A 228557-nucleotide genomic window follows, 5' to 3' on the forward strand; every position below is an offset into this window, starting at 1 on the left:
GTTTGAATGAAGAAAGCATAAACACAGAGGATGGCTTGAAGGTGAGTAAATCATAGGTTACTTTTCAATCTTGAGTGAACTAACGTTATTCCTGTAACCGCGAACAATGGTTAGAGAAAAAAATATATATACTAAAACCACAAACCTTCTTGGAAAAACACAAATGCAGATATACCAATTTGTTTAATGTGTGTGTGGAAGTATAAGGATGTGGTCCATACACCTTTACTGTCCAAAAACAGAAATCTCAAAACAAGATCCATAGAATGAGTCTGCAGACATTTTCTTTCCTTCAGACTTGTTTTATTAAAGTTTCATTTACAGTGAGGATGATACAAACAAAATCTAAACTAATAGTGAAGTAAACTCAAAATGAACACCTTGTCACACCTGATCACAGTCCTAAAATCACCTGCATAAATACTTTATGTTTTATGAACTCATGAAACTTGCTTATCATAGGCATTATCACATGAATTATTTTTGTGTTCACTGGACCTAAAAGTTCCCCTGAAGGGCAAAATAGGAAAATTAAATAAGATGTGATCAACATGAGATTGAATTGCTAACCTTTCCATCAGTGTTTCTCGAGTCTTGGCTAGCAATGAGCTTGCAGGGGAAAAATATAAAGTGTGTGTTTATTTACTTTTAACAGATGCCATTTAAACGTTCAAAAGTTTGGTGTTTATAAATATATATATATATATATATATATATATATATATATATATATATATATATATATATATATATATATATACATACATACATACATACATACATACATATACATACATATACATACATATACATATATATATATATATATATTTTTTTTTTTATTTTTTTTTTTATTTATTTTTTTTTTTAACTTAGATGCAAAAACTTTAAATGCAGTTTGATATTTCCCTCTAAAACGAGATCTTTTCTCTGACTCTTGTGTGCTGGTTAGGAAATGTTACTTTTATAGTGTCTAATAGGTGGTTCAATCCGCTGTTTAGGACCCCAAATTAATAAAAGAACTAAGCTGAAAAGAAAATGATTGAATAAATGATTAGTGACTAATAAGTTATTTTCATTGCCTTTAAAGTGAAATACTTGAACATAAACATGTTCAAAAAAAAATAACAAATGTGAAAATTTCAAATGGCATTTAGAGGTCCTTGCATCTAAACTTTTGAAAACATTCTTGTATTAAAAAACATTATCATTTTCGACATGTTTTCAACCTTGAAATGGAAAGAAAGAACAGCATTTATTGGAGATAGAAATCATTTGTAGCATCGTAAATTCCGTTACTGTCAATTTTGACCAGCTTATTGGTCTACGTCCCTAAGTATAACCTCAAATATTTGGTAGTGTACTCATAATCATATACAGTACACTGTACTGTTTGTAAAAAAACACAAATAGTATCTTGTTTATGGAAAATATATGATAGGTGTGACTCAAACAAAGTGCTTAAAAAATTGTATGTATTTTTAGATAAACTACCTGAGAAAAAGTGGGTGAAGTTAGTGAAGCTAGCAAAGTCATTATTTGCACAATAGAAAGTGATTAATACCGTCACCAACATGATATGAAGTGGAATTCTAGGAACAAATCCTCAAAATAAGTTGCCCACAAAATTTCAGATTCGGTCAAACATGACTTGCAAATATGTAGTGCATTTGGAAAAGATGCTAAAAATATTTCACAGTGAATTAGTGGTGAAGGTCATGTATAAAGTGATACATTTATCCAAATTAATGTTTTTTTTTATTCTTTTTTTCAATCATTCAATCTAATGTGTCAAAGAGGAAACATTCCTGTTAGCTGCGACTGGCTACAGTATCGACACAATATTTCATTTAAAAACAAACATACACTCTTCTTACTTCACCTTAACATTCGTTTGAAACAGTTGCATTTACTTTCATCAAAATTTGGTGTTATCAGAATCATTCATACTGGGTGTAAACGTTTTAAAGCACTGTAAAAAATGATTTGTTTGTTTATTTGTAAAGAAATTGAACGAACCCATTGACTTAAAAATGAGTAAATGAATTAGTAATGAATTATCAGTTACAATCAGTGTGGGAATTATACATTGATGAGTAGGGGGTGGGTTGAGGGGGGTGTTCAGTCTTTTGTGGGATAGGCTACTTAGTGTATTCTGACCTGGGGTGCGTTTCCCAAACAACAATGTAACTCGTGGCTGAACTTTCATAGTACGGTTCATCGTTTGGGAAAAGTTGACGAGTGTTTCCCAAAACCCGTAGTTTCTCTGTTGCAGATCCATCGTTTAAACCACATTAGTTATAACAAAAAACTGCCCATACTAATGCACTAAACGCGGTGGAGTATAGGCACATATAGGGCCTATGTTTTCTTTACAAATATTACATACAAATATTTGAGAACATTACATATTCTATTCTAAATCATAAAATCACTTACACAAGCTAAAACTTATTCTAATCTCATATATAAATAATATAAATAAATAGATAATGAGGCTATTTATTAAGAATTGAAATGTAATATTATTTATTAGGAAATGAAAAAATTCTACTTTAATAATAATATTAATAATATTAATATTAAATAGGGCATAGGGGGATAACTGGGAATAAAACACAGCCAGGAACAGTTTCCAACTACTGCTTCAGAGGTGAAGTTGCAAGTAGACAAATTTGCGACCTTAGTTGGCTAACGATGGTTTTCGGAAACGCACCCCTGATTAGCTATTTTCAGCTTACTTTCGGTCAAACTATGCATCTAATTTGACTTTACTTTTAGGTCTTATGTTGAAACAAACGCCTGTTTTTAAGAAATCAGTCTTATGGTGCTCTAAATCTGCTGGTTTCAGACTGTTGAATGACTATTTTCTCGCATAGACTGATTGACGTGATTATGCATTCACTATAGTATGGATGGTTATAGGGGTGGTCAAATGGATATCTATTATTTTAATTATTAACATTGTTATTTAAAATACAGATCAGAGTGAACTTTTTCTCAGATTCATTGGGACTCTCTCATACATTTTGTCCTTAAGGGGTGATCAAACTTTATTTGGGGGGGGGGGGGGGGGTCAATCCCCCAAACCCCCCTGTGATTCGCAACCTGGTTACAATGGGTTTACTCATTTTAAATAAAGTAACTAATCACTTTTTACAGTGTGGAAATTTCAAGTATGAGGAGACTTTGAGAGGTGTTTTTCCCTTTGAAATTTAATATTTCTACACAACAGCATTTCATCCTTCATTCAATAAAGTAAAAAGGAACGGAAGGAAGGAAAAAGTCTTGATGGTTTAAACTAGAGGATCACACAAGGAACAAAGTAAAAGAATGAGGAATACATAAAAAAGACAAAGAGGAGGTTAAGATGGCTAAAGTCTGACTATTCAACAATCATCTATTCAAAATGCTCTCACTTTCCTCCCTGTTTTTCTAGAAATTAGAAAAAGAGAAGTACACTTTATACATAAACAGCATAACCTGTGGGTGAATAGTATGCAATCTTTGATACAAGCTCTTATGGCTCTGTTAAAGAAAAGACTAAAGAACATGTGTCTGGCACTGGAAGCAGCGGATTCTTCTTTTTCTTATTGCATTTTGATGAAAAAGTGCAGTAGTCATGCAAAATGCATAGCTTCTAAAGATTCTATCTTATTTGCTCTTGTTTTAGTAGCTTAGTTTACATCTGGAAAGACGATGGAAGTGCTCTAAGCTCTGGGTAAGACTGCCATCAAAACAGCTAGGAAGCAACAGCAGCAGCGGTGGTGTTCTATAGCAAACGCATGAATGAATTTATAAAACGCATGATTTTATACACTGGAGTCTTTCATCCACAGACTCTCTGTGATGTGTGAAAGCCTTTTGAGCACAATAACCAGACTAGTGTTGAACAGCTCAGTGTTTCATGCCAAGAAAACCTTCAGGTGTTATATTGTGTAAAAATATCAGCTGCTTCATGAGCGTCCAATATCTAATAGATTTCAACTTGAAATGCCTGAAACATATGCATTTGTAACTATATCAGGACACTACAGCATGTTCATTAAGCTGTTCTTCTGTATTGCGAAAGTTTTTGTATGTCTGTTGTTCGGTTACTGATCCGATGGCTAAACAATTTACACTCCACAGACAAACACATTCAAGTGCAATCTGTCTAGAACAGTGTTTTCCAAACTATTTTTACATGCACTCAAAAGGTCCATCGATAAGGCTATCAATTATTATTATTACATGTATGATGAATGAAAACACACTACATAAATATAAAAGTCACATTCATTTCAAAAATGTATTTTTTCCTTAAAAATGAACTGGATAAAAGAAAATAATTATGATATTCCAATATTTAGTTCAATTATTCTTTGGGTTTCACTTTACTTTCATGGTCCCTCAACAGACATTCTTCTGAGGCCATTTTTTTCTAGCCTTCTGTCTTTAATTTGACTTTTCAGTGGTAAAACTAGCACTGAAATTAAAGAATTAGGCTAATTCTATAATTACATACAGTATATATTAAAAGCTCTTTTATTTAATTGGTATGCTTTTGGAAAAAGATCTTTATTACGAATAATTATTTTGAGCACAAACTACTGTATGTGTCTGTAACTGTTGAAAATTTGATTGTTTTGTGTATTGTAATAGATCTGGGTGTCTTATGCATTGTGTCTTATGCTTCTGGGTGTCTTAAGCATTGTGATGGATAGAGTTTTTTATTTTTATTATTTTGCTTAAAAAATCAAACCCTGTTCTGGTACAAACAAACGTTATTACTTGTTATTACATTGCTCTCTGGAATACTTGATTTTGATTTGTCAATCATCACATTACAAGTATGTTAATTCTAGATAACAACCAATAACAGGCTCAAAACTTTCACATCCTTATCTATCCGCTTGTTAGGTCATGATGTATGGAATAATGTTTCCGGGTCCATGTCGCTACTCATTTGAATTAAGAAAATAGCTTGAAACCATCCCTTTTGATAAGTCATGATAATATTGTTCAAGTCAAAGGAATAAATAAAAAAGAGATCGTTTTACTATGGATAAAACCAAAAAAATGATGTCTTCTGTAGTTAAACCAGGGTAATCACAAATAAACCATGGTTTTGCTAAACTAACCATAGTTTAACCACTGTATTTAAAGTAAATTATACAAATTACAAATGGTGGTCAATACATCAAAATGCATAACCACATGGCTACTTTATATAATATATAAATACTTTATATTACAATAGTACAATCATGGTTCATTTTCACAAGGGGAACCCCAACTTGTCAGTCTACTAAGCTTTAAGTTGTTGCAAAGTAATATTTACAGCATACTCAATGCCGTGTCAAAGGGGGACCATCAAAATAAAGTGTACAAAGCAAAACTTAATTTGTCCTAATTTGGGAATCACTGGTGTATTAAATGCGTATCATTTACAGTGTGACATGAATGTGAAGTGGACTGAACAGAAGCATGAAATCACTGTACAGTATTATAAGAAACTATATCATTTTGTTTCGGCCCATATAGATAGATTTCTCTTGAACAGACAGATAACGACAAGGCTGCATTCTCATCACACACTCGGACACAATACAGCTTATTTTTTCCTGTTCCTGCATTCATGTTAGATCAACGTGAAAATGTCTAGAGGATGGCTTGAGAAGGCTGGTGTGTGTGTGTGTGTGTGTGTGTGTGTGTGTGTGTGTGTGTGTGTGTGTGTGTGTTTGCTGTAGCAGCAGTGAGAGGAACATGAAGCTCTCCGTCTCATGTCATCATGATCAATGTCACCAACCCTGAGACTCATAGCATGTTCATGTCTGACGAATCGTTTACTGCGCTTTAGTCAAAAAACGTTCCTTTGTAAATCTTTCATGATTCCATTTCTACACCAGATGCTGCATCAATACTGAGTTTGACAATTTCACATAAGAATGATGTTTCTGAAGGATTTATAGAGAAATTCCCTTCTCTTTAGTTTCATAAGGGCTAGTCCTGTGACATTTTTTACAAACGTGTACAAATCTTGATTGAATGTTATACCTCAGATTGTTGTCAATAAGCAATACACAAACACCTTTCTGCTATTTTTGATATTCCATAAAAATAACAATCAGCCAGACAGAATATTGTTTAGCATATTAAAGTTGCTAAAAGAAGCTGAAGCCATTCAATGATGATCAACTTTCCATCTCTTATAAGCGCCGCAGCTGATTTTAGGCAGTAATATAACATGTATACTTCAATACCATTAGCTATTTCTGAGCAGATTTCTCCAAACTACATATTACTGAAGTTTTGGTGATAAAACAGATATGTGTAAACATATCTACATCTTTACAACATTGTACTCCGAATGTTGTTGTTGTGCATTTTGTGCAGATTCTCTCTTGAACACGAGCATGACTATCAAACACACGTTTAATCTATGCTACTTTTGTCAATACACAACAAACCAAAAGATTTAGCTTCTTACTGTATACAGGGTTCCCACATCTTCCAGTGTACTGGATTTACCAAGTAGATGATTGAGCAAATTGATGGTAAAGTTAATAATATTTTGGAATGGTTTCAAATAAATATATTGCAATTTAGAGCATTTCAAATATTTCCAAAAAATTACAATTGGACAAAATAACAAATATTTTCATTTGTTGTGATTGAAAGTCAAGGTTATTCCACCAAATATTGGTGTGACTCTTTAGAAGTTAAAACAGTGAAATTGTGTTATCTTAAAATAAATATAAACATGTCTGAAAACATTTTAACCAATCGTCATTTAGGCTCAAAATGACCATGTTTACTTTAAATTTAGAAGAAACACATACAAAATAAGATTTTTACACAAACTCGTGTCTATAAGTGATCCAGAGAGACTGGGAATTTCAGAGTAGTGTCTTGATTTTTTCAACTGCAACATTTTTCCACAGTTTTGACTTAATCATTTTACCACAGATTTTAATTTTTCAGATGTGCAAACCGTAGAATTTTCCCTTCACCTTTTAAGATTTGATTGATTTCGTCAACCTTTCTGTTGTTTCTTTAATTTTTAAATTATTGTATTAAACTAAACTAAATGTACATTTCTAATATATTGATAAATATTTAGACTGATATTTTGACAGAAACTGCCATGAGTTTTATGGTAACACTTGACAATATTCCATCTTATGGTAATGAACAAACAATGAACAGTACATAGCTACAGATTGTATTAATCTTTGTTAATATTATTTAATGATGAAGTCATTCATTGTTAGTTCTAATGAACTCACAGTGCAATACTTTAGATCATAGGTCTCAAACTCAATTCCTGGAGGGCCGCAGCTCTGCACAGTTTTGCTCCAACCCTAATCAAACAGCTGATCCAAATAATCAAGGTCTTTAATACTACTATAGAATATTAAGTAGGTGTGAGTTGGAGGTGTTTGGAGCTAAACTATGCAGAGCTGCGGCTCTCCAGGAATTGAGTTTGACTGCTTTAGATGATGCATTAGTAAATGTTGAAATTAACTTGTGGGATTACATTACATTAATTAACTGTGAGCAAAACTTGTACAGCATTTATTAATTGTAGTTTATGTTAGCAAATACTATCCTCAATTTTAAGTCACTTTGGACAAAAGCACCTGCTAAATCAACACAATCTCACAGCAATTCGTAACTTTTCCATTTAGTGGCTATTTCGTACAAATTCGTACGATCTAATTCGTACATTTTAGTATGATTCGCGTATCCCCCAATGACGGTTGGGTTTAGGGGTGGGGTTAGGTGCCACGCCTCCTTTTTAAAATCGTACATTTTCTTACGACTGAACTCGTACGAATTCGTACGAATTAGCCACTAAACTGCCAAAACGTAAAATACTTACGTTTTCTCGTGAGATCAGGCTGGCTAAATTGTAATTTACTACTGTAAAGTGTTACCAGTTTCATCAGTTATTCTTGATTCTCGAAAATAACACAGAATTTGTACAAATAAATTTTACCCACAAAAGGCAACATTTTAACCAACAAAAAACTATACAAATTGTACATTTACAAAGCTAATGACACAGAATTTGTTCTTCATTTTCTTTACTTGTAGCCTATTCTAGTCCTAGAAATTACAATTCTGAAATTCCCGGATGCTTCCAGGTCTCTATGAATGTGGGAACCCTGGACTGATCGTTCAAAGCTTCCTGTAAATTCGCTGAGGCACTTCAGTCGGCCTGCACTGCCAGCGCTCATTCATCTGATGGTCAATCGTCTCTAGCTTTCCTATATGTTAAACCCTGCCAAAAGCACCAAATATCAGATTACACTGTAAAAAAATAATGGGACAGAAAAATAAATATACAGACAAGTTACCATAAAGGCAAACGTTTGCAACTCATTCCCCAGTCTTCCTCATTGTACCTCCCTCATAACTCCCAGTACTCCTTGCTTTTCCTCCAATCGACCCCTAGTCTTTTAATAGGCGTGTTATTCATTGGGACTTTCCTCCTGTATTTCAGGCAGGTTCTTTCTGTCCTTGCGCAGAGTGTCAGTGAGCGGTCGAGCCGAGCTGGGAGACTCCAGCTGCTTGGGTTCATTGGTATGATAACTGCCTTTATACCTGTACAGGTAAATGTAGAGGCCGTACAGGATCAGGAAGAGCAGCATCAGAGACACAGTCACGATTACTGTGGAGAAAACACACACACACACACACACACACACACACACACACACAGAGAGAGAGTGAGATAGTCATTAGCTTTAAGCTTAATACTCTTACGCCGCTTTAGCTGAGCTGTCTGCAAATGATGGCTTAAACATCATTTGTATCGTGTTGCAGCAGAGACTGCTGTGCTGAGTGGCAGCTCACATGTGCAGCTCAGATGCTTTAAAGGGACAGTACACACAAAAAATGAGCTTTCTGTTGTTATTTACTTGCCCTTGTGTCCTTTTTAAACCTGTTATTTTGTATGTGGAACACAAATGAAAAGTTTTTCATGTAACTTGAGCATTTCTGTTCTCTTTTTTTGTGACATTGACAGTTTGAACTGTTCTAATATGTAAAGGAGATGCATGAAGATACTTTAAAGATTTCTTTCGGTGTTCCACATGGAGAAAACAAGAATATAGAGTTGGATTGTTTTCTATTTCTTGGTAAATGATCATTTAGACATTTTTGTAGATTTTCAGTTTTGATGTGACAACTGCTAGCAGTGGCAAGGAGGATTAAGTGTGTGTGTGTGTGTGTGTGTGTGTGTGTGCGTGTGTGTGTCTTGTTTATCCTGGAAAAGAGATGAAAATCAGACAAGAGTAGAAGAGGATTTGAGGCAAGCAACAATGGATGATTGCAAAAAATGAGCAATAAAACTAACAGATTTCTCTAAAATCAGGTGTATTTAATTTCTAAATAATCATGTCAGTATTGATATAAATTCTGTAACATTTAAAACTTTCACAACAAAATTCATAATTATGAATTATACTCCAGTAAGTAGTGCATTTATATTAATGGACGAATGGATATAACATTTGTTTTTCTGGAATATGGTCTTATCCACATTGATTTAAAAGCATAGTTCACCCAAAACTGACAAGTCTGTCATCATTTACTCATCCTTCACATGTTTTTTTTTTTTTTTTTTTTTGCTGAACACAAAAAGAAGTTATTTTGAAAAATGTTTGAAACCGGTGACTATTTGACCATTTGTTATTCCTACTTTGGAAGTTATTTGTTTTAGTTTTTAAAATATCATGTTCAACAGCAAAAAAGAAACTCATAAAGGTTTATAACCATTTGATGGCAAGTACACGGTAAAAATGCTTGGTTCCACACAATTTCTTCATGTTTTCCCAACACAAATCTATTAAGTTAACTTAATCGTTTTTAAAAATTTAAGTGGATTGAACTAAAAACAATTAAGTTGTTCCCAAAACTATTAACAATTGTGTAGTTTCCGCTCATTTTAAATAAGTAGCTTAAACAAGCAGCAAGTGTAGTGAGTACATTTTAATTTGAGTGAACTATCCCTTTAATTTACTGCATATTATCTGTATTTGACATTTTATCACAGATTATACTAAGTTTCTGTCATGTGCAGAAGCTCATCTTTACGTAGAAGCTCATATCCCGTCTACGCTCCCTAATCCTGTGTTCTGCAAATTAAGAGGATTTCATAAAATAGGTTTTAGCGTCACAAACAGAGAAGATCAGCATCATTTGCTGAATTGGCTGAAAAGCTGAAAGATTTCTGTCACATTTTTTGAGAGCACGTAGGAGCGATAGTGGTAAATATAATAAAAATGATTTGACTGTAAACTTACATGTCATCCAAGGTGGGGTGACATCGTCATGAATGTAATAAAAGACTGAAAACAAGAAAGACAAGAACACATTACTTGAGGGTTAAAATTGTTCAATGTTAAGTACAATGGAACCATAAAATACTGTAAACAGATAAAATCATTTAAAACAAATCCCCTTCAACTACATGCATTACTATTCTGCTTACTAGTAATAAAAGTTGGTTGGTACATTTTTTAATGTTTCTGTGAAAGAAGACTTTCTGGGTTTTAGATGTCTCCTATCTCTTATGTGGAAACAGTAATTTGGTGAATGTTATTACAATTTTGTTTCTGGGTGTCTGCATCAAACACATAAAAAGCATATTATAAATGCAGATACATTTTGTACTTCATTGTTTCAAATAATGTCTGTAAAAAAGAATATTAAAATAATGTTTAGAAATGTGTGTAAAAATGAAAACAACATGCAGACACACGCAAAAAAAACAGATCTTATGATCTTACTAAATTTAAAAAAAGGTTGGCTGGCTGACAAATAGTAAAATCTATTTAAAGGATAGATTTCAAAATTAAGTATTTTAGATATTTAGTATTTTAGGGCTGAACTGTGATCTTTAAATAGAGTGTTTTAATATGAAATCAAATGATTATTATTCTAAATATGCCAGATGCAGATTTTTTTGGTTTATAAACTTGTTAAACTGAACGACATTTTAGTAGGTGTCCTCTGAAAAGGGTAAAACATAATAGTCAATGTTTTTACTCCGAAAAACCATAAACAGAACATATTCTACTGAACATGTTTAAAAAAAAAACTACAAAATTGTTACACATTTAGTCTTGATGCATGAAAACCCTTTTTTCATCTTTGACTCATATGTAATAAAATAACTAATAATATTTCCTCATATATTTATTAGTGTACTTTCTAATACTAATAGTAATAAAATATGTTTTAACAACTCTTTTTTCTTTTATATAATATTGATATTATAGTGGGTTTTTGTCAATACTGTATTTATCCGGACAGCTATGTCCATTTTAGTGCTTGTAAAATGTCTTTGTTCATTTTATAATTTTTAAATTGTTTTTAGGGAGACATTTTACGTCTATCCAGGGACAGAGGATTAAAAAATAGCATTTTGGCTAACTAAATGTTAATTAATGCACACTGTCTCTGCCAAATAAGCCCATAAATACATATTCTACTTTTTACAATAAATTTTGATCAATTTCACATCATAAGATTACTCATTTTTAAAAACATTGATCTCAATGTCCTAAAACCGTTGAACAGTAGTGCATGATTGAAGCATTTATCTGTGTTGATGTTAGGATATGTAGTCTTACACAGGCCAGTGAACCAGGGGTCGTCCTCCCATGGGACATATCCTAAAACAGGAGGAAACGCCCCACAATTGGACTCCACCACATAACCCTGAGTCGTCACCGGTGGATTGGTCACATTGGGTCTGAAGTAGGCCTTCAGTGGGGCGAAGATATTATAGCGGACCCCTGATATACAGCCCATAAAACCTGGACTGTTGTGTCTTTGAATTTCATAGTCCACACCTCCCACCTCTGCCAAAAAAACACAAGATAAGAAATTAATCAACTGTAATTGTAGTAAACGATACTTTTTTAACAAGTTGAGGTAAATGTGCTTATCTTACCCATGACTCTTCCAAGAAATATAGACTTTGGAGAGTCAAATCTGGGAATCTCTCCTGGTACTAACTTCTCAATCCAGGGATCCATGTAATCCACCTAGATCCAGATATGAATACACGTACATAGTGTGCTTTTGATATTATTATGACAATAAAAAAAACATGTTAGAATTAGATGATGTTTACAAGGTAATAATGATCCCCATTCACACGGATCCATAAACATGTCTAAAATTCTGTAGAATTGCATCCAAGGCCAATAGTTGGCAAGTTGCCACTTTGTAAAGAAATGTACTATAGTTCACCATTGTTGGTTTGTTTGTCAAGTATTCGTGTATGCCTACAGACTGACCATGTAACATGACTTCAGTTTTCACCATATCAGATTTCTGTTGCTTATACACAAGACATGATAATGGTAAAGTTTAAAACAAACAAACAAACAAACAAGAAATATATATATATATATATATATATATATATATATATATATATATATATATATATATATATATATATATATATATATATATATATATATATATATATATATATATATATAGCAATGCGATATGGCTGTATATCGGCACTAGTGGGAGGCGTGCGATGGCACGAGGCCGCAAGCCAAGTGCCTTAGTGACCCCACCAGTGCCGATATACAACCATATCGCACTGCTACGAGTGTAATATTGCATTTTTATAACAGTTTGACGACATAATTGTGTATATAAAAACAAAATCAAACACGGAGAGTTTCAAAAACCCTTTTGTATGTGGAACTACTTTCTTACACATTGGATTCAAATCATAAGCTGACAGTTAAACAGCTGAGCAAGCATCTTTTAAACTTTTGATCTGTAGTGTCTGCTTTTTGCTGGCTGTATGTGGGCGGAGTAATATACAAAGGGTAAAGAAGCTGTAGGAGTTGTGATATTGCAGAATATCGCACAGCTATCAGCCAATCAGATTTGAGAACCAGACAGACAGTTGTATATATATATATATATATATATATATATATATATATATATATATATATATATATATATATATATATATATATATATATATATCAGGGCTCAACAATAAGGACTGCCCGGTGGCCCAGGGTTAGCGTGAGAGACACTTGGGACAGTAGACCGCATCATTACTGGCCCGATTGGGACAGTGCTGCCTTGCCACTAACATTTAACTTGTCTGTGACTATTTGTCAATTGCGTGCATTTTAAGTTTGTGCTTTTAGGTCTTTACACGCTACCTTCTCTGTAATGTCGTAAACAACATATTACTTTCCGGTTCCTCTTATCTGATGGATTTGACCATGCAAATTTTTTTTGTAACCTGGTAACAACCAGTACAGCGTAGAAACAGCAACATAGCAGCAATATCAAATTATAAAGCTAAAAGAAAATGTCTTCTAACGTCTTGGCAGTAGACATTTACATGGGAACAACACGACAAAATAAAAATTAAGTGAGCGAGTTTGCCGTCAGTTTGACAAGTCAGCCACCTTTTGTTAAATAATTTCAAACCACAATAAAATACCTCCACATTTTCCATACTGCTCTTTTTGTTTGCATAACACTTTTATTACAGTTTTTTTTAAGTATTGAAATTGTAGATTCATAGACTTTATTTTTGACACATTATTTAAAATATGTGGCTAAAAAATAGCTATTAACTTCCCATTTTTTTTTTTTTTGGTGGGGCCAGTTAAAATTTTGGTAGGGCAAGTAAAAATCTAAACCACTTGCCCGATCGGACCAGTAGAAAAAATCTGTAGCGTTGAACCCTGTATGTATATATATATATACCCTGTATGTATATATATATATATATATATATATATATATATATATATATATATATATATATATATATATATATATATATATATATATATATATATATATATATATATATTTATATATATATATATATATATATATATATATATATATATATATATATATATATATATATAATCAAATGTATTATTAATGTAATTATTTTAGCTCATTTTTAATAATGTCACATTTGTAGATTTGTAATTTTGTAGTTATTATAATTATATAACCTATATTTTTATTGTATATTTCTATTGTTCCTTACAAATTTAGATTATTTAACCATTATTTTACTTAAATTAACTCTTGTGAAACCTTATTGATTTTTTTTATTATTATTTTGCTTTTTGCCAAATCTGTGGAGCAAATAATCTCTTCATTTTCCAGTTTTTGCTTTTGAGCTGGCCAAATAATTAAACTTAGTTATTTTATTATACTCATCAAATAATTAAACTCATAATTCAACAGTATGTGTGTGCATTGATATGGACATCAGAGCTTGTTTTGTAAGCATAAAGTCTGAGAAATTTGTATGTGTGTGAGTTGAAAATAGTCACATAAATAATAAGCAATAAGTTTAAGATCTCACCTGCGTCCATACAGTATAGTTGTGTCTGGTGATGTTGACAAAATGAGGAAAACCGTCTGCCATATTTCTGTCAGTCATCTTAAATTTGTAGCTTATAATCCCGAGTCGGTATCTCATCGATAGAGTGCCTGCAAAAAAAAAGTGACATGAGTGCTCAAACCAATGCTTCACAGGCCCTGCTTTGATATTGCATGTGTGTTTACCATCTTTCTTGAGCAGGACAGCGATGTAATCATTGCTGAAGGAGCTGATATACAGCAGCACAGCTGGAGCCTGTAGAGTACTGAAGCTGAACTCTATGTCATCTGTTGTCGTGTTGTAGCCCAGAGTGAAGTTGTGCCAGTGAGGCTCTATCCAAAAGTTGGCCCACCACGCGTCAAAGGAAATAGGCTCTTTTCGGACGTCATACCGCAGCCACGCTCCCACATCAAAGAACGCGCCAATATCTGAAAGGATAATATTAATGTAATGCAACATACTACATTTATCATGTTGCCATTATCTTCTTCCATGACCCTACAAATAATAACAATAAATCTATGTACTTTGCATTTTCCCGTTTAGTTTTTCTGCATATTCCTTCCTATTTTTTTAATGAGTCATTGAATCCTTAACTCAACTGATTTGACTATTCAACTCAAAATGACTAAGTTCATTCATTCATTCATTTTTTTTTTCGGCTTAGTCCCTTTATTAATCAGGGGTTGCCTCAGCGGAATGAACTGCCAACTTATCCAGCACATGTTTTACGCCCTTCTAGCTGCAACCCATTACTGGGAAACATCCATACACACCCATTCACACACATACCTTAAGGACAATTTTGGATAACCCAATTCACCTGTACCACATGTTTTTGGACACAGAAATGCCAACTGACCCAGCTGGGGCTCGAACCAGTGACCTTCTTGCTGTGAGGCGGTTGTGCTACCCACTGTGTCACCGTGCTGCCCTAAGTGAAGTTTATTCATAAATTCATAATTTTTATGGACAGAATTTCAAGGCGCATCCTTGGGCTGGAGGGGCTCTGGTTCAGGGACTACAGGATTTTATCTCTGTTATTCGCAGATGATTTTGTTCTGTTGGCTTCATTGAACATGGATCTTCAGCATGCACTCGGGTTGTTTGCTGCTTAGTGTGACGCAGCTGGTATGAGAATCAGCACCTCCAAGTCCGAGGCCATGGTGCTCCACCGGAAAAATGTGGTTTGCCATCTCCAAGCTGGAGGAAAGTCCTTAACCCTGGTGGAGGAGTTTAAATATCTTGCGGTTTTGTTCATGAGTTAGGGAAGGATGGAACGTCAGATTTACAGGCGGACTGGTGCTGCGTCAGCAGTAATGCGATCGATGTACCGGTCCGTTGTTGTGAAGAAGGAGCTGAGCTGAAAGGCAAAGCTCTTAATTTACCGGTCAATCTACGTTCCTACTCTCAACTGTGGTCACGAGCTTTATGCCATGACCGTAAGGACAAGATCTCGAATACAAGCAGCCAAAATGAGTTTCCTTCGAAGGGTGGCAGGGTGCACTCTTATGAATAGGGTGAGGAGCTCTGACATCCAGGAGGAGCTTGGAGTAGGCCGCTGCTCCTCCATATCGAGAGAAGTCAGCTGAGGTGGCTTGGGCATCTGTTTCAGATGCCTCCTGGACACCCCAAGGACACGCTGGAGAAACTATTTGTCAGCTGGCCTGGGAATACCCCGCGACATAGCCCCGGCAGCAAATGAATGAATGAATGTTTATTTATTTATGAATAGTTTATCTATAAATAATCTAATTTCAAGAGGATCACATGCTTATGATTGACCACCATGGTGGACCTGCATCAGTTAATATACGATTCACCAATTAGATGATTCCTATAACTCACTATAAATAACCAGAGTTTCTTACCATATTTATCTTCATCTTGAAGAACCCCCTTCCCACCCCTACTCCCCCCTTTTTTCTAGATTGGGTGACATGATGGCCCAGTATTTAGCACTATTGCCTCACAGCAAGACTGTTACTGGTTAAAGTCCCTACTGAGCCAGTGGACATTTCTGTGTGGACTTTGCTTGATCTCCCCGTACTCATCACGTTGGTTTCCCCTGGGTTCCTCCCACAGTCAAAATCACGTGGCATAAGTAAACTGAACATGGTAAATTGGCACCATAGTCGAGCTCTTATTAAGCTGTTTATTTCTCTATAGTTATCCCTATTTCTGTCATTAGCCAGAATAAGTCAGGTAAGTACTTGAGATCTATCTGAGCTCAAACTCCCCTCTCGCCCTGCTAATGTAAGGGAGCCCTGGGCTCAAGGATCTTATGAGCTCAGGGCTCTCTCCCGGGACAGCATGCCAAACATGCTTTATAATCAATCATCAGCTAAGTGTGAACTCTTAAAATCTTTATGGATCGTATATATATCCAACAAGTGAAATATAAAAGGATGTGCCAAATAGACATACTGCTATTTATGTCAGGTCATGCTCTGATGATTCATTTCTTTTTATAAAAATTCAATAAGAAGATGACAGAAAAAAACTTCATTATTAATTTTTACTAGATTTGAATACTAATATTATGGACAACCCATTATACCCAGCCTGTGCCAAAACAGTTGATAATATTCAAGATTGTTAGTTTCATCTTAAATGTATTTGGTCTGTAAATTATATTTGGGCTGTCAAATCATGACATATTTAATGGCAGTTAATGAAAAATCATTTGTGTTTTTTTTTTAAGAAAAAAAAAAACAAAATTTAATGGAGAATGCTATCACATAGCTACATACTATTTTTATTAAAAGCACTGCCGATTTTATGTATAGAACGTAGTGCTCAGCATAGATGAGTACACCCCCCACAAATCTCTTATTTAAATTTATATTTTCTATAGGAAGCTTTACAGTATTATATTTGTGCATATACATTAGATTAGTCAGTACTGAAGTCAAGTCTAGAGCTTATCTAACAAAATTATTTATAAGATGACTGTTTATGGATAACAGTCCAAAAATTTGTAGCCTAAATTTATGTTAGGGAAAAATATTAAATAAAATTGTCAAAAATAGCAAATATCAAGAGAAACAAAAAAATAAAAATAATAAATATATATATATATATATATATATATATATAGTTGTAATGTTTTTGCAATAATTAGCATGAATTTAAATGTATTATCTTTCCATTTCTAAAGATGTTTTGTGACTAAAATGTTATTTTAACAAATATGTCTGTTTCATAAATCTGTTTTGTTTAAGAGCACCAAAATATATTACCCATATTCACTGAGAAATGGATAAAAATATAAATTTTCAAAATGGGGTGTACTTAGTTATGCTGAGCACTGTAAATAAAAATATAAAAAACATTTTTTTTACTTTTTTTTTTTTACTTTCTGCCTGTGATCATTTATGCAGGTTACAGTTAAGCCAGTAGGTGGAGACAGTTTAAATGATTCACTTAGTGCATTCACTCAAAACCTTGACTGATTCAGAAACTAAACAAACAATTTCACTAGGAAACTTCTTTGGGTAGTGTCAGAATAGTGTCTAATTTGTACAAATTCATAAAATTTTAACAATACTAAATGTTTAAAAGGAGACATGGCCCCAAACCCCATCTCTCAACTGTCATTGAGAAATGTGCAAATCCTACTAAAATTTACAAATAAGATTTTGCTAATTAATATCAATTAGCCACTTAATAAAGAGTTCTGAACTGCCATGAGATTGAGTTTAATTTTTGAATTCTCTGATTTCAGACACACCACTGTTTTCAAGTGCAGATGTTCTGCATAATCAATAATTAACAGTCCTTGAATTAACTAAACTGAAAAATGTTGGGAAAATATTTTTAAAATATTACTTTTCATTTTCAATAAAAACCTTTTAATATTTTTTTCCAACAGTTTTCAAGTGCCTTGGACTGATTTTTGTTGTTTATTCTGATGAATCCTATACCCATAGAGCACCTACACATCATTTAAGCTACGACTGAGCACTTTTTGTTCGATTTTGGATATTAACTAAACTGATTTGCTCTAAATGATTAAATCAACACAAATGAATCTCCGTTTACACATTAAATAATACTTTGACAGTCTTACTACTAAATATATAATTTTATATATATTAATATATTTTAGAAATCATAAGCCGATTATGACTTATGACTTATGCTGAGTGTATTAGGGTTTACGGTAAAAGATAATTCAGCTCAAAAACAAAGATCTTAAATATTCCCACACAGATCATCCCAAAAAAGCAGTTTAATTCAGAGATGAGACAAATCCCTCTCTGTTAGCCTAATTCAGTTCTGGATTTAGATGCTTGAAACTGAAAGCAGAAATAAAAGTCTGTCGCTCTCTCTTTTTCAGACAGTCACTCCTCTGAATAGCTTTTCAGAGGAACCAGTTTGCTCATCTTCACTAGAATCCGTTTTAATCTGATGAATCTCCTAATCAGGGTTTCATAAAAATGCATTAGTAAATAATTAGTCTTCCCTTGGCTGAAGATGAAACGATATCACTTTAAATTAGCGTATGCTGATTAGCCGGCATCTGTAGTCTGTATTGCAGCATGTCAGTTTGTGCCAGCCTGAGTGTGAGAGAGAGCATATGCATATGCAAGTGTGTGCTAACTCACCTAAATGACAGTAATAGCCATCAAAGCCGGTGTTATTGCAGTCACAGGCGTATGAAGCATAGCCATCAATGCATTGGCCTCCATTTCGACATGGTATGGAGGCATTCAGACACGCTCCGGTGCAGTTCCTCCGTATCCCAGCGCTCTCGTCAACCTTTCCCTCCAAATCCACAGGCACCCCGTTCATCCTCAGCCCACGCAGACACCCGAGAAAAGGCCTTAAGGTGTGATTGGCGGCACCTGTATAAAAAATGCATAGTATGTTTTCATAGTAACTCCATGCATCTTTTAAATACTAAGTCTACAGTATAAATAATCTACATCCATGCTGAGAATTGGATTATGAGGTATGTTTGACTTTGTGCCTTATTATCATGCACTTTGAAAATAGTGTTACACTTAGAACCAGATTTACCAAACAGGGCAAGTTTTGTGAAAGGGAGCAATTTGAAAAACAGCACTGATGACCATCGAAATATTTGAGGAAGATTTACCAAAACTGTGCAAATTAATAAACTGATTAATGAACGTATTTAAACATCAATCAATGCAAAAATTTCATTGCTATAATTTCATTGCAAATTAGCTTATAAGTGACTACAGGACAACACCAAAAATAATTTACTTACAAAGGTGAAAGACTTTTGAACTGGACAGCACTCTTGTTAGCAGCTCGAATGTTTTACATTTAGTTAAGTCCTATTCAACTGTATTTTTTTGTATGGTTGTCCTCAAGATTTTGACAATTGTTTATAATTTGTAACAGTTGAGGTGAAAGAAGATCAGAACACAGACTGTCTGAGGGAACTAAGATCGTGCTGGTATTACGTGACTCACCCTAGTAGTTTCTTTCGCCTTTTAATTCCTGAAGCAAATTAAAAATCACATGGCAAATGATATGTTCGGAAAAAGTGTTCCTCTGGCAATCCAAACAAATGCGTTTGGAAAAAATATTTTACCTTCTACCACATGTGCTGTGTTCTCTGCGGTGCCACCTCCTGGCAACAACTGCAGCCATTTCAAGTGAAACGTTTAAAATATGCTTTTTTTACTATTAAATAATGGTGCAAATACCCATAATTTGGAGTGCAAACATTAAAAAATCACCTTGCTTGATTCATTTAAATACTCTACTCCCAGAAAATTTTAATTTCACCAGGAAACAAATGTATATTTAGTAAGGTCAGGTGCAAAAATAGCAATGTCCATGCCTTTTCAGCACTATTCTTCACTGCGTGTGTTTTGTAAAGTGCAACAGTACTGTATTAATGCTAAAAAGACTTTATACGCTGATGCAACCTGTTAGTAAATTTGGCTCTTTGTGTACATGGTGTAGTATCACAAGTGTATCTGTGACCAAAGCTCTTTTTGAGTTCACTTTGGCCCAATCCCAATTCTATTTTTTACCCCTTCTCCTACCCCTACCCCTTTTCCTTGGCCCTTGAAAATTTAAGAAATGGGACACCACCACAACACCTGTACATGTCATAATATGTTATTCCGATCTCTAACATCATATGAAATTGATTAAATGCTGTAATTATTTTTTTGATATTTATCTTTAGCAAATCCTCAAAGGAAATAATATCATGTTGTCATAATAATATACAATAAGCTCGTAACCGTTCTGTGCATTTACACAGTGGCCATATTTATCTATGTAAACAAAAGGAAACGACATTAACATTATAGCAGACACTGTAAAAAGGTCATTCTCAGCCACTAGGCATTTCTGACAGGGTATTCAAATCTTATCGAGTGACAGATGTGAAAGTATGTTGTGAAACTGCTATAGAAGAGTTAATATAGATAGCCGAAAGATAGCGTTTTTATTTTAGTGCTTTTCATGAGTGTAAAACACAACCTCCGTTATGAATGTATTAAAACATGTGTTTGTTTAATGTGTGCTTCTCCGTAAGTTACTTCCATGTGCAGCCATGCTGTTGTCGTAGCTGGTGTATTCTGGGAAAATTTCATAGTTCTGAAAAATCTCTGTTTTAAGGGCTATCAAGCCCTTCCTCTTAGCTTCACGTAAACAAGGGGTAGGGGTAACAGGAAGGCCTAAGGCAGGCATGCCCAAACTCGGTCCTGGAGGGCCGGTGTCCTGCAAAGATTAGTGCCAACCTCAATCAGACACACCTGGGCTAGCTAATCAAGCTCTTACTAGGCTTTCTAGAAACATTCTTTCAGGTGTGTTGAGGCAAGTTGGAGCTAAAATCTGCAGGACACCGGCTCTCCAGGACCAAGTTTGGACACCCCTGGTGTAAGGGATAGAATTGGGATTGGGCATTTGTTTTGTTTATTTGGATTATTTTCTCTTCCGTCTATAGTAATATATAACTATTGTTGTAAAAAGACTTGTCTTGGATTTTTTGGGGTTATTTGTGGTCTGCTGAAAATCATTTGCAAGTTGGATATCAATGTTTAATGAATGAACTGTAAGGAGAATAGTGTCATCTCTTTGTTCCCTTTTTTGTGTTCCATTTCACTGAGTGTTTACAATTCAAAGGTATTTACTCCCATAATCCATTCAAAGCATCACAGGGCATAGGAAAAAGCAGTGCTTTTGCATCAGCTCCAGTTTCTTACCTACGAGCAGTGGTTGTGTGAAATCCATAGTGATGTAAGTCTGGCCTGGGAACTTGTGAATGGCAGGAGGCAAGAAATCGACTTTAAGACGAGCTAGTTTCACATTGATTTCAGCTTCTACATAATGCCATTCATTATCATTGAGAGCTTTTGGAGAGCGCAGGGTCACGTTTCTGATCCCGTCCCCCACCATGAATATAAACACCACCTCAGTTGTAGCTGTGAAAATTTAAAGAGAAACTTTTAGGCAGAGATGTATTTATAAGATTTGCTATGAGATTGACATTCTGCAATGGGAATGGCACTTACAGTTGAGTTCTACTCGTAAGAAATTTCGAAGGTGGTCGTCTGAGGCCTCCACAAACACACCATAGGTTCGGTAGGTCCTGAAGTGGAATGTGATGTCAGCGCTAGTGCCAGGCTTGAAGGTGGGGAATGTCAGATAGGTGGGCTTGGTGAAAGCAATTGTGTTCCAGATACTCCCTAAGAGAAGGATTTCTCATTAACAAATCACACTGGCCAGTATATACAGTAGAATTAGGAATTCACAGATTTTGAAAATTAATTGGACAATACAATAACATGATATAGCAATATTTAACATGATCTATTGTTCAATAATATGAAACTTGGGTGACACTTTATTTTGATGGTCCATTTGAGTATGACTGTCTGTTTTACATCTGTTGATACTGCTCTTTCAACAGAAATTGTGCAAGTACATGTCATCTTACTCTTACCCTTACACCCAACCTAACAATCTACTTATAATCTAATGAGAATTAGTTGCCATGAATATACAATGTAACCTTAATTCAAACGGACCATCAAAATAAAGTGTGGCTAAAACTTGATACAACTTATTCTTCTGAGCTTAATTACAAAAGCAAAATTCAAAAGAAAATGCAGTGGACAACAGAATTTATTTTAAAACCTTAATAGCAGAGTTCACTTCTTGTCCTAGTCATGTACATATTTGAAATTTGAGGTCTTCTTTTTTACACTGTTAAAATCTCTTTTAAAATGTGCATCATGCAAATGGCACCAATCAAACTCTTGTGTCTTTAGGTGAAAATAACCCATAGTTTATCAGTCAATAATGTATTTTCTTTTTGGGCCATTAATGATAACATAAAAGCTGATAGTTGTATATTCATCTACAGTCCTCCGCATATATGAGTACACCCCTCACAATTTTTTTAAATTCATATTTTTAATAGGAAGCTAAACAATAATATATTTGTGCACATACATTAGATTATTCAGTACTGAAGCCAAATCTGAAGCTTATCTAGCAAAAAAAAACTTACGATAACAGTCCAAAAACTAGTACACCCTAATTTATATGTTATTGAAAAATATTAAATCCAAATTAAAGAGGAAAAATCAAAACAAAAAAGAAAACTTTTGTTGAAATTTTGTAGGTTGTATTTATTATATATATTTTTTGCAATAATTTGCTTGAATTTAATTGTATTATTTGTATTATCTATCAATTTCTAAATATGTTTGACGACTAAAATATTATTTTAATAAATATATATTTTCAATAAATCTGTTTTGTTTAAATGCATCAAGATATATTGTCTATAGTGACTGAAAAATTGATAAAAGCTTTAATTTTCAAATTAGGTTATACTCAATTATGCTGAGCACTATACATGTCGCACATCACTAAGCAGAATAATGTGCTAATTTCCCCATTTATTTGGTAAATATCTGTATTAAGAGGATACTGTACATTGTCGTAAGTGGCTGCTCTGCGGGTTTCTTTGATAAAAGAAAGCACTGTACATTCCCCTTAATTTACATTTCAGGAAAATCATAGGATTGTATAGGATAAAAACAGACCTTTCTTACACTATATCTTTCTAATGTTCATTACTCACTGTCTCCATGGCAGTACAGTGCTCCAACACTGTATTGTGCTTCTGAACCGGTGCGGTTAGTGTCCCCTATGACAAGGCGCCTGATAGGCAGATGGTCCCGGAATGACAGGTAGCCCTTATCTGAATGCCTAGTAAATTAATTTCACAGTTAAAATGATCAGTGAGTGTTAAGCTTGAACTAAAAACACAATACCCCTTAAACATTAGTGATCAGTGAGGTTAATTTAAATCAATGGTCTCAAACTTGCTGGAGGGCCACAGCTCTGCACATTTAGCTCCAACCACCTACAACTCAAACCTGCTTATTCGTAGTAATCTCAAACACCTTGATTAGTTGGATCAGCTGTGTTTGATTAGGGTTGGAGAAAAACAGTGCAGAGCTGCGGCTCTCCAGGAATTGAGTTTGAGACCTACGCTTTAAATGTTTATCAAACAAAATCTCCTGTCCACACACACACAGTAATTTAAAACAGTAATATTGTGACGCATTATTATAGTTAAAAATAAAATTTTTTTTAGCATCATTTAAGCAGTCATTACATGGGTCTTCAGTGTTAGATGACCCTTCAGAAATGCTTCTTATGCGTGTTAATATTTTTTATGTCTCATTTAACATTCCTTTTGATAGTGAGTTTGATATTTTGATATTATTTTATCCTTTTCGTCCCTTTCTGACATTTGTGACCCTGACTTCCTTGAAAATATTTCATTTTAGACAGTTAATTATCTTGGGCTGAAAATCTTTAAAGATTTAAAACTATTATTTAAATTAAACGTTATAGAATTTCTTTCAAAACTTAAAAAAACAATATTATTAACTGGAAGATTTTACCCAAGCAAAATCTCCCTATTTCATCTTTTTCTTTAATGTTTATTCAGTTGTTTGGGTAAAGGTTTTTGGCTATAATTTGTTGCTTTTTATGTTATATTCTGTTATGTTTTTCTATATTTGGGACGTATTATTAAGATCGGTTTTTGTGTTTTCATTTATAATATGCAAATTTTGTAATTTACTAATGTGAGATAATGCATAAGATCATGAGATCCTAAAGTGTGTAAAAAGAGCAACATGCTGTGATGAAAACTGTGTTGAAGAGCCGGTGTGCTTGAAATGTTACACGCTTTGTGTTAGCCGTTTTAATTTGATAAATTGGTATTTTTTTGATGTTTGGCTTTGGTGGTGCCGCCTTTTTGATTATATTTTTGCTTTTTTTGCTGTTTGACTGAGCACTCATTTTGATTGAAGTGCTTGCTTTTGTGGACTTTTTTTTAACTTCTAAAATAAATTAATGAATTACTAAATGAGAACAGTAATGTGCATATAATTTTTCTTTTTATTTATAATTTCCAATCATGACAACTCGTTCAAACATAATTTATAGCTAAAAATATCATGAAATATTTATATGCATAGTCATGGAGGACCACTACCAAAACAAGGCTCTGGAATTCATGACAAAATGTACAGGGATGTGTATATAGGACAAAAAAGCACTTTTGGAAAACCAGCTAGAGACAATAAATCAAGCTAGAAAAATAGAATAAAAAAAATTATTATTCTTGATTTATTATCTCTTAAAAAATACTGCACCAAACATACATGATAAGATGACAAAATAGCTTCAATTGTTTAACCAGTCTCACCATTGACGGTAGTCGGCATCACAGTTGCACCAGTACTTTGAGTCGGTGCAAGTTTGATTGACAGCACAGCCACATTTTCCACTTTCAGGGAAAGCTCCTCCCCAATACTCATGACTCTCATTATGTCGGCCAATCCAGTATGTGTAAGGCCTTCCATCTGTTAAGAATAATAAAGTCAAGCAAGGGCTCATTTGGAAGCAGTCGAATAGCTACTGGTAGTGCATGCCAGTCTCACTGGGCTTTGACAACAAGGCCCTACTACTGTATGTGTTCGCATATAAAATACTGTTGAATAGATGACTGTGGAGATTCCAGTGTTACTCAGCAGAGAAAAAGGCTGAAAAGGTCAGTGACACTAATTATGTTCAAGCTCTGGGCAGTTCAGCTGAGTCAGACTTAATTTTGAACTGAATCCCCCAAGAAGCAACAGCAAATCAATACTTCTACAGTCATCTAAAAACTCACAGCAGTGTTACCTTTACACTGCTAGGCTAAACAGTTCAGCTACACAAAGATAGCTGCTTATGTAATGCACAAAACAGAAATTTCAAATATAAACCTTACTTTATAGGATTCTAGCAAAACTAAGAGAAAAAATACATACATAAACTAGTCGTTCTTAACTACGTTCCTGGGGCCCCTCCTGGATTGCACATTTGGCAGGTCCCCTTTATCTTACACAGTGTCCTAACTACATGTGACATGCGATAAAATGTATCTTCTCCATGCTAAAATGTGTTTTTGTCCATGCCATCAGCAACAGCACAGTGCAAAATTTCTATTTAGAAAGCATTTCTATTTCCTTAACGGCAGAACAACAGCATGTACTACCATGACAAAGATCACCTCAGGTAAAGATTATGTTCTTTATTTGGTGTTAAATGCTCCCAGTGTGTTTAAATATCATTTTACATGACATTTTTTTGCCATACTACTGAAAGCAGCAGATATGTTACCTCAGATCTTCAAAATTAAACAACTAGCAGACTGTTTGAAAATGAAGTCAGAACTGTGATTCAGTGGAAACCAACAACATCAGTCACTCAGTAGCCTATCAATAATGTTAAAGAGGTTTGACGTGTATTAATTAAATTAAAAGCATTTATCATTTCTTTGTGGGCAACGCGGTGACCCAGTGGGTATTATGTTCACCTCACCACAAGAAGGTCGCTGGTTCAAGTCTCGGCTGGGTCAGTTGGCATTTCTGTGTGGAGTTTGCATGTTCTCTCCATGTTCGCGTGGGTTTCCTCCGGGGTCTCCGGTTTCTACATCAAGTCCAAAGACATGTGGTATAGGTGAATTGGGTATGCTAAAATTGACTTTAGTGTATGAGTGTTTGTATGTGTGAATGAGTGTGTGTGGGTGTTTTTCAGCGATGGGTTGTGGCTGGAAGGGCATCCGCTGCATAAAACATATGCTGGATGGTGGTTCATTCTGCTGTGGTGACCCTAGATTAATAAAGGGACTAATGCCAAATGTCTGAAATCACAGGCAAATCGGTGCTCGTGCATGTGAGTGACAATCACATGGTATGAACTATCAAAGACACGATCTGAGAGAATCGTAGATGAGTCTCAGATGCCTGTGAGATATTTGGCGTGCTAATATCTGGAGCTGATTGCGATTCAGATCATGCCGTGTGAAAATAACATCGGCAATCGCCTACAGCCAATGAAAGAGAAGCATTCACTTGTGTGTGTGTACATGCAGGCCAGCGGGAGGTTGAGGGAGAAGTTAAAAGCGATAATTTTCTGTTTATTTGGACCCACGAAATGGAGGATAAACTAGTCAAGGTTTGACTGGAGCACCCGAGTCTGTTTGATGTTTCATACAGAAAGTTAAAAAAGAAAGTTGAGGAGAAATTGCTAATTCCCTTCAAACCCAGGTGAGCAAATATGTACATTGTCTGCCCCATTAAAGGCTTCTTTTTTCGTTATGTAGTTAATAACAATAGATATACTACGTGTTTTTGGCTGTGAGACGTAGTTTAGACGAAGTTGTCGACGATTCTTCCTATTGTAAAGTCATGCAATGTAAAAGCCCCCATCGCTGATCCATCTTGCAGTGTAAACAAAGCAGCGAAAAAACGCTAGCCCAGATAGTCATGCAGTGTGAAAACATCTGTGACATGATTACTTTGAAAATCATGTAGTCTGAACTCTGCAAAAGCCGAAAAAAGATAATAAATGAACTTCTTTGGAAGTGCCGTGGCATGTATTTAAATGTTTCTGTCAATGATTCGTCGCTTTTGGTGCAGACAGCCTATTGGCTCAAGGAACGTGGTTAAGATCCACAGACTAAAATTGTCTCAAAACTTCATATTTTATGCTACAGACACTTTTAAAAATTATGTTTTTTTTATTAGCCTCAGTGGTTCTATGAAAAAAGGGTTCCTTGGTGGCATCACTGTTAAAAACTGTTATTGATTCTTCCTGGCACCTGCAGATGAAAGTCATAGAGGTTTGGAAACAAAGTGATCAAGAACAGAATTATCTAAATTAAACAGACTTAAGGACAAATTAAAACAAGAATTAAACAATTGCAAAAATCATTGTGCAATCGACTTACGTGGAGTGTTGAGGAGGCGTGATTTGTAGCATGAGAACTCAATCCATTGTTCGCAATATAAAGAGGTGTTCGCTAGTGCTGTGACTTCATCCCATGATGCATTTACATACTGGACATCTCCTATATACGGTCGATCTATAGTGGACCCGCTCACCTTGGTGCTTTTCATGCGGTTGTGCTCGATGACAGTCCATGTTTTTTGCACTAAAAATGCAAAAGGATCAACTTTCACTCAAAGATCATATAAAACACTCTACAAATCTATCAAATCTACTTCATACATACACATATTGCAGTAGACGGTGAAAGGCTTCAGTGGTCCGCTCAGATCTGGGTCTATGGTGTAGTTGCCTGACCAATATTTTCCATTGAGTCTGTAGGCCTCACATGACTCCCTGTAAACGGCTGAGATGAAGCAGAGAGAGTCAGACTTAAAAAAAAAAAAAAGAGTAATTCTTATATTTCGTCAACAAAAAGTCAACACAGAGGAGTCTTCTCAGGACACTCACAGTTATGACAGACTTCCCCCTTGTAGCCTGTGTTGTTGCACACACACAAGAAGTCATTCCAGGACTGAATACACCTGCCTTCATGTTCACATGGGTTTGGACTGCACCTAAAAAAAAAAAAAAGAACAAGAGATGGCCGACACTTTAATAAAGCATGTCTCAGGATATTATGTTTAGCATGTCTGGCTGTCTTGTCAATACTGTTGTTTGTATGTTTATATATATATATGTGTGTGTGTGTGTGTATTCAGTGGTGGCAAAACCCACACACCCAAACACACACTTACCTATCAGTGATCCCGCAGGTGCCCAGCAGGATTTCTGCATATCTGCCCCATTTCCTCTGCAGCATGACATCTATATCCACCGGCTCATCGTCTATGAAGATCTGCTGCATGCAGCCGTGGAAGCGAGACAGCTTGGTCACACAGCGAGCCGTGTTATTGGTTTTAGGACAACCTGCAGCACAACAGACATGAAATGATCTATTTTCAATCTGTATTTCAGCTATGCAATTGCAAGGCAATGAGAGCGTTCTCTTTTTTATAGATTATGACATTATAGATGTGACTATTTGTGAATAGAAACATACACACTTTTGTAAAACTGTCATTTGCAGCCTGTTTTTGGTGCAGTTTTAGAGAATTGTGGCACCCAGTATATTTCAACTGAAATCAAAGAACAAACTGGTGTGATATCATTTTAAATAAACCTGTCAAAAAAAATACAGTTTTAGGATTTTGCAACAGATTCTGAAATCGATCTATTTTGATCTAAGTCTGCTCTCATTGATAAAAGCCTTCAAACTAAAATTGGTCCCTGGCTATTGCGTAATGGTAGTTAAGGGTAATGAGGCTCCACCTTTGACTTCACTCTTCACCAAAATATTGGCCAAAATTCACTAAATTACTCTAATTAGATTTTGAGCACCATGCCAAGTTGAACACTATCCAATTTTCCCATGTTGGAAATTTTGGCTGTTGGCCATTTGTAACTTTTGGTAGAGTCTAAACAGTATTTTAAAAGTTCACACTTATATCATTCTTGATGATGTTAGCAGGTTTGGCATGCTGTCCCAGAAGAGATCCCTGAGCTTGAAGATAGATGAGCCCAAGGCTCCCGCCTGGTCAATGTAAAGGGGTGCAAGATCAGGTAGTTTTCGAGAGCTCCCCCAATTTGTTTAGCCTATTTCTTAATTAACAATGAAGGCTCTAGAGGAATAAACTGCCAACCCACCAGTGCATACTCACATTGTAAAGCTCAGTACTAAAGTGCTTGTGACTGTTACTATTACTTAATTCAGTTATGTCTCATATCTTTGGAGTGTGGAAGAAAACCGGAGTACCCAGGGGAAACCCACGTGAACACTGTGAGAACATGTAAACTTTGCACAAAATTGACGACTGGCCCAACTCGAACCAGCGACCTTCTAGCTGTGAAGCAGCAGTGCTAGCCATTGAGTTCCCTTGTCACCCGATCCTGTATTAATCAGAAAAGAAGATGTGGGAGAAGGGGTGGATGGGGGGTTCTTCCAAAACGAGGATAAGGGAGTAAAGTTAGGCAGGATATTTATGTTGAGTTTGGAATGATTCGATTGGTTAGCTAATGATAATGGATGGGGGACCAGCCACGATCAATCATATCATGCTCCTCCTTGACAGTTTGGGAAACTTCACATATTGCCCTCTAAAAAAGCTATTGAAACAAATTATGGCCGTCATATTGAAATGAAATCAAAATAAGATCTCAAAACTGGCCACTTTGAATGACCCTAATGTGGCCCAGAGAAAATATGGCAAATGCGGCCCAGTTATTTTAAAACATGTGGGCCACTTTTGGCAAATATTTGGCACATAAAGCTCTGGCTGTTGTGGCTGTGAGCCTATAGTGGACCAGATAAGATATAGAAAATGTGGCCCAGTTATCCTAAAACATATGTGGACCACATAGACTAAAGTCACCATCATGGAGAAAAGTGTTTGCTTTAGTTTGGCTCATAGCCCTGAATCTCTCAATATAAATTTTCATTTGGGCTGCTATAACTTTTAAGAACTTTGTTTCAAAAGTTTGTTTATTACAGCAAACAAAATAAAGTGAGGCAAAACCTGTGATGAAATAATATAATTCACTGATGTTTAACAATGTTTAATCCATTATTAGAAGTAATAGGCCAGATCTGGGCCAGAATAAAAGCAAACTGTGGTCCAGAATAGGGTCAGTTCTGGTTTATTTGGTTGAAATCTGGCTAATATGTGATATTGTTTTGGCTTATTTGTGGCCAAGATCTGACAAACAGGAACAGACGGCCCTAGAGCCATCATCCCATTCAGCAAGTGGTCCAGATGTAAGTGTCTGGTGTAGGCCGGATTTGGGCCACATGAATTTTGCTAGCTGGGAACTGATGGACACTTCAGGCCCTCATGATCCTTTGGCCAGGGAAGTTGTTCAATGCTGAACAGCATGTTCCATTTGAATGCCCTAATCCCTTTGAAGCTGTCACTTTGGAGGGTAAACACATAGAAGGGATTAGGGCATAGGGATGAGCCCTTCTGAATGGAATCCACTGTTTATGTTCCATTGACAACTCACATTGATCACAGAATAATTTTATATCAGCTTCACCTATGGATTGAAAAACCAATAAACTCAGCACACGTTTACATAGTCACTGCTCTCATTAGTGTAGCTGAGGTTGCTATATTTTTTAAAAGTGTACTGCTGTTTTGTTATTTTGGACTTCTTTTTAGCCCTAACCATAAATAAAAAGGTATTGGGGATTTTTGTGGCACCTAATCATAAAATACTGATCTTCCTTCTTTTCTTTGATTTGCTACTTACCCCCAAAGAAGTAGCGATCTCCTGTACGGACCATGAAGGGGTTAGTGATCTTTAGCGGTGAGCTCTCATCTTCGTCTATAGTGATAGTCAGTAAGTTGTCTTTGGCAGTCAGGTCCACTGTGTGCCAGAAGCCATCATTGAGACGGTACCCTGAGATAGGACAAAATAATATTTACTGAATATAATGTGTCATATACAAGTTTTGGTCAGTCTAAAAACTTGGTCTTTCAGAAATAGAGCTCAAAATGTCATAATTGATCATGTGAACAATTCTCAGTCATACCTGCAGCGAAGCGTAATCTTTTGTTTCCAGGCTGCATAAGAGTGACGTTGACCTGCCCTTCACTGAGGCCCAACTCCAGAGAGCCCAGTTCATCTGCAAACCTGGTGAACATCAGTAACCCTGTGTAGTCCCAAGAGCGAAACTTGAACTTTACCGCCAGACGGTTCTTCCGGAAAAACCCAGGAAGCTGTAGATAGTTATTGGGTCCTGCAAAGGTCATGGGTTTCCAGAGGAGATCACGGCACATGTAGTGCATCTTTTTCTGAAGACAGGCAGATCAGAAAACAAAGTTGTCAGATATTTTACAATAGAATGGACATCCCAATGAGACATCACATGTTATTGTATGTGACGTATTAATTCAAGTTTTTTTTTTTCTAAATTAACTAAGGGCCTACTCACACTATGCCATCCGTACCATGCCCAGGCCCGTTTCCCGGATCGTTTGAGAAGTGTGAGTGCGCTGAATCGGGCTCAAGCGGGCTGAGCGCGGTTCACTTGGGCTTTGGCACGGTACGCTTGTGTGTGAGTGCAAAATGCGGCAAAGCCCGAAACTGAAAGCGAGATGTGACTTTTAAGGAGCTGTTTCATATGGATTTATTAATCATTCTTACTGTTCAGTGAACGCAAACTGCCGTAGTTTATTAAAGACGAGAACTCCTCACAGCACGACAGCTTCAGCAGACCTCCTCATTCCTGCAGCACGAGGGCTTTATGATTGTTTATGAGCGCCAAAAGTGGCGGATCTGTTCGGCGAAATATCTGACTGCGTATCACCGCATCCCTAAGGACTGTTCGGCGAAATATTTGACTGCATGTCACTGCATATCAAACGACTGAAACGATATAACTAGAGAAATCTCCACTGTGCTGCTGAGTGACAGTGCTTCTCACTAAACAGCACAGCAGTGATGACGTAAGCGTGCCGAGGCCCGATATGGTGTGAGTGCGGGCCGTTGGGGGAGAAGGGAGGGGGGACAAGCACGCTTTGGCCCGGTTCGAGGCAACTGTACCTAGTCTGAGTATGGCCTAGCTCTACATACCTTTTTAGGAGCTAGTCGAATTTCAGGCTCCTGGTTCTGTGTCATGTAGATGATGTTGATTCCATTGATGAAGACGTTCTCCATGCAGCCACGGAAGTTGACCTTACCGGGCAGGTGTGGCATGTCTTTCTCAATCACACCACCAACATAAATCTAAAGAAAAATAATTTGGGGAACATTTAAGTAATGACTTAAGTTTCTGCCATTATTATTTGTGTGCCTGACCAATGGTAGAAGAAGAGAGTTGTGGCTGTTTAAATATTTAGCTTTTTTATTATGAAAAACCGGTAGGGCAGTGGTTAGCATTGTTGCCTCACAGCACGAAGGTCACTGATTTGAGCCACAGCTGGGCCAGTTGGCATTTCTGTGAGGAGTTTGCATGTTCTCTCCATGTTGGTTTGGGTTTCCTTGGGTTTCCCCCACAAGTCCAAAGACATGTGCTATAGGTGAATTGGGTAAGCTAAATTGACCGTAGTGTGTGTGTGCATGCCCTGGTCCTTCACGTTGGGGGTTGTGCTTTGGGCTCAACATTTAAAAATTAGATGTTACGAAACACCAACATGGTGCCGCTAAATATTAACTTCAATATAAATGGCCCTGGGAGTAAGTATTATGATAGGCAAGTAGCAAGAAGTGAAGCTAAAGAGCTAGAGGGGGAAATGGATTGAGAAAGATCCAGCAAGATCCTTTGGATAATCTGAAGTGCAATAGTGTTCTATGTTAATGTATTGCCTATGAGGCTATCAATGTGTTTTATGCATGGATTTTTGACTACATTTGTCTTGAAGTTAAATGTGGAAAATCTCAACAAGCTTTAGCCCCCTTTTACTCTGGTGTTTTGCACCATTGTGATTTTATTAATGAAAAACAATTTAATATAAGATGTAAACGACCTAAAGCACAGATTGCCTAATTAATTCACAATTGCTCAATTCATTTGAGAAACGTAAGCCATATGTAAGTAATGGGGGTGACAATGTGCATTGAAAGTTCTTGTGTTTGATCCAACAAGTCACCTTTTTGTCCAAGTCAAGGTGCTGGAACTCTCCATTGAGGATAGTGGTCTCAGTCTGGCTGTCCAGGGTGAAGTTCAGCTCTCTTCCAAACCGTTTGATAGTGACATAGTGCCAATGCTGGGTGTCCAGCAGGTTTCCTAGCATCATTGTGGTCATTCCATTGGTGTTGTGGACTGTACTGCTCCCTTTAATAGGTGATAAATACATGATTACAGTAAATTGATTTAATGAACTAACTATTCAAATTCTATTCAATTTAAGTTTAGTTTTATAGCATTTTTCACAATAACTATTGTTTCAAGGCAGCTTTATTAAAGGTGCACATTACTGCATTACAATCAAATTCCGAAAAGTGAAGATTGTTAGTTCAAATTGTTGATAAAAAGAAGCAAAGTATAAACAAGTGTAACAAATAAATGAGCAATAAATATGACAGATGGATGGATGGATGAAATGAACATAACTCAGTGAATGATGATGTCATGAAATGGATGAATGAATGGATGGATGAAATAAATAAATACGTCAATAAATGATGACAGCATAAGGGGGAAGGGTGGATGGAATAAACAAATAACTCAAAAATGACATAATGAGATGGATAAAAAAAATGTCAATCAATGATGATGTCATGAAATGGATGAATGAATGAATGAATGAAACAATAGCAAATAATGGATGAGTAGATGAATGGATAAATACATAGATGGACTGATTGACTGAACAAATTATGGATGGATAGATGGATGAACAGATGTACGTAGACAGATTGACATGGCTGTAGGCTTGTGGTCATTACCCAGGCTGATATGTAAGTAGAGACGTCCAGTCTTCAGCTCTAGAGTGATGGAGTCTCCCTGCAAACCTTCACTGTGCAGTAAAATACCGTCCTTCTCCAGTGTCTTAAAGTTCAGAGCATAGTGGTCCTGGAGTGTCCTCATTCTGCCCCGCGGGAACGAGTATGCAACCATATCATCCCCCTCAAAGTTCATCACATATGAGTCTGTTAGGGCAAGAAAACAAGAGTATGGAGAAAACCATCAAAAACGGCATTGAATCATCAGCCATGGGCTAAAAGTTATAATAGTTGAGTGCTAGGAACTGCGACGGTCAAGTGACAAATAAAGTCATTGCATTATTTCTCCAAGCTTGGATAAATGAATATAAAACTGAATAGTAAACGAATCCACATATTTGAGTTTGATTTACAGCAAACTTGCTTAACTGAAACCGAAAAATACTACAGAGTACTTCAGAAGACATATGATATATTTAAAAAGAGTTGTAAAAACAAATTAAACATAATTTCAGCTGCATTTAGAGGGGAAAAGTTCCATGTTGTTGGTGTGAAAAATGAATATATATTTGTTTATTATTTTTGTTTCTTTTTCTTATCATTAAACAATTATATTTGTACTGCTTAAGGTGATATATTAACCAAACGTCTTCTTAAGTGTGATATGTTTTGTATACTAGATAAAGCTGCTAGAAATGAAAAGGCCTGATTGTCTAAAATTAGCTCTGCAGCAAAACTTCCTGTGGACACAGAATTTGCCGTTGAGAAGTCTTGTGCTTTTTGAAGTCCAGAGACTTAGTAGAAAAAGAGGACGTATGTATGGGTGCGGCCAATGGAGGACTGGAATGATTGACAAATGACGGATATCACTAAACTCCACCTGTAAATAACAGCTGCCTATATAAGTTGAAGTTGAAATGAAAACTGTTGCTCACCCCTGAATGAAACTCTTGCACTGCATTGAAGATAACAGAATTCTGCGAATCTAATTATTCATTTGTATCCAATAAATTGCTTATATGTTAAACTTTGAAGAAAATTCTCTCCTGACCTTTTTTATTAAACATGCATGGAATTGATTGAATATTCCAACATTGTAAGCATAGACCATATCTAACTTTTTCCACTGAATACATGCCATTTTTATCTTAAATACAGGCAGATTTTTGAAACACATTTACTGGAAAACAAGATCAAAATAATGATTCAAAAATGATTTTCTCAAAGGAGCGGTTAATATTACAAGACACTTAGGAGAATTATCTTGATGTTGAAAAATTCTTGGCTGTAGATTAAAGAGTTTGGATATGCGCCGTTTACCGTAAGGACAGCCGTAGAACTCAACACGAAGGCCGATCTTGCCCCCGTTCTCAGTATTCCAGCCCATGGGATAGATGCGCAGATGTTTGGCAGTGAACGCATAATGAAAAACGTTCCTCTTCACCTGGTAGTAATTCCAGTTGCCAGGCAACGTCTGGGGGAGACAAAAAATGATATTAAAGTCCCTATGAATGTTATACACCATTTAACAAATCAAGAACTACAACTAATCCTACAAAAAAGTCGTGTTCAAGGTCAAATAAAAAAGTAAGATACATTCTTAAACTGTAGCAAACATTAGGACTTATAAAGCATAAATCATTTTTACCATGTTGCCTCCTTTCATGACGTATGGAGTCCATGAGTCAAAGCGGTCACCGTACAGCACCATGTATTTGGTGACCCAGTCATAAGAGTTGAAGGTACCCTGAGTAGCAATGGCCATAATACGATACTTCCTCCCCAAGTCAATCTGCATCCATGGCTGCCTGTCCCGAGTAGACGGAGACCAGCCACTGCTCCCTGCGTCATCAGAAAATCAGAATAAGATATAGAAAAATATTTTACTATTTTATTTTATTGTTTTGTTTTATTTTATTATTTAATTTTATTATTTATGATATTATTTTGTTTTATAGTTTATTTTATTATTTTATTTTTCTTTTCTTTTATTGTTTTCTTTTATTGTATTATTTATTCATTTTCTTTTCAGCTTAGTCCCTTTATTAATCCAGGGTCGCCACAGTGGAATGAACCGCCAACTTATCCAGCATATGTTTTACGCAGCAGATGCCCTTTCAGCTGCAACCCATCACTGGGAAACATCCAAACACACTCATTCACACAAACTTCACACAGAAACACCAACAGCCGAGGCTCGAACAAGCGACCTTCTTGCTGTGAGGCAACAGCACTACCTACTGCACCACTGCTTTGCCATTTTATTATTTTATTTAATTGTTTTTATTGTTTTATTTTATTATTTTGTTATTTTTTACAATTTTTATTTTATTTTATTGTTTTATTTTTTTGTTTTACTTTCATTTTATTTTATTTCATTTCATTTTATTATTTTATTTTATTGTTTTATATAATTTTATTTTATTATTTTAAATATTTATTTTTATATTTTATTTTATTTTAGTTGAGAATTGTTTCCAGTTTTTGGTGGGCAGAATCATACATAATGATGTCAAAATATCTTCTTTTTTTTTTTTTTTTTTGCAAGTATTGCCATAAATAAAGTCATTTATGCCAAAAGTGACTGCAAACATTTGAGAAGGAAGACACGTGTATCACTGTGCATAATGGTATGTCAATGGCAGTGTATTGTCTAAAAAGTCAAGTTGCAGAGTTTAATCACAAGTGAACTTTAATAATATACTACAAAACCGTGGGCTATACTACACACTGTGTGCAGGTAATATCCAGTAGGGCATAATAGAAGCACAAAAGGGAACCGATAGAGCACTTAAGAAGTTTTAGTGACTACTGTGGCCTATTCACTTACCGTAGAGTTTGGCAAAGTGTGCAGAGTAAAAAAAGTTATATCTGGAGGAAGCGTGGAAAGATGAGGCATAGAGAGGAGAGATCAGAGGATCTAAACACGGCCCTGAAAAGAAAGGAAAAAGGAATACATTTAATGACAACGACATTTAGAAAAAGCAAAAAATCATTATTTAAAAGGACATATGCATTAATGTTTTTTGATTAAAATCAAAATAACAAAAATGACACGTTTATTTGCATGATCCACACCACTCAGAGTACTTACATGTATTGCAAACTGATTAAGTGTGAACTATACTTAAGTTTGTTGTTCTTCATACAATAATGTTAGTATTGTATGTAATGTGAGTAATAATAATATTAGTGCATCAATAGGCCAGAATATAAATAAAGCCCATTTAGCGAAGCCTTGCCATGGCATTTCATCAGTCCTCTGTTACACAAATCCCTGCTTCAATTAAACCTGGCAACATTTCAGCCTAATCTAAACAGCAGTCAGATAAACCCGCCTCAATCTCACGCTCTCAACCAGGCTCTAATAAAGCCATCTGCCCAAATGGCATCACATCTCACAGCCCGTCCACCTCACCTCTCCATCTAAAATATTGAGACTGGTGACAAGCTATCTAAAAGACCACAGAGAACAAACAGACAAATAGTACCTGTACCACAAACAACATACCTTAAAGGAAACCTATCGGTTTGGACGGAACTGTGTGTAGGTATAGTGTGTCCACAGTCATATTAGAATGATGTTAACACAAAAATCTCTTTTTTTTCCCCCTGAGGTAAAATAGGACCCAAATCCCTTTGATTTTGAGGCCCACAGCAGCATGACATAAGAGTGGTTTTCCCTGCTCACTGAATTCATGGCAGGCGTCATGTTTCAATAATAACATGTATACACCTGTGCACAGAACATTTTTTGCAAATAAACTGAGATTAAAATATTTGTTGCAACTCTCTGTGTTTTTTATTTGTTTTATAAGTTTAGAACGTTTTTAAAACAGAGCATGTTTGTAATAAAGGAAGTAAAATCACTATCTAATTCTTAACAGCTATAATCACCATAGCTGCATGGTGTCAGTAAACGTGCACATGTGTGTGTGTGTGTGTGTGTGTGTGTGTGTGTGTGTGTGTGTGTGTGAGTGTGTGACTCATCATTTCAGAAAGGCTTGAATAAGCTCCACCACAAATATATCAAGCAAGCTTACTGTGTTATTTTTAATGAACTGTATTTCAGCTTCATTCGTATCTGTCTCTTTCACTGACGGCTGTTTATCTGATGTAATCTGACGCATGAGAAGCAGACACACACGTGTGAACAGTGGGCGGAGAGAAGCTGTTTATTTAGATTTAAAGCCAAAGGCTACAAAATCAGTTGTAGTCAGACACCAAAATGGGAAGATTTTGGAGGCTATAACAAATCATATGATGGGTATTTAGAGCTGAAGCTTTACAAACACATTCTGGGGCACCAAAGGCTTATCTTACATCTTGTAAAAGGGGTAACCTAGCTGCCCTTTAAATCCTCCACAATATACTTAACATTCTTACTTTTACAGTTGTGACCACTGACCACAAAACCAGTAACAAGATTTATACATACACACAAATAAGTTTCCATTGATGTATTATTTGTTAGGATATGACTAAATGTTTGGCCAGAATACAACTATTTCTCTGAAGAGAATATCTGAAATCTAGGGTTCAAAAATGTCTTTAATGTTATCCAAATTAAGGTCTTAGTAATGCATATTACTACTAAAATATTTAATTGAACATGATCTTTAATTAATATTCTAATGATTCTTTCATATAAGAATAATGTACAATTTTAACCTATACAATGTTTTTTTTTTTTTTTTTTGCTATTAACAAAAATGTACAAGTGTAACATAAGACTGCTTTTGTGTCCAGGGTCACATATTAAGTCACAGATGTTAATACCACTGCTTATATTATTCAACATCAATGTATCATCGCTGATCTACAGAAAAGCACAAGGTAATTTAACACACATTTATTTGTTGTTGGTTTATTTTAGAAATAATGAGTTTGATAAAAAAAAATAATAATGATAAACTGTTCCTTCAGGATTTTTTTTTTTTTTTTTTGAAGATTTTGAGGCACTAAATAGGGTTGGAACAGAGAGAGTGAAAGTTCTGGTAATAGACTCTGAACACTGTTATGTATTTTGAAAAAAGTTTACAGATTCCCTTTATCAAAAGCAGGGGTCTCCAAACTTTTCAGCCTGCGAACCCTCAGAGGTGGTTATAAATATACAAACATTGTACACACAACAATAGGCCTATAAACACGAGCACATTGACAACACAAAAAGTGCAACAGTCAAGTTTTTATATTCATTTATTAATTATTTAATTTAATATTTACCTCAGCTAATGAGACTGGTGGGCACAACATTTTCAGCACAAGTCTTTTCTTGGTTTAATTTTGGAGACCACCAATCAGAGATTATTCTCATTGTTCAGTTGTAGCCTGTATTTCTTTTTAATGTATTTGATTGCCATAAAGGTGTCAGAAAGGTTAACCTGGTGCTATAAAATCAATCTGCTGCCTCTGACACTATTGCTGTGTTGTTAATCTAACGTAAGCACACCAATCTTAATCATTTAAAGGCTGATTTGCATGTTGTTGTTTTTAATATTAAAACTTTTATTTTTGTATCTTCTGTGGATTATGTTTAAAATATGGTAATTCTAATTGTTTATTAACATTTATTTGATTTTGGAAATCACTTAGTGACCACCTGTCATTGTCCTGTGACATCCCAGGGGGTCCCGACCCCCACTTCAAGAACCACTGATCAAAAGGATGTGTTCATGTGGAAGTATTGTTCTATGATTCCGAAACAGGTTTAAGAAAGGGGAAAATATTGTATGGTATCTCATAATTTTCACTTATAATCACAGAATTCACTTGACAGGGGCATTTTATCAATATTTGGTTGAATAACCCTGATTTTCAATAATAACACACAATTTAAACTAAATGACAACATCCTATTTGAAATTTGTAATAAATGTTTTCAGACCTTTCAGAACTATTATTAGCATTTTATTCTAGGCCATACCTAATAAATCCACAAACAACTGAACATTTCTTTTAATTTTTTATATCCGCTTCAAAAGCAAAACAAAGTCCATTATATTATGATTTTGTTTAATTATGTGCCATTTTTCAAAGGGGTAACTACCACAAAGAGACTGCAGGGGTCAGACGGCTGAAATCAGCAGAGGTTATTAGTATTCTGACCACTGCAACTGTCAGTGAGGGAACAGAGGGGGGAAACAAACAGTTTGATGGAGGAGAGAGAGGGAGAGAAAGAGGGGAAGGTAACAGAAAAAGGTATGAGTCATACTTTATTCTCAAGTGATTTTCAATTCCCATCTGATTCACAGATCTCAGCTCCGTCATCTTTCATTCTTTGACTAGCTGGATTCATCAAGCTATAAACCTTATTATGAAAGAAATGGCTAGTGGTGGAAACATCCTGTGAATATTCCTTCATCCAGCTAATCTCAGAGGAGGAACCACACATCTGCTTATGGAGACATGACTCAGTGAAAGAAATGCTGACTGATACTGACCTTGACTCAAAGGAGAGGTGTGTGTGTCTGGAAGATGTCTGGGTTTTGTCAGGGTGAATCTGTTTCAATTTGACCACAGATTTAAAACCGTATGACCTCTGTAGTATTTAGACTTATGATCATGATGAAATAAAGGTATGATCAAAATGTGCTAAAAAATAACTTGTTTGTTTGATATTTATTCATCCCAACCTTCTGCTATACTACATTTTAAATAAATGCCATTTTAAAAATGTATAAAATACTAACTAGTCTGTATGTTTATAATATGAGAGACTGCTCAACACATTCCACAGTGCGATGTAAAATATCTTTTAAAGTCCACACACTTTTTCACTTTTCAGACATTTTATTTTTTTTAAATAAACTAAAGATAGTTAGCATATAGCTACTGTGGATCCCCAGGGCTCAAGTCTTATAAATCTTCTCTTATCGACTTTCATGGTGTCAACTTGGATTTGTTTTGGAGAAAGAAGGCTTTTCATTTCACTGCAATGTTGATGCTAGTCAGTTCACAATCAAGCCTGATGATTCAAAGAAATCTGTTTTCATCTTAACGTATCTGACAGATATTTCTAGCTGGATGAAGGGCCATCAGCTTTAACGCAACCTTACCGAGACTGAACTGGTTTCATCCAACTCAAGACTACACCACAGAATCTCCAACTCTGTTAAAGAAGAATTAACCATAACTCTTTCTAGGACAGCCCTGAAGTTCTGATTGAGTATCAGATGAACATTGACCACAGTGCTAGAACCACCTTGTCTTGTAGACCTGTGTTATATGTTTAGAAGATCAACTCCTTGTTCAAGTTCTGGCTCTGTCCAAGCTGAATTATTGAAGCCGGTACTATCAAATTTCTGCAATTCATCCAGAATGTGACAGGGAAAGTGTTCTTTGACAAGCTGAATATATTGCACGTCACCCCTCTGTACATCAGTTCACACTGGCTGCCAAGAGCCAGTGCATGTATTTTAAGGCACTGATTCTTGCATACAAAACAACCGAATTCAGTACTCATTAATGTGCCCACTTGTGTTCTGTAAGTCAACAGTGCATTGCAGGGCCATCCAAGAGAGGCACAAAGCAGCAGACTTTTAGATTTAGGAATGACAAGCCAATTCAACCTAGGCATTTTCAAGAAATGACTAAATAAGGATATCTTTGTCAGCACCTGACCTAACACTAGCACTATTAGCTTTGTTCTTTTCTCTCTTTTTATCTATTCATAGACGTTTGTCTAAGATTAGTCCCACTTCCATACTCTCCAATAAACAACAGCACCTGAGCAATATTCTGATTCACATTAGACTGATAAATGAATCAGCTGAATGTGACCCAGTGCCATTTATCTTTGTAATATATAAACTGCAGAGATCGTCTTCTCTTCTTCGGTAGCTCTGAGATCAATGATCTCCACCCTGTGCTTTTGTCTTTCCCAGCAGCTGTGCAGAGCAGAGAGGAGTGCCTGCCCTGCAGGAGAAGCATTATAGTTATTAAAGCGCACAGTGCAGAAGTGCTGCTGGCATAACTGGGAATAAACAATGACAGGCTCATGAAGATGTATGCAGAGACTTGCACACAGACACACCTGTACAAGATGTCCATGTAAACACAACAGCTCTGTTCCAAAACCTTCTAGTTAGATGCATTGCTTCCCATAGCCTACTGTTACCAATTGAGGCAGAATCTAAAGTGCAATGGAATCTAATAAGTGGTGAATTTTAAATGCTCTGCACAGCAGCAACTTCATATACCATGTAAACCCTGGGTCTCGAACTCAATTGCTGGAGGGCAGCAGCTCTGCACAGTTTTGTTCCAACCCTAATCAAACACAGCTGATCTAGTAGTGTCTAGTAGTCTTGAACACATTAATTAGTTGGATCAGCTGTGCTGGGTTAGCAAAACTGCAGAGCTGCGGCCCTCCAGGAATCAAGTTTGAGACCTATGATGTGAACAGTACGAGATTTGCTTCATATGTAATTTCAGCTTCATATGTAATTTCAGCAGAGTCTGATGATAGCATGTTGCTAAGCTAACAGTGCAATTTGTTAGACCTGTTAAATTCCTCATTAATCAAATATCTCATCAGTCAGCCAACCACAACCCCGCAAGTCTTTGCATTTAGGAACAGACACTGACAATCAACACAATCTGCTAATGGTAAAGAAAGATTTTGTGTAAACAAACAGTGACAAAAGCTTTGGTTCACCTAGTTTTGTATCAGTGTTTCAGACTGCCGGTGGTATAATGATTTAATGATGCCATAATATTTGCTTTGAGTAGGGGTGGTTTTAACCAATAAGTGAGGTAACCAGCTGCTTAGGGCCCCGGGGAACAATGCCATGAAGCTTATATTAATCATATAGCTCTTTGATACATTTTCTATCGTATGTTATAAAATCTCTCTTTAACTGTTTAGATTTTAACATTATTACTTCTATTCAAAACCGGGGGCCACCATGAATAATAGAATGCTCTTTCCGTACTGCACATGATCTTCAATCAAAGACACTGCCAGTCCAGTGTTGCCAACTTATCAATGTTTTAGCACCAAATTTTCAAAAAAGCAACTAGCGAATATTTTTAGGTGTTACTGGAGGTGTTACTATTTTTAAAGACTTATTTGTCCGTGCTTTACCGTTCCTAGCATAATTCTTTGTGGCGAGCTGTGGGTGATGCTGCCGGTCTCTCTCCAGCCTCAGAGCACTCAAAGATAGCACAGATGTCTTCCACACCTGCCGCATTAAAAGCAGATCATTCCTCTGCATACTGACGGCAAATGTTTTAGCACCGTGAGGGTGAAGTATTTCCTGGTACAGTCAAACGGATCAGCTTCTCCTCTGTTTTAAATTTAGTCATTTAAATAGAATGTTTATTATTTTCTTTCTGTTGTTTACAATCACAGAGGTTTCAGTGACACCAGTCTGCCAGCAATGAGAGTAAACACCTGTCAGATGATTATGTTTTTAAATTATTATTACTTTTAACATAAAATCACAAAAATGGCTAATTAACTTTACATGGTGCCCAAACTTGGCTCTGGAGGGCCAGTGTCCTGCAAATTTAAGTTCCAACCCCAAGTTCCAACCCCAATCAGACACACCTGGGCTAGTTAATCAAGCCCTTACTAAGCTTTCTAGAAACATCCGTGCAGGAGTGTATATATATATATATATATATATATATATATTTATATATATATATATATATATATATATATATATATATATATATATATATATATATATATATATATATATATATATATATATATATATATATATATATTATTAGCCCCCCTTTGAATTTTCTTATATATATATATATATATAAGAAAATAAATATAAATTTTATATTTGTTTTATTTGTCTTGTTTGTTTTATTTCAGCTAGAATAAAAGCAGTTTTTAATTTTTTAAAAACCATTTTAAGGTCAAAATTATTAGCCCCTTTAAGCTATATATTTTTTACAGTCTACAGAACAAACCATCATTATACAACTTGCCTATTTAACCTAACCTGCCTAGTTAACCTAATTACCCTAGTTAAGCCTTTAAATGTCACTTTAAGCTGTATAGAAGGGTCTTGAAAAATATCTAGTCAAATATTATTTACTGTCATCATGGCAAAGATAAAATAAATCAGTTATTAGAAATGAGTTATTAAAACTATTATGTTTAGAAATGTGTTGAAATTTTCTCTCCGTTAAACAGAAATTGTGGAAAAAATAAACAGGGGGTAAAAATTCAGGGGCTAATAATTCTGACTTCAGCTGTGTATATGTATATATATATATATATATATATATATATATATATATATATATATATATATATATATATATATATATATATATATATATATATATATATATATATATTTGCTGTATATATTTATTTTTAGCGTGTTGATGGATAATGTGCCATGTCAAAAAGCTCAAATCTTGGGCTTATGGTAGTTAGTTCAATATACTTAAATGTCTTCCACAGTCACCAGATCTCAATCCAGATTAGCAAAATATCAAAGAACTGTTTCCAACACATTGTTGAATATATGCCACAAAGAATTAAGGCAGATTTGAAGGTGAGGTCAGTTCTTATATATACAAAATATTATATATAAAATAAAATGTTCGCTTTTGGAACAGTGCTCATTTCAAATTTCACCATTAAAATAATCAATGCAGATTTTAGAACGAAGCAAATGGTGTAAAATTCAATTTTTACTTTCCTTTGACAATTGAAAAAAACCTAAAAAAGCTTCCCTATCACTCAGCCTGTGCTCACAAAATGGCATTGTTAATATTTGCATAACACCTTGAAACTTTAAACTCTTCAATTTCACTCCCTTGTGATTTTTTTCTCTCGCTTTGTCTTTCTCCTTTTCCCCCTCAAATGCCCTTGGCTGCTCTCCATTCGCAGATAATGGAGAAGGAGACACATGGGAAGGAGCATCTTGAATGCTCTCTTTCTCTCTCACACACACAAAGACACACATGTGGTGTGTTGAATTACAGGCAGTTCCCCACTCTCTGCAGGCTGACGCAGCACTTCTGCTTGGAGAATTGAGTGCACATCACGTGGGCATCCTTCATCACTGGGAGGAGGCCGCAGTACACATGCAGGTCTAGACTAAATCTGCTGCTTCAGATCAATCTCTATGGGCTGGTAGGAATTTTAACCGTCCTGTTCGTAGAAAGGCTGTGGTTAGCATTTTTAGCATGGCCAAATGATATGGGGTCACGTTGGTATAAATTATTCAGAACAGGACTGGCAGCACGGCAGGCTGCTGTCTTTGAATGAAACAAAAGATAAGCTCAAAAAGGGCTTCAAAATACTGAGTCAATTCAAGATGTAGCAGCAGCACGTCAGTCTACTTATCGCACACTCACTTGTCACAGTCTAAAAATACACCCAAACTGAACCTTCCCTGAATCATTTACTCCCTCTCCGGCAGGATCTATTCATTAACACATGTTCTTTATTGAAACCCTCTGTTAAAGTTTTCAGACAGACAGAGCATATTAAATCCCAATAAAAACTGCATCTTTAAACTGTATTCCTGTATTGACAGAGCAGCCGTTTTCAGATTGGATGGTTTCCACTTCGTCCTAAAGATTTATGCCAAATGTATCCACAGCGAGAGTGCTATGTTCATGCTGTCTCATTGCCCTGCTGGATGGATTATCTTCGTCACACAATACATCATACATGAGCTCTCATTGTTGTCAAAGAATTTGTAGTGAAAAGGGAGCCTAGCAAAATCCCACTTTTGGGATTTCATAAAACCTCATTGTTTTAAGATACAATGTGGTATTTCTGGTTTAAATTAATTATCACTTTAGTGAAAACAACTGCTAATTGATATTAGCATCAGGCCTGTAGTCAGGGGGGTTTGGGTGGTTCGAAAGACCCATCCCCCAATGACAAGAATCCATAATTTGTCCCATACATGAGCTCATTTGCCGTATTTTGACTGCTTGGCTATTATAAATTGTAAATAATAACCCACAAAAGGCTGTAGACTTAGCGGAATCTGACGTATGTGAAGTCATCCTTCATCACTGAACTACTGTAGCCTATTGTTATTAAATAGAGAAAACATTTTACAATTAATTTTTATTCTAAATCATGGACCTTATTCTTGAAAGAACAAACATACCAATAAAAAAGTGTGAAGCACCAAAAGCGGATCATATTAAAGATAAGCTATTGTTGTTATCCATGAATTTTCATATATATATATTTTTTACAAGAGAGACTAGAAAAATTGTCAAGCTCTACGTTATTATTAAGTTTTAATTGTTTACTATTCAAATGAACAAATTCTGATTGAGAAAAGTTGAATGTGAAGCTCAGTTTGTTATTTGTAAAATGTTAATTTTTCATTTTTTCTAAATCTTCAGAAATATTTTTAGTACTTCAAAAAGTGTGGTTATGATGACCACCTGACAAGCTAATCCAGCTAAAAAATAGTGCTTAAAATGTCGCTAAATGCAGAATTTAAATAGAAAATGAGGCGAATACCTGCAAAAAATTTTCCACTTAAAAAAAAAAGAACCACCCTATTCACCAGGCTGGCTATGGGCCTGAACATGTAATAGAGCTGCACTCTCATTTAGATAGAAATAAGGATATCCAGCAAATACACTCTGAATGACTATTGATTATTAACACTATTGGCGAATTGGTATGAGTTTAGTTGTATGAAAATGTACAATTTTAAAAAGGAGGCATGGCATCAAAATACACGCCTTAAACTAACCATCATTTAGGAATAAGCAAATCATATACTAAATGAGATTGTACGAATTCATACGAATTAACCACTTAATCAAATAGGTACAAATTGCCATGAGATGTTGGTTGCTTATATATAATTTGGTTGAACTCTTGCAGACTTAAGAAAAATAAATCATTTTGAAAGAGAATTCACTTTTTCATTGAATGACTCGCATTGGAATTACCTAGAACTTTTGCAAAATTATCTTAAACATTCATTCATTCATTTTCCTTCGGCTTAGTACTTATATGCATCAGGGGTTGCCACAGCAGAATGAACCGCCAACTTATCCAGCATGTTTTACAAAGCGGATGCCCTTCCAGCTGCAACCCAATACTAGGAAACATCCATACACACTCATTCAAATACATACATACAGTACGAACAATTTAGCCTACCCAATTCATCTATAGCTCTTGTCTTTGGACTTGTGGGGGAAACCGGAACATGGAGAACATGCAAACTCCACACAGACATGCAAACTGACCCAGCCAGGGCCTTCTTGTCAACGACCACCGACCAGTGCTGTGAAGCAACAGTGCTAACCACTGAGCCCGGTCTGAAACATTATATTAGAAAAATGATTCGTCTGTCTACATACTTTGATTCATTTTAACACTTTACACACATTAAAAAACTGCTAATTCAAGCACATGTACATAAAAAGTAGTAAAAAGTTTATGTGAGATGATGATATGCTTTTCCTAACAATTAAATGTGTTTGGAATATTATGTATTTATAAGTATTACTTTTTTTATCATTATCACTGGATATATATTTACCCATTTTTATGTCTATATTATAATTTAATGTACTAAAACATTTGTTATATTTTTTTTTGCACAAACTGCCAAACAAAACATTTAAATAATTATTTACAATATTTTATATTAGTTGACTGCATTAACAAGAACTAACAATGAAAATTAACTCACTCTTTAATTTTTATGGTATTAGCAAAATATTTATATATAGTGCTCAGCATAGATAAGTACACCCCATTTTAAAAATTTATAATTGGATCCATTTCTCAGTGAATATGGGCAATGTATTTTGGTGCATTTAAACAAAACATATTTATCAAACAGATATATTTATTAAAATATATTTTAGTCCCCAAACATATTTAGAAATTAAAAAATAATACAATTAAATTCAAGCAAAATATTGCAAAAATAAATTACTACCTACAACATTTTAACAAAAGTTTATTTATTTATTTATTAAATTGATTTATTTTTTTCCTCTTTTAAATTTGCATTCAATATTTTTCTATAACATACATTTAGGTGTACTAGTTTTTGGACCGTTATCGTAAGTTATTTTGCTATATAAGTTCCAGATTTGGCTTTAGTACTGACTTATCTATAGCACAAATTTAATATTGTATAGCTTCCTTCATATTTTAAATATGAATTCAAAAGAGAGATTTGGGAGGGGTGAACAAAATGCACAAAAATATGTAAAAAAAATTAAAATAAATAATAATAAAATATTTTTTATTAAAATGCTATAAAATAAATGGATTACTGTTTGCACATAGTACTTGCATTTTAACAAACGAACATTATTTTAGAATGTTATCAAATATGTTATATCATGCATGTGAATATCTTTACATAGATTTATTATAAAATATCACATGCACGGCTCTTTTTACCAAAATGAACAGTTTTCCTCATAGACGATTATATAATAAAACAATGTATCAATAGGCTTCATTTGGTATCATTTTGACGGCTTGAGGGTTGAAATGCTGTCTTGAAGGTAACCTTACGTGAGGATTCGCATGCAGTGCTCTACGTCATGTGAATTTGGGAGTTCGGTGAGTTAATGCGCCCGCCCTCTGTCTCCGCATTGGGCTGCTCCCACTATAGCAACTTCGCAGAATAGACATTTTTCATCACGCCATTTGAAAAACGCAGACAATCTCAACTTTTTATCAGTGAGAGACCAATGACACAGCCAAAATCTAATCTGCGTGCTTTCAACAGCTTCCGTTTATCAGCAGGAGAGCGTGTCCTTCCCGCGTGTCCCCTGCGCAAGACGCACCTTTCCATGCAGAAACTTGCCCAAGTGAGAGGAGCGCGCGGAAGCACCGCAATGCAGAAAGAGCCCGGAGACACAGCAGAGTCGCGAGCCCGGACTCACAACACACAATTACACCAGCGCTTCACATTCAGCACAAACCTTCCAGACTCAATGCTTCGCATACAGATTAGCAAATAAAATGTTAGATTTTACCGCTGATATAAAACAACGCCAGCTTTTAAACAGCGCAGTTTTGAAATCAATATCATCATGCATTAGTTTTACCGATGCACTTGTTCTGATAGAGGATAACGCTAACGTTAATGGCAAATAATATTTCATTCTCTATCTGCAGTTTTACTTACGTGACGAGCAAGGCTGAAAGGCGAGAAAAAATAAAAGGCTTGGGGCAAGAATTCTGATATCCATCTTCTCCGAAAACGGAGTCGCTATTCGACGAGTAAATCAAATGTTATCCTTTCTTCGTCACCCGACTGTACAGCATCGTTTAGCCGTCCTTTCGGCCAACTTTAACTCTCTCGGCCGGGATGGCGATAGACTTGCTCGCTAGAGGCGGGCGCGCGCGAGATAGTGGTGCTGATGCTGCGCTTTGGCGGGAGCGCGCATACTTTGATTAAACGAAATTCCTTGAAACTTGGAAAGTCGTGTTATTCTGGCCGAAATAAATACAGAAAGTATCTCTTATTTGATACAGGGGGAAATGGAGTCGTGTGACATGTGTAGAGAGTGCACAGGCACGACTTTTAGTGTCCAGGTTTGCAGTGAGGGAGGGGGCGCAAGACGAGCACAGGAAAAAAGTTTTGAACTCAAGCAGTTCGTCATGGCCATAGGGAATCCGAATCTTTTGCCGAGAATCGGCTCTTTCGAACAGTACGTGTTAAAATGATGCTTTTACGTAATGACGAAAAAACGCTGTGCCTGGTCGTGAGCAAGCAGACACTTTTAATAGCATTTTTACTCTACTCAAGTTCTAGTGATGCATAAATCTATTTTAGAGAAGCCTATTGATGATTTTTAATGACTCAATTGGGTTGATCAGAAGTTTTAAAAAAGGCTTTAACTTTCTAAAAGAAGCACTCGTGTATTAGCATTAGGCTAACTAGTTTTTTTGTAATTGCAAGGTAATTACGATTTTTATGAATGCATATTACTTTTTTTGTTAGATTTAATATAGTAACTGACATGAAAACATGTAACCATACCCAGCAAGCATTTTTAAAAGTTGTCTAATAAATGTCTAATAGACGTTTAAACATAGTCATCTTGGAAAAATAAAGGCTAGCGGGCTGTCAGTGAAAATAGAATAGAAGTCTAAGAATAGACCAAAAACTAGAAAATTAGGCATCAAATCTACAGAAATTAATAACTTCAAATTTAAAGTCTGTCTAATCTTTCCATGTGACAACTGTGTTGACTATTCTTAGATGTCTATTACGGTTCACACCACTTCTGCTGTTCTTTTATTTTAGCTTTTATTTTATAGTAGTCGCTTCGTAGCTTCTTGCGTTTTAGGCGACATTGATCAACCGGCCGCTGGAACCCTTCTACACTCAGCGTGTAGCTTCACCTTTCGGTACCCTTTCTCCTTTGACAGTGGAAACGGCCATAAAACCGTACAGAACCGTTCGTAATCCGTACCTAATTTTGGCATAAATGATATGCTCATATTAATAGACATTGCTATGTTTGCTTCATAAATAAGTGAGTTAGCCTGAATCACTTCGAGACAAAAGAGACAGTTATCAGTTTTTAATAGTAAAAATATGCGTAATACTGAATTCAGCAAAGAAGTAACTATCTGAGAACTGGTATGAGTGATTCACTTAAACAATCTGACTCTTTTCATCCCCAAAAATCCACACATCTCTCACTACTTTTTTTCTGTTGGGTCATGTCACAAACATGTGCAACAGTTCAGTTGTTCATTCCTTTAAAAAGTACAAGACTGAATTTCTGTTTGAGAGCACAAGTTCATCACTTCAATCAACCCAGTGGTCGCAATCAGATTTGTTTGTGGGGGTCGTGAAGTAAGGTGGGAGGAAAAGCCGGATTTATGCTGCTGGAGAAGGCAGGCTGTCCATGATTCTGTGATATAAAAAGGCTTTGGGATTAAGAAGTGGGTTTGTAGGGCAGCAGCAGAGCAGAGGCAAATACAGGGACAGAGAGGGATTTACACGATTTCTAATCAAATCAGATTGAAGTCCCTCCCTGTTCTTACAATCATCGTACACACATCAAATCTCATTCATGAAAATCAATGTGGCGGAGAAAATCTGCAGCGTTAGATGTGGTCTTTTTAATTCATGACTATTCCTGTTTACACACAATTAATTTTTTTCACCGTTGATAGAGATATAAGTAGCATTATTTGAGATCATACATCAAAATCATCTGCATGCAAGGGGAATTACAGTGCTTACTTTTAAATGACTTTTAAAGAATCAGATTTGGAAAATGAACTGAATATATTCAGTAAAGGATCAAATGATAAATCCATGCATGGATCATGAACTTCTTTGCATTTCCTTTACACTGTATATAAACAATGTATTATTCTCATAATCCCAACCTCATCCTTCAATCAAGTCTGTCTAATCTGTGTCAAGGACAACCGTGTCAATGAATAACAATTGATTTAATAATTTCAAGAGCGTCTTACTCAATTGATCACGTGAAATGCAAGTTGATTTGTGATGAAAAGTAAATTATGCTGCTTTTATCCTAATCTGAAGTCATAATTATGAGTTCATTCATTCATTTATTTTCCTTTATTTTAGTCCCTTATTTAACAGTGGTTTCCACAACAGAATGAACCACCAACTATTCCGCCATTTACGCTGCGTTTTACGCTGCAGATGTCCTTTCAACCTCAACACTGTGCTGGGAAACACCCATACACTCTCACATTAACTACTACCAATTTAGTTCATATAGTTCACCTATAGCGCATGTCTGGTTCATTATTTGTTTTCAACAAAGCAGATTGTTTAAAGCCAGTCACAACAAATGCATATAAAAAAGTATAGCATCCTGTCAACCATCATTTGATCTACTGTGCAATACAGTATATACTGTAGCTATATGCTACATCTAACATCTAACAGTGCTTTGTACTCACTATCAGCCACTGAATGAGGTACATTTTTTTAAACTTCATGTTAATGCAAACATTGAATCAGCCAATCATGGCAGAAAATCAATAAGTTAAGGCATGTGGATGTGGTCAAGATGATCTGCTGAAGGTCAAACTGAGCATGAGTTAAGAAGAAAGGGGATTTAGTTTTGAATGCGGTTGTTGGTGACAGATAGGCTGGTTTGAGTGTTTCAAAAATTGCTGATCTACTGATTTTCCAACACACAGCATTTATCTTTAGTGTGTACAGAAAATGTTTAGAAAAAAAGGAAATATCCTGTGTGCAGTGGTTTTGTGGGTGAAAATGCTTAGTTTAAGTCATGGCTAAAGGAAGGTGACCTGGTTTGAAATTATGGAGCTGTTGATTTGAAATTTTTACCAGAGATTGCATGTTCTCCCCCCGTTCGCGTTGGTTTCCTCCGGGTGCTCCGGTTTCCTCCACAAGTCCAAAGACATGCGCTATTGGTGAATTGGGTAGGTTAAATCGTCCGTAGTGTATGAGTGTGAATGATTGTGTTTGGATGTTTTCCAGAGATGGGTTGCACCTGGAAGGGCATCCGCTGCATAAAACATGTGCTGGATAAGTTGGCGGTTCATTCCGCTGTGGCGGAATGAAATGACACAGGAAAAAAGTATTGAACATATGAAGAAAGAGGGTATAAAAAGGCAGTGAAAGCCCAGACAACAGCTGAAATCTCTCAGTAGTTCTTCAGCAGCCCTCTGCCCTTCCTCACTGTAAATAAATATTAGCTGCTTCATTCCAACATCTACATTATCAGCATGATGAAGATGAAACCAGGGTAGACATTTCAGCAAGACAATGATCCAAAATACAGCCAATAAAACTATCAACTGGTTTCGGAGAAAGAAAATCAAGCTGTAAAATGGCCCAGCCAAACACCTGACTTTAATCAAATAGAAAATAAAAAATAAAGATGAAAAACATGATGCGTTGATTACTTTTCCCTCACTGTATTAATACATATACGAATAGCATACCTGCCTGGAAGCAGGCAAGATGTTTGGTTCCTTGCTCAAAAGTCTTACCGCAGCTATGGTGTTAAGGGTGGATGAGAGTACTGTTTTTTTTCACTACAACCATCTGCAATCACAGTGCCGGGACTCAAAACAGTGACCTTTGGATCACAAGTCCAACTCTCTGTTCCAAGTTTAAGTTTGTATAAGTTTGTTTGTTTTTGTTTTGCTTAAATATCTAAAAATCTTAAATTCAGAAGCTTTTTATAGACAATAAAAATAGTTCAAGATTGTGTTTTTTTTTCTTCTTTAAAACAAGCAAAAACAATCTGCTAGTGGGGTAAGTAAAATAAACTTGTTTTCGGTTGATTCTATCTTTACTGTGCTATTCATGTTTTTTTTATTTAAAACTTACTATATCACTACTTGTATACTCTTTCGCTCCACTAGAGCTCTTTCTTCTTGCTCATTAGTTGCCTCCATGATTTCCAGCATATTATATCCAATTGTGGATTTAACCAATAAGCAAGGTAAGCGACCCCTCAGGACATCTAGGGGCCCCCAATAAATATCTAGAAGTATAAATAATACCTATAAACTATAAATAAAATCTGTTTCTATCATATTTTGTATAGTGAGAGAGTCAAACAAATACATTTTTACATAATTAAATATTTTATAGGGGCGATGCAGTGGTGCAGTAGGTAGTGCTGTCGCCTCACAGCAAGAAGGTCGCTGGGTCGCTTGTTCAAACCTCGGCTCAGTTGGCGTTTCTGTGTGGAGTTTGCATGTTCTCCCTGCATTCGTGTGGGTTTCCTCCGAGTGCTCCTGTTTCCCCCCACGGTCCAAAGACATGTGGCACAGTTGAATTGGGTAAGCTAAATTGTCCGTAGTGTGTGTGTGTGTTTCCCAGAGATGGGTTGCGCCTGGAAGGGCATCCACTGCGTAAAAATGTGCTGGATAAGTTGGCGGTTCATTCAACTGTGGCGACCACGGATTAATAGAGGGACTAAGCCGACAAGAAAATGAATGAATTAATATTTTATAATATACAATAAAATATAATATTATTATAATAACATACTGTTATGGAATAATATTTTTTTTTAAAAGTCCAGCAGTCAAATTTATAAAAAATATCTTATTATTTTTAGTTGTAAATTCATTTTAAGACATTTAATTACGTAAAATGTAAAGCTTAAATTAAGATACACCGTAGAAAAGAAGATTGATTGATATTTAAAAAATAGCTAAATAAATACAGGTTTAAAAAAAATTGAAAGGGTGCATTTCAGAACTTGGGACCCCATGGCTGGAGCCACTTAGGGCCCCTAAATTACTAAATCCGCCCCTGATTGTATCTAATTTATGAGGATAAGGGAGCTGTATGAAAATGCTGGAAACTCCCCGGAGCTTCCAGGGGAGAATAAACTGATGAAATGTATCATATGAGCACTAGATGGCGCACACGAGTCATAAAATCTCTATTAAAACAAATGCCAGGCAGCGAGGCCTATACCGTCAACATAAGCCTCCTGAATAAATACGACGGTCTACCATTTATGACCCTTACATCTACTTCCCTATTCTGTTCCAATCAGTGGCCTTACCGAAGAAAAGAGGAAGCAATGCTGTTTTAGTGAGTCAGTGAGGAACAGAGCTTTGTCTCTGGATATCTACACGTGAGTAAAGTTTCACGTTGAGGCCTGTGAGCACAGCTGCTGGGCTTGCTTCGGTCACAAGGTAGTCATTCGTCAGGTTGAAGCTTAGCTGGTTCTGGTTCAGTTCTCCTTTTCAGGCAGTCAAACACCTTTTTGGATGGAAAAAGTAAAAAGTAAACCACTGTAACAATGTGTGATGCTTTTTTGCCCAGTTGGCAGAATCATGCAAATCTAGACAGTAGGAACTATACATTTGAATGTGCTTCCTTTTAATCTCCTATCCTTTGTCGAGCATTTCCCAACTCTCTGTATTACTCGACATAAAAAGAAGAAGAGGAAGTATAATTAAAGAAGAAAACTACAGATGTTCCTAAGCAATTCTGTCTTGTTCAGTTTCACCTCCCTTCAATAGAATTTTCCTTTTGATCTTCTAGTTATGTCCCTGTTTATCAGATAATCTTGTGTACTGTATATGCTATGTGTGGGATTGTTGCTACCCTGCATACTTTATTTTCCACATGATTATTTCCATTTTTATCTTTTGGTCATTCCACCATTCTGTAAACATTCGGAAGATAGTTTTGCTGATGTGGTCCAAAGTTAAGATAAATCAGGCAAAGGCTTGCATTGTTTGACCTCCATGGTAAATTTGTTCTGTAAATTAAAGTTTGGCATGCTAGTTGACAGAAGCATTTAGAAATTTCTACAACAGACTCAACAGATACAGCAAAAGTGTCTACTGACCAAAAACATTTACAGTGCCTATAGAAAATCCTCAAACCCCTTTGAAAAAAATATTTTATTCGTCATACAGCCTGAAATCAAATCATATTGCAAATAATGTTTCCAGCCTTTGAACTTTTTTTGTAGCCTTCTCCTAACCCTTGCCACTCTACAACTTAATCCAGAAGGTCTTTAGAAAGCAGGGTGTAATGTAGTTAAAGGTATAGATTTTTACAAGCTATGAGGATTTTTTTTATAGACACTGTACATGAATGGAAGTTATAGCCAAAATACAAATTAAGCACTTTTTATAGGGAACTGGGTCTATAAACAAATAGACAATAATGAAAAATCTGGTTCAAAATAATGTTCTTAAATAATGATATTTTGAGGAGTAATCAAAATAATCAATAATCAATAATCAAATTTGAGACTTATTGCTCTTTAAAATGTAATTTATTGTTTTTTGCTTTATTTTAAGCATTGCTTTGGCAGACAAATGTTTTTCAAAGATTAATTAGTCTTGTATAGCCAGCCCTTTAAAGCAGAATTCATTGGCTAAGGACTGTTTAGAGATTCAGACATGTCAGGTAACTAATTACAACTTGTGTTGTTCAGCTTAATGCTTATTTGGGTTTATCGATGAAAATGCATCATCGATGTATCTACATTCTACAATAACGTCATCTCTACCAAACTTTTTAAAGAGTCTATGGTGAAAACTACACATGCATTTGAAAGAATTTGGATTTAAATGAGATGCTTTCTTAGCTGTTGCTTTCTCACTGTTGTCATTTATGTTGAGTGTTTTTTTTTAATGAAGATGCAATGCAGCAGGTATTTAAAGTCTGCAAACAGTATACCAAAAGTCACTGAGACTTATTTCAGTATGTTGATATACTTCCAACTGGCTTTTAGTTTTCATTCACCCTGCTCAAGCACTTTAGGTAAACTGTCATGCCATTACAAAATTGCAGCGTTTATTTCTTCAAAAATTAGTGATCTTCAGTGCCTGACTGGGATATAATATAAAGTGGGTATCAGACCGGGCAAGAAACACTGAATTAAATTCCATTGTTCCCTGTTATGTTTTTAAAATGTGGACATTTATTTTACCCCAGGGGCGTCACAGTGGCACAGTGGGTAGCACGATCGCCTCACAGCAAGAAGGTCACTGGTTCGAGCCCGGGCTCGTTCAGTTGGCATTTCTGTGTGGAGTTTGCATGTTCTTCCTGTGTTTCTGTGTGTTTCCTCCGGGTGCTCTGGTTTTTCCCCACAGTCCAAAGACATGCGGTACAGGTGAATTGAATAAACCAAATTGGTCATAGTGTAAGAGTGTGTGAAAGAGTATGTATGGGTGTTTCCCAATGTTGGGTTGTGGCAGGAAGGGCACAATTCAAAAGGAAAAGATTAAGTGAGGACCACCACTCCAAACACGGAAGAAAATAGTCAGACTTTGATTGAAGATTACCAAAACAAGCTTTATTTCAGTAAATTATCTGATTCATTGTTCACCTTAAGAGGAACAATGTGTGCTGGCAAACTGAAAATTGTAAACTTCGATCTAACACAGACTTTGATTATTCACCTAAATGTTGTTTTAGGCAATGTTGATGGCACTAATCATATACAATTGCAAAGGTAGCTGAGAAAAAAATACTGTTACAAATATACCAAGGCCTTAATAGTCAATTAAAGTCATTTATTTTTGTATTGCTTTTACAGTTACAATAATTTTTGTGAACTCATACAAATGATCAGTTTGTGAGGAGATATAGAGATGTGCATTGTTGGCATAACAGTGGAAACCAACTTCACATTGCTGTTTGATATTGCCTAGCAGTAACATACACTCACAGGCCACTTTATTTGGTACACCTTACTAGTACCGAGTTGAACCCCAGTGTGGTCTTCTGCTGCTTTAGCCAATCCACCTCAAGGTTGGACATGTTGTGCATTCAGAGATGCTCTTCTGCATACCTCGGTTGCAATGACTAGTTATTTGAGTTACTGTTGCTTTTCTATCAGCTGGGACCAGTCTGGCCATTCTCCTCTGACTTCTGGCATCAACAGGGCATTTGTGCCCATTGAACTGCCGCTCACTGAATAGACCATTCTCTGTAAACCCTAGAGATGGTTGTGCATGAAAATTCAGGTAGATCAACAGTTTCTGAAATACTCAGACCAGCCTGTCTGGCACCAATAACCATGCCATGTTTAAAATCACCTTTCTGCCCCATTCTGATGCTCGGTTTGAACTGCTGCAGATCATCTTGACCATGTCTACATGCCTGAATGCATTGAGTTGGTGCTATGTGATCGGCTGATTGGAAATTTGTGTTAACGAGCAGTTGGACAGGTGTACCTAATAAAGTGGCTGATGAGAGTATATATTATAAAATGCAAGCAACTGAGAACTGAGCCTTGCGGCACCCCAGAGTGCCCCATGATTAATAAGGTCCCTCAATAATACTCTTACACAATGGTCTCAAACTCAATACCTGGAGGGCCACAGCTCTGCACAGTTTAGCTCTATCCAGCTCCAACTCATACCTGCTTAATAGTCTCTGGTAGACTTGAACACCTTGATTAGTTGGATCAGCTGTGTTTGATTAGGGTTGGAGCAAAACTGTGCAGAGCTGCGGCCCTCCTGGAATCGAGTTTGAGACCTATGCTCTGACAAAAGTTAGTTGACCTGTAATTGCAAATTCAGCAGTATGTTGAAAGATGACCATCAAAATCTTGAGTGAAAATAAAATCAGAACAAATGGAAGTCATGGGACCAATAAATATTGTAAATAAAAACAGGATATTTGAAAACACAATTATTGAGAACCTCTGCAGTAGATATAGTCTATTTGAACCATTAAAAAGTAATGCAAACAAATTTGCGACATATCATCAAGCTATTTTTGTTTTTATGAGATCTTGAAATGCTTCAGCTGCTTTGTTTCCCAGCAGGGTAAAATAGGGTCTTCTGGGTGTTGGCAGGGGGCACCTGCAGCCTCTCCATGGCTCATCATCTCGACAGAACAGCTGCTACAACAAGATGGCTTTGGTGAACTTTATTGGGCAAATAAACAAACAAATACCTTGACCGCAAGCACTAGCCAGCTGCCTGAGATTGTCTATCATAGACAGTGAAGACAAATTTCCATCTAAAAAAGAAAAAGACCAGTAACCATACGTCCAAATCTGGTGAATTTTAGGACAGTTTTGGCCACTTCGTGCAGACACTGCAGAGGTTAGCGTGCTAGCTCTGTCAGCAAGAGTTTCAATAGCAGGCGCATTAGTGTGCAAGCGGTGTAAGCAAGTATTGTATTTTACAGAGCCCAGACTAGTCCTGTCATCAAGTTCCACTTTACAGTTTTAAATAACCATGACTGCAGCTCGGCTCACAGGCTAGAATAGTGTTTGCCTTATCAGGGTGTCAATGTCCATCAACCAACACCTTTGAAATGAAATTAGCACCCATCTATGCTCTGTATGATTTAACTAAAGTCACTGGCCAAGCCTATAGATATGCATTGATGCAGTGAAAATTTGCAAATGCATAGGGAAGAGTGCAAAATGCTATCTGCACACTTGCAGACGAACAGGCACACGCGCACCAGACTCTGAAACACAATCCTGGTAACTGCCGCCAAGTATGATAGTCAGCACAGGGCTGTCAATATCAAACAAACACTTTGGCGTGCAAACAAACGGGCAGACCAAACATGCGAGGCCCGTCAGACATGTGGGAGGTGAAACTGTCTGTGTGTGTATATACTGAAGTCTATATGCTACTGTTGCTATACGTGTGAGAGACATGTCACGAGAGTAATTTTCTCCATAGCGAAATTAATTTTGAACAATATCTGACTCCTTTTTGAAGGCAGACCATTTGTAAGCTCCAATACTAATAAATGATTGTATATCTTTTTGTTAATCCCACGTGGTTGCATTAAATCATTTATTTTAAAAATAATGTTTAATAGCAGACTTTGTATAATAATTTGTGCATTATGAAAACATGCATACAGTTAACTTCAGAGGCACTGAAAATGCACTATTAATAAAGCATCTCTCAGTTATCCTCTAATTTGTTTGTTGTATAGTAAATAAATCAGTTGAGCTATGCAAATCCAATCATCTACGTTTATCCAATAATATGAAAAAAAAAAAACGTAAAAAATATTGTTGGACATTAAGGATAATTGCATGTTACTTTTATAAATTAAGGCCAAGAAATGATCGTTTGGATTAATCTTAAAAAAAAAAAACTTACTTTGAAACCAAGAACATTAACATTTTTATATGAGGTTTCATGCATCCTTGATATTTTTGTCACAATTTAGTTTGAAAGGTTGATGTGATTTTGTCAGTATTTTGAATACTAAAGCATTTTATATTTATTCTAACTTACTCCCAGGTCTGTTTTTAAATTAAAGTTAATATTTAGTCGCACCTTGTTGGTGTTTCGTAACATTTAACTTTTACAAGGTGGGTCATATCCCAACACCTCACCTCCAACTTGGAGGACCAGGACATTTACACATACACTATGAACAATTTAGCTTACCCAATTCACCTATAGCGCATGTCTTTGAGGGAAAACCAGAACACCCGGAAACCCATGCCAACACAGGGAAACATGCAAACTTCACTCAGAAATTCCAACTGACCCAGCTGAGGCTCGAGCAACCTTCTGGCTGTGAGGCGACAGTGCTACCCACTGCGTCACTGTGCTGCCCTATTTGTTCTGACAGGTTGAGAAAATTGATATTGCTGAATGAAAAATGGTTATCAAAATATTAAACACCTACATGAAACTTTTACCACAGTATTTTAAGAGTCTGGATATAGACTTTTTAATGCCCACAGCTAACCCTACACCTCCCAGTGACATCACTAGCTACATTGAGTGCGTTGTGTCTGACATTGCATCTCTGAGATAAGCCTTCCCAGCTTGCAAATCTAAGTCTTCGTCCAGATACTATTGGGTATTTTTGCTCTGAGCTTCAGTTTCTGTATTTTTGTAGGACATTTATTAACTGAGATGAAATCAGTTGAAAGGAAAGTACATAAGCTAAAGGTGCAGTAGATGATCTGCCAAAATGCTAATAGCATTTTGCATAGCATAATATCTTTGAAACACAATCCCTCCCCTGCCATCCAAAGCCACATCTCCGGATTTCATCAACGCACATCTTAAAAATGACGGTAGAAAACCCACTAGTCCATGTCATTCGCCATTTAGAAAACTTTACAGTACTTTATAATGGTACAATTCTGAACGAAAAACTGAATTGTATCTAGCATGTTACAGTTGTGTAGCAAGCAAAACTTGTCATAATGTGCAGTATTTCACACGCTTTGTCCTGAAGCGACTAATGGATGCTTTGTGGTTGGTCAGCGAGATGCAGGAATTACACATTACTAAGCCAATCTTACATGCTATTTCAGACCGAATACTCAAAGTTACTCACAGGTTATCATTGTTAAAAAATTAACCAACATAAATATAAAACCAACTTAACCTCAGTAGGCTAGTTGTAATGGTGCTATTTACTTATGTTTTGCTGATAATCTAAATGTAAATTATTTGCATACATTTATCTACATTATTGATGCTGCAACAGGTCCCATCTGAAATTGAAAATAGTCACACCAATCTTTTGGCAAAAAATTTCAGTGGCTGAACAACACTTCAGTCAAAGCCTCTTTAAGGTAGGGGTGGGAAAACTCGGTCCTGGAGGGCCGGTATCCTGCACAGTTTATTTCTAACTCCAATCAAACACACCTGCTTATAGATTTCTAGTGATCTGGAAGACACTAATTAGCATGTTTAGGTGTGTTTGATTAGTGTTGGAGCAAAAGTCTGCCGGACCCCAGCAAGTAATATCACTTGGCGGCCATCTTTGAAACGCCTCTTGGGCAGTATGCTCGGGCATTGTGTTTGAATGAGGAAGCATCAGTTTCTCCAAAACTACTTGCCAAGCTTACAATTACATTTCATATTCATTTTATATTATGAATAACCAGTAAAATGAAACAACAACTGTATATTTAGTTTAATTTCAAAATGTTTCTTATCACACAAAATCTGCAGAAACTCTGGTCCAATCACCTTTCCCGGAGAATTGTCATTCTATAGCGATAGCTAATTGGCTCCTGTACTAGAAGGTGGGCTTTATTTGCCATATACCGTTCGCTGATTGGCCCATGAATTAGAAGGCGGGGCTTCATTCACCATATTGACAGTTAGGCTTCTCCCCATTCAAAGGTATATGAGTGACATGTCTTTTGTATTCTATAGTCTTTGCTTCTGTGCATATACAGTAACTCATTTAAAGTAACTCCAATACTGATTCAGGATTTTAAAAACTTTTGATTCAGCATTTGTTTTTAATGCTGTCACTTTCTTTGCTGTGAGCTCTTGCACGGCAGATCTGCATGAACAGCTGCGCTGATGTAAAAATCTACATTTTATGACAGACATATTGAGCTACTTTTTAACATTATGGGAATAATCGGCACAACAATTTATAATTGCATGGACATTTTTTTAGTTTTATGTCTTACCCAGAATATAAAAATACATATAAATACGTTAAGATCATTTACTTTAACCATTACTAATAGAATGTGAAGAGACTTTCAACCAGCACAACAAAAAATGTTTCTGAAGACGATCACCTACCATCTTTTAAGAAGAAAAATGTGTTGCAAAAATTGCACAAAAAATGACTATGTGAATTAAACTTTCTTTGTACTGTGTACATTATAGAAACCATGAAAAGAAACATTTAACAGAAAGAGCATCTTCATTTTCAGTTTCTAAAGAGTTAACACTGAAAACAGCTGATTTTAAGTCACGACAACCTGATATTCCACATTCTGCAAACACATTTAAGTAATCATATGGACGAATTCAACTCCAAAAACACATGTAAACTGTTGCCTCTCGGTCTGAAGTTCAAACAAACACCTATTCCTTTTTTCTGCGCAAGCAATTTCAATGTAAGAGAGAAAGTGTGTATATGATATATGTGGCGTGACGTGCCAAGTAAATATTTGAAATAAAAGGGTCCGAGCTTTAATCCACAATCCCCAACCACCAGTGCCAGAATTCATTCCAGCTGCCTAAGGCTTTGTAAAAGCGTCAATATGACAAATGGACTGTATATTGTGTGTGCAGTGTGACTGTCTGTGTGTGCTGGAAGCTTTACTGCACTCTCCAAGCGCAAACTGATCCAGCAAGCATGTGGACGCCCTGCCAACCCTTTGACCCACAGTCTCTTATTCTTGGCCGTTCTGTCCGTATCTTTGCGAAAGCCTGCGTGCACATGTGAATGTGCGTATATGTCGATTATATGTCTGCGCACGTCCGCTTGTGTGCGTGTCTGCAGGCTAAGCAGCAAACTAATGTCATTCATTAACAGTCAGAAACGCTCAGGCTTTTGACCACAATATCTTGTAAATTCGACACACTGGTCTGATGGTTAACAGTTTGGTCCCACCTCAATACCAAAATACGCTTCATTCAACTATATTTTTAATGCTAGTATGTGTGTGTGCATGTGTGTGTATTTGGGGTGAAATTGCAGGTTTCTATGATTGTTCACAGCGCCTTCCACCCTACCCTAAAGCGCAGTAGGCAATGGTTTTTATAAATGGTCTTGGAAATCACAACACAACTGGGAACGCTGTGATTTCCACTCAATTTTAACAGAGCCAGAGTTATTTCCTGTAGAAGTGACATATATTTTCGTTTCCTTACTCCTAAAACAATTGGATTGTTGAAATCTGATTGTTAAAAATGGACACTTGTCAGTTATATACTCTTATGTTGCATATAAACAGTAAAGATACATGCAACACACAGTTGCACACCCACTCACTCGCAGAGAGAGAGAGAGAGAAGTTCAGGGATTTTGGCAGCTCTGTACGAGTTCTGAGTACTTTCACACAGTCTGGAGGCTATAAATAGAGCAAGGCCTCTGGATGACTGCCCACCCTTCCTTAACTCTTAATAACCAGTGGGTCTACCCTACAGTTACGGGTCGAGCACTTCTGCTCACACGCAAACCTGTAAGAAAGGCTCTTTTAAGAGAGCATATGCCACGAACACAAATGCATAAATGCAAGCATTTTGATGATTTTACATGTATCAGCTCAGTATATCATACGGTTTTGGATGAAACCGTAAACAAGCATGTTGTCACTCAAGCGTTCTGTTCAAGTTCTCTCACTTAAAATTATTAAAGAGCCACCATTATGCGTTTTTGAAAGTTACCTTCAATGCAGTGTGTAACACAACTCTAATGGAATGAAAAAATCCAGCTGAGGTTTAAATCTGACAGTGCATCTCAGGATCACAACCTGTAAGTTTGATTAAAATGGTTGCCTCGTTCTCTGTACACACCCAGAAACAAAGGTACAAGAGCAGTCACTGGGGTAGTAACTTCTCAAAAGATACATATTTGCACCTGAAGAGTCTATAATGGTACCTCAAAGGTATTTTTTAGGTACAGTTGGGCACTAATGTGCACCTTTAAGGTACCACTTTGGACTCCTTGGGTACAAATATGTATCTTTTGAAAAGGTACTGCCCCCCTGACAGCTCCTGTACTTTTATTCCTGAAAGTGTAGCTTACAAAATATATATTTAACTGTATCTCTCTGGCTAGGGGGCTATTCATGTCTAAAACAGCATGGAAAACACAACACATGCTGCTTCTTTATCGATTTAAAAACACTTCTGAGCTTGCACTCCTATGGGGTCTGTCATTGCTTTGCCACTGTCACCTGTTCTTTCACACAGGACGCAGAAAGCCCTGCTTTTGCTTTTATTTCAGCGATTTGAGCCATGCTGAACAGAACACACATCCACCGAGCCAATGTCCCTTTAAGCAGTGGCGGAGCCAGAGGGGTGTCCAAAATTGTAATTGCTGCTGGCAGTTCCTGATGCTGATTGACATCTCATTTATCTAAAGAAGTTTTTGAATTTTGTCGGCAATGATCAAGCTATTTTCAAACCAGTGACGAGCAGAAGACAAGAGCATAGTTTCAAGTTAGACGAACAGTGTTGGGCAGTAGCATTGCTACAAGTAGTGACATTACTAGCTTAACTACATTTCTCAGTTGCAGTAGGGGTGATAATGTCCACACAATGTCAAGATGTAACATTAGACGTTGATATTTGGTTGATTTTAAGGTGAACGTTTGACATTGATGTCGGTCTAACATTGGGTTCTGACATCAACCCGATTTTCATTTCCAAACAAAATACAACATCCCAGCGACATTGGGGTACAATGTCAATCTGATGCCATGTTGATGTCCTGTGCCTGCTGGGTGTTGAAGGCCATTTTGGTCATCATACAGTAAACATTCGTCATCTTCTCATTAGTAACATGCTTTTAAACAGTCTCTGAGTCATTGCGTGTAAAGATTTTTCCCATCTTCTTGGACACTTTTAATGCTTCCAAACAGTTTTCTGCATTTACAAATCACTCAAATGTCTTGAGGTGGTTCATCATGATGCAATTTACTTTCTATGTGATTTGGATTGGACTAGAATCACAGGACTGATTTTTCTAATCTTCTTAGACAAGAAAAAATAAAGTAATGACTGCAGGTTGAAGAATAGTAGTAGAGTAAGAGTACCGATACAGCACTAAAAATGTACTCAAGGGAAAGTAAAAGTACACATTTATAAAATTACTTGGCAAATTGCAATTCCTGAGAAAAACTAAGTTACAGTAATTGCAGTATTTGTAATTTGTTACTTTACACCACTAATTAGAAGTGACAATGAAAGTGTTTTGACCTGTGTGCATATCAGCCTGTTGTTGGGGACTCCCAAACCAAACTTTGACCATTTATAATGCATAATAGGGGTGCATTGAAAGTTCTAAAACAAATGTAGTTATCTTCAGTGTGTTAGAAGATTTGCTAAACTGTACATTCTAGATACTTTTGTGATTGTTTATTACATATCATGACTAGTTACATGATATGTAATAAACTAGTGACTAGTTTATTACATATTATGACTAGACTCTCTGTGGTCATTAAAAATATATGAAACTTCTCGTAAAGAGTAGGGGTGTAACCCCGATGTCCTGGCCAAAGTCCCTCAATGGGCCCTTACGATCATGGGTATTTGTTTTTCCTACTAGGGATTCCAATGGTTTCAGATTTCAACATTCAAAATATCTACTTTTGTGTTCAACAGAAGAAAGAAACTTTTAAAGGTTTATAACCACTTTGACGGTGAGTAAATTGTGGGTAAATTTTGTATGAACTATCACTTCAATTCTTCATTCTATATGGATTCAACAAGGTTCTGCCAACATTCCTCAGATATTTTGGTCCATATTGATATGATGGTATCATGCAATTGTTGTAGATATGGCAGCTACATACATGATGTGTATCTCCTGTTTCAGCATATTTTAGAGTTGCTCTACTGGATTAAGATCTGGTGATTGTGGAAGCCATTTGAGTAAAGTGAACTCATTGTGATACTTGAGATAATTTGCTCTAAATTATCACTAGCACTAAGTGCAAATTAAGGTATTGCAGTAAATCAGAATTTTAAATCAAACTGTTAAAAAAATCTCTGTGCTAACCATGGTGTGATCTGTGGATGCTGCAGTTGGGTTTGTCTAGTTTTAGCAATGTTATGTGCTCAAAGAATGAATTCAGCAGACTACCTGAATACACTGAATAACAAGGCTATTCCATCTATGGATTTTTTCCTTACCTGATCTCATGGGCATATTTCAAGATAACAGTGTCAAGATTCATCGGGTTAAAAATATGAAAGTGGTTCAGGGAGCATGAGACATCATTTTTACACATGGATTGGCCACCACAGGATCCACACCTTAACCCTACTGAGAATCTTTGGAATGGGCTGGGGACTTTTCGCAGCAGCCTGACTCTCCCATCATCAATACAAGATCTTGATGTAAAATGAATGTAATACGGGTTGGAAATAAATGTTGAGACATTACATTTCAAGAATATTGAAACCATTACACAGCGAATTGGTGCTATAATCAAAGCTAAAGGCAGTCTAGCAAAATGTTAGAGTGTGACTTTTGGACGTGCAGTGTATTTGAAATATTTAAAAATTAATTCTTTCAAAACATTTGATAACAGATGTAAAAACAAATATCTATTCTTCATAAATATTTTATATATTTTGTAATACTTGTATTGTTTAAATATATTAGGGACATTACACCAGAAACTAAATTTTCACTTATAAAAAAATGTGACAGGGCCAGACCTTTAAGCTTGTCCTCCTCAAAAATATCATACAAAAACAAGCATAAAATCCTACAATTCTATAATAGAATGCATCCTTGATCAATATCAGCTTCTCCTCCTTCAACTGATGTCACTTCTTTTGAGTCATAGACTTAAATGTGTATTGCACGCATTTCATGTTAATTACATGATAATGCAAATGTGATAGGACTGACTGAAACATAAGAACAACTGTAAAATTATTTGTTTATATATTTGTAGTATTGATTTTTAGATTATATTTATAATTTCATGTTTTAAACCAATTGATGTGGTTGATAACAACTTAAACTTGCTATTTCTGAAGTATTGTTTTTCTAAATAACAGTTTTTAGCATAACAAAACTATTAAAGCTGTAGGTTCAGTAGGGCTGAGGGCAAGGAGAATGACATGCAGTTTGTACATTTGTAAAGTGTTTTTAATAAAGAAAAACAATCTGAGAATACTCCTTTACAGAACACTCACAGAAATGAATCATCAGGCCATTTTAGAAACTTTTAGGATGAAATATTCTTTATTTATTATTTAATTATGTTTTTATTTCAAGGACCAATAATGTTCGTTTCTGGTAGAATATCCCATATTAAAACATTAATACATTTATTTATGTTTACCAATATGGTAAAGAATTGTAATATTGATCATCAGTTTATTATTGTTTTGAACATAAAAATAATTGTTGCCACTAGCTTCATTAGTTACTATCAACTCAAAATTAATTTGTATTATTAAATGTTTAATACTTTTTTAAAATGCAGATTTTCTCCCAAAAACATTGCTAAAATTCACATATTGAAGTTAACAGAGTTAAACAAAATAAAATAAAGAAGTTCAACAAATATAAGAAAAGGAGAAGAGAATAGATGGATTGAGAGAGTTCCAGTTGCGCTTATCTTTCTCTCTCTTTAGTGTTCACATACCATGCAGCATGAGGGTGTCTGGAAGCCGGCTGCTCGTTTGGATTTGTTATTGTTTTGTCTTATTGCTCCTGTGCTCCAACCAACCCTATATGTATATATGTGTCTGTGTTTGCGTGTGCATTCACAGATCTGCAGGGCTCTTCCTGGTTATTGTTGTACGACTGCGATGTGAGACACGATAAGGTCTGCTTTTGTTTATGTCCTCCTTTCTCCTTTAATTTTCTAGGCCAGTTCACAATGGACAGAAATCAGCTACTATCAGATAGCAGAGAAGTGTCTCAGATCCTGTTCTGTCACTGCTGTTAGCATGAGAGAAACATTTCGCAGGAGGAAATACCAGGAGGTTTGCCGTGAATGGCGTTGATATGATGAAGCCAACGGGCACTCGCTTGATTTCTGCAGAGTAAAACAACAACTTCCTGTGAGACTGAAGAAGAATGTGTCCACAAGGGAGATGATTATGATGAACATATACAGTGCGCTTTAAGAAAACGAAATGGGCTGTGAGCAGGGTTTTGTGCGACAGGAGAGAGGGTTTTGAATTCGGGAAGCAGAGGGGAAAGAGTTGGAGGAAGCAGGGTTAAAGATAGAGTAATGGAGACCGTAAGGGAGGTAAGGGTGGGGGGTTGGGAAGAGAGGTCAGAAGTTTATGGAAAGAATATTTTTTTCTTCAGTGTGCCCTCTCCATGACACCCTTGCTTCCAGAGAGCAGAAACACATACAAACACAAAGAAAAACACAGAAGAGAGAGTTAATAAACAAATATGTTCTTTCTACGAAAGCAGACATGCGCAAAAGACACGTAACAACCCAGATTCAGCCTTTCACACTGTTTAATTTGACCAGCGTGTCATTCTAAATGCAAACTACTACTTTAATTACTTATTAGCCCCATTATCTTGCAGTGAGGCCTAACAGGCCTTCATAAGCATTTAATATGATCTGTATAGCCAGATTTTAAGCTCCAATTTGTGACAGCCAGGTGATAAAATAGTATTTTGTAATTTGTGTTTAATAGGCTTGATGAAAACGGTTTAATGTCGTCAAAATACTTTAGTGTCTTGTATTTTTAAAATACTGTAAAATACTTTGTAAGAAATCTACATGAAGAAAATACATAATACCTTATTTTTACAAGTTTTAAAATAAACTACAAAATACAGCTGCCATAAGGGAGCATTTCTACCCAAACCTTCCATCAATAGGACCATTCAATCAATCCCTTCACCATTACACTGCTTTAATGAAGTAAACAGTGTTTCTCTGAGCAAGCTTAATTCAGTTTCTCTGCCAACTCATTTACCTCTACTCCTGTAAACAAGGAGGGATACATGAACTTTTATTTCTCTTATAGTGATTTTACTACACATATAGTTCAATTTCTACGCAGAAAGTGCTGTCTTGAAGATCTCTTAATCACTGTAAAAATCATGTAATGCAGATAATAAGATAATAATAGTACTATATTCCTTATTATGTTTCCATCCATTGCGTGGCTAAAAAAACTGACACCATCTATAAACAGTATTATATTTTAAAAGGGTGATATGTGAAGAGGTTATTTGAATTTTTTGCAATATTAAATAATATTATTATTTTATATGAATATATACACACACACATACACACACACACACACACACATATATATATATATATATATATATATATATATATATATAGTGACTAAATATTTATCATAATGTAAAGTATATGTCGTAATCTGACTTTTACCATAACCTCATTATAGAAATTTATGCCTTTGATTCATCTCACAAGGTCTACATATATCAATGACTTACAACTTTGCATCTTATTGTGATTTAGATTTTATAATATGACTATAAAAATGCGACTTTAATCTCATGATATAAATAACACAACTTTTGATTTTGCATTGCATAATGTGATTGTTTAACTCATAAAACAACTGTATACCCATGTCTGTATCCAGGGGAGGTTCAGAAGACCCACTCCTCACTGACAAAGATGCAAAAATTGTCCCATACATTAACTCATTTGTCCTATTTTGACTGCTATGCCATCATAAACAGTGAAAATAACCCATCAAAAAAGGCTTTAAGACCAAGCAGAATCCTCTGTAACAACAGCTAATCAGTTTGACCAATGCAAACAAGTATTTTTTCTTGAGTCCAACATCCAGCTGCTATTAAACATACAATCTGACTTTCACTATTGACCTACTGTATTGTTGTTTAATAGAGAAAACATTTACAACCCACATAGCATCTCTGGCCTAGCTCTGGCCCACACAATCAGCTTTTGCTTGGCCCACAAATCGCAGTGAATTACGGTACATGACTGGACCAAGTCTGGCTTCCAAACAAGGGTCAAACATGGACCATAACTGGGCCAAGTCTCAACCAAGTTAAAAACCCATAAGTGAGCCTAAACTTTGCCAGATATGTTGGTGTGTCATGACTGCAATGAAATTGATAAACCCATGAATCATTGCGCTTTAAGCGTGCTACGGGCGTGCTTTTTCTCGAATCGACCAGATTGATCGATTTTTTTTTTTAATAAAAATGTATTTTAAATGTGGGTCAAGATCCCACAAACTCACATGGCCCATATATCAACTATTAACATCTGGGCCAAATGCTACATTTTACATCTGGCACAATTGTGTGCCGCTTTAAAAACGGTGCCACCTCTGCTAAAATAGGGCCATGTTTGGCCCACATGTTGTATACCAGTGCCAGATGAATGCCTGCGGTGCCAGATTTATGCCAAACCTGGGCCAGAATTCTTTGCTACCTGGGAAGTAACTATTACTCAAAGTCATGGACCTTACTCTTAAAACAAAAAATGACCAAGAAAAACGTGCGAAGCACCAAAAGTGGCCCATATTAAATTAATTTGAAAACTAACTTGGTTGCGTGTCACAGTGGTGCAGTGGGTAGCACGATCACCTCACAGCAAGAAGGTTGCTGGTTCGAGCCCAGGCTGAGTCAGTTGGTATTTCTGTGTGGAGTTTACATGTTCTCCCCGTGTTCGCGTGGGTTTCCTCTACAGTCATAAAACATGCACAATATGGAATTGAATAAGCTAAACTGCCCGTAGTGTATGTGTGTTAATGAGTGTGTATGGGTGTCTCCCAGTGTTGGAAGGGCATCAGCTGTATAAAACATATGCTGGATAAGTTAGTGGTTCATTCCGCTGTGGCGACCCCTGATGAATAAACAAACTAAGCCGAAGGAAAATGAACGAATGAATGAGAAACTAGCTTTTATTCTACTTATTCTCCAAAATTCTACTTATGAGAATGTCGCCGTTATTTTTAATAAAACTGTCTAGTGCACAAAAAGTCAACAATCAAGCAGATGTTATTTAAATTTAAAGGATATTATACAGTATTATGTGGATGACCCTGAAGTGCTATTTAAGGCCCACTGTGTCTCCTTTCCCAAAAAAAAAAAAAACATTGCCCTAAAGACAACACTATATTCTTCTAAGAATACACACAGTATGGTAAATGTTAGTATGGTAGTCGTTTGTGATATCTTAGATTTAGATTTACAAGGCTTGAAGTGACCTCTGACCTTCTACAGCTACAAACTACTCTGCTACATTTTAGACCAGACAAACCTTTTAAAAATGTGTAGAAAATAAGGCTGTTCATTTCTGAAGGTACAGAAGGAGATGGTGTATTCATAAACAAGCTGTTCAAGGTGGAAGAGCTTTATAGGATGAATATTTTGAGTGTGGCGTCTGTCTAATGTCAAGCTGACTCAGGGCTTGACTCAAACCCATTTCTGAAGTAGCATCAACACCTTAAGGCCTAAAACGACCCTTGCAGACAGGAAGTGTCAATCACACCGAGTTAGGACCTGAGTGCATGACGTGAACCTTGAAGCATAGGGGAATAACTATGCAATAGCCTATTAAATGATTGATTCTAACTTCAGGTTTTGTGAAGTACTTAAACTAAACCTAAATGCTTTTGTTAGACTATACATTTATGCTGATGGTCGATTAGAATGAAGCATTGCACAAAACCACACTTGCCGTTTCTACTTAAATATTTTCTGAACGTGCTTTTACTAATCTTCATATCATAAAGGATCCGCAAATTAAATAGTTTTCAAATTTTCAGATATCATTATCCTTTAACCCTTAAAAGACCTATTTCATATAATGCATAAAATGGTTTAATAACTTTTATAATAGTTTGCAACTTGTGAAATATCTCCTTTTTTTTACCTTTGACTATACACGAACATAATTGGATAAGTCTAAGTAGTCATAAAATTACAATAGTGAAATTGCAAATTTTTATACAATGGTAAGATTGAAAAGGCCTAAAATTCTAAAAGATGTTTACATAAAGCTATTGTTAATAGTCTTCAATAAATTAGTGTTATATAATTCACTGAAAAAAATATAAATATGAATCAATAAACCTCTTAAAGTTTGAGTTCACCCCCAAATACAAATATTCTGTTGTTAAAATATAGAACAACAAAAAAGATTTTGAACTAAAACCATGGTCTTTAATTTTGCAAGTCAGTACTTCTATCCACCTATTTTTATGTGCATTTTGGAACAGTGCATAATAAATGCGAAATGGAAATGACAAGATGTGCATACATTTTGAAATTGTGCATAAAAAAACTTACTGAGTAGCACAACTGAGTAGGATAAGCTTTCTATTTGATAAGAAAAAAAAGGTGCATGAACTATGATGGAAGCAGAATAAATTCCAGTATCCACATAAAGTGAGGTGATTTTGATATAACAGATCATGTGATTGGGGTGGATCAAGTCCCAGGGTTCAAGCCCCATCAATTGGCATTCCTGGTTAGGAGGCTTGATGGACAGAGGCCAGTGGGCAAATTTTTAAACCCCTACTCAGGTTGAGTGTTCCTTGTTGGCCTTACTAACACCACTTCCGGCAGCAACCTAGATTTCCAATGTGGTCTCCCATTCAGGTACTGAGGGGGCACAGCCCTGCTTAGCTCCAGTGGGTGAGAGGGGTCTGAAAGCAAACCTGGTGCAGGGCAATCTAAGCTGCATCCAATGCTTTTTAATAGGCTCACCTAACCCCATCCCTAACCCTAACCTTACAGTAACGTCATTTGCTCCATTTGAGTGCATTGTGTCTGACATTGCATCGCTGAGTGATGCAATCTCAGCTTGCATCATAAAGGCTGCATGCAAATACTATTGCAGTGGGTGACCATGTAAGAGTTGCAGAGAGATAGCTGCCGGCATAATATGTATTATTCTCATGTTTTTTTTTTCTTCTAAACCTTTAGGAAATGTTTTTGGTAAATCAAAAAGTGTGGTTGATGACCATCCGACAAGCTAGTCCAGCAAAAAATTGTGTTTAAAAAGTATTTAAACCTCATAATTCAATCGAAGATGAGGCTAATGTCTCAAAAAGGTCTATATATTTATGAAGAAAAGGAACCATCTCTTTCAACAGGCTGGCTACGGGTCTGAGAGTTGAACTGAAAACCAAAAGAAGGCCCCTTAAAAAGAATTAATTTAAGGTTTGTTTTGTGAAAACGAGACCCAAAACTGAAAACACCAGTGTGGTCAAATTCCTCTCACTCCCTTGTCTTCACGAACAAAAGATGGGTGTGATAAGTCTGTTATTTTTCTTCTTTTTGAAAACCTCACTCTCTCACTAGCCATATATAGACACAAGACTCCCTTTTTCTTCTGAGCGAGCGTGGGCAGAGAAAGACAGGGAGAGAGCACTCTAAAAATAAAACATCTGTTCCAGGAGCAGATCAGGTGGGAGGCAGGTTTAAAGAGCCACGAGGAGGAAGATGAGAAGGCAGAAAAGTTGAGGTATAAGCCGTGAGGAAAGTGATACTTTGATCCATTGGAGGAAAAAAGGGGAGAGACTGACAGGGAGAGAGAGAGAAGGGGGGGGGCTGGATGGCGTGTTAGCTGTGCCCCCTGCGCGAGTCTGTGGGTTTGCGTGCATGTGTGTTTGGTAAAAGCACAGGCAGACTTCAAGACAAACACAAGGACCAGCTTGAGGAATGATGAATGCATGGAGAGAGTCAGCCGAGAGCACAGCAAACCAGAGGAAATGAAGGCATAGAGAGTAGAGTGCAGGCACAGAGGGGCCCTGAAAATATCATGTGTCTTCAGTGCATGTGTGTGTGTGAGCGAGCTAGAGAGAGTGTGTTTGGTGTGCTTTCTAAAAGCATGATTGATGGGCGTACAGAAGTGAGTGAGCGGGGTTCTGTGAGAGACTTGAGGAAAAGAAGGATTAGATTGGAAAGACTGACTGTGTGTGATGGAAAAATTAAGCGATTAAAAAAAAAAAAAAAAGTTAAAATTATGAAGTCACACTGAGGAAATGATCACATTTTAGGAAGTTTTATTGTTTTTTTTAGTCGGTTTGTCAGCTGGACATTTAGAGGTGAGTTTTGCAGTAAACATACAGACAACTGTACAAAAAGCATTCTTGAATTCATTTATTTATAATTTGCTGACCGAAGAGATAATACTAGAAAAAAAGTTTCTAGTTTTATTTTTTAATAAAAACCAACATCATTGTTCATCATAGTATGATACATACAGCATATTAAATAGATCAAAAGTCAAGATATTTTGTAAAATAAATAAATTAATTAATAAAATGTTTCATAAGACTGCACAGAACTATTGTGCAGCGCAAATACTAATGCTAATAAATGTTTCTTGAAAAGGAAATCATAGCTTTCTAAAAGATCATATGAATAATACCATAGTTTTACCTTTTTTGATCAAACAAATGCCACATTGCTGTTCTAGCATTGCTTTAAATTTTTTTTATAACTGTTAGTGCAGGTTGATTTCTGCAAAAAAGTTTTTGATCATCACAGCCAGTAACAATAGTTAAACCCAGGGGCCTAGCAGACATTTTAAAAGTGTGGGGGGACAGCTGTATGAGATCATTAAGTTTACATGCATATAATTATTAATCACCTGGTCTGTCTCTAAAAAATGAAAGGAACATATACCCCCGTTCCCCCCAGTTGCTACGCCCCTGCTTAAACCAATTGTTGTTGGTTTAGGGTGGGATGCTCTGTTTGACCAGTGGTTTCCTGCTGCATAAAACAGTATAAATCCTTATAAGTTTAGTAATGGTTTTAATAGTTATAATGGGAATTGCATTGGTTTTAAAGAAACTGTTATGGTCCTTGCTGGTCTCGATTGGTAATTTGTTGCCTTCTAATGCTGGTATGATAAACTACTTAATAATAGAATATGTCCTAAAACACAGTAGAATGGTTTGTTATTTTTATAATGGTATTGGAAACAATTAGAGCTTCTAGGTAATTTTTTTCAGCAGGTTTGATGGGTACTAATTTGACAGCTCCTTAAACCTTTCAACAACTGCAAAATTCCACAGTTGCAAGCTTCATTTGGTCATGGAGGACTAAGAAAGCAAAAAAGAAATATGCTAGTTTATCTATATGGGCTTTGTGCATGGAAGCAGTTTTGAGTGTTTGAATCTTTAGTACCTGCAGACGATTAAAGTTTGACCATGTTGAATTGTATTTTTTATAATTTTTGCTCTGATGTTTGTGTGTGCTTGTAAACTTTTAACAATAGCCTTCACACTTGATTCCTGTTGCTAATATTCAATTAAATTCAATTTATGTTTAATTATGTCAATGTAGCTTGTGTCAACGCAGCTTAACATAGAAGTTCTAGTAAATTAAAACTGTGTCAGTCCAGTTTTCAGAGTCGAAGTTGAGTTTAGTTCAGGTCAGTGTGGTTTTATTTTCACCAAACACTGAAGAGCAAATCCACCGATGTGCAGCTCCAAAAGATCCCAAACAAGGCAAGCCAGTAGTGACAGTGGCGAGAAACAAAACTTCACCAATTGACGAAAGTAAAGGAAAAAAACCTTGAGAGAACCAAGCTCAATTGGGCACGACCATTTCTCCTCTGGCCAAACTTCTTGTGTAGAGCTGCATTCTGGGTTCCAAAGGCTAGAGAACGCTGGACGTCCATCGTGGAGAAGCTGCAGGTGTGAGCAGGTCACCGGCGGGTGTTCAGGCTGGCCCACAGAATCAATGCGAAAACTTGTCTGTCGCTGAGTCTTTCAGGAATAAGTCTCATGCTCTCCGCTCCTACGTGACTGCCACAGCATCTGCTCAGGATATGGCCTGGTCCAGGATTATGGATACCTTAGCATCATTTCTCCAAAGGTCTTGGATTACATCACCATAAGTACTATAATAAAGTTGTACATCAAATGGACCAAGCTCAAATAAGGCTGATACTGAGAAGACTAGTTTGCTAGTCTGTCTAGAGGCCTGGTTTAGGAGAGGTTTTGCCTACTTTTTAAGCCAGTCTATTTCATAGATGAGTTGCCTGAGACCATCTTAAACAGAAAACCTTTTTATGAACCAACATACCACTCATGGTTTAATGATAATCCTTCAGCTACTAGAGTCTGCAGAATGATTCATTTGATTAACGTCAACTCATCTGACCAGCTATTTCCTGGAAGATATTGGTACAATAAAACTAAACAAAATCAAATGATGTTTGATTGCTGTCCATGCGGAGCCATTTGCTTTCCAAGCCTTAATGAATGACAGAAAAAAAAGAGTTGAAAACAGACATTGCACAAGACAATAAAGAGGAAAGGGGGATCATCAGACCTTTTGGATGTCACACACACACACAAAAAGTCTTTCTGGTGCTCTTTCCCTCTTGATCTGTCTGTCTCCCTCTCTTCAGAGCCTCTCGTGACAGGAGTTTCCTGGAATAAAGGAGTCCATCTGCTTTCCATTCAGCCACATAATGCGTTTCAGGAGACTACATTACCCCCCAACACACACGCACACACACAACACAACACAGAGTGCTCATTCACCCCTTTACCCAGAACTTCACACTTACTTGTTAATGCAACTGCACAGTGTCCACGTCACAGCACTATCCAAATAACAGAAGCCAAATTTCCCATTACAAAACAGAAGGCCCATTTTTTTTTTTTGGTGATGACACCACAGTTTGGACAGATTGGGATCAAACCTAAACAACTGAAATGTGTTGTAATTACAAATTAAGCAGCTCTGATAGGCTGTGTCTTGTTTATAGGTTCAAACTGGGGATTTTGGCGTTTGTTTTGCTTTACGATTTGAGACAATTACTTCTGATCCACATCGCAGATTTGTTTCCATTTCCTGAAATGCCTACTTCTCATGTGCAGCGATCCAGACACAGTGGGCGGGGATTATTCTGGGCGTGTGCGCCATGAGCCAATCGGTTTCCGCGGTCGAACGCATGGGGTGACTCGCCCCGCCCCTCCACTCACGCTACTGAAAGAGTCTGCATGCTCATGTCCCGCAGAATCAGAAACGCAACAGAAGCCGATAAGACGCGTTTGTTTTATCAGCTCCCCGTTTGAAGGCACCCGTGGGATGAAACTATTTTATCAGCACTTTTTTGAAGTCGGAGACGTATAAGGAGATAACCCGCGATATTTGTCAGCCGAAATTGAGGAGTTTGTTTTTCATGGATCAGCCCGTTTCATGCGACTAGACATCCTCCATCTGTCCGATCTGCACGACAGCTCCGGGACGGCGGTGGACATCACTGGACGTTTACGGATAAAGACTGGACGACACGCTGTGATTTGAATGCCTTTGCCGGGACTTTGCTGGCTTGTGTGCTGCAGACAAGGCTTCAGTTTGCTGGCTCGGGATCATGGGGAGAAAGAAGAGGAAGAGTCTTTCGAGTTACGCAATCAGGACGAACACACACACACGGGACGGGTATGTAACGTTAGACAAAACTAAAACTGAGGAGCATAACCTAGTCTACTAACCACCTGGGCTCATGTTATGGTCCATTTATGGAGTTGAAACTAAGTGATTTGTTTTGTTGATGCTTGTGTTTATCTTTTTAAATTCTCAGTTAACTTGAGTCTTACCTGTTAGTAATGATCCCAAAAGTATTGATCATTCTTTGAGGATGTGTGGTCTCAGGTATTCACTTCAAACTAGCATATGTTGCTAGTAGTTGCTGATACATACTCCATTCACCTGGTCTTACATGTATGTGGCTCTGATTTACTAATAATTAGTTACTAGGCACTTCCTATTCATGAAACAATAGTCTCTATCATCAGTGTCAGTAGCCAACAAAATTTTACTCTGTGAAACACAAAAAGTTAAGGTAACTCAAACCATTTGAGGAAACCGATTACAACAAACCATTTAAGTTTAAAAACGAATCTAAATGAGTAGTGTGAACTTAATCCATTTGAGTAAACGAAGCAGTAAAACCCAATAAATGAAGAGAACTCAAACCAACTGAGTACTGTAAAACCCAATGAGTTAAGGCAAGTCAAACCGTTTGAGCAAACCGATTGAAACAAACCATTTAAGTTCAAAAATCCTAATGAGTACTGTGAACTTACTCCATTTAAGTTGAATTAATAAGGTATTTAATTAACTCGTTACTAGGTATGGGACGATAACTGGTTTCAAGGTATACTGCAGTTTGGAAAAGTCAATGTTTTAAAACTGACAAAATGTTATTTTATACTGTTCCTAAGGTATGTGTAAAATTAGATGTTTTGTTGTTTTTACATCTTTTACACAACAATTTTATTTAGTTTTTTAGGGCAACAGTACCTCCAACAGAAAAGGAACATCCACATCAAGCTATTGGTCCAAATGTTCTTAAAATACAATTGAACACAATACAATTTTGTTTTCAATGGGGCAAAAGTTTTTTTTTTTCTTTCCCCCAGACATTTTAAAAGAATCTATTTTGGAGCAGTAATCACAATACCGTGAAACCGTAATATTTTTTTTCTAAGTTTATCATACCATCAGAATCTTTTACCGGCCCATGCCTACTCCTTACCTTCAACACTGAGTTCAAAGCTCTTTTCAAATGAGTAGAATTAACTTTCAGTAAATTTTGAGTTAACTACAGTCATTTCATTGATAAAGTTGATTGTTGGGTTTTACAGTGTAGTTCTTCTTCATACAATTCTCATTTCCACAATTGTTGTTTTATGTGTTATATGTATGTTATGATCAGTGTATCGTGTGGTTTTATTCAGCTCTAATACAAGAAATGATTAGCATTAAGAGAATCAGGGCCTGCAGTATGTAAAGAGTTGGGTGAAGGTAAAGTAATTTATGTTTGGATATTCAGACATTTTTCTTAATATTACAATTTCAGAACAGTGTGCTTTGCAAATTCTAAATAGGGAAATCAAAATAGCAGCAAATGACTATGTAATGTAATGTAATGTGTATTTATATAGCGCATTTATTGTGTATGGCCATACATCTATCAGAGTACAACATTGTTCACACTCAATTAGATAATGTCAATGTTGTTCTGAAGTCATACTCGCATGCTAATTCAGGCATTTAATTAAATTTAAAACCAACTTTAGCTCTAAAGAGTAAGTGCCAGTGGTTAATTGAATAGCTACTAGTATTAGTGATAGTGAAATCGGTAGGGATACTACTATTCACTATTAGATGATTTACAGCTTTATTAAAATAGTATTGTATTAGTTTTTTCATCTTACGTTTATGTGTAATGTTTGTGTGATAGTAAAAATAATGACTAATAGTAAAATATAAGGGGCTACGTAAATGGAGAAGTGCTAGTAGTTTATTAAATTGTCGCTAGTTACTGTTGGTGTAAGTGTGAGGTTCTTATGAAGTACTAAGTGATGTTTATTTAAACTAATTTCGATAGGGTCACATGGTTGTGATTGTTTGCAGCCGGTCCCACGTTATTCAGTTTCATTATTCAATCCATAGACATGCTCCTATAGTAAGTAGTTATTTCTTAAGAGCAATCTTTATCTGTTCATAGCAACTAAAACAGTCGAGTTCTCGAGATCTACATGAGCTCAAACTCCCCTCTCGCCTTGCAAACGGGACGGAGCCCGGGGCTCGAGAATCTTATGAGCTCAGGGCTCTCTCCCGGGACAGCATGCCAAACAAGCTTTATAATCAATCATCAGCTGAGTGTGAACTCTTGAATGTTTCTTTAATGAAATCAGAGGGGATGCTTGTAGTTACTATTGGATTACTCTCCATCAATCATTCTGTGTATTATGGACTAAAAGTTAATTTTAATAAGGATTTGTGTACATCTTATTTATGACAGACATGTATTGAAGTATTTTGGAAGAACTTATTTGTGCAAACGTATTCATTTCTGGAATTTAAGTGGTGCAAATGCAGTGTGTGATTAGAACATTGAGGGATTCCAGCAAAACTAGTTTTACTGGTCATATTTTGAGAATTAAATGCAAGCACCGAGGCTTTGCATGCAATAATATCTTTCATAGAGTATGTTCAGTGTGTGTGGTTTTGATGGCAACTCTTATTACAGTGACTACTGAATGACACAAAATGTTACAGATCCTTTGTCAGTTAGACAACTGTACATCCAATGTATTCCACTGCTGTCACACACAAGAGCTTATTGTTGAGCTCTTACATGATTAGGCCATGTGCGTTAAAAGGGAAGGTACAAATCATGGTGATGAACAGAGATGAAGGCTTCCTGTGAACTGTAATGAACAGTGAAGGGCATTCAGCTGAGCAAGCACTCAGGTTCCCCATCTATTTTACGCCTCTGTGCAACTGAACACATCCGCATGATCAAATATTTAATAATGGCTCCTCTGTCAGTAAAATCTCTGGTATTGATCCCCTCTTGTACACTAAATGAGTTTTTCAACAGCCAGCGAGCCTTTCTCACACTCACACAAAGGCTGTTTTGAGGCAAATTAAAGCAGAAATATTTCCATCTCACACTCTGTAGATCCACTGTACTTCTTGGGATGGCTGATCGCCTACAACTGAAAATATTCCACACTCTATTATGACCCAGCACCCACATGCAAGGCTTACCTCAAGTGTACTGTCTACAGTCTGTTTCAGTCCTCTGATAGCTGGGTGTGACGAGATATTGACATGTCTGGACATACATACATACACTTTATGAGACTCCCGCTGCTTTTCTAATCAGGCCCATATTGTGAAACCGCGCCCCACACACACTGCACTGGGACAATCAATAAGAAATAGCCTGAGGGATCTTTTGGACCAATCTCTTATGGACTGACCTCTTATGTCTCCCCACTCGCTTTATCCCTACTTCATCCATCCTCTTCAGACTAATCGCCCTGAAATCAATAATCTTCATATTTCCTTGGTGAAGTCTTATGCTATTAACCCATTTATGGCTCTGTGAAGACTTTCTGTGTGTGTGTGTGTGCTTGTGTCAGAGTATTGGGGGTAGAGCATGGGAGGTTAATAGGTCAATGCATCCCCCCTTCTCCCCAGGGTCATCATATAACTGTTTTTTAACAGGAAGCAGAAGCACCAGTGTTAAACTATAGTGATGATAAGTGAGAACAGACATAACCAAAGGCGGAAAAGGGTATTGATGAAGTTTTAAAGAGCCCCTATTATACGTTAAAAAGGGTCATATTTTGATTTTAAGCGTCTCCAATAACAGGCTGATATGCATGGAAGGTCAAAAACACTTTTATTGTCTTATAGTGTGCATTTATTTTTACCTAATTATTCCAGCGACTACCATATGAATCGTTCAGTGATTCATTTGTTCCAAAACACCTCCTTAGCGCGAAGCTGATCTGCGCTGATTGGACCAATGACAGCGTGTTGCAATTGGACGACAGTGTTCAGCGCGAGACAGAGTGAAATGTCCTGCGCGACTTATCAAAGATATTGAAGTAATCAGAGTGCATAGTGTATGTGTGAGCATACTGTACCTGCCAACACTCCTGTTGTTCCCTGGAGTTTTCCCTTATTTCAGACCCATCTCCAGCCACCCACCCATTTTGTTCTTTATCCCGGAAACACTAACTTTCTCTCACACTTCTAGTAATATCCAGTTGAGCACAGCGTCTTCATAACTCATGACTTCAGGATCTGTTTGTCTTCCTTTTTTCTTTGCTGCTGTGTTTGTGGGCGGGACCGCAGGTTTCAATTTTCCTGGGTTTGCGCGTGCAATGATTGGGCGGGGCTTATGTTTCGTATCAATTTCACGCCAAAACGGCTAATTATTCGTTATCAAGCTGATTCATTTGAAGCACTATGAGTCGACTTTTTTATAGATGAATCAATAGTTTTAAACACTGTCTACTTTCAGATTTAAGCCTTAGCTGGATATTTCACTTCACTTAAAGCTGTTACACACTACATGGAAGCTCATTTTCAAAAACCCATAATAGGGGCTCTTTAAAGTCTGGTGGTACAGACCAAATTTAGATATGTGACACAAGCTATGTTTCTATCCACCTATTTTTATGCACATTTTGGATATGCGCAAAAAAAAAATCGGCTGATGGAAACACCAAGATGAGTATACATTTTGAAAATGTGCAAAAAAAAAACAAATGCACATAAATGAATAGGATAAACTTTTTATTCGATAAGAAAAAAATGCACATAATTTACGATGAAAATGCTTTTACAGAACAAATTCCAGTATACGCTTTAAAAAATTCATGTGATTTTGTTAAAAGAGATCATGTGCTCATAAAAATATGTGTGAAAGGACAAACCAGCAGGCTGAGCACACTGTAAAATATCTGAAATGTTGTTTTGGTCATTCTAAAACACTTTAACCATTTCAGTATTAGTGTTATTATATTATTAACTATTAATATTATTAACAATCTTTTAAACGCCACCACATGTTCATTGCGCATCGGCAAACTACAGTCTTCTGAGGCTCAAGTCATTTGTTAAATGAAGAAAAGATTCACGCAGCTTCTCCTACCGCAGCAAATTCCATTTTTACTTTTGATATTTGGCACCAGTTAATCAGGAAGTGACAATTTTGTTTCCTTTGACTATACTTGGATGGAAATGCTGCTTTATTCGCATTTATTATATGGAATATTTTTATTTTGATTGCATGATTAAATTTGATTAATTTGATCCATTGAATATTACCAGTCTCTGGGATGTGATAGAACCAATAGATATTGTTACACAGCTGACCAACTTCCTGCCAAATCGTTAGGTATCACATATACAGTAATGAATCAACTTTAAAGACTTGATAATCAGCTGATGATAATGATAATGGCTATTGTAATGCCAGCGACCATTTGCTGAGTCATTGTTTAAAGGCACGCAGAGTCAGAACTTTTATTATGTTTTATCAGCTGTTTCTTTCTGTTGCATTACCACAATTCATAGTTTTGTTTTGGACTTTTGCCATGGTGCTGTAATTGATTATTGATAAAAGATATTAATATCTCTAGAGTGCTTCTGCAAAGCTGAGCTTCCTCCTCATGCCAGGCAGGATCAATAGTTCGAGCAGCAACCTTCAGGTGCCCTTCCTACATGGCAAAAGAAGCTTTTCTTACTTAAATTTTTTGTGTTGTTTTTAGACCAAATATGCAAATTATCTTAAATCAAGCAGCATTTTTTAGACAATCTTGTTTTCAGAAATAAAAAGTCAAAATTAAGTAAGAAGCTGAGCTAAGTAATCTGCCAGTAAGGAAAGCAAAATAATCTTGTTTTCACTTTGAAATAAGATTTCATTTGCCCCATTTGCAGATTATTTTGCTTGTTTTAAAGTAAAACACATCTAATTTTGACTTTACTTCTGAAAACAAGACAATATTTTCCAGAAAATGCTTCTTGACTTAAGAGTTTTTAGGTATTTGGACTAAAAATGATACAAAAACTCTTAGAAAAGCATTATTTTGCAGTGTAGGAGGGATGTCTCAGTGCATAACGTAAATTTTTCTGTTGTTTATAAATAGCACCGGGCCCTTTGCTCATTTGGACTGACAATGTTGATTCTTTAAGGACTTCTAATGTTTTGTAAATCTACTCTTAAAGTGGTAACTGTGTTTTACAACATGCAACCTGGTTTCTGACACTTGTTTAAGGTAGACAATTGATGGTTGACCAGACTCAATGTGAACAGACTGACAATCATCAATGTGAGCTACATACATTGTTGTTGTGCTATTGACAATATGCAGTGGTCCTTTTATAATATGACTACATCAACATATTATGTATGCAATAACTAGATTACTTGTTTAGTCAGAAAAAAACAAGCTCTAACACACTGGTCCAATAAAACCCAGTACATTGTTGTTTATTGCACTTGGGCTGCACAATGTATCGTTTCAGTATCAATATCGCAATGTGCACATCCACAATAGTCACATCGCAGAATGTGCAACATTGGGATTATAGTTGACCAAGAGCCACAGTTTGAACCCATGAGGTATGGGGCTGGGCGATATGGCAAAAATGTAATCTTGATTAATTTATTTCTATATTAAACAATAACGTTATACATTTCAATATCAGTTGTTAATTCTTCCAGATTTAGAAAGAATAACCCCAACAAAGGCTTGAAGCCAAAAATTAGAGGGCTCCAAGATCAAAATAGAGTAAAACAAAAAGTTCAGATCTTATCATTGTTATTGACATCAATTTTATTGAGATTTGATATATTGTTTATCGTTCAGATTTTTCCAATATTGTGCAGCACTACTTTTTTGTCAAAATCATTTTGGATATGCGCATTTTTGGATGGAAACATAGCTAGTGATAATCAAAACAATTTTTTAGTTACAATACATTGCTTTGGGGGAAAAAATCCCCATGAAGTGACAGAAGAAAGGGCCCCAAATCCCCAACTCTCCAATGTTGCCTTTTAAAAGATATCTGGTTTGTTCCAAGTGCAGAGTAGATATCAATTCTTCAAGCCATAGTTTAGCAATTGGAGGATTAACATTTTTCCAGTACAATAATATAGGTCTGGGCTATATGGGCAAAAAAATCATATGTCGGTATTTTTAGGAAGAATGATGGTTTACGATATCCGGTATTTTCCCATAAATGGTTACTTGAGAGTCAAAACCTTTACTAAAACTTTATTAAACAGTTTTTGGGCAAAATATAATTCAAAAACGGTTTTCCCTTCCTGTTATTTTCACCATTATAATTATCATTCTTTTATTTTTATTTGTTGAAAGAGAAGCTTACAGCGAGATATTAAAATAGAAAAAGAAATGTTTGGTAGACAAATGCAATGCTTTTATTAAATTTACTTTTTTTTTTTTTTTTTTTTTTTTTTTTTAATTATCGTTTAAACCACCAACCATTTGTACACTAGCACACACCCAAATCAAAACGTCCTCCAGTTCTAAGAGGCTAAAATAAATAAATAAATAAATCAATTAAAAAGAATTAATAACTAAAATAATTAGAAGAATATAATCGAAATTGAAGTTAATATGTAATAACAGACCAGAACCCAGAGTTAAATGTGTTATAATGTAAATGTAAAGAAGAGACCGTCATGTAATAAATACTAAACTTATAATCAGGGAAAATGTGGTGGTTTCCATTTCAAAATGAGGTATAAATTCGTCCCACTTATTAATTTTTTTTTTAACACATTCAGGTGCTGCTTGTCAATTTAACAAGGCTTCTATGTTCGTTCTTGCTGTCAATTGAGGAAGAAATGATCAATAAATGGTTTCTGATAAACCGATGTGACAGGTGCAGATGCTCTGTGATGCGCGTGCACACAAGGGGGAGTCAAATTTGTCCGGGGAGTCCGATTTCTATACAACATTGGCATTGCATGTTCCTCTTTGTCGTGTCAGTGATGGGTCGTTCTTGAACAATTCGTTCATTTTTAACAAATCTTTTGGATGACTCATGGAGTGAATCATTCATTTGCACATGCGCTCATTTGTGCAAGTGGAGCTTGATTGCTACCTTGGAGTGGTCTGTTTCAGAATGCGCACGTGTGGCCTTAAACCATATCGATATGAAAGCTATTGGATAATACCGCATCGCGTTGGGGAATCATATCGAATTATTTCCAGAACTCGTTTTACCGCCAAGCCCTACCATAATAGCAGCTTTTTGGCTGTTATCAAACAATATGTTAGGAATTTCTGTTGTGCACTGGTCAATGAATATGTATTATCAGAATGTCCTATAATAAGCACTGGGTCAGGATCTACGTGTAGATTAAGAACATCTGAAAGTGCTTCAAAAACTAATTTCAGAATCTCTTTATTTCATGACAGATTGCAAAACTATGAGCCAAATCAGCTTCTTCTGATTTGCGTACAGCCCTACTTTAGACTAGCTGTGATGTTCCAAATTATACAGGCTAAATCAGTTTAGCTTTCATTTTAATTGAATGATCCTATATAAGAAATATTGTCCATTTCGGTTGATGATATTTTAGCACGTTCTTCCTTCTAGTCAGACTTTAAAAAACCTGGTACTTGAGGAAGTTGGGCTTTCTCTGACAACTGTTATTGCCGAAGAGGAAATGTATGCTTGGAAGGCATGGAGGCTATACAGAAAGGCCTGGTTTTGGCTGAAATCTAGGAAAGCCCGCTCCGGATACATCCATTGACGTGTTTACACAAAGACCTCCTCCATCGCACCCAACCCTCTATAGGCCACACACTCAAGCAGGTGGTCAGACCCCACAGACGTGTGTGTTTGGATACTTCCTCTCTTCAGTGTCTGTTAACGGTCTCTTTTTGTGCCACAAGAGACCGCAGCTGAATTTATCATCTAGACAGATCCACCTTCAACTCACATGTACTAGATTATTAACACTGAAACAACCCTATATTTCAACCTACATAAGCTGATATTTTCACTCATACTTTACTACTACTATGCAAAGCTAAATTAAAGGTGCTGTATGTACGTTTTTGACTCTTCTCAAGCATATGTTTGCAGATATTTAAGAAACATGCTAAGTGAACATACTTGTTTACCTGAAAAACTATGCTGTAGTCAAATATTTTGATTTGAAAATTTGCATTATTACAGTCTTTGTTTTGGTCATTTAATACCAGTTTAGCCAAATGTGTTTTAGCACCCTGGTTTGTCTTTGTGTGATTCATTCAGTCATGAAGGCTCTCAAAGCATGCGTCCGTGACCAAAAATGTGACCTCTGGTGGACAGTAACAGCCTTTGAAAATGATACGCAGTTCTATAATATGTGGTTATTAATTAGCAAATAATATCAATATCACAAATGTAAACATTAGGTGAGCAGGCTACATTGTAACCTTTTGTCCTAACAACACGCTACGTGACGAGATTTGTAGTGATAAGCAGTTTAGCTGTTTGCACCAGACGAAACATGACAGAAACTTAAATACAGCCATTCAGAAGGACAGAATAGTGCACTTACTGCACTCTAACAAAATGGTAAGGTTTATAACCTAATTAATACATATTAAACCTCTTTAACATTACTAAATGTAGATGCTGAATCACTGATATGTGTTGGTTTGCATTCTTTCACAGTTCTAAAGTTCAATTTCAGATGATTTATTTTATTTTCAATATCTGAGGTGAAGTATCTGCTGCTGCTTTCAGTAGTATGACGATACATGTCATGTAAAATGGCATTCAAACTCGCAATACTAGCATTTAACACTGAAAAAAGCACTTGAGGTGTACCTGAGGTGATCATTTTCAAATTGCAGTTGTTCAGCTGCAAGAAATAGAAGCCTTTTTTTTTTAATATAAATTTGGTTAGGACAAAAACTCAGTTTAATATGAAAAATATTCCTTCTATCATGTGCCGTTGCTTTTATTAAAAACATGATTTAAATCAGCCATTATTGGTGTTGTTAATCTGGCAACCTGCTCTTGCTTGTGTTTTGAACCAGCGGTGCAATACCTAGTTCAACCACTGGGTGTCAAACTTGCATACCACACCTTTTAAAAGATCACCTGCATAAATTGGCGAATAAACTAACTTAGATTTGTAGAACGCAAAAAATATTTTGAGAGAGTCATTGAGGTTCAATAACAGTTTTTTAAACTATTTTTAAACAGTATTTAAACTATTGAAAATATCCATTTTTGTATTCTGAAAAAAAAAGAATATAACTTCAAGTTTACTGTATTTATGTAGCACATTTTACATAGCCAGAAGACTGGTCAATGTGCTTTACAGCATCATAAAACTAGAAATTCAAAAAGAGAGCAAAAAACATAAAGGATAGACACACATCAAAGAGGCAATAATGGAATTTCTGTTGAATACACTATTGTACAGGTTTGGAATGACGTGACTTTCTACACTGTAAAACCAAGTAAGTTAAGATAACTCAAACCTTTTATGGATTAACCGATTGCAACAAACCATTTATCACTAATCCTAATGAGTACTGTGAACTTACCCTATTTATGAGGAATTTAATTAACTCATTACCTTCAACGCTCAAGTTCAAAACTCTTCGAATGAGTAGAATTAACTAAGAATACATTTTTAGTTAACTACATTCATTTCATTTGATAAAGTTGACAGTTGGGTTTTACAGTGTATGTAAGGCTATTGTAGTCTGATGGAGGTATACAGTGCAGGTTCAGTGATCTGCACCTCCATGTGTGAGGCTCTGACATCAGCAGCAGTCCCCTAATCAAGCTGGCCAAACAGACAGTGGGCAAGCTGAAAGAGCGCTTCTGTTTGTCTTGCACGCTCTTGCTCTTCCCCCTCTTTTCTATTTTAGAGCAGCAAACCTCTCCTGCTTCACTCTACTTGTTTCTAAGGAGACACAAAACTTTCTTTCTTTTTGTTTTTTGACGTTGACTCTGTCTCTCAAAGATGTTATGACACCAGAACACAGCCCACTGCAGCTGTTGGGGTGAGGAGCAGGGCATCCTGGGAAAGAAACGCAAACTGGCAAGAGTTTCTGGCACAGACTTGATGTTGTTAATGTATAACGGTAGAACCACTGAGCTTTGAGATGGTATTTCCCCCACACCCTTTACAGCGGGCCAAAATCTTGCGCTATGCAGGTTTAAATTGAGGTTTAATGCTTTGTTGTTGTTTTTGTTGGAGCCATATGGGCAAAATAAACCAAGTTTTTCCATAATGCTAATTTTTCCCCTTATGTTTTCAATTTTTGGTCTTAGTTTCCCAGCAATACACAGTGACTGTTTGATAAACATACGAACGGGTTCGACTGATACCTTGAAATTCAATATAAAAAGATGAAGTGGTGGTATTCTGTTTAACAAACCACTAGGAAAATGAAGAGAGACAATTCAGATTTTGTTTTGTTTGGCTAGTCTCTTCTGTCCCAGAAAGTCCCCTTAGGGTCAAACGAAAATAAAAACAGAAACTCTTACCGAAGAACATCTGCTCCAGAGGCCTGTGGCTGGCAGAGCAACGGCATTTCCACCCGCTTACTCAACCCCGTCTCCTGGGACACTGGAACGGAAGTGAGCCACGGAACGAACCCATCACGGCATCTCCTGCTCGGATGATTCATCCCACTTTTCATCCCGAAGCACTCTTGCCAGAGGTCTCACTCACACGCCATACCTTTCCCAGCCTCTCGATCCAACTCAAACTCCCCTGATCAAGCTTTACTTGTTCATGGAGTTTTATTTTACAGCATAAAATAAATCAGTAAAGCCCAATTGAGCTTATTTTACGATTTCTTCAGACAGGACATGGTAGACTGACAGGAAGTGAAGTAGGAGAGAGAGGGGAACAGGATACGGAAAGGTTTCTGAGCCAGAATTTGACTCGTAATGTCTGAAGCTATAAAGAAGCTCCAGTCTCTCTCTCTCTCTCTCTCTATCTCTCTCTCTCTCTCTCTCTCTCTCTCTCTCTCTCTCTCTATCTCTATCTCTATCTCTCTCTCTCTCTCTCTCTCTCTCTCTTTTTTCTACTCGATATAAGGAATTTTGTTGTGTTGGAAAAGGTGGTTGCCAACAAGAGACAAACATCACAACAAAGCAAAACCTTTGTACTCGCTTTGGTGTAGTCAATTTATGGCCTGTGTTTTGCTGATTGTTTTTAGGCATCAAAACAGAAATGCAAACAGGACCTAAATAAAGTATCAACTTGCTATTGTTTTACATTCTCTTGAAAAAGTTTCTTTGGTATTCTTGGTTCCTTTGTGCACCAGCAGTGGGTCTATGCGTGTAATCTATAACTCATGTCCGGGCATCGTGAAGGAAAATGATTCTGATATTTCACAACTGATCGCATATGGTGTGATTGGTTGCATTGGTATTGGTTTTTGCATGTTACTCTTAGGCTTCATTTACACTGCAGATGTTGATGGTCGATTCTGATTTTGTGACTGTATCCAATTTTTTTTTTGATGACCTGCTTACATCATTTTTTAAAAGTGACTCGTATCTGATCGTCTGCATTTATACAGCACTCGGCAAAGGCGCAATGACCAGGAAAAAAAAGAGCGGGCATTGACTAACAGCTGATAAATAGAGTGCTTTTTTCTTCATTCATTCATTCATTTTCTTGTCGGCTTAGTCCCTTTATTAATCCAGGGTCGCCACAGAGGAATGAACCGCCAACTTATCCAGCAAGTTTTTTATGCAGCGGATGCCCTTCCAGCCGCAACCCATCTCTGGGAAACATCCACACACACATTCACACACACTCATACACTACGGACAATTTAGCCTAACCAATTTACCTGTACCACATGTCTTTGGACTCAAGGGGAAACCGGAGCATGCGGAGGAAACCCACACGAAGGCAGGGAGAACATGCAAACTCCATACAGAAACGCCAACTGAGCCTAGGTTCGAGACCAGCGACCTTCTTGCTTTGAGGCGACAGCACTACCTACTGCGCCACTGCCTCGCCTTTTTCTCCATTCAATACATTGCACTCTCTCGCTCTCGTTAACATGCTTAAGTACCATTGCTATATGACAATATAAAAGCTGTTTAAGTCCTTGTGTATGAGATTTAAGGTTTGGGACTCTGCTGAAGTCTGTTCTGAAAAGAAAGTGTCTGACTTGAAGTCATTCGCTACGGTTTTTATTGATGCATTACTCGCATTGACAGGTGAAAATTCAATCTGCTTACACTGCAGACACGAGAACACAGATCCGATTCATATCGGATAAATTTCCACAAGGCCTGATTCTGATTTGAGTAAATCGCAATCCATGTGTTTTGTTTCTGCTTACACATACATGGGCCATATACGATTTGTGCCACATGGGATAATGAAAACTGAATTGAGTCACTTGAACAGTGCAGTGTAAATGCGGCCTTTTTTGCATGTTCAACATGTTCAATAATAAGCCTTATGCTGCGTTCATACCAGATGCGGATGAAGCATCAAGCATGAGTGATTTACATGTTACGTCAATGCAAGAACACGAATAGACATCCTGCTGCATGTTTCGCATGAATGAGGCAGCGCGAATGACATGGCTCGAGTTGCACATTTGTTGCATGTTTCGCACAATTCGCTCGAGTTCGTAAATTTGAACTTCAGCAGATTCATTTGCGCTGCGTTAACCAATCATGAGGTTGCTTTTGTAGACGAGTGATTATGACGTAGTTATTGGTGTCCCAACGGGAAATCCTCATGCTGACACCAGATAACAGTTCATCAAACTGGGCTTGGCTCAGTTGAAAGCATCACTTAAAGGCTATATCATCCAGATACAGTTTCTAGAGGAGTTGATGAACTCAAAGAACTGCGTGCACCTCTGAAACCAGGGTCTAGTGAACTCAGGCATGGCGTCAAATGAATTTACGCTGTTTTTCAGCCTTTAAAAAGCACATAAAGCACAGCTACTATCTCAGTAAAATCCATGTTAGCAATTTAACAACGAAGCTAAAGTCACCGGACACACAGAAGCCCTGCCCATGTCATGAATTTGGGTCTATTGGGTCTATTGGAAAGCGAATTAAATGAGTGAACTCAAAATGTTCACACGTCTAGTGTGAACACATCATTAGGGTGTACTAACACTTAGTTTTCCTGAACTGTGCCTGGATGCACTTCCCAGTTCGTTTGACAAGTGTGAGTGCTCCGAATTGCACCTGAGTGCGGTTCAGTTGGCTGACCCTGGCTCGGTTGGAAGAGGCATGTCAGAGCGTAGTTTGATTGGGCTTTGGCGTGGTACCCTTGAAGTGTGAGCGCAAAGCTCCCTGAATGTGAAACTGAAGATGCGACATAACTTTTAAGGGACTGTTTCATATGGATTTATTAATCATTCTTTCTTTTCAATGTGAACTATCATAGTTTATTAAAGACACAAAACCCTCACTGCACGTCAGCTGCCACCTTCCCCTGCTGAAAAATCCAGCTTAAACCAGCCTAGGCTAGTTTGCTGGTTTTAGCTGGTCAACCAGGCTGGTTTTAGAGGGCTTTTGGCCATTTCCAGGCTGGTTTCCAGCCATTTCCAGCCTGGTCTTAGGTGGTCAGGCTGGAAAATGACCAGCTAAAACCAGCTTGACAAGCCTGGTTTAAGCTGGACATAGCTGGTTTTGGCTGGGCTCCTAGCCTGGCTAGGCTGGTCAAGCTGGTTTTAGCTGGTCATCTCCTAGCCTGACCAGCTAAGACCAGGCTGGAAATGGCTGGAAACCAGCCTGGAAATGGCCAAAACCCCTCTAAAACCAGCCTGGTCGACCAGTAGGGTCAGCAAACCTTCTAATACTTGCAGCAGGATGACTTTCATGAACATTTTCATCAGTCGTGGATCTGTTGAGCAAAAGATTTGAGTATGTGCCGTCGCACCCCAAATGGCTTAAAATAATACAAAACAACATAACTAAAGCAATCTCCATTCCACTGAGTGAGAGTGCTTCTCTTCAAAACTGTATCGTTGATGACGCAAACGTGCTCCAGCTTGGAAGGTAAATGTCAATGATAGTGCAGGTCAAGGAGGAGAGGGGAGGGGGGACAATCGCGCCTAGTGGTATTACACCCTTAAATGGTCAATCCACAGAAAAATACAAATTCTGTCATCATTTACTCACCCTTTAATCGCTTTAAACGTTGATAGTGTTCATTCTTCTGTTTAACACAATAGACAATGGTTGAATGAAAACTGGAAAGCTGTAACCATTGAGTCATCAAGTCAATGGTTAGAGCTTTTCAGGTTTTTCTCAAAATATCCTCTGTTGTGTTTAACAGAAGGTATACACTTAAGGATGAGTGAATAGCAAGTAAATATTATTTTTTGGATTAACTGTCCCTTTTAAGAATAATGCCGTTTTGATGGGTTACAAAGCTTATTTTTTGCAATATTATAAATGCCACTGGAAATGTCATAGTTATCCTATACATGTAGGAAACCAGCATAATCTTTGACTTCAAGTGCTGTAAATTCTCGATAAGTGTTTGAAAGTGGCTAACTGTGAAAGGTTTGGCATCAAGGAAGAATTCTGACATCATGTCCTTTCCTGAAATTCCTCTGAATTTGAACTCTGATCTGTGCTGTTGTGCCTCAAGCACTACAGGTTAAAGGGACACCTTTAACATCTGAAGAAATGCACGTACACCTCCTTCATTTACTAATGTGAAGCGTGGGCCACTGACAGGATCCGAAAGGTGAAGAGAGGGCTTTAATGACACCCCTTGGTCTCCTGCTGAGCCTGTCCAACATTTATGGCGTCTCTCCACGCTAGTTAAACATTAGATGAGTCTCATTATAAACACCCCTTTTACTCTGTAACACTCTTGTACCTTCTTTCTCGCCTCGTTTCAGCATTTTTAATTCCAGTCTTCCTCTGGCAGAGGCCTCTGGTAGTCGTCCATCTCTCTACGCCATCATTTTGAACACAAGTGTGTATGTGTGTGTACTAATCTTAGCAGCTAGTTGTAAATTGTGGTGTGCTAGATGTGGAGCTTCTTCCCACTGACCTGGATAACGTTTCATAGATTTAGCGCCAAAACTGTCACATGCCCCTAAGAATACGACAATAATATTTATGTTGTAGTCTTGCATTTAAATAATGTTTCATGATAGATTTTTGCTTTATTTGATGGTCTTTTACCACTAACAAAAATGTAAAAATAAATCAAATTACATTTACAGTTAATTAAAATAATTAGCTCTCCCATGGAACTTTAATTCTTACAAAAAACAGGTTCTGTTTAATAGGCAGAGAGATGTGAATGAAGATTTCTATTTCGAGACATTTTCAAACATAATAGTGTTAATAAATATTTCCTAATAACCAGTTTATTTTGTCTTGACACGATGACAGTCAAAAATATGCTTCTAGGTATTTTACAAGATATTACTGAAATTTGATGGATTAAATAGGTTAAATAGGCAAGGTTTATTATGCGTTTATGTATAACTGGAGGGTTTTTTTTTGTAGCCCATTAAAGCAAAATGTTTTTTTTATGGCAGGCTAATAATATTGAGCTTAAAAACGGTTTAAAAATAACTTGCTATCCAAAATATTTTAAATGGTAAAGTATTTATATTATGACCGTTACTTAAATGTGCCTTATAATGAAAATTTGGGTACACGAAGGCATAGTAGAATAATAAAAAATCAGTATATGGAAATGGGCATGCTGTGAGCCTCAAACACCACTGTTTCTTTGCTCTCATGTAAATACCATAATTGCACAACACCGATCGACCACATTCCAATCAGAAAACAAAGCAAACTGTGATATGGGCCATGGGCTCATGGGCCATGCCCTCCTCATTTGCATGTATGCCTACTTTTGGTCATTTATCCAGACCTGACGTGCAGCTGCCTCATCAAGAGCTCACCAACTCGTATGTAGCTCTGTGATCATAAAAAAGCTCTAAAAATCATGAATATGCACGCCTCAGGCTGCGTTTGTTAAGCCATACGTTTTCCAGTGATAAAACAGTGACAATTTTGCTCTGATAGTTATTTTAAGTGTATATTTCAATTACTGTATGTGAGACTTTTATTTTGAAAATGCAAGCACCAAATTGTTTACTGTGCGTTACTGGGCATACTGCTTACATCATTTTTTAAAAGTGACTTGTATCTGATCGTCTGCATTTATACAGCACTCTGCAAAGGCGCAATGACCAGGAAAAAAAAGAGCGGGCATTGACTAACAGCTGATAAATAGAGTGCTTTTTTTCTCCATTCTTTCATTCATTTTCTTGCCGGCTTAGTCCCTTTATTAATCCGGGGTCGCCACAGCAGAATGAACCACCAACTTATCCAGCAAGTTTTTTATGCAGAGGATGCCCTTCCAGCCGCAAACCATCTCTGGGAAACATCCACACACACATTCACACACACACTCATACACTATGGACAATTTAGCCTAACCAATTCACCTGTACCGCATGTCTTTGGACTCTGGGGGAAACCGGAGCACTCTAAAGAGAGGCAAAAGATATGTTTAGTTACAAATTGAAGCACATGTTTCGACAAACACGTATAGACTGCTGAATCATGCCAAATCATTCAGCTTAACTGTCATATGTTGCTGCAGAGGTTGATACTGAATTCTGGCTATTTTCTTTGACAATATAGCTTCAAAATGCAACACAATACATCTTCATCACTCTCTTTTGTCAAGTTTATTTATAGTTTAGACTTTATCCACAACAGATCTGGTAAGCAAAGTAGGTTAAAATTACTCTTGGTTTTTAAGAGCTGCACGTGAGAGCAGAGCTCATTAATATTCATGACACAAACCATATATGGTCAGTTATGGGCCTTCTGATTCTAGGAGCATTTTATAGAGTAATAAATGAGCTTATTTAATCATTTCTGGAGATTATTTGAACTTACCCAAGCCATAAACCTACGTGTGCATGTGTGTGTGGGCATGTGCGTGTGCGTGCATGTGTGTGTGTGTCTGCAGTATTAATATTATAATGCTCCTCAATTAAAATATTTAGAAATATTCCCAAAAATTGAAGATTAAAAAAATAGATGATTCTGTAAATTTTAGAATAGAAATAAATAATGTTGAATAAATGAGAAACGATAACTAAGGTAATTACACTCGACACCCATAAAACTGAATATGATCTTTTGATTTCAAAAGCAGTGTTTGTTTTTTCTTTGAAAGTGTTTGTGTAAGAAAAGAACCGTCTTCCTGACTCTTTAGCCTCGTGACCCTTAGGAGCCCCCAGCTGAGCACGGAACGTTCTTCCGAGGCCCTGCCAGAGCCCCGGAACATGATGCCACAGTCTGGCGCAGACTGAAACACGCACACACATAGTGGTGCATGTCTGTGAAAGAGGTCAAGGTGAGGGGGGCTAGAGTTACAGCTGATGTGGGGGAGTTGGACTGAGTCAGTTTACAGCGCGATCGATTCTAATAAATCTCACCGAGTCACTGGACCAAAGGGCAGAATCTGTGCCAATGCATACCAGCCATTAGCAGGAACCCGCAGTCAAGCCGAGCATGGCACCATGGGCCTGCCAGTGGGTGGGCGGTTGACAGGGGTCAGATGGTCATCTCAGTGGGTAGAAATACACGGTTGTGTAAATGAGCCTCCTTGTAATTTTCCTGGAATTCGACTTTAACTAGAATCCGCTCATAAACAGTATTTATTGCAAATTGCGGCCTGCTCACTGCCTGTATGGTGAAACACTGCTGTTATTGAGCACAGGGCCATTCACAAGAAAATTGCTGGCAAAACGGATGGAGCAAACTAATCCTGCAAGACACTTTCATACATTTTTTTTGTGTTGTTATTATTATTTTTTTTGTAGCCATCGCCTCCCAGAAGGAATCAGAGATTCCACTGTATGTGTTTTTAGTTTAAGAATGTTGACAGGGAGAAATGTTTTCAACTGTATCGCCTCTATTTCTGACTTTGTCTCTTTCACTCCATTTTTTATGTCCCTTTTTCTTGTATTGCACTAGTGATGGTCAAATCAAAATATTTACTGTGTCCCAATTCACATACTATCCATCCTACATAGTATTTGAAAATAAAATTAGTAGACTTATGTCCCAAATTGTAGTATGTTGAAAAGGTTCCGGGATGGTTTACTGTTTCTAATAAAACTGTGTTTATTAAAGTGTAGAAGCGTCCATACTCTAACTGCAGATATTGCCCAGTTCATTGCAGGTTGAATGTGAATTCGATTGGAACTACAAACGTAGATGAAAACTGTAAATAAACTACAAACATGGTGGATGCGCGAGACCAACTGTCAAGTGGTTTTTGATAGATCGAATACAGTTGTGGCCGGAAGTTAGCAAGAATTATTAATACTTTTTTATTAAATTTCCCATTTATTGTATATTATTAACATCTACCTCGACCCCAACCCTAAACCCAACTGTCACAGTAATGTAGGAATAGTAGTTAAACCAAATATTGTTTATGTAATCTTTTAAATTACCCTATAAATTATTTTTTTTTATGGCTACCCCCATCCCAAACCCTAAACCCAGCCTCACAGTACTGTAAAAATATGAATTATTGTTAACAGCGTCATTAAAGATGCTGCTATATTGATGTGCATATCGCACTTGCGGCCAGCCGCGTATCTGATCTAGACTTTACCCTGTCAAGTAGAGAGGCTTTGGTAAAGATGTTTGTATGTCTGTTAATCAATATCTAGCCAACTGGAAAATATTTAAATTGCTTTTCCTGTGTTATATTTTATCCTCAACAACAATGATCTTATGTAAAGACGTGTTTGGACATTAACTTCTTAATGCATAATTTTCCAAAGACCTGAGGAGATTTCTCTCCATGAAAGGCTAAGGAATGGGAGAATAACTTGCTGCTGCTTCTCCAATAAGGTAGGAAATTAAATATGAAAGAAATGTGGATGATTCGTGGATGATTCACAATGGACTTAACTAAGCAACATAACGATCTGTTAACGAGGAATTAGTGTGTCCTAAAGCTTGCATACTCTTGTTACACACTCAAAAGTATTTATTTTTCCTTCATAAAAAGTATACATACAGGGTGTCCGAGTGGTCTTAAAAAGTATTAAAAATTTATGAATCAATTCAGAGAAATTAAAAAAGTATTAAAGTCCTAAATGCTATTTTAGATAGTGCTAAATTCAGTATGAGTATGCTAAAGTTTACCTGAATTTAATTTTTGAATATCAGGATGCTGTGTAGTTTATGAAATCAAAACAAATCCAGCTAGATTTGACAATGCGCTGCTTTGTTTACTGCAGTAACCAAAGAAACACTGTTATTCCTGCTGCTGTAAAGGCGCCACCTGTGGATTAACATTTGTATTCAGTATATAAATACAGTTTTTAGTTTAGGATTCCTTTCTTGCGATCAGTATTTAGTAAATATGCTGCAAGTTAAAATGTCGGCAATTTCACAGGTTGAAACCTGAAGTGGTGATAAGGTGTTAAAATATAATGTGTTAAAAGCAAAGAGTCTTAAAAAATGTCTTAAAATGTATTACATTTTAAATTTCTGTCTTTGATACCTGTATATACACTGTTTTTGGGCGAAGTAAAATTATGTGAATTGGGACGCAGCATTTGTCTTTTGGTCATTTATCTCACTCAAATCAGAAAAAGTTGGCATAGTATGGAAAACGCAGTTAAAAAAACTAAGTAGTGGTTTCTAAATTTACTTTGACTTGTATTTCCTAATTTGTGTTGTATTTTCCATACTGTAACCAATTTTTGACCCTATGTGTAACACAAAAGGTTTTAGGTCAATGAAAGTCAACGAAGCATGGATGCATTTTCATTTTGGGAAAAGCTAGCTTTTTAAAATTCAGGGATGCATGCATATTGAGTGACACAGAGAGGAAACAAAAGCCGACATCAGATCCGTTTGCAGGGAAGGACAGTGTGTATTTAATGTCTGTAGGGTGTGAAGGGTCTGAGGGCTGGCTGCGGGACAGAGTTGGTCCAGAGGGGCTGGGTGGGGCAGAACTGGATTGGTATTGCATGTAGATGGATTGAGCACAAAAGCCCTCTGTGTTTTTCTCAGTTCTTAGAACAGTCTTTTTTTAATGTTATGATCTCCCTGCAGCAGTTGAGCTCCCGGGACTGCTGAGTGTGTATGTGTGCATGTGTGCTAGAGTTCATAGCCAAGTGCTACAGATGAGGTGTTGTAACTAAGTGCACTTGTTCAAAGAGGAACAGTGTGCAAGTGTGTGTTAGTGTTTATGATGCAGTGACTAAATTTATAAAAAAAATGTTAGTCAGTAAATGTATATAAACAAATAAACATGCACATACACATATAAGCATGTGCCGGTTTAAGATTCTGAAGGTATAATTCCCTTGTATATCCCAGTTTGCATGGTTTCATGGCATTGTGATTACTGCTCTAAGATTTCTTTGTTTTAAATGTCTGAGTAAAAAAACAAAAACCTTTTCCCCTTTTGAACACAATATTTTAGTTTGAGGAACTTTTTAAAAATATTTTGGAGGGGTAATTATGTCAGGCTAAATAATTCTGATGAATTATTGACTTCTGCTCTCTTCATTTGATTCAAAAACACAGATTTTAAAATGTAAATAGCATCTTAATGTTGTACTAAAAAAAGTAAATAAAAAAAAATCTTACTTAGACCTTAGGCACGATATAGCAGAAAATTTTGACTGTTTTAAAACATTGACTTTTCCAGACCACGGTATACCCTGAAAACGGAGTTTGACTTGTGAATTGTAAATGAATGGAGAATAGTTTACTGGCACAGTGCTAACGTGAACATGAATTTAACCTTGTGAATATTCAACTGTACTTTACATTAAACTATAGAATGGCTTTAGAACATTTAGAATTTAGTAGATCTACATGACAACTTTCTAGTGCCTTATAATAGGCTACCTTCATAGCTTTTTTTGGCATATATACTACATTGAATATAGCGCATGCGCAAGATCGGATTTGTATCTGTACCAGTTGGCCGATACCAAATCCAGCAAAAATATGCGGTATCGAACCGATATTTGTTTCAAGTATCGGGATCGGTGCATCCATGGTGTAATTTGATAAAGCCAATTAGATGATATGGGCATGGTTAAGATGCCTTGATAAAAAGAGGCCAGTGGCCAAACTGGGTCTGGATACCATCGACACACCTCTTAATTTTGAAGGACATCCTGGGATTTTTAGAGAGGGTGCTCGCTGCAGAGCCATTTGAGGAGAGCTGAGCTCCAGCAAGGGTGAGCATGAGCTGTCGCTCCTCCTCCTGTAAGCTGTTTTAATGCGTACACCAACCCCACCCCTAACCCTACCCCCAGTGACATCACTCGTAGAAGAAGTGCAAAAAAGGTGGAGCTCAAGCTTAAGCTCCCCCTCGCTGGAGCTCAGCTCTCCTCAAATAGCTCTGCAGCGAGCACCACTTGGATCTTTAATGACTGCAGATTATCAGGACCTTGGTTTAACCTCTCACTTGAAGGATGTTGCTCACTGACATTATAGTGTCCCAATCATCATACTGGGGCACTAGGACCCATACAGACCACAGGATCAGTATCACCTTTTCCAACAGCATTCTAGATTTGCCATGTGGTCTCCCATCCAGGCACAACCCTGCTTATCTTCAGAGCTGCCGAGAGCTAGCTGCTGTCCTGATAGATGCTAGTAAATAAATTTGCTTGCTGTCCTTGGAGGGGGATTGAACTTGAGACTCGGCTTAAGCTACAATGCCACTACAGTATATCTGTACTATGAGAAAGAGAAAGTGAGGAGGAGGTGGAGGGAAGCTGCAGGAATTGTTGCTGGGACTGGTGAAGTAATGATTGATTAAAATGACTGGAAGGATGCAGAGTCTTCGCTGACCCCTTGCATTCTCCAGCCTCCGGCGCCTAGACTGCACCTCTCCACAAGACATTTTGCCATTTGAGAAATGGTCGTGCTAACTGAGCCAGGTTTCTCCCAAGGTTTTTTTTTTCCTTCACTTCCACCCATTGGTGAATTTTTTTTTTCCTTGCCACTGGCTTGCATAGTTCAGAACCTGTAGAGCTGCACATCGATGGATTACTCTTCAGTGTTTGGACTCTCAGCAGTGAATATTAAAACACATTGAACTGAACTGAGCTAATCTAAACTAAACTGAACTACACTGTTTCAATTCACTATAATCTTCTATGTGAAGCTACTTTGACACAATCTACATTGTAAAAGCGCTATGCAAATAAAGATAGATTAAATGTGTAGGCTCCTCTAAAAACCTGTTTGGAATTTCTTTGTGACAAATCTGAGTGAAATAGATTTTCAAATGGAAAATGCATAAAAAGAAATTCAAAAATCTATAATGCAGATCTGTGTGTTTGTTTGCGATCTATTGTAAAAAAAGAAAAAAAAAAGAAATAAAAAGACAGAAAGACAGATTGATTTAAGGGTGACTTGGCACTGTGTCTTTGTTTTCCGAGCATCTTTATCATTTGATTTCATCGTTGTCCTCGGCTTACTCAGCCGCTACATGTGGTAATTGGTGGGTGAAGCTCTGTGAAGGTGGAATTACTATATAAAGTGATGCATTCCAAAACCTATTGTTTTGACTGATTGCTTTAATAAAAACTGTTTTAAGACTAATAAGAAAGTTCTGAGTTCTGAAAGCGAAGCAGTGGCGCAGTAGTTAGTGCTGTTGCCTTACAGCAAGAAGGTTGCCGGGTCGCTGGTTCGAGCCTAGGCTCAATTGGCGTTGCTGTGTGGAGTTTGCATGTTCTCCCTTGTTTGCGTGGGTTTCCGCAGGGTGCTCTGGTTTCCCCCACAGTCCAAAGACATGCGGTACAGGTGAATTGGGCAGGCTAAATTGTCCGTAGTGTATGAGTGTGTGTGTGAATGTGTGTGGATGTTTTCCAGAGATGGGTTACGTCTGGAAGGGCATCCGCTGCGTAAAAACTTGCTGGATAAGTTGGCGGTTCATTCCGCTGTGGCGACCCTGGATTAATAAAGGGACTAAGCCGACAAGAAAATGAATGAATGAATTAATAATATAATATATAAAAGAGATGCTCAGATCAGGCTTGTTAACTCAAACAAACCCCATGCGATCTGTTCATAAAATTGGCCGGATTGGTGAGTGCCCAGTCATTAAATGTGATTATCGATTAATCGATTATCAATCTTTGGCCGATCAATCGGAGCATGCCTAATACATAATAATAAAAAATTAAGTATAATAATAGCTTTACATAATACATTTCTACATTTGAATGAATTTCTTTCATGCAGTTGTTCATGTTTCTTGGGTTGGTTTAATGCATTCCTAAGTAGTTGCTAGGAAGCTTTAATTAAGTTTTTCTCCAGTGTTGTTGCTAAGCTGTTACAATGTGTTTGATGATTTGACACTTCTACTAGTACAAGTGAACTAAAATACAACATCTAACTATAATCATGAGCAGTAATAGTGATGCTTGATTGGTCCAACCAAATTCAAGAACAAAAGAGGTTAAAGTGAAGTCTAAATTTAGACTACTTGGTAAGTGTGTGTGTGTGTGTGTGGTAGATTCTGAAATTTACAATTTAGCAAAGAGGAAGTGTGGTCAGTTTTGTGCCACTCAGCTTTGTATGTGCAGAGCATTTTAAATAAAAATCCATTGACTGACCTTATGACTTACTAGACTGGGCATTTGTAGTCATTTGAGAATTACCGTGCACATTATTACACGAATTCACTCATTATTAATTTACAACTATGAAAGCTGAAATACCATACAGTCTACTGACTTCCAATATGAACAACTCCAGTTTCTTTTGGTTAGCCACGTTGAGTCTCATCAAAGGGTTTCAGGTCATTCAGGTTGACCTTTCCTGGACCCCTACTGCAGCCCAGAGCCCCTTTTTTGGTCTGGCTTCCTTTCTTTAATATGAGCTCTGAGATTGGAAAGAGGAAGCCAGACCTGAGGAATGCTTTAAAGAATTCGGATGTCCCATTGAACCCTAGCCCGTCACGCTGTCAATCATTTGTGCAGATGCCAACAGCCAAACTATTTTCTTAATCCATTCCTCTATCTAGTTCATCATGGGTGGTTGAGCAACCATTTTGAAAAACAGTTGTGTAAATTGTGCAGTGCAATCTTCTATGTGAAGCTGCTTTGACACAATCTACATTGTAAAAGCGCTATAGAAATAAAGGTGAATTGAATTGAATTGTTGGAGTATATCTACATGGTATTCAATTTTTGGTGTATATCTCCAAAATAGAAATCTACATCATATAAGTATAATCATAAGTCAGATTTATACATCAAGAAATTGCAGTTGCTATTGTAATTGAAAGCAATGCTGAAGCTGTTTTTATATTTAATACTCTAAAGCTTATATTGAAACATTGGGGGCTTTAGTCTTTAATCTTGCTTTGAAATAAAATAAATAAATCACAAAATATAATTTAGCGATATGATTGTTTATTTGCAATGGTGGGAGACTGAGTTCCTTAGAGTGTTTTCACTCTTTGTTCAATTGCCTGGACCGTACCCAAGTTCAATTGTCCTCCCCCCTTGCCGCCCTGGTTTGGGTTCACATTGTCTTTTCCTTCTGAACCCCAGTACGCTTGGGTCATCAAGTTGCTGTTTAGTGTAGGGATGTTGCTAGTTGATGGACACAAAAGCAAAGTGCCAAAATGGAAGAACGTCCGCACATTGAGGTCATTCTGCTTTTATTCAATCTTTTGGTTTTGGACATACAGAAAGCGTCTCGAACGGCATGAAATGTCATCAGTCTACAGACATTTCCCAGTATTTCTGTTTCAATTAGGATTTCAAATTAATTAACCTCGAAAAAGGCAAAGCAACGCAATCCCTACCAGATTACTGTTGTGTTTACGATAAGGAAAAACGCTAAACACATATGGGCATTTCTTCTTGTTTCTGTTTTCTGAACTAGTTTACAGATGGCCAATCAAAAAGTAACTCGGGGTTATACAAAGAGTGGCCAACACTAAATGCATACATTCCTTATATGTGAGTCCCATCTCGCACTCAATACACTACAATTACTATGGTATAAATACAGCACTACAACATACAAAAGAGAGAGATTGACTTAGAATGTCACTCACCAGTTTAATAATGAATTGATTAACTGTAGTTGGAAATCATGCTGTTTTTCTCCTCTAAGGGCTTATTATGTGGTCTCTGTCGCCATCTTGTGGATAGACAACATCAACCGTCTTTGCTCTGCTCAATGACAGGCTAATGGATGCTCATGCGCTGTCTCAAAAATTATAAATATCATAAATAGGCAGTATCCTTATAAATAAACTTCATAGTTGCAGTCTAATTAGCTTCATTCTTGCCTGAAAAAGCCTCAAAAGTAATTTATGTTGTCCAGCAGCTGCAATATTTGTCAAACTGTAGTGAGTTTATTGATCTGCTGTCACTTCATGTGGCGCAGTAAGACAGAAGGGTGCCTCACAAGGCTGTAAGAGTGCTGTTGTTATAGGAATATCACACAGCTATCAGAACCAATCAGATTCCAGAATATAGAATAGACAAACAGAATATACAAACAAATAAATAAATAAATAAATATATATATATATATATATATATATATATATATATATCTATATATATATATATATATATATATATATATATATATATATATATATATATATATATATATATATATATATATAAATTTAAATGTCGATAGACGCATTACCAAAATATCAAGGTACTGGTTAGTAGCATAGTTATGTTTGCGATAAAATATAAAGCCACATGATAGACTAGGGTTTGTCCTGATCATAAAATTTGGCTAATAATGATAGACAATGCACATAGTTGTATATGCAGACAAATAATTATAAGGGTAACACACACAAGACTAAAGTTTAATGCAATTAAAATAAAAAATATATACATTACATTAAATTACATTACATGCAAAACCATTTACTATATGTAAATTAACCTTAAGTAAAGTTAAGTTCATGGGGACTTCTAAAAATGTCCAAAAAATAATAAAAATTCCAAGGCAACTTCCAGGTAATGCATTTTATTACCCTTTTCCCATTTTAAAATCCCCTCTCTTTTTAGTGGTTTCGGTGGTATCCATTTCTGAAATTTTGTTACCATGACTATCCAAAACTGAAGCAGGCAATGGAAGCATTTGTTTGTTGAATGTATCGAGACAGAGGAAGTGAAAGAGGCTGAATGATCTCAGTGTACTGCACATCCTTCGAGAATATCAAGCACAGTTTACTGGAAAGGGAAGTGACAGATCAATACCTGCCAGATGCCCATGTGTTCTGTCCTTTCTCTTTTACAGGGGCAACTAGAGGTCACTCTGTCTCAGCCCACTCGATCAGCCAACGGCACTCCTTGGTGAGTTCAGACATTAATGAGGTTTTATACTGTATGTGTGTGTGCATGCGTTCATGCATATATACGTGTGTGTTACATCTTAAGTCAGCATATATTTGACATGGGTTGGTATATGATTCTGATGAAATGATAACCTTGGATAAAAATATCACGGTTTCACGGTATTGTGCTCATTGCTTTAAAATATGTTCTTTTTAAATGTCTGACCATTTACCACTTTGAAAACAGTTTATATTTATTTTGAGATACATGGATAATAATTTGGAGCAGTCAACATGTGAGGCTAAATAATTCAAGTGAATCATTGACTTCTGCTGTCTTCACCAGTTTCAGAACCACTGATTTCTTTACAATTTCAAATGTTATCCTTGGATATCTTTCTGCTGGAGATACTGTTGTCCTAAAAACAAAACCCTTTACAAATATCGTAGGAACAGTAAAGCAGAACAGTTTGTGACCTTGACTTTTCCAAAGCGAGGTATACTTTGAAAACGGTCATCGTCCTATGTCTAGCATATATCATTAAAAACACTGTGGTGGTGCAGTGATTATATCAGATAGTAAAACCATGATATTTTAATAAGATACACCAGCATAGAGACTGAGTTTCTTATGTTCACAAAGACTTCTGTGCAATATACTGTATGTACATGTACATTTTACACTTGTGTATTTGGAAAACGGTTTTAACCAAAGGTGCACGTTTGATCAGTTCTTGCTTTCCTTGGAAATCAAATCCACAACCTTGACGTTAATAGCACTACGCTCTACTGTTTGAGCCACAGGAAGTCTTTTTAATATTTCTGTGAAAACACTAATATATGATTTTTCAGGATTCTTTGATGAATAGAAAGTTGAAATTTACTCAGCAGGAGGTTAATCAGCCACGTGTAAGATAATGGTATGTGAGCCAGCCAGATTTTGTCATAGCTCAGGGTGTGTCACAAGACAAAGAATCAAATGTGCGCAAAAAGTGTTTGACTTTTAATTAGCAAAACCTCAGTGTAAATGGGTGATTATTTTATGGTGTAATCAAGACTGCAAGTCCTTGAAGCTACAGGAAGAGTGTGTGCGCCTGCTAGTTTTGATGGTTTATGAGGACACAACTTTAATGACATGATTGACTAGGCCTTGTGTCCTCAATAAGTTAAAAATCATACTTAATGGTATCTTTGTGTTTTGTGAAGGTTTGGTTTAGGGGTAGGGGTAGGATAAGGCCATATAATGATGTTTTTTTACAGCATAAAATGTATTATACCTCCTGAGAGTCCCCATAAACCACTAAAACCTACATGAGTGTGTGTGTGAGCCTCGTATTTCTTATATTATGAGGTCTAAATGTCCTCTCAAGTATAACAAAATTAATTTTGACATTGTGGGGACATTTTTGTCTCCATAAGGAAAACGGTTCATTAATCTCATCGAATGGAGTATTCATTCATTCCTTCGGCTTAGTCTCTTTATTCATCAGGGGTCACCACAGCGGAATGAACTGCCAATTTGTCTAGCGTAAGTTTTACACAGCGTGTGTCCTACCAGCTGCAACCTTGTACTGGGAAACATCCATAAACACATTCACACACGTACACTATGGCCTATTTATTTAATTCAATTCACCTATAGCACATGTCTTTGGACTGTGGGGAAAACCAGAGCATCCAGAGGAAACCCAGGCCAATACAGGGAATACATGCAAACTCCACACAGAAACTCCAACTGACCCTGCCGGCACTTGAACCAGCGACCTTCTTGCTATGAGGCGGCAGTGCTAACCACGGAGCCACCGTGCTGCACCTAATGGAGTATTTTGAAAATATAAAAATGCTGATTGTTTAATGTGAGGATTGGATTAGAGAAGGGGGAGGAATATATGGTTTGGGCTGTATAAAAATCATTACATTAACAGGAAGCCCATAAAGATAACTATACAAGTGTGTGTGACTTACAGTGTGTGTTTCAGCAGGTTGAGATTTGCATGAAACCTTCAGCCAGACAGTGACTCAGTGTCTTTTATCGCGTGTAGAGGTCGCTGGGTCTCATCACGGATTAGACACACACACGTCCTGTTACCAGAGTGCTTTCTGTCCCGCTCAGCTGGCTGGATGTGGAATGTCTTGGCAGTATTCTTGAGTAAACCGTATTATTTTTAGCAGAGGTTACTCCATCATACTGTCCTCAATCACCATATCTGAACGAGAGGATTAGCTTTGTATGCGTCTCTCATGGTTTATTTCCTCTATCTGGCTTTTTAAATTTCAAGCATTTTATTGATGTTTGGCGGTGGATTTCAGGTCTTTTGGCCAGCTGCTCTGTTCTGTCAATCCATTAGTGTGTCGACCTGACAGGTCACAGCTTGGTGCTAATGTGTTTCCCATGTTTCAGCGGTTGGACTTTCATGGTTTCTGTATTGAATTCTGCAGGGGCTTTTTGCTGTTGTTTAGGGCTGTGCGATTTGGGTTAATTTTTATTTTTTTATTTTTTGACAGATATTGCGATTTCGATTTGGTTTGCGATTAAATATTGTAGTCAAGCTTCAGTTCAATGGCGTTAATGACAAGAAACCCTAAAAGAAGATGTTTTAGTATTGAAGTATTACATATATTTACTTTTGCTGTTGTTATTTACTGTTGCTTAACATGGTAAAACACACACATGAACTGTACATACACATACAAGCAGTCGAGTGTAAGCAAGCCTTCCAGCAAGGACATTGCTTGGTTAATAAATAAGCAGCACTGAATTTTTAATTGGATGAAAATCAATCATCTATTGACTACAGTTCAAAATGCCACTATGGAGAATGCTGCTATATAGATTATTGCCCTACAGAGAGAAGTGCACACTGAGAGTGATTAGTTGTCATGTCATGATTACTTCAGTTAAGACAGTGGTGTGTTAGCAGTTAGTGAACAGATATTGTGTTCCTGTGACAGATCGATGATTTATTCACATTTAGAAAGTGTTTAAATACGTGTGAGAAAATGAATTGTAAGAACCTTCTTTTTTGTTTGTAACATAATGTTGGGTGTTTTAGCTATTTCCTGCATTAAACAGATCTTTTTGTGACAGACTGATGATTAATTTACGTTTCGAAAGTGTTTGAAAGGATTGAGAGAGTGAGATATGGATAACCGGGTCATATTAGCTTTTATCATGGTGTTAACCATTGATTAATCAGGCTATTGATGTGTGTAAGTCACGTGGACTCTCAGTAAAGATCACACACTTACAGAATAAAATCCCCTTAGTAAACGTTTATAGAGGGATGCATAAAATATGCTTTCCTTCTTTCTACCTTTCCTCCATCCCTTCATTTCTTTTATCAGTTTCCTGTCAGTGTGGGCCACACAGATGGTTTAGGTTAGCGAGCCTAGGCCGCAGAGAGCGTCAGAGAGGGAGGGTTACACACACACACACACACACACTGCAATGTTGCCTTCATATTAACCAGTTTGCCTGGCACTATTACTAACCCCAGAGTTTCCAGTTCCATGACGCTGTTCCACTGAAAACATACAAAACATCTGAGCTTAAGCTCTCCAAGCCGCAAGGCCCCCTTGCACGTTAATAGTTTCTATTTAGTCTTTTCATATCACTCACTGTTTATCTATATGTATTATGTATGTAGAACTACACAACATCTAAAATATATATTATATTTATCATTGTAAGCTTGAAAAAATAAGATACTATTTTAAAATGCCCTTTTTTATTTTCTCAAAAAGTGCACTTACATTAGATACTTGTCAGAGATCATACATGTGAATAAACTCCCAAATATAAGCACAAATTCGGTACATCCACCTTCTCTTTCAGCAATATATTCTTTCCTTTATATATGCTTTTCCTTTTTGCATGTAAACTAATGTTATACATAAAAAACATATTGGAAAAAATATTGGGGGACAAAAAAAAAATATATATATATATATATATATATATATATATATATATATATATATATATATATATATATATATATATATATATATATATATATATATATATATATATATATATATATATATATATAAATAAATAAAACAAGATATACATACACATAAATGTCAGCAACAAAACTATGTACATGTAGGGAGTGATCCTTCCGATTTTAAGCTAACAGAAAAGTTCAGGTCTATGGGATGTTGCATAATTGCTTCTTTTTTTTTCAGAATGAAATAAATTGTTCTATTTTCCCATTTACAAATGCGGTAATTTTCTCCATTTTATAAATTTCCATTGTAATTTTATTGTATCATTTTGTTCTTCAAAGCTCATCTGGAGTTGTGGTCATAGCAACAGGGCTGGTAGCTAAAACCAGGAGCAGGCTTGTTTCATATAAACCGGATTAGATCGGGTCTTTTCAAGCAAGGGTAATACTGAAAGTACCAAATGAAATTTTCTTACAGTAGTAATTATATACACTTCGGAAAATAGTAAATCATCAAAAAAATATCAAAGTTATTAATTTATAAAAATATAAATATATATGGGGTGGTTCTCCTCAAGGGGTAAAACATTTATTAATATATTTAGATACAAACGCATACTATTTTAAGGTACCAGCTTTAGTACAATTTGTGTATAATAACAGATATGCACAATTATCGACTGTTTTTTTTTTTTAAGGAATAATAATTTATGCAGTCATGCATTTTTTTAAACAGCTAATATGACGAGGGGTTTGATAATTTGCAAAAGTTGCAGACACCTTTTGCGATATCAAAATGCTTTTTTGATTAAAAATTAATTGAAACAGCCAGTTATTCTTTACGCTGATTAAGAAACTTGAATAGGCCTAGGCTACTACAAAGAAAATCTGCTCTAAATGTAAAACTAAATAAATTGCTAAGTACTCATGACACATGAAAATTGCAGTGCCTGCAGCCCACAACAAAGATAGAAAGTTATTGCGTATCATATTTAACAAACTGTTCACTATGAATTCTATGTAGTTTTGCTCACATGGATAATTGAATATTAACCAGATGATGTCATATTATACACTCCTGTGCCATCAGCCAATTGTTGCATTGATGATCATGATTCCGATTGATCGGAATAGATCTGTACTTCACAACACATGTAGCGGTCTCAGATCAGTTCATCCAGACATTTTAATCTGATAAGCAAACTTGTTAGAAGAACCAAGTTAGCCAAAGATCAGTTATCAAGACTAATAGATCCAGGATCTGTCAAATCAGATCAGTCAAATCATCTTAGATCATTTAAGCGAGGTACGAAGAACAGATCTCTGAAGTCAAATTTTTTTTTTTTGTTAATCTATACATCTGAAAATATGTCACCCTTTTGATAACACGTAATAAATTGCTCTTAATGGCAACATTTTTACCTTAGAATAGGAAGAAATGTCATCATAACTTTAGAGATTAGATAAGGTTGCTTATGTAAAACACTGTAACAAGCTACACGCTTGAACTTGGATTGCTTCAAGCAAAACAAAGCTATGCTTTTGTTGTCAAATTATTACCAGATGTTACATTTTAATCAATTGCTATATATTTTAGTCTTTAAACAATAATGTTAAATGGTTTTGAAGTTGGGAACTTTTTTTCAAGGTAGTTGAACGATGTCTGTTATGTTTACTATGGCTTTTAATACATAAAAAAATAATTTAATAATGTAATATTATTCAATTTCAGTGTCACAGGGTTGTTAAGAACTCATTTTATTAAGTTTGGTGCTCAATAAAACATATTTGGTTATTAATATTTAAAACAATTTACTTCCGGATGAATTTGGATTGAAGCCCCAAAATTTGTATCTGTGAGTTTTGTAAAAAAAAAAAAAAAACATAAAAAACAACAACAACTGCTAAACAGTAGAGGTTTCTTGAGGCAACTTTGTTTTCACTTCCGTAAACACACACAGTTTGCTTATTTTCCTTTACCCTGCCATCAAATCAGTGCTCACTGCTCCGTGTGTTTCATTTTACAACCGTTACAATCTCAACTGCTCTTTCCAGTCCTTCCTGTTCTCTCTTCCTCTCCCTTTCTTTCACCAGTCGTGGAATGAGTGTAAACTGATGTCTTGGTGCGTCAGTAAAGTCAACATCTCACTTAACTGACAGTTGGTTAGATATTTCGTCTAGGCAGCTTTATCTTGTATATCCGTTTATTTGTACTTCTCTCTTGCTGTTCCTCCATGTCTAGATTTGGGGAATTTGGTGCACTCGTTTTCTATTATTCCTGTCGTTTAATCCTGTGTGACAAATTGCTTCCTGCTCTGCTCTGCGTCTTGCAGGAAGTCGACTGGTAGGCCCCTCATGCAGACTCTGGGAAAAGAGTGGGCAGCGGTGGGTCGGTCGGGATGGGTTTGATTGGACAGCTGTGGAAAGCCTAGAGACCCCCTATATACACATACAGACTTATCTCGCCCCCCCTACAGACACACTACAGCAGTCCAAACCTGCGTTCCAGCTGTGACTGCTGAATAAAGCCCTACTTTACAGTTTCCAGACCTAAACTTCAAACACGCCTCCACTTCCAGCACATTCTCACTCACACAACACAAATCTGCCTATAAATTTCAGCTTTCAGTATCCCTTGGGAAAGAAAATGACAAATTGGAGCTCTAAATGTCTTAGCTAATTCTCTTCTTAGCTGAAACCTTTGATCAAAGCACAAACTGAGTGTCTTTTTTAGGAATGCATGTCAACAATAGCTGTTTTCATTCAATCTGTGCACTAAATCATACTCAATCATACTAAACAGTTCTGCAATACAAAGCTCAATACTTCGCAAACATTATATAAGCTATCACTGCTATGCTGATGATCTCCAACTACATTTTCCTATCAAACTAGGGAAAGATTTATCATTGGAACACCTTTTCTTATGCCTAACCAACATTAAGACCTGAATGACCAATAACTCTCTGCAATCAAATGAAAATAAAACAGAAGTGCCATAATTAGGTTGCGCTGCTACCAACGATTCAATCTCAGCTAGGACTCCTAAGCGATCACACAAAGAGTCTCAGAGTTAACTTTAATCCACTCTTGCAGTTTGACAAACATGTAAATGCAGTTGTGAAGAGCAGCTTTTTCCAGCTTAGATTGGTGGCAAAAGTTAAACCTTTTCTTTCTAAAAAAGATTTAGAAATTGTAACACTTGCTTTAATCTTTAATCTCCTCTCGGTTAGACTACTGCAACTCTTAGTACATTGGTCTACCTCAGTCAACACTCTCTCTCGGTTACAGTTGGTCCAGAATGCAGCCACCAGATTAATAACAGGAACTAGGAGAAGAGATCATATCTCCCCTGTCCTTGCCTTATTGCACTGACTTCCTATAAAATTTTGAGTTGATTTTAAAATTCTTCTTTTCACTTATAAAGCATTGCACAATTCTGCCCTGGCCGTTGTCAGTGAACTTATTAGGCCATATACAGCTTGTAGACCGTTAAGAACCCATGAACAGTTTCTTTTGTCTGTCCCTCAGTCTCGCTGCAAATCAAAAGGTGATCGAGCTTTCAGTGTTGCGGCCCCAAGGCTCTGGAACAATCTCCCTCTGAACATCAGGATTTCTTCTTCATTGGATGCTTTTAAATCTAATTTAAAGACTTATTTTTACTCCCTTACCTTAAAATGACAAATGCATGCTATTTCTTATCTGTATTTTAGTATTATTTATGTACATATATATTTCCTTTTCTTATATTTTTAAATACCAGATTTTGTATTATTTTATTTTATTGTAAAGCACTTTGGATCAACTACGGTTGTGTAAAATAAATAAAGTTTGCCTTGCTTTCCCTTGCAGTTAAGACATTTTGGTGTTGATAATTCAGTAGCAACGTCTGAGACAAAGTTGAAACTACAAATGAGAACTCCATAGAGTCCCTTGAGCAATCAAACATCAGCGCCTCAATAAAGTTAGGCAAAGATGCATCATTATCCCATCATGATATATGTTACAGGTTTAAAAATAATCAAACCAATATCCCAGCAAACTTTTTTGTTTAATAATTATCTAATAGACATCTAAATGTAGACTGCTTGGCTAAAACAAGGCTAAACTTGGGCTGTCAGTGAAAATCTAATAGATGTCTAAGAATATCCCAAAACTAGACTAGTCGTCAAATAGACAGATTAGACAGACTTTATATGCGAGTCATTCAATTCTGTTCATTTGATGACTAGTCTAGTTTTGGTATATTCTTAGACATCTATTATATTTCACTGACAGCCCAAATTTAGCCTTGTTTTAACCAAGACGACTATGTTTAGATGTCTATTATACATCTATTAGACATCTTTTAAAAACAAAAAAGGCTTGCTGGGATTATTCAAGTCAGAATAGCTTTGCTTTTTTCTTTTAAGGAAGTATTAGTTTCCTTATCCTCATTCGGGACGGTCGAGTCAGAATGCGTACTGTAGGTTTGGCCTGGTGCCATGCTGATGTCACTGTGCCTCACTCTTATCCAATATAATAGATCAAACAGTCACACCACGCCAAACCCTGGGCTTTATCAGTGCCTTCTTGTGTAGGTGTGGCATTTCAAGTTTAGACACACAATAAATGCGCAGACACGTGTGTATGTTTGTGCGTGCTTGTGTGTGTGCTTGTGTGCGCGTGTGTGTGTGTGTGTGTGTGTGTGTGTGTGTACTCGAGCATACATGAATAAGTTGCGAGGTTTGAACGAGATGTGACCTGCTTTGTGTCGATCAGGAGCTGGTATTGTTAGGTAATCAGCGATATGTAATTGTGTTGCATGTTATCTGGCTCCGAGGGTCCAAGGTGCTCGTATTGATCTAGAGTGGCTCATTCACTCAGAAGGGCACCAGTGTTTAGACAGCCAAAGGCCAACTACTGTAACCCTCACTTCCTGTCTTTCTTTTTGTTTTCTTTATTCGTTATCTATATTTCCCAAAAGAAAAGGGCAAATAATAGATCCATATGATCATGCCTGCGTTTTTAACAATGAGTTTTTAAGACCATTCTGTTGTTAACAGGTATTATTCACTATATAGGCGTCTTGACTAGGGTTCTTATATTTAGGTCTCTAAAGGAGTTTTACGCCCTATTCACACGGGGCTTCAGCGTCAACGCTTCCCATTCACTTTGAATGGGTGATGTCAGGCGTTGCCGAACTGCATTGTGGATCCGTCGGCGCTGCTTCAGAAGCGTTCCTCGCTGCAGAAGTTGGGACTAGCTCAACTTTTCAAGCGCCGACGGAAGCGTCAGCCAATCAGATCGCTGTATGCAATTACACCAGCTCAGACAGTGGCCTATTGCTGACTGAATTTCATTGGCTGACGCTTCTATGACGAGTTTCAGCTCCAACTTCAGACACGCCTTCTGTCAAGCGTTGACGCTGAAGCCCCGTGTGAATAGGGCGTTAGATTAAAGACTTTTGCTTGTTTATTTAAACTACAATATCAGTAAGTATGAAATTCTACAGGCAATTGTTTTATATGTCTATTGTTTGTTTTGTTTAGTTTTATTATGTTTTGGTTGGCTTGTTTTAAAAGTAGTTTTCTCGTTCAAGCTGTTTGTTCCTTACATTTACTGTTTGTTTTGTTCAGTGTTTGTCTCTTAGGGCTTTCTGTTGTTTATGCACATTGTTTATTTTGTCTATCCTAAAAATGTGATAAGTTGACTTTAGAAATGTTAAGGCAATTAGTTTCCTTAATTTTTCTAAGTAGTGTATTCATTTTATGTAAGAATAACTTAAAACAGTTTGTATTAACAGTTTTTAAAAAAGTAAACTTCTGTTACATTGACTCAAAATAATTAGTTGTGTTTATGAACACTTTATTAGTGTTCACATCACTAGGTAAATATTAGGAAACCGATTGCCTTAAAATGATCAAGTAAGCTGAACTAAAACATTTAAGTAAAGACAAAAACCAATACCTACTGTTCTAAAATATTTTTATTGTCTAAATATTGTACAGTGTATCAAACAGGCTTCAATCAATCAATTAATCAGACATCACGTTAATTTCCTTAATCTTTAAACATCTTTAAACAGTTATTACTTTCTCAGCATGAAAGCATGCAGCATGAACAACTGACCTTGTAAAACAGTTGGCATCCGCATACTGCAAAAAAAAGTATTTTTTACCAAGGTTTATTGTTGTAACAACAACAACAACAACAACAATAATAATAATAATAACAATAACAATAAAAATAATAATAATCATCACAATAATAATATTTATATAATATTGTTTTTTCATTATTATATAAATAGAATTTGTAATATACATTAGTACATTTATTGATATTAATATATTATAATATATTATATTTTTTTTTCATTTCAAACATCAAAGAATTGAAAAAGCTCTCAGATTAATTATGCTTGTCTGATTATGCTTAAATTTTAATTCTTGCCCTCATCACCACTCTCTATCATTAACATGCTTTTGACACGACCACTCAAAAGTTACATATTATTGTAAGTCAAGATTACTTGAATATATTTAGTTTAATAACTTAATGTGCTACAAAGTTGGGATTACTTGTTTAATTATTGCAAGGCGAACAAACTTATTTAGAATAAGTAAACTGCTTTTAATTTTATTTGTGAGAACAGCTATTGCTTTTTACAGTGTAGTTTATTCGTTATTAACTGTAGTTCATTTATCTATCTTTTGGTTTTGTTCTTTAAGTTGTTTTGTTTGTTAAATTTTTTTTTGTTCATTTGATCTATCAGTTGTTTCTTCTGTCTATTGTTTGTTCATTTCATTTTATTTTAGGTTTTAGTTCGCTTTTTTTATTTGTAGTTTTCTCATTCCAGCTGTTGTTTGTTCATTTAATTTTATGGTTTGTTTTGTCTACTGTTTGTTTGTTTGTTTGTTTGTTTGTTATAGCTTTCAATTGTTTATCTTAATTAATTGATTTGTGTTTTGTTTTTTACTGTAGTTATTACAGTATTAACTGTAGTTCATTTATTTTACCTATCTATTGTTTTTTTACTGTCATTTGTTTTGTTTGCTAAATCATTTGTTTGTTTATTTGATTTATCATTTGTTTGTGCTGTCTATTGTTTGCTTGTTTCATTTTATTATATGTTTTGGTTCGCTTGTTTTACCTGCAGTTTTCTCATTCTAGCTGTTGTTTGTTCATTTAATTTTTTGTTTTGTCTATCGTTTGTTCGTTTAAGGCGTTCATTTATCTATTTTAATTGTTTGATTTGTTGTTTATTTTGTCTACAGTTTATTTGTTATTAACCGTAGTTTGTTTATTTATTTATCTGTCTTTTGTTTTTCTACTCTCGTTTTGTTTAGTTTGTTAAATATTTTGTTTGTTCATTTGATCTATCATTTGTTTCTTCTATCTATTGTTTGTTCATTTTGTCATTTGTTCGGTCATTTGTTTCTTAATTTTACCTGTCATTTGTTTTGTTTGTAATTTGTTTGTTTTGATTTATTGTTTATACTTTTAACCAAGAAATTACTTTGTTTTCTCCATAGAGCAGCAGCTCTTAGCTCTCAAAACATTACTGGTGCACAAAATCAGCCTCTTCTTGTTGTTTTGCCACAGTGTCACACTGTACACGCTGCATGTGGATGCTGCCGGAAACGGGCTTTAGATTATGGTTCTCTGTGTTTTAGAGCACACTGTATGTTGAGCATTGTGAGCTCCTGTACTGTCACGTCCCGTACAGAGGTAAGAGATAATCCGGTGAGTCAGTGTTTCATATCTCTCCACAGCCTTTAAGTGAAATGAGGCATGCGCTGATTTCGACCTGGATCAGTCATCGCCCGTTGCTTTGGTTTTTCAGTTTAGCCCCAAAAATATCTATCCTTTTAGGTCACCATAACAGACTTCCCTCAGCCCCATGTGCATTAAAACATTTTTAGTTTTACTGATAGTCTAGACAGATAGTAAAACATTTCTAGCCTCCGAGACATGAGTCATAAAGTTCATCTCCCATTTTTATTCGCCATAACCATCCATAAGATATCTTAACGCCCTCTAAAGTCTCTATATAGTTAAGCATGTTTATCTGTATCTGGTCTCATTCCAGCAGCCTCTAGCAGAGATAGACCTCGGCTCGTTTTATCGCTTTATGTGTGTGTGTACCGTACAGCATGTGTGTTAATGCTGTCTAGATTAGGATGAGGGTTATTCTCATGCCCGAAGCACAGAGATTTTTTTGGGTTGTTAAAACTGGATCGTTGATTTTGAGTTTACTCTGATCCATGAACCGGTTCTGGCAGGTTCTGACTGGCTGACTCCAGCCTGTGCAAACGGAGGCTTCCTCTTTTTGTGCTGCCTGCCTCTCTCTCTCTCTCTTTTGCGTTCCCTCTCTCTATGTTTCTGATGGATGTCTGTAAACTCTTGACTCTGTCTGAGCTTCAACTTAAATTAGAGAGTGATGCAAATCCGCAGGGATCTACCACTGCATCTCTATTACACGCATGCACTTGTAAACAGACCTGTAAATAAATGTACAGCACATTGATACGGTTGGAGATATTCAAAGATCATGAAAAGCTCAGACGCAAGGCTATCGTGTCTGAGGTCAATGTAGAGGCAGCTTACTTTAGGGCTGATTGACAGGCTTCAAAATACAGCATTAGAAAGATGGTTGAGTTTGTGCATATTTTACCCAAATTTGGCTTGAGCATTTTCTTTTCAGATGTATTTTAGGTGTGTTTGCATTTATTTTGACAGGACAATATATAGACAGGTAGCAAAGTCGAAGAGAGCAGCTGTGTTTTAAATGGCACACTTGCTTACTGCCTACTGATCATTAAACCCATGTCATAATTGGCTTCATCACCCTGTCTCCTCCACCAATCAGCTGGTGTGTGGTGTGTGATCTGGCACATATTGGCTGCCGTCAAGTCATCCAAGTGGATGCTGCACACTGGTGGTGGATGAGAAGATTCCCCAGTTTCCAGGAAAGTAATATATAATTGTAAGGTATTATTATTATTATTATTATTATTATACACTTTAAATTATATAACTACACACTGGTTATTACATATTAATTAGTGTTTGAGACACTATGCAATAATTATTCAAATGGTTGTGTACTACAATGATATCACATTAGCATGTAGCCTATGTTACTGTATTACTGTGGCAACATCTGAATTAAATAATTTAAGTTTTGAAAAAATCCCAAAGATGAATCAATACTTTCTGCTACACTTTTTTATGCAAAAACCAAATGTTATTGATTTTTCAGTTCCATGTAATAATAATTAAATGAAACCATTTTAACATAATTGAAACATTCAGGGTTTTATTATTTTTTGGCAAACTTATGCCGAAGTGCCACTGCAGTTATTCTTCCAACTTAAGAGTAAAAAGCTGAATTACAGCTGTAACTTTAACAAATAAGCACAATTAAGCTCAAGTTTAACAAATTTGCAACAATCCCTTTAAACCTCTCCAAAAAAGGTGCTTTTCTTGTTGAGCATTCAATATTAAACACTCATTGATTTCGACGACTACATGATTATACTAAACCAGGGGTGTCCAAACTTTTGAGTATGAAGGGCCAAAAGTTGCCATGTGTAATTTCCTAATTTATTTCAGAATATTTCAAAATTTATAGAAAACATTACTTTAAATGGTATTAACTAATGCAGTATAGCTTTTAAAATGATAAGTTATTGTAATTAAACCAAACAGTCACATTTATAACACAGTGGAGTTCAATGTTGAATACACTAGTCAAGCAGAAGCTGCCTTTGACTTGATTTGCTCACCTAAGTTTCTGCATTGTCAGCTGACAATATATAGATTTAAACTAAATCTGGTTAATTTACACCATTTAATTAAATCATTTAATTTCAGTTAGCTTTAAAAAAAACAAAAAAACAAATATAGCTTAAAACACCCGCGCGCCCTAGTATGGGCATCTCTGTGCGGCGAAAGTGCTCCTCGACAAGTACCTATGTAGGTGTCATGTATCGTAGTCATCTATTGCTTTTATTTTGATCACGATCAGCATCTATCGAATATACTTTCATTTTAAGATATCAATTAGAGCTGCACAATTAATCGTTAAAAGATTGCGATCTCGATTCGACCCCCTAGAAGATCTTAATCCAGCATTTCTACGATTCTGTCGTGAGAGAATCGTGCAGCTCTAATATCAATTATATTCAAGTGAATGAAAGAGTTATACAAATAATAATATCATGCTACTAAAGGTCTAGTGCTTTGGAAAACGTCTAGCTTATTTGATGCTATGCACAGCACATAGTATAATATTATGCCATTTTAAAGGGAAATGACCACGAGTCAGAACTTGAATGAGTTGAGCATTTTTTAGAGTGTATAAAAAATGCAAAGCAGAGCTATTTACTGTATTCTGCAATGCAGAAGTAAGCGCTTTCTGTAATTTAAGTCTTCATAGTCAGTTGCTTACACTCTATAAACTTTTAGGTTGTCTTAACCCAACATTCGGTCAAATATGAACAGACCCAACATTGGGTTCATTAAAATTTAAATGACAGTTTTTAGCCCAAGGTTTTGGGTTTGTCTGTATTTGTCCCAACATTGAATCATGAGAACCCAGCATTTTTAGAGTGTATAGCAAAATGACAGTAAATGGTCAAGCTACTTATAGCTAAGAATGTGTATATGTATGTATGTGTGTGTGTGTGTGTGTGTGTGTATATATATATATATATATATATATATATATATATATATATATATATATATATATATATGTGTGTGTGTGTTTTACATCAAGCGCAACATAGTGATCAATTTTACTTTAATAGCTAAAAATCTGTGGAAGTTAAAGAGAAATCTCTGAACATTTCATCTGTAATGGCTGCGCCTGTTCCTACATGAAAGAATAAGGTCAATATATAATTTTTAGACAACCTCAGAATGAATATCTTTCATACTGAGCATTATAATTGGACCAGTCTCAATCCATTTAGTGATGATATGATTTCTGGGATTAACCAAGATGTTTTTTCTGAACCATCAGCAGGAGAAAATGGGTTCTTCTCACCATTTTTTCTATTTGATTGACTCAACAATTGGGTAATTTGGATTAGAAATAAGTTAGTCCAAATAATTAGTGCCAAGTCAAGTCATCTCAGATAACAGGAATGTCTCATTTAATTAATCAACACACTGTCAAATTAAATTCCGCTGATGCGGCACTTCCTTGCTCTCTCTTTTTGATCATGTGTGTGTTTTAGACTGTCTGAGTGCCAGTGCTATCAGAGTGATTATCTATCAGTCACTGTCTGCTTCAAGGTGCTTGTGCTCCCAGCATTCCTCAAATCATCTATCATTTGCTAATGCTAACTAATGACCCCCTCTAACTAATCTTTTACCTTTTTATTACAAGTTGTTATTGTGCTCTTAACAAGAGTGGTTTAGTCCAACTGAGTAAGTAGTCATTTAACAGACACTTTTACCTTGATTTTGTACATTCGGATAACAGTATGACTCTTTTACATTATTCAAACCAAATTTATTAACCAGTTTTTTATATACCATGAGAGTAAATTCATTTATTTAACATGGAAACATATTCAGAAAAACGGTCCCGTTAAGATTGTTCATATGCTATGTTTACACAACAGAAGAAAACGGTTGTCAGTTCTGTTTTTAAGCCATTAATATGGTTTCATTCATGCACATTTTGGCTCTTTAGGGGTGTGACAACCACATTTTGTAACAGAGCTCTCAACCATACAGTTTCAAGACTCACAGCCATATTTTTGGTCAAGCTCTGCTTTGTGAATGGAACTAGTCTGGACAACCATAGTCTGTCAGGTCACATGGTGCAAAAAAGCCTCTGCGAGCCACACAAACACACACATCTAGTGTGTTTTGGGTTTTCATTTGTGATAAGTTGCATCTACCACAGACATCATGCTTCATATAAATTGAAAAAGCCCATTGTAAAACCTCATAGGGAAATCTCAAGGGAACCAAAAATGAATTCTTTTTTGCGTCCTGATGTCATTCTGCACCGCTTTCAAAATGATAGAATTGTTTTTGTATGCATTTTTGTTAGGGCTGCTTGATTATGGCAAAAATATCATAATCACAATACTTTTGGTCATAATTGTAATCGCTATTATTCAAAACAATCACAGTTATTTGCCCTCCTGTGATATTTTTTATTCATTTATTTATTTTTAACAAATATTTACCAAATGAGGTTTAACAGAGCAAGTAGTTTTTCGCAGTATTTCCTAAAATATTTTTTCTTCTAGAGAAAGTCTTATTTGCTTTGTTTTGGCTAAAATAAAAGCAGATTTAAATATTTTGAAACCTATTTTAAGGTCAACACTATTAGCCCCTTTAAACTATTTATTTTTTCTTTTTGATTGTCTGCAGAAGAAACTACTGTCATACAATGACTTGCCTAATTACCCCACTTAAACCTTTGAATGTCATTTTAAGCTGAATACAAGTATGTTGAAAAATATCTAGTAAAATTTAATGTACTGTCATCATAGCAAAGATAAAAGAAATCAGTTATTAGAAATGAGTTTATAAATCTTTTATGTTTAGAAATGGGATAAAAAATATCTCCGATAAACAGAAATTGGGGAAAAATATAAAGGGCCGCTAATAATTCAGGAGGGCTAATAATTCTGACTTCAACTGTAATATATACAGTTATTATCATCCCTGTAAATAAGGAAAGGGAAATAAATACAATAGAATAAAAATAAGAAACAAACTGTGTTTTAAGCATCTTCACTGTAAGGAAAAAAGCTTTAATTATAGCTACAAAAATCCTTCAGTCAAGAGCAGTGAGGGATTTTCTCAAACAGTCGGCAGCAGGAATATTGCGCGCTGTCACTTTAGGAGCAGTGCAGTTCTGATTAATGGTTTCTCTTTCACATGTCTTTTGATTCGTTTGTTTATTACATAAATGAGGGTTAATATGAATTATCCCTAAATACCTTGTTTTGACACAAATATGCATGTATTTGACCATTAAAGCACTCACAATAAGATGACTTTAGATGTGTGTGCTCTGCTCGTCTCTGAGGCTAAGCGCACACACACAACAGCATGCACTCTTTCGCGCTTTTAAAAACGTGAACGATTCGAATGTACATCAATGAATGATATGCATATTGTGCTGAAAGCATTACATTACAGTACATGCTTTTGGTCATCTTCATGTGAAACTGGAAAGGGGGCGGCATATGATGCGATAATCATTTTATCTCGATTAATGTTTTTTCATAATCGTTAGAAGCCAAAATCTAAATTGAAACTGAATTTCGTTTAATTACACAGCCCTAATTTTTGTATAATTTGTGATGGTGTGGTTCAGCTTGTACAGCAGCTGGTTAGATTGGTTTATTGCTTATTTACTAGGCCCATGTGGCATCTGTGCATGCAGATTTTTGCAGATTTTTTAGCTATTTCTATATTATAGAGTCTATTTCTGGAAACTTGTGTTAATATATTGTTCAGTTATTATATTCATTTCAGTAGAATTCTAGACTATGCTAATGTTTAAATGATGCATTTACAATACAGTTTATAACGTATTATGTTCTGTTCTTTAGTAGATATATGACATGGGAGACCTGCTTTGTTTACCAAACAGAATTAGATTGGGTTTGCATTGTACACCTGAAACAAAAAAGTTATTATTATTATTTTTTTTTGTCACCGACACGGTCCCAGTCATTCCTCTCGCTGGCTAGCAGAGGTCACCATCACCGGACTTCTAAACATTACGTCATGCTCATACACTGATTGCTACACACACCTGCAGCTCATCCCACTGATGATCCACACACTCATATAAGCAGCTCACACACTCACTCCTTTGCGAAGTCTTGTTCTGCCCTGCTGACATTACTGAGCGTTATCTCCTTGCCTGATCTCCTGTGTATTACCTGGACTGTTTCTCGACCTTGCCTTGCCTCCCGCCTGCCTTGAACCTTACTTGATACCTTGACTTTGATCCACGCCGCCTGCCCTGAACCCAGCCTGATATCTCGCCTCTGACCCACGCCGCCTGCCTCTGATCCATGCCTGCTATCACACTCCTTAACAGCCAGCCGCCAGCCCTTAGACCCAATATAACTACGTTTGATGCGAGTTCGCATGCAAGTGCTTATTGTGTGATTGTGATTAAACTGTGTTTAATAAATATACAGTACTGCAAATGGATTTATTTGCAGAAATAGCAAATAAAATGTCCGCAGATTCTGTCTGGCCCTGCGTATTACTCAAAATTTGCGTACATGTTTTAATCAGTAATCACGTTCAGTATTAAAGCTTTTAACAGGCATTTTTAGATCCACAATTTCTCATCTGTAAGTATATGTGGTTGTCAATCCCAAACACTGAGAATGTGAACACAGCCCTAATTTAGATTATTTATTGGGCCTATTGGATTGGAAAAATCCCAACTATAGTGTTTTCTTTTATTAATATAATTTCTGGTGAACAATGACTTGATATTTTCTTACCCCTAGACCACTCTTGTTATTCTTGAGTCTCCCCAGTTCCCTCTTTGCGTGCGAGTGTCCTTGGCGTCTCTTAGTCACGTTTATTTTCAGTCTTTTCCCTGGCTGCCAGACCGATAAAGCTCTGCCCTGCCTGGCCATGGTGGCGGAGGGTGGAGGGATGTGTGTGTGCGTGTGTGTGTGTTGTGTTTGTGTGTGAGATGTGAAATGTCTGCATATGTGAAGTGGTTTTGTTGGGGTCTGTTTTAGCAGCAGAAGTGAGATGTTGACCCCAACTTCCCTCAAGGTGTATGTGTGTGTGGGGGTATTTTTAAGGGATAGGCAGGGGGTTGTACAGTACTTACTGGATTACAGTAGGCACATTGCTGACGTCTGTGTTGTGTGTTCATATTCCTCAGTCTGTCGGGAGTTCCTGAGGAGAAAAGAAGTCTGATCACACAGAAGACTAAGATGACGATGGATGAAGACCCTGAGGTGGTCGTAAAGGGTGAGGAAGAAATTCAGCTTATTTCACTGATTAATTCATATGTTGTTTGTTTTCATGCACCATGTCTGTCCATTTATTTTGACATGTCTCTTGGAATCAGATTGATCTGAATTGAATTATGTCTGTATGGTTTTAATCAGTGGTGTAAAGTAACAAATTAGAAAAAACTCACATTGCTGTAATTGAGTATTTTTTCTCAGAAATTGTAATATACCAAGTAGTTTTAACATACTTTTACTTTCTCCTGAGTTCATTTTTAGTGCAGTATCAGTACTTTTACTCCACTTTTTCCTCCATCTGCAGTCACTATTTTTTTCTGTCTTTCGGAATTAGAAAAATCAGTCCTGTGATTCCCGTCCAATCAAAATTACACATAGAAAGTAAATCGCATCATTCAGAACAACCGCAAAACGTGGTCTTATACGTGGATTTATAAATGCAGCAAACTGATTGCAAGCATTAAAAGTTTCCAAGAACGTGTTTAAAATCTTTACATTCAATGACCCATAGTCTGTTTAGATGTATGTCATTGATGAATAGATGATGAATGTTTACTGTGTGATGACCAAAATGTCCTTAAACAATCACTAAATGCACTACAGAATGTTACGTTTACACACATCCACAAAGTGCATGTAAATGCATCAGCTTTTTACAGCATAATACTCACTACTCTTGAGTACTTTTAAAAGGGCTACTTTTTACGCATACTTTGAGTAATGTTTACAGCAGATACTTTTATTTTTAAGCAAGTAATGGTGCTTTTACTTTAGTATTTCCACCACTGGTTTTAAATCATGTATACATTTAGATGACCGTTTCTAAGACTGAACATGATACTAGGATCATTTATATTTGAATGTAGTGAGTTCATTACAAACTTGGGTGCAGCTCAATAAACAATGTTTTACACACACACATGCATGCTTGGCTACCTAAAGGGTTAGATTTTAAGTGAGCAGACCAAAGTTCTTACGGGGAGAAAACTTTATTTAAAATGTTGACCCATCAGTCTTCATGTAACAAACCATACAATCTAGAGCAAGAGATACTATAATTATAATTACTGTAAATTAAACAAGTCTTATAATAAAATGGACTAAAGGCTGATTTATACTTTTGCATCTAGTGATAGGCGTGACCCATGGTGCCTGCCTTGCATGTAGCTTTGCATGTATACTTCCGCGTGCTGTTTGTGTTGCTCTGCAATAACACTTCTGACACGCTAGGTGGCAGTAGGCTTTTATGTTACTCTGTCGAGTTTTTTTCTGAACGCTACAAGTAGCTCAAATTAGTGGGAACCAGCAAACGTGCAACATCTTCAATCATAAGGTAAACACAAAACAAAAGTTTCCATCTGGAGGTCCTTCATGACACTTGTAAACTTGCTTCATTGAGCTCGCGGCTCTCAGCACCGCCCAAGCTTGTCAACACTAACAAGCCGACCAATTACAGAGCTTGCGCTATGTGTCGTTGCGATAGTTACGTTTTTTTGAGAGGTGCGCGTCAGTCACGGCGAGGGCAATACAACCACGCGCAAGCTTGACGGACCGTACGTGTGTGCTTGAGCCTTACTGTTGCTTGTATCTATTAATGGGTATAGGTAATTATTTATTGGTAATTGACAGGTTTAAAGTTAAATCAAATGTTTTAAATGTTATTGAAAGAAGTCTAACTTTTATCAGTGCTGCATTAATTTGATCCAAAATAAAGAAAAAGATTCATATTGGAATGTGATTTATTTATTTATTTATTTATATATATATATATATACTAGTGCACGTTTTATGTCATTTATTTTTGTGATGATTGCAGCATTGCAGCATCATACACTCCAGTCTTCAATGTCACATCATGCAATCATTCAGAATAATTATTATGGAAGCCACAATAATCATAAAATAAAAACATTTTTCCATTCACATATATGAAGTTCAGAAGAGCAACATTTATTTGACATTGCATTCAGAATGAGTAAATACTTACACACTTTATTTTTTGCTGGCATTTACTCGCACTTTGTTTCTGTTCCAAATCTATTTGTCTTTCTTTCGTCTGTTGAGTGAAAAAGCCATTAACTCCCAAACACATAAATAAATAATTCAATAATTGAGCCAAATGCAACAAGAGTCATTTTTGTCAGCTTTCAATCGAGAGACAGTTTTGACTCCTGTCTGCAGCTACACACACACACACACACACACACACACACAGAGTAGTGTTAGCACGATACTGAATTTCGGTACCAATCTGTACAAAAATTTTAATAACGTTCATTTTCCACTAACATTTAATTGCGTCCTTAAACAGTGCTGATTTGCCATTGTGTTCACATGCTCAACAGAAATGACAGTTATTGGCTGTGAAGGTCATCAATTTACCAAACTCACCGTTGTTTACTGAGTGCAATCACAGACACAGGGGCACTGGATCATTTTAAAGTCGCCATTTATCAGCGGATCTCTCCTGTGTCAGGTCATAGACACATCAGCTGATCTTCGTGGCTTTAAAATGATCAAGTGGCATGTATCTGTTTGCACCCGGTAAACAGTGGTGAACTGATGACCTTCATGACCAATCACAGTCCTTTCTGTTGAGCATGTAAACACAACAGCAAATCAGCAGTGTTTAAGAACACGCTCAACAGCGCTTAAATGTTAGCGAGAAGTGGATGTTTTTAAAGCTTTAGACCAATTGGTACTGAAATTCAGTAATGTGACAACACTAACACAGAGACACTCTTGCACTGACACTCACTCATATATATGCATCAGTTCTAGCTTTAGTAATGCCAGTGACGCATGGATTGACTGACACACTCCGCACCCGCTGAGACAGATAGACATCGTTAACCATCACTTAAGCTGCTGACCACAAGTTTAAGTGTGTGTGTGTGTGTGTGTGTGTAATTCCAAGTCGTCTATGATCTCAGGGTGTGTAAATGTGAGCGCTGAACGGTATTTGCTGCTCTAGAGAGGTAATAATACTCAATCACATGTAATGAGTAATAATAAACAGGGTAGAGTAATATTAGTGTAGATGGGTCCAAATGCTCCGCCAGGCTGTCTCATGCTGGCCCACGGTGCTGCTAAATAAGACAGTCTTCCCCCAGTCTGTCTGCCTGACACACACACACACACACACACACACACACACACATATGCATAAATTCAAGGGAAAGGTAGCAGGTGCTACACATCTGCAAGCAGCAGCGGAAAAAAGGTAACATGGTCTGGGTGTCATGAGGGTTTCCCATGAAATGTTCCTGATTATTGGCTCTGATACCCATTTGTGCATAAACAACAAACTTTCTGAAGGTCTGCAGGGAGATTTTTATCCCCAGTGTGACCTTAACACAACCCTCCATTAAATTTGGTGAGCAGAGGTTTAGTACGCGGTTTTGATCTGGATGTGGACGGACTGGTTTGTGCCTTTCCGCCTTTTTTGTGAGCACTCAGTCTGACTAGGCATGAACTAGCTCTCAAAGAATGACATTACAATCTGCACATCATTTATTTCTGTCAGATTTGGTGATGGAAGCTTTATATTCTCGTTGGATGGGGCTGGTGCAGTGTTTATGGTGTGTAATATGGCTCTTTCCTTTCTCTGTTTTCCCCAGGCTGGCTCCTGCGGGAGGTGCAGGGAGGTTGGCTTCGGCAGAGGAGGTTCTGGTTTGTGTTAACGTCCGATTCTCTTGACTACTACAGCGGCCCGGACAGAGATGCTCGGAGACTGGGAACGCTTGTACTCACATCGCTCTGTTCAGTGCTGTGGCCTGATAAACACACCTATAAACAGACAGGTAACGCACACACTTACAAGTTAGCCTCAGTCTTTATTAAGTTTCATTCTATGAACTTAGTAAGACTATAATTACACACTATGAATCATTTGTTAAGCATTAGCAAATGGTTCATTCATAGTTTGTTAAGCACTAACATAAATTTTTCATTACTAAATCAACTATTGTATTAGCAGCAAAGCAGTTATTTAAGAATAGTTGGTGTTTTTTTCTGTTCATTCAGAATGCGCAAGTAACTGATTAATAAACTATTCAAATTAACATTTATATATCTTATAATTCAGGCTTTAATTGATTTCTTTAAGCCGATAGGTTACGTAATTGTACAGAACTGCCTGCCTTGTGCATGCATTGGCCAAGCTTATTTAGACTTGTCCAATTTAAATCGCTAACTCGCTCAAAATCTGACTGGTCTATGTAATAACCTTGCAATTTTGAAACGATTGCATTTTTGCTTTGAGTAGACTGTTCAGTTCATAAGATCAATTCAAACTTTTGTGATGTTTTAAAATTAAAACCAGTTGTTCACTCTATGAAAATATAACATTTTGAAATTTTTATTTTTATCATCAGCCTATTTATCGGTTATCGGCCCCCAAATCTTAAGATTTGTCGGCAAAGTTCCTTTAAGGCAAGTCATTTCACTTGGTGGCCATCTCTTATGCAGTATGCTCAGGCATTCTGTTTGAATGGGGAAACATCTAATTCTCCAAAACTGCTTGCCAAGCTTACCATTAAATTTCATATAAGGAATAACCAATAAAATTAAACAACAACTGTCCCTTTAGTTTCATTTCTAAATGTTCAAATCACAAAAAATCTGCAGAAACTCGTGTCTGGTCCAAGCCCCTCCCCCAGAGTATTGTCAGTCTATAGCGATCGATGATTGGCTCCTGTACTAGAAGGCGGGCTTTTTTCACCATATAGCGATAGATGATCGGCTTCTGTACTAGTGGGCGTTGCTTTATTCACCATATTTACAGTTACACTTTTCCCTATTCAAAAAGATACTAGTGACATGTCTTGTGTATCATATAGTCTTTGTTATCGGCAAATAGCTTAAAATCACCAAGAGGAGACACTCAAATAAGCGTTCCATTGCAACAGCAGCGCCCAGCAACAGCCCCAGATTTCGCCATTTTGGAGTGAAAGCGATCGGCTGTCCGTTGGATCTTGTTGCTGTCGTGATGGCAAGCAGCTGCTTTGTTATTTATTTATTTATTTAAAAAGAGCATTAAAGCTGATATACAACTTAAAAGATGACAATACAACACATACTATCACAATCATCAGCACTTTCAATAGTTTATTTTACAGACTTATAATATGCTGTTTTTCTATTGGAGTTTTCATTCCAAAATGGCCGCCACGCAATCTAGTGGCTGTTTCCCCAAATCGCACTAGAGTGTCGCCTCTTGGTGATTCTATGCAAATTTAATCAATGTTTAATCCCTATTTACAACAATCCCTAGTAACATTGTATGTTAAAAAAGATGGGATGGGATTGGGAAAGGTCTGCAAGCCAGGACTTGAACTCGTGACGCTCGATGCACAATTACACGATTCCCACTGCCCACAAGACTGTTAGTGCTGAATACAGCTTTTATTATCAAAGTTATGTTTATACAAACGCTTTGTTTTGGAGCACTTTCCCATAGCACATCCCATAACAGTCCCATGCTAGCTCTTTAGGCAAGCAGTATGTGAATTTTGTGGCTGTCTGAATGGATTTTACCACATAAGCTTTAACCCTATAAAAGAAGTTCAATCTAATTCCATTAAAATCATCTTTATTTTTATAGCTCTTTTACAATGTAGGTTGTGCCAAAGCAGCTTAACATAGAAGTTCTAGTAAATTGAAACAGTGTAAGTTCAGTTTTCAGAGTTGATGTTCAGTTTAGTTCAGTTCAGTGGGGTTTAAATTTCACTGCTGAAATTACAAACACTGAAAAGCAATCTTATCAATGCGCAGCTCCACAAGTCCCAAACCGAGCAAGCCAGTGGCAACAATTGGGAACAACCATTTATCCTCTAAATCTAATGCATTTTCAACTAGATTTTGGTAATGACCCTGTTTACAAATGCATTTAGTTTCATCCGCTTGTCATTTTACAATAGACATAAAAGGTTTAATTTTGAATCTAATTGTGATGATTTGGTTCATTATAAATGTTGTTATTGTAACAATAGTGTTGTTAGCTAAATGTTAGGGCTGGGTGATTTGGCTTAAAATCTAAATCAAATTAGATTACAATTAATTACAATTACAATTAATTACAATTAATTAAACATTTCAACTCATTTACGATTAATGAATGATTATTTTATTTAATTAAATTTTTTTGCCCTCATAATTCACGAACAAGTTTTGTACAGTTAATATGCTTACATATTACAAGTGATAGATTTTTAAATGAAGAGTGCAAAACTTGATTTAAAATAATTGAAGGAAACACACAGTATCTACTATATTTGATTAATTACGTCCAGTCATCATCAATGAAGTGCAAAGTAAGGCTCAAGAATGGGTCCATCGTTCCTACTTGACCAGAGATCAGATGACGTCACATGACGCCACACATGGTAGGAAAAGTAACTGTAAAAGTTTGATCGATTATAGGTTCTGAATGTTGATTTCGGTTACTTTTCGATTAATCGTCCAGCCCTATTGACTGTGACATTGGCAGGAATCCCAAACTCTACAACATGAGAGAAACTAGGCTCAGTTGGGGCCACAGTTCTTTTGCCAAGCTCCAGTAAACGACTGGCCAATTTATGGCCTTGAGCACAATGAGTAACAATTTATGCATTTTTGTGTTGTGCCTGGTTTTCACACAATAAACACAATATTTCACACCCGATTTTAAAATTTGCACTTACAATGACATGCATGTTCAGGGAGAGAACAGAGCTTTTGGTTTGATCAAAGGAACAGGGCCTTGAGACCTGTTGATCCTTTGTCAGCAAATGGCGTGAAATCGTTCTTGTGGGAAGACTTTGATTGAGGACATGAAATGAAGGATTGTTTGAGACCAGAAGACTAAAAGAGAAACTAAGGCAGACAAACAAGAGTCATTGTTGTCTGGGGAGATGGTGGGCAATGACCAGACAGACTCTGAGGCTTAGTCATACTCTCTCTCTCTCTCTCTCTCTCTGTGTGTGTGTGTTCATGTGGCCCATATTCAACTGAACCTCTGAATCACACACGCAATCTTTCAACCAGTTCACAAAACAGAATTTTTTCCCAGATTAACTTCAGGGACTTTCCTAGATAAAAGTGTGTGTGTGAAAGTGAAGCTTTGTGTGTGCGTGTTTGTGTGCATGAGGGCAGCAGTTGGTCAGGAGTCATTCATTATCCAGCGCAGCAGACACGATGGAAACGGTTTCTTCTTTTAACAGATGAGTTGCCATATAATATCATGGCTAATGCTCTGGCGTGTCCACAGATCTTTTAATGAAAACGATAATGAGCTACAATTTAGTGCCTGAAACATTGGAGATGTTTACAGCAGACACCCAATATTTTGGATTGCAGTTCATAGTTGGTCCTGTCTCGATTTTAATGTATCATGAGTAGATGATGAAGAAATTCGCATTTACATCTTCTGTTGTATTAAAGTTTGACCCCTTTTTGAATTACTTTTAAGGCAAGTGTTTGAACCTTTCTTCTAGCATTGTGAAATAAGCTTGGACACTTTAAATATAAACATAAAAGTAGACAGCAGCAGCTTTCCAGCTGGCACAGGACATCAACATGGTTGACGCTGTACCCCAACATCATGGGATGTTGCATTTTGTTTGGAAATGAAAATCGGATTGGAATCAGGACCCAGTGTCAGGCCTACGTCAATGTCCAATCTCGGACAGACATTGCATTTTGGTTACTTTCCACTGCAATCTAAAAAAATATCAACGTCTAATGATGTTACAGCTTGAAGTTGTGTGGACGTTCTCTCTATGACGTATCTCAGGTTGCCATACTTAATGAATAAATCTCAGTATTGGTCATCAATATGAAATTAGTTTGAGATGTTCACTCGATGGTGGATTTTGGTCTCTTTCCAACACAACCTAAAATCAACCAAATTTCAACATCATTTCATGCTGTTATTGAACATCAAAATCGACCTAAATCTAACCTAATATCAATGTCTTATGACATTGTGTGTCTGCTGGGTTTAGTGTTGTAAACGTATAGCTTTATTGTTGTAAATCTACACTGACGCTGTGGTTTTGTTTTAGAATCAGGACTGGTAAAAGGACATACTGTACATTTCTTTTGCCCCCAAACTAAACTTATCATTTTCACATCGAAACATTTCAAATCCCTTTTGGCTAGAATGCTTCAACAAACACGTCTTGTGTTTAAGAGCTAGGTCAGTAGACAGAGAGTTGTTGGGCTTTGTAGTTGTTTTAACACATTCAACATTCAATGCATTTTCAATTAACTCTTGAAACGGCTTATAATATTTCATAATTCAAGAGTTAGCTAATGATTGATTTATGAGATGCTCGATCCCTGGGCTACCTCCCATTAGCAGGGCGAGAGGGGAGTTTGAGCTCTGGTAGGTCTTGATGAACTCGCCTGACTTATTTCTGACTAATGACAGATAAAAGCATGGCTAAGGAGAGATATACGGCGACTAGGATGCCAATTTTGTATGATCAATTAAGTTAGGTTGCATATTATTTGGACTGCGGAAGGAAACAGGAGAACCTGGGAAAAACCCACACAAGCACGGGGGCAACATGCAAACTATGCACAGAAATGTCGACTGGTTTAGGATGCTAACCAAAGACATTCTTGCCGAGGCAGCAGTGGGCCTCCATGTCGCCCATCTAGAAAGGATGAAAGTAGAAACTCTGGTTATTTATAGTAATTCAGGAATCATTTGCTTGGTGAATAAGTGATAATGATTGACCAAGCTGGTCCACATTAGCTAATTATGATCCTCCAATCAAAGGATCCCAAATCACTATATATATCCTCATTTCCTTTCTACAACTATCTTCGTCTGGAAGAAACCCCCCTCCTCCTCTTCTTCCTCCTTTATCCAGAATGGGCAGCACGGTGGCCCAGTGACTAGCACTGTTGCCTCACAGCAAGAATACCAATGGTGTTGGGTCCTTGCTGAGCCATCTGGTATTTCTGTGTGGAGTTTGCATGTTCTCCCCGTGTCCGCGTGGGTTTCCCCTGGGTTCCCCGGTTTCCTCCCACCATCCAAATGTGCTCTATATTATAGATAAAATAAGCCTAAATCTTTTTTATAATGTCTTGCTCTCAGGAAGTTCGCCTTGGCCTCAGCAGCGGGGGAGTTTGAGATAGACCTGAGCTCAATCTCCACTCGCCCTGCAAAAGGGGGGGAGCCCTGGGGTCGAGGATCCTTTGAGCTCAGGGCTCGCTCCCGGGACAGCACGCTAAACAAGCTATGTAAAATCATGAGCTAAGTGTGAACTCTTGAAATTTTAGGCTAATTTGGGAATAGTCGTGGACAATCATAAGGACGTGATCCTCTCGAAAATTAGTTTATAAATAAACTTTACTTAATAATAATTGCAATATCAGGTGAAATGGGTTTATAGAAAGCCCACTGGTCTTGAGATGGCTTTTGATTATGGAATAGAAGTTATTTAAAATTTCTACTGCCAATATAATTTGGTTTTGTACATTTTTTATTAGATAGATGTGAAGCGAAAAACTCGAGCAGCGGCAGCTCTCAAACTGTGGTATGTGTATCACTAGTCTGGTACGTGTGCTTCTTTCTAGTGGTACACCGAGAAATCACTGAATAATAAGAGAATATTAACACACTTTTAGCCCTTTGAAGCGTATGATAACACCAATGTGATCAGCAATGGCTGTTCCCTGGAGGCTGTTATCACACTGGTGTGCTTAGAATGTTTACTTTAGCTCATCGCATCAACAGCTGCTTAAAATCTACCAGCTTGGTGCAGAGCCAAAGAAAGAGGCGCACACCACTTGCGAAGCAGATACGCGCTAGAGAAGCACTTTTGCAGACCGATGCTGTTGTGTTGACATTTCAGTTACTATAAACTCAGGAATTTCCTCATGCTGCATCATCAGTAAAAAAATTATTACAAATGTGTTCAAATGTGTGTTCGTAAAATATTGCATGTTTTCAGTATATAAAGTTTCTTTGTTTTGTGAAGCAGAGTGGCTTTCTGTTTAGTTTGTAAGCTCAGATTTAGGATAATTAATTCGGACGTAATTGAAACGGCACAGGACACAGAACATAGACTCAAGCAACTTCGCCATGTTTGAAGCTTAGAGGTAGAGTATAATGTGTGCGGTTAACGCAAACTCCATTGTTCACTTAAGATGTGATCTCAAAAACTTTGTTTATTTACTTGATTTTCTGACTTATACTGAAAATGACATGCAGTAAGCAGATCTACTTTCTAATTTAAATATGTAAAGTTAATGTTAAGATTTCAAGGAGACGACTTTTTTTTCCTGAGGTGGCACTTGGTGAAAAACATTTTAGAACCACTGGCCTAGAGAGATGGAGTTGGCTTAATGGAGATTGTAAAGTATTGGTACATCTTTAAAAGCCTTAGTTTTGAACCAAAGCCTCATTCTTTTGACTGCCAAAGTTAACAACAGGGGAGAAATGAGATATTAGTGAGATCCTCATAAAATATCCAGATCCAGAACATATGAACACATTTACTGCAGGCCAGGGATGGGAAATATGAGGGCTTTAGAACACTGGAGCTTTAGAGCATTTGTTTTTAATCAGAAACAGTTTAAGCATATATACGATTTATCACTCCTTTTTTTCAGCTACTTTTATTCATACTTTTCAACTAAAAGCTCTTGAATGTATCTGAATACTTGTGCAGTAATTGTACAGAGATGCTTTTGTATAATGAGATTGTATTGCTACATTTTGGTTAATGTCTGTTTGGTGTGTGTGTGACAGGTTACTGGAGTCTGACTGTATATGGCCGCAAGCACTGCTACAGATTATTCACAAAGCACTACAATGAGGCGGTGCACTGGGCGTGTGCCGTGCAGAAAGTCATCGACAGCAAAGCGCCGGTGGAGACGCCAACACAGCTCCTCATACGTGACATTGAGGTAAGAGAACTCACACTTATTCATAACATATTTGAAGAAGGATTAGAAATGTCAGCTTAGTTGCAAGCACAGCTGTGGATTAAGTTGAGGCCACTTGAAATTCCCCAGTTTCTCTTGATTTATGATTTATAGAGTACAATGTAACTTTAACTACTGTTGAAGTTTCTTCCAAAATTTCAAATGTTATGAGATGCACTGATATGGAGATTTTTGCTAATACCATTAACTGATGTCTGTTTATATTTGGAGGCTGACAGCCGAGTATGATGGTGATGAAATGATGAAAAAACCTTTATTTGTCACATACACTATTGAACAACACCCGTTTTTGTCTTTGTACAATTCTGAAAAACATTTTTGATCTGCTTCAAATGTTCACGGCTACTGACTAAGCCACAGGAAAATAAATGAATGAATCATAGCAATAATTCATTCATTCATTTTATTTTCGGCTTAGTCCCTTTATTAATCTTGGTTCGCCACCGTGGAATGAACCGCCAAATTATCCAGCATATGTTTTATGCATAGGATGCCCTTCCAACCTTAACCCATCTTTGGGAAACACCCATACACACTCATTCACACTCAGACAATTTAGCCTACCCAATTCACCTATACCTCATGTCTTTGGATTGGGGGGAAACCGAAGCACACGGAGGAAACCCACGTGAACGCGGGGAGAACATGCAAACTCCACATCGAAACGCAAACCCAGCCGAGGCTCGAACCAGCAACCGTCGTGCTGTGAGGCGACAGCGCTACCTACTGTGCAACAGTGTCTCCCTCATAGCAAAATTATTAAAATAAAATTTGCTTTGATATTGATATGTGATATTAACATCATGCATCCCTATTTTTTGCATAAAATAACAAAAAAATGCCATGTTTGCACACATGTATATATTAACTTTAGGACAACACTAAACCAATGTTTAAACTTTTATATAATTATGTGGAATTTCTCATACAAAAAAATGAAAACATTTGTTACCATGAACAATTGGCATTTTCTGAAAAACAAAAAGCGCTAAACACCAATGTTTCTATTTGAAAATGCCATTAGACCGTAGAGATAATAAAGCAAATATTCATATTTTTACACCAAATGTTTACATTTAAACATCCACATTAACAGACACGCATCTAAACTCCACTCAATGTCATCTCTCTGCTCCAGTATGTTATTATTAGTTTTTTGGCTAGTGATTTTACACTTATAGATGTGCCCCTTGGTATCCCGTGTCTCTAGAAATAGTTTGGAAAGCAACGAGTAGCTCTTCAGAATAACCCTGTTGTTATGATGTAATGCCGGCACTCTCGGAGAGATCCGTATTAATAGGATGCTAGTTGCTAGCCCACAGAACTCCCCGGAATGCCATTGAGCGCGCACATAAACAGACGGACAGACAGACGTTAAAAACCGCAAACATTGAAATGTTAAAGGGTCGGACCCCTAAATGACCTTACTGTTATGTTTTGTATATACATACACTAATGGCCAAGTCCCTTCTGCTCACAAAGCCTGCATTTATTTGATTGAAAGTACAGTGAAATAAATGTGCAATTAAACTCTTAAAGTTATTTATTCCTGTGATTTCAAGGCTAAATTTGTAGCATTGTTGCTTCTGTAACATGATCCTTCGAAATAATTATATTATTCAGATTTTCTGCTCAAAAATAAAACATTTCATTGTTATTATTTTTATTATTATTATTTTGGTGGCTTTAGAAAGCCAACGTACTGTTATAATATATAAACTTATTCTTCTTCCGTCATCTTGTTCTTCTCAGACTATTTTAAGAACACAACTCTTCTTAGTAGTTATACATGAGCTTCATATGAAAAAAACACACATGAAACTCACATTAGACGTGCTTTTGGAATGTTTTCATGTGGACAAAAGTTTGAAAGATAAAGTTTTCCCCCTTACATCGGCTGACATATACACTTAGAGTATCTATAGTAGATACTATTAATTTTACCTCTCAAAAACGTACATGTATAGTATATATCCATTGTGGCAGTATGTTTTGTCACGTTTAACTGCTCTTGGGTTGGTTTATCAGGTCTCTTATAAGCAAACGCCTCACAACAAACAGAAACTGGCCTTATTCACCCTCAAAATGTACACAGCAGCTTTCATTATACACACACTGAAAGACCAGACCTTGACCAGGGTCGACAAGTCCATCTGTAAGCTGAAATCTGTTTCCCTTTCATTCATCCACCGCATCCGTTTCCCCAAACACTGCAGCATTTCCATCGTTTGCATTACATTATCATCATTTCATCGTTTCGTTACACAATAAAACAAATATGGCATGTGCTTATTGGGGAATAATGGAACACTGGAAATATTTCTGCCATGAGTGTTCTTTTTACGATTTCAAAGCCTTGCATTACTTTACACCTGTTGTTTTTATTTATAGGAGAATAAATTCAATCCAGAGGTTGTGGAGCACATTTATCAACATAATCCCATCCTGAGGTACACGCAGAGCCCACTGTACGCCCCACTGCTGCCTTTCCCCTACGGCAGCCTGCATCACACACGTGAGTTAAACACACCCGCACACATACATAGACATGGAAATTTGACCATGCAAAGCCAGTATCATCCACTCCCCAACACAACATCTCCAATGCCTCATTTTCTACATGTATTCTGGTTAGAAATGTTTGGATTTTTAGCTTCATGAAAACTATAGTAAGGGTGTTTAGGCTGTTCTTGACCCATTTTGTAAACTTTTCAGAGCATTTATGATAAAAACATTCATTTTTCATTTTTATGATAAAAACATTCACAAGGAATTCATTTTTTTTTTTTAAATCTTACATTTCTTAACTATATTTGTTCTGCTTATTTGTAGGATTGTAAACTTTGGCCAAAAAATAGGCACATTTTATGAAAAAAAAAAAACATTTTGGAAATTTGTATGTAAGAATAATAATGATAATAGTAATATAGTTATAAACGAAATAATTTAAAAGATAAAATAATAGTGATATAAATAATAAATAAAATTAGCAATTCTCCTTAATAAAAAGTGTTTAGGTAAAAAACATTACCCTTTTACTTTGTTTACAATGCAACACTTTCATCATCCTCCCCCTTCTTTTAAACACAAAAGAAAATATTTTGTAGAAAGCTGAAAACCTGTAACCATAGACATCCATAGTTTATTTTTCCTACTATGAAAGTCAATGGTTGCCTGTGTCTAACATTCTTTAAAATATCTTCTTTTGTGTTTAACATAAAAAAGAGACTCATAAAGGTTTATAACCACCTTGAGGTTGTGTAAATAGTGAGTAAATGTTAATTTTTGTTAATGTTAATAGATGAACTATCCCATTAATTGCTTCAATTTCTGTTGCTAACCCATCAAATATTTGTTTTGTTGACAAGATGCATACAGTTTACAAGCATGTTCCACTTCAATATGTCTTTACTCTCTGTCCACTCCTTAGACATGGCCAGCAAAGGCTACACATCGATCCGCGAGGAGGCGGTGAGGCTGTTTAACTGTCTCCAGCAGCTGGAATCAGCCCGTGAGCCCATTCCTCTCATTCAAGGGATTCTGCAGACCTGCCTGGACCTCCGACCGCTCCGAGACGAGCTCTACTGTCAGCTCATCAAGCAGACCAGCACCACCAGCTCACGAGTGCAGACGCAGACAAACCCCAACCCACAGCTCAGATATTGGCAACTGCTCACCTGCATGAGCTGCACCTTCCTGCCAAGCTGCGGCATCCTCAGATACCTGCGCTTCCACCTCAAGAGGTCAGTCGCACTCTGATGCTGTTTTACAGAAACACAGGTCACACCACACACATACTGTTGACAATACAGTTGACATCTCATCATCATTATTATTATTATTATTTTGCTCAAAAGATTACACTCATTCATTCATCCATCCATTCATTCATTCATTCATTTATTCATTCATTCATTCAGGTATTTTCCTTCAGCTTAGTCCCTGATTTATCAGGGGTCGCCACTGCAGTATGAACTTCCAATTTTTTATATAGGCTCCCAACTGCAACCCAGCACTGTGCTAGGACCACTTTCTTGTTCTTAGGTGACAGTGCTAAACACTGAGCCACCGTACACTGATAAAAATCAAACTTGTTATTATGTTTTCAGTGTTTTGAGAGATATGGAGTGGTTCTCAATGATATTTGTGAAATTAAATAAACGGTGACAGGTTTGCTTTCCTGCACCTTTTATTTTACTGTTTAACTTCCGTGTGCAAGCAACTGTATAATAAAATACAAACTATGCATCTAGTTTTACAGACACCTACAGACAGCTTTTTTAAAGATTACAATGGTATGAACCATTATAGGGGTGGTCAAATATATATTGAAGTTATCTATTATTTTAATCATTAATATTATTTAAGATACAGATCAGAGCAAACTTTTTTAACTATTAAAGGGCAGACCGCCATACATTGTTTTGATGTTTTTCAGGGGGGATCAAGCATTAATTAGGAAGGACAGACCCCTCCAAACTCTCCTGTAATTCGCACTCTGACCGTATCGGCTAATATTCCACACAAATTATATAAACAAATTTAGTAGTTAATTAAATTTATTTAATTAATGAATTAGTAACTTCTTTAGTATATTTTATGTTGTGTAAAATCAAATAACAACGTTCAATATTCACTGTTCATGAGTAGACCCACACAGAATCTGTACCCGCAGAAATCTGCCGATATTTGAGCCCATCATTCAGACTATTTGTTTACTTTTGCAGATATGTGTGAGTATATACTTACTCAGTTTTTCTATTTATTTCAGTAATAGTATTGATATATTAGATGTGTATTTTCTGACATATATTACTGTACATGAGAGATTCACTTTTTTTGTTTACCAAACAAGTGGTTCTACATAGATTTGCATTCTAAAGTTCATTTTTTTGTATTATTATTTCATTATATTATTTTACATGTTACATGTTAATATTTTAATTAATATACGCTCAAAATCATTTCCCGCAAATTTGTGCAGTAATAACAAAAAAAGTCCACAGGTTCTGTCTGGCCATTAGCTCTCGTAGGGCTGGGCAATGTTGTATTTATAATGATATAATTATGTAATTATCATGATATCATGTTTCATATAATTTAATATTGATAATTATTGAATATTTTTAACAATACAATTAGGAGTATTAGGATTTTTTATTTAAACACTTTATTTTAATTAACTAACATTACTAAGACAAACAGTTTTGATAGTCAAAAACAAAAACATTTAACACAATATCTGATCTCTTTATAATAAAATAGATAATAATATAATTATAATAATACAATAAGTGTTAAAGAAACTCTTAAACAATAATATTACAAAGTGTGTGCAATGGTTAAGTGCAAATACTAAACAATCAAAGCAAACTTTAGGGTGTGAATAATAATGATACAGTAAATCTCAAACTCTGTGAACAAAACAAATTATGATAATCAAATCTGAGCTTTCAAGTAAATGAACTATAACCATCATTATTCAAATACATATTGCAACTTTACAAATTGTGTAGTTGAATGACTATAATACCCCCTATGCTAAATTGATTTCAGATGGGGAGTTAGTGGCTGAGATGCACAAGAAAAGAAACCAAAAAGCCACTCTGGTGACATCGTTACATCCATTATTTACAATCTCCTGACTGCTGCTATACGGCACTCATTTTCGCATGTGTTGTTATTCTGATCTACTTGACCATTTACAATAGACTTTACACTCGCGCTCCACTGGCATCTCTTGTAACCATCAACCATTATCTCAGAGGATAACAAATGGAAAAACCATTGCTGCAGCTCTGACGCAAGTTTATGGAGAAAAGTAAAAACCACTGCAGTGCTTTGGTGCGATGTGTTTGTCTGAGGTAACTAGTCTGCCGTTATTACTGTAATGTGTATATTTGCTACAAAGCATATTGGTTAATTCTACTTGCTTAAATCGCGGTGCGCACGCAGCATTCGAAAAGGTTCAGATTCGATATCGATATTGACAATGTGGTCAGTCAATAAATATCGATACCAATTTTATCGCCCAGCTCTTAGCTCTTGTGACTTTAAAAAGAAAAGTAGAGTATATATGTAAATATACTTATATTATAAATTATTTTAAGTGTATTTTTTTTAAACAATGTATCATTTAATCATTATTTTAAACTGAAGAGATGTAAAATTATTTTGTATGTACTAAGGCGCTAGCAACAATAAAATCAATGTTCAGCTCAACATAAATTAAACAATTGTCGGATCAAATTGATTTGTGAACATTTCAAGCACAATAAAATTGGGATCAACAGGATTCAAAGTAACCTGATTCTGTACGTAATACAAGTCATTTAAAGGTGTATTTCACCATAAAAAAGTAAAGTCTGTCATCATTTACTCATCCTCTACTTGTTTCAGACCTGTTTGAGTCTCTTTCTTCTACAAAAGAAGATATTTTGAAGAATGATGGAAATCAGTAGCCTGTTTTTTTCCTACTATGGATGTCAACGCCTACTAGTTATCAACATTCTTTTAAAAAAAGCACTTTTGTGTCCATTAAAAATAATAATAAAGGTTTAGAATACATTTTTTGGTGAACTATCCCTTTACAAATCTGCTTGCCATTTCAGAAATCAGTTGTAAAATTTCTGAGTGAAAATAATTTCAACACCAGATTTCTTTCAGTACAGCCGGATCCAAACATGCACACATAAACGATACCCAATATTGTCCTTGAGTATAAACACGCACAACTGCCTCCGGTCCTGTGGTCGAGTATGTAGGAAATCTGGCCTGCCTGAGGTTGCCTGGATTGGAAAGTGCACTTCCTGTTCACTCGTTCTTTTCCTCTCCTTGAGGGATTGGGAAACGGCACAACACTTTCTGCATCCCATGGCTAATTGACTCTCAAAGTACTGCCAGGCCTGGAGGACAGACAGACGAGAAGGGCAGAAAATAGGAGAATGGCAAAATAAGCGAGCGTGCCATGAGGAAATGGAGTGCACTGACCACAGGGCTTTGATTAGAGAGACTGTAATGGAGATGGAAGAGTTTCTGTTCTCCTGAGGCCTTCAGACGCTTTCCCGCATCTGTTTACTTAACACAATTAGGCCATGTGATTACCAAGCGGCTGACACTTCATATCGCAAATAGACAAACCAAACAGAGAGGCTAAACAACTTTCTCCTCGTCTTTTTTTTTTTTTTTATCTGAGAGAAAGTTTGTGGTTTGGATTTGGAATTGTGTAAATTTTAATGTTCAAAGTACAAAGCAAGACCTGCAGGTTAAAACAACAACTAAGAATTATTATCATACTTTGCCAGATAAATGATAACATTAAGAATTGCAAACATTTCTAGATTACATTTGCAAAATATGTATATGTTTAGATTAAATGTGCACTAATTTTCATATAATTCCAGCACACAAAACAATCTAAACATTTAATCAAGTCAGGTATAATCTTGTTTATTTATTTATTTTTTACACTAGATTCAAAGGTTTTTTTCCAGAGGGAATTTCAGATATCAGAAAATTCTGTAAAAAACATATTAATATATTTCAGAAATAAAAATGTGTAAATTATTGTAGGTAATAATAATAATAAATAATAATAGTAAAAAATGTGTGGTTTATATAGCACATTTCAAACACAGTGGCAATTCAAAGTGCTTTACATAAACAGGGATAAAAGAGACAAGTATAAGAACATAAAAACCAATAATAACAGTGATTAAAACAGATTAAAATGTGTTAAACAGGTTTTAAAAGAATGAAAAGAAAAGACAGACATAATAGTGAGATCTTTCGCTCAGTGCTCCATCAGTAAAGGCTCAGCTACACAGATGTGTTTTCAGTCTGGATGAGCTGCAACTGTCTGACTGTCTTTTTGGGAAAGGCTATGAGGAGTCCATTACAGTAATCCACCCTGGTGCTGATAAAAGCATGAACAACTTTCTCTAAGTCTTCACTAAAAACAAAGCATGTAATTCTTGCAATGTTTTTGAGATGATAGTATGATGATTTAGTTACTGCTTTTGCTGTGCATTGTATAATCAGGTAAACTATGTTTGAAGATATTTCTCCGTGAATCAGACTTTAAATATATGTATTGTGATTAAAATCTCCCAACACAAATTGATGAAGTGTGTGACAAAAGAATGACTTGAAAGTACATTTTGGATATTTTCTTCACATTAAACTGAAAAGATAAAAACGCTTCATGAAAAGCCCAACATCTAAAAACAGTGCCTTTGCTTGTATTGTAAACTTTGTTTTTTGTTTTCCTCCATGTTTCAGGGTTCAGAGTTTGAGTGTGGACCCAGAAGTGGAGAGCTATGCGTCCTTCATTGGCCAGGCTCTAGAGAAGACCCGAGGCAGAGAGTGTGTGCCCTCGTGGGAGGAGATTCAAGGGCTGATGGGAAGACAGGAGATACTGTGTACTGTGCATTACCCTGGACCAGGCTGCTGCCAGATACCCATCACCTCACACACCACAGCTAATGAGGTTCGGTTTCAATCCTTTCCTACAACTCTGACTCACTAAAAAGTTATTTAGTTATTTTATGATGAATTATACTATACTATTATAGATGCATAAACATTTTGAGAATTGTGAGATTTTTATTCTGAGTAGAAAATTCTGAATTCTATGATAAAAAAAAATCACAATTCCAAGACTTAAAGGTCCCATGTAGTGCATTTTTATTCAATGTTTAATTAAATTTCAACCAAAACACGAAGAGGGTGGGACATAGTGTAGCTCCTCCCCTTTAAAAAAAACAGGCAGTAGCATTTTGTTTTATCACAGCTCAGCCAGTGAGAGGGGTTGAGCTCAAGTGCATAAAATGAGAACTGGCTTGAAAGGGGTGGGGCATGTCAGATACTAGAGATCATTTGATTGGGTATGGTTTGATGAGAAACTGAAGTTTGAGGTTATGTGAATAAAATCGTTGATCCATTTAGGCGGAAGTGACAAACTATAGGCTTTAAATGCTTATATCAGTTTTATATCTTTTAAACAAAAAATTTGCCACTGTTTTAGAGCATGCTTGCTTATAGATATCTTAACTTACAATACTAATACTGACATTTAAGGGTGCTTTCACACCTGCCTTATTTAGTTCGGTTGAATCACACTAGAATTCGTTTTCCCTCTTGGATTAGTTCGTTTGGGCAGGTGTGAATGCAGCAATGCTACTCGATTGCGCACCAAAAGCAGACCAAAAAGCGTACCGAGACCTGCTTGAAGAGGTGGTCTTGGTACGCTTTCAAACAAACCCTGGAGCAGTTCATTTGTGGTGAGAATATGATCCGAACTGAAACGGACTCGACAGTAAAAAGTACTGCGCCTTTTGGACTAGTCCAGCTGCCGTAGGCTGATGCGCTGTGCATTATGGGATATGGAGGAAAAATATTTGTTGACAGCGCTTTACCAACACAGAGAGAGAGAGAGAGAGAGGGAGAAAATCACCTGATGGATCGTTGATAATGTTTCCGCAAGATGACCATGTCGTAGTTTAGCTAAATTAATTCACGCCTCCTCCTAAAGTGACATGCGATGCACTAAAACATTGTTTTCCAGGCGCGGCCACGCTTCATTCTCTAAATGTATAGTTTGTCTTAAGCAGGGATACATTCAGTCAGCGCAGTCGTCCCTCCATAGTAAAAAGCAACATTTTGTGTCTGCTGGTTTGTTTACTTGCAGAAGTTCATTAGCATTTTCCCACACGTTAATTCTGACCAATCGATAAACAGTTTAGGAACTATGTTCAACAACATCTGGCCAATGAGAGATGTGGATTTTGTCAGATGACTGCATTTTGGTTCTTTTCAACTGGAACGGACCAAAGCAATCAGTGTGGTGTGAAAACAACCCGAAGATGGCAGAAACTGCAACAATTTATTGCTCTTGGTCTGGACCAAATGAAGTGAACTACAGATGTGAAAGCACCATAAAACACTTTATTTTAAATTCATGGGACCTTTAAACTACTGTGATATTAAGCATATGGTGATAGTTTTTCAATGACACTAAACTAACACTTTTCTTATGATACTGAACTAACAGCGATTCTCTTTGTGATTTGATTTCATCTGTCTAGGTGGTGAGGAAGATGGCGGAGCGCCTCGGGCTGCAGGACAGCCGAAACACGTTTGGTCTTTTTGAGCAGAATGCATGCTGGGAAAAAGCTATAGGAGGCAGCACAATAATCGCTGATGTCATCACCAGATTTGAAAAGTAACTCTGTCTTTTACTAAATGTTTTTAACTTGCTGCTTTAGGTAGAATACAATAAATATTTTAAGTTGCCAAACCAAAATGACCACATCACTATTATATATCGATTTTAAAGGGTTCATGACATGGATTGTTTTTTTTTTCATCAAATTTTTTTTGTTATTTTGAAATTATGTAAATGCAAAAAATATGGTGTAGATGATCAGGATATAACAGTGGGCATATAAAAATACACGCAATAAACAAAATACAGTACAACAAGAGGTTGTTAAATAATAAAATTAATAATAATTATGCTAACAACAACAACAATAGTAAAAATAAAAAGTATAAACTAAAGAATAAATAACAGATGTACTAGAACAAAACAAAAAATACACTTAAGATGGCAGCAGTGATTATAATTGGTGTGTAATTGATTTCCTATGTAACACTGGGATGTCACTTGCCTCCTCATTGGCAAACAAGTCATTATTACAGCTTAATTATTATTAGATTAAATTAAACCTTTGCTTATAACGAAGAAGACATTAAGTTTTGAATCTGTAAGAATTATTTAATGGAACAAAGAACAAGACAACTATTAAAACGACTTCACATGTCATAACCTCTTTATTATTTACTATGATATTACTGTGGTAAACGAAGAATATGGCATTCATTTAGTATTATGACTAGTAGCACAATAGTACAATTCAGGCCTGTGTTTTTGTCTTTGATATTCACTTTCCCAGCCCTTTAGCACATATTAACCCAACCAACCCTCTTGATACATTTACACACACACACACACACACACACACACACATACAGTGCGAATGGACAATCAGCTCTTTATTAGTATTCAGTGTTCCAATGGGGATGTCAAGGTGAGGCTGATGTCACCAGCATTAACTGATGTGGAAAGCAAACTGAAAGAGAGATAAAGCCAAGCCAGACAGAATTCAAGGCATTCGCTTTATTCTGGGAAGTGTGCTTGTGTTTGTCTGTGTCTCACTGCCAACTCTTCCCAGAATCAGGTTCATGGACACACGCCTAGTGTTTGATTGTGTCCACATACAACACAAACTCTTGCGTGCAAAACTGCACATGCAGGAGAAACCTTAGCCAATTAGGTTGAGTCATGTGGTTGAATGATGACATCAGGGTGATTTTAGTCATTTGTATAAGTAGCTTTGGCAGATTTTGTTTGTTATTGTTATGGCTCGCCTCATGGACTACTTAAAGATTTGGGAACTGGTATAAACACAGAGATGTTAATGTCTGTGTGAAATCAAAAGTTAAAATGTTTATTTTGTTAAGCCTACATTGTTATTCTTTAGGTTAATTAAGTTAATCTACTGAAAAAAAAATGTTGTATAATCTTCAATCAGACAGTTTGGTGGTCCTTTACTGTTGGCATCTGTTTGACAGCTTCAGGCACAATATTCTTAACCATATTTTTACTATTATGAGGCAATGACGTTAGAAAAGCCCCGCCCCCCCTACTCAATTTTCCGTTTCAGTTGGAAGTACATCAACATACTGATATAAAATGTAAATGTATGTATATAAATTACATTTAAATGCACAATTAACAAAGTAATTACTAAAATGTTAATACATAATATTAATTTACAGTAAAAAAAAACCCAAACATATAGTTTTGTAGTATGTGCAACAAATGTTGAGAAGCACAGCATCATAAATAAAAGATATTAAATAGTCTTGTAATAATGTTTTTTTATATTTATTAAAGGCATATATAAATTCAATTATTAGAAGTGAATTATAAACCCATGTAGACAGTGTAAAAAATATAACATATAAACCATCAAAGAACATTTAACTTGTTTGTTCGTTCATTATTTATACAATTCTTGTCGTTTGTTCATTCGTTTGTTCACTTTTTCGCTCGCTCGTTTGTTCATTCGCTCACTCGCTTGTTTGTTTGTTTGTTTGTTCGTTCGTACTGACTGACTGACTGACTGACTGACTAACTAACGATCATTTAGGTACTTGTTTAGACCCCTACATTTGGTTCCCTATATTGAGGTAGACAATTGTTTTTGTAATCTTTAGAGCAACATATGGTATACTTCACATGTAAATCTCTGTCTTTGTGTCTTCCAGTTTGTCAGCTAAAGATCCAGACTCTGACTGCCAGTGCAGACTCTGCTTTAAACTCTACTGTCTGCTGGACACAGAAAACATCAGTACAGACAGCATTGAGTACCTCTTCCTCTATGAGCAGGTAAATTAACATGAGATGAGCAGGGAGGAGCAGAACTAGAATGCTCCGTGTACCATTTTTTTCAGAACATGGCATGTTTTTGTATTATATGGAACTAGGGGTGTCACGATTTCAATTTTTAATCGAAATCGATCGAAATTTATGCTCAATTTCGATTATCGAATCAAAAAATAGAATTGTCGATGCTGCCACGCCCCCATGTCACGTCAGCTTGGCTTGCCAAGCGGGAAAAAACAGGCTTGTTGAAGTGCTTGTTAAACTGCAGAAGCAGGAGACCCGTCAACAGAACTTAAACCCTCTCCTCTTTCAATGAAGTCGCCGGTGTGTAAGCATTTTGGATTTCCAGTGAGTTATGTTGACAACGTTCGTGTTGTCGACAAAAAAAACACAGTTTTGCAAGCTCTGCTTTGTACGTATTACGTACGGTTCGTCCGATAGACAACACCGGCATCGCGATCCTCCGCCCGCCCCCGTTGCAAATCCGCTCGCGAAAAGTACACACTCAGGCCCTGTTTACACTGTCTTTGTTTTTAAATGACATTTTAGAACAACAACGATTTGACATCCACAGTGGCGTGTAGCATTTCTGAGCAGCCCTCCTTCCTCACTACTGCTGAAAACGCACATCACGTGACCACACAGACACAGACGCATACACAGCCATGCGCTCGAGACAGCAGGTCCAGGCAGTCAGAGGACTGCTTCAATCTTTCACTCACTTATACTTAGTGATTTTAGCGAACACCTCAGATACTGTTGGCTGGTTCCTGTTGGTTGTGCCTCTTTTTTACCAACGCCATTATAACGACACAGATCACTGCCTATTCACGAGTCCCGCAGAAAAAGTGATTGACAGGTGGTAATTATGTGTGTAACTTGCCTTTATTCATTTACTGTATGATTTGTTTATGGGTAAAACAAAGACCATGCAGGTTAGGTAGTTTAAACGGTAGGCTACAAATAATTAATTGGTCATTAATTAATGAATTATTCATAATCCAAAATCGAATTGAATCGTGCCTTCAGAATCGAAAATGTAATCGAATCGAGAATTTGGAGGATCGTGACACCCTTATATGGAACTTACTTTGAATCATATAAGCAATGGAATTGACATCAAACATTACCCACACTGCTAGTTTCATACTGCTTTAAATACATTTAATTATGCTTGATGTTTAAAATATCAATATATCAATGTTGTTTACAGGAAGAATGTTTGTGCATTTTTGTTCTTCAATCCTTTTTCAGTTTAGAATGCTGTTAATTTGAAAAGATTGAGGAACTAAAATACATTTTATAATGTTTGTAAAATGTAGTTTCATTTGAGGCTGTTTTTTTCTGACAAATTTTGATAACTAAAAGTTAGCAGGTTTTAGCTGGAAGACTAAAAAGTACAAAACAAATGGCTCAAAAATAAAAAGAATGTCAACTACTGTAGCAGAATACAAACAGGACTATTTAAGGTGGAGACAAAACAATATCAAAAACATGTGAACAGTATACACATTACGTTTCTGCCAAGCTTTGCTTGTACATATTTAGGGCTGGTGTTCTCAAGTCAAGCGAGCCCAAACATAACATGAAAATGCAAGCTGGCTTTTATCTAGATTTATCGAGATTATTGTACACATAGCTCACTATAAACACTTGTAGTTCACTTAAAACTTTCCTAACTTTATAAATCATTATTAAAGGTTCTAGTGGTATTTGTAAGGAATTGGATGCAAGCTGTTTTGTGAATCATTCAACGCCATCTGCTTTAAAAATTAAGCTCTAAATTTAAGAGAGAATAGCAATGCATTTTGAAAATATCAGAACTAATTCCTGGAATAATTTTTCACCACAAATACTTTAGCTGTGTTCATCAGCTAATTAAATAGTGTTAAAACAGCCTTGTAGTGAACTTTATAAATTGAAGCCGGCTTCTTCCCTTCTCTCTGCCAGTGTCATGAGATGGTGGTGCGAGGGCAGCTGCCAGCTTGTGAGGAAGATCTTCTTTCACTGGCGGCGCTGAGGCTGCAGTATCTGCTGGGGGATTTCAGCGCCCTCTCTCCGTACCCGGCGCTAGAGCAGCTCTTTCCAGCAGAGGTGGTGGAGGCCCGAGCCCTGCTGGCCCCCGTCGATCCCCCCGGCTGCCCGTCCTTCCCTGGGGGTCTGCTGGCTGGGACGCTGTGGGGGCACAAGCGACGACAGGAACAGGACCAAAGGCTGCGGGCCAGGCTGAGGGAGGAGGGGGCTGTGGTGATGTCCACTATTCTAGAGCGCTGGAAAGCCCTGGTGGGATACAGTGGCAGGGACAGCATGGCTGCTTATCTTACCATTGCCCGGCAATGGTCAGGGTTCGGCTGCACACTCTATGAAGTGGACTTTTATATAGTAAGTTGGCAAACTTTTGGAATAATTAATTTTTTGTATTTGAAAAAATTACTTTATTTTCACCAAAGGTGCATTAAACATGTGGTATATACATAAATTATATGTAAATAGAGTAGTCAGATATATGAACTGTACCTTTATTTGACCTGAAAGCACTCTTTTTGAATGTATCTTACAAAACTCAAGTACATTCACAGAACAACATTAGCATTTAAAGCAAATAAACTAATGTAAATATCATCCCGCTTGCTTTTTGAGCAGTGCCAAGCGAGTCGTAAGCGTGATGATTGATCATGCTCTCAACAGAAAGGGCTGTGATTGGCTCTAACATGATGCCGCTGTTTACCGATAAGTGACACTAGCAATCATAGACGATAAGGGACGCGGCAATCAGAGAGAGAGAGAGAGAGAGAGAAAGAAAGAAATGGAGTTTACATTTATTTTCTCCAGCAGTAAAGCAGAGCTTTTGCTGTATCTTCAGTGTTAGTGAAAGACTATCCAGAAAACACACACGCAGTCAATTGTGCACAGTTTCTGCATTTAATTACTCGCGCTTGCCTTCCTTACCATAGTATTTTACTGCAATATAAACATATGAGATAAATGACGTCAGTACATAATAACTGGTTAGGAGCCATTACTGAACCGATAATGAATTGTCTGCGTCTGCATTGCGGTTCACAGAAAAAACTATTCAATTGTAACACATCTAATATATATATATATATATACACCAAAAAGACAAAAGTAAAGGAATGTGCAATATTAGTAAATATTTCATATAAATGAAATATAATTAGACATTCCTTTACTTTTGTCTTTTGTTAGTGTTTTTAATTCTTGCTAAAAGTGCTAAAATTGCATCATAAACTTCTCTGCATTTCTTCTGTGTTTGCGATCAGATTAATTTACAGACTATATTGTGAACTATATTTCTTTGCTGGATAAAGCAAATCAGCATCTCGTAAGTGAAGTTTTGAAGGAGGATTGTATTCAAGTGAAGACAATAGTGGTGACATAAACTGTCTGTTCTTATCCATGCGTAGTCAAACTGCAGATTGATGTGCTGTTTGCACAATGTTATTATGCAAAGACACGTTTCAATACAATTACAATTTCACAAAAGTATATTTATACAAAATCAGCACGAATCAACATCGATTTTTTTTAAGTTTTAAATCAGCATATTAAAATAATTTCTGAAGAATTATATAACACTGAAGACTGGAGTAATCACAGCAATACAGTGCATTTTAAAAACATATGAACAGAAAATTACATGCGTTTCTATTTTAAAATATATTTGATCAAATGCTATTATTTTAATTTAATAGTTTTTGTATTGGATAAATGCAGTCGTGGTGAACATAAGAGGACAACAAAAAGTGTGTATTTTGGTGTTTAGAGAATGCTTTAAGCAGTGTCTGACATCCATATATGTTCCTCAGAGCTCAACAGGAAGCTTCTCTCAGAAGTTGTGGCTGGGTGTAGCGGCATCCTGCGTGACTCTGTATCGTCAGGGCGAGGCTGAAGCGCTGGAGTCTCTGCCCATCACTCAGATCTGCTCATATGGAGTGTCTGATAGCAACACGTTCAGGATCACTGCAGGAGATCGAGACCTGCTCTTTGAGACCACCAAGGTAAGCGGGCAATATAAAAAATGTTGCATCATCAATATCCCTATCTGCACAATCTGTGCTATGAATGCGAAAGATTCTGGTTGATTTAAAAGTGGTCAGACTTATGGTATTAGTTCAGCCTGTTGTGATAATTAATAAATTGACTTGTCGTGCAATAAATGGTCATTCCTTTAATAATTTATAGTGACACAAGGCATTGCCTGTTGTGCTTACTTAAATAATATGATAACAACAAGGTACTTACCATAAAGCCCATAACCAGCATTTAACCCTGCTGTGGTGTTTGCCTCAAACTTCTGGAAAACCAACACTTTCCAAATTAAACTGTATGACATTTCAAATACAGTCACTTGATAGTGTGAACTAATCTGACAGTTCCAAGTTCATCTTTTCACAAGTTTTGACTTGGACCACTGACCAACCCTGAACACCGCAGCATTTACATGATAGAAAAATGTAATATTGTTTCTGTTACTAGGAAAACACAAGTTGAAATATTATAAAAATATACTTATATTAGAATTCAAAAAAATGAAAAATAAACAAATAAAAACATAAAAAGGGAGAAATGTTGGCTTGGGAACCACATGAAAACCCACATAAAAAACCCACATGAAATAATAAAACCCACATGAAAATAAATGGTTTTGAGTATATATATATATATATATATATATATATATATATATATATATATATATATATATATATATATATATATATATATATATATATATATATATATATATATATATATATATATATATATATATATATATATATATATATACTCAAAACCCTTTATTTTCATGTGGTTCCCAAGCCAACATTTCTCATTTTTATGTTTTATTTGTTTTAATTCTAATATAATAACACACACACACATATATATATATATATATATATATATATATATATATATATATATATATATATATATATATATATATATATAAATATATATATATATATATATATATATATATATATATATATATATATATATATATATATATATATATAAATATATATATATATATATATATATATATATATATATATATATATATATATATATATATAAAAATATATGTGTGTGTGTGTGTGTGTGTGTGTGTGTTTGTGTGTGTGTGTGTGTGTGTGTGTGTGTGTGTGTGTGTGTAAAAAAAGTAAAACACTAACCAAAATTAATCATACTTGGACTAAAATGAAATGTAATTCAAAATGTGTAAATATAAACGTTACATTAATATTACAATGATTATTAAAAAATTATACTAAAATAACACTGGCATTCACAAATATACTGATAATAGTATCAAATCACCAAAACACCACTTATATTTCTACTCATCCAGTATTTTTCATCCAGTTAACATACACATTTGACAGATTAATCTGTTATGCAGTAGGTTCATTCAGCAATAAAAGACTATCATGTGTAGCAATATGCATAAGTAAGGGATAAAGTGCATCCATGGAGTTATCGCAGAATAAAGCCTGATATCGGCAAAGCTAAAGAAATGAAAACAGCTGAATGGAGCATGCACTAACATACACATAGAGTTACTCGCGCCAAGCATATAAATATGGATGTGAACATATTAATTGATGCACATACCTTGGAATGTCATGATTGACCAATCAGAATCAAGTATTCCAGACAGCCGTGTAAGAATAATACTAATACTAATAATAATAATAATTTATAACAGAGGAAGCATATACCTCTAGTGAGGCTTTTACACTAGAGTTCTCCATTATACACGTGTTCTGTTCATTTGTAAATATAGGATATAATGCATGGAAAATATGAAACTTGGAACTGTTCTAGACTATAAAGACATTGACGTCAGAGGGTTTGTCTTATGCGTACTGAGACTCAGACTGTACAGGTCAGACCAGCTGTGTGTGGCGTGCACACACGTGGAAATACTGAGACAACCAGTCTGTCTTCTCCTGATATCAGCTGTAGCTCACACCCAGTCTGTAGCTTCAAATCCAAGCAATCTCTTTTGACAAACTGTCTGACTTTGAGGGATTCAGAAACATCTCTGCTAGCTCGCACATACACTGTTAATGACTGTAATATTGCAGTCATCAACATTCGCCGAACATAAATGACTCATACGCCAATATGACAGACTGAAACAGTCAAATGTGACAAATGAATGGGGAGTGCGTCTGTCAGTCGCTCTTGATTTAATTGAAATTAATTTACATGCCAACTTCTCACTTTATTTAAAGAGCCTAACAATGTTCTCAGACACACACAGACAGACACAAATATTTTACAATATTCAACCCCCATTTTTATGTAATGTGTTAAATTGCTTGATAATGCTTAGATTTTGCATCTGAATAGTTGGATATTGGTGTCATTTTTCAAATATGGAGATGATGACTTTTTCATAAAAAATACAATGGACAAATGAGTGCAACATTGGGAGAAATGGCCTGTGTGTATGCCTTTACACTGTGTAAACGGATCTTTATATGTATAGTATGTTAATGTGACCTGTAAGGAAACATTATGACTAGTCAACTGTTCATTTGTGTGTCAATATCACTCTAAATACACCAAGTACACTAAAAAATAAAAATTAAAAAACTGCTTTCTCAAACTGCTTACTTAAAATAAGTAGAAACAACACAATTCTTTAGTTTTTTGGGGAAAGCTTAAGTGTTTTATGTTCAATCCACTTCAATTTAAACACAATTAGGTTAACTTATGCCAAGTTCAGACTGCATGATTTTAGCCCCGATTTTGACTCGCCAACAGGTTTTAAGAAATCGCCAGCAAATGCCTGAAATCATGGGAAAATTGGTGCTTGTTCACGTGGGTAACAATCACACAGTGTGAATGTTCAAAGACACGATCTGAGGGAATCGCGATGAGTCACCAACACCCTAAAAATCTGGAGCTGTCAGCGATTCATGATTGAAAATAACACAGACAATCACCTACAGCCAATGAGAGAGCAGCAGCCACTAGAATAGCCAGGGGTCGATTGGGAGAGAAGTTAAAAGAGCTTTTTTGCTCTACTTGAACCCAAGTCATGAAGGAAAAACTCACAACCTGCTCGAAAAAGAAAAAAAGTGAAATTGCTAATTCCCTTCAAAAACCCGTTGAGCAAAAGAAGTACATTTTCTCCCCCACTAAAGGCTATAACAATAACATATACTACGTGACCTTGTGTTGTTTCTATGTCACTTCACACATATGTTTGGTTGTGAGATGTAGTTCGTGGACCGGTTCTTTGTTTTGTTTTTCGAAGTTGTCTGCGATTCTTCCTATTTTAAAGTCATACAGTGTGAAAGCCAATCCATCTTGCATTGTAAACAAAGCAGCAGTGAAAAGCTAGCGCAGATGGTCATGCAGAGTGAAGACATCTGTGACATCATTAGTTTGAAAATCGTGCAGTCTGAACTCGGCATTAATCCATTTGCGTTGGGACATCATGAAGAAATTGTGTGGAACTCAGCAATTGTAGTTATTATTTTTGTTATTCTATATTTTATACTTATTTTATATTTTCTTATATATATTTATTTATTTATACAACAGTTCTGTCTGGTTCTCAAATCTGATTGGCTGATAGCCGTGCAATATTCTGCAATATCAGAACTCCTACAGCCTCTTTACCCTTTGTGTATTACTCCGCCCACATACAGCCAGCAAAAAGCAGACACTACAGATTTAACTGTCAGCTTATGATTTGAATCCAATGTTGAAGAAAGTAGTTCCACATACAAAAGGGTTTTTGAAACTCTCTGTGTTTGATTTTGTTTTTATATACACAATTATGCTGTCAAACTGTTGTATAAATGCAATGTCACACTCGTAGCAGTGCGATATGGCTGTATATCGGCACTGGTGGGGGCACTAAGGCACTCGGATTGCGGCCTCGTGTCATCGCACGCCTTCCACCAGTGCCGATATACAGCCATATCGCACTGTTACTCGTGTGATATTGCTCATATATTTATATTATATATATATATATATATGTACACACACACACACACACACACACAAACACATTTAGATTTTGGTCAGTTAAACAAAAGTTAAAGATAATTAACAGATCATTCATGTTCATTTAACTGTAACCAAAAAAAACATTTAAAAAAAATTATAAAAACTAAATGGACATAAAAAAAACTCTTGAAACTAAATTAACAAATAATGAAACTAAAAACTGAAAACAGAAAAATAAATTGTCATAAATACAATGTGTTTGCTATCCGTATATGACAAAACTGCCACCACATCAGCACATTACCCTTATTTCTGAAGGACCACGTAATAATGAAACCTCGATTAATGATGCTGAAAAACTGAGACACCATCAGCAGTGGTGTGAAGTAACAAACTACAAACACTCAAATTACTGTAAGTAGTTTTTCTCAGGAATTTTAATATACTAAGTAGATTTTAAAATGTGTACTTTTACTTTCCCTAAAGTACATTTGTTGTGCTAAATCGGTACATTTACTGCATTATTTTCCTTCAAACTGTTGGCAAAACTTTATTATATGGTGATTGACTAGTAGAGAAGAAGTAGAAGTAGAGTGCTAGAAGTAGAACAATCAGTTCTGGGATTGCCATCCAATCAAATCGCATTATACAGAACAACCTCAAGACACAAAATCGTTACACACAATAATCTAGAGACTGTCTAGACTTCTTGTCTCTGATGAGATGGGGGATGTCTACTGTATGATGACTGAAATTACCAAATGGCCTTAAACAATCACTAAATCACTACAGAATGTTACGTTTTCAAACACACATGCACAAATTGACAGTGTAATACTACTCTTGAGTACTTTGAGTAATATTTATGACAGGAACTTTTAATCTACTTGCCCTATATTTTGGTTACGTAATGGTACTCAATTTTACTTGAATACGATTTTTCAATACTCTCCACCACTGATGATCACACAAATAAACAACTTTTGAAAAGAATCGATTACACAAATGGTTGTTTCGAATTGTTATTTGATTAAATAAATGCAGCTTTGGATAATTTTAGCAACTGCAAACATTTGAGCAACAGTGCTGCTCCTCTAATTCATACTAACCTAAAAACGATGTTTACAGTGTTCCAGTGTTAAGTGTGGTGTACAAAGTGTTCTAGTGCATAACAGAGTCATTGTACTAGAATAAAGTGCTTAGCACTGACAGTATATCTGTGACACATATTTTACACAGTGGAAATTTACTAAAGTCATTTCTCCCTCTCTCTCTCTCTCTCTCTCTCTCTCTCAGCTGACTGAGATCATGCAGTTGATGAATGCTTACTTCAGTGCCACTCGTCGCCAGCTAGGCAAAGATGACTGCATCTCCCTCGAAACGAACCCCAAACTCCACCCGTCTCTATTTGAGCTGCCATCTCACCCGGTGTGAAGAGTGAACGACACACACTCACACACATGCACACACACATATATATGCAGTCCTGGCTGTTTGCATCCCTGTAAAGAGCTTCGCTGAGAACTCAGATGAGACTGAAAGGAGCAGATGCTGTGGAAATGGAGGGAGTCAGGAGAGCCACAAACAGGAGAGCAGCTTCAGGAACTCAATTGCTACACCGCCAACAGAATCCCAAAAAGGACACAGGGGGCCTCAGCAGTCCCCTGCCATCTGGGAGCCCGTCAAATGTCACCGAGAGGAATGTAAGAGCGAGTCCAGAAATGGAAGGTGCGAAAAACATCATATTTGTTTAAAGGGATGGCTCACTCAAGAATGAACATGCTGTCATTGTTTGCTCGCTGTACAAGTTTTTGCAGAGCTGTATGAATTTTGGATTTCTGCTGTATGCCGAAGAAGATATTTTGAAGAATGTGGATAAGCAGTGTTTTGTACAGGGAATTCTTTATAATTTGGCCTCTAAGTTGTTCCAAACTTGTTCTGACTTTTTTGTAGAACACAAAATAAGTCTTTAATCTATTCAATTACAGCAGGGGTGTCCAAACTCGGTCCTGGAGGGCCGATGTCCTGCAGATTTTAGCTCCAACTTTCCCTTAGCACACCTGCAAAATGTTTCTAGAAATCCTAATAAGAGCTTGATTAGTTGGCCCAGGTGTGTCTGATTGGGGTTGGAACTAAACTTTGCAGGACACACGGCCCCCAGGACCAAGTTTGAGCACCCCTGAATTAAAGTTAATGGGGTAAACAGTTTTTTGGACCCTATTGACTTCCATTGCAGGGGAAATAAATTTGGGATGTTTTTTATTGTTATTGGCAAGGTGAAAAAGTCATTTAGGTTTGGTGTCATTGGTATCGACCAGACACTGACTTGGTGCCAAAATTCATCGGAATATCTTCTATCATCTTCTTCAGTAAAGTTCATACAGTTTTAAGTTAAACGATTACAGAATTTCACTTTTGGGTGAACTATTCAACCTGTATGTTTGAAATATTTGCTTAAATTCTTTAAAACAACACGAATTGTCATTTACTTTATTTGAAAATTATAAATGCATTTCATTTTGTGAAATTTGTGAAACACAGAGTATAATTTTAATAACTTTTCAAGGAGTTTACCTTAAATTAAAGGGATAGTTCACCCAAAACAAAAATTTACTTGCCGTTTCATGTTATCTGAAACCTGTTGGAGTTTCTATTTTGTGTTGAACACAAATGAAAACATTCAGAAGACATTGACGTCCACAGTAGGCCAAAAAAAACCTTATGAAGGTCAGTGTCTACCGTTTTCCAACATTATTCCAAATAGCTTATTTTGTGTTCAACACATGAAAGAAACTCAAACAAGTTATGGGGAAGTAAATCATGCACTAGAAAAAACAAAAAAAAAAAGCTTTTTTTACCTAGAGTTTTTGTCTTGTTTCTAGTCCCCAAAAAAATTCAGAAATCAAGAAGTTTCTAGACAAGCAAAACATATTGTCTAATTTTTGGAACTAATATGCAAAAATTACATGAGTTTTTCCTTAAAAAAAAAAGCTAAATAATCCGTCAATGGGGTAAGCAAAATAATCTTATGTCGAAAGCAAAAACAAGATTATTTTGCTTGTTTTAAAGAAAAACTCACTTCATTTTGGCATATTAATTCTTTAAACAAGACTATATGCTTTGTTGTCTAGAAAATGCTTCTTGATTTAAGAATTTTTAGATATTTGGACTAGAAACCTGACAAAAACTCTAAGTAAGAAAAGCATGTTTTGCAGTGTGACAGTGTGGCAGTGTGACAGGCAGTGTGTGGTTATTTTTGAGTGAACTGTCCCTTTAAGCACTTTTTTCTTACCTTCTTCAAGTGTAAATGTATCCATTTTTCTAAAGATGTTTATATGTTTTGGCAAACAAGAAAAGTTTTATATTTAGGCGACACAAACCATCTTCCATTGTGCACGCTCATACACACTCACTTTGCTTCGTCGTACTTTTCAACCTCCTGCCCAGCTCACCATAAACCCATTCATCAATCCGTACATGACCTTGAAACAAAAACTGGTGCAAATCATGCCGTCCTTGAGAACTGGCCAATACTGAACTGATGGTGGCGCGTGTGTGTGTGTGTGTGGTCGCGAGAGACTTTTAAAGCTGTAGAAACCAAAGGATCTTTAGCACATCGTATGATGTGAGTGTATTTGTGAAATGCTTTGAGCCCGACCTGGTGCTGCTTGACTGCTGTTAGCCTACAGTTCCTCTGATGTGCGCGTCCTGTAGCCTCAGATCTTTAGATTCAGTTAAAAACAACTAACTTAGACGCCCCATTGCAGCCTGGTACCTGTGAAGGTAAATAACATTTTCCAGAAAAAAGAAGAAGATCATTTTGGTTAAACTAAGCCTCTTGAACACATTAAACACTGAAGATAGACAAATAATCAACACTATTGATATGCAAAGTTGCTACGCCAGCTTCTAAAGATTACATTTCCATTAAAGGGACAGTTCATGCAAGAAATAACAACATTGTCATCATTTAACTGGAGGTTGTTTTTTTTTTTCTCCACATAATGAATTTCAATGGGGTCCAATTTTGTTTGGACCCCTTTGACTTGCATTGCATGGACAAAATACCTTCTTTTAAATTCTACATATGAAAATCTGTCTGGTTTGGGAAGACACACGGATGAGGAAATGATGTCAGAGTTGTCATTTCTTGTGGGGTGAATGATCCCTTTAAGCCTAACCCGTAGCCTCCGTCTGCTTTTGTTATAAAGCTTCCACGACTAACGGCTCATTGTCTTTTTATCTGCTGAGAGTTCATATTGTCCTCCTTTAACGTGTTATTTTCTGTTCGTTTATTTATGGCTGTCCGTTGTAAACATTGTGTGTAAGGTTTTTTTTAATTGTCCTCTTTACGTTTGTTTTCTATATCTTTCATAAAGACCTGTATTTGTATTTTAGTGCTTGCATCGAAAGAGCTGATGACGTCAGTTCAAATATGCTTATTTACGGTTTTCGTTTATTTCCCCCATCACAAAAGCTCTACAAATGGTTTCCTTTGTAGATTACTGCGATGTTTGTCAACCCAAAAATGTCATTCGTCCCTTTTAAAGTCACACGGACCAAATATTTAGGGGGTTGGTGTCCCTTGTTCGCCCCTTCGAATGACTGCCAAACTGTCACTGAAGCAATAAAGCCTGCCCAGATTGGTCCTCTATGGGGCATCAGGTTGCCTTTAGAGGAGCCACTAGTGCCTGTCAAACAAACTGTACAATCTTTAACTCACTCATAATCAGGCTCACTGTATTCAGAGTATTTTAATTTCACCGCTATCTTTATTCTATCGCAGCTTGTCTGCTCGAATACAAATCCGACCAGCTACTTGAAGTCAAAAGGTGGAGGGCAATCACTTCTTCAGTGTGGTTTCTTTTTGTGTTTGGGCTATTGCCCCTGTGACGGCAGTAGTGCTCTTGTGTTTTGCGTCACTCTTTAGCTGCAGGCAGCTCCGCTCACTGTCATACATGTAAACTCCAACGACAACCTCTGATGCTTTATAGACCGTTTGTATGCTGCATGGTACCTTTATTATGTTACACATGTAATAGTCAATTGCACTATTGTTTGTACAGCTAACTTAAATGTGCAATAATGCAAAAGGATGAATACTGTATGTAATAAAAAGCAGCACCATTGCAATATCACTCGAGTGTCAGGTGTACTTTGTTCATTTTCATCAATAGACAAATATTTTCTACAGCACGTTTTACTGCAAAACTGTGAGAAAATCAAAGCCATACATGTAAACATGGAATATCCAAATTTGAAATTATCTCAAAAACTAGATTTTGTTTGAGAGTTGGAATAAATGATTACAATTTGCTTCCTATTAGTTGTTTTGGTCGCGGCTGTTTATGCCACATTGACTTTCATTATAATGACATTTTTGATCGCAAAGCCATGATTGCCCATAATAATCATGCATTCTTGATTGTTGGTGGATTACCCTGTTGAGAAGAGGTAAAATGTGTCATTCGTACTGTTGATCATCAGTAGGCACCCTTAACCCTTTGGTTAGGCCTGTGCAAAAGCACTTTCTGACTTTTATATGGAGTAAACAGCAGATTATAGTGTGTCTGTGTGCATGAATGCACTTACTATGTTTACTATGTTCTGAGAGCTGAGCTTGCTTGTTTTGATTTTCTCAGACATATGAAGATAAGTGCACAAAAGCCTCACACATACATCCATATCCAAGGCAAAAACTATACTTTTTTTTTGTACTACAACTGATGGTCAACTGTAAAAAAAAAAAAAATGTATTTAACCTCTTCTTAACAACAACGAAAACAAAAAATAATGTGATTCTAATGAAAGTCAATGGGGCAAAAACAGCCACCAACATAACGAAAGGGTAGCAAAATGACCCAGAGTGTATTGTTGAGTTTGTGAAAACAATTCAAGCATCTTCCCATAACATGTGTCAAAATTAGATTTGTCACCAAAAGTCATTCTATTTGCTGAAACGTAGAGAAAGTTATGGCCAAATTATGACTCAAAATCACCCCAGAGTGGATGAAAACATCCCCAACAGACTACAATCTAGTGTGAAACTGGAGTTTATCTCAGTAACCAAATCCAGCTAATTGAGCAATCCACTTACGAAGAGCGGACCCCAATACCTTGCAATGTTGAGTTATTAAAAAAGAAAAACAAACCCTGGTGAAACCCACTGCTTAACATAGCTTAACCGTCCTGTTGCAAAGTAATTTATTTGTAGTGCAATAACATTATGTTTGAGGCAGGATCCTTTGGATGAAAAGGTGTCATCCTGCAACATTAGCTCCAGTCCTCATTAAACGCACCTGAAACAGCTAATAAAGGTCTTGAGGATCTCAAGCAACTTGCAGACAAATGTGTTGGACTCGACTGAACTAAATTCAGCTGGACACTGAAGCTCTTGCAGCAGGACTGGACTCCATGATGGTTGTCTTTGATTCAGTATATTGTTGTCCATAGTTTATATGGTGAAGAGATGAAGACCAGACATCATTAGAGGTAAGAGCTGCCATTTTTGTTCTATATCATGTGCTCTGAAGCTAGTTTTCTACACAAATCCAAGTTGTCAGAAATACCAAGGATGCAGGGTTGCAAACTTTCTTGCAAAAGTCTAGCATTGTGTAATGTTTTTGTAGATGTATTAGCTCAGTTTCATGGTTAAAAGCAGCTGTAAGTTCAAAATGAATGAAACATAATTGATTTTGTAACATCTGGTTTAACATCTGAGGGTGTTCATTTTAGCTGCTTTATTTGAAGAAATATACACTATCTGATGGATCTAAAAGTCAAAGTGTAGAGATTTGGAAGGGATTTGAGAGCCTTTATTATTTTTTAGCCCAAGTTACAACATGACATGAAAACCCCATAATGTGATCGGTCACCATGTTATTTGTTTCAAATTTAATTACTGCTGTGTATTTCAACCATTTATCTTTCTGAAAGTTATATCTGTTACTTTATGCCAAACCATACAAAATATAAACTTCCACTCTATTATGCTTAAACTTTGCAAGCAGTCTAAATATCGTACACATTCTATATAATCCCTGTAAATATGATGTGACATTTGCAGATGAATGATATGTGTGATCCTACACCTTTAATACACCACGTAATACAGTTTTGAAAACCGTCCAAAAATATTTCTTGGGTTAAAATAATCCGTTACGATATTTTGTATATTTCCTACTGTATATTTAAATATCATTCATTCATTGTTTTTCTTTTTGGCTTAGTCCCTTTATTAATCTGGGGTCACCACAACGGAATGAACTGCCAACTTATCCAGCATATGTTTTATGCAGAAGATGCCCTTCCAGCTGCAACCCATCACTGGGAAACACCCATACACACTCATTCACACACATACACTCTAAGGACAATTTAGCTTCACCTGTACCGTATGTCTTTGGACTTGTGAGGGAAACTGGAGCACCCGGAGGAAACCACAGAAACGCCAACTGAACCAGCTGTGGCTGGAATCAGCAACCTTCTTGCTGTGAGGTGATTGTGCTACCCACTGTGCCACCGTGATGCCCCATATATAAATACCAAAATTCTAAAAATCAAAAACTGCTAAGGACTTCGTTTAGACAATTTCATAAAGGTGAATTTTTCTGAATTTAGATGTTTTTTTAAACCTGAACCTTCAGATTATCAAGCATCGTCCCATCTTTACAAGGTATACATAAATGAAATTATTTGAGCTTTTATTCAGCTTTCTTTTACAGGGTATATACAGGAATCAGAGAGTGAAATTCAATACCTTTTCAGACCTTTTTTAAGACTCTTTCCATAAATTTTAAGACTTTATAACCAACCGAAACACTGGCGAGATTTTAACTTGCAGTGTATTTACTCTATATTAACATAAGAAACTAAACCAAAACCAGGGCTTAACATTAAATTTTTTGATCACCAGCCACTGTGGCTAGTAGTTTTTCAACATTACTAGCCACTTGTCATTTTCACAAGCCACAATTTTGTTGTTAGGAAAATATAGATGTATATGCATACATATGACTTTGGCATGCCTAAAATTACTTAAGTTATATTTTGCATAATGTCCACATAAGTCCTCATTCATTTCACTTTTTGTGTGTTGTGTATGACCTTGCTCGGTGAGCATGAGCAAATGGTTTGTGGTTTCATAGTGTCTGTCACATTGCAATTAGTTCTTGTTTCACAAGAATTTTCAGGGCTCAACACTAAGGATTTACCTATTTTTTTTTCTCTGGCCACACCAAACATAAGCAAAAAAATAAAAAATTTCTTAGTAACAAATTAAAAATAATTAGACATTTTCAAAACAAACTAAATACAGCTGTATATACACTTCTTATTCAACAAAACTTTTCCTTAAAAAAAAAAAATATATATATATATATATATATATATATATATATATATATATATATATATATATATATATATATATATATATATATATATATATTAGTTTTCTTGTATGTAGAAATATGCACAGTAGTCTGTCCTGGCTAAAGGTCCCAGATCACCAGTTTACTATACATAAATGGCTAGTTTAATCTCCTATTAAATTAATCCTATAGTAAAAGCAAAAGAAAGCAGGTGAAAAACATCCTGTGCGGTAATGAAAGGATGATCAAGCACACACGGTTAATGTTAGGCACATTAACAATCTATTCAAATAATGATTAAAGTGAAAGTGGCAACCTCTGCTGCTTACACAGACACTTTTTTAAAGAATCTCAAACTCTTGAAAGCAAGCATCGCTTTTTGTCCAGTCTATTTCAAAGGGAACTGATCGTATAAGTTGAGTTTCCAGGCACTTTTGCTTCACGCAAGGAAGCGGGAGCGCTCAAACATTTAAACACTCTAAAACACTAAACACACTAAAGCCCTCATCAGTGAGTGAGAGTCCATGCGCGGGATTATCCTTTTTGCTCTTGTGAACACAGTTGATTTTGTCAGTCGTGCTTCTTTTCAATGGGCATCTTTATTGTAGAACTTTGCTTTAATCGAAACTACAATTTAAAAATTATTTACAACTGGCCAAAGTGGCTAGTGGATGTGGTTGTCTAACCCGCCACAGCTGAAATCTACCCGCATTTGGCAGATGTTAATGTCAAGCCCTGTCCAAAACTGAAACATTTTTCATATGCCGAATAAAAATCTATGAAATCTAGTTAATTCAGCAGGTTGGCGCTTATAGAAATAATGGCTTTGCCTTGGTTACTTCAGTATGAAATCCTGTTAGATTTGACATCCTGCTGCTTTGTTTAAACTGCACAGCATCCTAATATTGGCCGATTTAATTTAGGCAGACTTGCATACAACCATGCATTGCATAATCAAAAATGATATCAAATATAATACCTTGCAAAATAGCATTTCAGACTTTTTAATCCTTTAAAGGGCCTTAAAGTTCTCCACATTGATTTATCAACTTTTAATACATTTTAAGACCCTGCGGACACCGATTTATAAGAAAAAAAAATGTAACAGTTATTGTTGTCCAGAATCAGTCATATTTGCTTCAAAAAGCTGATATAACTATTATCTTATTAGTATCATTTTAGTAACCAGGCTTTGCATAAGGTTAATCTGAAAATGACAGTTATCACACCTGTTTAAAGTTTTTTTTCTCCTTTTGAATATTAAATGCTGAAAACTAGCATCCATTAAGCTAAAAAGTTCCAAAAGTCCACAAAATATCATTTACTTTCAACAAAAAGAAACTCCATAAATGTTTAAAACCATTTGAGTGAGAAAATGTTCATTTTTGAGTGAACTTTAAATCAAAAATATTAGCAACTTTAACATGAGCATAAATGCTTTTTTTAAAGGAAATAAAGTTCATACAGAATAATAACCCCCCTCAAAAAATCAAGGAAATGTTCTTGTACAAAAACATTTATTCAGTAAATGCATCAAATCCGACAGCAAACTATATACAGAGTATAACCTTAATAATAACAATGTGGCAACTGAAGAGAGAGAGAGACAAAACAGAGGGAAAGTCATCTGGCACGTGAAGGTTCAGCTTCTGGAGCAGAAGTAGATGAAGGCGATGTGTTGGGACTGTGCTGTATGACTGAGTCTGCCAGACGTTGAGGTACTGTAACATCATTGATTCTATAGACTAGAGAAAAAACATCACCGATTGGATGGCTTGAGGTACAGCATAACACTTGACTTCACTGATCGCCTCTCAAAACTCTTAAGATAACCTTCTAGAAAAATCCATGACTACGAGACCAAGAGAAAAAGCGGCTTCAATCGCACAATCATAGTCTTATCCCCTGAAAGCCAGCGCCTTTTGTCTAAAAGCATGCAAGTGTGAATGTGAGGGAGTTTGACGGAGCATTCAGAAGTCTGATCTTTTCTAAGAGGCTTAATCTTTCACACTCCCTCCTACGGTTACATTCATTCTGAGACCACCCAGTCTTATCGGTGCAGACGTCCAGTGTGTGTGTGTGTGTGTGTGTGTGGTCAGAGAAGTTTGTGCACAGGCCACCTTGACGTCGATTGATGTAGATTTCGTGCTGAAGAGTGCAAAGTGCAGTACAAAAATAGATTAAGACGGAGCCATAAATTCTCTGATCAAAAGAAACGCAGGAAATCCATGAGAGAGAGAGAGAGAGAGAGAGAGAGAAACTGAGACAAAAGTGAAAGTTATAGCTCAGGATAGAGGCACCAGGTCATGAAGAACTCTTCTATAGTCTTGTAAATATGACAAATCACTTGTTTATACACATACACACGAGTGAGGCTCTGGAGGTACAGTGTGACTGATGAGCCATGAAAGATTTAGATCAGAGCCTTTTTTCCACTACTGTTATTCTGTTCTACTGGAGTTGGTGTGCATATTTTACAGGATGAGTTTCGGAGTTGTGAAAGAGGTTTCACTGCTCTTGTGTGCCCCAGGAGATGTAGTCGGGACGTGTGGCGGCGCTGTACTCGTCCACCAGCTGCTGAACCACTTCTCGAGAGTTATCCAGCTCATCAAAGTTGTCCTTGAATATGTCCTCCTTCCTGAACTGCTCGAGGAAGGCCTCCCTCTTCCTCAGCTTATCATACTGACGACACGTGCGCTCAAACAACTGACAGACACAGACAGGACAACTACAGATTAGAGAGTGACCACTTGTTTTTAGAGCAACTGGACTCATTAAAAATGTTGATGACATAGAGTTGTCTGGAGCAGTGTTTCTCAACCACGTTCCTGGAGGTCTGCACATTTTCCATGTCTCCTTAACCAAACACACTTGATTCAGATCATCAGCTCATTAGCAGAGACTGAAAGAGCATCAAACAAAACAAGCATCCAAAACAAGCAGTGTTGGTGCTCCTCCAGGAGCGTGGTTGAGAAACACTGCTCTAGAAGGACCAGAAATGCTTCTATTTTGCGACAGAAACTTTTAGGCCTGGATATAAAGTTTAAAAATTATGTTGACTACATCCGAAATCACCTACTACTTGAGTATGTATTACATTTGTATTAAAGATTACTACATGACCGCTCGAAAAGCACATACTGTATAGTATGAATGCGAGTAGTATAAATGTAATTCAGACATGCTATATCCTTTATTTGTTATGATCATGTAACCTACCCACGTCAGATGCATCGATTCACTCCCATTACGAATTCATAGCAACGTAGCTTACATTGGATGCACACTTCAGAATCTCGCTGAAAGTAGTAAGTCATTTGGTTTAGGGCCAGTTTTGAATACTATAAATTCGGACATACTTCTCGACTCGAATGCGGTTTTTAACGTACTAAATAGTATGGAAGTATGCGATTTCGGACGCAGCCTTTATTTTCTAGTGTTCCATAATCATGGATGCTATGGTGGGTAGTGTTGGGGGTTCTGTGTGAATTATGGGTTTATAATTTGATAATAGTATCCCACACATACACCACCATAAACACAATGATGGCAGCTGTTAGAGGAGAACAGTTTTGTAAACATCTGCCAAATAACCTTGTCCAGCTTGTTACACGAGTGATCGTGCAGATGCGGATATATCTGTACTAGTTTTGCTACTCGACCCTTCAGTTTATCCCTGTTGCTGTTGTTCTCCTGTCTGGCCTCCATGGATACGAGATGCAAATCAATCACTCATCAAAGAAGGCAGAGTTTCAGAACACGCCCGCTGATTGTGTAATCGCCATGGACCAATGGTAGACTACCTCAGTTCAAAACTCAAAACTAACTTTGTTTTGGCTGGATTTTGTTCGAAATGACACTATTTCAGTTATTTCTTCAATTTAGCTTGAAGTAAATAAGGCTCTTAACATATTTTCCAGAACCATTGTTACTTTGGCATCAGTGATTGTTTTTTTTTCTTTTCCTTTTCCTTTTCCTTTGATTGAGCAATGGTGACTTCTGTAAGATCATGCAAAGTGATGATACTAAAAATTACATTTTATCTTTACAGAAATAAATGCCATTTTAATAAATATTCAAATAAAAAAAGTATTTTTAATTGCTTATTTTACAATTATCTTAATATAATATCAGGGTTTTTAATATTTACGACTTTTTAAGACCCTTTTAAGATCATTAAGTATTACATTTTAGACATGCAGGTCTAAACACTAATGATTATTTCTAATGGCCTGGTTGGGCCAATAAAATTTTTTTGCTTGCCACACACACACAAAAAAAATGTAGTTATTTCTTAGGAACATACTTTAATGTGTCAAGAAAACAAGAAAACGGATAAATGTAAAGGGATAAATTGCTTTGTTATTTTTACAAGGAGCTGCATAATAGTTTTAAGTTTTCCTTCCCTGATTTTATTAAGATGGAATGTTGGTGATTGGATGGATGTCGGCCTGATTGGGTAGCTTTACTTAGAAGAAAATTAAGACCCGTTTAAAATTATTTAAGACATAGAACACAATATTTCAGTGAATTTAAGGCATAAAATTTAGTTTTTGAAATGAAAGACATTTTAAGAATGTTTAAGACCCCCCCCACATACTTTTATTTTTGGCTTCCCAGTAGATATGACAACATGTCGAATAAAAGTGCAAATTACTTTTTAACAGTAATACTGATAATAAAGAACTATAATATACAGCAGAGATGGCTAAATGAAATAAATTTCTTACTGAAGAGATGCTGGTGTGATTGGCCATCATAAGTCCACTGACGCGGTGAGCTGAGGGCAGGTAGGGAGATCTGCGGGACAGTGCAACCTGGATACTAGCAGGACCCCATGGGATGAAATTAGCCAACTTCCTCTCCCTGATTCTCTGGAGACTCTTATGGACCTGCAAGGGCCACATATAAACATTAGGATAGGCGAATATGATTTAGAATGGCTTGCTTGTAACAGATATTCTCAGACCTGTGTGGGGTCCACCTCTCCCTGGATGATGTTGAGGATGGCGATGTAGCAGTGGTTGGTCTGACGGTCTCGGCCTGTGGACACCATGACATTTTTAGGCTGCAGGAGCCTCCTCATCACATCCAGAACTGTAGTCTTCCTCACGCTTGCCACCTGAAAAGAGACCATATTATTTAAAGTGTGTTCATTTATGAGAATAATATCAAAAACAAGCTGGTGGATGCCATAATTTCAGAAAGAGAGACATATAGGACTAGTTGCGGGTACATTTCAGGCATTTCACATTTAACTTTCATTTGGAATAACATAACAAATGTGTAGTCTAGAGTAAACTGAACACTTGACTCTATTACTAATTGATTTTTTTTTTTCAAATATATTTTTATTGAACATTTTTAGTGCAATAACATGTCAGAAAATTACATTGGGTGGAAAGAAAGTATCTGTCAAACATGTAATTTGAGTTCTGACCCCCACATGAAAAATAAAAATAAAAATAGTATTAGATAAAATTAAATTGTAATAAAATAAACAAATAATAATAACACTTATAATAATAAAAATAATAAAGACATAAAAAAATACAATCTTATATTGCAAAAAGGCGTATTACATTTCTTTTGTCCAGGCTGAGTCTAACAGACAAGATTTTAGTCTTAAAGACTTAGAGGTTCCTAAATAATCAAAGAAAGGATCCCAGGTCTGATAAAATAGAAAAGGTTTGTTCTTCATAGCTGTGGAGAAAGCCTTAAGTGGGATTATGCTGCAGACTGCAAGCAGCAGCCAGCAAGCAGGTGGTTCTTCATTAATCCACTTTACAAGGATACATTTCCGAGCAAAATAAATCAAAATATGTAGTAGGTCTCCGTTCCGAAAATTATAAGGTATACTCATCATTGAGGCCCAGTAAGCAGGTCTTTACTCCCAGTCGAAATGTACATTTTAAGATGGCGTCGAGCTGTAGTCTAATCAAGTCCACTAATTGTTGTTTAAATTGTTGTTAAACTGAACCCTAACCTTAACTTAAACCATTAACATAGTTGAGGACAACAGAGTTGACATTTTCCACCATTTTGTGCTTTAGCTTAAGATGCAATTGCAAACCTCAAACCAGACACCATATGGCATGTGCAAAACTGAATTTTATGCATTTTCATCCTAATATTGTTTTTAAAATATTAAATATCTTAAAAACGATGTTGACAAATAATGAATCTAATATTGATGTATCCTAAATATTATTTTTTTTATAAATGAGGCAACAATTGTGACTTTTTTCAATGCCTTACAGAGTTTCCCACCCAAGAAAGTGATAGCACTTGGAACAAGTCATGTGCTTTTTGCAAAGATTTTTATGCCTTTTAATAACCAATGTTAAAACGATGTAACAGCTGGTTAGAACATATGGACAGACATAAAATTTGTTTTCAATAACTGAAATTACAGATAACATCAAAGATGTTTTATGTAAATATTTACCTTAAAAAAAAAATGAAAATTAGGCAAATGAATTATTTTATGACAATCAAAGCTGGATTCAGGAGGCAGAGTCAAAAATGGATTTAGAGGGAGTCTTTAAGTAAAGTATTTTAAGCAAAACTTTGATACATTTGGTGTAATTATTCAAAATGGGTTTATTAAAATTAATTAAAAAAAAATTTAATTGTACAAAAAAATTCTAGAATCACCCATAGACAAATAAAAAAGAACAGTCAGAAAGAGGCCGGCAAATAAATTGAAAGAACAACATGCAAACACATGAACAGGTAAATGCACAGAAGTACATAATAGGAAATAACAGAAATGGAGGAATTTGTTCCCCAAACATTGCACACCCTAAGTATTTACACAGTATTTAGCCAAGAAAGAGACATATATAAAACAATAACAGAATTTTGTTTCTTTAATGGCAAAGGGAGCATTCCCAAATTAACATTACAATCTTTTTTTTAACAAGCTTTACCATATTTTGTTAAAAACAATTGTATGTTTTAGTCTTTTTTCAGTCAATATATAGTCCATCTGCCATTTAAGCTATAAAAGGCAGATAAACAGATCTACAGAATGACAGATGGCTCATTAGATGGCTAATAAAAATGGTTATACCTATTGTTAACTTGCTACAAGTTAACACAACGAATCAACAGTGAACTGAATGCAACTGATGATGAGCTTTTCAATCATTCACTCAAAAGTTTTACAGCAGAGAGCAGATCACTAGACTTCAGAAAAGAGCTACGCTTTGCAAAGAATCTTTATGTAAATTACCACTTGAAGAACTTACAGACTGATCGGTGGTCAGCGGTGTGTATCCAGTCATGAGGAAGTGGAGGCGAGGAGTGGGGATGAGGGATGCAATCAGTCCAATCAGGTCATTGTTCATGTATCCAGGGTAACGGAGGGTTGTTGTGCTTGCTGACATTATGGTGGACACCTGTTAAGAGAGAAAAACACAGTTGTCTTTTAACAGTCTGGACCTATAATACCTCCAAACACGTTCTGTCACCTTCCATTCCTGGTTTCACATTCTCACCACAATCACAATTACCAGCTGAAGTATGAAGAAGCAACAATATCGTGGCCGTACGTAAAACTTTTTGCACAAAACACTGGTGGTTTTCCAAGCTGAAGCAGGCACCCTCTTTCGGATGACACGTGAAACCGAGGTCTTGACTCTTTGTGCTCATTAAAAATCCCATGGCACTTCTTGTAAAAAGTAGGGGTGTAACCCAAGTTCCCTCCATTGGCCATTACCCATCATGGCCTCCTAATCATCCCCATCTACAGAATTGGCTCCATCACTGTCTCTCAATAGCCGGTGTGTGGTGAGCTCACTGGCCCCTCATGATTGTGAAGCGCTTTGGATGTATGGCCATACTCTATAAATGTGCTATATACACATTAGTTACATTACTTAAAATAATAATGCGTAATATTATTTACCCGCTGCATCAACTTTTTTTTAAATTTGAGATTCTAATTGTCTAATCTGATTTAATGATTTATGCTAAGCTAAGCTAAAAGTGCTCCCGCCAGACAAGGAGATCGGCTGACTGGATTCAAAAATAGTAAAACTCAACTGTGTAAATTGAGACTATTCATTCATTTTCCTTCAGCTTAGTCCCTTTATTGATCAGGGGTCAAAAGCTGAATGAACCGTCAACTTATCCAGAATATGTTTCACACAACGGATGCCCTTCCAGCTGCAACCCAGTAATGGAAAACATTCATCCACACTCCTTCACTACGGCCAATATGGTTTATTCAGTTCACCTGTACCACATTTCTTTGGACAGTGAAGGAAATCCATGTCAACACTAGGAAACCAGCAACCTTCTTGCTGTGTGGCGGCAGTGCTAACCATTGAGCCACTGTGTCCATCCAAATTGAGAAAGGTGAGAGTTCATTTAGTTTTACTAGAGACCCTTTGCAAATTTGGTAAAGACCACTGTGGATCTGTGTACCACTAGATGAGAAACACTGGTCTAGATAGACAAGTGTCACAAAAAAAGAGTTCAAAGTTCCAATATTTTATTTATTTATTATTTTTTTTAAATAAATTGTCGTCTAAATTATTTGGGTGTGCTGATGGTACTCTTGTTTGTAAAAGAAGCTGCTATTTAAGTATACAATAGCCTGGACTGGAGAAACCGGTTTTCTATTAGCACTCTGGTCACAAATCTTGCCATTATATGACCCATTTCATATGACTATAAGACAGTGATGGATGAGTCGACGAAAGTGAACTATTCACCTTGAAGCAGGGTGCTGTATGGGTGTATAAGAGAAAACACAGCACAAGATGTCACTGGTTATTTATTACCTCGTCATTAGAATGTGACACGACGGCATGTCACGCTGCCGATTACAGCTTTCAGAAGCGGCGACTCCCCATGTTTCATCCTCCTGAAACTGACAGGCGGCACTATTTCCAATTTACACGGCATATAATACAATACAGCTGTGATAGACCACCCGAATGCCTTTTTAATGTTAATGTTTTGTGGTTCAGCTTATTTAGTTTCTTGACATTTCTGTGTTTATTGTAAAATCTTCCTCTTGTTTGTCTCAGTGCCAAACAAACTCTTGGCAGGCAACAATTTTGGTTTGGTTTTCTGATTGTTTGAAGTGTGAAATGCATGTCGTGTCAGCGCCCAACTGTTACTAATATATGAGGAGTGACTCCATACTGTCCCTACATGAACCACACCAGGACAGTCCCTCTGCTGCAGGGTAGGGCTTTAAAATGAAAAGGACTTGCTTTTGGTTGGAAGCCTCAAGACTGATGAATAGGGCCTTGTATTTCACTCATTACAATGTACGTAAATGGTGTGACGTTGGAGAATGTATATTAATGCTTGGTATCTGTGTCAGTGAGTTTAAGAGCTCTCCATTTATGCTTAGTGCATTAAAGTAGCCTATAAAATGCTTTAAACACAGGGCTGTACTGTCATATATTAGATACTGTTGCAGATATTATCTGCTAATGTCTCATGTCTTAGTATCTTATTTTAATGACAAGCAACCTTTTTGTTTTTGGAATGAATATTCTTAATGTAATTAGATGCTATGATTTCAGAGAAGATACTGGAATCAAACATTTTTATGGTTTTATGAATTTGGATATTATTTTAGAAGTGTTTCAGAACTACAGAAGACAAATAAAGATATTTTAGATGACATCAGAGAGGGATATCAGGTCTTTCATACTTCATAGACAGCAATGGTGCAGACATTCAAAGTCCAGAAAAGGAACGGGGGCCCGCCCAAGTAAAGTCTATGTGTGGAAAGCACAGTGTTGTTGTTTATGGATGAGAGAGCTCTCTGATTTCATCTAAAATATCTTAATCTGTGTTACAAATATAGTCTCAGGAGAGTGAAAAGATATGAGGGTGAAATAACCCTGTATTGATTCCGCACTTATTTGGAATAAATTATTATTACAAGATTGGTTACATATATGAACAAAGGAGAGTTGCCATATGTTTACCAAATTCAGATCTTTTCATGTCTATTTGGTAAAACACTTTTTATAATTGCTCAAACTGTGGGCTACTAATCACAGCTGCAAGAATGGATTTTTGTATTACCTTCTTTAATGCTCATGGTCTCCTGAAAGAGAGATGTGTTTTAAAACTCACCAGTTGGTTGATCTGAGAGAATGAAGGGTTTTGAATGTGCAGTCGGTCTGTGGCGATTCGGTTCAAAGCCGTGTTGTCCAGCACAACCTGAAAGAAACATTGAAAGATAAAGATCACTTTTAATCAGGATTGTGCACTGCAAAAATGCTTTACTTACCTAGTGGTTTTGTCTTGTTTCTGACTATCTAAATATTCTTAAATCAAGAAGCATTTTCTAGACCATCAAAACTTGTCTTGATTTAAGAAATAATATGACAGACTTAAGTGTTTTTTTTTCTGAAAACAAGCAAAATAATCTGCCAGGTAAGAAATCTAGTTTTAAATCGAAAACAATATTTTTCTTACCCCATTGGCAGATTTTTTTGCTTGTTTTAAGAAAAAACTAACTCAATTCGGCCACATTATTTTTAAAAACATGACAATATTTTTTACTCGTCTAGAAAATGCTTCTTGATTTAAGACTTTGTAGATATTTGGACTAGAAACAAGACAAAACCTCTACGCAACACATTTTTTGCAGTGTGAATCTGAGGTCTTCTTACATCCCTAACATTGTACTGGAAATATTATGGATATATTATGCATTTGTTTTAAATAATAAACTATTAGGTGTTCAACAGTTGGTATATATATATTTTAAATAATCCCAGTCTTTTCTGCTACTTGATTAGAACTAAGATAAACTAAAATGAGAGAATCTTGCAGAACCGCTCAACTGGTAGAGCATGACAGACTGAAATCTAAATAGAGTAATTTTATCTAGAATTGCCATCTACAGTCACACTATGAAGCAATATTGTCAATATTTATCTTTCACCGCAGTATTTAATATCAATATTTATTTTTATAAAGTCATCTGAAAACAGTGTGAACAGTGTGTAATGCTATTTGAATACAAAATTATATAATTATACTATAATAATAGTAATAACACCTTGATAGTGATATCATGACTAATGCAAAAAAAAAAAAAAACAGCCTTAAAGTCCCCTTACTCTTTAAGTATCAAGCTATTTAAAGGGCCATAAAACCCCCTCTTTCGGTTCAAGTCTACCTCAGAATTTTTCAAAAATGCCTTCAGAGTATATACAGAGCTTCTTAAGTTGAATTTAATACATTGTTACTACCTTTTTTAATACCTTAAAAAAAAAAATGACTGCCAGCACAACTTAGAGCTGCAACTGCAGTGGCATAAATGAAATATCTTTCCAAATAGAATATCATGATACAGATAACATATACATTTAAGTAAAGCAGAGGGATTAATCAAGATGTCACAATAGGCCTTTGTCCATAGTTTTTAATCCATTGTCATATATGAGCTCTGGTGTGTTGACATTGTGGCTCTGTTATCAAGCTACCACACACCACTTCACATGATATCGCTCAGGTCCTACTCTCAACATATAAATAAATCCACCCACATTTTAGAACAAAGGCCTGCACTTAACACAAATTAAAAATGTGTCTAAAACAATTGGTCTCGAAAATGTAATACCTCGTCAGATGACGTTTATTACTTTTTAATACTTTTTTAAAGCTCTTAATTTTGGCTAATTTCATTTACTACCTTTTACAACCCCGCGGACACCCTGGCTTCAGAGGGATGAGTGGGCATGGCCGGCAGAGCAGGGGAGTAGACAACTGTTGTCAGTTGGCTCACAAATTCAGACACAAACCGTGAAGAGACCCATGATTTTATAGCTTCAAAGTTATAATGCAAAGAAATAAACAGTAATTTAATGCTCTGCAACACATGTTATTGATAATTTCATATACACATAACCACAATTTGTTATATCATTATAAAGATAACCATGTAAACAACATAAATGAGCAAAACTTCTCTCCTCCTGAATCCCCGGGTCTGAATGCAGACACAGTGGATAGCAGTGCAGCAGGTCTTTTGCCCTATCTATTTCAACCATTACCTTTGTCGGTAATCTAGAGGATTTTAAAAATAGGTGAACACAGCAGCATGGATATAGGCAATGTATCTGAATGGTAACAATATCAACTGATAAACGACAAAGTTTAACAAAAAAATGCTTGCTGCAATGCAACAGCTTTGCTGTATTGGCCCTGACAGCATCGTCGGGAAAAAACATGCAACAAACCCCCGTGGATCGTGGAAAAAAGCACATAACGTTACGACCCTTCATGAACTGCTACTGCTTGCCATGAGTGGATGCAGTCTCACCCCATCATTGGGTCTCACAGTTTGGCAGGTTTGCCTCATCTTCTAAAAGCACATACTGCCATAAATAATTAGGAAGCAGGGCAAGAAAACTCCGCTATGAATAGTAATGAGAAACTGACGCGTCATCACTTTACTAGCAGATGCGTGCTATGGATGAAATAAGCTGATAAAAGCTCAAGATTCTCATGTTTTTCCTACAATTAAAGCTGACGATGTTAATTTTGTTTTAATTCATGCTCAACACACACAAATCCATAAAAAAAATTTAAAAGTACACCAGTGTGTCTTGAACTTTTAAAGAGACAGTTCACCCAAAAATGGAAATTCTGACATAATTTTCCCACTCTCAGGTGTTTTTTTTTCTTTTTTAAAATTTTGGATGAACTAGCTCTTTAACTAAATGTGTTTGTGGACAATAAAGCTAATTAATGATTTAGTGATTCCTAAATAAAGGCATTTGCTTTTGTTTTAAAATTATAAACATGTTAAATGGACAAATAATTTGATTACATTTTTTCCCAATGTTGCATGACTCAAATATATACACAAAATTTGCCACCGAAAAGGAAATATCTAAACATTTTAAAGTCTGAACATGGTGAAAGACTTCCAAAGAAGTGACATAAATTAATCATTAAAAAATATCTTCATTTCTATTTTGAAGATTTTTCATTTCTATTTCTTATGAACTTGAAAATAATGACAATTTTAATTTTTGACAAACTCCTCTTAATAATGCCTTAAATAATCTTTATTAATAATGCTTGAGACCTGAAGTTAATCTGTATTCTCACCAAGAAAGATAATATAATCCACCTCTATTAACCTCCTCATCTTTTGAGCTGACTCTCTAATCTGACTCTATTATATAAGGCAGAGATGAGAATAAAGCTAGCTGACAGTTTCAAGAAACAAAATATGCATCTTAACCTTTACTAATGGCATTTCCTCCACTGAAGCCCAATCTATTCTGAAGTGCACATGAAGATTGGTTGGAGACAGGGACAATGAAGTATTTCTTCAGCTACACTGATCAAAGCCATCAGTCGCTCTAAAAGCTCAAATAAGGATATGCAAACACATTCTTAAACACCTTTATACAATACATAATAACTGACTCCTCAGAGTCAATAGGATGTGTTTGTTAAATAATGATCTCCTCAATCATGTGCAGATGGTTATCAGTCAGAAAATATACCAGTAAATGTTGACACATCTATAAATTTTTGCATTCTAGATGTACAGAGGTGTCAGAGCGCTGTATGGCTTATAATAAAATGTAATCTGGGACCAAGCTACTGTTAACCAGGAGGACATGGAAAGAGAGAAGTGGATAATCACATAAGGCTGTCCATCTTTCCCCCATCCACTGCTATTTGTAGAATGAAAGCAGAAAAGGAAGAAAGAAGGTCTGTTTGAGGAGGTGGATTGTGTAACTGTGAGGAAATGTGCTGTTAGGGTAGCAGGCTGTGTATGAGAAGGGCTCTGTTTCAAATAGAAACACATTCATTTAGGGCTGCACGATACTGATGACACATTGCCATGCTTTGTTTTTTTTTTTCTGCAATGCATTTTATTACAGTCTATATTTGAGATTGTGGTGATTTATTTATTTATTTATTTTTTGGGGAATTGCATCTACACAAAAATAAATTTAAGGGGTGGTCCAGAGTGTATTTTTAGGGCTTAGTTGTGTTTATAAGATGCAAAGCAATGTGTGCTCATGCTTCATTTGTAAAAAATCTGGTTATTTTTTCATGTATCTTACTTTGATTATATACAGCTTTTCTGCTAACATGAAAACAAATGTCATATTTCTTAGCCCCTCCTAAAGCCTGCCCTCAAGAGGCTCTGATTGGACAGCTAACATAATGTGCTGTGATTCGCTGATCGGCTCCACATCACTAGAAAAAACGTCACGCACCTACAAGCACACGCTTTGCCTCTGCTGTGTAAATACTGTCAGTCAGAGTAGCGTATCAGTTTGGGCCTGAATCAGAAAATGAAGAGCACACAGCTGAATGTCATGCCTGCTCTCTAAAATAAAATCTGTAACCTGAAGCATTTGTGATCTCACTAGCCCGGATGTATTTTTTGTAGTCCCCACAAACTTTGTTTGCCATAGGCTTCAAGCTAACTCTGTAAAAGCCAATGTCTCCCTCTGCATTGAACTTTGAGCATATTACATTAAGAGATGTTGTTTATGTCCACACAGCTATATTATACATGACCTAAAGTTTAAATTATGATATCGTAGTGAACCACCCCTTTAAACAAATTACAACCATAGATAAAAACAAAAGATGCAAATAAACTAAAACAGTGCTTTATGGTTTTCTGGGGAGACAAAATACAGAAGTTTGTAGAACAGAAATTTAATAAATGGATGTAAAATAACGTATGTGTCGAATGTAAACAAAGACTATTGTGTACAGCATGATTACATATAAAATTCACTTTAATGTGTGATATGGGCGACACAGCGGGTAGTGCTGTCGCCTCACAGCAAGAAGGTCACTGATTCGAGCCTCGGCTGGGTCAGTTATCGTTTCTGTGTGGGGTTTGCATGTTCTCCCTGCATTCGCGTGGGTTTCCTCCAGGTGCTCCGGTTTCCCCCAACAGGCCAAAAACATGCAGTACAAGTGAATTGGGTAGGCTAAAATTGTCCGTAGTGTATGAGTGCGAATAAGTGTGCATGGATGTTTCACAGAGAAGGGCATCCACTGCGTAAAACAAATGCTGGATAAGTTGGCAGATGATTCCGCTGTAGAAACCCCAGATTAATAAAGGGACTAAGCCAAAAAGAAAATGAATGAATAAATGAATGAATGAATGTGTGATATGACTAAAAAGTGGTCCTAAACGAATATTTTCTCAATTTAAACAAGTAGTGGCATGAACCTGGAAACAGTAATCCATACATCACAACTAAACAAGCAGATGACATTCTAGACTCATGTTCTAAAGTTTTTGAAATCTAGTACATGGTTAAACTTTGCAATGACTCCACAATTCACACGTGTTCTGAACTGCAGTGCTGTTATAATCCATACTCAACACTGCAGATCCTGGAATGTGACTATTGCAGGTACACACATTGGGATGTTGATGAAACAATGTGATTCAAGATCCACAACTCTGTGTCAACTGAGTGTCTATGTGGATGCTTTTGTGACATAAAACACCACACACTTGTATAATGACATGGGTATGACATATAAATTACAAGGAGAAGATGACAGAAGCCTGATTTATACTTCTTCATTGAGTGATTGCTGTATCGCACGACACAAGCTTCGCATGTAGCTGATGACATTGTGAGCACTTATACTTTTGCATTCTGTCTGTGCTGCTCTGCAATCGCACTTCTGAAATGCTAGTAGCAGTAGAGTTTCTATGGTACACTGTGTTGAGTTTCTTTGCTAATGTTTTGGCCGGGAATGTGTGCAATGCTACTATCAATCTCATTCATTCAAGGAAAGAATTGACAGGAAATAGCAAATGTTTAGTGAATGCACTGGCCTGGCTCCATATTGTTGTGAAGTGTAGATAAATTGTTTTGAGAGGCACATGTCAGGGACCGTGCCAGGGTGCACCAAAGGGTGCAAAGGCTACTGTGACCTACAGGGTGGACTCGAAGTAGAAATTAGCCCTATAAATCTCCTTTAAAGTGAGATGGTAAATACAATTACAAGTACAATTTGTACAGAAATGTCCCCACAATTCGCAAAAACAAACCTGTGTCTTTGTATGTATGTGTGTCAGTGTGTAACACCTCACACCAAATTCTAGGCCAGCTGAAAAGGTTATCAGAGTCTCTCTCTCCTTGTCTGTGTGTGCGAGTGTGTGCGGTTGTCCATTCACTCACCACACAGTCTGCATTCTGGGTCAGTCTCTTTAGCGTCAGAAGAGAATTATATGGCTGTACGACAACATCACTCATCTCATCCTGGTTAGGAAAGACCGAATAGGTCTGAACCAGTTTTTTAGGATACCTAAAAAAGACAGCAGAACGGTTGAATGTTTAAGGCTCAAGAACACGCGCCCAGCTGAATGCCGCTGGTGCCCTTGAGGTTGCACACGCAATGGTATTAAACGCACCCCTAAAGAGAGGTAATTACACCCGCTGATGGCTGCTGCCTGCCTCTCCCTTTAATTACACTGACTGCCACCCAAACGCTTCATGACTGCTAGTCTAGACTAACAACGTAAAGGGTGTGGATCTACGTTTCAGGAGAGGTAGACAGGCAGAGTAGGGGGATTCAAAGTATTTTTATGAGTCTCGTATGACTTGCTGGGTTTCCATCACCGTGCATTAACACAGATTTTGAAGTATTGCATGAGAAACCAGTAACAGAAAATTTCTAATAAAAATTGTGAAAAAGAGATTAGGCGAATAACACAATTACAGAATATAGTCTGATATGGTGAACATTAAACAATGTGACTAAGCAGCGGTTTCCATCATGCCAGCATTGTTTAATTGTGGTTACCAGGTTACCAATACTATAGAGAGCCGTTCTAACAACTTGATGGAAACACATTTAATTCAGTGTTTCTCAACCATGTTCCAGGAGAACCACCAGCTCTGCACATTTTCCATATCTCCTTAACCAAACACACCCGATTCAGATCCTCAGCAATTCAGAGACTGAAAGACCTGTAATGGGTGTGACCAAGGAGACATCCAAAACAAGCAGTGTTGGTGGTCCTCCAGGAACACAATAACAATAATATTAACAATAATTAATTACATTTTTATAGCACTTTTCTAGACACTCAAAGCACTTTACACAATGGGGAAAATCTCATCCATCACCAGTGTGCAGCATCCACCTGGATGACGTGACGGCAGCCATATTGCACCAGACCACACACCAGCTGATTGGTGGAGAGGAGACAGAGTGATAAAGCCAATTATGATATGAGGATGGTTAGGAGGCCATGATGGACAGAGGCCAGTGGGCAAATTTGGCCAGAATGCCGGGGTTAAACCCATACTCTTTTTCAAAGAACATCCAGGGATTTTTAACGACCACAGAAAGTCAGGACCTCGGTTTAACGTCTCATCCAAAAGACGGAGCTTACTGAGCTACCTAGCTTTCCCATGTGGTCTTCAATCCAGGTACTGACCGGGCGCAGCCCTACTTAGCTTCAGTGGGAGACCATGTGAGAGTTGCATAGAGCTAGCTGCCGGCAGTGTTTCTCAACATGGTTGAGGAACACTGATTAAATTCACATTTGTTTTTTTGTTTTTTTTATTTATTAAAATGTTTGAAAAGATTCACTTGACATTATGATGGAAACATGGCAAGTGACGTGTGTTTTTCGCACCTGTCATTCAGTCGTTCAAGTAGGTAAGATCCCAGACCTGATCCTGTGCCTCCGGCAATAGAGTGGCAAAGCACAAACCCCTAAAAACAAAAACAGAATATTTAACATGCACAAATACTAAGGTGGATATAGTGCTGCTAACTATAGACTGGATTCTAAGTAAACTACTTTGTACTTTGGTATTAAATATATATTATGTCAGTCCACAAAAAGTGAATACTGCATTTACCCGAACAAAACAGATTTTTAGGGGAAATATACAATAGCATAAAAATACAATAATAATAAAATAAAAAACAAAAAACAAATAAATCATGTTTTTCAGTAAAATATTAAATAAAAACATTAATAATAATAAGAAAAAAATGTTTTCTGACCAGAAAATTGTGATATAATGTTTTCTACACGACCATGTGGCTTGGATAATGATGCTGAAAATTCAGCTTAGACATTAATACAATTGTTTGAATCATTTTAACACAAACATTTAAATAAAAAAATACATTTTATTACACAAATGATATTTTAAAATAACATAGCTTTTTCAGTATTTTAAACCCAAACACTGAGAGGTTGAATAATTGAACTGAACCTTTTATCACTTGAAATACATTGTTCCAAACAGTACAATTTGTAGGAATATCCTCTATGGGTAATAGAAGATGGTATTTTGAATTCTTTATATTTTTGTTTTTAATAAATTCTGATTAATTCACTCATCTTTTGGTAGTTAGTTTGATATGCCACATGCACGGCACGCATACGTGCTTGCAGTTAACTTCCCGTTAACATCATTCTCCAAACCACTCTCCAACCTTCACTTACAACTTACACATGTGCATGCACACACCAGTAATTGTGGGTAAAAAAGTGAACAACACAAATTACACAGTGAGGGCCGAGTCTGTTGTTTTAATGGGAGGAACATCTGTATCTTGTAAATTAAGAGTGCAAAATAAGGTATAAAATAGCAACCTTGTATAACCATCTATAGATTTTTACATGCACATAATATATAGGATCTACATTTGTAGACCTTTTGCATGCATGTCAGCAACCTAAAGAAAGAAGGAAAAAACGGAAGTACGTCAAATGGTATGTCACTACCATCTGGAGATCATCAAAAAGTGTTTAACTTTGTTTAAAAACTTAATCTGTTTAAAAAAAAAACGGAAATTCTTAGAAAGTCAGAGGAAAGAGAATTAATGAATGACACAGGATGCAAAGACCAACCCAATCATAATACACATACATACCTTCAACATTTACTTTAAGCTACTTCTTTGGCATTAGCTTCTAAACTAAATTTAATATGGCATGCTAAACCATTTGCACGCAATAGAGGTCCAGTCAATGAGACTCATACCTCCAGACTGTCACTGCCATCTGCCTCTCGGTCGATAATGTCAAAGATGTCCTCGTGGATTTTCTCTCCCTATAATGAAAAAGCATTTCATCTTTATTAAGCATCATTTAATTATAAGACACAATACAAAGTTGTCAAAAATGAAACAATGAGTTTAACGTTTTAGCATGACTTTGAAGTACTGGGTGATTCACATAACACTGGCAAAAAATGACACCTATACAACGACACCTATGACAATCATATTCTTCATCTAACGTTTTAATTTAATTAATAAAATGTACATTTGTTTAATCAAAATTGAGATTTTAAATATCTGCACTAATTCTATAATCAGAATTAGTATCTGATTATAAATACAACTATTGCACTCAAGAGTTGGAAACTGCAAAAACGTGATTAAGAAATCATAAGTTATAGAACTTAAAATGTAACTATTTTAAGCTAAAATAAAGGGGAAAAAAGATCACTGAGGGCACCTGAGAGAAGCCACTGGCCCAGTTGTTTCCAGCTCCTCCGCCGTGCTCAGACAGGTAGATGTTCTCCGGGTTGTACAGGTTGGCATAAGGGGAGTTCAGGATGGTGTGGATGACTCTGGGCTCCAGGTCAAGCAGCACAGCACGAGGAATATAGTGCTCATCATCTGCCTGAAGGGGGCGAAACAGAGGAGAACACTTTACATTAGTGCTTCTGGTCCCACTTTATATTAAGTGGCCTTAACTAATTTGTAATCATACTGAAATTAGTAATTCGTTACAATGTACTTATTATGTAAATACATGTACTTAACGCTGATTACATGACAAGTGATGTGTAGGTTAGACTGACAATTGGCTGATATTTGCAATTTTGTAGTTATCTGCATCCAGCAAGCTTATAAATGTCAGAAGCAGATATATTTACTTTCATTGGCCACACACACATTAGCAAATCTACCATAAGAGGTTTAATTATTAACTTGTAACTTAATTATTAATGCATTGCTCAATTATTTAGTTCTATTTTAGTAAATATTATGTAAAACAAAATCTAAAATTTATTGCAACATCTCTTATTCATAAGAATGCTGTTAAATTCAGTCTCATTACATAGAAATACATGCAATATCTTTGAAAACAATAAGACTTCAGTCCAGTTTCTGTAAAATAACTAGTTTTAGTCTTCAATTGCAGGTTTTTCAAACAGATAAAAAGGAAACTAGGACTTGTGTCATTTATTTCAAGTAAATTTTTCATCAGATCGTGAAAAAGCCTGTACAAAATGTAATGGAGAAGAGTGGAGGGCCTATAACAATAACACACACAGGAATATAGCTCCACCTGGTGGTAGATTATGTGATTAGAAGATTGTGAAGAGGGGTTTTGGGGTCTGTATCAAAATAAAAGTACATAAATTATTCTATAAACACTAATGATATTAAATAGTCCACTTTACATTTCGACATAACTAAGACTCTGACTTGTGTTCACAAAACGTTACTAGATTTTTATGGGTTGTATTGTTTTGATTTTGGTAGGACAGTGAAAAAGTATAAATATTTAATCACGTGAATGTACAGCTTGGTGCTGTATAGATGGTGCTGTATGCTAGTTTTTAGAGTCATGCAAATTGACTAATGTTTTGGGATTCATGTAAAAATAAATAAGTTTCCTCGACTGATTTACTGCTGTGGCGCATCGTTAAAGTGTAGTCTAAACAAACGACTCCTGTGAACTTAATTGTGTCATGAAGTGAATCATGCAGCCATCCATGTTGCTAGATATTGTCATTATTTATAAGCATCAGGTCGTATGACTTATTTTTACCTACTTATATTACTTTTAATTTTTTTCTTTAAGTATTTCATATTCTAGTTGTTAAAAACAATGTTTTTACTTATTTTAGTGGGGGACAGCTTAATCAATTTAACCGTTTACGCTTAAACAATTAGTTTTGTTTTTCATAGCAATATTAGGCAAAACTGTATCAAAACTGACAGGCAGAAATAAAATAAAAAAAGAGCGAAGAAAGGATTTAGGATGTTTATTGCAGTGATGATACCATATATTCGGTAAGATAGTTGCAATGATCATCCTGCTATGTATATGAAACTGTGTTAAACACCATCAAAATATAAAGTTTTTTTCACATCACGTCATTAATGACACGCCAAATTCAGATGGAGGGCAGGAAGTCATTCTTCTACAAAGAAATCGCTATCAGAATCAATCAATCAATCAATCAATCTATCAATCTTTTTATTTATATATATATATATATATATATATATATATATATATATATATATATATATATATATATATATATATATATATATATATATGTGTGTCTTCAGCACTCTTCAGCACTTATAAGGAGATTCACGTCATTCTCAGCCAGTGACGTCGCGTTTTAAACATTCCATCTGCATTCTAATAAAGCTCAACAGTCCTCTCTCAATTTTGTCAGTTTTCTCCATGTTGCTGTTTGTACTTGACCAAGGCGAGTTCAATACTGACAATACGAGTGGAGCCATGCCAATCTTTGTGAAGCTTCACTCTGCCCATCTGTGCTCTAGTTCTTCGTGGTTTGCATATGTAAAGTAAACACAATATTGCAAAGAATATTATGTGTTTCTTGCTCAAATTGTGCCACCAAGCAACAATGCGGGTAATCCGGCACAGTGCTCCCTAGGGCGAGGTGGCTCATGCATGCTTTGACAAGGTGCTATGCGGGTCTCTGCAGTAGTGCAACCTGCTTCCAGGGTTATGGTGGGTGGGACTTTATTCTATTTTAAACTTTAGTTTACTGTAGTAACTGTATGCCTGTTTGTTGGAGTGTGTGTGTGTTTGTTAGCAGTGTTACTGAACAAACAAGACTCATTTTAACTGCGTGCTGCACTGCAGTCAAGCCAGTAGCGCTTCAGAACAACACAGTCAAGACCACCACGATTTATTATAATAGATTCAGATAATTTTGCATGTCAAACAAACAAAAATACACTCTAAACACCTGAATTGTTTTTTTTTATTTGTCCTAGTCCTGCTATGAATGTGTTCCCGGTCTGTTAATAATTAACAAATGCCACAAATGTGCACTTATCCTAGCTATCTAAATCAGGCTTGACTTATCGGCTCGTTCCCATTCTGGATCAACAAACGTGGAATAGACTAAGCCAGGACGACCCGATTAAGCTAGGTCAAACTGCGCTTTTACTGTTATCCTGGCTTTCTTGATTTTACTTTTGTGCAATGCCCCACTGGTGGAAAAAACAGAAATCAAAACAATGGCCAGGATATATGCTGTTTCGTTCAGTTTAGTACATTTACAGTGGAATTTATCCTAAAATACATAAACATTTATTAAACCTATATGCAAATCATGTAACGTTAAAGCATTTGTCTATCATCCCTCACACACCAAATTTTAATAAAAAATCTAAAAAAAAAAAATTAACAAATTGAAGCATGAAATAAAACTATACATTTTATTTGTTGTCATTAATATAATACAACAAAAACACAGCTGACACATTTTTTATTATTAAAGATGTAGATCTCATGATTTTTAAGATGTGGCAATGGCAATGCAAACAAACTTATGCTCTTCTCGGACTGAAGCATATTTTTTATAGAAAATGTTGATAAAATAAAGTTGAGAATCGTCACATAAAGGTACTGAATTACTGTCATATTTTACAAAAATTCTGATTAAAAAATATATATATGATTATTGATTAGGCCTATATAAATCTTTCTTATTGTTTCTTGAGGTAAGTAAACAACAAAGTTGTTGAAGCAGAATTATGTACAGCATTCATTGAATCCACAAGAAAACATGCAAACAGGCTTGATTCAGTGTTGCATAATTTTCATGTAAAACCATAAATCATTTTCTAGATCTGCCCCTGCTGTGAACACACTTGAAATTTGTTTAAAACTTTATTTTAATTAGATTTGTTTACAGTTGTTTGCTTGGTAAAGCATATAGCTCCATCTGCTGTTAAAAAGCTAAGCTCTGGATTGATTTGAGAAAGAATAGCAATGCATTTTGAAAATCACAGTATCAATTTCTCTAAACAAAAAGAAATGCAGAGCCCCCGTGTGAGACAAAATATAACTAATTGTATAATATTACAAACAAACAGGTGAACAAACGAGAACTGACCAAAATTTTTTTTTTTAAATGCACACTTATATGGCTCAGGGGTGCATTGACCCTAAACAGTCTATTTTTAGAGCACAAGTTACTATGGTTACACCATGAAAGAAAGTAACCTTTGTTTCTGGAAGCGAAAGTTGAAGCTATCTGCTTACAGACGTTTAAATATACCCAAGTATAGCTTCATCACCTGCTTTCTGGAATGCCACTTTTTTGTTTGACCACTTTAAAACATGTTGCCGGATGTCTAACTAAACTTAATTATTTAGGTCACTGAATAAAATGTAGTCCTAAAGCAGTAGGCTTGGTATGATGCGATTATGGTAGATAATTGGCATTCTGTATTTGAGTACCTGATAGAAGAAGACATCTTTCCGGTCAGTGCCTTCAGTGGCAAACTCCTCTACGATGCCCTCTGGACTGATGCCATGCTCAGCACACAACTGCTTCCAAAACTCAAAACCAACTGCAGAGAAAGACAATGAGGACTACATTTATTCAAGTACTCTATTGCATGATGTTTAAAAAACACTTCTCAAAGACAAAGCTACTGGGAAATGCTATATGTAACGTTGTTGAATAATAGCAACATAACGGCTGTTACTGTTTACAGCTTCTATGATGGATGTAGTCCGTCTCCACCTATAAATAAATACAACTCTATTCCCGCTTTCTAAAACGGCCAATGTGACTAAATTGACTAATGTTAATTAACGTTACTACAAAGCAAGCATAACGTTAACTTACCACGTTTAGTTTTATTGATTAGGAAACACAAACAAAGAACAGACAGTAGTGTTAAATGGAAAATAATGAAAGTACTTGGCTTCCTGCAGCTGAAAAAATACTGTAAACAATCAAACCATCTTCTGATCTTATTTACGTTGCTTATTTATGGTGTCGTTTTAAAGCTGTGCAGTGTGATAACGTTAGCTGGATAACGTTAGCTAGCTAACGTACACTGTTTATGTAAAGATGGCTCTTGTTGGCAAACAAAGCCTAATAAAGGAAAATGGCTCACTCTGGTTCCCGCACTGTCCGAGCTGCAGGGTGATGATTTCTCGAGGCATCCCGTCCTGCTGTTATTTCAGCTGTACGATCAGTAAATGTGAGAGACGTTCTGCTGTCAGTCAACCACTATGCGTGTTCCCGCTCCAACAGCAACGGCCTATCGGACGCCCACTGCGCATGCGCAAACTCCGGCAACTTTACAAATTTAAAGCCACTCTGTAATCTAACTAGATCAATCTTTGTAAGGATGGAACAAAATACGTTTTTATGGAAAACAGCAAATATGTAAAAGAAAAAAGACATAAACGTAGAGGGCACTACCGACGTATTTCAAGACGTATGTATGCGTTTATATTGAACAACATCAAAGCTGCGCGTCAGTTACGCAGAATTTTGCAAGCATAGAATTTCTGGTCAGGTTTAAAATGCAGTTTATTTATAACATTTCTCCGGGCAACTTTTTTTTTAACCTCCTAAGATACTTACAATGGGGATATACATATAATTATTATTTTTATTTATATATTTAAATAACTATAAATTTTGTAAATTGTAAAGAAATTATTAAACTTTTTTGTAAGAATTTAAAAGGAATGTGTCTTTTTCTCTATCTATGTAGTAATATAAGACGCATAAGCAGTTTTATTAAATTAAAATATGTATTTTAGATCTTATTCTTAGTTACTGTCTTATAAATGAGATTGTAAACTGCATTCTGTACTATGAAAAAAAATAGTCCTAAAACTTTTAGAATTATAGTTTTTTACTGCAACTGAAATTAAATCTCTCCTGAAGAATGAATGTTGACTTTTAAAATAAAAAAATATTTATATATTCCTTTTTAAAATACATAAAATATTTATCTAATTCGCCTATCCCCCAATTTACAAGCATACACAGTCTAGTAATATCCATCTACGATACATCTGTTTTATTTATTATAAAAACTAACATCAAACTGTAATGCATAAACAAGTTTAATAAGCGAATAAAGCATGGAAGGAGATAATCTGTAAGTGTTGTCTGAACGATATGTGAAGTAAGAGCCTTTACTTCAGTGGTGGGTGTTGGTTGTTGTTTAGCAGCTCTGCCTGTAATCCTGGTCTGCCATTGGCCAGATCAAGCCCGTCCTCCCGTCAGTCTTCGCTGTTGCTCCCGCGACAAAACAACGACTGGATATGACCATAGATATGACAGCAGCACGGTGACAACATTAAATTCGAGCCGAGCTGATACTTAAACGTATTAATTCAACACATTCGTGCCCAATAATGGGTTTTAACTCTCAGTCACTCCGTGTCAACAACGGCAGCCTCTTGAACGCACGAGGTCTGCCCACTGCTGCTCTGCCCTGAGCGGCTTCAGGCTAATCGGCTAGCTCGCTAACCAAACCGTTTCTTTAGCACGAGGGTTGTTTTTAGCGTTACATTATTGTACACTTTGTTGGTTTATCTACAGACACTTTTTTTAGAGACACGTTGAGTATGGCGGGTGGGGCAGAAGAAGCGACAGAAGCGAGCGGTTGTGCAGGGAGGCTGCGCTCCAGCGGCGGCCTCCGGAGCGGTTCGTGCTCCGGTGGGACATCCGAGCAGCTCCGCGCGGTCAAAACAACGCTGCTGGAGCGGTTGGGGCCACACGAGCGCCTGCTCACCTATTTGCAGTCCGTTTTGTTGTGGGAGAGACCCTTTCACAGCGTCCTACTGTACACGGCTGCCAACGTCACGTTCTGGTGAGTGGATGAGCTTTATCTGCATGGATTTATCTGACGTTATCTCGGGCTCTGTTTACAACCCAGTGCATACAGTTGAAGCGTTTACATTATTAATGGGCTTTTTGAGGATCTTGTATAGTTCTTTCTTGTTTTCGATGGATGTATATACGTGTCTGGTTGTTCCAGACTTCTGCCCCTTTTCTTTTAAGATAAGAAACAGATGATGGTCAGGCTAGGAGACTATATTTAGACAGAGCTCTGGCTGTGTTGGTGGTGGTGCTACTGTAAACATAATGCTGTCCGTGCAACAGTTTGTTATTTTGAGTTTAGGTTTAACATTCAAGTTCAACTATTAAGCTAAACTTTGAGTTTGATGCAATGATTTTACTAATTCATGTCAAGCTAGGATATGTTTACAAGAATTTTCTGAGAACAATCTGTTGAATTGTTTGTGTACTCTATATGTTGTTGAATAGCCTGTATTCCCCTTCCTACTGTCAGTATAGGCAGGAGATCACTATGACAGAGATTGTGCAGATCTCCACACTTAATTGTGGTATTCATTCATTTTCTTTTCTGCTTAGTCCCTTTATTAATATGGGGTCGCCCCAATGGAATGAACCCCCAACTTATCCAGCATATGTTATATGCAGCAGATGCCCTTCCAGCTGGAACCCAACACTGGGAAACACACACACACTCTTGCACATACTCAGTATAAGGTTCTGAAGGTATGATAACCTTGGATAAAAATATCACAGTTATGCGGTTTTGTGATTACTGCTCTATAATATATTCTTTTTAAATTTCTGGGTAAAAAAACAAAAACTCTTTTCCCTTTAAACAATAAATTTTAAGAGACATTTATGATATTTTGGAGTAGTAAATATGTCAGGTTAAATAGTTCAAATACATTTAACTTCTGTTGTCTTAATTAGTTTCAAAAACAGATTTTTTTTCAACAATTTAAAACAGCATCTTTGAATATATTTTCTGCTGGAGATAATGTTTTCTTAAAAAACAAAACAAAAAAAAAGTAATAAAAAATCGTACACGTACCTTAGAAACAACATTGCAGAAAATTTTGATGGTTTTAAAACCTTGTCTTTTCCAAACTGCGGTGTACCTTGAAAATGGTTATCGTCCCATACCTAATATTGGCATACACTAAGGCTAGTTTAGCTTAATTAGTTCAAATTGTGTTATTCAAATTACATATTTAATTGTTGATATAATTGAATGTACATGATTTACTATAAAAACTATAGTTATTTAATGTTATGAATGAGTATTACTAATTAAAACTAATGGGTGTTTGATAAGTTAATTTTTGTTTTATTTTGTCCTGAATGATAACATTCCTTCCACATTTTAAGTATGTATTTTAAATGCAAAGCAATCAATGTACGTGATGTGGGTAGTAGCATCTGTTAGGTTCCTAAATGGAAGAATTGTATTCTGCTTACAGTTTTTTCTGTTCCAAAATAAAGTATTGCCACTGTCTCATGACATTTCAACCTTCTACTCAAACAGGGTGTAAATCTTTTTCCAGGTCATGTGATTTATTTATGTAATCATCATCAAAGAGCATTTGCCACACACACAGAGAGATCAGTAGGATATATATTAGTTCCCAAACCAGTTGGATGGGCCTGGTGTGATTTTGTTCATGCCTTAAATATTGTTACTGGCCATCCTAACTTGGCAAACCATGTGCTTTCAGTACATACTTAGCATTTGTGTTTCTAAGATCAATATACATCAAAAAGAACCCTATATACTTCTGTGATGTATGAGCAATTCCATGCAATGTCAACCTTGTCATTAAAAAAATATTTTTACCAAAATAGCAAAACCCTTTCTAAGTTATTTGTGTAGGCTTGTATTGACTAAAAATACTCAGAAATGTCTCTGCCGATGTTCTCAAACAATTATATTTGATTTACTAAAGTCACACAAGTGCAAATTTCACATCCATAATGGAGAGACGTCACATTTATAACAAAGCTTTTTTCCTCATAAATACAAAAATGTTTAAAAAAAAATTGTAAAAGGATGTTAATAACCGTACAAAAAATGTGTCACTATACTTGGCCGGCCATTAATATACCTGGGCAGCCTGCCCAAGTAAAGTCTATGTGTGGGAAGAACTGCCATTCAATTAAGTCACAGTATTATTTTAAATAATGCATTGTAAACAAATGCAATGTAAACAAAACAAAATTGGCACTACATTCATTGCAACATATATTTTAGCTCCCTCACTCCACAATAATAATATAATTAAACGGTATTCTTAAGGTTAAGAGTATAAAGCAAACAAATAATAGTAGCATTTACTATAAACATTTTTTTTTTTTATAAATATCAAGACTAAACAAGTTAATGAAACTGAACCCAGCAGCATGTAAGAAAAGCACTACAAAATACTGCCGTCTTTCCCATTTAATAATTAATTATTATTAAATAAGATGCAGCATGGTGTCACAGTGGCACAGTGGGTAGCACAATCGCCTCACAACAAGAAGGTCACTGGTTCGAGGCTTGAGCACCGGCTGGGTCAGATGGCATTTCTGTATGGAGCTTGCATGTTCTCTCTTCTGTTTGTGTGGGTTTCCTCCAGGTGCTCCATTTTCCCCCACAAGTCCAAAGATATGTGGTATAGGTGAATTGGGTGAGCTAAATTTGCTGTGTATGTGTGTGAATGAAAGTATATGAGTGTTTCCCAATGATGGGTTACATCCGCTGTGCAAAAAAAATATGTTGGATAAGTTTGCGGTTCATTCCACTGTGGCGACCCCTGATTAATAAAGGGGCTAAGCCGAAAAGAAAATGAATGAATGACTGAAGATGCAGCACATTTCAGATAATAAAAAGCTTGATTTATATTATTTTATAACTAGATGCGCTACAAACCAGTCTGTTTATGATTATGCCCTTTAATGCAAATTAACCCTAATGATGTAATACATCTTCTGGTCTGATCTATGTAAATTTATTTTTGCAATCTTGAATATTCCTGTAAATTACTTTTATATTCCACTGTTAAAATCGTAATGTTAATCAACGCTCAAATAGTCATTTAAGCATTTTTTTAAGCAAACTTGTATCCAGGATCCAGTCTGACATGTACTTCCCAGCCACAACATTTTTTCTCTTTTCTTGATAATATGTGGTGTTACAGAAGTAAACTGAGTTGCAAACTAGATTTTATGTTGATTGAATTCTTAAAAAAAATGTTCATTCATTCATTCATTCATTTATTCATAGGGATGTAACGGTATCAGAATTTCACGGTACGGTAATACCTCGGTATGAATGTCACGGTACGGTATTTATTGAATCATTTACAGGAAAAAACAAAACTTATGAAAATACTCCAAAAAAGTGCCAAAAGTGTCAATGACATACAAATTAGCCATCTATCTGTAAGCTTTGAAACAGGAACTTCAATTTTAATAACAAAAAATTATTAAACCATGTAAAAAAAATAAAGTTTCAATTTAGTATTGTTGAAAACTCATCACATTCAACATTTAATCACACTCAGCCCATCTACCCAGATGAGAGCTCTGCTAGTCGGACTTCTCATCAAGCATCTCCCGCTGGATCTAATCTCACTATATTTATTAAACGGGATATTTCATTTATCTTGTTGTCTTTATCTAACGACATATTCCCTGACTTTGGTCAGTGGAATCTATTACTTGTTCTCAGGTAACGTGTTTTGGCTGAGCGCAAAGAGAAGTTAATGATTAATGTAAGCACGTACATTCTGTATATTGACTGATCGCTTGCCTTTATTTCCTATAATGTATAAACTTATTGTATGTTATACTTTTAAAATGGCCATTATCGATTATTAAAACTGATACTCAGCAAAAGAGAGGCTGTGTTTCGTATTTTCACTGAAATTGAAAGGAGGCAGTTGTTATCGGCTCCGTTTTGTTATAAATAACCACACAGTGAAGATGACGCTCATCTTATGCAGCACGACGCCTCAACATTTCTGCTGTCTAAGTTGCTAATATTAAAATGAAAATAGGCAGTTCCTTAAATCATGTTTACATTTTATTGTTGAGAAAGTGAAACAACGAAGCCAGGGTGATGTGAATGAAGTTATAAAGTACACTGTTCCCTTTGAAGATTTACCCGTGTCCTCGGTATAATCTGCTTTTCCATATCAAACTGAGAAGAAGAGACTGCAGCCTTGATCAAACTTGCGAAGTCTGAACTTACACGGAGATAATGCAGGACTGAACTGTGCGTGTAAAGCAGGTCGCACACCAGAAGCGACGCTCGGCGGCGCGGCGCGCCACGCAGCGCCATGTATTTTAGAATTCTAATCATAGGTTTCTATCAGGATACACACACCGGCGGCTGTCGGCGGCGCCCGGCGACGGCTCAGGACGCAGTTCATTTTTCAGCCGCGCCACAGAGTGCCATCTGATTAGTTTCATGTTAAATATCATTCGAATGTGCGCGTCTGGTGTGCGATACTTTAATCTGTCATGTACGCGCCGTGTCGCGGCGCCGAGCGGCGCTTCTGGTGTGCGACCTGCTTTAGAGTTTTCCAGCTCTTTTCATCCCCGCTTCTAGCAGCACACTCCATTTCCGCATTACTGGATCTGTAGCAACAACAGACCGCAAGGGATGATGGTCAAGCATGGGCTGATGGCAATTGTAGTTTTCGTTACCTTCCGTTCGCTTCATTCGCCTGAGCAAATTTTCTCAGAAGACCTATAGTTTTACCGAGTCATGCGACTTCGGTAATATCGAAAAAAATTAATATTGCGGTATGACGGTATTTACAATACCGTTACATCCCTATTTATTCATTTTTTTTGGCTTAGTCCCTTAATAATCAGTGGTTGCCACAGTGGAATGAGCTGCCACCTTATCCAGCATTTGTTTTACGCAGCGGATGCCCTTCCAGCTTCAACCCATCTCTGGGAAACATCCATACACACTCATTCACTCTCATACACTACGGACAATTTAGCCTACCCAATTCACCTGTACCACATGTCTTTTGACTTGTGGGGGAAATCGGAGCACCCAGAGGAAACCCACGCGAAAGCAGGGAGTACATGCAAACTCCACACAGAAACGGCAACTGACCCAACTTAGGCTCGAACCAGTGAGTGCTGTGAGGCGACAGCACTACCTACTGCGCCACTGCGTCACCTTAAAGAACGTTCAGTAAGTCTGAAAAGCTTTAGATGAAATCCTTCAGGAAGGAAAGCTGTATGGGAAAGACAGAATTAGTACAGGCTGGATGCCTCGGTCTCTTTTTCTTTACTGTTCAGGCATGCAGTCTTCATTCACTTAGTGCAGTCACCCTCTCCATCAGAGAAATATTCCCCCAGATCTTATTATCTCCTTTTATTTGCCTCACTGAGCAGGAGAGGAACTCACTTGTGGTATTTCTTTTACTGTAAAGACATATATTTATAATGCTGTACTAAAGACTAAATAAAAAGCTACATCACTTCCTTTTTATATATTAGGCCTTAGTATTTTGGCCTTAACAGTCCATTGGCTACAACAGTACAATCATGATTAGCATCGCCAAGGTCATGGGTTCGATTTCGGTGAATGATTAAATGGCAATATATGATTTATACTGCAAGGTACGGCGTCACAATGGCACAGTGGGTTGCAGATGGAAGGGCATCCGCTGCATAGCTGCATATGTTGGCAGTTTATTCCGCTGTGGTGACCCCATATTAATAGATGGACTTGAATACTGCAAGGTAGGTTGCTTGGAAAACTTGCCAAATTCATAAATCTCTTGTTTGCATCTGGATAGGTTTTAGTCAATTGGATCAAACCTGTTTGTTTTTTTTTGTTTTTTTTTCCACATTGCTTATTTAATTGAGGGCAGGGTCTACAGTTGTGTACAGTTTGTATGGGCTAATATTGCCAAATAAGCATGTGCAATTTACATATGAACATGCCAGGAGACAACAGAAAATGATACAGAGTAGCTTTTTTGAGCGTTTTGAAAGCTGTAAAACGAATTTCATTGTTGTGGGTTTATGTTAGTATCAGAGCCACTAAGAAATATTGTGCTTTTTACAGTTTTCGATTTTAAGCCAATTTATCATTTCATACAGCAATGTTAAACTTATGTCTGGCAAGCACATTTCAATCTTCAGTTTCAAGACGTTCAAGAATTGTCATTAGGTAGAGAGTAGGTGGTCTTAAGTGGCTGTTTAAGCAAATACAATTATACATCAATCCGGTCAAGTTTTGAATCTCTGTATGGGGCCTTAATTTCAGACCATTTCATAAATACCATATGTATCAATGATTTGATGTAGTGATTTTTATATCCATTTATAATGGTTTTGACATCTCATGTGGTTTGTTGTTTGATCCAGTCATCACCACATTCCCTGTCTGTTTTCACACTGAGAGACCAATAGTCTAGACTTGTCTCCACACTGGCTCCGGTTTTGCTCAAGTAATTTAATAGATTGCAGTTTTCAGTCCTGGAAAAAATCTGCTTAGTGTCAAAAGGCAGCTGCCCTTCTGCTTTACTCTCATTCACTATAAAACTGGCCTGGGGAATATTTGGATTGCTTGAATATTTTGAAGAGCTTAAATTTTGGTTTCGGACTGCGAGTAATTTAAAACATTCACAGAAATGTAACGTTCATAATGCATAAAACTACTATCCAAATGCAAATGGTTTGTTTTCAGAGTTGTTCATAAGATAGATCCTTCTCCCAGTGTTTACTGATTAAAACTGTCATTTGAAGTGCAGTTTTACAGATCATTTAGTTCTGTCATTTTTGTTTTTCATAATTTTCATTATTGTTCTAATAATTTTTGGGTTGGTGTTTGTAAACTCTTCTTTTGTCTGTGGACAATCACATCATGTTTTCACTTTATTTTATACAATACTGTTGAATAAGTATCATCTAAATAAATGTTTCTTTTTTATAAAATGTATTTATTTTAGTTATGCCTTGGCGATAAAATGGGTATCGATATTTATTGACCAAACACCATTGTCTATGTCTATATCGATAAAAAAAATAAAAAAAAGATTCGGTATGTAGTTTCAGTATGAAGCACTGTAGTTTTATTAAAATGTGGCTGCTTAGCACGTGCCTTGGAAGCAGTGACAATAAGCTCAGTGTGTAAGTTTGTCATTTCCAATGGAGACACGTAGGGCTGCATGATTCTGGCCAAAATGTGAATCACAATTTATTTTGCTTAAAATCAAGATCCCGATTCTTTTTCACGATTCTGTAAATGTAAAATAAAGGTTAATATGATTCGCCTATTATTATTGTTAATTCTCAAACATATGGTAAAACAACAATAATAATATTCGGTCTGTGTGTAGGTATACTGTTGCTTAAAATGCTAAATTTTGTACAGTCATCATTATGGTGGACTTGAACATACTTTCAATATGTCCCGTTTGTTAATTCACAGTAAAATCATGACATCAGAATATAACCATTCATAATTATAAAGTTGATTTATTATGTTTGAGACTTGTGCTTGTTATTTGTCATTGACAACATTATTAGATCGTTTGTTTCACTGGTAAAATTAGAATTTTGTCATATTAGATTCCTTCTTGCATTATATTCCACATTATATATAGGCTAGGGTTGTTATACTGACACAGTAAACATTTATTTTTATGCACAACACTTTGTTTTCGCTATTAAAGAAAAAACATCCAATGCTTGTCGTAATCATAATAACTGTAAAATGGGATATGATGATTTAAATGATGTGCGCACAGGTTTCACTTTCACTTCTGAGTGCGGCTCATGGCTGCCGTCACTGTGAGAAAAAAACCACATACATGCAAGTCAAACCTCCAGCACGGCCCTCAAACAATCACTCTGTGCAACAAACTGAACGTAATTTACAAATTCATAACCTGTAATTCACAGCCTATGCAGCTTCTGTTTACTAAAGTAGGCGTCATAGACAGGCACATGCGCATTCTCAGCAATGTTGCCAGATTGTAAAAAATGACATAGGTGTATAATTGGGCGGTTTTGTAACTGCGTGCCCGCCAACCCTGGTCTTCACTTATTATCCTGTTATGATCCCCCAAAGAGGTGCCATAGCCCCCGTTCTCAACATACAAACGCTTACAACCATTTTGATCTCCTAATGAGACTACAGATTGTTGGGCGGTGCTTTTTAGTTTTTGGCGGGTTTTAGGCTGGAAACAGTCAGCTACATCTGGCAACACTGGTTCTCGGAAGTAAACAAACAGCTGGCGGTCAGCTCACGTGTGATTTCGCGGCCAAGAACACATCATTGCATGAAAACAGAAATGAATTTTTTGGGTAAATTATACCTTATAAATACAGTATGTGACACTTAACGCCATTTGAAGGTGTCATGTTGCTGTGAAGATTTGTGCGATTGCCTTGCTTCTCTCCTGAACTTGAAAATATAGTTGGCTGAATCGTAGAAAAAGCTGAATTAAGATCGTGTGTAGGGTTGAATCAAGGTCATGATCTTTTTTTCGATTAATCATGCAGCCCTAGAGGCACGTTACATGCACGACGTGCACATGGTGTGCAAGCGGTGCACTTGTGACGCACGTGTATTTTCCAGGCGCTTTAGTTGAAAAACAACTGAACTTTTTAATGCAAGTACAACTAACCAATCTACTTTACACTTTGTATAGAATATACACATTTCAGTAATTGCGGTAGACTAACTCAGACAAACACAGCACACCTAAACACTGCAGTGCTTTTTATTTTTCTCCAAAAACTTGCATCACAGCTTCAGCAACTTGTACAATTGTCATTGCCAGAAAACGGTCGCTGGTCACCTAGTTATAAGAGACGCGCTTGTCAATTCAGGTCAGAATAACAACACACGTGGAAATGAGTGCCGTATAGCAGCAGTCAGGAGATTGTAAAGGATGAAACGATGTCGCCAGAGTGGTTTTTTAGCATAGGGGGCATTGTAGTCATTCAACATCAGAATTTATAATGTTGCAATACGTATTTGAATAATGATTGGTTAGTTCCTTTACTTGAAATCTCAGATTTGATTATCATAATTGGATTTGTTTACAGAGTTTAAGGTTTGCTGTCATTATTATTCACACCTTTAGGTTTTTAAGCTTTACCATTGCACACAGTTTGTAACATTTTATTTATGAAATTTTTGAGTCTCTTTAACACTTCTGTTTATTTTATTATAAAGAGATCATTAATTTTCTTTAAATATTTTTGTTTTTGACTATTAAAACTATTTGCCTTTGTAATGTTGCAAAATGAAAATAAAGTGGTTAAATTCAAATCCTAATATTCCTAAATGTATTGTTATAAAATATTTAAGAATTATCGCTATTGAATGTTCTGAAACACAATATCCTGATAGTTTTTTTGCAATATTGCCCAGCCCTGAGTTTAGTTAGTATTATTCAGTAATAAACTTGAATTTGCATTATGTAAAGTATGCGCATTACATGACACATTTGGCGACTTTCAGGCAAATATTCATAACCTAAAGTTCATGCAGTTTTTAAAAATAAAATGTGTAGAAGGAATGAATTAGCCATACTGTGAAACCACAACCGCTTGTGCAGCACATGATTTCTCTGAGATTGCACAGGAAGACAGTGGGGCCGGAAACACCTGTGGTACAAAGGTTTCTGCATGATGCATGTCTGGCGTATGTCATCACAAGGTTTTGGTCAGAGAGTTAGTATTTCAGAATAAATTCTGCATTGAAATCATTGTTTCCTATCACACTGCAGTGTTAAAAAAAGGAATGCTTCTCTTCACAGGTTTTTTGCTCTGAGCTCTTTGAGGTTGCTCTTTCTGCTGGCATCAAGTCTGGCTCTGGCTGTTTGTGTGGACACTTGGAGGAATAAGATCTGGCCCAAGATCAGAGGTAAAAAATTGTTATCCTCGTTTGCTTGTTTACAACTGCTACCCAAGTACACAAGACCTTGCCGTCTCATCTCCTATCTGACTTAACATTAATTATAGTGGCTGTAATTAAAACCTCTCTATTCCCTGTGCTGTGACCCACTCAAGTTTCTTTTCTCCCTTTCCAATTCGCACAGCTCCTATGAAAGTGACATTTTCTAGCAGCACTGCTCCATGAGCTGAACAGTATCGACCTGAATCAATATTTTGCATGTAGCTGATGTACAGAGGCTTATTAGCATTTGCTCTGCACTGTGGGAAGTTTTAATAGAACGAGCAACAAATTCTAGTCTAATTAAAAAGACTGTTTTATGCTTGAGCTTTTTTATAAGCTGAACTATAACTATATCTGAATGTATGGTCTGCAACATGTACAATAAATGGAGCTATTGTTTTTATAAGAAACAACACATTCTTATCTAATTGTTGTTGTGTGTGAGTAATTCCAGTCTTGCTTCCTGCACAAACATGATAAGTTTGTATAATGGCAGTCTATGGTCTTCACTGGCTGTTCAGAAGCAACATCTGCTTTGACCTTTGCACACTCTAGTTGTGCTGTATTCTACTTTCTGATAGTAAGAAGGTAATGTGATACTGTATAAGTGACACCATCATTACTGTACGTATCAGTAGGGCTGTGTGATTATTCGAAATTAAATCACAATCGTAATGTGAAACGTTGCGATTGGTTAATCGCAAGAGGCTGCAATATGAAATATATATGTATTTAATTTCCCCTGCCCAGAGCAAATGCGTGACAACAGGTGTTCTGACATTTTATCTCACCCGTTAGATTATTATTATCATCATCATCAAAATTTGCTACCTGCCTTTTAAATAGAAGGTAGGACAATCTGACATGGTAGGTAGGGGTGTAACGATTTATCGTTTTATTGCGATGCAAAAATGTCACAATATGCATCGTGGCGTTATGACGATTTGATTACGATATGACATCCGTTTTCTCTTATTAGTTGAGCTGTTTGCACGTGAGCTACGTTCCACCTGCTGTCGCACGTGAGTTCAGATTGCAGCAGCAGTAATGTTAGCAGACCAAGATGAGTGGAGCTGAAATAGAGGATGGCCCATCTTCTCAGAATCAGACGTCTGGCAACATTTCGGTTGTACAGTCATTGCTTTAGACTCGTCCGCTTTTTGACACGCATACTGGGTCAAACATCCTAAGTTTTAAAGTCTTTACAGTGATTTGCATACTTTGCACAGCGACAGGGATACCTCCTAATGGTGTTGAAAGAGTCACATACTGTATTTATAAGGTACAATTCACCCTAAAATATCATTCCGTCTTCATATAATGTTCCCGCCGCAAAATCACACATGACGTGAGCTGTTACTACAGAGGGCGGACTATGATAGACGCGCGCGTATGGCAAGCCGTTTTAGCATTTAAACCTTTGTTCTGACTATCCATATTTAGAGATATCTCTAATTATATTTTGACTAGTCAGAATGACAATTAGAGATATCTGCAATTACAATTGTACTAGTACGAAATCAGATTAGAGATATCTGCAAATATATTATGACTAGTCATATTCCTCAATTGACTTCCATTAAAAAATATTTGCAGATATCTCTAAATTTTGAGTTTTGACTAGTCACAATTGTAATTAGAGATATCTCTAAATGAATTTAATTAAATATGAATTAAATACCTCGAAATGTGGATTTTTTTTTGCGCACACAAAAAACGCAAGTGACCAAGCAAAGCCTTAAGCTCTTACTGTTAAATTCAATTGAATAGAAAGCTTTTTTTTTTTTTGCACCTTAAATTGTTCCTTAATTTTGTCACTGTCATTTCAATAAAATTTTTAAGAAGTTTTTAAATTGTTTTATTTTCCAGAGACAGGCCTGTTTAATTTATTTTCTTAAAGAAGGTTCAGTTTAACAAGTTGAAACAAAAGAAATACATAAAAAATAGTTTACTTTTCAGTTGCATTGCATTTCAGTTTAATTTTCAATTTTTATTCCAAATATCGTGATACACATCGTATCGTGAGCTGAGTGTATCGTTACACCCCTAATGGTAGGACAAATCGACAGATCACCGCCTGTGTGTGACAGCCTTACTAGCCAATTGAGTGAGCACACTTTCGTTCTGCCCAATCAGAATTGCGCAACCGAACTACACCCACAATAAAAAAAGAAAACAAACAGGAAAACGCTGACAAGTAGGATTATGGTGTCTGCTGCTTCAGATGCATTAATAAACAAATTAGTACTAAAAAAGAGCATTTGTATTATGGAAATATTTTGGTTTCAAAGTCACAGACACCGAACAAAAGCAGGTATTTTTTAAGAGCTGTCGCAGAATTGTTGCCAAGGCTTACAGATTGTTGAGCTGAACCTTAACTACAAAATTAAATTGTAAGTCAAATCGCTATCGAAATATCAGTCAAAAAATACTGCAATTAGATAGTTTCCCCAAATCTCACATCCCTTTGTTTCACTGTGTTTCAAAACCTGCTGAGGAAATCCGGTGATGAATGATTTGTTTTGAAACTACATATATTATTTCTAAGGTAGACCAATTACAATGGTGGGCCTGCTGACCAATCAGAACAGAGCAGGTTCCCAAAAAGCTGTTTAGAGAGAACATGTCCCATATTTACCAAGCTTCCCAAAAAGCCATTTTAGTTTTTAGTTCAGAGAATTCATGAAATTTACTCCTACTTTTAAACTAGTTAAGTAGTAAGTTCTCAAGAATCTTAAAGCTAAGAATCACTCTTGTTCTCCCAGTTATTTAAGGCCCTGTTTACACTAATACGTTTTAGTTTTAAAATGAGGTTTTAAAATGAAAACGATCCACTTTTTACACTGGCATTTCATCTACCATTTCTGAACTGCTCTCCATCCACACAACACCAGTGAAAGCACACATCTCATGATCACACACACACATACTGGCATGCGCTGCACATATGTGCGCATCTGAGCTCCAGACAGTCAGCAGGTGCTTTGAGCACAAAACCCCAGGTCAGATGGAGAATCTACCGCTGGATCTAATCTTACTATATTTGATATATGTGATATTTAATTCATCTTGTTGTCTACATCTAATGACATATTCCCTGACTTTGGTCTTTTGAATCTATTACTTGTTCTCAGGTAATGTGTTTTGGCTGAGCGCAAAGATAAGTTAATGTATTAATTTATTTAACCATGTACACTGATTCTGCACATTTGACTGAATGCTTGTCTTTATTTCCTAATGTTTAAACTTGTTGTAATTTTATTGTTAAGATAGTAAAGCAAAGTAGCCAGGGTGATGTAAATGGCGTTATATTATAACAAAACATATAAAATAACAATCAGAATGTCTGCAGCCCCGCCTCTGTTTTCAGTTGTCTTTGTTTTCCCCCATCCACACTGACACGGAGCAGCAGCATTTTAAAATGAAAACAGCCTCTTCAGCGTTTCCAAAATGCTTTGTTTTTGGCACTCGAAAACTCCAGGATAGTGTGGATGTAAGGCATAACCGTAGCAAAACGTTTTTAATTTTATTTTAAACGAAAATGTATTATTGTAAATAGGGCCTAAGACAGCTTGAGAGGTCTCTCAATTGGTCAGTTGTCAGCAGGGGCTTGTGATGACTCTGTAGAGTACAGACAGTGGCCTGTATAGTGATGATGTGCTGAAACCGTGATGCAAGCATTGTGCTCAATTGCAGAAACACTTCTACTTTGAAAAATTGCAGCATATGGACGGTGATTCACCATTTGATGCTTCCCTTGTAAAACAGTTTGTTTTATATGTATATTTGTGCTCGAGTGTGTGACCACAAATAACAAAAGCTCTGTCTGATGGTGCACTGGAGGCTGAAATACAAAAGTTCAGCCTTGCGCCAGTAAATTGTTTTTATTTTAGTTGTCCTTGTCTCTGTAATGTGCTGTTTTAAATATATCTCTCAAACACTTTAATAAAAGACATACTCTGGTAATAAGAGATAATGCTGCATTGTACAATCTGAAAAAAAATCATATGGGTTTTATTTTTAACCTTTAATTTAAAATGAGGACTTTTAAATATGCGTAATGGTGGATTTTAAAATATTTTTAGAAAGCTTGCAGCAATTAACTTTTACAAATGTGCCTGACATTGTTTGTTTTTGGTCTTTTACAGTTAAAAAACAAGATGAGAGTGAGAATGAAAGGTAATGTGTCGTGTATTTGAATGCTCTTTCAGTCATTTTGATAGACATAATGGTTTAATTATTATATTTCTGTTCTGTTCTTAATGGCTCATAGCTGGGGTCTGGTGCAGCCTGGGACGTTGAGTGTACCTGAATTATGCCACCATCTGGCTGAAATTTGGGTTACAGGGTCTACCTGTGCTACAAATATTGTGCAGTTCAAACGGCACAATCCAGGGAAGGTGAGATTACTACCAAATACACTGGTACATTAGTTTTACACTGGAGAAGTCAATGTTGTTACATTTGCATAGTGTTTTTTATCTATCATGTATTCTTGTGCAGAAAATAGTTTGTAGTTTGAGGAATATTATGGCTAGGAAATGACCCAGTTAAAAAGGAAGCAATATGCAAAGTGACCTACCACAATTCATTTGGATTTGGACATGCCTTGATATCTTTCTTGCTCCGATCTTTCAGATGCAGTCATTGTTTATAAGATACGAAAATATTTTATTGCATTCAAAACCTTTGATTAATTTTCATGCAAAATCCTGAAACTTGTTTTGCAGTTTTGCGTGCTGGTTTGTGGCCTGTTCACCTTAGTGGCCATGGTGGGGCGCTACATCCCTGGACTTGTGCTTTCATATGCGGCTTGTGAGTAGCAGAAATTTTTCTGGGCTTACTCATCATCTCCAGTGCCTTAAATACTGCTAAATATTTATTCTTTTCTGATTTATTATTTAGTGCTGGGTGTGTTGCTGTGCCCACTGGCGTTGTATTATCGGCTATGGCAGCGTGTGTGTGTGAAGCTGGAGCCAGCCCTGCAGTGGCTGGATTTCAGTGCCAAAGGATACATGATGTCAAAGCCTCTAGACAACCAGTGTGAGTATATTGTGTGTATATATAAATCCATAAAATATTCATAAAACTGATGATATTTCAGATTTGGTTGCACTTTAAGAACTTTTATTATTATTATTATATTATTATTATAATCTTTATTTTACCTGGAAGGACACATTGATATTAAAAATCTCTTTTACAAGAGTGTCATGGCCAAGATTAGGCAGTATCCATGTCACATGGTTCTAACAGAAACAAACAAAAAACAATTAACAGTTAACATGAATCACACATTTACAAAAACTCTTTTTAAAAGCATTTAGTGAAATCAATTCTTTAATCTGCAATTTGTTTGTAGATTATAGGGCTGGGCGATATGGCAAAAATGCAAAAAAATCTAAATCTTGATTATTTTTTTCCAAATTGAACAATAGCAATATATATTAACTTGTTAAAGCTTCCAGATTTAAAAGAGTACCCCAACGACTGAAGCCACAAAAGTTAGAGCATCTATTAAATGATCCAAAAAATAGATACATTTTCAGTGGCTGAAAATTTGATGCATCTCTAATATCAACACAATTTTAGGTTTCCATTGTTGCACACATCTGCTGTGTGATTGGTTCTCTGATCAGTATACAGTAAAAAAGTCCTGAGATTATATTTTTTTATATATTTATTTTTCCCATCTCAGTCCGCACTTTAGGAACAGACAGTAAATAAATACTGTGTGTTTGAAGGCCATAGCTAAGGACAGTTTTTTTTTACAAATGAAATAATGATAACTATAATGATAATTGACCCAAAAGTGATAATTCTGTCATCATTTACTTATCCTTCACTTGATCCCAACCTGTTTGAGTTTTTTTTTGTTGACCACTAAGAGAGATGTTATAAAGAATATTTGGAATAACATATACAGCAATTGATTTCCATAGATTTTTTTTCTTACTATTGATATCAATTGCAGCTTTTTTTACATTCTCAAGAATATCTTTTTTTGTTTTCAACAGAATAAACAAACTCATAAAAGTTTAGAACCACTTGAGAGTTAGTAAATGGTGAGGAAATTTATATTAACATGGAGTTAAGTTAGGTACACTAGTTGCTTTCTTTTATTTATTCATTCATTTTTTCCTCCGGCTTAGTACCTTTATCCATCAGGGGTCGCCTAACACATGTATGCTCCGGTGCAGCCTTCGTGCAGTCGCCCAGCCATTGCCCTGGCTGCCGCAGACGCTGATGCACACCTCTAAAAAATTTACCTGGACGTCCCAACAACATGTAGTGCAAGCTCTGATTGGTAGGTTTGTTACCGGTGACAAGCCCGATGGAGCAAGTATTTAAAAGCGTTGAGTCTCGTGAAGGATCTCCAGATGGAAACTTCTGTTTTGTGTTTACCTTATAATTAAAGTTTTTGCACGTTTACCGGGTCCTGCCTTTGAATGAGCAAGCTTGAGCTACTTGTACATTTAAGGTAGCGTTCAGAAAAAAACAAAACATCCACAAAGAAACTCGACAAAGAGAGTTTGTTATTTGAAGGTTAAACAAAAAATAAAAAAAACTCAACAGTGGAACATAAAAGAACATACTGCAAACTAGCGTTTCAGCTTGCAGAAGTATAAATGGACGACGATAAAAACCTATGTAGTTTAATTAAGTAATTTAATGCTAGAAGGCAATTGTTAAAAAGACATTGAATTACCATTGAATAATTTATTTAGTATATTCATCCAGTAATTAATCAAGTGTGTATGAGTATGTCATTTAATCATTTGTTCATATTTTAAATAGTAATAACTTCATTTAATTAAACGAAAAACCTGCATAATTTAGACTTTACGAAAAACTTCAATTATCCATTCAGAGTCATAGAAGAATCAAAAGAATTATAATCTCTATTTAAAAAAATAATAATGCCATTGTCAATTTATCCAGAATTTAGCAGCTCTGTTGAATGTTTGTTGTATTTTATATTAGAATGAAGAGCCCATTTACAGAACTACTGTTGACTTCTCTGTGTTTGTAGTTCTTCGTAAGCCGATCAGGAGCGGGAATTCTGATGATGTTAGTGACAGTGAAGAGGAACTGGCAGCATTCTGCCCAACGGTGAGTCCAGAAACAGATTTTATTTATAACATGGATTTACAGCAGTTGCATGATCATAAGTTTTGAAGATCTGTAGGAGCTTATGATAGTAAAAAGCAACTCACTTTTGACTTACCCGCACTTTCACTTTAATGAACTCACTTGAATGTTTTGCACCTATAGTTTGATGAAGCAGTGGTGGCTAAGGAACTAGCACTGACTGACTCTGAGCACTCCGATGCAGAGATTTCATACATGGATAACGGCACCTTTAATCTCTCCAGGGGTCAAACACCACTCACAGAAGGCTCAGAGGGTAAGACTCAATAAAGTCTTTTTATGGCCCGTTTCCACTGAGTGGTACGCTATGGTATGGGTTGGTACGCTTTTATGGCTGCTTCCGCTGTCAAAAGGTACCAAAAAGCAAACTGTGCCTGCATACAACACCAACTTACTACATTTTGGGTTCCTAGCATGAAAGAAAGTTACCAAAAGGCAGAGCTAGACGCGCAGCTGAACGCTATTGATTTACAGAGAAGCATCACTAGCGCGCACAAGCCAGGAGAAAGAAAAAAATTAATAGCCATTTTTAAATACACAGCAGAAAGATTACATCATAATATTATATTTGTATAATAACGAGCCATGGTCGACCCGAGCTCAAACAGACCTTGTCGTCATCTTGATGAACAGCCACAAAGCCAAGAAGAATTAAATCTGCCGTGTCCTGTTGTTGTTTTACGAGGCCACCTAAAAGCGCAAGTGGTTTCACTTTCTTCAGAGAGCTCGCTGCACGTCTACATTTGAAATAACGAACTTCTTGAGCTGATGATAATAATGTGCACGTGATTATTGAAGCGCTTCTGACACCCGATCCTTTCAGAAATCGACAAATGCGAGAGTGATGCGCAAAAAAACAAAGAACCAAATGATTCTTTCAGCAACGTAAAACATAAACAAACTTTCATGTTTAACTATTATTATCATCTTTTGGACTATTAGTAACTCAGAATTACTTTCTAACAAGAGGTTACATGTGCTGGTCAAGAAAAAAAATACAGATGAGAGGTTTGCACGAACTGTGGGCTAAATGTTGCGTGTTGTTTTTGAACCCAAATAAGGACTAAATGAATGCTGTTTGTAGTTTTTCTGTAAAATGTAATAATAACATATCGGAGACTGTGAGGGTCTCTATGTGTTCATATGTTTATTTATTTATTTATTTTATATACTGTAATTGCAGACGTTACAGTAGACTATCACTGATCTGCAGTTATAATAAGAATATTTTCATAGAAAGGTTAGTTATGAACATTTATACACAAGTATGTATATGTATAAAGCATTAAATTTCTGTGACATTTCCTTGAGCAAGAAGGGCATCGACTGAAACTTTTTGTCGTACACCACTGGTACCCTTTGGGTAGTGGAAATGCAAGCGTGATAAAGGTGACCCATACCGTACCACTCAGTTGAAACAGGCCATTAATCCCAGATTTAAAATGCTTGGATTGTAGGATTCTACATTATTACTTGTATAATGAAGAAAAGAGTGGAAAAAAGTGGTCTGTGCATTTTATGTTGGGTTAATATAATAAAAAAAAACATAATAATTTCAAAAATTAATTCATAAATGGCACCTAAAAAGCTAAATCAATGAAAATGTGTTTATTCATAAATTAAAAACATCCTAACCAAGTAATTGTAAAGAAATTATTAATAAATAACAAGAATAAGATGACAAAGATATTTACATTTTTACAAAAATAAAAATGCTTCTATGTAGAAAACTTAAATAGCTTATTTTACCACTTTAAATTGCTTATTTTAAATTGCAATATTACATTTCACAATATTCATTCATTCTTTTTTTCTTCAGCTTAGTTCCTTATTTATCACTATTCCAGTATGTGTTTTAACAATATTACTTGAATTTTTATATTACTTTACATTTTTATAAGTTTTTTATACTTTAAATGCATTGTTGAGCAGTTTTTCAAAAAACAAATTTTTAAATTCTACCTGTACTCAAACTATTAAAACTAGGGTATATTTTGAACTAATTAATAGGCCAAAAAGGAGTGACTGACCAGCATATCTTGTTATAATAACCACTGTTTGTTCAATTCATTGTAATAATCACTATTTATTCAATTAATAGATCTCGATAGACATAGCGATCCGGAAGAATCATTTGCCTGTGGGCTCCCAGACTTTCCCTCCATAAACCCAGATGCCACACTGATGGAGGATGACGATGATGCCAGCATAGGGCTGCCCAGTCTTAACTCCGCTGCACCGTCAGGCCACCGTGGCTCTACCTCTGCCTTGCTGGACCTGAACACCGAGATGGACTCGGACCAGGAAGACCTCGAACTCTCCCTCGGTTCCCTAAATACTACCTCTGACCTCACTAGCAACCTGGCAGGGGTCATCGCCAGCAACATGATCCAGGCAGCCATTGCGGGAGCCATGCAGCCCCGTCCACCGCAAGGCCCTCGGAGAGAAAGCGGCCCCCGGGCTGGAGCCGCTCCGAGGGGATTCAGAAAGCAGTCGAGCTCTGAGCTGGACACAGACCTGGACTATGACGGAGAAGACTTTGAGATGCTAGATCAGTCAGAGCTCAACCAGTTGGATCCATTCGGAGGTGGTCAAGGCGGTCAAAACCGAACCCAGGGATCCAGCTTCCTGTCCAACTTTCTGGGGAAGCCACAGTGAGCGAAGTTTTGGGGATGCTTTCCTCCGTCTGTCTGTTCTTTGTGTTCCTCGCACCTTGATCTGAATAGAAGTTTGCAGTGTTGGTTTGAATGTCTACTGAGATGATGCTTTTAATTATTTTTTTTCTGACTGAGGGAGACGGAGAAGAAGCGTGTTTGTTTTGCACTGTTAATGAGTAATTAGTATCACTTGCCAGGATTTCTCCCCTGGCTATAGTTGATATCACTGTGAATTAATCTTCTTTGTAGTCAGACTCTTCGTCAGATATGCTCCGTGAGCTTCCGTGTCCTTTTTCGTTTCGTTTTTGGGTGTGTGTGAGAAACTCGGGTGCGAAAGACTCCGATTTACTTTGTAGGCTAAGCAATAGGACAACAATCATTGAAACATCTGGGATCTCTTTAAAGCAAAGGTGTCAAACTCAGTCCCTGGGGGGCCGCAGCTCTGCACAGTTTAGTTCCAACCCTACTTAAACACACCTGGTCAAACTAATTGATTTCTTTAGGCTTGTTTGAAACCTGCAGGTAAGTATGTAGGAGTTGAGTTGGAATAAACTGTGAAGGACTGCAGCCTCCCAGGAACTAAGGTTGACACCCCTGCTTTAAAGGGATAGTTCACGCAAAAATGAAAATTCTGTAGTTCTTTACTCATCCTCCAGTTGTTCCAAACTTTTGAGTTTTTTTCTTAGTTTGTGTACACACAAATCTTCTGGAGAATGTTGGTAAGCAGCAGCCATAGACTGCCATAGTATTTGTTTTTCCTACTCTGGAAGTCGATAGCTACCAGTTTCCAACATTCAACAGACGAACAATATTTCAAATTTTTTGAACCACCTGAGGGGGATCAAATGATGAGAATTTTTTTTTATTTTTAAGTGAACTATCCCTTTATTAGGATTGGTCACTCAAAAATGAAAGTTTGCTGTTAATTCACTCTCATGATGTATGTGAATTTTTCTTTTCTTCAATATAACAGTAACAATTTTTAGCTGAAGTGATTTTCCTAGCAAAATAAAAAAATGAATAGTTCAATATTTAATAGGAATAATAATTAAAAGAAATTGATAGTTGTGACTTTTGGCGGTACATTGAGGTTTTGTGAAGTGAATCAATCGTGTAACCAGAAGCTCCAGATTTTGTGAATGCACTCAGAAGCTGTTTTAAAGGTAATAATAAATGTTCTTCATTATATTTCCTGGACAGACAGACCAATCATTTCTCTTTATTAGACCTCAATGTATTATCAGAAGCCATGAGTATTAATTCAGTTTTGCCTGTATATGTGTTTTTGACTGTCAAAGTACTGACAGCAATTGATTTGAATTTTCTGACTTGCCAAAGAGCACAGTTCAGCTAAAAAGTCCTTTAAAGAGAAAAATAAGATCTATCAACATCTTGTGTGGCCTATAAGCGTGAGTAAATTAAAAGCCAATTTTCATTTTTGAGTGAACTATACCTTTACCTTCTTCTAAACCAGCAAATTTACCTACACATCTTATAAAGTTTTCACATCTTTCTTTTTCATACTGACTGTGTTGTTTGTGTCTTCTATAATAACACAAGGGACCAAATCAGACATTCCACCATCAGTGCTGACCATGTGTACAAATATGAAGTCGCTGAAGATCTCGTGAAATCTATAGTCAAGACATTGCTGAGCAAAGACATCTGAAGTAATGGTCACGTATTTAAACTGCAGCCTCATCTCATGTTAATAAATAATTTACTTACCCTCATATACTTTTTTCAAACGTTCTTTTTTTCTGTGGAGCATAAAAACGGAGGTTTTGAGAAATTGTTTTTTTTTTTTCAATCGTTTTAGACAATTTATTGGATATCAGTAGATCAAAACTGCTATTTTAGCAACATGAATCAAATTTCTTCATGTTTCACAGAACAAAAGTCATACGGTCAAAAAATTCATAGTTAATTAGTGATTTTGTTTTTATTTGTGAACTGACCCTTAAAGAGTTTTCCTATGGTCACTAAATAATAAACAACAGTCAGTTCTTCACTTTACCGTATATTTGCACCTAACCTTTCCTCATCCTTTTTTTTTTTTTTTTGCTTCTTTCCATGCTAACATTCTTAATCAATTCAATCATATAGCAAAGAAAAGACATATTTCGAAAATCAGAAATACTATCTTAAATATATAAATATGTTCATTGCCTGGTCATTTTGCTTCAACTCTACAATAGCTTTTTTTTTGTCATTTTAGCTCATGTAGCATTTCTTCCACAGTGACATTTACATGTATGTTCATATGGGGCTGGATTTCTTTCTTCATTACTTGAAAACCAAGAGTCAGGATCAATGGTAGCAAAGATTTTCTAAAACAAGATTTCTCTAGTAAAAAGTAAGGCAGATTTTTCACTATATTTTCCTTCAGATTGCTGTTTTTTTTTTTTATCTGTTCATCTATCAGTCAGTCTAAATAAATATGAAACATGGCCAGCTTGTTTAACAGCTCAGCAATGCTGTTCATCTGGATATTAAGGCAGTACATTAATTTTGTTTGTAATGACTCTACCTCAAACAAGACATTGGGCTATAACTGCCACCTGTTCATACACAGCCTTTAGTCAAACACACCTTTAACTGTTAGGACTTTACACAGGAACTTTTTTATATATACAGGTCAAACTATATCCTCTGCATCCTGGTCTGATATGAGATTCGGAGCATTAAGTACAGTACTAAGACACAAAGGATTTAACTTCATCCTTTCTAGTGTGATGGAGCTGTTGGAAAGAAATGAGTGGAATTTGCTGTTTTATTTGCTGTTTTTTTAGTACATGCTGACCCATTTTTCTTTCAGCTTTGCACTTTTGCCAGGTTTCTGTTTCTCTGGCGATGCTGATTATATAGATATCTTTGCTGGCTTTTAGATTTCATTATTGCGTATATGCTGTAAAGCAGGATCACAGCAATGAAAAGGCATTCTGTTATCAGAGATCAGTCAAATAAAGGTTTCTTGTTTTATTTTCCAAGCAAGCAGTTTGGTTTCCTCATTTTAATTTAAAGTAATGAAGCATTGAGGAAACAGCTTGTCTTTTTTTATCTCTGTATTCGCAGTCTGTCACTTCCTGCTGTTCCAGTTTATTACATTTCAAATCCAAGTCTTATTTTATCCAGCCAACTTGACGTAGTTTAAAATCAGTTTAGAGTGTTGCTGTGATTTACTCAAACCCTTTTTTCTTTTTTGTTTTGTTTTGCTTAATTGTGAGCCCTAAGGTTTTGAATTGCTGCTGATTTATTTAGATTTTTTTTTTTTTTTTTTGATTGCTGTGGATTTATTTTTCAAGGTAATTTATGTGTTATATGTGACGTGTGGGATAGTTTTGTTTTTCTGGATTGCTGAAATGGATGAAGCATAACACATAGTTATTTTTAGATTCCAAAGCCTATTTTTTTCCTTTTTAATTTAGTTTATTTATCATTATAATTCATACAGACACGTTTAATTGTTAACAAAAGCAATTCAGAAAATATTTGGGTTGAAAAATTGATTCATTGATTTGTCTTCTGAATAAAATGCATGGAAATATTTTGTCATTCTAATGAAGTGTGTCAGTGTAATTACCATCCAATGGGAAAATTCTCTGGACATTTACCTCGACTATTCATCTTTTCGTGTTCAATTCAAACAGAAGTCACCAGCAATTTAAACGGAACAGTGGATTTCTGGTTTAAAGGAATGGAAATAATGTCCAGCGTCATCTATTGGTGTTGTATTGGTGTTAGTGATTTAAATTGAAATCAGTTTGAAGTCATGTTGAGGCAAATGCAAAATACAGAATCACTCATCTTTCTTCGTGTGAGCGTTTTTATTTCCAGGAGTCTTTCTGTAGCTGGATTCTGCAGTGTCAGTGATTTTTATTTCTGTAAACAAGTATTTCCCTTTACTTCCCATTCTCTGTAATTAGTTTTTGATAACTTTTTGATGTGCAAGACAATAAACTGATGAATGAACAAACTCTTGAATTGAGAAATGTGATCTTTTTCAGTAAAATTGTATTATTTTACATTATTATTTAATTATTTTAATAAGTTATTTATTATTTTAATAACTTATTTTAATAGCTTGTATTGGTAATGTTGTATATCTTGCAATATTCTAATAAAGATGCTTTCATTTAGAGCATTTTTTTAATAAAATAAAAATGTGCCATATTTACAGACATATTTATATCAATTTTAGGATTACAGTGTCAGTATGCCAAATTTAGCAAATTTATAGTTAATATTTAATTATTTTCTAGAAAATCACATAAAGAGCTATGTTAATAGCATGCCCACAGAAAACAGGATTGTCCAGTGGTTTATTTATGAACAGCTACTTTGGTTTTATAGCAAATATTTGTTTTTGTTTTTTCTAATTAGAAACAATAATTGTCCAAATCAAATTAATTGAGATAATAGGATAATTTAACAACAATTCTTAGAGTTGTTCTTAAAGAAGTCTTGAAAAGCTATATTTTAAATTATATGCTCACTTTTTAATTATTTTTTAGTCTGTAGTGTACAGTGACAAGTGTGTTTTCAGTATCAGAGTTTTAGTGCATAAACTTATCTGAGTGATGTTTTAATTCCAGAATCTTTGGATTTTATTTTTTTTTTTTTTTTGTATAAAACACAGAATTATTGACAAATACACACTTTTATTTTTTTATTGAATACAATAAAAATAACATCACAGCATCATAAGCTTTAAGAAACATTATTATTATTATTATTAATAAGCTTAAGAGATTCTGTATTGAACGAAATTTCAACAAGTATTAAATCTAGTTATTGCCTTTAGGAACTTATTTTTGTGTACAAAAAATTAACAATAAGATCGAAAGCATGATCATTATCAGAAAAATACAGAAATATATATTTTATAGACAAATTTAAATCATATTTAAATAAGGATGATAAATAAAACTAATGTTGTTCCAAAGAAGTTTAACGTGAGTGCAACTAGAATAAGTGAAATAAAGTTTCATATATATTGCAGAAAGTACACAGATATTAAATAATTAGCAATTTGTAGAATATTATGCAAAATCTTTAAATGTATTTCTCTTATTTTGTTGGATATGCTGAACTTTTCAGGAAATAACCATGCTCTTAGTAACACTTTGGTCCAGAGAGATGTACATCTTTGGGAGGTATATACAGAGTAATGTACAAACATAATATTTTTAAACAGAAATTGTAGTGTTATGTTTTTATTATGCTTTAAACAACACGTACATGACAATATAGCAAATAATAATGCCAGGGTGATGGAGGGTAAATAATAATAATAACAGTACAAAAAAATTAATAAACACAAAAAACAAGAATATAGATAATTAAATACATTTCTTACCATTACTAATAAGCAGGACCTTTACATTAGTCAAAAATTTTGAAACAAGAGCACAAATGCACAGTTTTAATGGCCTTTCCATTAGCACTATGCAGAATAATACAAAAGTAATTTTTCAGTTCCCAGTGTTGAGCAAGCTACTTGACAAATGTAGTGAGCTAAGCAACTCTACTTAATATGTAGCTTAACTATATTAAAGCTACCCCCTGAAAAGCAAGCATACCCATAGCAAGCTAAGCTAAAAGCTACATGGCAAAAGTAGCTTAACTACATCTAAGCTATTTTTACAATTTTAATTTTTAAATCGAAGAAACTTAAATCCAAGTCAATCATATCTTAGTGATCAATAAAACTGTCAATGAAACATATGAGGCATAATAGTTCAGTTCAATTATTTACTGTAAATAATATGCTGTACTAAACAAAAACACATTATAGTATATAACAGCTAAAACAAAAAAATAAAAAATAAAACCAGGTGTTACATATTTAAAATACTATAATCATTTATAGTAAAGGGATATTATTGATAACATTTTTGATGATAAAATAAATAAATAAATTATATATATATATATATATATATATATATATATATATATATATATATATATATATATATATATATATATATATATATATATATATATATATATATATATATATTCATAAGCATTATAGTGTTATATATACTAAAGTATTTATATTTTTTGAGCACAGTATCAGAAGTTAAGTTATTGCATCTTAACATGTATTTTTCGAGGTGTGGTCACGAGGAATCCTGCTTCAGAAACAACTACTCTCCCTCAGTCATCTTTTCATCAAGCAAGTTTCACCAGAGGTGGCTGTAACGCACCAAAAAGTTTGCCAATGGAAAAATCTGCGCGTTTAAGGTCTGTTTTCTTTAAAAATCAGCGATCTTCACTATATCCGGGTCTCAGATTGTACAAGAAGCACTTCATTAAATTACATTTTTCCCTACCCATGTCTTTATAATATGAGTATTTATTTTACCTCAGTATATTCAATGGAGCTGCCTGCAGATTCTGACGGGCGAGTGCGAGTAAAGGGCCTTTTGTCTCGTTTTACGCTTGAACAACTAAATGAATGCCAAAGTTTATTTAACTGAATGTATTTTAATTACATTACAACATCGATGCTGTAAAAGGAACCGTATAAAATGAAAAAAAAAAGAAAACTCACAATAACAGGTCACCGGAAGTTTATAAGTATGGGAACAACACTAGCTCGGCATAAACCCCATTTTATTCATCTGTCTCCATATTCTACTGCATCGCAGAATATTACACAGCAGATCCAAAAATGTAAAAATATATATTGAATATATTTAATATGTTTTTTGTCCTCAGCAAAACGCAGCTCGCCGTGACGCAGATTCCCGAGTTTGTATGCTCCAATGAGGTGAGCCCTCTTCAGCGCACACCATGACAACGAGACTCACAGCAGTGACGTGTCTTGTAAAAATTTGCATATGCATTCCTATAAAGCTCCTCGGTTCTCTCTCAGAGTTGTCAGTTCACTCTGTGTTGCTGTTTGTACTTGACCAAGGTTAGTTCAATACTGACAGTATGAGTGGAGCCACGCCAATCTCACAAATTCCGCTTCGTGAAGCTTTACTCGGGCCCATCTGTGCTGTAGTTCCTTGCGGTTTGCGTACATAAATGCAATATCGCGAAGAACATTACGTGTTTGTTGCTCGAAATGTGCCGCTGAGCAACATGCAGTGAACACTGGCATGGCCTGGCGTATGGTTTTCTCGTGCACTCCATGGGGCGAGGCGCTTTTGAGCCCTAGGCAGGGAACAAACAAGCCCTGAGGACCCTCAGGGAAACACGGTAGGCCGATAGTGGGACCTTGCTGCAAGGGTTATGGTGGGTGGGAGCAGCGAGGCCCACTCATAGTCTATTTTAAACTATAGTTTCAAACTTTAGTTTACTATAGTTTAAAATAGAAACCATGGTAACTGTTATGATTTAACTTTATGCAAAGAGCTTAGAATGACCAGGAGGCGACACTCAATAGAACGTTCCATTGCAACAGCAGCGCCCAGATCGACTGTCCATTGGATCTCATTGCTGTCGCGATGGCAAGCAGCTGCTTTGTTTTTAATTAATTTATTCAAAGAGCGTGTTAAAGTTGAGATACAACCTGAAAGACGACAATACAACACTTACTATCGGAAGTGTTGAGTGTTGATAAAATGTCCACCCCGCCATCTAGTGTCTGTTTCCCAAATTGCACTAGAGTGTCGCCTCTTGGTGATTTTATGCTGTTTGCTCTATGTCTGACTGTTGTAATGTTTTGCTTTGTTTTTCAGCTGAGTTGTTGAGCAAAGGACTGTTGAAGACAACCGTTGAAGACACCCGTAGGTTATATTCGTGAACGCGCGCATTATGTTTCAGTGCTGTTTTCTGAAAGTTTATCTTGTTTAGATAAGTTTGCAGGTCAAACAAAATAAACTATACTCTTTCTAAACACCTGTCTCGTGTTTTATTTGTCTTCTAGAGCAATACTACACTGTCATATAAGACTGTTGAATGCATTTGTATGCAACATGGTTTGACAATAAAGTAGTCTAACAAATAAATAGTTGTTATAAATGATGCTTCATTAGTCAACATTTAGTGTAGGTAATAAAAAGTTTAACAAAAATATCCTACGATATAACGGTAATGTTATAGTTGTTAAATAACTGTATTTATTATTATTCTGTATGCTTATAACCAGCAGACTATACTATATAATTAACATCATGAACTTACTGTTATTCAAAACTTTGCTTAATAAAATGTCTTAAAACAAGAATGGGTATTGTTTTGGTTTTATGTCAAACTACTGTATGTTTTAGGTTGTCTACAGCAGGTATAGGCTACCTATATCATAATATTGGTAGTCTGACTTTTTTAATGACCCAAATCAAGTAAAACGTCTCTTACTCAAGTACTTTTAGCATGCAAAAGTAAACTTTGAATATATAAAAATATAGTTTCCAACAACAAAGTTTATATATATATATATATATATATATATATATATATATATATATATATATATATATATATATATATATATATATATATATATATATATATATATATAAATATATACACACACACACAGAGTTTTTTGATGGAAATTTTACACTTTTGAGTATGAAAAATAATCAACAAAATAAAAAGGTTAATAACAAAAACTTTGCTTTTCAATTTATCATTATTAAAATATCCAAAAATTACGTTTTCATTATGCAAATTAAAATTAAAGAGTAACTTATCTTAAAAAAGACAGTAGCATCATATAAATCAAAGCTTTTTAACTTAACCACAGTACCAAATGATGTGGGGTACTGTTTCCAAATGCAGAGAGTAAAAAGAGCAATTTCATTTGTAAATGTACCGAGAAATGCTTAACCGGATAGGATTTATGAACTTGTTTAAAAGATACTTTTATCTCCAGAAAACTAAACACAAACGGCGGTGTGTTCAAAATGATGGCGTGCGTAGCGTCGTCACCAGCAGACCCACAATTCAACTCGGCGCGCGAAAGCTGAGCTGACTGAAGTAAATAATCCAAGAGGAAGAAGAACACTGAGGTACATTAGACGACAGAAGTGTTCAGATCATTGACATATCCTGACAGAATAAACGATGAGCAAAAAAGACAGTGCGGGTAGGTGATGATTACTAAACCTTTGCGAGTGAACCTTTTTTAGTTTGTAAACGTCAGGTCTAAAGGAGAATGTTTTGTCTCACACACAGCAGTCGCACAGATCCTCGCTTACTTGAATGAGAAAAACAGACCCTTCAGCGCTCAGGATGTCTTTACCAACCTACAGAAGCAGTGTGGACTGGGGAAAACGGTAGAAAAACAAACAAACAAATAAAACAGTCGACATTACATTTCATATTATGAATCACATTTCACCATAGATATATACACTAGATATCGCATACGGACAATGAGCATGCGTCAATACCGCCGCCACATTTGGACAGTGCTCTTAGGACAAATGTCATTGAACCGCACTAGTGAGCCAATGTGAAGATGCTGGGGTAGCGCTGTGTAGTGTGTAGAAAACAGTGTCGAAAATAAAGCATAAAGGCAGATTTCATTTTTTAAATGTTTGTATGCTACAAACTTTAGTGCGAAACAAGTATTGATGATAATAAAGTCACTTACTGCCCTGACCATAAAGCAAAGTAGCACTAACTCGCACTATAAATACCAGGCTTATGCTAGTTTTGTTGTATAAAACCAGCTAACAATTTAAATGAAACATGACAACATGATGCTGCAGTGCCAGAAACTTATATTATTGTCAGCTAAATGAATAAGTCGTTCATAACAGAGATTCAGTCATAAACGAATCGCTCTCTTCATTAGCATTAGAAGTGAAAGCGGGAGAGGGGGTGTGTATCAGGAAATGCATGTGATCAAAATTAACAAGGAGGGTGGATAATACATTTTCATAATGCACACAAACACACGCTCTTTGTTGGCAATGCTGGTGCTATCACTCATTCTTCAATATAGAAAAGTCATGTAAAATGATAATTTCCGTAAAAAAATTGCATACTGACCACCGAGAAAACTCCCTATTATAGATATATGTGTATAAATCTCTGACTCTGGATGGCCAGTCCTCCACTGCACCTTGGTCCCACATTCATTTCAAAGGATCGCTACCCTGTACTAAAACGGCGGCTCTATTGATGTATTTCTTTCAATAGAGTGGAGGAACTATGACGTCATCTTGTAGGCTAATCGGCTGCTACCATAAAACTGGTTCCCTCGATAAAATCCCTATAGGATTTTACCATAGGCTTTTCGAAGATTGCAAATAATAAGCTCTGTGTTCAAACACTGTTTATTACACTTACATGTTTTGTTCAGCCGGATAATCCTCACTCGAAAACACAACTTAGAGCACTTTTGGATCTTAAATACATAGCAAGAACTGAAAAGTTAACATTAGGCTATAAACGAACTACACTGCCTTCAGGGCGCTGGCCTGTAATGTCAGCCCCACCCTGCAACAGACAACTTATCTGGCTTATTTTTAAAAATAATGTCCATAACAAAAATTTATTCTCTCTGTTTATTATATTATAATCCACACTATATATTATAAACATATAAATACGCAAAAACACATAGACCTGCGTGCCTTTTGGATAGTTTTTACATGGGAAATACATCTGTTTTGCTTTACGGTTGTTCTAAAAGTTTTAAAACTGTATGTATAAATGTGCCTATACATAGTATTATCATAAGACATATTTAAACTAGATAGTAAAGTTTGAGGACAAACTTTATGGTGGCTTGAAAAGCCGAATCTGAAAGTTTGAAGTGGTTTTAAAGTGTAAATAGAATGTTAGTATGATTTTAGCTTGAGTTAACATATTACTAGCATGAATTAGCATGTTAGTAGCATGATTCTTACATGAATTAGCATGTTGTTAGCATGATTCTAGCATGAATTAGCATGTTACTAGCATGATTCTAGCATGAATTAGCATGTTGTAAGCGTGATTCTAGCATGAATTAGCATGTTACTAGCATGATTCTAGCATGAATTAGCATGCTACTAGGATAATTCTAGCATGAATTAGCATGTTAGTAGCATGATTCTTACATGAATTAGCATGTTGTTAGCATGATTCTAGCATGAATTAGCATGTTACTAGCATGATTCTAGCATGAATTAGCATGTTGTTTGCATACATCTAGCATAAATTAGCATGTTACTAGCATGATTCTAGCATGAATTAGCATGTTGTTAGCATGATTCTAGCATGAATTAGCATTTTACTAGGCGGTTGCTAGGGTGTTTTAAGTGGTTGCTAGGTGGTTGCTAAGGTGGTGCAAGGCAGTTGCTAAGGTGGTCTGACTATTTGCTTGGTGGTTGCTAGGGTGTTGCTAGACGGTTGCTAGGGTGTTTTGAGGGGTTGCTAGGTGGTTGCTAAGGTGGTGCTAGGCAGTTGCTAAGGTGTTCTGACTAGTTGCTAAGTGGTTACTAAGGTGTTGCAAGGTGGTCGCTAGGGTATTCTGAGTGGTTGCTAGGTGGTTGCTAAGGTGTTGCTAGGCGGTTGCTAGGGTGTTCTGAGTGGTTGCTAAGGTGTTGCTAGGTGGTTGCTAAGGTGTCCTAAGTGGTTGCTAGGTGGTTGCTAGGGTATTCTGAGTGGTTGCTAAGGCGTTGCTAGGGTGTTGCTAGGCGGTTGCTAGGGTGTTCTGAGTGGTTGCTAGGTGGTTGCTAAGGTGTTGCTAGGTGGTTGCTAAGGTGTCCTGAGTGGTTGCTAGGTGGTTGCTAAGGTGTTGCTAGGCGGTTGCTAGGGTGTTCTGAGTGGTTGCTAGGTGGTTGCTAAGGTGTTGCTAGGTGGTTGCTAAGGTGTCCTGAGTGGTTGCTAGGTGGCTGCTAAGGTGTTGCTAGGTGGTTGCTAAGGTGTTGCTAGGCGGTTGCTAGGGTGTCCTAAGTGGTTGCTAGGTGGTTGCTAAGGTGTTGCTAGGCGGTTGCTAGGGTGTTCTGAGTGGTTGCTAAGGTGTTGCTAGGTGGTTGCTAAGGTGTCCTAAGTGGTTGCTAGATGGTTGCTAGGGTGTTCTGAGTGGTTGCTAAGGCGTTGCTAGGTGGTTGCTAGGGTGTCCTGAGTGGTTGCTAGGTGGTTGCTAAGGTGTTGCTAGGTGGTTGCTAGGGTGTCCTGAGTGGTTGCTAGGTGGTTGCTAAGGCGTTGCTAGGCAGTTGCTAGGGTGTTCTGAGTGGTTGCTAGGTGGTTGCTAAGGTGTTGCTAGGTGGTTGCTAAGGTGTCCCAAGTGGTTGCTAGGTGGTTGCTAAGGTGTTGCTAGGTGGTTGCTAAGGTATTCTGAGTGGTTGCTAAGCGGTTGCTAGGGTGTCCTGAGTGGTCGCTAGGCCCTTACTAAGGCATTACTAGGCCATTGCTAGGTGGTTGCTAGGCGGTTGCTAGGGTAATTTGGGTGGTTGCTAGGCAGTTGCTAGGGTACCCTGGTTGGTTACTAGGCAAGCCTCACATACATGCTTGATAAAACATTTATACTTAGTAAGCATTTCTAGCAAGTTACAGTACTTGGCTAGTCAATATTAGCATGTAGCTAGTCACTGCTAGCATGTGTAGCATATAGGAAGTTTCGTTTGCTAGCATGAGTCAAACGAGCCAATCTCCAAGTCTCTACGATGTTCTGATGCTGAGATATAGCTGTTGATGAATGGTTGCTAGGGTACTCTGTTTTGTTGCTATGGGCGAGGTTACAGAGTTAACTTGAATGTGGTTGGTTGTCTTAGTCTAATGAACCAACCCCCGTGTCTCTATGACACTGCTATGCAAAGATATGCATCTTGGCCTATTTTAATGGAAGTCTATGGAATCAATTTGGGGGCGTGGCTTGTGAGCTTTATTATCATATTGAGATGCTCATTGGTTGTCTGAGTCAGATGAGCCATCCCCCAAGTCAATAGGACACTGCTATGCAAAGATATGCATGTAAGCATTTGATAGCACAGCTAACTACATTCTATAGGACAGTTGCTAGGGTGCAGTATGTGGTAGTTAGGGGTGTGGCTAGAAAGTTAAAAGGCCATCAGTGATTGGCTGCTGGCTAGACTGAGTTAAATGAGCTCAGCCATTAGTCTCTATGACAGTCTGATGCAGAGTTATGAGGTCACAAAGTTTGATCCCATGTTAAGTCAATGAGAGTCTTTTGTAATGGAAGTCTACGGGACAGTTGCTAGGGTGCAGTATGTGGTAGTTAGGGGTGTGGCTAGAAAGTTAAAAGGCCATCAGTGATTGGCTGCTGGCTAGACTGAGTTAATTGAGCTCAGCCATTAGTCTCTATGACAGTCTGATGCAGAGTTATGAGCTCACAAAGTTTGATCCCATGTTAAGTCAATGAGAGTCTTTTGAATGGAAGTCTACGGGACAGTTGCTAGGGTGCCATAAGTGGTTGCTAGGGAGTGGCTAGTAAGTCTAAAGGTCATCAGTGATTGGCTGCTGACTAGACTGAGTTGAATGAGGCCTGACTCTAGTCTGTAGGACAGTCTGATGCAGAGTTATGAGCTCACAAAGGTTGACTCAATGTTAAGTCAATGGCAGTCTTTTACAATGGAAGTCTATGGGACAGTTGCTAGGGTGCCAAAAGTGGTTGCTAGGGAGTGGCTAGTAAGTTTAAAGGTCATCAGTTATTGGCTGCTGGCTAGACTGAGTTAAATGAGCCCAGTTAGAAGTCTGTAGGAACGTCTGATGCAGAGTTATGAGGTCACAAAGTTTGACCCAATGTTAAGTCAATGGGAATTTTGGGAATTTTCCGGGTCGTTTTTCGGAAAACCGAAAGTCGGATCAGTCGGAAAAGATATAGCAACCCGAGTCAGACCAGTTTGAAGGTTTGACGAAAGTTTGAGGTATGAAGCTTGAAAGGGTTAGGAGGAGATAGACTTTAAAATTAGTCTCAGAAGAAAGAAGAAGAAGAATAACTAGATTCTTAAAGTTTGAGAACAAACTTTGAGGCTGGCTTGTGAAAGCCTGACGGTAATAGTTTATTTAGTTTAAACAGTTTTAAAAAGTATGAAAAGATAGATAGATAGATAGATAGATAGATAGATAGATAGATAGATAGATAGATAGATAGATAGATAGATAGATAGATAGATAGATAGATTAGCATATTATTAGCATGATTCTAGCATGAATTAGCATGTTGTTAGCATGATTCTAGCATGAATTAGCATTTGACTAGCATGATTCTAGCATGAATTAGCATTTAACTAGCATGATTCTAGCATGAATTAGCATGTAGTTAGCATGATTCTAGCATGAATTAGCATGTACCTAGCATGATTTTAACATGAATTAGCATGTTACTAGCATGATTTTAGCATGAATTAGCCCGATTCTAGCATGAATTAGCATGTTGTTAGCATGATTCTAGCATGAATTAGCATGTTACTAGCATGATTGTAGCATGAATTAGCATGTTGTTAGCATGATTCTAGCATGAATTAGCATGTTGTTAGCATGATTCAAGCATGAATTAGCATTTGACTAGCATGATTCTAGCATGAATTAGCATGTTGTTAGCATGATTCTAACATGAATTAGCATGCTACTAGCATGATTCTAGCATGAATTAGCATGTTGTTAGCATGATTCTAACATGAATTAGCATGTTACTAGCATGATTCTAGCATGAATTAGCATGTTGCTAGCATGATTCTAGCATGAATTGTCATGTGACTAGCATGATTCTAGCATGAATTAGCATGTTGTTAGCATGATTCTAGCATGAATTAGCATGTGACTAGCATGATTCTAGCATGAATTAGCATGTGACTAGCATGATTCTAGCATGAATTAGCATGTGACTAGCATGATTCTAGCATGAATTAGCATGTAACTAGCATGATTCTAGCATGAATTAGCATGTTGTTAGCATGATGGATAGATAGATAGATAGATAGATAGATAGATAGATAGATAGATAGATAGATAGATAGATAGATAGATAGATAGATAGATAGATAGATAGATAGAGAGAGAGAGATAGATGATAGATAGATAGATAGATAGATAGATAGATAGATAGATAGATAGATGTAGAAAGATAGATAGATAGATAGATAGATGTAGAAAGATAGATAGATAGATAGATAGATAGATAGATAGATAGATAGATAGATAGATAGATAGATAGATAGATAGATAGATAGAGGTAGATAGATAGATAGATGATAGATAGATATATAGATAGATAGATAGATAGATAGATAGATAGATAGATAGATAGATAGATAGATAGATAGATAGATAGATAGATAGATAGATAGATAGTGTGCGAGCATGAGTCAAACAAGCCAACCCCCGCCTCTCTACGATGTTCTGATGCTGAGATATAGCTGGTGTTATATCGTTGCTAGGTTAGTCTGTTTTGTTGCTATGGAGTTGATTGACAGCTTAGACTGATGATGTATCAAAGCTTCTTGCCAGTATGAACAGTTAAAAACAACCCCCATGTCTCTATCACACTGCAGCATGACAATATCAGTCTGAACCTCTTTAATGGCAGTCTATGGGACAGTTGCTAGGGCGCAGTATCTGGTTGTTAGGGCGTGGCTAGAAAGTTTAAAGGCCATCAGTGATTGGCTGCTGGCTAGACTGAGTTAAATGAGCTCAGCCATTAGTCTGTAGGACAGTTTGATGCAGAGTTATGAGCTCACAAAGTTTGATCCAATGTAAAGTCAATGAGAGTCTTTTGCAATGGAAGTCTATGGGACGGTTTCTAGGGTCCAAAAGTGGTTGCTAGGGCGTGGCCAGAAAGTTTAAAGGTGATCAGTCATTGGCAGTTTGATAGTCTGAGTTAAATGAGCCCAGTTAGAAGTCTGTGTGACATTCTGATGCGGAGTTATGAGGTCACAAAGTTTGATCCAATGTTACGTCTATGGGATTTTTTCGACGGTCCCGGGACGTTTTTCGGAAAACCGAAAGTCGGATCAGTCGGAAAAGATATAGCAACTCGAGTCAGAATAGTTCGGAGGTCTGACCCGAGTTTGATGGTCATAGCTTGAAAGGCCTAGGACGAGATAGAGTTTAATTTTTAGTCTCAGAAGAAGAATAACTAGATTCTTAAAGTTTGAGAACAAACTTTGAGGCTGGCTTGTGAAAGCCTGACGGTAATAGTTTATTTAGTTTAAACAGTTTTAAAAAGTATGAAAAGATAGATAGATAGATAGATAGATAGATAGATAGATAGATAGATAGATAGATAGATAGATAGATAGATAGATAGATAGATTGATAGATTGATCGATAGATAGATAGATAGATAGATAGATAGGTAGGTAGGTAGATAGATTAGCATGTTATTACCATGATTTTAACATGAAATAGCATGTTGTTAGCATGATTCTAGCATAAATTAGCATGTTACTAGCATGATTTTAGCATGAATTAGCATGTTGTTAGCATGATTTTAGCATGAATTAGCATGTTACTAGCATGATTTTAACAATAATTAGCATGTTGTTAGCATGATTTTAACATGAATTAGCATGTTGTTAGCACCATTCTAGCGTGAATTAGCATGTTACTAGCATGATTCTAGCATGAATTAGCATGTTACTAGCATGATTTTAGCATGAATTAGCACAATTCTAGCATGAATTAGCATGTTGTTAGCATGATTCTAGCATGAATTAGCATGTTGTTAGCATGATTCTAGCATGATTTAGCATGTTACTAGCAAGATTCTAGCATGAATTAGCATGCTACTAGCATGATTCTAGCATAAATTAGCATGTTGTTAGCATGATTCTAGCATGAATTAGCATGTTACTAGCATGATTGTAGCATGAATTAGCATGTTGTTAGCATGATTCTAACATGAATTAGCATGTTACTAGCATAATTCTAGCATGAATTAGCATGTTGTTAGCATGATTCTAGCATGAATTAGCATGATTCTAGCATGAATTAGCATGTTGTTAGCATGATTCTAGCATGAATTAGCATGTTACTAGCATGATTCTAGCATGAATTAGCATGTTGTTAGCATGATTATAGCATGAATTAGCATGTTACTAGCATGATTCTAGCATGAATTAGCATGTTGTTAGCATGATTCTAGCATGAATTAGCATGTTACTAGCATGATTCTAGCATGAATTAGCATGTTGTTAGCACGATGCTAGCATGAATTAGCATGATACTATCATGAATCTAGCATGAATTAGCATGTTGTTATCATGATTCTAGCATGGATTAGCATGTTACTAGCATGATTTTAGCATAAATTAGCATGATTCTAGCATGAATTAGCATGTTGTTAGCATGATTCTAGCATTAATTAGCATGTGACTAGCATGATTCTAGCATGAATTAGCATGTGACTAGCATGATTCTAGCATGAATTAGCATGTAACTAGCATGATTTAGCATGTTGTTAGCATGATGGATAGATAGATAGATAGATAGATAGATAGATAGATAGATAGATAGATAGATAGATAGATAGATAGATAGATAGATAGGTAGAGGTAGATAGATAAAGGTAGATAGATAGATAGATAGATAGATAGATAGATAGATAGATAGATAGATAGATAGATAGATAGATAGATAGATAGATAGATAGATAGATAGATAGGTAGAGGTAGATAGATAAAGGTAGATAGATAGATAGATAGATAGGTAGAGATAGATAGATAGATAGATAGATAGATAGATAGATAGATAGATAGATAGATAGATAGGTAGAGGTAGATAGATAAAGGTAGATAGATAGATAGATAGATAGATAGATAGATAGATAGATAGATAGATAGATAGATAGGTAGAGGTAGATAGATAGATAGATAGATAGATAGATAGATAGATAGATAGATAGAGGTAGATAGATAGATAGATAGATAGATAGATAGATAGATAGATAGATAGATAGATAGATAGATAGATAGATAGATAGATAGATGGTGTAAGAGCATGAGTCAAACAAGCCAACCCCCGCCTCTCTACGATGTTCTGATGCTGAGATATAGCTGCTGTTATATCGTTGCTAGGTTAGTCTGTTTTGTTGCTATGGAGTTGATTGACAGCTTAGACTGATGATGTATCAAAGCTTCTTGCCAGTATGAACAGTTAAACACAACCCCCATGTCTCTATCACACTGCAACATGACAATATCAGTCTGAACCTCTTTAATTGCAGTCTATGGGACAGTTGCTAGGGTGCAGTATCTGGTTGTTAGGGTGTGGCTAGAAAGTTAAAAGGCCATCGGTGATTGGCTGCTGGCTAGACTGAGTTAAATGAGCCTAGCCATTAGTCTGTAGGACAGTCTGATGCAGAGTTATGAGCTCACAAAGTTTGATCCCATGTAAAGTCAATGAGAGTCTTTTGCAATGGAAGTCTATGGGACGGTTTCTAGGGTCCAAAAGTGGTTGCTAGGGCGTGGCCAGAAAGTTTAAAGGTGATCAGTCATTGGCAGTTTGATAGTCTGAGTTAAATGAGCCCAGTTAGAAGTCTGTGTGACATTCTGATGCGGAGTTATGAGGTCACAAAGTTTGATCCAATGTTACGTCTATGGGATTTTTCCGACGGTCCCGGGACGTTTTTCGGGAAACCGAAAGTCGGATCAGTCGGAAAGGATATAGCAACTCGAGTCAGAATAGTTCGGAGGTCTGACCCAAGTTTGATGGTCATAGCTTGAATGGCCTAGGAGGAGATAGAGTTTAATTTTTAGTCTCAGAAGAAGAATAATATAGAAAAATAATAATAAGTTTAATAGGATAACAGTAGTCTGGCTTGCTACACAAGCCAGCCTAATAACTAGATTCTTAAAGTTTGAGAACAAACTTTGAGGCTGGCTTGTGAAAGCCTGACGGTAATAGTTTATTTAGTTTAAACAGTTTTAAAAAGTATGAAAAGATAGATAGATAGATAGATAGATAGATAGATAGATAGATAGATAGATAGATAGATAGATAGATAGATAGATAGATTAGCATGTTATTAGCATGATTTTAACGTGAAATAGCATGTTGTTAGCATGATTCTAGCATGAATTAGCATGTTACTGGCATGATTTTAGCATGAATTAGCATGTTGTTAGCATGATTTTAGTATGAATTAGCATGTTATTAGCATGAATTAGTATGTTGTTAGCATGATTCTAGCATGTTGTTAGCACGATTCTAGCATGAATTAGCATGTTACTAGCATGATTTTAGCATGAATTAGCATGTTGTTAGCATGATTTTAGCATGAATTAGCATGTTACTGGCATGATTTTAGCAATAATTAGCATGTTGTTAGCATGATTTTAACATGAATTAGCATGTTGTTAGCACGATTCTAGCATGATTTAGCATGTTGTTAGCACGATTCTAGCATGAATTAGCATGTTGTTAGCATGATTCTAGCATGAATTAGCATGTTGTTAGCATGATTCTAGCATGATTTAGCATGTTACTAGCAAGATTCTAGCATGAATTAGCATGCTACTAGCATGATTCTAGCATAAATTAGCATGTTGTTAGCATGCTTCTAGCATGAATTAGCATGTTACTAGCATGATTCTAGCATGAATTAGCATGTTACTAGCATGATTCTAGCATGAATTAGCATGTTGTTAGCATGATTCTAGCATGAATTAGCATTTCACTAGCATGATTCTAGCATGAATTAGCA

The 228557-nt window shown here is 36.3% G+C and overlaps 5 protein-coding genes and 2 long non-coding RNA genes across 13 annotated transcripts in view; 3 read left to right on the top strand and 4 right to left on the bottom strand.

Annotated features, from left to right (window-relative positions):
• Nucleotides 1-3197: 3197 nt before the first annotated feature.
• cntnap1 (contactin associated protein 1) lies at nt 3198-49546 on the bottom strand. Of its 3 annotated transcripts, none has more exons than XM_087244857.1 (25): nt 49312-49546; nt 37017-37118; nt 35835-36028; nt 35507-35660; nt 34190-34393; nt 33391-33575; nt 32375-32527; nt 31332-31593; nt 31049-31198; nt 28498-28669; nt 28211-28317; nt 27987-28106; nt 27702-27905; nt 25134-25290; nt 23490-23617; nt 21910-22083; nt 21601-21819; nt 19012-19251; nt 14587-14829; nt 14384-14511; nt 11951-12044; nt 11628-11858; nt 10296-10340; nt 7474-8659; nt 3198-7309 (listed from the first exon to the last, which is right to left on the bottom strand). In XM_087244857.1, the coding sequence occupies exons 1-24, from the start codon at nt 49373-49375 to the stop codon at nt 8460-8462; spliced, it is 3930 nt and encodes a 1309-aa protein (XP_087100983.1). In that variant the 5' UTR covers nt 49376-49546; the 3' UTR covers nt 3198-7309; nt 7474-8459. The 3 variants fall into 3 exon arrangements, with proteins under 3 accessions (XP_087100983.1, XP_087100984.1, XP_087100985.1); XM_087244858.1 differs by having other exon boundaries at nt 5804-7309; nt 8174-8659; XM_087244859.1 differs by lacking the exons at nt 3198-7309; nt 7474-8659; nt 10296-10340; ... (6 more) ...; nt 23490-23617; nt 25134-25290 and having other exon boundaries at nt 14587-15258; nt 26353-27905.
• Nucleotides 49547-76061: 26515 nt separating this feature from the next.
• LOC141381244 (uncharacterized) lies at nt 76062-76859 on the bottom strand. Its single transcript, XR_015481031.1, has 3 exons — nt 76571-76859; nt 76330-76430; nt 76062-76251 (listed from the first exon to the last, which is right to left on the bottom strand). It is a non-coding gene; the product is annotated as an uncharacterized LOC141381244 (long non-coding RNA).
• Nucleotides 76860-77021: 162 nt separating this feature from the next.
• On the top strand, nt 77022-160145 carry plekhh3 (pleckstrin homology, MyTH4 and FERM domain containing H3). 2 transcript variants are annotated; one of them, XM_087244861.1, is made up of 13 exons: nt 77022-77448; nt 104647-104702; nt 123521-123609; nt 127229-127411; nt 134356-134513; nt 136944-137067; nt 137983-138295; nt 142833-143040; nt 144638-144774; nt 146886-147006; nt 148954-149385; nt 150834-151025; nt 156304-160145. In XM_087244861.1, the coding sequence occupies exons 1-13, from the start codon at nt 77314-77316 to the stop codon at nt 156439-156441; spliced, it is 2286 nt and encodes a 761-aa protein (XP_087100987.1). In that variant the 5' UTR covers nt 77022-77313; the 3' UTR covers nt 156442-160145. The 2 variants fall into 2 exon arrangements, with proteins under 2 accessions (XP_087100987.1, XP_087100988.1); XM_087244862.1 differs by lacking the exon at nt 104647-104702.
• LOC147845701 (uncharacterized) lies at nt 89185-100712 on the bottom strand. Its single transcript, XR_015481040.1, has 5 exons — nt 99762-100712; nt 97344-99521; nt 94832-97304; nt 92112-94515; nt 89185-91767 (listed from the first exon to the last, which is right to left on the bottom strand). It is a non-coding gene; the product is annotated as an uncharacterized LOC147845701 (long non-coding RNA).
• Nucleotides 160146-164879: 4734 nt separating the features above from the next.
• Nucleotides 164880-187717, bottom strand: tubg1 (tubulin, gamma 1). 3 transcript variants are annotated; one of them, XR_015479653.1, is made up of 11 exons: nt 187551-187691; nt 186883-186995; nt 182869-183036; nt 182390-182458; nt 181024-181103; nt 179558-179684; nt 171376-173576; nt 170633-171189; nt 168349-168501; nt 168110-168271; nt 164880-166085 (listed from the first exon to the last, which is right to left on the bottom strand). XR_015479653.1 is itself a non-coding variant. In NM_200908.2 (11 exons), the coding sequence occupies exons 1-11, from the start codon at nt 187597-187599 to the stop codon at nt 165888-165890; spliced, it is 1356 nt and encodes a 451-aa protein (NP_957202.1). In that variant the 5' UTR covers nt 187600-187717; the 3' UTR covers nt 164883-165887. The 3 variants fall into 3 exon arrangements, 2 of the variants coding, with proteins under 2 accessions (NP_957202.1, NP_001307444.1); NM_200908.2 differs by having other exon boundaries at nt 164883-166085; nt 170633-170782; nt 173490-173576; nt 187551-187717; NM_001320515.1 differs by lacking the exons at nt 164880-166085; nt 168110-168271; nt 168349-168501 and having other exon boundaries at nt 169978-170782; nt 172172-172260; nt 173490-173576; nt 187551-187717.
• Nucleotides 187718-188678: 961 nt separating this feature from the next.
• Nucleotides 188679-212969, top strand: retreg3 (reticulophagy regulator family member 3). 2 transcript variants are annotated; one of them, XM_087244863.1, is made up of 9 exons: nt 188679-189269; nt 199045-199151; nt 203333-203363; nt 203458-203584; nt 203915-203999; nt 204090-204227; nt 206218-206297; nt 206460-206592; nt 208438-212969. In XM_087244863.1, the coding sequence occupies exons 1-9, from the start codon at nt 189025-189027 to the stop codon at nt 208992-208994; spliced, it is 1503 nt and encodes a 500-aa protein (XP_087100989.1). In that variant the 5' UTR covers nt 188679-189024; the 3' UTR covers nt 208995-212969. The 2 variants fall into 2 exon arrangements, with proteins under 2 accessions (XP_087100989.1, XP_087100990.1); XM_087244864.1 differs by lacking the exon at nt 188679-189269 and adding an exon at nt 198829-198958.
• A 4962-nt stretch (nt 212970-217931) lies between these two features.
• Nucleotides 217932-228557, top strand: part of psmc3ip (PSMC3 interacting protein) — a 22856-nt gene continuing 12230 nt past the window's right edge. The window contains 2 exon segments of the mRNA NM_001002124.2: nt 217932-218042; nt 218132-218232. Of these exon segments, the coding sequence (NP_001002124.1) occupies nt 218021-218042; nt 218132-218232 (123 nt within the window). The 5' untranslated portion in view covers nt 217932-218020.

This window comes from Danio rerio, chromosome 3, assembly GCF_052040795.2.
Source record: "Danio rerio strain M-AB ecotype USA chromosome 3, GRCz13ab, whole genome shotgun sequence".
In the NCBI taxonomy this organism is placed as follows: Eukaryota; Metazoa; Chordata; class Actinopteri; order Cypriniformes; family Danionidae; genus Danio; species Danio rerio.

Excerpts from the sequence above, each read along its gene's own strand:
- retreg3 (XM_087244863.1), top strand. The coding sequence starts at position 189,025 with ATGGCGGGTGGGGCAGAAGAAGCGACAGAAGCGAGCGGTTGTGCAGGG. Across the intron at positions 189,270-199,044 it reads GCTGCCAACGTCACGTTCTG|GTTTTTTGCTCTGAGCTCTT; the intron begins GTGAGTGGATGA and ends TTCTCTTCACAG. Across the intron at positions 206,298-206,459 it reads TGGCAGCATTCTGCCCAACG|TTTGATGAAGCAGTGGTGGC; the intron begins GTGAGTCCAGAA and ends TTGCACCTATAG.
- plekhh3 (XM_087244861.1), top strand. The coding sequence starts at position 77,314 with ATGCCTTTGCCGGGACTTTGCTGGCTTGTGTGCTGCAGACAAGGCTTC. Across the intron at positions 134,514-136,943 it reads TCCTCATACGTGACATTGAG|GAGAATAAATTCAATCCAGA; the intron begins GTAAGAGAACTC and ends TTTTATTTATAG. Across the intron at positions 138,296-142,832 it reads CTGCGCTTCCACCTCAAGAG|GGTTCAGAGTTTGAGTGTGG; the intron begins GTCAGTCGCACT and ends TCCATGTTTCAG.
- cntnap1 (XM_087244857.1), bottom strand. The coding sequence starts at position 49,375 with ATGGATATCAGAATTCTTGCCCCAAGCCTTTTATTTTTTCTCGCCTTT. Across the intron at positions 35,661-35,834 it reads TCATGAAAGGAGGCAACATG|ACGTTGCCTGGCAACTGGAA; the intron begins GTAAAAATGATT and ends TGTCTCCCCCAG. Across the intron at positions 31,199-31,331 it reads AAGATTACGCTTCGCTGCAG|GGTACCGTCTCAATGATGGC; the intron begins GTATGACTGAGA and ends GTCCTATCTCAG.
- tubg1 (NM_200908.2), bottom strand. The coding sequence starts at position 187,599 with ATGCCTCGAGAAATCATCACCCTGCAGCTCGGACAGTGCGGGAACCAG. Across the intron at positions 181,104-182,389 it reads ATGGCAGTGACAGTCTGGAG|GGGTTTGTGCTTTGCCACTC; the intron begins GTATGAGTCTCA and ends TTTTGTTTTTAG. Across the intron at positions 168,272-168,348 it reads GAGAGGTGGACCCCACACAG|GTCCATAAGAGTCTCCAGAG; the intron begins GTCTGAGAATAT and ends TGGCCCTTGCAG.